A 283,703-nucleotide genomic window follows, 5' to 3' on the forward strand; every position below is an offset into this window, starting at 1 on the left:
CTCTGAGTCCTGGTTTTTATGTGCTGTGTGCTCAGTCGCTCAGTTGTGTCTGACTCTTTGCAGCCCCATGGACTGTAGCCCACCAGGCTCCTCTGTCCAAAGGATTCTCTAGGCAAGAATATTGGAGTGGGGTGCGATATCCTCCTCCAGGGGATCTTCCCAAAGCAAGGGTCAAACTCTCATCTCCTGCATTGCCAGGCGGGTTCTTCACCATTGAGCCACCAGGGAAGCTGGGGTTTCTAAGGAGGATTCATTTTACAGTCATGATCTGTTAAGTCATCGGGCATCTGTTGATGGATTCAACCTCCAGCCCCTCTTCCCTCCTTGAGGTCAGAGATAGGAGTTCAGGACTGAAAGTTCAACCCTCTGATGACAGGGTGGGACCCAATCACATGGTTGGGTTTCCATCTTTAGACATTTCCAAAAGTCACCTCATTAACGTGACACCTTTATTGCTCTTGTCTCTTAGGAAATTTCATGGGTTAGGAGCCCTGGGCCAGGAGGGGGATAAAGACCAAACATGTGTTTCTTATAAATCACAGCAGCACTGAAAAAGAGGTGATTTCAGCCTTGATCCAAGCATTTCCTCAACAAAGAACATTCTCCCCTACAAGGACTCTGATGCCAACCGTGACGATCCATCTTGACCACTGTGTCACATGTGTCACACATGAACTGCCCAGGGCATGCAATGAGTGAAGTGAAGTCGCTCAGTCGTGTCCGACTCTTTGCGACCCCATGGACTGTAGCCTACCACGCTCCTCCATCCATGGGATCTTCCAGGCAAGAGTACTGGAGTGGGGTGCCATTTCCTTCTCCAGAGGATCTTCCCGACCCAGGGATCGAACCCGGATCTCCCTCATTTTAAGCAGATGCTTTACAGTCTGAGCCACCAGGGAAGTTCTGGTGGCTCAGACATGGCACGCAGTAGGTTCCCATAAACCAGTTCTTTCACCCCCGCAAACCTGGTGAAATGGGATCTCAGAGTCCAGGGGCCCACTCTCAGGGCACCCCCAAGGACAAGGCAAGGTTCCCCATTTCTGGGACTGGTTAGGGCTGAGCCTGTTCTCAACCAGTCTTTCTTTCTGATTTGTGCATCCATCCAGCCCCTGAATCCCACCCCCCCATCTGGTCCCCTTCTGGATGCTGCCTTTGGCCTCAGACTCTAGCTTGGCCCAATCCCAGTGGCAAGGGAGGTAGAACAGCTTCCTTGCTAAGGCTCTGCTCCTGGACGGCACCCCAGAAACTGCTCGAGAAAATGAGAACTGCCCCCCTCCCCCCATGGCTTTCGATCCTTCTCCCCCAACCTCCCTCCCAGCACACCAGCAGACTCAGGGTGTTGCTCCATTGTTGGTTCTGGAGTTTCTGGTGATGATTCACCCACACAGTGAAAGGAGTCTGGACTGGGTGAGGAGACGCCGCCAGGGCTGGTCTTCACGGGCAGCCCAGGCGCTATTCTGGGCAGGAGAAGCCCTGCTAGGACCAGGACATCCCTTGATTAGGGCCCTACTAGAGGAGCCAGGGCAGCCATGTGGGATTGTCAGAGCCCCAGAAGAGAGGCAGTGAGGAGCAGTTGGGAGGGACTTGGCTTCCAGCCCTTGCATGTCTTTTCAGGTGGACCACGTAGTCCAGAGCCCAACCCCAGCCTGGGTGCCCATGCCCCCTGAGGCTGCCCTGGGATGCTTGGCTTGACTCCTCTGGCAGCTCTGTGCCAAGTCTATGTTGCTGTTTTGTTGAGACTGGTCTCCGTGCAGGGTCACCTCCGTCCCCTCCCTTCCTGTCATCCTTCAGAGAAACTCCCCAGCAAAGGATCACAGGGAACAGTGCTGGGGCAGGTGTGGGCCTGATGGACGATGACCCTGGGACATGACGGCTGTCAGAGGAAAGGCGCTTTGTGCTGGGAAGTGGCCGCACCCGGGGCCCCAGCCCAGCCCTTCCACCCTGGCTGCAGTGCAGTGGGGGCAGGGAGGAAGGGGTGGTCCCTGAGCGTGCAGAGGGATCCTGGTGTCAGGGCACCGGTGCAGAGAGAGTGCTCTTGGTGAAGGGACATGGTGATGATGGAGTTCAGAGACCAGCCAGTCTCCAGGGAAAGAATGATTTCTTCCTTCAGAAGCAGGTAGCTTTTGGCAGGGGGTGGGGTGGGGGTGGGATCTGTGATGAAACCCACCTTATAAGCCCCTGAGATGAGGTGTGTTTCAGCTAATGCAGACCTGTGATGAGCCCTCAGCCAGACACAGAGGGCATCACCTCTGGACCCCCCTTCCCCAGTAGTCCCGGTGTGCGGGAGACGAGAGCTTCTTCCCAGGACAGATTGCATCTGAGCAGGAATTTCCAGAGTCCCCACTCTCTTCCCTGAAAAAGGACCTCAGTGTCTGTCCCCCCCAAATGACATCTGAGTCCCTGGGGACCCCTGGGAGGGTGGGGGAGGGGCCCTCCATTGTGCTTCACCTTGAGGGAGGCTGTGCAAACCCTATTTCTCTGAATTCAATTCTGTCACTTTCACAGCAAGAGGCCTGCCCTGGATGCCAGCTGCCTCTCATTTGAATAATGCGAAATGTGTAGAATGCACCTAACACACGCTTAAAGCATGCTTAAACACTCGCTGCTGTCTGTGGGCCCAGCAGCCTGGAGTGGAGGGCAGGGAACCAGACCACACCTGTCACTGGAAAGAGGAGCAGAGCGTCCAGCTGTCTCTAGTCGGCCACACGAGCTTTGCATGGTCTGTGCATCTGTGCTCTGTTGTCAGTGCGGTTGTTGGCAGAAGGACAGCAAGGTCAGAGGAGACTGAAGGAATCCACTCCCATCGCGAGGACAGGCTCTCCACACTCAGGATCTAGAAGGGGCACTAATGGACAGCTATTTTAAGGGAAAGGTCCAAGGACGTGAACTGGAGAGAAAGAAACATAATGGGCTAAAGTGTAGCTTCACAAAAACACCACCAAACAAGAATGGGCCACAGAAATGGCCAGAGCCAGAAACCCCAACAACATGGCCACGACCAGGGACTCCCCCTAACAAGAACCTCCTCCAGGTATATCCAGGGATTCTGGGGTGTCACTCAGTCCATGCAACTTGTGCACTCTGAGCTTCATGACGGGCCATGGGAGGTGGGTGCTCACCCACCAGCCTTGCCTGAACCAGCCCATCCTCAGGTGGGTGGGGCTATGACTCTGGAACCTGCTTGTCTGGGAGCCGAGGTGCCAGTATGACGTTGCGCTGGCCAGAGCCTTCGCAGTCTGCTGAGACCGACATGACACTAGAGCTCGTCTTCCAGTGGATGCTAAGGTTCTTCCTCCTGAAATGAGGGCTGGGGAGTCTGCACTCCAGGAGCTGACCCCCTCTCCCAGGCAGCAGAACCATGTTTGGACAAAATGCCTGGAGGACCTCTGCTTCGTCACCCTACAGATTTTACCTTAAAAGAACAAAATAGCACAAAACACGTGGCAGGTAATGGCAAGCTTGAAGAGAGAAGGATAGTTTTTCCTAGTAGGAAGTTGCAGCTAAGACCTCAGGGCCTCTGCAGAGACCATCTTCCAGGGGCCACGTCTCCAGTCCAACAGGGTGAAAGAGCCGTGTTTACTGCTGTGCTAAGAAGCAGGTTTGCAGAAATGTGAGGGCTACAAGGTGAGGCAGGGGAAGGGGTGCCTGTCCCCAAGCCTCCCTTCTTTGACGGGTGTCAGAGTCATGTTACACAGGCCCTTCAACCCTATCTCCTCCACAGACAAGTGGCTCTCCTCTAAATCTCCCATCTTGGCATCGGCTTCCTGAGCTGACACACCACCCACATCGGCCTTGAGCATCTCTAGCTGCAAGAGCTCTTCAGGAAGCCCATTCCACTTTGGTGTGATGCAAGGTACTTTCGCACCCTTTGATCGCGGTACTGGCAGAAAATAGATTTCTACTCGGACGTTTAGGGCAGAACCTTTCATGGAGGGAGACGTAGATGGGTGTGAGAAAACACACCTGAGGCTGTTGATACCCTAAGGCTGAAGAGGGGCTATGTTCCTGCAGCCCCATGGGACTGGAGCCTCAAGGACAGACCCACTACGAGATGTGGTACCAGCCAGGGGTTAAGTTAAGGATGCAATCTGCAGGGCATCAACCAGGACAGGGATAGATGGGAGTGGAGAGCAGAGAGCAGCATCCACGCAGCAAACTGCTACGTCCCTTCCTTGGTGCCCACTACGGGTTCCTGGGCATCTCCCCTGCTGCAGTCCTCATTTTGCATCGACCCATGATTTTCCCAATAGTTACTCTTAGATTTCAGCCCAAGACTCACTTTCTTACTTTCCCCACCAGCCCTGGGTTCACGCTCCAGGCCTTGTGATGAAGCACAGGGGTCCCCACCCAACATACCCCACTCTCTACCGGGGCCCCTCGTGCCATCAGCTGAAGTCAGACGGAGGGTGTGGCACCAAGTGGGACCACTTGCAGTAGTCTCCCTGCAAACACAGTGGGGTTGGGGTGGAAACCTTGGCTGCCTGGACATGTCTACTAACCACAGCACCCTGTGGACTCCTCTTGATAGTTGCTGATTCCACAAGTCAGGGACCGCCCGAGCCTGCCTCATTCCATCGACTGCTTGTGGTTAAAACTTGTTTTCCAGTTGACCACAGCCCAGCTCTCCCCACGCCAAGCTTGCATATCCACTTAACGTCTTGAGACCAGAACCAGAGGCCAAGGCGATTTCACCATCACTGCAAAATATATGAAAAATATGCAAAATATCTGAAATATACAAAAGTCCAAATTTGCTCCACACATCTCAAGGAAGTCAGTTGCTTAACTATTGTAGTTGATGTGGGGTGGCCACGAGACCCATCACGCCTGAATCTATCAGGCAGTGGCAGCTCCACTGATGCACTGTTCCAAACACAATGCCCCCGCTCTGTCACACAAAAGCTGAGGAGCCATGAATACAGGATTGGGAAAAAAGGACCCTCTTAATCAGCACAACATCCCAGGCTATGTGACTTTCCTACTGCAGAATCAGGGCTTAAAGGTACAGCTTTAAGCTTTTTATTCTGAAAACCGTATGACAATATTACAGACAGTGTTGAAAAATAAGAAAAGGCTTTGATTTTTAGTGGAAGTCTCTGACAATTCTTTTCCAGACACACATTGGCTACAGAAAGAAAGAACACCCCAAATCAGCCCTCTAACTCCACCCTGGGGGTGACGTGGGTTTTCCAGGAGCCAAGGATCAGTGAGTAAAAGCAGAAATGGCCCCACCAACTGGGCGACTCAAACCACTGGCCCCCGGACCCTGGAGAAGTGTGTGTCTCGCTCTGTCCCTCAGTCTCTCCCTCCCAACCTCTCCCCCACCCCCAGGCTCACGCTTCCACATGGAGGTCTAGTGGGACCCTGCCCCCCACCACTGAGAGCCAGCAGCCCCTGGGGGCTTGTGGATGGGTGCCTTCAGCAGAATCTCTTTCCCTCACAACTCCCAGCCAAGGCCTCATCCTGGAGCAAACACAAGCCGTCCTGTGTTGCATCTGAGTTCCTGACCTGGGGTCACAGCGGCAGACAGTAAATGGTCATTGCTGTTTCAAGGCCAGGGTTTGGGGGATGTGTTGTGTGGCGACAGACAACTGCCTGGGCAGAGGGGAGATGGTCAACAAGCATCTCCGAGCTTTAGCTGGCCGCTCCGTCCCTCTAACCTCCTCCTAGTGGCCCTTACTGACCTGCCGCTCTCCCCATACTCCATCCCCTCTGCCTAAAGGCCCAAAGTCGCAGGCCCAATGCTTTCCCCATCAGTCTGCCGGTCTGTCTGTGGCTGGTTATGCCATTTCCTGCCTCAGCATCCCTGTGGCCATGGTCCCACCACCAGGTGTGGTCCAGGATCCCAATCAGAGGTGGCATCTCTGATGGAAGGCCTGAGGTGGGGCTCTGCCTCTGCACCCATCTCGCCAGGGGGAATTACGATGACAAAGAAGTGACTTGTAGAGAAAAGTCACCCCCTGGGAGTCTCTCCATACTACAGAATATAATTCAACTGCTCCAGCCTGACGCCCACCACTCACGTCCTCCAGCTTATTCCCTCCATCAGTGCCCCACCGCCCTGTGGAGCTTCAGCCAGATGCCAGCCACCCTCCCACTGTGCCTCGCCTGAAACATTCTTTCTTACCCCTTGAAATTCCCACTGCAGACAAGCTCGTCTACTCCTGTGAGTGGGAATGACCCAGTTAACCACGAGAACTCAGGGCCGATTCCTTCCCCAACCTCCAGTTTTCATTGTCCACCTGCCTTGTGATCACCCTTTCAGGTGCCCTATGGACCTCACGCCCCAAACAGGTGCAGCTGGGGCTCCCACGTCCCCCAGGACAGAGACCCCAAGCCCTCCCTCTCCTAGCCCATCAGGCAGTCCTGTCCGAATGGCCCCATGTGCACCTCCCCCACAGTCCCTTGTCCCCTTTTCTCTGCCAGGATCTCCCCCAGCCACCGTGACCTCTTTCCTCAACTACTTCGAATGTCTCTAAGTTGAACACCTGCCCTGGGTCAAGCACTAAGCTCCAGCCTGAGAAACAGGAGTGACCAAGACACCCGCTGCCCTCCAAGAACTTGTCTGTACCTGGAACTGGTATTACCCTCGGGGCTGGTGAGGACTGCAAGGGCAGAGGTGGAGATGGAGGGGAGGGCTCCAGAAAACTCCATCTGGGAGGAGAAGGAGGTTCGTGATGTCGGGTTAGGCAGGAATGGAGTTAAACAGACCACCTAGCCTCTTGGCTCTAGGACTGGCATCTGTATGAACCCTTGGCTCTGTGAGGGTCTCTCACCTTCTCTCTGCAGAGCACTCAGCAGAGACTTGGTCTCATTTCTTGTCATGTCCCCAGAGGACTTGGGAAGCTGTTTCCTTTCCACAGTCCCCCAAACATCCGTGAGGAGAATCCCAGCTGGGATCTGGGGCGTGTGTGAGGTGTGAAGGTGAGGAAGTTGTCAGCAACCAGTGCAATAGCTGAGCAGCCCTGGAGGCCAAGCCCACCTTCAGACCGAGTGTAGCAGGAGCACCAGAGTGGTTATTGGGTGTTTCTTCTCCATCTTTGTCTTTGGGGGAACACACCCCCAGGAGATGGAGAGGGTTTCCAGGAAGTGTGACCCCAAATCGCAAGAACTTCTCTATATCATCACGTTTAGTAGATGTCCATAAACTCTTGAAAAAAATATGTTAATGATTGTGATAACTTTATTTACTTATTTTAAACTTTTTGTATTGTGGTATAGCTGGTTAACAATGCTGTGATAGTTTCAGGTGGACAACAAAGGGACTCAGCCATACTTACCGTGTATCCATTCCCCCCCAAACTCCCACCCCATCCAGGCTGCCACAAAACATTGAGCAGAGTTCCCTGTGCTGTACACTAGATCCTGGTTGATCATCCATTTTAAATATAGTAGTGTGTACATGTCCATCCCAAACTCCCTAACTATCCCTTCCCCCATTCTTCCCTCCGCAACCGTAATGTGATAACTCTAGAGTACGCAGTGAAGTCTTTTTTAAAATAATTGCTAAATATATAAAGCAACCCCCAAGAACTTCTCCAGTAGTCCAGTGATTAAGAACTTGCCTTCCAAGCCAGGGGACGTGGGTTCGATTCCTGCTCAGGAACAAAGCCCGTGTGCAACTAGAGAACCCCCCCACCACAACAGGAGAAAATCCGTGCGCCACAATGAAGAGCCTGAGAACAGCAACAAAGACCCAGAAAAGCAAAAAAAAAAAAAAAAAAATACTCCATGATTTATGGCAAAAATCAGTAGTTTGTTAATCCTCACTCCAATTTTTAAAAAAGCAACCCCCAGATGTCATGATGTGTCACCCCTAAATGTCTGTCATGAAGGGGTGTGGATGCAAGATGGCAACTCACTGAGAGTGACTGGGGTCCCATGGCAACCACCTCTTTTGTGTCGAGCGGAGCACGTGTAGAGATCTGATGAAGGTTTGTAGGAAGGCAGATGACCCCAGAGAGGACCCCGAGTGCCCAGGGGATGGGCGGCTACACCTGGGAGGGGAGCCACAAGGCCACACCTTTGCCCCGTGTCTCAGGGGCCTGTTAGCGGCTCCTTCAAACTCTGAAGTAAAGGGTCCGGGGGCACCTTCTGTGGCACTGCCTGAGGCTCCATCACTCAGAAGTGCTCTTGCAAACCTGTTGGCTCAGAAGACACACCCCAACCAGACTGGTTGGCTCAGCGAACAGGTCTCGGAGAAAGCACCCTTTCCTGGCCTGGCTTTGGGGCGAAGGTCCGATGTCCCCTGCTATTTAGGGGGAGAACAGGACCGCCCGAGGCGCCCGTGGACCCTGGCTGACCCACACAAACACGCTGTTCTTGGCGAACCCAAAACTCCTGCCTCTGCAGACTGCTCTCTGGATCGAGGCTTTTCATGCTCCAGTTCCAGGCTCAGTCCATGTGGGAAATTGCTCAAGACTCGAGCAAACTTGCAGAACAGCCAGAGGTCTGACAGGGACAGACCACCCCCCACTCACCCACCAACAGCTTCAACTTGAGCCACCTGGCGACAAATGGGAGATATTTGACAAATGAGAAACAGCGCCAGGTGCCAGCTCCTGACCATCCTATGGGATCAGGGACCTTGTCCTGCTTCCTCGGCAGGCTCCCAAAGCACACAGCCTCCTGCGAGTCGCTGGCCCTAGGCCCCACGCCGGCCAAGCCCACTGCTGCACGTCCCCATGTCCTGCCCTGTGCATCCCCTCTCCTCCTCCCGGGCCGTCCCTTCCACCAGAAACAGTCAGGGGTCTGGTGTGCAAGCAACAGAATGTGAAGTCGAACAACTTAGGCCAAAAGGGAAATTTCATGAACTACCAGAGTTCAAGAACTAGACAGGAAGCTGAGAACTGCTATTTCACGTGCTTGCTACTCTCAGGACCCCTGGTGGCTGAGAGGCTCCAGGAAGCCTTCCCAGTTGATGACCCCTGAACCAAGACCTGAGGATGAACCAGAGTGGCCTGCCCACTTGTCCTGCCCACCATCGCTCCCGAGCTGGACTTTGTAACAAAAGAAAACCAGTCAGGCAGGCCTGAAGGTGACTTGAGTGGCCTCCTCTGGTCTGATCTTGGAGGGGGATGGAGAGGGGAAGAGCACCCTTTGGGGCCAGGAGGTGGGGATTTTTTGGTCTGAAACCCTGGGAATGACACCTCACAGCTCTGGGCCCTCGTTCCCTCACAGTCAGGGAGCAGCAGTTCCCAATGAATCTCAGGCTTGTCCCATTTCAAACCCTATTCGGCCACAGAGGGTCCAGGCTCTCCGGCCCCTGATGTCGGCTTTGTAGGATCGTGGCCAGGTTTGTAGAGTGTTCATCACAGCAGTGCCTATCTCCTGAGCACCTGTGGAACTTGGCTCCTGCCTCGTGATCTCAACATTGAGGCTCTGAGTCTGCCAACGGCCGTGAGCCAGCGGCCCTGGACTCCCATTAACCTGGCTTCAGAAAGCTCTCAGGGGACCAGCATAGCCACATGCCAGTAGAAGGGCTCAGATACCCCCAAACACACACACACACACATACACACATACCTGGGCCCACAGGCCTTGGTGCACAGCTTCTGAACACACACACACACACACACACACCTGGGCCCACAGGCCTTGGTGCACAGCATCTGTCCACTGCTCCCCTCATCCCCTCTGTAGCTATTCCTTGTCTCCTGCTGTTCACAAACCACTGCCACTCGGGAAGAGCCCTGCAGGCACCCCACAATTTACTCCCAGCCTCCCACACTATTTGGATGCTGGAGCGGGCCTGGGCTCTCACGCAGTGAGGGTCCCCTCTTTCCAACCCTATCTCATACTCAGTCACTTGGTACCCAAAGCAGCTGGGCCTTTGTCCCTGATCCACATGAGTCCTTGTCTTAGGAGCATCTTGGCCTCTGGCCTTGCTCAAGCCTGTCCACCGTGCTGAGTTCAGAGGTCATGCCCAATTCTCTCAGGGTCCCTGGGCCCAATCCAATCCCTCCTTCCTCCTCTGGTAGAAAATCAAAGCCCCAGGAAGAAGAGTTACAGGATCTGCTGGGTCCAGGGCAGGCTGAAAACCCGGGGTCCCCTGCTCAGAAGTTGTTAGGATTCCAAGACACAAAGCGTGGAAGCAAGCTCGAGGCCTTCCAAATGCAGGGCCCTGTATGATGGCTAGGTCACATGCTGAGATGCTGACTGTGGACGGGCATCCACTGGCAGAGGAAAGGCCCCCGGAACAGCGTTGGGTGCCATGCAGAGGGGGAGCCGAGGCCATGTCTGTGTGACCTGCCCAGTTTCCTCCACTCACCCCTCAAGGGTGCTCAGCAAGTGGACCCAACAGCTGAAGAAGGGAGGGAGGGAGGGAGGACTTGAGAGACAGAGAATCAGAAGTGGGGCTGGGTGTTGATGGCTCCTTCACTTTTCCACTCTTCTCAACACAGAGCTGTGTTGTGGAAAAGGCTCTGTGTTTATCATATATAGAGGTTGGAGGCACCCTCCTCTCTTAACCTTGCCAGGGGCTTGGGCCCCACCCTCTCAATGGACCTTCCAAAAGTATTCTGCAAATGGCCTCAGCTTCCAAGACCTCAAAAAATCAAAAGCCTTTGACTGTGTGGATCACAACACACTGTGGAAAATTCTTAAAGAGATGGGAATAGTAGACCACCTTACCTGTCTCCTGAGAAATCTGTATGCAGGTCAAGAAACAACAGTTAGAACTGGACATGGAACAATAGACTGGTTCCAAATCAGGAACGGAGTATGTCAAGGCTGTATATTGTCATGCTGCTTATTTAACTTACATGCAGAATACATCATGCAAAGTGCCAGGCTGGATGAAGCACAAGCTGGAATCAAGATTGCTGGGAGAAATATCAATAATCTCAGATCCACAGATGACACTCGGGCGCAGCAAGGTCTGGGAGTTCAGTTCAGTGGCTCAGTCATGTCCTACTCTTTGCAACCCCATGGACTGCAGCATGCCAGGCTTCCCTGTCCATCACCAACTCCTGAAGCTTGCACAAACTCATGTCCATTGAGTTGGTGATGCCATCCAACCATTTCATTCTCTGTCATCCCCTTCTCCTCCTGCCTTCAGTCTTTCCCAGCATCAGGATCTTTTCAAATGAGTCAGTTCTTCGCATCCAAAGTATTGGAGTTTCAGTTTCAGTATCAGTCCTTCCAATGAATATTCAGGACTGATTTCCTTTAGGAGTGACTGATTGGATCTCCTTGCAGTGCAAGGAACTCTCAAGAGTCTTCTCCAACACCACTGTTCAAAAGCATCAATTCTTCTGTGCTCAGCTTTTTTTAGAGTCCAACTCTCACATCCATACATGACTACTGGAAAAACCATAGCCTTGACTAGATGGACCTTTGTTGGCAAAGTAATGTCTCTGTTTTTTAGTATGCTGTCTAGGTCAGTCATAGCTTTTCTTCCAAGGAGCAAGCATCTTTTAATTTCATGGCTGCAGTCACCATCTGCAGTGATTTTGGAGCTCCGAAAAATAAAGTCTGTCACTGTTTTCATTGTTTCCCCATCGATTTGCCATGAAGTGATGTGACCAGATGCCATGATCTTAGTTTTCTGAGTATTGAGTTTTAAGCCAACTTTTTCACTCTCCTCTTTCACTTTCATCAAGAGGCTCTTCAGTTCTTCTTCGCTTTCTGCCATTAGGGTGGTGTCATCTGCATATCTGAGGTTATTGATATTTCTCCCAGCAATCTTGGTTCCAGCTTGTGCTTCATCTAGGCTGGCATTTCACATGATGTACTCTGCATATAAGTGACAAAATAAGCAGGGTGATCCACTCCACTATTCTGGGTTGGTCAAAAGTTTCATTCAAGTTTTTCTGCACAATGTTATAGAAAACTCCAAAGAACTTTTGGCCAACCCAATACTTTGTTACAGCAATCAAACTGACTAATACCTCACCCTCCCAGCCTGAGTCTCCTCCTGTATAAAATGGCAACACTTACAAAACCCCTCTCACAGAAGTGTTGTGGGGGTTTTTGGATAAAGCCATACACAGATGGAAGCAGTTATTCTCTGAGACAGTAAAAACAGCTTCTCACCCAGAATCTTGAAAAATAGTTTTCGGTTTGGAGCATCCATTTGCCTTCCCTCCCTCCAAAAAAATCTCTGCTATTTGGGAGCTGCCATCAGACATGATCCTGACAGTGAGCGATGATAAGTCTGCAATTCTTCTACACAGTTCTGATGATGCTACACAGCATCATCTGACCTGACTTCCAAATCACAAAGTTCGTTCCTAAGCAATGAGCATGGGCTGGAAAAACAACTGAGAGAATCCAGAGCTTTGGGAAGATCTTGGGCTGTTGGCGGGGATTGTGCCAGCAAGGATCATCTGTGGTCCAGTGTGCCCACCGCCGTCACCATCAAGCCCTCTTCTCTGGGACACCTTTTCCTCTTCTTCTGGGAGGCAGCAGACCTCACGCTGGTGGACTATTTCTTTGATCTCACCTTCCAGGATGGCTCTGCTGCTGCAGGAGGGCACAGGGCACCCACTTTTCCAACACTTCCTTCCAGTAAAGAAAAACCCAAAGCCCCTGAGTGACCCACTGCCAAGGCACAAGAAATATTCTTGGACTTCACGTTTTCCTGGGTTTTCTCTAGAGCTGCTTTGTCATCAGAGGCCTGAAGCCACAGAGCTGAGCAGACGTGTGGGCAGAGGCTCTTTCCAAAGTCTGGACCACACTCGTGTGGCCATTGCTTGAATAGCAGCTCAGAATTTAAGGGCTGGAAAGTCCATCTGTGAGGTATGGAAATCAGGAGTGCAGTCAGGTTTGAACTAACTGCCAGGGGGCGGAGAGGTGGGGTGGAAAGTAAAGCCCAATTCAAGGTGCTAAGATCACAAGAGACGCAAGAATCCTGGGTATGGGCTGGGGGGTCATCGTTATCAGCAGAATCTAGTAGGCCTCCACTTCTGGTGAATTCTCCCCCAGCCTTCACCCTGCAGCCCCTCAGAGACCCATCCCCCAGCACGTCCTCTGGTCAGGAAGACGGTTGTCTACGTGGTCTCAGACCAGCACTCGCTGCTCCAGCAAGCCCTGGGACTTAGTTACTAATGCAAACCCAGGCCTCACCCATCCTCCTAAGCAGAAAACGAGGCCAAGGCTCCAGCATCTGCGAGTTACAGGTGCCCTCCAGAGGGTCCCGATGCCCATGCTCTGTTAGGTGTGTTTGGGTTTTCTGCTGTCTTTTGCTACTGCCACAACACACCTGGACGCCAAGGGACTGATCCTGCAAGCGTCAGGAGGACCCCCTGCAGACTCCGCAGGATGTTTCATGCTGAGGCAGTCCTGTCTTCTCATTCACTGCTGGGGCTGGGTTCCCCCAGCAGCAACCCCAACAATCACTCGTTCCCCCAGGACAGACGTGCTGGGCATGGGGAGGAGTCAGCACACGGGGTGTGGTGAACAGGCCAGCACTGGGGGTGCTGGAGACGATGCAGGCAGCCTCAGAGATGTCCCTTCCAGGGCTCAGCAGCTGGGCCATCAGTCCTCCAGCCCCTGTGTGTCATGGTTGAGGGCGGCTCTGGGGTGTTGACCCCCGGGTGTCCTGCCGCACGCTGGATGAGGCTGGAGTCTGTGGCCGGAGGACCCATATCCAGAAAGGACAGCATGGAAGCCCCCATCGGCAGCTCCACCAAGCTTCCCCAGGCTGCCAGGGAGAAGGAAGGTTCAGAGACTCTGGTTCCTTATTCAGTTTCCCCACGTTGGCCGAGGCGTCTCGAGTTCCCTCTTCCCTGGACACCCTGTCATCTCCAGATGGGGCACTGCCACTTCAGACACTCATCTCCACTGATTCTGGGCCCTGTCAATTCTTGGACCAGAAGGGTCCCTCCACAGGTGACCGGATGCTGTATAGAAACACCTTAGAGGGAGTGAAGTGGGGCCCAGGGGACAGGCAGTTTTACCAGGCCACCTCCCCCTGAGGACCTCACGCGGATGGTCAGCTCACTGAGGGCAGGCCCCAGGAAGCACTCCATTCTCCCCGGGGTGGTCAGCTCGGAGCAGATGTGGCTTAAGGAAGGACACAGCCAGACGACCCGCCTGGGCATCTGATGCCTTCACAGGCATCACCACCAAGGGGTGGCCTGTGAAGGACATTGAGTATGAGGGTCACCACCCTCTTACAATGCCTGCTTCTTCAACTCCACTGTCCCCACCACAGCCAGGGGTCCCCCACGTCAGACGCTCCAACTAACTTCCAAGTGCCCGAGGGCTTTTCCAGAACTTGGTGCCAGGAAACGACACCCTCCCGCAGCCCAGGATCCTCAGAAGTTGGATGCAGATACCCCAGCTCTGTCCCCTCTCTGGCCTCCAAGGTGGGACTGTTACCTGAAAACTGGGTCCTCCTCTTGGTGGGTGTCAGGCCAAAAGACACAGTCAAGTCAAAGAGTGGGAGAAGGAGGGATGTATTACTTGCAGGAAATAAAAAGAACACTGGGGATCTTCCCCAAAAGAGTGTTTGCCTGGCAGTAAGAGTGGGTACATGTGTGTTCGTGAAGGGGCTCAGGCAGGAGAATTCAGCACAGCATTAGGGCAAAGGTTGACAGAACCCAAGCTTTAGTTGACTGCAGTCACAAGAGTCAGAAAAGTCAACATCACCATCCTTGAGGTTCACTGGAGTGGGAGTCTTCACAACTGGTGTCCAACAACTCCACACAATTGTTTCTACCCCGGAGATGATGTCAGGCCTCCCAGGCTAAGGGCTCAGTCAGGCAAAATTCCCCAGATGCCAGACACAAGTCCAGGTGGTCACCTGCACTTCTGACCACTGGTTGTAGATCAGAGGTTCCTACGACCCCCCCTCGCCCATGCCCTCAGGCTGACTTGCTGGAGCAACTCACAGAAATCAGTCCTCACTAGACCACTGCTTTATGAAAGAATGTTACTGTCCCCACTTCCTGAGTTACATTCTTTCATAGTACATTGCAGGGGCCAGAGAGGAGACAATGCATTACAAAAAATGTAACTCAGGAAGTCAACTGGAAGAGATGCTCAGGGCTGGATGAGGAGAAAGGGCGGAGCTTCCCTGCCCCTCCAAGCTCACCAGCCTCCTTCTTCTGGGTGTTCATCAACCCAGAAGCTCTCAGGACCCCATCCTTTTGGGTTCTTCAGTTCAGTTCAGTTGCTCAGTCGTATCCAACTCTTTGCGACCCCAAGGATTGCAGCTCGCCAAGCTTCTCTGTCCATCACCAAGTCCCTAAGTTTACTCAAACTCATGTCCATCAAGTTGGTGATGCCATCCAACCATCTCATCCTCTGTCGTCCCCTTCTCCTGCCACCTTCGATCTTTCCCAGCATCAGGATCTTTTTTAATGAGTCAGTTCTTCGCATCAGGTGGCCAAAGGATTGAAGTTTGAAGCTTCAAAGTTTTCTGAATGTTGAGCTTGAAACCAGCTTATTCACTTTCACTTTCATCAAGAGGCTCTTTAGTTCTTCACTTTCTGCCATAAGGGTAGTGTCATTTGAATATCTGAGGTTATTGATATTTCTCCTGACAATCTTGATTCCAGCTGGTGCTTCATCCAGTTCAACATTTCTCATGATGTACTCTGCATATAAGTTAAACAAGCAAGGTGGCAATATACAACCTTGACGTACTCATTTTCCTATTTGGAACCAGTCTGTTATTATGTACATAGGCATGATTGGTTCAGTCTTTGGTCATTGGTGATTGAGCTCAACCTCCAAGCTTCTCCTCTCCTCAGAGGTCCAGACCCGGGGCTGAAAGTTCTACCCTCTAAACCTCTCATCACCAGGTTGGTTCTTCTGGAAATCAGCTCCACCCTTAGGTTTGGTCCCAAAGTCAGCTTATCAACATAACAAAAGACAACTTTACTGTTCATTTAGAAAATTCCAAGGGATTTAGGAGCTCTGTGCCAGGAACAGGATGAAGAGGAAATCTGTACCTTCTTTTTAAATCTTGGTACCATACCTGCCCTGTCTCAACTCTCCCTCCCCTATGCTCCCACACCTCCCACACCTACCACCTTCACTGCATCCCTGTATCCACTTCCTGTATCCACTTCCTGAATGATCCAGATCAGGACACTAGCCATGGACCAGCACTTTGTACACGCTGAAGGAAGATGCTAAGACACAGAGGAATCAAATAGTCCTGAGAGTTCTGACTGGAGCGGACACATGCTACGGTCCCATCAGTTCAGTTCAGTTCAGTCGTTCAATCGTGTCCGACTCTTTGCGACCCCATGGACTGAAGCACTCCAGGCTTCGTTGTCCATCACCAAGTCCCAGAGTTTACTCAAACTCATGTCCATTGAGTCGGTGATGCCATCCAATCATCTCATCCTCTGTCATCCCCTTCTGCTCCAGCCTCCAATCTTTCCCAGCATTAGAGTCTTTTCTAATGAGTCAGTTCTTCACATCAGGTGGCCAAAGGATTGGAACTTCAGCTTCAGCATCAGTCCTTCCAATGAATGTTCAGGACTGATTTCCTTTAGGATGGACTGGTTGGATCTCCTTGCAGTCCAAGGGACTCTCAAGAGTCTTCTCCAGCACCACAGTTCAAAAGCATCAATTCTTTGGTGCTCAGCTTTCTTTATAGTCCAGCTCTCACACTGATACATGACTACTGGAAATACCATAGCTTTGACTAGACAGGGGCTTGCCTCATAGCTCAGTTGGTAAGGAATCGCCTGCAATGCAGGACACACCAGTTTGATTCCTAGGTCGGGAAGATCCACTGGAGAAGGGATAGGCTACCCAGTCCAGTATACCCGGGGTCTTCCCTTGTGGCTCAGCTGATAAAGAATCCACCTGCAATGCGGGAGACCTGGGTTCAATCCCTGGGTTGGGAAGATCCCCTGGAGAAGAGAAAGGTTATCCATTCCATTAATTCTGGCCTAGAGAATTCCATGGATGGTATAGTCCATGGGGTCGCAAAGAGTCGGACACAACTGAGCGACTTTCAATTTCACTTTACTAGATGGACCTTTGTTGGCAAAGTAATGTCTCTGCTTTTTAGTATGCTGTCTAGGTCGGTCATAGCTTTCCTTTCAAGGAGTAAGCGTCTTTTAATTTCATGGCTGCAGTCACCATCTGCAGTGATTTTGGAGCTCCAAAAATATAAAGTCTGTCACAGTTTCCACTGTTTCCCCATCTATTTGCCATGAAATGATGGGACCGGATGCCATGATTTTAGTTTTCTGAATGTTGAGTTTTAAGCCAACTTTTTCACTGTTCTCTTTCACTTTCATCAAGAGGTTCTTTAGTTCTTCTTCACTTTCTGCCATTAGGGTGGTGTCATCTGCATATCTGAGGTTATTGATATATCTCCCAGCAATCTTGATTCTAGCTTGTGCTTCTTCCAGCCCAGCACTTCTCATGATGTACTCTGCATATAAGTTAAATAAGCAAGGTGACAATACACAGCCTTGACGTACTCCTTTTCCTATTTGGAACCAGTTTGTTGTTCCATGTCCAGTTCTAACTGTTGCTTCCTGACCTGCATACAGATTTCTCAAGAGGCAGGTCAGGTGGCCTGGTATTCCCATCTCTTTAAGAATTTTCCAGAGCTTGTTGTGGTCCAAACAGTCAAAGGCTTTGGCATAGCCAATAAAGCAGAAGTAGATGTTTTTCTGGAACTCTCTTGCTTTTTCAATGATCCAACAGATGTTGGCAATTTGATCTCTGGTTCCTTTGCCTTTTCTAAATACAGCTTGAACATCTGGAAGTTCACAGTTCACGTACTGTTGAAGCCTGGCTTGGAGAATTTTGAGCATTACTGTACTACCATATGAGATGAGTGTCATTGTGTGGCAGTTTGAGCATTCTTTGGCATTGCCTTTCTTTGGGATTGGAATGAAAACTGACCTTTTCCAGTCCTGTGACCACTGCTGAGTTTTCCAAATTTGCTGGCATATTCAGTGAAGCACTTTCAGAGCATCGTATTTTAGGATTTGAAATAGAACTGGAATTCCATCACCTCCACTATCTTTGTTCATAGTGATGCTTCCTAAGCCCACTTGACTTCGCATTCCAGCATGTCTGGCTCCAGGCTAGTGATCACACCATCATGATTATCTGAGTCGTGAACATCTTTTTTGTATAGTTCTTCTGTGTATTCTTGCCACCTCTTCTTATTATCTTCTGTTTCTGTTAGGTCCATACCATTTCTGTCCTTTCTTGTGCCCATCTTTGCATGAAATGTTCCCTTGGTATCTCTAATTTTCTTGAAAAGATCTCTAGACTTTCCCATTCTGTTGTTTTCCTCTATTTCTTTGCATTGATCACTGAGGAAGACTTTTTTTAAAATCTCTCCTTGCTATTCTTTGGAACTCTGCATTCAAATGGGAATATCTCTCCTTTTCTCCTTTGCTTTTGGCTTCTCTTCATTTCACAGCTATTTGTAAGGCCTCCGCAGACAACCATTTTGCCTTTTTGTGTTTCTTTTCCTTGGGGATGGTCTTGATCCCTGCCTCCTGTACAATGTCATCCTTAAGAAAAAGGAAGCTCCAGGCCAGTCTGGCTATGATCCAGCGGCCCAGTGGGAGACACCAAAGCAGGTGGAAAGCTTATGGGACAAACATGGGCAGTACTGCTGGAGGCAGCTGTGCTCAAGGGGCCATGTCTAGTCCTCGTTAGTAACACTTTCTCTCCTGGGAATTCAGACCCTTCAGATCACATCATCCACCATCACCCCTGGTCCTGGTCGTGGCTCCAGACCTGCGGCCCCATCCATGCCGCCATGGCCCCCACCTCCTCTGCTCCCTCAGAGCCTGTGCTGGTCTCACGGGGTGCTATAGTCCCCAGGACACAGCTTCAGGCTGCAGATGATCAAACTTTCATCTGGGTGCAATTTCAGAGATAAGGAGGGAGCCATTTCGGACTGTGGGCAGCCCCTTGAGGCGGTGTCACTATGAAAGGCCTGGAGGGACTTTGTCTTCAGGGTCCCTTTAGCGGCAAGTGGCCCACCCAGGTCATACAGTTGTGAGGTGCTATTCCGGAGGCTTTCCTCTGCCTCTGTACGGGGCTTCAGTGGGCCTCTGAGAGTGCTGCACAATAGGCCACATGATCCTCGGTGCATCACAGGGGACCAGCCATGTATTTGTTCAGGAGTCCGCCACCTATCAGGGCAGGGCTTGGCAGGGAGGCATATGTCTGCCCTGAGCCGCACCAGCCCCAGCAACCCGACCAGAACTGGAGGGTACATTTCTAAGGCAGCCCACTCCCAGGACTGCTTCCTCTGTAGTTCTGCTGTTCCTCTCTGGGGTATGTGTGTGTGTGTGTGTGTGTGTGTGTGTGTATACACGCACACACTACACTCCTGCTCCCCTTCTCCGTCCCTACCTCTCTCTTGCTCACACCTAGGACCCGCAGAAAAGACAGGTCCAAAGTGACCTTCCAGAAATGCAGTCCCAGCTCACTCTGGTCCAGCAGAAGTTAGGATGATTCCTCCAGTGGTGGGGGTGGGGTGGGAGAAGGGGATAGCTACCCACTCCAGTATTCTTGCCTGAAGAATTCCATGGACAGAGGAGCCTGGTGGGCTACAGTCCAAGGGGTTGCAAAGAATAAGACATGACTGAACAACTAAAATTATGTTTGTTTATGCTCAATTTTTAATAGTTCCTCTAGTGGGGGTGGGGTGAGGGGTAGGGGGTGGTGGTAGAGGGGAGAGAACAGCACATGACAGTGCTGGTCATCCTGTTTTGCAGGCACAACTGCCCAGCCTTCACCATGGACCATGGAGATCAGATCCAAGTCACGCAGCTTTACCAAGCAAACAAACGCCATCAGATCCTGCAGCAGACAACCATGCCGATAAGGGGAGAAGCTCAGTCCCGGGTTTACAGACCCAAGGATACCAGCCTGTCTTCAGACCTGCCAGCGGCTCGGCACGTCTGACCAGCTGCGTCCTTCCTCCCTGGACAGACTCCATGAGGCAAACAGGCCACTGGCTCCACAGTTGCTCAAGCCAGGCTCATTTTCCAGAAGGCACCCATGTGGTTTGGTGACAAATCCCGCCAATTTGTCGGTACACTTGTTCCAAGTTTAAAAGCCAGTTGTTGGAAGGATCATTGGCAAATAAGGAAGCTGTTGTCAATGCAAAATGTCAAAGCACACCAATGATTCCTGGCTGCTTGCTTTGTGCCTGGCCCTGGGCTAAGCACTGACCACACCCTCTTCCAGCCGCTCCTGACCCAAGGAAATGAGGGCATTACTGTCCCTCTTCTACACGTGAGGCACTGAACCTCAAGAAGGTTAACTCACTTGCACAATCACTCTGCTAGTGCAGGAAGCCACACTAATTAACTTACAAGCAGGTTTGTTTACAGGCTTCCCTGATAGCTTAGTTGCTAAAGAATTCACCTGCAATGCAGGAGACCCAGATTCGATCCCTGGGTTGGGAAAATAGCCTGGAGAAGGGAATGGCTACCCACTCCAGTATTCTTGCCTGAAGAATTCCATGGACAGAGGAACCTGGTGGGCTACAGCCCATGGGGTTGCAAAGAGTAAGACACGACTGAACAACTAACACTGTGTTTGTTTATGCCCAATTTTTAATAGTACTGATAATAAAGGGAATTTACTGACTCTTGAAACTAGAAAGTCTGAACTTCAGGGTTGATTTGGTTCCCTAAACAGTCATCAAAGTCTGCTTTCTCCCCCTCTTTCTGGTCTGCTCATGGTACAAGGGTGCCCTCCTTGGCATAGGAAGATGGCTGGAGCAGCACCACCACACATCACATGTCCGGAAGGAAAAAGAGAAATAGCATCTTTTCCAAAACTCCTGGGAAACTCCTTCTCTAGGTTCAGCAGCCCTAGTCAGGCAGCCCACCACCCCAGAATTGCTGCCTTAGAGCCAGGAGTGTGTCTAACTTTCTAAACTCAAGGAGCACCGGAGAGTATAAAACAGGCTTGCTTGCAAGCCTACTAGAATGTTGTGGAGCAATGATTTGAACTCTGCTCATTCAAACAGTATTTACCGAGCCCTTGCTGCGGATCAGGCACAGTTTAGATGGTGGAGACTAATCTGAAAGCTCCCGACCTCCCATCTTCCTGCTGCTGGCTGGGCTGCCTCTCAGGGTTAAACTCTTGTTTTCATCAGAACCTAGTGCTGGTTAAATATCCTCCCGACCAGTGTTTCTAGGACTGAAGAGCTCTGTGACTCCAGGCTGTCACTTAATTTCTGTCTCTCGACCTCCTAGTTTATAAAATCGGGAACAATGATGTCTCCCTGAAGTTATGAGAATGAAATGAAACGGGTTTACATGGGAAACATACGGAAACTTAAAAGCGACATCCAACCCAGTGGGCATGCAGGAGGTCAACTCTCGTTTTCATACTAGTGATGCTGGGATTCGGAGTTTTGTAGATTAAATCCCAATTTCACTGGATCGGGCTTTGTAAAGACATTGTCTTGTGAATACGGTTCCAAAGACGCTAGTTCAATTCAACGTTCTACTCAACCTGCAACTTATTTGTTTATAAACCACATTTTTCACTGGGGGGGGGTGGGGCGCGGGAGCCTATATTGAAGAGCCCATCCACTTTCTAAACTGGTCCTGAACTCTGAGAGAAACCGTTCCATTAGGAAAGCAGGCAAAGAAGCGCCCTAGTGTGGCCAAGGTGAACACACCCAGAACTGACGGCTGCGTCAGTTAACTCCTGCCTGGAGGCTTCCGCGCAGCCGCGATACGGCCCCAGAGCACCCGCCCAGAGCCAGGGACCTGCGAGGCTTCGTCCAATCAGAGGCCGCACCTAACCTCGGGCCGGCGTCTATAGACCAATGAAGACTCGAGCGCGCGGTCTTCTGGGAACGTGCCTCTCCCGGAAGCTGCCCTTCCCGTGCCACACTTAGGCGGGGCTAGCCTTACGGTCGGCTGCCCCACTGGCTGGAACGGCTATCCGTCGGGGGTCGCAGGCGGAGCCGGGCGCTCGAGTCTGCGCGTTTCTGGCTGGCCGCGCGCGGGAACCCGCAGAGGCTCTGGCTGGACCCGGCAGGTCCCCGGAGGGAGGGGTGCGGCGGAGGCGGCTCTTCCCGGCCCGCCTTGGGCAGGCGGCAGAGAACCGCGGAGCCTCGGCTGGCCGGGCCTGCGGTCACAGGGAGCTCCGCGTAGCCGCGTGAACGGAGCAGCCCACGCCGACCCTTGCGGTGATTTCCCCCGCACCTGCCCGGCCAACTGAGGCCCCCGCTGACCCGGTCATCTCCCGCACTGAGCAGGGCGGTCACTCCCGCGCAGGTAGGTGCCCCTGCGCAGGTCGGCGCTCCCTAGTCTCGTAGATGACCCCCGCGCAGGTGAGATGATCCCCGCGTACGTAGGAGGTGCCCCGCCGTCCGTGGCCCCCGCATGGCGTGGATGCCGCCTGGTCTCGCCGCGAGTCTGGGGCGGTCGCAGCCCCGCAGAAACTACCGCTCCCTGAGGACGCCCGGGCGGGCAACTGGTTGAGCTGCGGAGGCCCGAGATGCCGGTGATCGGCTTGGACGCCGGCTGATGGGGGCTCGGCTGGGGGCGAGGGGGTGGTGTCCAGCGAGGGAGACGGGCCTGGAGTGGGAGGTTACAAACTGGCCATCCTGGAACCCTGCTTCCCCAGAGTGGACCCCAGAGATGCAGGAGCCGGTGAAACGACCGCGCAGTCCCGGCAGGCAGAGTGTTCTAGTAGAGGGACAGATCAGGGGCGTGTCCACCCGCGACCTCGTCCACACTTGGGTTTTCTTTCCTCGTTGCGAAGTTGTTACAGTAACGCTTCATCAGTTCGCGGTGACCATTGAATGACGGGGTGTATATAAAGCTCTGGGAAGTAGAGTTTGGAGCGAGGGTTTACGAGGCTGGACTTGAGGCCCCGCCCCCTCCCCGAGGGGGTGGTAGGACCCGCGTAGGCGCCTGGGCCCCAGCGCTCTTTTCAAGGCCGGCGCTCTCCCCGCCTACCCTCTCCTTCCCCTGGCCAGTTCTCCACCTTCCTCTCCCTGACTGCCTCTTAACCTTGCCTGGGATCTTATCTCTTTCATAAGCTGATTTTTTTTTTTTTTTTAAGTTAGACACTCCCCGTGTCTCCCGTAAAGAATCCGCCTGCAGTGCAGGAAATAAGAGATGCGGGTTCGATCCCTCAGTCGGGACGATCCCCTGGAGAAGGAAATGGCAACCCACTCCAGGATTCTTGCCTGGAGAATCCCACGGACAGAGGAGCCTGGCGGGCTACAATCCATGGGGTCGCAAAGAGTCGAAAGAACACTGTTGAGCATGCATGCACAACGTTGAAATGAAAAAAAAAAAAAAAAAAAACTCAGTATTTAAGTTTGTAAATCTAAATGCATCCAATATTTTAGTAATGTTGTCCTCTGTTGGATTTTTGTGTAGTGAAATATTTTAATCAGGCAAGAAAGAATACAACTACAATAGTTATTGTATACTCTGAAAAAAAAAAAAAGCAAATAATTTTTCCTTATGCTTTTGGACCTTTTTTTTTTTTTTTTTTTAAGGAAATGTTTCATTTTGGCTAAAGCTGAAATTCTTACTTGCTGTGACCACCCCCTCACCCCACAGAGTCTCTTCCTTCTGGCTGCCCTTTCTTGGCTCATGGGACTCGCCTGTGCTCCCTGGAGCTCTTGAGTCTTCGCTCATTCCAGTCAACTCCAGCCTTGCTCCTTAGATAGAGCCCATAGTGAGAACTGTGGCCACCAGTATTGGTCCTGTCCTGTCCTCACGACATTTGTTCTCTTGCCCTGTTAGGAAACCCGCCTTCTCTTCACCCTCCCAGGCCCGGTAGGTGAGCTCATGATAGACAGATCGGCCTTCACGGGGCCACTGTACCCTTCTCCAGAGTGTGGTGTCTGCACCAGACACATGAGGGCAGTCACAGCTGTTCCACGCTTCCAGGAAAAAGCAGCCTTCCACAGTCAGTTGTACTACAGCTTATAAAATAAGATTGTTAAAATTCATAGTAATAGCTGTCATTGCTGACCGTGTGGGTCTCAGGCTTTTTAACTGAGTGCGTGGTATCCCCTGCTTCCTTTTATCCTGCGCTGCAGTCACGCACAGGTAGGGATGTTCCTGTCTCAAATGAGCAAGCTGGGGCCCAGGCGGACAAGGCGTCGGCAGCAAGGTGCGCCTAGAAGTTCGCCTCTCCACAGTGGGAGGACTGGTCCCTTGTGGGGCAGATGGTCATCAGCATTCACACAGGGTCTCTTCCACCTTCCAGCCCCCTCAGGTACAGGAGGCACCTGGGCCAAGGTCTCCCTTGGTGGGGCCAGTGATGGCGTCCGTGGACTTCAAGACCTACGTGGACCAGGCGTGCCGCGCGGCTGAGGAGTTCGTGAACGTGTACTACAGCACCATGGACAAGCGGCGGCGGCTGCTGTCCCGCCTGTACATGGGCACGGCCACCCTGGTGTGGAACGGCAACGCCGTCTCCGGGCAAGAGTCCCTGAGTGAGTTTTTTGAGATGCTGCCTTCCAGCGAGTTCCAGATCAATGTGGTAGACTGCCAGCCTGTCCACGATGAAGCCACCCCGAGCCAGACCACGGTCCTTGTGGTGATCTGTGGGACAGTGAAGTTTGAGGGCAACAAACAGCGGGACTTCAACCAGAACTTCATCCTGACGGCACAGGCCTCGCCCAGCAACACAGTGTGGAAGATCGCCAGCGACTGCTTCCGGTTCCAGGACTGGGCCTGCTAGCGGGGTGACAGGACACCCCCAGCCTGAACCCTGGGCTCACTAAAGCCTGAGGGGCCCCTGTCTGGGCATACAGCTGTTTGTCACAGCTGCCTTTTTGAAGTAGTAAAATATTCTATTTTTCTATTTGCCCAGTAGAGACTCTGGTTCTGGAAATTCTGATGAATAAAAGGTTCATACAAATGTTGCTTCTTTTCCCCTTGGGGGATGTGTTTGGGAAATACTGGGGAGAGGGGCCCAGGGGAACGAGGGTTAAAGCTGCAGAAGTACCAGCAGAAGGTACTGCAGAGACTGAGATCCAGGGCTGAGCACCTGCCCCAGACACAGGTGTGCACACAGGTGTACCAGAGCCAGACTCAGCCCGCACACAGAGGACACCCTTGGGACTCTTCGAAAATCACCAGGCACACATCTTGGTCAAACTACTCCTGAATCTCAGAGGGTGGGCCTGAACGTTTTTGGCATTTTACAAAAGCCCCCTAGCTATCTATTAATAGAGAACCCCCTACCTAGGTGGCTGGACCCACACTGGGACTTCGCACCTGTGCTGGGAGTTACATGGATGAAAACAGGTAAGATACCTGGAGTTAGCTAATAACTGCTTGTAAACAAGGAAGCTCCATTGACTACTCCCTTACAAAGGGGAGAACTACTTTTAAGAGGAAGAAGTACTGAGGTGGGGCCAGGGGGCATCAGAATTAGATGCTGGTTTTACTGACCCTGAGGACCAACTTACCCCATTTCTCCAAAAAAACGAGCCGTTTCCATCATCCTTTGATTAATAGATAAGCTCTTGGCAGACACGCGGCTTCCCCAGGTAAATCTGTAATCAAAGGTCGGGCTTGGGGGCTGTGGGTTAGGATTAGGAATGGGGGACTTGTGTAGGCTGCACAGATGGTAGGGACCTCTAGGCCTGGGCTATGGCGTCCACCGGGGATGGCTGGGCAAGGTGGGCATTGCTGCCGTGTCAGGAAGGATCTCACTCCGCTCTGATAGAGGAAAAGGGGCCTGACCTTGGGGACTGGACTGGGAGCTGGCGGGACAGAGGGACAGGGCAGGAGGTTGGACTGTGGCTGCTGCACAGAGGGTGGGGGGCAGCGGCAGCCTGTACTTCAGGGCAAGCCCTGGTCAGTGTCCCAGGCTGAGATGCAGGCCTGAACACAGAGCCTGATGAGTGTGTGTGTGGCAGGTGGGGTGTGGGGTGGTGGTAGGGTGTCTCAGATGCCTGATCATTGGGCCTCTGGGAGAAGCCAAGCAGAGAGTGGACAGGGTCCTCAGGGCTCAGAATTGCTAGGGGAGCAAGAACCCCCCAGTGCAGGAGGTCTGTTTTCTAAGGCCAGATCTAAGCAGTCTTGGGCTCCCCAGGTTGTGCTAGTGGTAAAGAAACCACCTGCCAATGCAGGAGATGTAAGAAAGGCAGTTTGATCCCTGGGTTGGGAAGATTCCCTGGAGGAGGGCATGACAACCCACTCCAGTATTCTTGCCTGGAGAGTCCCATGGAAGAGGAGCCTGAAGGGCTACAACCCATAGGGTCGCAGAGTCAGATACAACTGAAGCGACTTAGCACACACAAACTAAGCAGTGCTGAGGCCTCAGAAAACCCACTCCAGTGCCCCAAGAGAAAAAAGATCCAGGTTCAGAGAAAGCCAACTCCTCTTACAGAATGCTCCCCTCCAAAGGCTCGTGACAGAAACTCAGCAATGACGGAGGTTGGTGCAGGGGGCTAGAGGTGCACCAACTTCGCTGAGGGAGGGTCCAGACACAGAGCCTTCTAACCCTCGAGGCTTTGAGGGGCTTTAGGTGAATGCAGGACTGTCTCATCTACAAGTGAGTGCCACATGTCATCAGGGTACCCCACTGAAGGGCATCAGCTGCCCTCTGACCCAAGTCCACTGAGGGCTAGGTCAGACATCACTTGCTCTGTGGGTCTTGGCTAGTGCAGCTAGCACGCAGGCCTGCACTTCAGTGTAGCAGGGGCTCACAGCCCCTCTGAAGGGGGCTTGAAGAGGCAGACCTGCCTGTGATACAAATATGAAAAATCTTGGAGAGTTTCTGAAGTTCAAATACTTGGTAGAATATTAACAACAGTTGTTACAGGCAGCAAGAACAACATCCCAAGAACAGCTCAAAATACTTTGCACTATTTTCAGCCCCATTTTACAAATGAGGAAACTTGCTTTGTGTTTAAAAAGACAAAAAGATTCCATATAAGCACAGACCTATATGCACAGACCGCTGGAAGGATTGGCAAAACCGTTAAGTACGGCTGTCCTTAGGGACTGGGTTCTAGAGTTTTAACGCGGAGACAAGGCACTTGATGCCGAATGTCCTCGTCGATTTTCATACAATGTGCGCATCATGTTTTTTAAATTAAAATCTCATTTAATAATCAAGGCTGTTTTCACAGCCAGAAATAGGGGCATTTAAGTTGTGGACACCTCGAGGAATGGCTTCCCCCGCCCCAGAGCTTCCCGACCTGAGCCTGACCCTACCAGTGAAGTATCCAAGTAGATAACCACTTTGAAACATCCTGGATTCTCGGGGGGAAAAAAAGCGGGGGGTGGGGGATGTTTTATTAAAGATCACCATCTGGCCCTGTGAGAAGTTAGTCTGGAAACGCTGCCCAAATTTAAGGCAGGTGAAGACGTGCCTCATTTCATTGATGCCCCAGCTACCCAATACGGCTTGACCTGGCCCACTTGAACCGGATCTCTCGGTGGACCATACAGCCGGACCACGCTAGAAAACCTCTGCCCGGCCCCGCCGCCCTGAGGGTGGGACAGAGGGCCGGGCCCCCACCCTGAACCCAAACCGCGAGGCCACCAGCCTCGGGCACAGACGCCCGATCCGCCTCCACCCACCCGCCGGCCACTAAGCCGCGCATCCCAGCGCACTAAGGGCGGCCAACAGCTTCACTGGCGACTTCCGAGGACCCAATGGAACCCGAGGCTCCAGCCCCGCCCCTCGTCAGCGCCGGGTGGGCGGAGCGGGCAGCTCCGGCGACCCTCCCTGGGCAGTTTAGAATTTGATGTGGGGAGCTGCTTAAGGTCTGGTTCCAACGATTCGCTTTTAAATCAGATCATTTCCTGGGTAAAACAGCATACCTTCTTTATTCATTACAGTATAGTGAGGGTTTCCTCAAACATTTTTCCAGCTTTGTTTAAGTATAATTGACAAACTGTCTTTAAAGTATACATGATAAACATACATTGTGGAATAATTACCACGAGTTCCATTAAACTCTTTTTAAAACGTTGTTTTAATGACTGCATAATAAACCAGTGCATGGATATATTCAGTTGTATCCTTTTGGGCAAGTAGGTTGTTTCCTAATTTTCACTTACATAATTACCTGAAAGTTGTTCACTCCACTTCCTCAGGATGACTACAGGGCGTTACATAGAGATAAATATCTATTCCCCTGAGACTGCATTTCCCATGCAAACTTCTGCTGCATCACAGGTTGTGTTTAACTTTGGGTCAGTTTGTCCTATTCATTATCATTGCTTTTTATAGTGATGTCTCTGCCATGCGTACATGTATGTGAGTTGTCTATTTGTATTCTTTGTTTTTTATTAGGCTGTTGGTGTTTCTTCAGCCTAATTTTCTAAAGCTTCTTTGAATAGCCTGCTGTAATTTCTACCTTGGAACCTGATCAGGTAGCATTTCTAAAGGGAACTGAAGATAAAACTTATAATAATCACATCCAGTTTCTTCACTTTAATCATTAAAGCTATTATGACCCTGAATAAAGAAGTCCTTTCAGCACTGAACACTAACCAACTTGGGTAGAACACAGAATTTTGGCTGCTTTTTCCACATATCCTGCTTCTATGTCTACTTGGACTTTTAACAATTCTAAATACTTAATGTGCTCTTTTAAACACTGAGACTCTTTGTTAGTGACAAAGTAAGATTGCAGTGGTGTTACATTTTATATGAACTTGTCCTATAAAAAGTGGTGCATCGCCTATTTTGACATCTTGTGTTGAAGCAAAGTTGATTTCAAAATGTGTGTGGCCACATTAAATTTATCCAAATGTGGTGCTCATGATAAGAGGATATATGTATTTTTAAAACATACATGGCTTAATGGAATCTGAACTCTTTCCACAAATAAGGTGCTATTTATTTGTATGTTTCCTATCTCCTATCATTAGCATATACACTTTTCTTGGAAACATTTCATTTGGGCACACATCTTGAAGACTGAAAACTATTTTTTTTTTTGAAAACTATTTTTTGAAACTATTGAGAGTTTTGATAAACAGAACATCATGCTGAAGACACTGTATGTGTAAAAATCCCTTGCTTAAATTTGCTTCCATCCATCAGTGAGCATGTGAAGTTGGAATCCCCATGCACTGCTGGTGGGAATGGAAAATGGTGTGGTTGTCATGGAAAACAGGTTGGGGGTTCTTCAAAAAGTTAAATAGAGAATTACCATATGATCTGGCAATTCTACTTCTAGATACATCCCCCAAAGAAATGAAAGCACAGACTCAGATTCGTGTACACCAGTATTCATAGCAGTCACTGGCAGACCAATACAGGAGAGCACATAGGTGAGAGAGAACAGCAATGTGGCCAGGCAGCAGGGCTGGATTGCTGGACTTTAATGGGAAGCCCCGCCATGTCCCCCCAGCACCTTAGAAACCACACTTCTCAGTATTCACTTTTGGATTCACGAAAACCAGACATGGAACTTCTAGGATGCTATTGATACTTAATCATACCCTCTCTGGTTCCCATTTGATGTTTACCTGATCCAACAAGAGACAGCTCTGTTCTGTAGTGGCAGAGGCGTGTGGCCAGCACAGAGTTGAGTTATGGAAGTTCAGTCCTGGCTGTCTTGCTCTCCCTGTGTGATCCTGGGTAATTGGCCAACCTCCCTCTGCCTCAGTCTCCTCATTCATATAATGGGGGTAATAATACTACCCCCTCAGAGTTTTGTGAGCAGTGACTAACATCAGTAATGGGGGAATGGTGTAGTAGTGGCCCACCTTCTGTAACCATGAAGCATACTCTGTTGTTGTTATCCTGAGATTTGAGACCAGTTTGGGTGAAGTTGCTGGGAGGAGATCTGTTTGCAGGAGGAAGTCAGGGCCCCTGGTGAGGGAGGAAAGGAGACTCCCAGGCTGGAGGGAAACTAAACTCTCAGGGCTTGCACCTGGGCCTGAGACCAACCTCCAAAAACTGGGATGACTTCTGGAAAACCTCCTGAGAAGGAGAACAACTGTGGGATCCACTTCCTAGTGCACCTGGAGGAAGGAAGAGCCCACAAGTGTGTGAGGAGGGCAGGGAACTGGCAGAGTCATCATGTTTTTTTTAGCTGCAGTAGAAAGCAGAGATTGTGCGGTACCTACAAATCAGAAGCTAGAAAGTAGGGTGGAACAGATGGTGGAACTACTTATCTTGTTGGGCTTCACTGTGAACAGCGGCTGGCCCATTTCCCCAAGGTCACGGGCTTCTGCGCTGACTGCAGCCAGGGAGGGCAGGTGGGCACAGTGCCAGGTGGCAGGGAGGGCGTGTGACATGTGCCCTGTATGGAGGAAGCGTCGGGCCATGGCAAGCTGAGCTGTCTTCTGCCACAGGACCTCCAGGCTCCCTGGTACTGGGCTCCTTCCACTAGTGACACTGCGATCATCAGAGCGAGGCCTCCCACTCTGTGATGGACTTGAGCACTTATAGTCCTAAACATGGAAGCTGAAGGATGATAAACAGTTATTTTCAATGGCTCCCATTCCTCCTGCCCTGACAACATGGAAAAGAGGCTGCTACCTAAACGGCCCTTGCCTGAACCCTGGCATCCGGGCCCGCTACCCGGGTCCACACTACATCCCAGCCATTTCAGGCAGATGTTTTCCAGACTGGTACAGAGACAGTAAGAGAGGGCTTGTTCTAGACAAGGACCATGCAAAGGATCTGCCTCGTTTCTGGACGTTGTCTACACTGTGCAAACTGAACCAGAAGACCCCGGATGAGAGGTTGGCGCAGGATATGCTGGGCCTCTGGGACAAATGAAGACAAAGGGAGGTTCGGAGCGGCGACGTGAAGCCTCCGGAATGGGGCGGGTGGGCGGGGGGCAGCCCAGGTCTCGGGATCGCCTGCGGACAGCCGAATGCGCGCACACCCCCGGGAGCGGTGGCCCAAGAGCGAGGCTCCGGCTCAACTCATGGCCGCCCGCGCGCCTGCCGCCCGCGCGCCCACAGCGACCCCAACCCCCAACTCCGCCGGGCGCTGCCCAACTAGACCTACAGATTCCTGCGGCACGTGGCGGCGCCCCGCCCCCCAAGGTACCACGCCCACCCTGGCTCCTCCCCACCGCCCCGCCCTCTCCCGGCGCCACGCCCCTCACGGCTCCGCCCTCCGCCCCTCCCTCTCCCGACGCCACGCCCCCTCCTGGTTCCTCCCACCGGCCCGCCCCCTCTGACCCCACCCACCAGACGCTCCGCCCCATCCGGTGCCCCGCCCTCCTGCCGTCCCGCCTACCCGGCTGGGACCCGGGAGGAGGGACCGGCGCGTGAGGTGCCCGTCGCCCCCACGGGTCACGTGACTCTCCTGGCCCTGCCCCCTCCCCCCCAACCGCGTCGCGAGACGCTCAGCGCTCCCGGCACAGTGTTCTGCGCAGGCGCAGACTCTACTTCGCTGCGGGTGACGCAATCCCGCGCAGCCGGCGGGGCGCGCGGCGGCACCGTGCGTCGGATCACGTAACTTCTCCGAACGGCTTCCACCGTCTCCAGTGCGTGCGCGGGCCCTCCCCTCTACCAGCTGGGGGCGGGGCCTGGCCCGACGCGGCCAATCGGCGTCACCCTCGCCGGCTCCGCGCCCCGCCCCCCGTCCGTCGGGCCGCCTGTCTGTCCGTCTATTAGTGTCCGGGCCTAGTCCTCGGAAGCACGTCTGAGGCGGCGGCGGGGCGGCGGGTACGCGGCCAGCGGGGCGCGGGCGGCAGGCCTGGCCCCCGCCTCGCGCTCAGTGGCCACCCGCGGGCTGGGAAGCCGCCGAGGAGTCGGGGTCGGTTCAGCGGGCGGCGGGCTAGGGGAGAGGCGGCCACGGACCCTGCGTCCGGCGGGCGCTGAGGGGCTGGACCGGGACCGGCGAGGCCGGCCTAGGGACCCGACCGCACCGGGGGGACGGAGGCCGGGTCTGGGCGGACGGACCCGACTGGAAGGCGGTGTGCGGGGAGGAAGGCCCAAGTCCGGCCCGGCCGCTCTGTGATCGTGTCAGGCCCTCCCCCCCCGCGAAGCCTGCCCCGGGGTCGCCGGCCGGGGTGGCTGCCACCCCCACGGCGCCCTGTCCAGCCTCCAGCCCAGGAGCCTCTGTGGCCGGAGGGGCTGAGGGCCCTGCTCCAGGTAGCACAGCTGGACCCCAGCGCTGTGTCCCCGATCGCTCCAGTGCAGTAGGACGGGCATCCGGGGGTGGAGATGCCGTGGATCGTCCGCTACTTTCTTGGAAGTTTTCTTCGTAGAAAGATATTTTCTTCAATCGGTTGTTTTCAAAGTCAGACAGGATTTGCTCTCCTAACCGTCGTGGCCATGTATTTTATCTGGTTTCCAGATCAAAGTGTTTGTATTTTGGTCGCTAAGTCGTGTGTCCGACTCTTGCAACCCCGGGGACTCTAGCCGGCCAGGTTCCCCAGTCCATGGGATTTCCCAGGCGAGAATACTGGAGTGAGTTGCCATTTCCTCCTGATGAAAGCAGCACACCTTGTTTATTGTTGCTTTAAATTCTGTGTAGGGGGTCTGGGTCTGCAGGCAAATAACAGTCACCTCGAGAAGCAAATTGTTGCTTTAACATGTTTCATTAATAATAACTTTAGGGCAGCCTTAGTCTTTTTTCATACAAATGTCTCTGGAGGTACATTGGGACTTCAGAAAAAGTGCTGAGACCTGATGTGTGACTTGAAAGTGTACGGGAGGAAAGTTAGGTTTTTTAGGTCTTTAATCAGTTTATATCCTCTAAAGAACTGATATGTAATCCTCACAATTCTAATTTCTAATGCTTTGGAGGGTGCTCATGCATGAATAATTCTTGGTTTGTGTTCAAAGGTGTTTCTGGGAAGAAGCAACATGGAGAGTGGTGCGGTCCTGCTGGAATCCAAGTCCTCCCCAATCAACCTCCTGCATGAGATGCATCAGCTCCGCCTGCTGGGTCACCTGTGTGACGTGACCGTCAGCGTGGAATACCAGGGTGTCCGGGAGGAATTCATGGCCCACAAGGCAGTACTGGCAGCCACCAGCAAGTTTTTTAAGGAAGTGTTCCTTAACGAGAAGACTGTGGATGGTGCCAGGACTAATGTCTACTTAGATGAAGTGCAGGTAGCCGACTTCGCTTCGTTTCTTGAGTTTGTCTACACGGCCAAGGTACAGGTCGAGGAAGATCGGGTACAGCGCATGCTGGAAATGGCGGAAAAGCTGAAGTGTTTGGACTTATCTGAAACTTGTTTTCAGCTGAAGAAGCAGATGTTAGAGTCGGTACTTTTGGAATTGCAGAATTTCTCAGAGTCTCAGGAGGCAGAAGGGAGCAGCGGCTCCCAGGTTACAGCTGCTCTAGCCCCAGAGGCCTGGGCAGGGGTGGCCCCTGATGGCCCTCTGGCCAATGGGGTTGCCGGTTCTTTGGATCCCCCAGCAGAGAGGATCAGCAATGGCCTGTTGCCAGATCTGCCCCCGAGGAAGTCCAGGGAGAAGCCAGACAAGAGGAAAGAGGTGGCTAAGCCCCCCTACCCCAAGCTCAGAAGGGCCAGTGGGCGGCTGGCTGGGAGGAAGGTGTTCGTGGAAATCCCTAAAAAGAAGTACACTCGCCGACTCCGGGAGCAGCAGAAGAGTGCTGAGCAGGACATGGGGGACTGCGGGGGCCCCCAGGAGCCCAGCCCAGAAGCCCTGGAAACCGAGAAAGAAGCAGTCACGAAGGACGAGGAGGACAGCGGCGCCGGGGCAGGGGCGGAGGCTGTGCCGCCCAAAGTGGGGCGAGGGGAGGAGGGGGACGAGGAGGAGGAGGAGGGGGAGGAGGGCCCGGGTCGGCGGAGGAGCAACTTCCAGTGCACGCGCTGCGAGAAGGCCTTCCTATACGAGAAGAGCTTCCTGAAGCACGTGCGGCTGCACCACGGCGTGGCCACCGAGGTGGTGCACCGCTGCGACACCTGCGGCCAGACCTTCGCCAACCGCTGCAACCTGAAGGGCCACCAGCGGCACGTGCACAGCAGCGAGCGCCACTTCCCGTGCGAGCTGTGCGGCAAGAAGTTCAAGAGGAAGAAGGACGTGAAGCGGCACGTGGTGCAGGTGCACGAGGGCGGCGGCGAGCGGCACCAGTGCCAGCAGTGCGGCAAGGGCCTGAGCTCCAAGACGGCGCTGCGGCTGCACGAGCGCACGCACACCGGCCACAAGCCCTACGGCTGCTCCGAGTGCCCGGCCACCTTCTCGCAGCCCTCGGCCCTCAAGACCCACCTGAGGTAGGCCCAGGCTGCGCCTTCCCCGGGTGGGCGTGGAGGCGTTGGCGGCCGGCGTGGTCCCCTCTCCCTGGAGGGGTCACTGTTTGGTTGCTGCTTCCCTCGTCTGGGTTCTCCGTGGAGACAGATGCGGGGATGGCACTCCTTGGGTCGGGCCTAGGCTGATGGGGACCCCAGCCTCCCGTTCAGGCTCAGGGGCCCCTCCCCACCCCTTATAGCCCCACCGCCCCACCCCTGCTGAGTCAGGCCAGAGACCCCAGCCCCGCTTCCTTTGGGACCCCGGCCTGAGACCAGCCGGTGGCGCGGTCCCCCTGGAGACCTCAGTGGAGGGACACTTCTCTGGGCTTGGAGAGTGCCTGCCACCTGTCAGTCTGATAAGCTCCAGGGTTAGGACAGATAGGGATTCCGTGTTTTGATTCTGAAGTACAAGTAGGTGACTTTCAGTTTTTTAAATAAATTCCTTTCTGGTGCTCAGTAATTATACTTGAAATTCAGACAAAGAAGTTTTCCACTCTCCTGGAGATCTGCCCTCACCCTGGGCCAGTCTGGGGGTGGTAGGTGGGTGTTCATTGTCCTTTTCCTGCCCCAGCCCGGTTCAGGAAGGGCTCAGGAAACACTGTGATGGTCACTCCGTCCTCGCCCTGAGATGCAGGGCTGACGTGTGTGCCCCGGGGACCAGCTAGCTTCACGTGTTAACAGTTCTTTCTAGACTGTTATGTTGAACTGGAAAAGGACAGAAAAGGTTTTGACCACATGGTTCTTTGTCAGTCTAGGTGACTGTTCTCAAGGAGGCAGTTTTAGAAATACCATGTGGTGCTATTGAGCATCTTAACCTATGGAGGTGCAGCCTCTCTGCCTGCATGTGGGGCAGCACTAACCACACGGTGTATTTCGGGGGCTTTGTGTGCGGCGGGACTTGGCAGTCTTGCCTCAGGCAGAGACTGATTTGGGGGTGAGAGTCCTGGGCCTCGCTAACTTTCAGTCCTTCACATGTGGGCTCGTGGAGCAAAGTGTTTCTGCAGGTGAGGGAGGAGCTGGTGATGCAGAATGAGCTTTGGAACACAATCTGAATTACTCTCTGTTATGCTTTCAGAATTCACACGGGGGAAAAACCTTTTGTCTGTGATGAATGTGGTGCAAGATTCACTCAGAACCACATGCTGATTTATCATAAAAGGTGTCACACAGGTAAATATGCTGTTGTGATTGAATGTCTTTCCTGGCTGTAGAAGGGAAGCTTCAGTTTATTAGTTTAGATGTTGTTGTCTGCCTGGGGTTCAGGTTAAAGCCTGGATTTGCTTTCTCATCTAGTAAGTGAGCACAAGTAAATTAATAAAATATGCCCACTGCCCCAGTGCCTCCAGTACTGTGTGTCCATGGCCATGACCTTTGTGTACTGCTGGTCCTGTGTCTTAGGCATCCAGAGGTACCCTGATGTTTCAGCCCCAAGTTCCCTTTCCAGGAATCTTTCTGAAGGAAACTGCTCAGAATGTGGGGAAAGCCATATGCTATTATCTCCATTCTTACTGTTTCTAATAACACAGCATCAGGAACAAATTGACTGTCCAGCCCCAAGAAAGTGGCTCAATAATCGGGTAAATCCATCCTGTCACACCCTTAGCCTTTCAGCCTAATGTCTCTGAATATTATGAAAAATGCCAATGCTTGGTTGTCATTTTGAGAAATGCACAGTGAAGCATACAGTGAATGCCAGCTTTACTGAAAACCTGCAGACTTAAGAGTTATATGATGTGTTGAAGTAGTGGAACTATGGGGTTCTTAGAAGTTTTATGGTATGATTTCATCAGGCAAGGGAGAACGTTTAAGCTTTCCATTCTGATTCTGTGCAGTGCTCCTGGGGTCAGAGCCCCGGCGAGTCCAGCTATTCGGTGTTGTGCTTATCATACTAGCCCAGTTCCTTCCTGCCTGCATGTAAAACTGTTTACTTCTCTGCACTGTCCTGTGAGCCTCAAGTGCAGATGGTGAGATAGGTGAGCCACTTAATGATGTGAACTACTAGACTGAAAAAGCAGAAGTGGTGTCTGATGAGAGTGAGGGAGGGGAGGTCAGGTCACACTGAGGCATTCAGTTAGAATCGGTCATTTGATGGACATGCTAATATGTTCAGATTTTATTGAAGCCAGTTTTGGCATTTGAGAAATCAGGGCAAACCTAACAGCATGGAGGGCGGATGCCCTCCTGGTCCTCACCTGCCCAGGTGGGCAGGCGCTACTCCAGGACAGCCACGTGTGTTCATGGCAGACCCCGCTCCCTTCTGGAAGGGCTTCTGCTAGTTCAGCTTTTCCAGCAGGCTGTTCTTGTTTGGGAATGACTGAATTTCCAAAATGTGAGCTGGCTGGATGTGCTTTTTCATCCTAATCTACTGGAATCTTTCTGGAGATTTCCAGGGGGCATTTCTACCAACTTTGAGCAGGTAGCAAGCACCGTACATGAGTAGATGTTTCTGGGTAGTTTTCACGAGAGAAGGTAACCCACAGCCTGTCGGGGCACTTGGGAGGGTGGACCCAGTCCTCCCGCCTGTGTCATGTCTAACTCCGTGTCTCCTCTCTCTGTGTAGGTGAGAGGCCTTTCATGTGTGAAACGTGTGGCAAGAGTTTTGCTTCCAAGGAGTATTTAAAACATCACAATAGGATCCATACTGGCTCCAAACCCTTTAAATGTGAAGTTTGTTTCAGGACTTTTGCTCAGCGGAATTCACTTTACCAGCATATCAAAGTCCACACAGGTATGGCTGGAGTGTTGCCAGAGATGGGAGGTCAGTATGCAAGAAAACATCCTGAAGGTTTTATTGAAAAATTATTTGGAATTTAACTTTACATTGTGTGTCTTAATAGCATTTAAAAATTTCCTGAGTTTCTAGTTTCTCTGACAAACTGGAAAGGTCTGAACATGTGTATACAGATGTGGACATGTGAACGTTTTCAAACCTTCAGATTAGAATTAGGGGTGACGGTGTGCATGTCCTTTTGGGACACCACAAGTATGCATGGTCAGGTGTGACATGGAAAGTAGGTGAGCTGCCTGCAGCCATCGCGCCGGCTGTGGGTGAGGCCACGGCCCCCGGGGCCCCTTGTGGCAGTGGGGGGCGTGTGCTCCTGCGGCCCTGCTGTGGTGGGGGCGGGGCGGGGGGGGGGGGTGCCACCATGTGGCCACAGAGCAATAGGCAGCCCCATGTCCTCCGTCCCTTCCCCTCAGGGGAGCGGCCCTACTGCTGCGACCAGTGCGGCAAGCAGTTCACACAGCTCAACGCCCTCCAGCGCCATCACCGGATCCACACGGGGGAGAAGCCGTTCATGTGCAACGCGTGCGGGCGGGCATTCACCGACAAGTCCACGCTGCGGAGGCACACCTCGGTGAGCCAGGCTGGCCCTGGGGGCGTTGCTTTCAGCTGCACGGCCTGGATGGCAGAGTGCCCGAACTTCTGCCCTGGGGCCCTCTGTCCGAGAAGGGGGCCTGTGTCGGCTGAGTCCGTTCTGACCAGGACCATGGGAAGACTGGGGTCTGATGGGTGGAGAAGGCTGTTGGGCCCAATGACACGTGGCCGTGAACCGGGGGTCTGCAGACCCTGGGCAGGGACACGTGGGTGACCGCCGTTGTGCGCTTGCTCCACAGATCCATGACAAGACAACTCCGTGGAAGTCCTTCCTGGTCATTGTGGACGGCTCTCCCAAGAACAGCGATGGCCACAAGACTGAGCAGCCTGATGACGAGTATGCACCATCCAAACTCTCCGATAAATTGCTATCTTTTGCAGAAAATGGCCATTTTCACAACCTGGCCACCGTCCAGGGCACCATGCCTGCCATGCATGAGGACAGTCCCACAGACCCGGCCTGCAAGTCTGATGGTCCCGTGGGGTCCCAGGACACACTGCTGGCCACTGCCATCAGTGAGCTTAGCGAGCTGACACCACAGACAGAACCGGACCCACATAGCTCCGCTCTCTGACCCACGTGGACTGGAGCGGGGTCACCTGCCCGGAGGGTTCCAGCCTGCACTTGCACAGGAGGGCTTAATGTGAGCTTTGTCAGGGGCCAAGAAGAACTGCAGGCAAAGAAGCGGGCAGGGAGGGCTTCCAGTTTCCTGAACTGCTACTTGCATGTTGCTATCAAGTCATTTCTCAAGCTTTCCCTTAGAAATCCTGACCCGCATGACCTCAGCCACACTTCATCAGCAAACAAGGCAGTTAGCGTAGCCTCACTGACCTCTGGTGGCAGCGCCCTGATGCCCAACAACCCTGACGCTCGCTCGCAAGGCCGCGGTTACTGCTCAGCTTCATCACGGAGCAGAGCGCCAACCCTGCTCCCGGAGCTGTGCACCAGCTCGCTGCCTTAGGCTTTGTGTAGGTTTGTTTCTGATACTTTAAAGCTATTTTTCTACCAAGGTGAAAGAAAACTGGGACCACGTATTTATTTTCAGCTGTTTCTTTCCTGTCAAACTGAAGCCCATCAGAGATGCTCTGGGCTGAAGAGATGAATGACAGCACTTGGCCCCTGCCCCTGCTTGTAGGCACTAAACTGAACACTTGTTAAGTAGCTGCTCGTAGCACACATGCAACTAGGAAGTTGGTCATTAAAATGACATGAAGTGACTGTGGCCATCAGGTTTCCTTCCTAAAAACCCAATTAGGTAAAAGCTGTCCTACCAAAGACTAGCAGAAAACAGTGGAGTGGTTTTTGTAAAGAGGTATGAAAAAAGCCAGGGGCTGAGTACACTTGAAACATAGTGTAGTTATTTTATCCATAAGTAGCAATGCAGTGGTTGTGGCAAATCTAAGAACACAAGAGTATTGGTAGTTTTGCTAGACTTTTTTTACTTCATTTCTGTGATTTTCAGAAACCCAGTGTTTCTCATTAACGCGTGAGGAGCCTGACACAGGCAAGTCACTGACACACGTTCCCCTGGGAGCATGAGTAGATTGGGCAGCAGGGACCAAGCGCCTTGGCACGCTCCTTCCTCTCTGATTAGCCTTAACAGTGGACCACGGAACGGCCAGCCTTGTCTTAAATGTGCCTGTCTCACGCTGGCCACTCTTGCTCAAGTGGCATTTGCATCCCGCCCTGCCTGGTTCTTGATCCATTGGCAAGGGCAGTTCACCGTGCGCACAGTGCTTTGACTCACAGGTGACCCAGATCAAAAGCAAAGAATTCCTCTGTCACTAGTCGCTCTTTTTCTTATATTTTAATTTATTAAACTTGCTGTGAAAACACTCACTCATTTTCTAAGAGAAAGGTACTTTATGTGTAAGTCCAAGATGGAGACACAAGTGCACAAAATGCCAGAGGAAGACCCAAGATGCTTTCTTCCCCATGAGATGCTGACAGTGCCCAGGGGGCTGACACAGGCCACACACCTACTCCTGGGGTACTGAGTCCCACGTCTGTCTCTTGCTGTGACAGCATCACCCTCTTGTATTTACAGAAGTTATTTTCACACACGTTTTACTCTCAACAGAACGAACCTACCCACTGATGAACTGTTTCTTGGGATAAAGTCATCTTAATGAGAAGGAATTTAAATAAGATTATTTTGTTACCTACTGGAATTAATTTTTGTCTTGAATTTGTTTTAGAGAATCTACAAAAGTTTTATGTGTTAATAAATGTTTTGTAAAAAATAGTTTTTCAAGGCTGTTTATTTCCATGATTAGAATTCACCTTCTGTAGAAGTGAGATTCCTGATTGAAACAGGTAGTTGCATTTTCTGGTCCTTGGAGAGTCTCGCCAACTCTCTGCTGCACTTGTGTTCTGAGATGTGACCGGCCTGGCCCAGAGCACGGGCCTGGCCTTGTCACGGCCACGGTGAGTCTGCTCCACAGGGCCTCCTCTGTCTATGGTCACTTCTCTGTTTGCTTCTGGGGAGCAGAGGGGAGGGGAGGGCTGCTCCCTAAACTCTGCTGAAGGTGCATCTTTCAGGGATTTGGGGACATCTCCCTTTCTCCCATCTGGGTGCTGTGTTGCCAAGTCAGTGTCAGCCCCAGACCCACAGGACATGCTACCCAGTTTTGCACCTTCTGGCCTTCGTGTGGAAGACGAAGTCAGCCCAAACTCCAAGGCTCCCCTGCCTCTGCTTTTACCTAAAATTTGTTGTACAGACTTTGAAAAAAAATTTGGCCAGGTCTTACCACCTTTCTTAAAGATGACCTTCACAGAAATGTGGTTTTGCTAAAGGTGGTCATCTAAACTGACCAATCTGAGTGTGAGTTACAATTTAAACTCCAACCTGCATGCTGTGTGCCTTGCCACAGCGGGGACATTTTTGGAGACCAAAAGAGTGCCTGTCCCCTTAACTTGATGGTGTTCCTGTCGCTTAAGGTGAAAGGCAATTTGTCCACAGGCACAGGGCCAGCTGGCACATCAGTCAGACCCAACTGATGTCTGGGAACTGCCCACTTCCCTCCACCAGCAAGGGACTATGGGACCCTCCCCGAGGCTGGCAAAACCCACCAGGAGGGCTTCTGTTAGTACACAAAGATTCTGAGGGGCATCTGAATGAGAAACTAACCTTGAGGATCAACCACGGGGCAGAGCTCCTAAATGGGACCACCTGTTAGACCATACATTGTGGGTTTGCCTCGAATGATCTTTGAGGGACCTGAACAAGGCCCTGACGGCACCAAGTCATCGCGGCTCTGCCAAGACAGACCGACCGCTGGCCTCCGCCACCAAGGGGCCGCTCCTCCCTGAACCTTGTCGTGAGCTCCCTGACCTGGCAGCAGCAAGGATGGGAATGCGGGGCCTGCAGAGCCCGGATGGCTGTGCCCACTGCCCGGGGACACCTTCCAGGACGAGAAGCCAGCCCTGACCTGTGCAAACCAGCTAGGAAAGACGCACCACGCTGCTCATAACTGGGACTTTATTTACTGTACAGGTTCACACAAAATACACTGACTCTGCGAAGGTGGATTTATCATCCAGGGTGAGTTTTCATAATACACCCTCCCCAACAGCCCTGGGGAAGAGAGTCCCAGGCCCCCGCAGAAGCCATGGGGGTTGACTCCGGGCATCTGAAATGCATGGTGTCAGAGGAAACAATAAACACACACACTGTGGTTACAGGGGGGCACTGTCACACGTGGTCACGACTGTGCAAGGACACTGCTTCCAAATCATTCAATAAAAAAGTTCACACAAGCTATAAAAATGTTGCCACAAAAAGCAAAGCTTTCCCATAAGAAATTTTAACTCTTTTGACAATGAACTAAACATGACTCGCTAAAATACAAAGACTGTAACATAGTCATTATATTTTGTTCATAAATAACAATTTATAAATGCTGGAAATCACAGGGCTACCCACTCTGATGGAACGTTTCTAGGGACGAAGCCTGGAGCTGTTCCTGGGACTTTTTTCTTTTCATGTTCTAGTGGTCTGTTCTAGCCATTACAATTATTTTTTCATGTGAAACATTAAAAACAAAAGCATCTTAACTCAGTCACTGGTCCTAGTGTTCATTTCAACACAACTCTGATGTGACGAAAGTGAAAATGGCTCAGTCGTGTCTGACTCTTTGCGACCCCATGGACGATACAGTCCATAGAATTATCCAGGCCAGAATACTGGAGTAGGTAGCTATTCCTTTCTCCAGGGGATCTTCCCATCCCAGGGACTGAAAATGCTGCCAATAGTATTTCTCAAAACCCCAGGTCTTCAGACAGGGGTCTGTCAGGGGACCAGGATAAAAAGCTAATAAACAAAACATTCAGTTTTTCCTTTACATGGTCAGACCACAAGTTTCCTTAACAAGTGGGAGCAGACTTTCCAGACCAGCAACAAAGTGCATGGCTGGCAGGAAGGGTTACTGTCCCCCTGCAGCCGGAGGACCCACCCTCCTCTCACCCACGTGCTTCTGACAGGATGGGCACTGAATCAGGTAGAACAACAAAACACCACTTCTCAAGAGTTTTTTTCTTAAGAGGTTCCGATAGGATGTGAAGAAGTACCAAGTGGGCAGCTCTGTTCCAAAATGGACCATAACCAACAGCCAGCTTTCTTTTAAGGATCCCAAACCTCTGAAGGAAAGAAGGAATCCTCACTGGATGCCAGGGGCCAGGGTCAGAGTACCCCATGTCTCCTGGTCCACTGCAACTGCCCTGTGGGCTGGGACAGAGCCACCACTGCCCCACCTCTCCACCAGCCCAAGCCGCACAGATGAACCCGCAACTACAGCCACCGAATCCTCATGGCTGCCCACAGGGCTGCTCCACGATCAGGCCTCCGCTGATCCTTCTCAGCCTCCTTTCTGCCACTTTCTCCTCCCTCCTAGTAGGACTTGTTCCCTATCCCCAAACCTTCCTCCCAGCTCAGCCCTCAACCTGGACCCACTCTCTGTTTCTGCCCAATGGCACCTTCAAATCCCAGTTGCTAGCCATCCAAAAATGCAACACCTTTCAAATACCAGTTAACATCTGACAGGACATAGGAAATCCCATTTATCTGTCAATGCTGCCATTACCTAGCAATAAATGCACATCGAACAAATCACTTAGAAGAGATTCAGGAAACAAGAGCACATCTAAAGCATAAGGTTATTAGCACGTAACATAAAGGGCAGAGATTAAGGTCACAGGTCAATAGCTAAGTCAAAACAATAGGACAAAATTCAAATACACCAGATAAAACAATCCATTGGCTAAGGGCAGGTCCCCTCAGAAGTTCACTGGGGCTCTTTCCCAACGGTGCAGTAAACTGTACTGTCCTCAGCCCACCAAGCCCATCGTGTCCATTAACAGATAAAATGAATGACAGACAATTAAAAATGAAAATGAATGACATACAAGCTTCGACTGAGATAACCTCCCGGCTCTGGTGAGGATGTACACGAGGGAACACACGGGGTGCCTGCTCAACGTGGGAAGGTGTGTGAACATGAAAGGAAAGGGATATGCCAGTTCAAACACCCTTCTGTGAAGGTGAAGCAAGGGTCCTGCCCCAACTAGAAGTGGACACTCCCTCCAGGAAAGGAAGACGCCTGTCTCTCCAAGATCTCACGCACGGTGCACTTGTGAGCTCAAGTTCACCTCCACACAGCCACACACATCAGCGGGCCATTGTCAGGAAGCTCCCTCACCCCCACCGCAAGCAGCCAGCAGGCCTGGCTGACCTGAATTCTCAACATGCACGTCAGCTACAGAACAATACACAAGAGCAGGGAAACGGGTCACTGGCACCATCAAAAGAATCACGAGATAACAAAAAGGATAATTCTAATGAGGAAAGCCATAAATGCATTCCGAACAACCATCCTACACTAAACACACACATTTAGAGAATCTACCAAGGTGCAAGTTCACAGAGAACATGCAAAGCATCTATTAGAACAACTGGGTTGGGTACGCAAGTCCAAGAAAAGGGACATAAAAACATGTGGCAAAATGAAACACGAGCTCTGCACATACTGAAATAACGAGGAGGAAGATTCTGAAGTAGTTCTTGGAAAACTCTGGGGACTCTGACAAGCGGGAGACAGCCCGTCACACACTCACAGTATGCATAGGAGCGGCCCACCCGCCCACAGCACGCTGACACACACGGCAGCTTAAACACACACACACATTGTCAGGCTCATGTGCAACGAAATGAAGCCGTTGAATGGGCATCCCACAATGATCACTGGCCCTAACACGAAATGAACGAGGACTCGGCGGCATGCCGCAGGGACACTGCGCCTCACTTGAGGTCTCCGTCCCCCTCCCCATCCCCCTGGATGGATTTCTTGATGCGTAGCAGCATGGTGGTGAGCCACTGGTCCAAGCGGGAGATGGAGTCAAACTCCTTCACCTGGTGAAGGGAAGAGAAGGAGAAAGTGGTCCATGGAAACACAGTTAAACACAGAATTACACCACACTAACTCTGTAAAATCATCCATTCTAGTTTACAACCTTCTTCGTTAAGAGCTTTTTACATTGCTCTTATGCTAACATGCTATGGCAAAAATCCACAGCAGCCTTTGTAACTGGACAAAGGACATAAGACTTTGTATAAGGACAAGGGGACGAGGAAAATTAATGTGGCCCCAGTCTCCAATGAACACAAAACACAGCTGCAGAGAGAGACCAAAAGGAAAAATTCCTTCAACTCATTTCCACGAGTCATTAAAGAATGGACTTTCACAGGGTGAAAACGGTTTTGTAGCAAAAGTTAAAGGCGGAAACTCGCTTCCCACCATGGCTTCAAAGCCAGGTTGAATGAATTACTGAAGGGCACTAAGAAATTCACTTTGATTCTAAACATAAGATGGAAAAAGATGGGAAAACAGGAAATTGGTGAATGTAAAAACTTTTTTCCCATTTTATGCCAAGAATATAACAAACTCTCACTGCTTTATTTTTATGTTTTAAATTTAACTGATTTAACTGATAGTACTTCTCATTTATTTATGGATCAGATTATTTTCCATAGAAAATATCCAAATACATTGTAACTGTATGTGATATATATTTGCCTTGCAGCTAAAGTCAGCAGAGCTCATAGACTGTCTTAATTTTGAAGGCTGGTGGAATCTAAAAACATGTCTTTTGGAAAACAACACAGGTATAGCACAATAATATCCAAATAGGCTGTGGCGCGGGTGGGAGACAGACGGCCCCCTGGCTGGGTGTTGTCCTCGCGGCCAGCGGGAAGCGAGCGATCCCTCAGAAGCCCAGGGGTTCTGCGACCCCTTTATTAAAAAAAAAAAAAAAATCCAAATAGATGTTTAGCATTTACACGATGAAAAAGAGAAGTTGTATCTATAATGTAATCTTTCAGAGAACGCACTAAATCCCAAAGGGGAACTTACTGCTTCTGTGTAAGCTTCACTGTTCTGTTCTTCATGAGCTTCTAGAAGTTTCTGGGAACATAAATACAGAAAAATTATCTTGGTTGGCTAAAAAGTTCCATCTATGAATGAATACTTTAAACAGTGAAACAGCCTTCTTACTGCACTAACTGATGTTGCCAAATGACTTACAAAAATGGGGAAGTTTTCAAATACAAGAGGCACCCAGGTCAGGGATCCAGCCTTGTGCTAACATTTCTGATCCGCACAATTCAGAGCATGGTGCACACCCAACCCTAATGGCATCTGAGGCCTAGCATGAGAGAGCAGGACTCACGGCTTCACAGGGTTAAAACGTTGCTGGATTCCAATCCCACTTACTCACTTTCAGTAATTTGCATTCTCTAGAGTCAGTGAATGCTGGAAACATTTCCTCGTATTTCTCAAGAGCAAGCTAGGGAAGAAAACCACTTGTTAACATCTGAGTCACTGAACCAGAAAATGAAGCTTTGATGTTCTATTAACATCAACACAATTTATTTACATCCTGTTTGTTACACTCAACAACAAAAGCAACCTGTACTGACCAAATCTACTTATTTTGAATTTCAATTTCAGTTAAGAGTAAACTTCTAAACCAGTTTTCCTGAAAGAGGCTGCTGTGGAGAAGGCCAAATAAGAGACGTCATCACCACACCTGCCAGGGCAGGTGTCTGATCTTGTGCTCTGGACGGACGCCGCACCCGGACACGAAGGCCCGGACGCCAACCCTGTCCCCGCCTGCCTCCAGCCTCCACTCTGCTTTTCACTTCTCCCAATCCTCATTCCAACTCCACTTCTGAGTTTAAAAAAGATGTGATTCTACTTTTCCTGTCTCCCCTCAGCCCCGATTTCTTTAAACCATACTCCTGAATGAGGTGTGGCCCCTGGGTTGCTTTAACTTAAGAGACTTGACAGCTGGGATTCCAGCAGCTGCAGGACAGCCAGGATGGGGTCAGGGACTCATCCTTGTCTTGTTTTTCATGGATGCAGCGCAGTTTTGCTCCAGACGACGGCTGAGCACCCGCGTTCGGGGTGAATGAAGCACATCAGAAGTTATGCCTCAGGGTGCCTCACCTTGGCGTTCAGCTCATCCACTATGAAGTGGCAGAGGGCGGCTTTAAAGAAGTAATCCTTTGCACTGTACTTCAACAGAGGGTTATCCATGGTGTTGGCCCCAATCTAGGCAAGAAAGTGGGATCAGAGTGAAAAGGTTGGCTTTCCTACAAAAAGCATGCTGACCCTCACCGGCTCTTTAGCAAGTGCTCTCTCTACATCTTATGTTAGAGAAGCTATGAAATCCATTCATTTAACCCAAAGTCATATACCAGAAATGTTACTAGATAGGAAACAGAATCTGAAACATAAAGTGCTGAACCTGTTCAAAGCAACTCAGAATTCCATGTCCAGGAGGATGGAACAGACGTGCTGCCTTCTGTCCCTCCCGCTAAGAACAACTAAAAGCCTTGATCCTTTTATAGAAAACTAACGTTAGGAGACTAAAAGGTAGAGTGAAGAGCAGATCAGCATGGGGCACAGGGCAAATGGCTGGGAGTTGCCTGCTTTTTCTTGCATAAATCCCTGACTTGGAACAGAAAAAGCCAACAACCCATAAATGCCAGCAGGTGTGGCAAAGAAAAAATAAAAGAGTAAGGGAATAGATGGAAGTATGCTTTCTCCAGCCAGAGGACCAAGGAGAGGAGCAGTGCACGAGACAGGGAAGGTTCAGATGGCACCTGCTCTGATCCAACCCACCCACAGCAATAAAAGCCAGAGAGAGACAGGACGGCCTGTCCTCCTGGGACTGGGCGGAGAGCTCAATTTTCCTGCCAAGGGAACCAGCTAGGAGCCAGTCTGTGTCCCCACCACAGAGGCCTTGGAGTCCATGTGGGGCTTGCACCATGCCTCCTAGAGGGAATGAGGTGTCCTCGCCTCCCAGTGCACCTGGCTTTACCATCACCTGTTAGGAACCAGGAGGCTGGGTGGGGAGCCTGGTCCTACACCTGTACCTGGCAGGAACAGCTCATACCCCTTAAGTGTCAAAGAAGACCAGCTGAGAGAGGAAGTTTAAACAAGACCCTGTCCTATAACACAATGTGAAAATACCCAGTTTTCAAGGAAAACTCACTTGCAATACCAAGAAAAGGGAATAACTCAGACTGAATGAAAAAAACGGTAACTAATAAACAACAGTTCTCACACAGAAGAGATGTTAGAATTATCTAATAGATGTTAAAGGAATCCTCCTAAAATGTTTCCACCGGCCATTACAAAAGTGCTTGAGACCAGAGGGAAAACCCAAGCATCAATGAAGTAAGAAAAAAAATTCTCAGCAAAAACCCCTAGAAGATACAAAGAAGAAATGAGCAGAAACTTCAGAACTGAAATACATAATACCTGACATAAAAAATGGATGGGTTCAACAGCAGAACCCATGGAAGAGAGAGAGGACTCAGGGAACTGATGGTAGAACATTAGAAATTACTCAGTCTGAACAGCAAAGAGAAGAGAGACTGAGAAAAGAGGAACAGAGCATTGGGATACATGTGATGATAAAAAAAGGCCTGACATCTGGGCAGTCTGAGTCCCAGAAGGGGAGAGAAAGGAGTTGCTAAAAATCACTTGAAAATATAGTAGCTGAAAATTCCCTAAATTTGGCAAGAAACATAAACCACAGATTCCAGAAGTTTAGTAACTCCAAACAGCATCAAAGCAAAAACACCCTTGCTAAGCCATACAAACTTCTGAAAATTGAAGACAAAGGAAAACATTTTGAAAGAGACAGAGAGAAACACCACCAAACCTACAGGGAAAACAGCCTGAATGACAGTAAACCTCTCATCAGAAACTAAGCCAGCCATAAGGGCCCATTTCTCAAGTGCTGAAAAACAGCTGTCAACCCAGAATTATATACCCAGGGAAAACTGTATACCCAGCTTCAGGAATGAAGGGGAAATCAAAACATTCACAGGTGAAGAGACACCAGGAGAATGTGTCACCAGCAGACCTACCCTAAAAGAATGGCAAACGTTGCCCTCTAAGTAGAACAAAATACAGGAAGAGATCCTGAAACATCAAAAGAGAACACAGTAAGCAAGATATGGGAAAATACAACGGGCCTTTCTTCTCCTCTTCAGTTTTGTAAATTAAATTGGGTGATTGAAGTAAAAATTGTAATAGTGACTGGTATGTTTCTAAAAGTGTATAGAGAAAATACTAAAGACAATTATATATTGAAAGGGGGAGGATAAAGGAACAGAAAGTAAGGTCAGGTTTCTATATTTCATTGGAACTGAAAAAAATGACATCATTACCCTGTGATACATTATGTAAATGTAATACCTAGAGCAAACACTACAAAGGCTATTTAGAGAGAGATACTAAAAAATACTATAGGTAATCAAGCAACCCCTTGGAAGGCAGGAAAAAAGAAACAGAAAAACAAAAAAACAGGATAAACAGCAAACAAAAAAATAAAATGGCAGACTTCAGTTCTAATATGTCGATAATTACATTAAATGTGAATGGGCCAAATACACCAATTAAAAGACAGAAACTGGCAGAGTAGATTTAAAAACAAGACCTAACTCTATGCTGTCTACAACAAACTCACTTCAACTGTAACAACATAGGCAGGGTGAAAGAAAAAGAATGCATAAAGATATGTCATATACACATTAATCAAAAGAAAGCAGGAGAGGCTATATTTAGTAGCAGATAAAGACTTCAGAGCAAAGAGAATTACCAGAGACAGAAGGGGGCATTATATGATAAAAGGGCCAATGCAGCAAGACACAGCAACCCTAAATAAGTATGCAGCAAACAGAGCTGCAAAATAACATGAAGCAAAAACTGATAGAAATGCAAGCTAGGCAAATCCACAATGATAGAGACTGCAACACTCCACTCTCAACAACAGAAACAGAAAACCGGCAAGTATACGGAAGAACCCAACACTATCAACCACGAGCAGCTTATCAACATTTGTAGAACATGTCACCCAGTAACAGCAGCACCATAGAACATAAACTTATAAGGACTGAAATCACACAGACTGCACTTTCCAGCCACAACAGGATCAAACTAGAAACCAAGAACAAAGAAAACAAGGACATCTCCAAACACTTGGAAACTAAACAAAGCACTTATTAAAAAAACCCAGGGAAATCAGTAAATTATTTATTGCTATTATAAAAATAAATAAAGATAAAACAATGTAACAGAATCGTGACAGACAGTCAAAGCAGCACTTAGAGGGAAACTGATAGCACTAAAAATGCCCATACAACAAAGGAAAATCAGTAAGTTAAGCTTCCATCATCAACTCCCTAAAAAAGAAGAGCAAAATAAATCCAAAGAAAGTAGAGGATAGAAATCAGAATAACAGAAGGATCGATGAAAATAGAAAAACAGTACAGAAAACCACTGAATTCTACCAAATATCTAAAGAATTAACACCAATTCTCTACAAACTCTTCCAAAAAACAGAAGAGGAGCAAACTCTAACTCATTCTGAGGCCAGTTTTACCTTGCTACCGAAGTGAAAGACATCACAAGAGAAAATTAAAGATCAACAGCCCGTATGAATACATGATGCAAAATCCTGAACAAAATACTAGCACACGAACTCCAGCAGGCCTTCTGCTTGAAGCTGCGCAGACAGCAGCCTCACCTGCTCGAAGATCTCGATGGCCTTCTGGTACTGCTCCAGCTGGGCGGCATACGCAGCCACTTTCAGCAAACACTTGTTAGCCGAGCTGAAACCAAGAACCAGGGCAGGGTGACAGTCCCAAAGAAAAATGACAAGGCACCTCGGCACACCTTCACTAGGTCCAGTGCAAGAGACTCCCAGAGAAAAAGCGGAGGTTTGCCTTTCATCACACATCACAAAACTGTCACACCCTTTCATCACACGTCACACAACTGTCAGAAACTTTCATCAAACGTCACAAATCTATCAGAACCTTTCATCACACGACACAAATCAGAATCTTTCATTGCATCACAAAACTGTCAGAACCTTTCATCACATGTACAAAATTGTTAGAACCTTTCATCATGTCACAAAACTGTCAGAACCTTTCATCACACGACACCAAACTGTCACAACTTTTCATCACATGACACAAAACTGTCAGAACCTTTCACCACACGACACCAATCTATCAGAACCTTTCACCACATGACACGAATCTATCAGAACCTTCCATCACACACCAATCTGTCAGAACCTTTCCTCACACATCACAAAACTATCAGAACCTTTCATCACGTATCACAAAATTGTAAAAAAGACAATACTTGCCTGTTGGATTCCTCCCCTTTGTAATAATCGGCTGATTGTTCATAATGGGCGATAGCCTGAAAACACACACGTTTTATTCAAACTACTTGTTTGAAGAGTTGCATTTACATTTGCACAGGTATTTTTCCTATAAAGAAACCCTTTTCAGCAGCACAACTTTCATAATCTGGCTTGCTTTATTTGGGGAACACAAGAAAGCATGTGCTTCCAGAAAACTGGTGGCAGGTGGCTTGCCGTCCACCAGACTCTCTTCTTCCTGACCCCCGACCCAGACAAATGCCCACCACCCCATTTCCCCAGGTCTGTGGCAGTCAGGGGCAGCCACATGACCCATCCTCTCCAAGGGGATATCAGCAGACATGGTGTGGCCCACCTCCAGGCATGGTCCATACAGCTGACTCCGCAGCCAGCCTTCTCCAGGCCTGTCCCCTTCCTATGAGCTGAAGGCAGCGACCACGTCTAGTGATGCTGGAAGCCATAAACTGAAGATGGCAGCCCTCTGTCAGCCTGGTTCCCAAGTGGTGTTCCCACCACTGCCAAACCCTAAGTGGTAACAGAGCTGAGCTATTCCACTCAGCTCTATGGCTTGCTGCAGCAGCACAGACATTCCTACGAGACCTAGGGATCCTGTAGAATCAGGGTGTTGCCTTCCATCTAGATGGGGATGCTGTGAACTGTCAGGTGGAGAGGAAACAGGCTGCAGTCTGGAGAGCTAGAAGCCCTGGTCATGCTGCGGCATAAGACACAGTGAAATAAAGCACCCAAAGACTCAGAAAGCAGAACCCATGCTGCTGGAGCAGGAACTCTAGGGGAAGAGACAGACAATAGTGCCTGGTTTTCAGCAAGGTTTCGTAAGAGAGAACTCTAGAAAGATCAGCTAGTTTGTAGGCAATTATACAAGGACAGAACCTCGTAAGATTGAAAAGGCCAATGTCTTCTATACCCCAACTGGCAAGAGAAGGCAAATGGCGTTTTCAGCAGGGGTGGGCCAAGCGGGTCTGCAGCAGGCCTCATGACGCACACAATGGCTTCATGAGCCATTCCATCCATTGCCCCCGTGGCTCTCCCACAGCAGCACAGAGGCCGCCACCAAGGACACGGGCGTGAAGGGGCAGGGCTGTGCCTGGAGACCTGACTGTGGATGGTGGGATTTCAACCCCACACACTTCATGTGCCATGCAATGTTCTTCCCACCAGTGATCACACAATGTAAGGACCGTCCTTAGTTTGTGGCGTAAATAGGCAACTGATGTGCACACTCCTGCCTCAACATCCAGATTCACCCAAGGAGTAGAGAGGAGGCGAGGCCTGATGCGGACTCAGGCCAGCGGCTCAGTGTCTGCAGGGCAGCCCCAAGGATCCGAGAGGGGGGCGTGCGGATGCAGGGGAGCCCCATCAGAAGAGCCCTCCAGCTGGGTCACTGGGAACCCCCATAGCTGGCTGCAGGGCCTTGGGCCCTCTCGCACAGGTGCTGGCAGAACGACCAGGGAGCAGAGCCACCTCTGGAGCCAGTCAGCCTCGACTGGACTGCAGGGCGCCGGGGCCCATTTGTGAAGCAGGCACTTCTGTGTGGAGTCACGACATTTGGGGTCTACGGGTCAGCCACGCAGCCCTCCCTCACTAACACGCTTCCATACAAGTTTTCTGAGTATAACTGATAATAGGAGAAAAACTGGGAACAATTTAAGTGATTAAATATAATGGGCTACTGTGCTAAGATGAAGAATAATGAGAGGAAGTATCAATATGAAAAGTTCTTTATGAAATAGCACATTTAAAAACAGTCATAGAAAAACATATACCTGAAAGAAACACTTGGAATCCACTCCTTTGGAGCAGGGGCAGGGCCATCACACACACACACTCCCAAGGACTTTCCTCTCCCACTACCCTGCGAGCGCTGAGGGTAGGGAGGCCCAGTGCGATGCCTGTCACAGCAACTGACAGACAAAGGCAGCTGCACTTCACCGGCAGTCCTGGTTACGATACCACCAGGTTTTCCATGAATTTCTAACTAATCAAACATCATCTCTGAATGGTCTGCATCCTCTAATGAGCACTCCTTCCCACTGTAATGATGAGATAAGCATAGGAAACAAGACCAAGTCACCGTGCAGGGAACCAGGCTGCGTGCCCTCTCTCCAAGGAGGGAGCAAACTATTCACCTTTCTGCTCTCACCGCCCAAAATCTGAGGAGCGGGGCTGGCCTGGAGCAGTGGGACTGCTCTTCTGGAGGGTGTGCCTGTGTGCTCAGTCGCTTCAGTCATGTCTGACTCTGCGACCCCATCGACTGTAGCCCTCCAAGCACTTCAGTCCATGGAATCCCCCAGGCAAGAACACTGGAGTGGGTTGCCACGTCCTTCTCCAGGGGATCTTCCCAACTCAGGATTTGAACCCACATCTCTTGCACCTCCTGCATTGGCAGGAGGATTCTTTACCACTAGTACCACCTGGGAAGCCCTCGAGGATAATAAATATCAAAAGTAGAACACAACTATCAAGAACAACAGCGTATGTAACAATGAATCCAGACAAAATTATTACACTCTAATTTGGATAAAGCAAACACTATACTCCTCCCTGGGGAACACTGGGCCCCGAAGACAGAGACGGGACTCCAGGACCGTGGTCACCACCAGGGCTTTAGACAACACAGTGGCTGAGAGTCAAGCTCTAGAGCCCACTGTGTAGGTAAACAGCCTTCAGATGGATCATTCTTTTAGAACCTACACCCTAAGAAGTCTACCCTACCCTACAGACACCTACCCTATGCTAACACAGACAAGAGAAACCCCATTCTCCAGGGACCTGAACCAGGGCTCCTCTGGGTCACTGATGATCACGGACTGTTACCATATTAATGTTTTACTTGAAATCAAAGGAGAAATGTAAGTTTATAGAACTTCACATGTCCCTGTTCACCGGCTAAAATCCGAGTGAACCAGGGACACACTGTGGCCACATTAACAGGGAAGAAACTCACTCGTGAATGAATCAGACACAAGGTGCCTTAGTGGAACTGATTTTTCAAACAAATGTTGTGCGCCACCGACCCAATCTGAAGAGTCCCTCCAGGGAGGCAAGGGCAAGGACGTTTCTAGATACAGGAGCCCAAAGTGAAGGCAAGCTGCTCCACGTGCCTTCACCCCACACCGTTGACACCCCGACCCTGACACGCCCCCACCCCGTCAGGGCCCATGAGCAACCTGCAAAACAGCAGGAGCACTGGAGGTGACGTGACGGGCTGCAGAAACTCCCGTGACAAACTGTCAACATTGTTTAACAAAAAGAAAAACAGGAATTCACCACAGATTGTATTAGCCACCCTGAATCTCACGGAGACGCATGTGGTGAAGAGGCTGCCAGAGACCTCGCCCTTCAGACTGAAAACTGAACGCTGAGGTCAGGAGAGGACACAGCAGCCTCGACTGGCCGGACGCTCTGCCCACCAGCACTCATCCTCCTCAGGACAGCTCAGACTCAGTAAAGACCAAGCCCGCTCCAGCTCTGCCATCGACTCTGCAGACTCAGAGTCACAAAGACGGGCTCAAGGCTGGGGTTCACCACCTGCTCCTGGGTCAGAGAAGACCTCCCCAGGAGACAGGGCACACAGCCCTGATGTGGTCAAGGTCTGAGGGTGAAGAGCAGGGCACAGTACGACGACGGCCCAGAGACAGTCCATGACACAAGCCAGTGAGTTCTGAGCCACGTGACCACCAGAGGCATCCCCGTGAAGTCAGACGGGGAAGCAGCCTGTCCCACGGCAGTCCTGAGGGGCGCCCCACCTGGGACCCCGTCTGCTCTGGTGGGGAAGGCACCCTTGGCTCACTCAGCAGAGCCAGGGTCTCGGACACACTGGTATACCAGAGGCAGGCTCAGGCTGGAGTAGGGCACCCACTGCAGTGGAGGGAGACAGCGAGACGGGGATGGTGAGCAGGCCATCAAAACGCCTGTAAGGAGGCCCTGAGGTGAGGGCTATGGGTGTGTCCTGGAGAGGGCAGAGGTCCCAGTTTTCACAAAGTGGCTGGGACAGGTTCCATCACAGTATCAAATGGGCAAAGCTCTGCAGGAGAACTGACGTGTGGGGGAAGAGCTCAGAGCAGAGTGAACAGCAGTCACAGGCCCAGAGGCAGCACACACCTGACACGTGAGAGGCTCCGGAGAGGTCAGGGTGGCCACCACACGAGGAACAGGGGAGCACGGCGGGGGGAGGTGCTGGGTGAGGAGGCGGGCCCCGCGGCTGTGAGTAGTGGAGAAACCGCCTGATTCACTGCTGACGTGGACGAGCTGCTGCCAGACACAGCACTTCATGCCGTGAAGTTACGTTAGCAGCGAGGATCACGGGAGCGAGGGCAGGGAGGGGATGAGAGCCCAGCCCCCAGGGAAGAGGAGCAAGCAGCCACGGGCAGGGGTGTGAGCAGCAGGCAGGACCATGCTCCAGAGGCCAAGGGAGAGGTGAAACAGGAAGCGAGAGTGACAGCAGTCTGGGGCAGAAGCAGGCATGGGATGAAGGGACCTCTGAGCTCAGCGTCCACCACCAACAGAACCAGCCGTTCCTCCTTGATGCGTGCCTGCTGCCCACGGCGCTCGGTCTTACGTAAACGCTGTCCCAAATCTGAGCAAAGGCAGCCTGGGGCCCTGGCAAGGGGTTTCCCTCCCGCTGCCACCCGAGGTCTCCAGGCGACCCCACCTGTGCGTGCTTCCCTCTGCCCTCGCGTCCTCACCACAGGGGCGCCTGGGGTCCCCGCCCACCAGCGTCCCTCATCTGCGCACCTTCTCAATGTCCACCAGCTCTGTCTCGTAGATCTCTGCGATGGTGATGTGGTGCTTGGCCGCAATCGTGAACCTTCCCTGGGGAGGAAACACAGGGGTCACATCCCGGTTAACTGTGAGCCATCTCAAGGCTCCACCCCACGGCCGCTCAAGCAAGGCAGGTCTTACCATGTCTGTGTAAATGTCGATGGCTGCATTTAAGCAGTTGATAGCCTCTGAAGCGAAGGCATTCAAAAGAAACAATGAAAAATCCATTCAGTCAGAGGGTTTGCTAAGCCTGTCTTCCTGGGGGCTTCTAGACCACTAACGGGGCCCCACTGGGGCGAAGGGGAGGCAGGATGGTTGGTAAGAAGCAAACACGCATCTGCACATGCCCGGCCCCTCCACGAGCCAGTACACAGCGGCTGCAGCATCAGAGAGGAAGGCAGGGTGGGGAGGGGAGGCTGGCTCAACGACACCTACCCCGACCCTGAGGACCTCACAGGGAAGCCTGCATCACGAAGACAGAACAATGGAGCTGGAGCCAGCATCAACACCCATCCACCTATCCACTAAAACCTGAGGGCAGCTCCTTCCTCACTGACACCACATGTACGCACTGATTTTGGAAGACAATTACTCTTTGTACAGCGTTAGAAGAAGCTAACTTTCGGTGTTCTAACAAATATCAACAGGAAGAAAAAGCCTAATAAATGAGAGAGCTCATGAATAACATCAATTTCCCAGAACAGTGAGCCTCACAGAGCAGAGGCGTGTACAGCGCGGGCACACAGGGCCATGAGTGCCCCCCTCACAGAGCAGAGGCGTGTACAGCGCAGGCACGCAGGGCCATGAGTGCCCCCTCACAGAGCAGAGGCATGTATAGCACGGGCACACAGGGCCATGAGTACCCCCCCTCACAGAGCAGAGGCGTGTACAGCTTGGGCACACAGGGCCAACAAGTGCCCACCTCACAGAGCAGAGGCGTTGACAACACAGGCACGCAGCTGGCAGCACCCAGGGCACCACTTCTGCTCTGGAGAGGCAGCAAAGCAAAAAGACCCAATGGAAGAATCAGGAAAGTAAGTAAATTTGTGACAATGAAAGCGATTTCCCCCAACCTGCCTAAGAAATATGGATAATTGTGCCTTGAAAAATACAGGAAAATTGAAGAGCTACCCACAAAATCCCACTCAATACCCCAGCTAGGAATTTGATGCCCTTTTCCTCCATTTTCTGGATGCATTTCCATGAGCACACGCTTTTTGTGAACCTGAGATTTCGGCTTCCTGTGGTCCTCCAGTTGCCATGCAAACATGCCCCAGGTCACAGGGCCTCCCGGACGTCAGGGCTTGAGTGCCTGCACCACATGGTGTGGCACTAAACGCTGATGTTCAGCGACTCTACTGTGCACTTGGGCTGTGCCCAGTTCTTCCCTTTGGAAATAAGCTACGGCTAATTCTTATACCACAGCCCTTATTTCAGTGTGAGACTGTCAGGAAACTCGGGATTTCTGTGTTAAAATGGGCTGCTGAAACAGGAGGGCAATCCCACAACCACAGGGCATGTGTGGAGCGAGGGCAGGCCTTCAACTGCAGAGTGTATGCTTCTCCAACTCAAAAACAAAGGACATCTGAAAAACTTCACCACTTCAAATATCCAAGATCATTCTTTCCTCAAAACCAACACTTGGAAAAATGCTTTTTAAAATAGTCAGATAGTACTCGCTTTGGCAGCACGTATACTAAAAAAGTTAGATGAATGCTGTGTGTATAAACTGTTTGTAATTACTGGATTTTACGACCTCCTGTTCACTGCATCTCCAGATAAACTATTCAGAAGTAAGGGAACGAACCTCTGTTTCCCTTAGCGAGCAAGGTACACATTCATGATATTAACATTAGAAGACTTAGATAAAGCTAAAGCTAATTTCCAAAAACTGTCCACAATGCAGCATAGATGGTGTTTCAGAAGATGGTATTGACAACAGGATAAATTTAACAGATTTTCTCCACAGAAACTTCAGATGATCAGAGTTAAAAATCTCCAAATCCGCACCGTCTGGGAGTGCGTCTCCCTCCAGCAGCAGAACTCGTGGGAGGTCTGGGGGATGCGAGGCTCACCTTGAGGGTCTGCCTTCTTGTAGGCGTTCCCGGCATCCACAAAGCTGGTGGCTGAGTCGTGTTTGCTCTGCAGCTGCATGTGGAGCTTGGCGGCCTGACAGAATGCATTTCCTGCAGCTGAAGACGACATGTGGGTGAGTCAACACAGGGGCAGCCACCCCCAGGGCAGCCCCGCTCCAGCCCACGCCTGGGGAACGCCCCGTCCTGATGGCGGCACATGTGCATGTGACCCAGTCACCTCTGGTGGCCACAAAGACACCTGGGACCCAATGGGCCAGCAACAAGGGCCGCTCTTAGCCTCAGGCCTCCTTCCATACTGACTGCGCATTCAGCATTCAGCTCCGTGCCCAGAGCAGTACCCACACTGATGGGGCATCTCCGAGAAGACATGAAGCTGGGAGGGTCCACTTCCACTGACTCGGCCGGCATAGCCGGAGAAATGGCCACACAAGAAGAGGCAGCGCAAGCCCCCAGATCAGACCACCCAGCTTCAAGTCTTGCTCTGCACAGGACGAGAGAATGCCCAGGCACTTCTGAAGATATGGACCCACCAGTGCGGCCTGGGCCCTGCCAATCTAAGCCAACGCTGGCCCAAGACTGGAGGTGGGACTGGAGAAGCCTGCCCACCAGGCCTTGACCCCTACCTTTGTGGATCATGAACCTGGCGGCCCAGAGGAGGGTCCAAGCTGCTGCCAAGTGGTGGGCAAGCACCCAGGACCCCTGGGCAGCTGGGAACTTTCCACCATAGTTCAGGAATGCGACAGCCCAAAAGCAGCTCTGATGAGTTGGGTCTCAGAAGTATGTAGCATCACTCGGACCTTCTAGGCAAAGTGCTCAGGACAGCGTGGCCCCAGAAACACATTCACGTGCTGGCCATTTTCATAACCACATGTATATCTGCCCTCAGAGCACCTGTGCTTTGCCAGGTTGAAATGTCATCATTTCTTTTACAACTTAATCCTCCTCCTCCGACCAGTAATTTCATTTTTTGACAGTTTATCTATGCTGGCCATCCCAGAACCAATGGTGTTCCAGCCCTTCCTGGCTGGGGGTAACAGCTCAGCACCCAGGCTCTCCCAGGCTGGCTCCACTTCCCCGGACAGTATTGAAAGTGCTGATTTGACAATTTCATGCTCCCACATTCCAAAACAAGCTGCTGGCTCACCTTTTCAATCTGAGCACTCACTCCAAACACCACTAACTTCCGTCTCTACCAATGTGGAAGTATCTTTAAAAGAGTATATTATCAAAATAAAGTTACACATCTTCTCAGACCCAGTTTCCTCAACTGTAAACATCCAATTCCTGCCGGGATGATCTCTCAAAAGCAGAGTAGCAGACAGATCAAATGAATTCTTTTATCCTCATAAAATAACTTTTAAAACTATAAAGAGATGAGATGCAGTGGTATCATGATCACCACCACAGCAACATGGAAACGATTTCAAAGAACCTAATTTTCTTTCAGTTTATTATTTCCTTTTTTAACCACTTTTAAAATTGAGGTATAGTAGATCCACAATGTTGTGTTAGTTTCAGATGTACAGCAAACTGTTTCAGTTATATGTGTGTGTGTGTGCGTATATTCATTTTCAGACTCTTTTCCTTTATAGGCTATTACAAATATCTAGTATAGTTCCTTGTGATATATGGTAGGTCCTTGTTGTTTATTTTATAAACAGTGGTATCCGTTAGTCCCAAATTCAAGGAACCGAATACTCCATAAAATACGCTGAGCACCTTCCACTGTGCTGCACACATGGGCCCAGGAGAACGCAGAAACACGCTGGCCTTCCAAGGTTTGTGTTCCAGGGAGGGACAGCACATCATAAAAGCACAGACAATACAAACGAACAAATGGACTTCATTTATTTTTGCTAGATGGTGGTAAGGGCATTGGGGAAGAGGGGAAGGGGCTTCCCAGAAGAGTTGACTGCCAGGGATGGCCAGGAGAGACCTCACGAAGAGGATGATGACATTTGTAGAAAGGCCTGGAGGAAAACAGGGACCAGCCACACCCTACTGCGGGGAAGACGGTATCAGAGGGAGGGCACAGCACAGGCAGAGTCAGAGGAGGGAGCTGGGGAAGGAGGGGGCGGGCAGGAGAAGCGTCCAGAGTGAGGAGAGGATGGGAGACCAGCTAGACTCTGAAGGACACCTTGAAGGATCATAGCTCTGCTCTGAGATAACATGACCTGACTAGAGATTTAACAGGGCTACGTTGGTTTCTTCATTAAAACAAACAGGTAAAGTCAAGAGGCAGGGTGATATCAGCCCAGGCAAGATCACAAGGGTGAGGGTGAGGATACACATATATCCCCTTCAGTTACATAAACAGTAATGCTCCTCTGAAAGGAATTTTCAAAGGTTAGACCATCTGGCCCCAAGATAAAGGAAGGAAAAGGTCTTTTTAGATAAGATCACTTTTTACTTATTATAGGATCTGAACCTGGTTTTTCCAACAGTCATGTATGGATGTGAAAGTTGGACCACAAAGAAGGCTGAGCCCTGAAGAACTGATGCTTTTGAACTGTGGTGTTGGAGAAGATTTTTGAGAGTCCCTTGGATAGCAAAGAGATCCAACCAGTCCATCCTAAAGGAAATCAAACCTGAATATTCACTGGAAAGACTGACGATGAACCTGAAGCTTCAATACTTTAGCCACCTGAAGCGAAGAGCTGACTCATTAGAAAAGACCTTGATGCTGGGAAAGATTGAGGACAGGAGGAGAATGGGACAACAGAAGACGAGATGGCTGGATGGCATCACTGACTCAACGGACACGAGTTTGAGCAGGCTCCAGGAGATGGTGAAGGACAGGGAAGCCTGGTGTGCTGCAGTCCGTGGGGTCACAAGGAGGTTAAGACACGACTGAGCAACTGAACAACAATGCTGACAGGACCTGAACCAAAAAGAGAGGTGAACGCTGATCCTCTTTTCTCCTCTCTTTTAAAATACATTATAATTCAGGGGCAAAGGCACTTTGGAAACAGAACATACCTTTCTTATCTAAATGTTTTAAAAAGAATTTTACAGCCAGAAAGGACCTTTCAGGGCCATCTGCACAACAGCATCTACTTCACGGAACTGACTTGGAAGCATCCGCCTTAGAAACAAGTACAGATCGCACACCTTACGTTCACATGATTCGGCGTGGCACGGACATCTCCATCAAGCTGGGAGAGCCCCGGGGGAAACAAACGCACTTTGGGAGGGAAAGGCCCCCACCTCAGGTCAACTGCAGGCTCAAAGGGCCAGAGACCCACATCCTACCTGGTCAAAAGCCATATCCACCTTCACTAAAGAAAAACCCTTTCATGTAACCTCTTTTTTCCAGGGCTAGAGGATGAATCTGCTTCTTGAATCAGTGTTGGAAAAGAGCCACCCCCTCTCACAATAATGAAAACAATTCTGATTTCATTTTGTGTACCTTCCCTGCGTAAAAGTATTATGTTAGAAAATGAAGAGTCTGTCAGGGTTTAGAAGTAACACCCCCACTGCCTCATTTCTCAGGGGACCAGAATCAGTTATCAGGGTAAGGTATAGTTAGAAAGTCTCCACCAAGATTTAGGCAAAGAAAAGCAGGCATTCCTATTTATCTAACATTTTTTTCAGTAACTTTTACTTCAACTTTCACTCCTTTTACTAAATTTATTTAAGCACATGAGTAAACAGCAAAGGTTACCCTTCATAACTCCAAATAATAGTAAGTCTTTTTAATCAGCACATGCCCACTATAGTAAGTATTTTGCAGACACTAAAGCAGACACGCCTTTATGCCTAAACTTCAATCAGTATTTCAAGCTTTGCTCCCTTGGATCAACAGCCCTCCTCCCCCACCCCACCCACACAGCCAGCAGTTTTTCTAAGGGGAAGGTGGACAGTCATGCCCTTCTTCAAAGTGATTTTAAAGTTATTTGCCTGGAAAGCAAACAAACAACATCTTCGTACATACCACTCCAGTTCTTGGCCATCTTGAACATGTTCGCAGCTCTGGTATACATTTCACAAGCCTCTTCTATTCTTGTGTTTCCTCTGAGAAAAATGTAAAGATGAGGTTAAGTTTTACAGTAACAACCATCCACGTCCCTAAATATCTCTCAAGTAATGGATATCTACCAAGCACTTAGGACGTGCCAGACCAGCGCCAGAGAACCTTGCCAGCTGCTCGGACGGGGCACTCTGATCACCCTTGCTACCCCAGGTGAGGGAATCGAGGTCTAAGAGAGTAAACGCCACCCTGTGAGCATGCCAGAGCACTGAGACGCAAACACCGCTGTGGCGGGACCCAGGGCCTACACCCTCAAAAGCATCCTTTCCATGCGTGTAGACAGAACTTTTACTTGTCCCGAGGAATGAGAAGTATATTTTTCAAAGGAGGCTGAATTTTGAAGGATAAAGATGTGTTGACACTTTTAATGTCCAAGAGCTCAGCACTGTTTGTGTTCAGACTTAAAAGTAAAAACAAAACCCGAAGCAGGAGCAGCAATGCACCAGGCTGTTCAAGGACTATAATACCTGACGAGAAAGGGGCCGTGGGGTCTGGCCCCCACCCTGTGGAAATGCACTCTACAACATCCCTTGGGGGGAACCTCACTGCTTACAGCGTTTTCACTGCACCAAGCTGAGGCCCCTACGCCTGCTGCTCCTCTGTCTCGTGTGTCTACTCTATACACAAGAAAGAACAGAGAGAACCAGAACAAGATGGGCTCTGCACAACACACACCACACACCACGGGGAACTCCCAGTGGAAAACAGATGTAAGGACTAAGAGAGGGCGAGGCCAAGGCTGACTGCAGTCTGGAGCGGGGGCACCCCCGTGCCACGAAGCTTGCAGAGGGCAGGCACGGATCATGTGTGACTCTACCTGGGGCAGTCACCACTGAGAGTCTGACTCCAGACTAGTTCTTTAACTTATTTGGGTCCCCAATCTTGCATGTGTAAACTGAGGGTAATACACAGTCTCTACCTCTGGGTTATTATGAAGATCAGAAGAAATAATCCACATGGAGTTGTCACTGTAGGGCTGGACCCAGAGTCAGTCAGGATGATCACTGTAACTAGATTTGTGTACTGAAGGCAGACAAACTCTGGAATATACAGATCATCTCATAAGTGATCTGTATTTAGAATATATAAAGAACCCTTACAACTCAATAACAAAAAGACTAATAATTCAAGTAAAAATGGGTGGAAGATCTGAATAGACACTTCCCCAAAGAAGATTAAAAAAAAGACATAGCCAATAAGCCCTTGAAAAGCTACTCAACATCATTAAACATCAGAGAAATGCAAATCAAAACCACAAATGAGATAGCACTTCACTCCCACCAGGCTGGTTAGAATCAAAAGCAAGGACTAAGGAATGTTAGAGAGGAGGCAGGAAACTGGCCCCCTCATTTACTGCCAGTACAAGGGGCAAACTGTATAAAAAGCCACTCTGGGTAAGCGTGGCAGCTGCTCAAAAGGTTAAACATAGTTACTGTATGACCCCAAATTCTACACCAAGGCACATACCTGAGAGAGATGAAAACATCGGTCCACACACAAACTTGTACACAAATGTTCACAGAAGCATTGCTTAAAACAGACAAAAGTGGAAACAACCCACATGTCCATCAACTGAAAATGATAACTGAAGGTGGTGCACACAGTGGAGCAGGTCAGACAATAAAAAGGAATGACGTGCTGAAGGAAGCACTGACTGTGCTACAAAGCAGACGGCCTTCACGACATCGTGTGGAGTGAAGGGCCAGTCCCAGGGGAGCCCACCATTCACTGGAAAGGGCTGCAACAGGCTGGTTCTAGAGCTGGGAGCGCCGGAGAGAAATAGAGGGGGTAGGCAGAGCTTCTTTCTGGGGTGGTGAAAACGTGCTAAAACCACTTGTTGTGGTAACTACATTGTTTAGCGAATATGCTTAAAAACTACTCAACTGGACACCCTGGATGGGTGTAGAGTATAGTATGTGAATTACATATCAGTAAAGCTGTCTCTCTCTCCTCTAAAAAAATCCCCTCTGGGTGGGTATGTCATACAGCCAGGGACAGGATGGCAACAAACCACGCCAACAATAAAGCGGCAGAAGGAGCAAAAACTTCTCGCTCACACCTTCACACTCCTTTTTCTTCACTTCAAAGCTACATTTAAAAAAAACTAATTAGCGGAGGTGGCTGGCTGGTGGGATGGCAGATGAAGAGGATCCTACCTTTGAGGAAGAAAATGAAGAAACTGGAGGAGGTGCAGAAGGTGGACAGGGTAAAAGAAAGACTTTTTTCTAAAGAATTACGATGTATGATGTATGGGTTTGGAGATGACCAGAATCCTTATACTGAATCAGTAGATATTCTTGGAAGACCTTGTCATAGAGTTCATCACTGAAATGACTCATAAGGCAATGTCAATTGGAAGACAAGCTCGGGTACAAGTTGACAATATCGTCTTCTTGATTCAAAAGGACCCAAGAAAGTTTGCTAGGGTTAAAGACTTGCTTACTATGAATGAAGAATTGAAACGTGCTAGAAAAGCATTTGATGAAGCAAACTACGGATCTTGACACCTTTTGTACTTTCTGAAGCTTCATTATCTTCTGGGGAAACCATACTTAATAACTGTATTTTCCACAATAAGGCCCTGCCTAATACCTAACCATGTGAATGAAAAATGGAGAACCACAAAGTTTTCAGGCTTTATTTTCATGTTTTCAATTTTAGAGTGATACATGAGCCTTTAATTGCCTGCCATTACATTACCCTACTTGAATTACATGTTAGATTTTAATGACCACATGTAAGTCAAAGTACCTTGGGTTTGCAAACCATTCAGTTTCTTCTGACTCCTGACCATCTCAATGATGAATTAATATTTGTGTACTTGTGCCATTGTAGGTTGTACTGTAGCTGTTTAATATGTGAAATCTAAATGGCACCTTTGACTTTGATAGCTAAGATGTGTTTCATGTATTTCTAAAGCTTTTAGACCACAGTAGTGTAAGTTATTAAAAGGTGGTGAACTGGTTTAACGAGAAAATGATATTAGAAAATACAGCCTTTTGTAGGAGTGTTTATTTGTCTTAAGATAATTTGTTTTAATACTCTTCTTTAGATAACAAGAGTAATTTAATTTTTTATTTTTTGAGAAACTAAGAATTTCCTATGAATGGTTCTGTGTTGGAAGACATACTGGATTAAAAATCTTTGGGGTTTATAATATACTGTTTGTCAGGTTTTAAAAGAACTCATTTCCCCAGGTCAGATTAAAACTTCTGAAAGTGCTTTCAGTAGCAGGAATGGCATTGCTGAAAAAAGTTTATGGCAGATAAGCATTTGGGGTCGTGTTTTATTAACATATTTGTAGTATTTATTTATTGTGAAAATGTATACTTGACTAAAACCATGTGTGGCTATGGAAACCACTTTTGTAGTTCAGGATATACAAGTTTTGTGTGTATTTAGCTCATTTTATTAGTCTTGCACTTAGCTGAAAGTAAGGATTAAAATTGCATTTAAAGGGATCACTGATATTACTCTGTGAAACTGAATGCTTTGTGTGTCGCTTATAAGCATTATCTGTGAATCAGTACTTAGGAAGATTTCACTTTCTTAACCTATCAATATAGAGAATAAAGTATGAAAAATTAAAAAGATGAAAAAATAAAATAAAAAAATTAAAAAGCTAATTATTCTGATGAACATTCCTAACTCAAGAAAGATTTCAATCTTAGCCACAGCTCCTTGGAGCTAACAAAGGGCTTGCCACTTTCTGTGTCTTATTTTTCTAAAGTGTACCAGGAATCTTGAACTGTAATTACAGTGCAATCATCCTTATTAGAGGTTTCCAAATAAAACTAGCTTAATTAAATGTACCTTATCCTATTATTTTCAGAAGCAGGTTCAGCTAAGAATAACAGAACGCCTACAACATGCTAAGTTTTATGCTGCTGTTTCCATGTGCCTTATGCCACCTTCAGTATTACAACGACCACGAAAGAGGACATCTCCATGTTGTTGCTGTCCAGTTGCGAAGTCGTGTCTGACTCTTTGTGATCCTATGGACTGCAGAATGCAGTCTCTGTATTACAGAAGGGAAAACACTGTACCTGGAGGTCAATGGCTTGTCATCCAGCCAAGGTCAGTGGTCAGAGTGGACACCTGATGTCAGGTTCAGCGATCTTTACAAAACTAATGAATGAACTCTACAAGACTCAAGACCCTCACCTCTCACTAAACAGAATCACCAGAAAAATCCTGACGTTAACAGCACCAGAGAACTCACGTGTCATAAACAGACACAACTTAAAGAATTCATGAAAAAATTGTCACCCTGCTTATTTAACTTATATGCAGAGTACATCATGAGAAACACTGGACTGGGTGAAGCACAAGCTGGAATCAAGATTGCTGGGAGAAATATCAATAACTTCAGATATGCAGATGACACCACCCTTATGGCAGAAAGTGAAGAGGAACTAAAGATGAAAGTGAAGGAGGAGACTGAAAAAGTTGGCTTAAAGCTCAACATTCAGAAAACTAAGATCATGGCATCTGGCCCCATCACTTCATGACAAATGGATGGGGAAACAGTGAGAGACTTTATTTTTGGGGGCTCCATGCAGCCGTGAAATTAAAAGACGCTTACTCCTTGAAAGGAAAGTTATGACCAACCTAGACAGCATATTAAAAAGCAGAGACATTACTTTGCCAACAAAGGTCCGTCTAGCCAAGGCTACGGATTTTCCAGTAGTCATATATGGATGTGAGAGCTGGACTATAAAGAAAGCTGAGCACCAAAAAGAATTGATGCTTTTGAACTGTGGTGTTGGAGAAGACTCCTGAGAGTTCCTTGGCCTGCAAGAAGATCCAACCAGTCCATCCTAAAGGAGATCAGTCCTGGGTGTTCACTGGAAGGTCTGATGTTGAAGCTGAAACTCCAATACTTTGGCCACCTGATGTGAAGAGCTGACTCATTTGAAAAGACCCTGATGCTGGGAAAGATTGAGGGCAGGAGGAGAAAGGGACGGGAGAGGATGAGATGGTTGGATGGCATCACCGACACAATGGACATGAGTTTGGGTAGGCTCTGGGAGTTGGTGTTGGACAGGGAGGCCTGGCGTGCTGTTGCTCATGGGGTCGCAAAGAGTCGGACACAACTGAGCGACTGAAGTGAACCTGAACTGAAAAAATTTACTTTTAAGTCACTCCAAATGCCTACTGTGTTCTATACCTGTGAAAGTTGATTTTTGTGAATTTTAAAGAAAAGTATTTTTGACTGACTGTTATCCAGAGCCCCTAGAACTGAGGGAGAAGATCCCTGAAAACAGAAACAAGTTTCAGTGAGGAGTCTACATTATAAGTGATACAGTACAGCACATGGCAGGCTTCCCGGGTAGCTCAGTGGTAAAGAATCTGTCTGCCAGTGCAGCAGACGTGGAAGATTAGGGTTCGATCTCTGGGTCAGCAAGATCACCTGGAGAGGAAAATGGCAACCCACTCCAGTATTCTTGCCTAGGAAATCCCATGCCTAGCGGGCTATAGTTCGTAAGGTCGCAGAAGAGTTGGACACGACTTAGCAACTAAACAAAAACAGCACATGGCACTAACCTGCCAGAAAACATTAAGAAAATAACGTTCTTACCAAGGAGGTCAAAATGCTGAGAAAAGAATATTTAACTGCAGGCTGGAAAAATCTGATTGCCTGACACCCCTACCCCAGGTTCCACAGAGGAAGTGGGGTGAGAGCGACATGCGCGCTCCACCCCGCCCCCACCGCCCAGGTGCCCAGAACAGCAGAGCTGGGTCCAAGCCCCTGACTCTCCTCCCTGCCCCTTCCTGTTTAGGAGGGAAAAACTGAGCCTGGGAAAATCACAGCCTATTAGTCCAGACAGCTCAGATGACATCTACAAGCAGACAAGACTATTAGCCCTCGACTCATCCAAAATCCTGCATTTTCCTCGTGATGAGTGAAAGCTATCTGGAAGCCCCAGCAAACTGTAACTGAGCACGTGGACGGTGAGGGCGGGGAGGTACCAAGGCAAGAGCCGTGGGCACCAATGGCCCACGGTGCCTCTAACTGCCTGACTCAAATCCTTCGCTTTTTCACAAACCAGTAACAAGAGGTGTGGCTGCAAGGAGGTAGGCTTTGGAGTCGGACTGCCAACAGACAAATGCAACTATCCATCAGCTCCCAACCCTTTGCCCGCAAGAACAAGTGCAGCCCCCAGATCCACAGCACTCCCAGAGCAACCAGCAGAAGCTGAGCAGGGGGTTCAACCTCAACCACCATGTGCTCTGCCTTGGATCCTGGGATTCCACCTTCTGAGAACGTCTCACTTTATTTCTATTTAACAAAAAAGAATCACAGATTCTCAAATGCAGGAAACAATCTGAGACGTTTAAGGACTGTCTGACCAAAGTATCTGCATTTAAGCATAACTTCTTGAAATAAAGTTACAAGAACAGGTACAGCACAGAAAGCTGGTGGGATTTTTATCACGAGGGGTCAAGTGTGACGAGGGGTCACTCTTCCTGTAGAGGGGAGATATGTATAGATTGGATCTTTTAGTAAAACAAACCGAGATACTTAAATATTACAAGGAAGGTAAGAATAGGAATTACTGGATAAACTCAGAAATGACTCATACACAACATGACTTGTCAAGAGAAACTTTTATATTTAATTTCAATCTTCATAAAACTTTAATTTTTTTAAACAGAATTTAATCATTGAGACCTGAGATTCCTACAGGACAATGGTAGCTGCCTAAATACAAAAACACGTCTTTGTATCTTCTGCAACTACACAGATCAACAAGGAGTGGATGTAACCAACGGATTGGATCCACTCAACAAACTGGAGACCATTGAGTCAGAAGTCAACACGATTTCATTTAAGAAAGCTGGGGCAGTAAAAACCCTGAACCAGCAGAGGTAGGGGCTTCCCAGGTGGCACTAGTGGTAAAGAACCCCCCTGCCGATGCAGGAGACATAACAGACGCAGGTTCGATCCCTGGGTCAGGAAGATCCCCTGGAGGAGGGCATGGCAACCCACTCTAGTATTCTTGCCTGAAGAATCTCATGGACAGAGGAGCCTGGAAGGCGACAGTCCATAGGGTCGCAGAGAATCAGACACAACTAAAGTGACTTAGCAGGCACGCAACAGAGCTAAGGAGACAGCCCCTGCTAGCAATCAGGAGGGGAGACCTAGACACAAGACGGGGTACAGCAGGGTCCCACAAGCGCAGTTCACAGGCAGCAACACCCCTTCAGACAGGGGCTGCAGTGTGGGATCCAGGAGGCAAGTATGAGACCTGGAGGGCATGGGGGCCTGGAAGGGGGGCCTGGCTAGAGGTGTCAGGCTCCAGAAGATGTGCTTCTAGGGGAGGGAAGGAGAGAGGAGGCTTGGCAGTTAGCGAAAGAAAGCAGAGCTGGAAATAAACTCAGGGTTTTGGGAAACAGTGGAAGCAGAATTGGAGTGGCAGCAAGCCCCAACCCACCCTCAAAATCCTAGGCATCAAGGAAACCACACCAACGTATGGACAGAAGATGCTGCAAAGGTAATATGAGTTCAGGAGAAAGTACACTTCTAATGTTTGCCCTTCCCCAGGTGAGCGGTCTGCAGTAGACCCTCTCTCGTGATGGGCCTGGCAAGGGCACCATCTAAGCTCTCAGTCAGGCATGTGCTCATTGACACACTCACAATCATTCTGGACCAGACACTCACTCTACCTTCATGTTCAGTACTGTATTCAATGAATTATATGAGACAGTCAACACTCTACTATAAAACAGGCTCTGTGCTAGATTGTTTTGCCCAACTGTAGGCTAATGGAAGCGCTCTGGTAGGCCAGGTAGGTGTGTTAAACACATTTTCGACTTACAATGGGTTTATGGGGACATAACCCTACTGTAGGCAGAGAGAGACCTATACAAATACCTGAATCCCCCTGACACTCACACACCCTGAGTAGAGGGATAAGTAGAGCACGCTCACTGACTGGCACACAGGTAGGTAATGCGTGCTTCCCAGAGCAGACAAAACACTAGATTCCCAAGTAAGGAAATCAGGCAAAGGGTACTAAAGAAGATTCACGGGGTAATAGCGTACTCCTCTTGTGACAGCACAGACGACCCCTGCAGCTTCTGCTCCCACTCCCTCCCTCCAAGTCAGCCCTGGCCACTGTGCCCGGACTCGATAAGGGAGGGGAGCTGCCCTCTCCCTGGGGCCGGGCAGCACAGGCCACGTGGCCACAGGCATCAGATAATCCTCTTACCTAACACAGCCCCAAAACAGGCAATCACAGTAACAAGAAAGCAAAGACTGCTACCCTGGCATTAGAGGAGGTAGAATTTGGGCTCAAAAGTATCAAATGAAATAGAGAAATTCACTTCATAATACTAAAGATACAATTCAAATGAAAGTATACTGGTTGTGGACATCTAGGCACCCAAACACAGCAGCCATCTTTCTTTATAAAGCAAAAATCACAGGAGACCTGAAAGCCAAAATAATCTTGAAAAAGAAGAACAAACTGGAGGGCTCACACTTCCTGATTTCAAAACTTACTGCAAAGCTATAGTAATCAAAACAGTGTGGTACTGGCAATAATGACAAACATACAGACCAGTTGACTAGAATAGAAAGCCCATGAACAAATCTTTGTATTTATGGTCAAATGATTTTCAACAAAGGTGTCAAAAATATTCAACAAGGAATAGACAGTCTTTTCAACAAACTGTGCTGGGAAAATCGAATACTGACTTGCCAAAGGATGAAGCTGGAGCCTTACATATGGTGGTGGTAGTCCAGCCGCTAAGTCGTGTCTGACTCTTGTCACCCCATGGACTGTATGTAGCCTGCTACACGCCTCTGTTCATGGGATTTCCCAGGCAAGAGTGCTGGAGAGGGTTACCATTTTCTTTTCCAGGGGACCTTCCCCACCCAGGAATCGAACCCAGGTTTCCCGCCGTGCAGGCAGATTCTTTACTGACTGAGCTGTGAGGGAAGCCCCGGCCTTATGCATGAAGTGAAGTAAAGTGAAGTCGCTCAGTTGTGTCCTACTCTTTGCGACCCCATGGACTGTAGCCCACCAGGATCCTCAGTCCATGGGATTTTCCAGGCAAGAATACTGGAGTGGGTTGCCATTTCCTTCTCCAGGGGATCTTCCCAACCCAGGGATCGAACCCGGGTCTCCTGCATTGTAGGCAGACGCTTTACCGTCTGAGCTACCAGGGAAGCCCTGCCTTATGCAAAAATTAACTCAAAATGGATCAAGGACCTAAATGTGACACTTAAAACAGCAAAAACTCTTAAAAGAAAGCAGAGAAAAAGCTTCATGACACTAGATTTGCCAATGGTATCTTGGATATGACACTAAAGGCACAGGTTAAAAAAGAAAGAGAGACAAACTGAACTTCATGAAAATGAAAAAACTGTGCATCACAGACACTATTCAGAGAAGACAGGCAACATACAGAATGGGAGAAAATATCCTCAAATCACATACCTGATAAGGGATTAACATCAAGAATACATAGCAAACTCCTAAAACTCAATAACAAAAAAAAAAGTCAATCCAAAAGTGGATGGCCAACGGGAATTTGCTGTGTGGCTCAGGAAACCCAAGCGGGGCTCTGTGTCAGCCTAGAGGGGAGCGAGGGGGAGGGGGTTCAAAAAGGAGGGGACATATGTATACCTATGGCTGATCATGTTGAGGTTTGACAGAAAACTGCAAAATCCTGTAAAGTAATTATCCTGCAATAAAAAATAAACTAATTTTAAAAAATGGACAAAGGACTTGAATAGACATTTCTCCAAAGAACATATATGAATGGCCAACAGGCATATGAAAAGATGCATTAATAATGAGGGAAATGCAAATCAAAGCTACAATGAGATATAACCTCAGACCTGTTAGAATGGGCATTATTTATAAAATACCAAGTGCTAGAAGGAAGCGTGTAAAGAAATTAGCATCTGTGTGCACTGTTGGTAGGAATGTAAAATGGTACAACCGCTGTGGACAACAGTATGGCAGTTCCTCAAAAAATTAAAAATGGGATTACTACATAATCCAGCAATTTCATTTTGGGGCACATACACGAGAGAATGAAAAGCAGGATCTTGAAGAGATACCTGTACAATCATGTTCATGGGTGAAACGATTAATTTCCTTAAAAATACAATTTACCAAAACTGACCTCAGTAGAGATAGGAAGTTTAAACATTTCCAGGGGAAAAAAGAAAAGTATCAAGGAAACTAACACCAAAAAGCTCAACATGACTTTACTTAAGAGGATTCGATTTAAAAATGCAGAGACCAGAGCATGGGAAAGAAAAAAAAAAAACTTACAAATTCTTTTTATGAGGCCCCTGTGACATCACTACTTCAATCTGAAAAAGACTATACACATACACACACTGTAAATAAAAGAATTTGAAATAAAGTCATTTAAAACAGTATCCAACAGCCCATTTAAAAATTCATGCATTATAACTCAGGGGGTTATTCAAGGGATGCCAGGACAGTTCAGTATGAGGATATCCCTTGGTTAATGTCCTAATAACTAAAGGAAAAAAGTCATGCTTACCTCACAGTTATTGAAAAGGCCTTAAAATGTAAGTCCTTCATTCAATCCATAATGAAAATACCCATTAAAACCAGAATTGGCAGATACCTCCTTACTGTGAAAAACATATGTTTTAATCCAATAAAGTACTGATCTATTAACTTGTTAGATTTTAATTAAACTAACATTCCTAAGATACTTTCTATTAATATTCAAATACAGACACAATTAACATTCTGAAATTCTGCTTACAAAATCTCCATACTGTGAACTCCTACGTTATCACTCACCAAAAATTCTTAAGATACAAAAGTCCTGCTGATTTTATATGCTGATCAAATGAACTCAAAGTGAAAGCATAAAAATGAATTATAAAGTCTCCTTTAACTAGGATGATCCTCTGTCTTGGTTGCAGGGACACTCCTGGTTTATACCCATCTTCTCGGCATCTCAAAAATATCCCAGTTTGACCAATACCTTCACGGTCACTCTGTAACTCACAGATATGGGGAAATATCTGAAAAAAGTTTAAAGCAGAATTATATAAAGTTTAAATGCTATTTACATATAAAAGATAGTATTTAGAGATTGAGAAAACACGAAAATCAGAAGATGCACTGTCACGTAAGCCATGCTGCCTTCTTCATTTTCAGCAGAATCAACAAACAGTACCTAAATTAGTAAGGTAGCAAAAGTATTCTAAAATTATTTAGAATCATAGTAGCAACCATCAGAAGAATCAAAAGGAAAGTTAAAAAGAGTTATGTCTGCTGAGTAAGATTTAGGAGCATGAGGATTCAGGGAAAACTCTACTTTTCAACTGAAACCATTCTGTACTCCTTGCAGTTATTGCCATTTCCTACCATATGTAGCTGCTACATTTACAATGACCAGGTACTGAAGGAAACACAGAAGAAAGAAACATGGACTCCCCTTCACTTTGTTACCTTTGCTCTTCAAATTTAACAAAAGAGCACAAGATAACAAATCAGCATCTGTAAGGCATTCAGTGGAGTCCCCTGAAGTCCCAGGGAGGTGCTGGGCCACAGCCACCAAACAAGGTAGACCTCCAGGACCTTACACCCACGAGCCGCAGGCCACAACAGTCCTGGTCCTCCCTACCACTGGTAAAGGACTCTGCACCTCACAGGGCTCACAGGAATGAGAGAACATGGTGAACGCTGCAAAAATGCAAACAGAGAAAGGCCAATCGTGATTATCATTTGATATACGGAATAACCTGACACTAAAAATCAAAAAACCAAATGATTATAATATAGCTCTGTGCAGCACCTCATTCAATCCTTAGAGCTCTGACAAGTAAATTCTTTCCCCATGAGAAAGCTTAAAAAAAAAAAAACCAGAAGCTCTGAGTATGATTTGCTTGACCAGGGTCACCAAGCCAGTAAACTAGAACCTGTATTTGGACTTCTTACATATATATATAACACACACACACTCACACATACAGAGTGTGTGTACATATTATTATGGGTCACATATAATATACATTACATATTACATAAAAATATAATATATATTTCTTACACTATACCACCTGTCTCTAAATCTGAGCTTAATAATAATTTTTTTTTTAAAGTTCAATCTGCATCTGAATATCTACTGTAACTGAGGGGGACCTAAATGCTTTACAAATGCCATCATATGTCCCCATCATAACTTGGCAAAATTTAAACACAGTCTTTGCCAATATAAAGCTGAGTGAAAAATACTGATAATTAATGACCCACAATGCTTAAGAAACACTCCCAATTTTCACAAGTAGCTAAGAAATATAGATTCAGTTATTTCTGGGCAAACCTATAAGAGGCTTCTCAGATGGTGCAGTGGTGAAGAATCTGCCTGCCAATGCATGAGACATGGGTCTGATCCTTGGGTGGGAAAGATCCCCTGGAGTAGGAAATGGCAACTCAGTCCCATATTCTTGCCTGGAAAATTCCATGGGAGCCTGGTGGGCTACAGTCCAGGAGATCACAAAGAGTCAGACATGACTGAGCATGCACACAACCCTATAGGGCCTTTCATTAAATTTACTTTGACAGTGCCAGATTTATGGCTCTTTACAAGCATTGAGCCTGGGGAACAGTCAAGAGCATGGGAAGATAGGGTTAACCACCCAGAACCTGCTCCCACAGTCAGTCTTAAGCCCCTCTCTTCCACAGGCAGTATTCCCCACTGTGGTCTCCTAAAACAGGATGGCAGAGATAGTACAGGCTCCGGAAATGCCATCTTGCTGTCAGACCTAGGTCAACTGACTATCAGTTCATTAAGATGGCCAACTAAAATTTGACGTTAACTACAAAATTCAACAGCTCATCTTTGGAAACAAAATCAAAGCACAGCCCTTTTGGTGGCAATTTTGCTACACTAAGCTAAGCCAGCGAAGGAGTTAAGTTTTAATTGAATTCCACGACTCCAAGAACACATCACTGTTGACCTGTCAGTCAAGCAGAAAGACTGACCATCATGACAGCGGTTTCTTGCGATGGCTCAGCAGGTCCTTTCCTGCAGAGGAATGCGGGCAAGGAACACAGACATCTCGCGGGTGAGCCTGGACTTGTGCCTTATGTACAAAAGAATGCATGACTGACTTCTTCATATTTTTGGCTAATTTTACTGAAAGCAACAAAAAAACAAGAGCCACAGAGGAGCAGTGAGAAGGCGGCATTGCCACAAAACTAGCACAGTGTGTGGATCGACACTGAGCAAAGGGGATCCACTCTTACACAGGTTTTAATCTGCAGTTGGGTGAAGCAGCCCCAGGTATGAAACACCTGCAATAAAGTAGGCTGAGTGCCTGTAACGACCACCAGAGCCCCAAACAGCATCACCTGCCCCAGCAAAGCGCCATCAGCTCTTACACAGGTGGGTTCAGTGACACCGATGACGCTCATGTGTGCCTGTGCTGTCAACTAAGGAGTCTGACATGCAGATGGACTGCGCTGTGGTTTAAATAAAGGCAAACAAGTAGAGGGGAAAATTCTCTGGCTAAGGGAGCTAGGGCAGGGAGGATTAACACATGTATCCCAGCCCAGAAAGGTGAAGACAGGTGCAAGTGAAGCCCGACGTAAGGTAAGATTCTGAACACCTAAAACTGACACAGAATCTGTCTTCCCATTGTCACTGACAGGAGATACGAGACCCAGCTGTTGGCTTCAAAGAATTATGTAACACTATTAAAGCTCAAAGAACTCTGAGTACCCTTCTTCCCCAAGCTTTTCCGGAGACAAGCATTACTAAAAACACAGTCCTCCACGGTATAAATAACCCTTACGTGGTGCAAAGCTCTTTCAAATATTGATATTTTACTTCATTAAAAGCCCAAGATGCAGTCCAAAAAGTCTCTGACTCTGAAATCCTGGCAAAGTCAACTTGATCTATTTGGTTCTCTGTTTCCTTGATAAATAACCAGGCCTAATAATTCTGATGAAGATGCTAATTAATAATCCTCATCTTTAAGACTAAACGTTTTACAAGCATATATTCATGGAAGCTTCACTCACTTCTCTTACACTCATCTCACAGCACAGGAAACTGAGGTACAGAGGGGCTAAGGAAATTGCCCCTGGTCCCAGAGCAAGGACAGTACACCGACCTGCTGGATCCGGATCAGTCCTAAGATGCAATGACTTCCGTACAAACTGAGGCTGAATGCTGAGGATGAAGTCTTCCTACAATGCTCCTCAACGAAACAGGTGATCAACAGTCAAGAAGAAGAAAAGATGTTTCTCTAAAGACAAAAAGCATTTCTAAAATCCTTTTAGGATTACTGGTTCAAGATGTGGTCAAATTTCACAAGAACAACAATGCAACACCTCTTCACCGAAAGGAGCCAGAAGTGAGCATCCCTCTGAGAATCATCAAGTGCTGTCAGGCGCTTTTTTCTCTGTCGATTAGATTCTCTTCCAGGGAAGCGAATCCGGACTGGAAATGCTGTGCCATTAAGATCACCTCCCAGTTCGAGGTGCTATGACATTAAATTTTACTGGAATAAACTGTAATTGTTTTGTGAACCAGAGAAAGGAATCACTGCTTGGTGTTAATTAAGGTCAGGTATAAGACAGGGTTCCTTATAGTACTGTCATAACTTTTAAAGGAGTACAAATTTTTAACTCATGGCTATACTCTAAACCATACATCACATGATAAATTTAGAAACCACCTGGGATAAATGCTTAGAGAGGTTCTTGAAGGCAGGAACCTTTCTCTTCCCGCATCTTTGCGTCCTATACTACGCACAGCATGAAACCTGCATTTAAGCGTTTCCTGGAGATTATCAACACTGGTAAAATATCACAACTCAAACAACGAAGGTGGCAAAACAAGTAGATTCCAAAATGAATTTGCAAATGCTCTGGGTGTTGGACAAGGGCCTTTCGCTTTCATAAGAAAATACAGAAAACCACCAGGAATTTTCTGCCTCCCTCATCCTAAACAGCTGAATCATTCACCTACTCAGCCGCCCAGAATTCTTCCAAGAACTGTTAGTACAGGCTCTGCTTTTTGGGAAGTCCGAATTTAAGGCCTTCCCTAGGAGGGGGCAGAAGAATTAAGTGAAAATGAACGGGATTTCCAAGAGACGCAGACTTCGAGGAGCTGCGTTATCCCTAGGTCAACCGGAGACCCTGGCTATCTCATCAATCTCTGGCGAAGCAATGGCACCGGGTTGAGAGCACGTCCTCACTCACCCCACGGCTATTACCCGTGTGCTTGGCGCAAGGAGCGCGGGCACAGGGCGGCGGACCGCGGGCCGCGCGCCCGAGCGGGGGTCTGGGGCCCGCCTCTCCCCGAGCCTCACGCCCACGCGGGGCTCCGAAAGGGGCGGGCCGACTCCAGGCGAAAGAACAAACAGGTGTGGCCGCCGCGGGGTCATGCACACTCGTGCTCGGCCAGTGGGACCCGGGACTCGCCACCCGCCCGGCGGGTGGGGGGGTAGGTGGGCCCCCTCCGAGGGTCGTAGAAGATCTCGGAAGGGCATGTGGGGGGCCCTGGGGTCGTCCTGAAGGGTTCTAGTGGGCGCGTGGGGGGCCCTCCGGAGATTCTAGGGGGCCCCTGGAGGGAAGGTGGGGGACTCCGGGGATTCTAGGGGATCTCTGGAGGCAAGGTGGAGAGCTCCGAGGGTCCTAGGGCCATCCCTGGAAGGGTTTTGGGGCTTCGGGGATCCCTGGTGGGTGTGGGGGGGTGCTCCGGGGATTCCAGGAGCCCCTGGAGGTAAGGTGGGAGGCTTTGGGGATCCTAGGGGATCCCTGGAGGGCGTGGGGGGCCCTGCGGCGTTCTGGGGATCCCAGCGGAAGCCGGGGAGACTAGGGGAATTTCTGAAGGGTGTGTGGGGATGAGAGGGTCCCCGGGGCGCTCTGGGGGCCGCCAGGCCGGGACGGAAACCCTCCCCGGGGCACGCGCGGTCAGGCGCTCACCCAAACAGCCCTCGGAGGAAGGAGTGAGAGGCCTTGACTCGCTTCTCGGCCTCGGCCATCAGCTGCACCGCCTCCCTCTCCTTCCCCGCGTTGTCCATGTCGCCGGCCTCGCTCCCCACCACAACCTCCTCAGCAGGCCGGACGCGCCGCCCCACCTCCTCACCCTCTCGCAGCGGCCTGGCGCAGAGGCGCGGCGCGCGACCTCTCGGGAGTTGTGGTCCAGGCGGTGCCACGGCCGTCCTCTCGCAGTGGCTGGGCGCAGAGGCGCGGCGCGCGGCCTGTTGGGAATTGTAGTCCGCGCTCGGTCCGCGGGAGCTCGCGAGACGTCCGCTCTCGTTTCCTGAAGGGAGCGCAGCCGGCTGGCAGCTGGAGCCTGGAGGCGGGTGCCTGACTCTCTCTGTAGGACCTTCAGACCAGGAGAGCGCTTGGCTTTTAAAGATGCCGGAGATGGAAAAGGGCTTCCAGGGAAGACGGCCTGAAACGGCAGCATCCCGTTGCATCAGGAGTCCCTGCCCAGCACGACCGACCGTGGCCAGGGGTTGGTCGGGGGCGCGGGATAACGGAGCGGCTGAGGACACGGCGGGTGCCCGGGTACCCGTAGGAAAGCTCGACCGCACGCGAACTCCGCGAGAGATGCAGGACGGCCACGGAAAACAGGGGCCCTAACCCTGCGAGGGTCACGCGCCCGCCGCTCAGCTCCAGGGAGGACCCAGTTTATCTGGAGAGCCAGGCAGTTAAGAAGGAAGCATTTGCCCCAAGACAAATTCAGAGTTGGTTTTCGGTCTCCATGTGAATGTCTGTCTTCTTTCTTGGTTACCGAAGACTTCCATATATAGGGTCTGTGCATAATCCTCTATTGACTGGATTCTTTTCAATGGACGCGAGCCATTGAGCTCTCTTATTCTTGACATAATGCTGGCCACAGTGTGGAGTGGATCTCTTAGGACACAGCTCTGCCTGCCAGGACGACCTCTATTCTCCTAGGAGAAGTATTCATAGACAGACGCTCTCCAGTGCCAGTGATTTCCTGGCCTGTCCCAGAGGGAGTTATTCTGTAATGCAAAGTCTAGACCATTTATATTTGGGAATACTAAAGCAGGGGTGGTGATGCAATTATGAAAGTCAGTGCCAAAGGAGAACTTGTGACAGCTTCAAACTATTAATACATACACTGTGGGCACTGGCACACAAAATACATCTAAGAAAATGAAACCTGTCTTAACAGCAAGCCAAACGGGGTCAAACTCCTAGAAAGAAAGGTCACTAAAGCATATGTCACAGAGTTCCTACAGTGCAGAAAGAAAGGTCACTAAAGCATATGTCACAGAGTTCCTACAGTGCTTCAGAGGCAGAAGGAAACCTTAGATGCTCAGGTGGAGTTTATTTATTTTCACTACATCCATTATTCTGACTTCCAAAAGCTAACTTGGAGCAGGAATGGGAAAGGAGGCAGGAAATTAGAGGCAGTACTCAATGTGGAGTAAAGAGGAAAACTGCAAAAAGTGGGCATGAGCATCTGAGAAGCAGAGCAGCCTCTGTGGATTTGGTGGCAGGACCAACCCAGAAGCTCCAAGGGCAGCATCAGCGTGTTGATTAAAGCAGTTCCCAAAGGATGTTCAAGAAATGCCAGTCTCTAACCCCCTAGCTCTCTGTGTCGGCATCTCCTGAAGCTAGAGTCTAGGAAATGTTTGTTTAAGAAACACGTAGGAAATGGACTGGTAGACATGGAGTGGTGAGGAGTGGGATGAACTGTGAGATTGGGATTGATGTATGTGCACTGCTGTGTGTAAAACAGGTACCAGGAAGCTGCTGTGTAACACAAGGAGCTCAGCTTGGGGCTCTATGATGGCCTAGATGGATGGGATGCAGCGGGTGGGAGGGAGACCCAAGAGGGAGGGGATATATGTATACATCGAGCTCATTCACTTTGCTGTAGGGCAGAAACTGACACAACATTGTAGAACAACTATATGGCTATAAAAAAAAGAAAGAACACTAGTATTCTAGAGCATCCAGTTCATGCACCGAATGTAACGTATCAGTACACCATTGTGGCATATTTGAGTTTTGTCACATTTGGCTGTTACCAAAATACTCAAGTCCACCCCAAGATGCAAGAAAGGCTTTCCCAGAAGCAGTCACATGGACCTGGCTGCTCTAGGATGTGGGGTCTCTTCCCGTCCATGCTCTGCACAGGTGACAGGATCAGGAAATGTGTGACGCTCGTTGCCCATGGATTCCATACTTGCCGCTGTGCCTACTCCCTAACATCTGTTTGTAACCAAATCAATACCAGGGTACTTTTGCAGTCATTTGTGGACGTGGGCAGAGCAGGAGACCTTGACATGCCCGATGTTCATGAGGACAAGACCATGCTGCTCTCTCGTTACAAATCAATGTCCTTCTCATCATCTATTTCGTGTCATGTTTTCCCCACTTTGTACTTTCTGTTGGTGATTTCACTATTTAAACCATCCCCCAAGCACCATGCTGAAGTGCTGTGTAGTGTCTTCAGGGGAGAAGGCTGGACTGTGCCCTCCAGAGAAAACACATGTGTTGGATGAGCTCCATTCAGGCATGAGTTGTGGGGTTGTGGGCTGTAAGTCCATGTTAACAAGTCACTGAGATGTCAAATCAAACGAAATATGTTGTGTGCAAGAAGGTTACATACTGATGGGTGACCAACACGGGAAGCAAACCTGCATTTCCCTGGGGGTTGAAAGGTGGGGTGGGGTGATGGTTCAGTCTTTGTTAATTCAGGATCTCTACTGACTTTACGGAACTACCTCTAATGGTGAGAATTGACCACTTTGGGAGGGTGTCTGGTAGACAATGAAGTCAGATCAGGGAATCTCTCTTCCCATTCCCCAAAAGAAATGGACAAAAATAAAAAATCTAGCAACTCTTCCCTAGAAGGAAAGCAGGGAAATCTCTCCATGTCAGGCCACCTTGCCCCCAGCCCCACTCACCAGCCGCCTCGTGGTGCTGTCTGCTCTGCAGTTCTGACCTACATGGACTGCATCCATGGGGCTGTGACCTCTGACTTCCTGTTGCATTTGGCCAAAAGATGCCCAGCCAGAGGTGGAGGGCAGAAGGTAAGAAACATCATGGCAGTTTTCCTTGGTCTCCTGGTCAGATGACCATCTGAGGCTCCCTTCATCCTGCAGGAAATGATAGTCCTGTGCCCTGGGCTCCTTCGCCCACAGCATTGCAGGTACCCGTATAACTAGTGTGTCCTGCAGGGACCCAGATAGACATGCTCCCCGGGTCGTTGTCTGAAGCCCGTATAACCTTGAAACCCAGAACAGAAAAGGTCAGTGTAAGAAAGGACAATTTGGAGCCAGTCTCACTTATGAACATGGATACAAAAATTCTAAACAAACATTAGTAAACACACCATGCACAAAAGAAGAAAATCTTGATAGTTATGGACATAAATATGAAATGCTAAACTTTAAGAAGTTTCAAGTGAAAATACAGGAAAATAGCTTTACGACCTTAATTTCCTAAATAGATATCAGAACTGCAAACTGTAAGAGAAAAAGTTGATACATTCACTCCATCAAGGATTTCTCTATAGCTCAAACGGGAAAGAATCTGCCTGCAATGCAGGAGACCAGGGTTTGATCCCTGGGTCGGGAAAACCCTCTGGAGAAGGGAATGGCAATCCATTCCAGTACTCTTTACTGGAGAATCCCATGGACAGAGAAGCGTGGCTGGCTACAGTCTGTTGGGTCACAAAGAGTCGGACACGACTGAGTGACTAACACACACACACACATCATTAACAGTAAAGATGTATTTTTACCAACTTAGCATAGCTCAAACAGAAAGAGGAAACCACAACCCAGAAAAGGATATTTACAGCACACCTACCCGCAAATCATTATTATTAAGGATAAAGAAATTCTACAGATCAGTGGAAGACCAACAACCAAATAGAAAACACGGGCAAAGGGCTTGAAGACCTGAAGGTTACAGCCACAAAGTCTGGATCCTCTTCAGCTTTTGCTGCTGTTTGCCTGGGGAGAATGGAGGTGTGTTCACAGAAAACCAGGCGACGGTAGCCAGTGGCCTTCGGGGCCTGGGTGCCCCTTCTTTGTTTTCAGGATGGGTCTTGACCACTATTTAAGCGACATAGCCTGCTTTGTTGGTGGTGTTCAGTCGCTAAGTCATGTCCAACTCTCTGTGACCCCGTGAACTGCAGCACACCAGGCTTCCCTGTCCTTCACTATAGCCTGCTTAGGAGCTGATAAACCAACATGCCAGGATTATGGACGCCATCTGTAGGAAGGTTGCATGAGGACAATGGCATGTGAAAAACCCACCACCCCAGGCAGAAGTCCCATGGAGGCAAAACATCTGGCTCCGTGACCTCTGACCTCCTGAGCCCCGTGGTTTCTTAGGTGTCTTAGTCTGGAAAGAGCAAATGTCCCCTGGGCCTTTCAGGGCGGTGCCTTGTCACCGCTGTCACTCTGCTGCTGGCAGAGTGGGGGACCAGCAAGCCTCTAGCCAGCATCAGCCACGTCCTTCTGCCTCAGCCCAGGGACCAGGGCAGCCGCTGCCAGCCGGCAGTGCCTTCTATAGCCTCCATTGGGAGTGTTCTGGGCAGGCATTCATTCACCCCGAGCTGCTCCTTGCTGGGCTGTCTTTGAAGGGCTTCTGGCAGCAGGACGAACCACAAATCAATTGGCTTCCTGCCTGGGTTCTATCCAGGTCAGCAGCCAGGCCAGAGCAGAACTGTTCAGAGGACAAGGAGGAGCTTGTCAAACACAAACCAAACAAGAAGATGGTGGAAAGCAGAACCTAGAGGGGGCCAACCTTTTGTTCGGAGGGGCTCATTTGTTCCCCCAAAGTGAGGAGGGGAGGCTCAGGAGTGCCGGGGTCCAGCCTCGGCAGGATCCAGGGGGTACCCTCAGGATGAATGGCGTCGGCGAGAGAGAGAGAGAGAAGACACATGAGACCAGCTTTGATAGGGCCAAATCTGCGAGGGAGAGAGAGAGACAGAGAGAGTGACCAGATGCGGCTGGGGGGGGTGGGGGGCGGTGTGCAGCAGAGTCTGGCAGAGTCTGGCAATGCTTTATGTTTTACCGTGGCTTTTATACCCTAAGTTAGTACATTTCTAAGCGGAAGATAGTTTAACATTACGTCAGCTTGTCCTTCACGAAACCAGGGTGTTTTCTGCATACTTCTTTGTTTATGAGGGTCTTGTACATTATCTTCTGGCCTTGGGGCCTATTAACATTTTATGCAGGTCAGGTAAATATAAACCTATTTTCTGTTTCTGTGGTGACTGAAAGGTAGCAGTCTCATAGGGCAACAGTACAGAGTAGAAGTATAACCTTGTTAATACAAAAATTAATCCTTCTGCAGAAGTTGTCAGTTGTGTTTATCTAAGAAGTTTACCCCAGACTGACTCTGCGACTTCGGTGAGGCAGCTTCTGCCTAGCACTCTTGGCTGACAATTAACAACCATCTCATTGTTACCACACTAGGGCTAAGTTCTTATTTCTCTAGATCTTTAACTATATTAACAATGGTTTCTATAACACAACCTTAGCACATTAAAAGCAAAAACACAGCAAGCAAAACACAGCAAGCAAATGTTAACCCAATAGCTACTTTTAGAATAATTTTTCTTATGTTTTCTAATAGGACTCCTTCACCCCTCAAAAATGCTCTATGTCTATTAGGGCTTTTATATAATCAGGTTCTTTATGCTATTTTATGATTAGGATATTATAAGCAATCATGCATATTAGTACGAAGGGCATAAATGCATTTGGCTAACAAACTACCAGCAAAGGAGTTTAAATTAAAACAGTCCTTTCACCCTGGATAATCTCATAAAATACCACCACCTGGGAAACTTATTGATTAAAGTTCTAAATTGATTGTTATTTGGGAAGAGATTGGGAAAGGCCTTCTGCCTGTGTCACAGAAATTAGGGAGTAGTATATTGAGGCAGGCATCAGAAAGACAGATATCATCTTTAAGGTGAGCACCGAGGGCAGCTTTTCAAAATCCCTGAAAACCTGATTTGCCTTCCCTGTCCTCGTGACCTTGTCATAGGTGGGATCTCGTGAGCTGGCCTTTTAGAAACCCCTGAAAACCTGGTCCGCCTTGCCTGTCAGGTTTTCTCCCTCATGACCTTGTCATGGGTAGGATCTCGTGTGCCAGCTCCCAGCACAGGAGCAATGCAGGTCGCTAGGAGAGTGTAACACCGTGACCCATGTCCCAGCCCCAGGCCAGTCATTCCAGAGGGATGGAGGGAAGGAATGGCCGGCAGCCCAGGGCCGTTCTACCTGCCTCAGCTCCTTCTTGTGCAAAGAGCCCCAGGCACTGTGCCGGCGCTTCTGTACCTTTTATGATTCAACATCCACAATCTTCCAAGCTGTTTTACTATGACACTGACTTTACATATTCAGAAGGTGAAGCTTGGCCAAGCAGCAGTGGCGAGGCCTCCCCACCTCGACGCTCGGCTCGTGCTGGGCGGTCTCCCCCTCACAGTGGCCCAGGCCCCACGGTGAGACCAGACCAACCGCGGCCCCGTGGGATGTCTGCACCCATCCTGGCCAGGCAGGAGTGCCCTCTATCTGCCTGCCTGCTCCCGAACAGCCTGTCCTGGAACCTGCCGGGCACCCTAGGGCTTTGGCTCTCACCAGCCATGTGACTCCCCCCTCCCCGGGACCCGCTCTACTTCAGGTACCAAAGTCACCCCCACTTGATGTCCAGTCAGACCATAGCACGATGAGCAGCGCTTTTGCCCAGCGTGGTCTATTCAGGCTCTGTCACTGAATGTGATCAGGCCCCTTCCTCTGACCTTGTGGACGTGCCCAGGCTTCAGATTCTCCCTTATTCCCCTGCCACGGCCATATCTTCTCTTCTGTTTTCACCCAACTGTCCCATGACCACACACAGCAATCGGGGCCTCAGGCTTTCTCTTTCTGGGGGTTTTATGAGTCTGTCTTTTTCTCCTGCTAGTTGTACCATGTTTCATGGACATGATGAGTCCCCCTTTCCCCTTATTTTATGGACATTAAGTTGTTGCTTTTCCCCGCAGCGTGTTCCACATTTCCCCCTATTATTCCATGGTCTTCACCAAGCCCTGGTTTCCCCTTCTACCATGGACAGAACCACCCCTGCTTTCCACTTACCACATAGACATGACTAAGCCCTCAACTTCTCCCTCAACTGTGGAAACAGCCCATCTTAGCCCTCTGATTTGTGGGTGGAACACTGCTGCCTGACTCGTCTTGCCCCAGGGATGTCGTCCAGTCCCTGTTCCTCACTTTCCATGGACAGGACATTGGTCCACGATCATGCCCTGTTTCATCCTTACTCTTGGAAAGAACTAGAGTGCTGCTACTTCCTCCTTTCACAGATGTGACCAAGGCTCTTGTTTTTCCCTTAGGCATAGACTTAATGAAGCCTCCTACTTCATCCCACTTCCTCCTTTTCCTCGGATGTATTCATTCTCCTTTTCCCTTTCCTGGCATTTGACCAGGGCCCCTATATGCCCCTTATTCCATGCATATAATCAGCCCACATTTCTTAAGCAGATCTATTTGGTATGTTTGTGGGTTTCCTAACACGGCCCATGGATATCACCTTCCCCTCCCCAGGTCCACAGACTGATGGCGTATCCAGGTGGCTGTACATCTAGACGACCGGGGAGGGCTGAGCTGGTCCAGGCCCAAGCACTCTCGCACATAACTCAGAATCCTTCTGTATCTGTTTCATGATCGCACTCCTGCCATCCGGGCTCAAGTGTTCTAAAGCTGCTGCCTCCCCAAGCTGGACAAATCACGAAGCCATGGGGTCTGGGAGGACACCTCGCCAGGTATAGTTAAGACTTTCACACTGGAGGGTGGCCTAGGTTCCAGGACACCTGGGGTCCAATGGGCCATGGGCGTGTGTGTTTAGAGTCATGGCAGAATGATGGGGGAGGGTGTTCTTGCCTGGCTTGAGAACAGGTTCCTCCCTTCATTGTCTCCACCCTAATCTGAGATGAGTCTTTTTCCCCGTTTTCATCTTGTAGATGAAGAATCTGAAGCTGAGGAGATGAACTAGCTCCCCTAGAACGCAGCAAAGACCCCAGCAGAACCAATTACAAACCTGGGTCTCCCTCACCATATCAAGCTGCTTCTCAATGACTAAGATCCTATGTATTTATTTTTGAACATTTTAATCTTTATTTTGAAGTCAGTTCAGACTTACAAAAAGGATCAAGTTCTCCCATCCCTGCATGCTAACATCCTCTGTTAATTCTAGGATGACAGTGGAAACCAAATAGTTAACATTTGTATTCATAAAAGAAATGTTCACACACTGAGGTAGGAGTTAGTCATTCTGGCTTATATGTGAGTTGTGTTGAATTTTATGCTAATTAAAACAGCCTGTTTGTGGCTTATCAGACATACATTGTATGTCTGCTTTAATCGCTAAAGAAAAGGCAGACTGTCCAGAATTTTATAATGCCTGAAGATAAGAGATAAATGCCTCCTTTCCTAGGAGACCAATGCTGAGACTCCTTGCTGATAAGACTCCTCTCCCAGGGACATGGCTGAACTGACTCTGTATACTTGCTGATCCAGTTTTTTGAAACCCTGCAGGCATGTATCCCTGACTGGTTTGATGTTCTTTGTTCTGATATGACATAAAACTGCTGACAGAAGTGCTCCTTCCCAGAAGTTCCTCAGAGTCATCTGAGGTGTTGTGTCTCTGGCTATACGCCTCAGTTTGTCTCAAATAAAGCCCTTTTCTATCCCCATTATAGATGGGTTATTGGTTATCGGTGTCAGCAGTTTTAATGCTATTAGTCTACAGACTTTATCCACATTTCATAATTGTCCCACTAGCGTTCTTTGTCTGGAGCAAAATGCCATTCAGAATCCCACTTCGATGAGTGTTTTAAGCACAGGGACCTCTTATGGGCTTATGGGTGCTGGTGATGGGGTTCAGGCCAAGCTATCCCCAAATATGGCACCTTGGCCCAAAGACGGTCTTAAGCCAGAGGAGTCTGAGAAAATGGCAGAAGCAGGAAGGTCACTCTGACCTCCCCCCAGTCCTTCCTTCCTGAAGCAGGAGATGAATGTCCCAAGTGAAACCATCCCCTCCCTGCACGTGAGAACAGAGGTTGTCCCGGTAACTGGAGACGAACGCAGAGCCAAGGAGACTGCGTAAACTAACCTGTTACCCTTCACCACGGGGCGCCCTGAACTCAACCCCTTCATCTTGGCTACTTCACAGTTTTACTGTGTCTACAAGTTACAAAAGCTCCCTGCTCTGGTCACTTCTCTGGGGCTTCACTTTCTTGCAGAGGCTCCCAGGTACTCATGAAAGCCCAGAAAGTTGGTAGCCTTTCTCCTGTTAATCTGGCTTCTGTCAGTTTAATTCTTAGGCCCAGACAGAAACCCAAAGAGTGGAGAGGAAATTTCCCCTCCTGCACAGGTAACACCTAACCTCCGGGGGACGGCAGGATTTAATTTCTGAACAAGGCTCACAGCTCATTGCTCCCTCACAGAAAGGCCAGGGTTACCTCACAAAGCTCTGCTGGGGTCACACCAAGATGGTAAGGGCTAGCGCTGGGGCCTGCAGGCACAGTTGGATCCAGCAGCAGAACTCTGTGGTCAGTGGATGGCAGAGAACCGGTGCCAAAAGGGAAGCACAGGAAATAGTGGATTGCTGGCTTAGACAGCTGGAACCCACTATAGGTAAGTGGAATGTATCAGGCCCTCATCCCTTGCATCCCAGTTCAAGCATCACCTTCTCTGTAACCTTCCCCCAGTCCCGCAGACAGCCTCTTTTCCATCTGATGAAAGAAAGTGAAAGGAGTTGGTCACGTCTGAGGCTTTGTGACCCCATGGACTATATAGCCTGCCAGGCTCCTCTGTCCATGGAATTCTCTAGGCAAGAATACTGGAGTGAGTAGCTATTCCCTTCTCCAGGGGCTCTTCCCGAGCCAGGGATCCAACCCACGTTGGATGCATCGCAGGCGCATTCTTTACTGTCTGAGCCACCAGAGAAGCCCCTTCTCTGTCTGATACATCACCTCTTCTTGCCTGCGGGGTCTGTCCTGGGGGCTTTCCTCCTCGTAGGGTATGAAGGGGGAGAGAGGCGTTTAGAAATCATACTTGCCTCAGTTTCTGAGGAACCCAGGGGGTGAGAAAAGTGAATGAACCTCTGCAGGCCCCTCGCAGGTCCTCCGGTCAAGTCACGGGCAAGCCCCAGAAACAAGGGGTCAAGGTCTCAGTTCTCTGTTTCACACAGGCAGCAGAACTGGAACCTGCATTGACGAGGGTAGTGGGGAGAGCAAGTGAGCGGACGTGGCTGGCACCTTCCTACCTCCAGGTAGCCCCGTGGAGAGGAGACCACAGAGATGGGAGCTGGATGCTGGGGGAAGCCTCTGCTGCTGCTGGCGGCCCTGGTGCTGGTGCTGGGTCGGCATCAACAGTGGCCTGGCTTCCAGGATTCCGAGAGCCCAAAGAACGTGAACGCCACGCTTGCCTTCTTATTGGAGAACTACAACAACAACAGCAATGACTCCTACCTATTCGGCGTGGACAGGCTGCTCCGCAGCCAGGTGCAGGTGAGACAGCGGCACAGGTGTGGCTCCCAGAGAAGGCTGGGGTGGGGGCGGCCTCCTGGGAGCGGGCCCCGCAGGGTCCTTCAGCCCCCGACCCCCCTGAATATCCCCTGAGCTTCTCAGCTGCTCTTCTCCCAGAAGAATTGCTTTCATTCAGAAATTTGCCAGAGGGACAGCAACCGAGGATGGTTTCATTGCCTTTATTATTCCTCTCTTTTGGCAAAATATAAGCGATCACATCCAGGGCTTGAAAATCTGGATCTGGAGATCGTAGCTGTGTCCTTGAGAAGCCCAGAATGATACAGAAGGCCTCTAGTCAGGTCCTTTCAGAACCTGGAGTTACCCATCCTCTCTCCTTTTGTTTAACATATAAAGTTTCTCTGAAATACATCAGTTGAAGGATAATAGAGGAAAGCAAAGCTGTTTAAAAAACACTTCTGTTGGTCCAACCTGCCCTCAAGGTTAGACGGTAAACTCTATGAGTTAGGGCGGCGACAATAATAAACCGTGGTTCGATTTGCTGGATTTGGGAAAATGACTGACTTGGAGATCAAGGCTCTGGTTAGAGAGGGGGGTGGCAGGAATGGAGACCAGGGTGGGACGGGCCCTCAGGCAGTGCTGGTGTGACCCGAAGGGCCTCACCGGGCGTGGACAGCAGCCAGTCACCTGAGTCACTTCTGCTGCGTGAAGGCAGCACACAGGCCCGAGGACATTGAGGTGACGTGGCCACGAGGTGGCAGCCACTCACCAAATTCTGCCCAAATTGGCCTTTTCTTCCCCCTCTTGGTCTCTGGGATAAAGCTGGAACTCCAGGAGGCCAGTAACAGAGTTGGTGAAAGTGAAGTGAAAGTGAAAGTCGCTCAGTCGAGTCCGACTCTTTGGAACCCCATGGACTGTCGGTCCTCTATCACTAACAGTTAACTGAAGTAATTGTTTACAAACGAACTTCTGATATCATTCAGCCAGATTAGTGGACAGAGAGAGTGTGCCCCTGAGGGGCTGGGTGACCTGGGTCCAGGCCCCTGGGCAGTCCTGGGCCTGCTGCCCATTGACTGTTTCCATCTGTACCTCACAAAGGGCAGGGAGGGGACACAGTGGCCGTCTTTGCTGAGTTCCCGGTGCCCCTTCTGGTTTTGACACCCAGCTCCTCCTAATTGTGGGGTCTTGGTCAAGCGCCATCCAGACTCTCCAGGCCTCAGCTTCCTGACCTTCAAAGTGGGCTAAATCAGAGTGAAGTAGCACCTGTGAAACCATTTGTATCATCACGATCATTCCTATTATGATTTAACAAATAAGTCTAACAATAAATAAGAAAATGCCGAAGCTTCCCTGGTGGCTCAGATGGTAAAGAATCTGCTTACATGCATAAAAATAGAATCTGCCTGCAATGCGTGAGACCTGGCTTCGATCCTTTGGTCGAGAAGATCCCCTGGAGAAGGAAATGGCAACCCACTCCAGTATTCTTGCCTGGAGAATCCTGTGGCCAGAGGAACCTGGGGGGTTACAGTCCATGGGATCGCAAAGAGTTGGACACGACTGAGTGACTGAGCATGCGGGCATGAGCATGCTAAAAGATTAGTTAACTTTGCAGCCAGCATTCTAGTTTCTTCACACGTGCAGGGTGTGCTGAGGGTCAGTGAGAAAACTCTTGGCACCAGTCCTGCTAGCTGGTTGGAGCGATCCTTAGATGAAGGGTCAGGAGCCCTGAATCCTGATGTTGGACCAGGCCCAAGTCCTGACATCCTTCCAGGGGACGCCGGGATCAGGGTGGTGGTCCTACCCCAGTCCCCTTCCCCTGCTGCTCTGTCCTGAGGTTTTCTGGGGGCTGTCCTCCCAGGAGCCACCCCACAGAGTACCCAGCCTTCTCACCGCTTTGACTACTAACTTTGAGACAAGGCAGCAGGGAGGGAAGATGAGGACAGAGGCAGAGCCCAGGAACTAGACTAGCCCATATGGCTCCGTCCACGTGTTCTGAGGACCACGGTGCAGACTTGGGTGCATGATGGGACTGCAGCCAGGTTGCCTTTCTGGTCTCAAGGATGAGAGGGAGACAGGTAAGAAGCCACCCGTGGCTGCAGCAGTAGAGCGGGTACAGAGCAAGGACTGGGCATCGCACATGCCAGGTGGTGATCAGGGGGCACTGGGCATCCTCCAGCAGGTAGGGAGGAGGCTGAGCCCCAGGAACAGACCAGGGTGGAGGCTCCTGAAGCTCCTCTCCTGTCCCAGCTCCTCTCGGAGAGTGTCAGCCACGCTGGGAGTCAAAGCTAACAGCCTTTGCTTCTTGGTAGCTGACGACGGGCGTGGAGTACCTGATTACCGTGAAGCTTAGCCGGACCAAGTGCAAGAGGAATAGCACGAAAAAGCGCTCGTGCCCCATTCAGACCAAGAAGAATCTGAAGAAGGTGTGTGCTGACAACCAGCTTCCGAGGGGCTCCAGTCTAGGGGACAGTAAAAATTGCACAAGGAAACGTGGATAGGTGTCAGGGGCCCTGTGGCTGGGGCGGAGCCAGGACGCGGCCACGGGGCTGCCTGACTCCACGGGCAGCACCCGGGGTGGGGAGGGGAAAAGGGAAGTGCTGTAACTGGGCATCTCTGTGCCCCTGGCTGGCACTGCCCCAGCCCCAGGTCTCTGGGCTGCCGGACCCCTTGCCCATCTGGTCCACACCTGGACCTCAGGTGGAAGTGGCTTTACTTTCCTTGGGGACCTTGTTCTGTCTTGGTCCGCATCCCTGGGACCCTCTGGATTGTCCAGTCACCTCCTTGTCTCCCAACCTCTGCCCTCCTCCTGGTCCCTTCTGCAAGGTGGCAGGCCTGAGAGCCTCTCTCTGTGTGCCCGGGAGGGAAGTACAGGTGGACCGGGTGGGGGAGCCCAGGATGACATTCCTATGCTGACTCGGACACCCCCTTCACCCCCATCATGTGCCAGTGAGCAGAACCCACCTTGCCCATGTGGTCAGGCCTCAGCGCAGGGTCCAGATTCCCCAAGCAGGGGCAGGGGGCAGGGGCAGACACTTCTTGTCGTCTTCAAGAACCATTTCCCTGAAAGCTGACTGTTTTCTTTCTTCTCCCACAGAGTTTCATTTGCGACTTTTTGGTGTACACTCTACCCTGGATGAACCATTACCAGCTCTGGAATAACTCATGCCTGGATGAGTAGATGCCTGTGTGTAAAGATCCTTGATGGAACCTGGGGCCGCTGTGCTTTGTACTTTGTGCTGTAGAATCCGCCAGGCCCTCATCCCTCATCGAGATCTTGTCCGCACTCACACACACACGTGCACATTCACGGCCACCCAAAACTCTCCCATGTGCACTCACACTCATGCACGGAGTTGATGGTCTTTAGGCAGCTGATGCCATTTGAGCAGAAGGCGGTTAATTCTTTGGGGGAATCTCATAACTTAGTTCCCACCCTCAGTCACATCTCTGAGGCTTTTCTTGGTTCAGATACCTCCTGACTCTGGCCTGAGCTTGGAGAGCCCAGTTTCTGCCCCATGTATGGATAACTCTATGACTGACACCGGTCTCTGTGAGTATGTCAGGGGTCCCAGTTCCCACCTCCAGGCTCAGGAATTCACTGGGAGGACTCTCAGGGTGCTCAGGGATGTAATTATTACAGTGATGCATACAGGACAAAATCAAAACAGGGAAGAGACTCTGGGGGAGATGTCACAGACATCAGGCACAGGATTCCAGCATCCCCTCTCGGGGCCACCTATTGGGACACCCCTCATTCCTTTAGGAATTCGATGGAATGTGTGCCAGGGAATCTCCCTGGGGACTTAGTGCTGCTCACATGGGCAGCCTCTGCCCAGCATGTACCGAAATTGCAGATTTGCAGAAAGAAAACAAGTGCTCAGCATAAACCCCATTGTTTGTATAAACATTGTAGACATAGTGAGGCCCTCTTATCACTGAGGGAAAGTTTTATGTCAGCATCGGAATGGTTTATCATCCAAGTTCCCAGGTTACAGCCAAGGCCAGCTTTGCCAGCAGGCCTTTCCAAGGACCCCATCTTGGGCTGGCCTTGGGAGCTTTTCTTGAAAGAGGGTTCTGGAGCCTCTCTCGGGCTCACGGCTGGGGGAGTGAGACCCATGGTGTCTTCCCTCATGTGACTCACAGTCGAGCAGAAAAGGTGCGCCCTCAACCACCAGTGGATCGTCTGTGGGCTGAGCGCTGCCCCCCGACCAGCTGGCCTCCTCCCTGGGGACCGGTCTCACCAGCACAGTCATAATGGCAACTGGATAGAGTATTCTCAAAGGGGGAGAGTAAACACACAAGCAAGAACCTCACATTTGCCGGAAGGTCCTGAGGCAGAAGAGAGAATGGAGGTAAAAGGTTAAAGGTGGTGAAATTGTTGTGCAAAAAAGAGGGATGTCCAGTTTTGCAAATCTGATGTCCCAGGGGGCTGCCTGGGGACCTGTCACTGCCTGCTACCCTCGCTCCCTCATTGATCAGAGTGAGAGTCCTTTGAAATGGCATCTTATCACCCTGCCACAGGCCAAGAGCCTCCAGGAAACCTGTGTCCAGATCCCAACATCCCAGCCGAGTTCGGCCTAGTGGCTGACTTCTACAAATGGAATGTAAATGGAGATAAACTGTCTACACGTCTCTCAAACCGGTAGAATATTGATACGAGTAGACCAAATTATATATACGTAAAGTAATATCTAGAGTGACCACTAAAAAGTGTATGTAGAGACACATAGCAAAAACAGTATAAAAATATATGAAAAAAACCAGAAACAGTATAGATACATACAAGTGGAATTCTTTTAAAAAATGTTCACGAAACTCACAGGAAAAATAAAACAGAAATAAAAAGCAGAGAGAATAGAGAGCAAATAGCAAAATAGACATAATCACTGACATATTAATAATTATATGCATGGTACATACAAGTCACATGTAAATTGTCTCAATGAGCCAATCGAAAGACAGAGATTGATAGAGTGGATTTAGAAAATGATCCAACTGTGGGCTGTCTACAAGAAACTTTCCTTAAACATAATGATATAGGTAGGTTGAAAATAAAAGGGTGAAAAAAGTTTTATTATGCAAGCATTCATTGAAAGCAGGAGAGCCTACATTAGTATCAGATGAAGTTGACCTCAGAGCAAAGATTGTCACCAGAGATGATTTTGCTGTTTAGTCTCTAAGTTGTGTCTGACTCTTTTTCACCCCTGTGGTCTGTAGCCCACCAGGCTCCTCTGCCCATGGGATCTCTCAGGCAAGAATACTGGAGTGGGTTGCCATTTCCTCCTCCAGGGGATCTTCTCGACCGAGGGATCGAACCCGCGTCTCCTGTGTCTTCTGCATTGGCGGGGGAAATCTTTACCACAGGGCCACCAGAGAAGCCTATCACCAGAGACAGAGAGGAACATTATAATACATCCACTCTGGAAAAGCTTGGCTGTTTCTTTTTTTTTTTTAATCTTAAAATATGCTTCACCACATAACTCAGCAATTGCGCTCCTGGACATTTAACTTAGAGAAATGAAATTTAGTTCCACACATAAATCTTACATCAATGGTCCCTAACCTCCAGGATCTAATGCCTGATGATCTGAGGTGGAGCTGATGTAATAAAATAATAATAAAGTGCACAATAACTGTAATGCCCTTGAATCATCCTGAAACATCCCCTACCCCTCCTCAGCCCATGGAAAAGTTGTTTTCCATGAAACTGGTCCCTGAAGTCAAAAAGGTTGGGGACCACTGCCTTACATGATTCCTCATAAAAGCTTCTTTTGTAATAGCCCAAAACTTGAACAACTAACACAGCTGCAACAAGCAAATAGTTAACTCTGGTACTGAGTACACCATGGAATGCCGCTCAGGAGTTTAAAGGCACTTACTGCTAATGCATGAAATGACTTGGATGGATCCCAAGGACATTGATACCAGTTCCCAAAGAGCCCTGTATGATTCCATTTACACAATATGTTTTAATTGGTGCAGTGATAGAGATGGAGAAGAAGCTAGTGATTTCTGGAAGTATGAGAGGGTGAAGAAAGGGTGCGACTGCCGTGGAGTTCGGGCAGGTCTTTGTGGAGGTGGCCACACAAATCTACGTATATGATGAAAGGACACACACACACTGTATGGTGTCAATTTCCTGCCTGTGATATTTTTCTATAATTACAAAAGATGTAACCGTGGTGGGGGGCGGGGAACTAAATGAAGGGTAAAGGGACCATTCTGTTTTCTCTGTAGCTTCCTCTGAATCTACAGTGATTTCAAAATAAGAAATTTCAAAAACCCACTGGGCTGGGAAGTCCAAGGTCAATGAGCACACATGTCTTGCCTTTCCTTTATTCTCCAACCCACCCCCACCCCAGCCCCCAGCTCCAGACAAAGTAGTCAAAATGCCAGAAGAGAGTTGACAGCCGATTAATGTTAGATTACACTGCTACTGCCAGTGTTCTTACAAATCACTAATGTTTGAATATTGGCTTTGTGTTAGGCATTGTGTTGAGCAACTTAGATGCATTTATCATCATTAATCTTTACAACAATTCTGAGAAATAGGTACTGCCATTCTTGTGTAAGGATATGGAGACTGTAGGTTAGCATTTTCTCAGACGGTTGGTAGAGGGGACTTTCACCTGGGCACCACCTGAAATGGAGTCCTGAGGACTCCAGAACTTTCACTGGGAGAGTGGAAGTTGAAAAAAAAAGAATTGTTCTTTCAAAGCTGCAGCCTTCTCTAGCTGTTGGGGATGGGGCGGCTGCTGTCAGCTTACCGATCACCCATGCCATGTCCCCTCAGTATCTGCCCATGTCTTCTCACTTCTCATCCTTCTGTGCACACTGGCTCCAAATGCCAACACCTGTTCCCATCACTTCTGGCTGCTTTCTCTGCCCTCGAGCCACCAGGAGCCAGAGGTTCCAGGGAATTAATGCCTGGCAGTCTGAATCTGTAGATAAACGCCCCCGCTGCCTTTCTCTCTGCCAGCCGATGGCTGCTGTGTGGGCCTGTGAGTCTCCCACAGAGTCCCTAGAATTCCCCGGAGACATTAAACCCCAAGGCTTTTGCTCCCCTCTTGGGGAGGCTCATCCTTCCCCTGCCTTGTGTGAACCACAGCGGATGTGACTCAGTGAACCACAGGTGCCATCTTGAGACCACACGGGGGAAGTCGAGTGGGGAGCTGAGCCTGGTGACATTACTTGACATCCTGAATCAAACTGGTGGGTGGGGGTGCTTATTTCTCACTGCTAACGTGACATCCGTGAAAGGGCACCCCCTTTAATGCAGCATTCCTGGTTTCTCTCCACCCTCAAACACTGCCTTCCCGGAGGAATTCATCTGATGGGTTTGTTGGGAAGAATAAATGGGGCATGACAGCCCACATCCTCCTCCTCCCACAGGAAGGAAAACAAGAAACCAAACATCATTGTGGTTAGTTTGCCAATTGTGGGAGAGAAATCCTTCCAAGAAGAGACCTTCTCTGGTCCAGTGCTGCTGATGCTGGGGTATGAGTCTAATTCTGAAGTCTGGTATCAGAAAGTGCTCGTGCCTGCAAAAATAAGGCACGTTCCCTCCTCTTTTCAATTACTTGCATTGTTTGTCCTTGTTTCTTCTTGTTTCACACTTTAGACGAGAAAGACTGGGCATCTCAGAGATGTCATCACAGGCATTCTTGCCAGTATCTTTTAGCTGTTCAGTTAAGTAATTAGAGCATCTTCCTTTGTTCTGCTCCCTTTTCTCAACTTATTTTAAAGTCTAAACAATCCTACTTGATATAAAGATGAGGTTGAAGTTCTGCTATCATGAAGGTGTATAGGCTATAAGGACAAGAATTATACATGTCATCTCACTTAGACCCCAACCTTCCCTAGCCCAGAAGAACTCCAGATCATTTTATTGTAAGTTAAAGAATCTGGGGGGAAAAGAGTGGAATCATAAGCATCAGAGCATGAAGAACACAGGTTGACCGACATTTATTTTCTCCACTGAGAGTTCCTGTTGGGTGCAGGGCTCCTTGATGCACAGTATCTGTGGGCTGCACTCCGAGACACCTAGACATCTGTGCAGTTTTGGGCCAGAACTTTATACTTTTCAAACCAGGGAATAACAAATACTGAGAAGTAGCAATCGATTTTCTAAAATAAACACAAAACAAAATGTAGAAAAGATCAACACACAAGGTAAACATTTTAAAGGGGAAAGAAGAAGGTGTTAGACATGTGGAAGGGGAAACGACAGCCCCCCAACCCACCTCCAGGCAACTTGTGGGTCCATCTTTATTTCGATTTTAAGGATTTGATAGTGTCCCTGCTGAAACCACCCCCACAAAACCGCCTCCTGCTCGTGGTTGGAATCGGAGACTGGAGATAAAGTGTCTCTCCGCCCACATAACTGTGGGAATGACTGACTTTTTCTTCCTCTTCTTTTCTACTCATGCACTGTTCATGTCACACTTGCCCTCACTTGGTTCCCTCCCTCTCTCCCTCCACCTGCTATCCTACCTCACCCCTTCACGCTTTGCTTCACCTCCCTCCCATGCAACCCATCCCCTCTCCTTCCCTCCTCCTGTCCTTCCTTCCTTCATCTGTCCATCCACCTGTCATCACACCTTCACCTTCCCCTTCCTGGTTCTCTCCCAAGATCCCATTTCTTTTCCAACAACGAAAGCTCAATCAACAGATTTTGTACATTATTATCATTTCATAGTGTGATTTTGCTTTCCTGCTCTTGCTTGGAAATCCCAGGGTGAGGACACGGTAGGGTGGGAGGCTTAAACATTGACATTTCTCCTAAGATAGAATTCAGAATACTGACTCCACAATTCAATCTCTCACAGTGACAAGACTAAGTTTACTGTAATCATCAATTACTCTTTTCATAGACTTCATGATCTTCTTCACCAACAAGTCTAACTTGCTAAATTTTGAAGACTTTTCCATGGGAGGAGAAGCCTGTGGATGGATGTGTTTGTGTCCAGAACATGCAGGCCACTAGAACTAGGGTGAACAGAAATCTAGGAACCAAACTAGGACATGTTGTAAGCAAATGGGGATGGTATTAACAATGACACTAGGAAGTCAGACACCAACCAGGACTGTCCAAGGCAAGATCACTACGTGATCACCCTCATGTAGTCCCTTTGGGTAAAGAACTGTAGCTTGCAGGCCTGTAGGACTTGAGGTCTTCAAGGCCCCTGAGCACATTGGCCCTTCTGACGTGTGTGTGTGTAGTGTGTGATGGTCCACCTCCTGAGTGATGATGGCCCAGCTGACCTTCCCAGTATGAGAAAACTGGGTGGGGATGAAGCCATTTTTGGGGAGGTGGCTCCTTCACCAGGTCACGTGCCTGCAGGCTTCTCCCCTCCCTGACCCACTCCCCCTCTGGTTGAACTATTTCTGACCCATTTTCCTATCGCTTCCTCTTGTTAGCCTCAACACTGCTGGTGAAAGGAACAGAGCCTACAGCCTAGTGACTGTGTGTTCACAACAGGCTGATGTTCAGATATTCAGTGGGTACACCAGCAAAGTCCCCCAGCTGCTAAAATATTATTATAACCAGCTACTTGCCTGGGGCCAGAGTGCTCCACCCCAACCCTACAGTTCAGCCACTTCTGCTCCCCTATCTGGGCCCCCTGCCTCCCCATCATTCTTCCAACAACTGAGGAGCAGAGTCCCGGGAAGTGAGCCCTTTCTTGGTGATGTGCCCAGTACCTTGTAGAGCTTCCCTTCCTGGAAGGAGCAGTTGGTCAGCTCCGACTTGAGGCAGGTAGTCCGCCGCATCTCCAGGTTGACCTGATACTCTAGGTGGTCGGTCGTCTGTGGGCGGCAAGGACGATGGATAAAGGACCCTTCTCCCATCTCTGTCGCCTCTGGGGGTGGGAGCTCCTCATGGGGCATCCCAGGTTGAAGGCCCTCCTTGGACAGACCTATGGGTTCCCCTCTCTCCTTCCTGGTTGCCACCCCTGGCCCCTCTGCCATTTGAGCAGAATTCCCCAGAAGCCACTCCGTGGGCAAAGTCACACTTGGTGATCCATGTGTTGCTGATGCATAGGGCAGAGAGCAGCAGGCTAGACTCTGAGGGCCAGCCCGTCTCAGCTGTGGGTGCTGGGTGCTGCTGCCCTGCATGGAGACAGCCCCTGACGTGCACACACACGGTCTCCCGGTGACCAGGAGTCCCCTTCCCGCAGCTCAGGCCCTTGAACCAGGATGTGCAGCCCTTGTCTTGGATATCATTTAAGTGACTGCACTTCATCCACTCCCGGAGATTTCTGCTTCTCCTGAAACACCCACTTTGGACTAAACGAGACTGAGTTCACTTGCATGGCTGCCCTGAGCCAACAGATCCCCAGAGAGGGGCACGAGGGGAGGGGGGGCACTGACCCTCTTCACGGCCTTCAGGACACGCACGATCCTGAAGTTGTACAGGTCCTCATTCTTCTTGTTGAAGTCCTTGGTCAAAAAGTCCATGGTGGTGACCACCACAGGGTCTGACACAGGCACCTCGTAGACGAGTATGAAGCTCTTCCGCTTTAATTGATAGCTGAGGGCCACCAGAGCACCCACAACAGCCAGCAGCAGCCGGGGCCCCTGCCGGGGTCTGACCATCGTGGCTCGCCCTCCCTGGGGCCGCTCTGCCCAGTGGATTCAAGGCAGCCGGGCACCACCCACACCCACAGCCGTTCTCCTCCTCTTGATCTTACAGGTGAGAGCCCGCTGGGAGAGCTGGGCAGACTCGTGTCCTCCTCCCAGGCCTCCTCGTCTCAAATACACACACCCACCAAACCCCCTGTCTCTCTGGGGTGGTGCTATCTGGGCAGGCTAGACCCTCCTGCTAGCCTAGTGTCTCTGAGTGGGAGCTAGCCTGGGGTTTCCGTCCACTGAGTTCAGCCCAGCCAGGCCGTGGGAGGCCTGGAGGGGCAGGAAGCGATGGGGACACGGGAGCACTGGGTCCCAGGGCAGTGGAACGAGGTGGAGCCCCGAACATCATGTTCTGTCTCTGTGATCATCCTCAGATTTTCCCCCGGTGGGTCCCCTCTCCACTTCCCGGGCTGGCCAGGATGCAAGCTTGTCCACGAGCCCAAACCTTGGCATCTTCCTCCTGCTATTTCTTTGCTGTGAGAGGTGTCTGGGACTCCCCGGAAAAGCTGAGGTTCCCCAGAAAATGGAGGGTGTGCCCCGTAAGGAAACTTGCAGGTGTGGCCTCAACGCAGTTCTGTGTTCATGTCCTGCTGTCCCTGTGGATGGGCCAGCGGTGTTGCCCGTCCCTGCAACCCTCTGGGGCACTCGGACAGTACACACATAGCCTCCAACCGGTACCACCATCTAGGCAGGGTCTTCAGATGCCCAGAGCTTAGAAGGCATTTGGAGATGCGGTTCTCCAAATCAGAGGCCTGCCTGTGGGAGGGAGACATGTCGTTTTTCTCTGGCGGCCCTCAATCTGCCCTGCCTCCTGTCTCATCAGACGTCCTGGACTTTCCTGGTCTGGAGGAGGAGAGTAAGGGGAGAGACGAAGAAGCCCCCGCTGCAGGGCTCCAGCCCCAGCAGGTCCCTTCAGGCTCTCCCCCAGCCTCCTTGGCAGCGACCTCTCCTCTCTGGGCAGCTGGTTACCTCCCAGGGGCTGTGGTGACAAGCTACCACGAACAATGGCTTAAGACGACACACATTTATTATCTCATAGCTCTGAATATCAGAGGCATGGGCGGGGCCGCTGTCCTTCCAGAGGCTCCTGTACCACTCACGTGGAACCCCTTCCTCCATCCTCCCAAACCAACTTTCCCCATAGGAGATAAGTAAGACAGAGTCTCATAATACAATTTTCATATGCCCAGAATGCAATCCAAGGTTACTCAGCCCATGAAGAACTCAGAAAATTTCTCCCTGTTGAAGAATTCCCTTAGCCCTTCTTCCAGAGCAAGTCTGCTGGCAATGAGATATCATAAACCTGTCCTCAGCTGATAACATCTTCATATCATGATTATTCCTAACATATATTTCCCCTGACTATGGGATTCTGGTTTGACAGTTCTTATCTCTCAGAATTCAAAGTCTTATTCCACTTTCTTCTAGCTTCTCTGTTCCTGGTGAGAAATTTGCAGTTGTTCCAATCTTTGTTCTTCTGTAAATTGTGCCTTTTGTCTAAAGGCTCTCAGGTTTTTTTTTCCTTTGTCTTTAGTTTTTTAGCAGTACCTTGATGTGGATTTCTTAGAATTTACTTGTTTTGGGGTTCAGTGAGTTTCATAAACCTGTGTCTTTGACAAATTTGGGAAAGTCTCAGCCATTATCTCTTCTTTTTCTTCCTTTGTCTCCCCCTTCTTCTTCTTTTTCTGTAACACTTTCTCATTTCCCTCTGGAAGTCCAATGACAGGAAAGACTTTTTGAAATTGTCCCATAGACTGCTGAAGTTCTATTCATTCTTGTAAACATTTTCTTCCTCTTTAGTGTTTGTAATGGATAATTTCTATTGATCTGTCCTCAACTTCATAAGCCTCTTTTGCCGACATCTTCAGTCTGCTCTTGAGTTCACTAATGAGATTTTTATTTTGGTTATTTAATTTTCCAGGATATCAGTAAATTACCATTTGGTTTTTAAGGCTATCTTCTATTTCTTACTAATAGTTCCTACTTTTCCAATCTTTGAAAAGTGCCTACTCCCACTTGGAACTTTCATTTTTTTCTTTTGGCCACACAGCATGTGGGATCTTAGTTTCCCAACCAGGGATCGAACCTGGGCCCCCTGCATTGGAAGCATGGAGTTTTAACCATTGGACTGCCAGGGAAGTCCCTGGAATTTTTGGATAATACCTTCTTTAAAGTCTGTCAGATATTTCCAATACCTGAGTTATCTCAGCACTGGCATCTGTTGATTGTTTCCCCACCCCCCCAGGAAAGCTGAAATTTTCTTGGTTCTCTGTATACTGAGTAATCTTGGGTCATATCCTGGATGTTCTGAAAATTGTATTATGAGAGTCTGTATCTCATTTGCGCTCTCTGGGGAATGTCGGTATTTTTGTTTCAGTGGGTGATTCACCCAGCTGCATTCAGGGCGCAAATTCTGACCAGTGTTCTGTGGGTTGTGGTTTCAGGGTCATGTCAGCTTTGTGTCAGTCCTGCAGGGCTGTGAGTCTGTGCATGTGTGTTTTGCAGGAGCCAGGCTGGCTGGGTGGTGGTCTGCCCCTTCCTTCCGTTCACATCTTCCTTGTGCCATTAGGGTTAGAACCACGCTCGTGCCACTCAGGTTCACTTTCTTGAGCTCCCATGATCCATCCGGTCCTTTCTGGTTCCCTGGATGTTCCCTTTCTTGCTCGGCTTTGCAGACCCATATCTACACTTAATGCTGGGGCCACAAAGCGGGAGGACAGAGACAGGAAAAAGCAGTGGAGGTTTGTCTCACCACCTTAGACCCACAGCACCTCTGATAGGAGGGGGACGCTCCACTCCCTCAGTATTTATGTGGCTGAAGTTCAGCCGTCCCTGCTCTGCTGTCCATCCTGCTGCTATAGACCATCTGGGAGCTGGAACAGAAGAGATCTGAGGAGGGAAGAGAAAGGATTTCTGCCCCAACCCTCCCACTCCCCAGACCCCTGACTTTCAAGCTTCCCGTCTTGCTCCTGGAGGCCTTCTCCCAGAGGTGTCAGTTCAGACCCGGCTACATACACAAGGATGGGCACCCCTGCCTGGCTCCCGGCAGCTATGGGGGAGTGGGAGGTGTGTGCTGGAGGCCCTCCCCAGAACCCTCCCAGAAAGCCCCCATCCTCCCCACTTTCCCCTCGCAGGGGCTGGAACCAGGGCACGAGGCCAGGCCAGTGCAGCCATCCTGCCCCAAGGCAGCGCAGGGTGAGGGACAGGGCCCGCCCCACCAGGGGACAGAACAGCAGAGGGGCTCGACCTGCTCCCCAGGCCTCCCACCATGGGTCCCTGTGCTGGCCTGTGCTTCCCCGGCCACAGGCACGTGTGCCCATCGGTGGGACAGGCTGAAGCAGTGGGGAGTGGGAGCAATTTCCACACAGGATAGATGGGAGCTGGGGACTTGATGCCCTGCTCAGGGGACCCGTCACCCCAAGGCACAAGCTCCACACTGTCTTCCAGGCACCCCAGTGGAATGGAGCCCTCTTGGCCAGTATCACCGGCTCACCAGCGTACCTGGACTGCCTGCCCTTCCCCACAGTGCTGCATGCCCTGGACACCACCAGCATTGTGGGTTCCCCTCTGACGGCCTGGGCACTTCGGTCAGAAATGCCTACATGGAGCTCTGCCCGCCTCTCCAGGCAGTGGTGCTGGGCTGCATTTAAGGCATCTCCAGCCGTGACAATGTGCGATTCCGTGTCACAATCGCCAAACCTTGTTCCTATTGCCAGATGGGGAGCGCTGGCCCAGGACTTCCAAGGCACACCCCACCCTCCCCAGTGCAGTTGGGGTCCCCTGGTGCTGCGCCGAGCCCCCCTGCTGGGCTTACCTCCCCTCTTCTGACCCGACTCCACGTGCTGAGGCAACTGCTGTGCCCCAGTCCTGCTGTGTTTTCAAAACTAGTTTTCATCTCAAAGAATCTCCAACTTAAAGGGGAATGCTGTAATTACAATGCAAAGAAGTGTTTCCCCTGAGACGTTGGAGAGGAGGTTGCCAACGTGATGCCCATCACCCTCAGTGTGTGCGTGAGCGACGCCCGTACACAGGTGGGTCCTCCTCTCCAACCACAGTGCAACCAAGGAGTCCGGGATAGAACGCAGAGGCATCCCCTGTTGGTCCTCAGACCCATCAGGAGTCGGGGACATGCACACACCCCGCTTCAGCCAGTAAGTGGGCACCAGGATGTGGAAGTACCTGTCCTGCCAGAAGCTCCTGGAGAAAGGGGCATCTTCATCTCCTTCCATCAGGGCCACTCCTCAGACTCTCACTGACCTCATGACCATGACCTTTTTGCAGGGTCACTGTTTTGTAGAGCTTCCTTCAATTTGTATTTGCCTACGTGTACAGCAGCCTGGCTGCATGGCACGTGTCCTTCTGGGGGCAGAGGGCAGTCTGGGCATCTCTCCTGCCTGTGCTCCCCACCCCCGACATGGCCCAACCCGCCTCCCCCCACCCCGACCCTGACCCGCTGCTCTGAAAAATAGCAGCTCTGTTCTCCCAGTGGGTGCCAGGCCAGCCATCCTGGTCCCTCTCAACTTCTGAAATAGCAACAGTCAGACCTGCTAACGGCTAAGGAGTAGTCATGTTCTGTAGTTGCCTGTTTAGTTATGGGTCTGTCATCCCAGGGTCAAGGTCAGAGGTGTGGGGTGAAGCAGAGGCCTGCTGACCTTGGCCTGCTCCTTGGGCTTTCATATGGCCTTCGCCAGCATCTGTCTTCTCCAGTCCCCAGGTTCCCTTCCATCAAGGTTCCCTATGATGCCCACAGTGGTATTTTGCCAGATGCCGGGGACAAATGCCACCAAAGAAAAGGCATCTTCTCTGTATTAACTTGAGGAACAAAACCTAGAGTGCAGTACCTGCCAAAGAGGACTGTGATGAATATCTCAGGATTTCAGTGGAGACCATGAAGAGCTGCATCCTAAGAGCGAAAGTCAACTGGAAATACATCGTTCTCAGAAGCCCTACTTTGAATGTGTAAAGAAATAAAAAAGGTAACAACCTAGAATTCTACGGTCAGCAAAAATATTCTCAAAAATGAAGACAAAATAAAATAAAAACATTTCAGCCAGCCAAAGAGAAAAGAAATCTCAAAAATTTCAAAAGATTGACATAGTTCAGAGCATGTTTTCTGTTCGCCGTAAACTGCAATAAAAACTTAGCGTGATAACCTCTGTGTCATGTCTGGCTCTTTGAGACTCCATGGACTGTAGCCTGCCAGGCTCCTCTGTCCATGGACTTTTCTAGGCAAGAAGACTGGCGTGGGTTGCCATATCCTACTCTAGGGGATCTTCCCCACCCAAGGATCGAACCCATATCTCTTGTGTCTCCTGCACTTGGAGGCAGATTCTTTACCAGTAGCACCACCTGGGAGGTCATGAACATACAGCCAAGTGATACTCAACATAAGTAATAGGAGTCATCACAAATGGGATAAATCCTCTAAAAACAAGAATGTGAGACTGATTTTAAAACCTACATGCTGTTTACCAAGATACATACTTAATTATTAAGGCTCTATCTGCAAGTAAAAAGATGGATAAAGATACATCATGGAAACGCTAGTGAAAGCATTGTGGGAGTGGCTACTCTGATGTCAGACAAGGCGGACTCCACAGTGAGAGCATCACTGGGATGTAAGGGGATCATTGATGAGAATAAAATGGCCCCACAGCTCTGTATGTATAAGCAGTTAATGACAGTGTCTCAAATGTACACAGTTATGAGAAAAGGAGACTAGACACATCCACAATTATCATCCCAGTGAGAGATTTTAATACCTCTCTCAGTAACGGGCAGAAAAACAGATCCAAACACAAACCTACACCAAACAAAAAATAAAACAAAGTAAAGACAGTCCATATGTGAAAAGTCTGGTTACACAGGTGACCCGAGATACATCAGTCTCTACTAGAGCCTGCTGGAGGTGAGACACGTCAATACCTAACACTGCACCTGAAAAATGCAGAGCATACAGTCTTTTCAAGAACCTGTGGAATATTGGTTGTAAAACAAACCTCAGTAAGTTTCAAGACGAGACATAATAGGAAAGATATCCTCTGACTGTAGTGGACATGAGCTGGTAGCCAATAACAGAGAAGACGGCGAGGAGATCAACTACGGTTAGAAGCTCCTATCAGGGCAGTGAAGGACAGCTTCACCTAGACACCCCCGTGGTTGGCTGCACACCCCATACTCCCCTGGGCTCGCCTGGGGGCTGTTGCTTCCAGCCAAGGTCACAGGCAGCGTTGGCCGCTGCCCAGGAATGGGCTTCCTGGTGCTCCCAGGACTTCACGTGACTCCGGCAGTCCCTGCTTATACAGCCCTGAGGGCAAACGGGGGACTCAGGGCCCAGCAAGAGTGGGACATTCACAGGATGAAGCCCCGAAAATGAGGGGGACAGAGCCTGCTGGGTGCAAGTCCCTACCTTTGAGGTTTATGTGACCGAGGAGGGAATGCAATCCCCTGCTCAGCCTCTGTTTGGTGCCCACAGGAGAGACTGGCCAGGGATGCTGCGGAAGGGCTGGGCAGAGGCCCCCTCAAAGCAGGAAGCCAGCAGCGCAGGGCTGCAGGGCGTACGAGCTGTGGAGGGTGCCCCTGCCCAGAGACCACTCCCACGCCCCTGTCAGCTGTTTTTTGGGCTGAGGCCGAACAGCATGTTTCTGACGGCAACTCTGCTTCTGGGGCTTGCTGTCCTGGGCATTCATGTCTGGGCCATTCAAATGGAATTTGTAGACATTAGTAAGGACCTCGATTATTTTGTGGTGTCTGTGGAGTTCGCCGTGGCTTGGTTCAATAGTGACAATACCGAGGAGCAGGCCTACAAGCTGCTGGAGGTGAGGCGAGCCCAGCAAAAGGTGAGTGGCCATCATGGGCCCTGGCTGTGGAACAGCTCGCCCCAAGCTGGCCTGGGTGAGCCGGGCTCTGATGGGAGGGTCCCCCACCTCACACACTCCTGAAGGGATAGGAGGCGGCTTCCCTACTGCACAGATGACCCTTGCTTCCTTCACATGCCCTCATTTCCTGACTGGCTGGCCCGTCCCTGGGTTGAGTCCAAGCCCTGGACTCAGGGAGGCCAAGGGCCCCTTGAGCATCACTGTGGCCACTGCTGGCCCTGATCTCTCCTAATCCCATCCTCGCCTGAGGTCTAGCTGCAGTGCAAGGGGCTGGGCATGTGTGTGTGTGTTTGTGTGTGTATGTTTGTGGCTGGTGGTTTCAGCTACAGGCATTTCTGAACCCTTAAGGAAGTCAGCTTTCTAGACAATTCCAGGTCAGTGCCCTGGAGGTGTGTTCCTTCCTGGTGAGATTGCTGGCTACATCCTTATTTGTGTCGGAGTTCTTTCAAGTTCTCACCACCTCTCTGTAGGGGACAAGATTCTATCTCATGATGACTTCTTAGAGAAGCTGATGGACATACGGAGCAGCACCCAGGTCCAAAACATCCACCTGGATGAAGGTTTGCCCTTGGCTGTTGAGCCCCTGGGTGCCCCAGGAGAGATGGAGGGTCCAGCCTCCAGGCCTCTGTCCTGGTCTGGATGTTTCCCCCTGAGGGACAGCAAGGCTCTGACAAAGGCTCAGTGGAGGAGCATTTCCGGCCCCCTCCCTAGAAGGAGCCGTGCACTGCCCTCCGTGTGTCTGGCTGATACGATTGAGAGCTAGTGATGTCAGGTGTGATGTGTGTGTACTGTCAGCAGCAGGTCCTCTGTCCCATGACACCCCCCACCCCCCCGCCACTGCCATGGACTGGTGATATGCTTCCCAGGTCCCAGTCGTCAGGAGGAGCGAGACAGGGAAGTGTCCAGGGCTGCTGGAGCCACACTCAGGGGCATCTTTTGGTTGGTATGTTCTTGTAGAGAAATTGCACATAGGTGTGTGTCCTATTCATATGCATAGTCTGGTCTTTTGCCCACTTTTCTACTGGATTCTCTACCTTTCTGTTCTCTAATTTCTCCCCGACAGAGCTGGACAATGATATATTTAATGGACCTGGACCTGGGCCGCACAATTTGTAAGAAATACGATGAAGACATTGACAACTGCCCCCTGCAAGAAAGCCCAGGAGAGAGAAAGGTTTGAGAATGAAAACAACCCAAAGTGTCACAAACCTGAGATGGAAAAATCACATTAAGGAGGGGCGTGTTGCCAAAATCTGGGCTCTCTGTGCCCCAGTGCCAAGCAGAATTATGGAGAAAGAAAGAGTGGCTTTATTACCTTGCCAGGCAATGGGGGAACACAGAAGGCTAGCACCTCAAAAACTGTGCCCCCTCTCTCTGGTGAGTAGGGAAAGGTTATATAGTCAAGCAGGAGTGTGTGATAAGGATGAAGGAAGTGACAGTCTTGTATGCTTTCTTCTGTAGTTTCCAAAGGGAGGGCTTGCTGACAAGGTCAGGGTGTGTGCAGCATCCCAAGCAGTTGTCTCCTAATCTCCATGAGCCTCTGCCTCAGGTGGTTTCGGTGTTGCCTCTCCTTTGATTAGCAGCAGTTCTGCCCTTCGGGCTTCCCGGGTGGCTCAGATGGTAAAGAATGTGCCTGCAATGCCAGAGACCTGGGTTTGATCCCCAGGACAGAAAGATCCCCTAGAGAAGGGAATAGCTACCCACTCCAGTATTCTTGCCTGGAGAATCCCAAGGACAGAGGAGCCTGGTGGGCTGCAGTCCATGGGGTAGCAGAGTCATACACAAGTGAGCAGTTAACACTCTCACTGCCTTTAGGAACTCCTTTATTCCCCACGCACAGCACCTTGCTACTGATCCTTCTGGTGACCAAGAAATCCTTCCAGAACACCAGCTGCCTACCTGGAGGAGGCATCAGGTCTCACAGGTTAAAGCCTGAAGCCCCTGAGACACCTGTTTCCCCATTCAGATGCCAGTTGCTCACAATTTCTGTCCAATTTGACCACACATCAAGGGTTCCCATCCCCCCCTCTTAGGCTTGATTAATTTGCTGGAGTGACCTACAGAACTCAGGGAATAATTAGGTTTCCTGTCTTATTAAAAGATACAGTGAAAGGACACAGGTGAGCAACCAGATGCAGAGACACCCAGGACGAAGTGGGGGAGGGTCCCGAGCATAGGAGATTTGGAGGATTGGGGTGCATCACCTGCCAATACAAGGACGTGGTCACCCACATGGGTGTTCTGAATCTCAGTTCAGGATTTGGGGGGAGGCTTCCTCCAGAGGCATGACTGTTTCCAGCTCCTTCAGTGGGTTTTTCTGGTGACCAGTCCCCATCCAGGAGCCCACCAGAGTAACATCAGTAGAACAGAATATGCTCCTGGAGTTCTTATCACTTAGAAATTTACAAGGGATTCAGATGCTCTGTGCCAGGAATCTGGGCAGAGACCACTATGTCTATTTCCTTTACCTCACAGAAGGCTTCAAGGAGGGAGCTTAAGAATGTCATTAGGGTTGACCCTGGAACAGAATGATGAGTCCAGACCCCTCCTCTCCAGGTCCCAGGGCTCCCCCTGCACAGAGATGCTCCCAGCTCAGCAGCAAGCTGGACCCTGTGCTCACAGCCTGGCTGGCCCACCAAAGTTCCCCACAGACCACCTTGGGCCCTCCCCTCCAGGATAGAGGCTCCCCAGCCTCCAGCTTCCTATGAACTTGGGTCCAGGCAGATGCAGTTCTCCCTGTGGGCCTCTCCTTCCTCTGCTCTGATACTTCTGAAAGGGAGGACTAATTAGTCTGCTGGTTGCTCCCGCCCTCCTCCCAGTCTCCTGGGCAGCAAGGACAAGTCTTGGTCAATCAGTGCTTGTGTCATCACCCTATGGGCTGACATCTGGTCAGCTGGACTGAGATCTTGGAGATGGGCCTCAGTGGGGCTGAGGTCTCTCTGGACCCAGCCTTGGAGACTCTTCCTCTGGGGTGGGTTTGCAGCCACTGCTGGGTGGGTGGGTGTTACCTGAACCATCTCCTGGGCAGGCTGCGGGCTCCCTGGGAGCTCACTGGGCAGAGCCCTTCAGGCATCACATGCCCTGGGGGAGAGGACCCTGAGGGGCAGGTGATGGTCCCGCCAGCCACCCTCTCAGGAGCTCCCAGCCTTGATCATGGAGAACTGAGCTCCAGAGTCCAGCCCCAGGCTACTGTTTGATCCTGCTTTTCTTTCCTCTTTAATTTTTAATGCACCTTGAGCTCCTGTTAAGTCCTTCCTGCACTTTCTTTGTTACATTGTTCTTATTTTATGTCTTACATAGAACTACTTTTTTTTTTTTCAGGTGAACTGCACTTTCATTGTGGACTCACGGCCCTGGTTCACCCAGTTTACCCTCCTGAATAGCACCTGCCAGCAGATATAAGGGAACGAGCTCTGGACTCCCACCGTACGTCCTCTTCCCCTGAAGAGTGAGGGTCTGGAGTTCTAAGTCTGCATGGCACCAGGGCAATTAAAGGCATCTCAAGCACTTTCTGGATCCCTGTCATTTTTGCCTTCTCTCTGATGATTTATTTCCGTGGATGTTGCTGCCAATGTTGAGTGATGGAGAATTTATCATTGGTCTCACCTTGGTTGCAGGTGCAGGTACTGAGGTAATCGAACTCCTCTGATCATGGGAAGTTGCCCTTCCTGATTCCTCCAGGGCCCTCATGGTTAGTGTGTATATTCATTCATTCATTCATATATTCCTCGTTTGTCTATCATCTGTCCATCCATGTATCTATGCATCTATCCCTTCATTCATCCATATAGTCAGGCATCCATTCATCTTTCCATCATCCACGCATCCATCTATCCATCCATCCAGGCATACATCCATCCTCCCATCATCCACTCTTTTGTCCATTCACCCTCCAATCCCTCCAGCTTCCATACATTCCACTCAAAAGGAATCCAGACAGTTTTTCCAGGTGACAGCCACCTGTGTCCCTTCTATGCCCATCTCTGAGGCCAGACTCACAGTGGATAGTCCTTCTGGGGTGGGGTGGGGGGGATGCCCAGGCACAGGGGTGGGAAGTGGGTGACTAAGATGACGGAAGGCTCTTAGTGGACCCCCATCAGGGCATCTGCCCTGGAGCTCATTGACAGATGAGAAAATCTTCTCAGGGTCTCTGGGGATGGCTCAAAAGATGGCAGCCCCAGTACCCCCTCCCCTCCCACTCCCTGACCCTTGTGTTCCCCCAGTGGAGCCCAGCCTGTCTTCCAAGCCTATCAACACAGAATTACTAGCCCTGGAACAGGCCTGGAGGCTCAAAGGGATGGGGGCGTGGGGGCCTGACTGGGACAGAGAGGCCATGGGATGCCATCTGGAGGAGGACTTCAGAGGAAGAGGCTTCAAGGGTCTTCCCTCTGCCTTTTGAGTTCGGGAATCTAATTTGCATGTCCATGGTCGCTGATCCCTTTCCTGGCTGGCTGTTACCCATGATGAGGCTGTAAGCACTGGTGAGACAGACCCCCCCTCTGCCCTGTCCCCCAGCTCTGGGCAACTCCATGAGCACAGCTGGCTGGAGTCAGCTTTGGTCCTTTGCTACCTGTGTTTGGGATTTCTACATCTCCCCACAATTTGATAAGGGCAAGTACAAACTGATAGGAGTGGGAATGTGGTCAGCCAAGCTTCCTTTGAGGGCACTTGGGCTCAGAGGGATGGAGCCATTGTTTGCAGGCCCTGGGCTGGACAAGTCTAGCCTCACCTCCCATTTCCCATCAGAGATTCTTTGTCCTGCTCTTTTTAGCTGTGCTGTGGTCTGAGCTCAGATACACCTGACTACACTGGGTGGCTTTGCACTTGTCCCTGTCTCTGTGTCATGGCGCTTAGCATTCAGACCCAGCTTCAAGGTGACTGTAAGCCCACCACGAGCCTCTGGGGGAGACACCAGGGTTCGAGTGAAGGTGACTAATGTTGACTGCAGCCTCCGTCTGCTGGTTGTAGCTCTCAACACATATGGGATCAGAAACACAGCCTTTGGGAAATCGATGTCACAGCTTTGCTTGGTTAGGGAAGTTAAAAGAGGTCTCTCTGGTGTAGGGGTCATCCCTTCTCCCAGTCTCCGGAGAAGTAAAGTCACAAGGGACAGAACCAGAGGGAGAACAACCATATTCCTGGTCCAGGGAAGAGTGAAAGCACTGTCTCAATGGCTGACAGACAGCCCACAAGGCGAAAGCCAGATGATATTTACAAAAGTGTAAGAAATCATTTAACAAATTTGATTTAGATATTGTGGAGACCTGAAGCTACTCCACGGGACATCCAGTTTGTGTGGCCAGGCGGCCTACAGGGACCTTACCCTGACAAGAGCCCCCAATACGAGCACAGGCCCAAGAGGACAAATGAAAGACCCAATGCAACTTCCCCCAAAGGCTTCCCTGCCCCTGTAGCCGCCTTAGATAAGACCCCTGCAGAGCTTTCCAGAACCTGCTCTCTTGGTTTGAATTGACCAATCCGGCCTTAGCCAGGAGTTCAAGGCCTCCAGTGAAGGGGTGCACATCTTGCTCTGTGTTTGCACCCCGAGTCATGACCCTCCCCCCTCCCCCCAACAGCGTGGGCCCTGCTGGTACCTCGTCCAGAGCTTGAGAGCAGGAAACGTCTCTGTTTCAGCTTCTCTGTGGTCTCTTTGGAGCCATGGCTTGCTGCCAAGCACCCCGGGCTGCGCCTCAGTGTTGATTTGACAAATGAATAACAGTTGCACAGACTATCCACCAGTGGCCGCAGAGCACGTGCTCTTTTTGAGCTGATAAAACATTTATCCAAATTCAATGTATTCTAATCCTGATGTTTCGCAGCCCCTGACCCCCTCCTGGCTGCCGTTCACGTCCTTTCCAGCAGGGCCCCTGCCTTGGCTGGCTTCCCTGTTGCTCACAGACATTAGAAGCCCCCTCCCCAGTGCCCAGCAAGGCTAGACCCCAGGGCAAGGAGGTTGGCAGATGTGGGAGGTGGAGAGGACGCGACCCCAGCCCACACACTGCCCTTCACTGTACATTCCAGATGCTTCCTGAGGTCGTGGGCTGCAGCCAAGGTCAGAGGTAGATCCAGTCTGACCCTCAGCTGCCCAGGACTCGGGACCCACCAGTATCCCTAAGTGCTGCTATGACTCTGCCGGTCCTGGGGTGCACTACCATGAGGGGAATTCCAGAGGGCTCAAGACCCTCACCCAGACCCTACTGAGGCTGGTCTGAAGCTGCCCTAGAGATGAGGGGGAACAGAGCCTGCGGGTCCCTGGTGCCCATGGCTTATTTGACAAGGGGTGGAAACTGGGACACCCCCCCACCCCACCCCCAGCTCTATTTCCCATCTGGTGATGATGGGAGGGTCAGAGAGGAAGAACTGGGCAGAGGGCCTGGTGGGCAGCAGAGCGCTGTGCAGGGCAGGGCGGTGCCGCGGGGAGCTGAGGAGGACTGCCTCCCGAGCACTCGGCCTCCAGGACGACGCTGGACAACATGTTCTGGAAGCTGCCTCTGCTCCTGGGGCTTCTTGCTCTGGGGCCTCACGCCCGCAGCTGGATATTTGAGGAAGTCGGGAAGAGAGGGAAACAGTTCAGTCTGTGTGTGGAATTTGCTGTGCACCACTTCAACGAGCACCAACCGGACGAGAATGCGTACAAGCTGCTGTGGGTCAGGCGGAGTCTGCACAAGGTGAGGGTGAGGGGAGTGGGGGACGGCATGGGGGTGGGAGGGGAGGCGGCTTGGGGAGGGGCAGAGACCCTCCCCGTGGGCCCACCTTTTCCCTGAAGTCAGGCCCCGGGGTGGGGGTGGGGGGTCCGTGGTCTGCATGAAAGGGTAAGAGGTCCTTCGTTTTGTCAGTGTTAGTCACTCAGCTGTGTCTGACTCTTTGTGACCCCATGGAATGTAGCCCACGAGGGTCTCCTGTCCAGGGGATTCTCCAGGCAAGAATACTGGAGTGGGTTGCCATGCCCTTCTCCAGGGGATCTTCCTGACCCAGGTCTCCCATGTTGCAGGCAGATTCTTTGTCTGAGCCACCAGGGAAGCCCTCATTTGATCAATGATGTTTAAAAATACAAACACTTCCATTAGAAGGGCTCCAAGGTTCCAAAGCATTTGCTGAATGCCTGGAGCAGGGGAGAGAAAGAGAGGGAGGCAGAAGGTCAGGCGAGGAGGGAGATGAACAGGGGGGCAGCACCCCAACTTCAAAATCCAGGAAGGAGCAGCATCGCAGAGTCGACCGCGGGCCTAGGCCGCCGGGCTCAGGGCCCAGCTGCCGGGCTGAGGCGCCTTGTGGAGCAGGCCACCAAGGGTCCTGGGTCAGGAAGATCCCCTGGAGGGTGGCATGGTGACCCACTCCAGTACTCTTGCCTGGAGAATCCCATGGACAGAGGAGCCTGGCGGGCTACAGTCCATGGGGTCTCAAAGAGTTGGGCACAAGTGAGCCACTAACACTGACCAAATGAAGGATCTCTCGCCCTTTCATCCAGACCACAGATCCGCCACCCCCACCCCGGGGCCTGACTTCGTGGTAAAGGTGGGACCATGGGGAGTCTCTCCTCCTCCCCAAGCCCCCTCCAGGCCTGAGGGAGGCAGTGGAGATAGCAGGGCCTGCTCTCCTGGGGCTGTTATCCTGGTGATGAGAGCAATCAAGCCCCAAGTTCTCGGATGAGACAGTTGAAGAGGCGGACAAGAGAGGTCAGTGCAGGACCACAGGGCTGTGGGGAGGGAGGTGGGGGGCAGAAGAGCCTTTTTGAAGACTGGCACTCCTGAGAGGACCCACATGAAGGTTTGGGGATAAGAAGGATGGGGAACCCCAGAGAGGGCCTTGGACCAGGAGGAGTTGTGAGTGCCTGCAGGGCCAGGTTGCAGTCTGTGGGTCTGCGTCACAGAGAAGAGGGTGCGGGGGGGCAGCAGTGGCATGTGGGGTATGGGTGTGTTGGTGGCCAGTCAGGATGTTCCCCTCAGAGTATCAGGGACTCAGGAGAAGAGGTTGCTCAGCTTTGTCCAGCATCTCTCTGGACTCTGTGGGAGCAGTGGGTATCTCAGCCTGGGTGCAAGCTGAGACCAGGGTGCAGGATCCCTGCCCTGGCCTCCAGGTGGCAGAGAACTGGCTTCTGAGTCTGCTTGGAAATTGATGTGGGGTATGGGTGGGGTGTCAGGCATGGACCCCAGGTCGTTGTGCTGAGCAGATGGGCAGATGGAACAGAGAGGGGCGGGGGAGACTGGAAGAAGGTCGGGTATCCCCAAGGCAGCCTGGGAAGGTCAGGAAGGCTGTGGTTACAGAGCATCAGGGTGGGGAAGAGGGGAGCGTGGTGTCCTGAGCACTTGGCCGGGCAGCACTTTCCCACTGACGCGCATTGCTCCCCAGCCTGTACCCTTTGTCTGGATTAACTGTTGTCCAGCCGTTCCGAGCCCAGACCCAAGCCTGACACCGGATGGCCAGCCCCGAGTCAGCCTGAGTCAGCAGGGCTCTGATGGGAGGGTCCTCTCCTTCACAGACAGCCCCGGCTTCCCTCACATGCCCTCATTTCCTGACCAGCTGGTCCTTCCCCGGCTTGAGTCCCAGCCCCGGACTTGGCAAGGCCCAGAGCCCCTCAAGCATCTGTGTGGCCTGTGCTGCCCCTAATCCATCCTAAACCTGTCCTGGTCCGGGATCCAGCTGCAGTGCAAGAGACTGGGCGTGTGTGTGTGTGTGTGTGTGTGTGTGTGTGTGTGTGTTGGGGGGTAGGCTGCATCAGCTGCAGGCATTCCTGTACCCCTAAGGAAGCCAGTTTTCTAGACATTTCCAGGGCAGTGCCCCAGAGGCATATTCCTCCCTGGGGAGGTTTCTGGCTACATCTCTCTCCACGCCATGTTTGAGTTCTTCCAAGTTCTCACCACTTCTCCGTAAGAGATGAGATTCTATCTCTTGATGACTTCTTAGAGAAGCTGATGAATACACAGAGCAGCACCCAAGTCACAAACATCCACCTGGATGAAGGTTTGCCAGGTGAGCCCTTGGGTGTCACAGCTGCCCCAGGAAAGAGGGAACATCCAGCCCCTGGGCCCCCATCCTGGTCTGGATGTTGCCCCCTAAAGGGACAGCATGGCTTTGACAGAGGCTCAGCGGATGAGCATTTTTGGCCCCCTGCCTAGAAGGAGCTGTGTGATGCCCTCCGGGTGTCTGGATAATGTGATTGACAGCTGGGTGATGCCAGGAGTGCTGTGCGTGTACTATCAATGCCAGGGCCCTTTGTCCTGGAACACCCTCCCCCCCCAATGCCATGTGCTGGTGATGCAGCTCCTGGGTGCCAACCATCAGGAGAAGTGAGGCAGGGGAAATTCCAGGGCTGCGGGAGCCGCACTCAGGGGCATCTTTTTGTAAGAAAATAGAGATTTAGGATGAAAAAGAAAAATAATATATAAACTGATAATAAAAAAAATAAGAAAATGCACCTAGGCTTGTCCCAATTGATACACATGTGCACATTCACACCACTTGCCCATTTTTTATCCGATTCTTTTCTCATTACTGCAAAGTATGTATTCACAGAAGTTTCTGCAATCTTCCTTTGACAGAAGTACAGTTTGATATATTTAATGGACCTGAATCTGGGCCGCACAATCTGTAAAAAACATGACGAAGACATCGACAACTGCCCCTTGCAAGAAGGCCCAGAAGGGAAAAAGGTTTGAGAGTAAAATCAACCCAAAGCATCACAAATCTTCAGAGAACGAAAAAGAATGTCAAGGAGGGTCTGTGAGGAGGCTTAGAAGGCATCAGTGTTGACCCTGGGACAGAATGCAGGGTCCAGGCCCTTCCCTACCAGGACCCAGGGCTCCCCCTGCACAGAGATGCTCCCAGCTCAGCAGCAAGCTGGACCCTGTGCTCACAGCCTGGCTGGCCCATCAGAGACTCCTACAGACCCCCTTGGACCCTTCCCTCCAGGATGGAGGCTCCCCAGCCTCCAGTTTCCTATGATCTTGGGTCCAGGCAGATGCAGTTCTCCCTGTGGGCCTCTCCTTCCTCTGCTCCGATTCTTCTGGACAGGAGGACTGATTAGTCTGCTAGTGGCTCCCGCCCCCCTCCTGGTCTCCTGGGCAGCAAGGACAAGTCTTGGTCAATCAGTCCTGTGTCATCACCCTATGGGCTGACGTCTGGTCGGTTGGACTGAGACCTTGGAGATGGATCTCAGTCAGGGAGATGCCCTCAGTGGGGCTGAGGTCTCTCTGGACCCAGCCTTGGAGACTCCTCCCCTGAGGTGGGTTTGCAGCCACTGCTGGGTGGGTGGGTGTTACCTGAACCATCTCCTGGGCAGGCTGCGGGCTCCCTGGGAGCTCACTGGGCAGAGCCCTTCAGGCATCACATGCCCTGGGGGAGAGGACCCTGAGGGGCAGGTGATGGTCCCGCCAGCCACCCTCTCAGGAGCTCCCAGCCTTGATCATGGAGAACTGAGCTCCAGAGTCCAGCCCCAGGCTACTGTTTGATTCTGCTTTTCTTTCCTCTTTAATTTTTAATGCACCTTGAGCTCCTGTTAAGTCCTTCCTGCACCTTCTTTGTTACATTGTTCTTATTTTATGTCTTACATAGAACTACTTTTTTTTTTTCAGGTGATCTGCACTTTCATTGTGGACTCACGGCCCTGGTTCACCCAGTTTACCCTCCTGAATAGCACCTGCCAGCAGACATAGGGGAACGAGTTCCAGACTCCCATGGCATGTCCTCTTCCCCTGAAGAGTGAGGGTCTGGAGTCCTAGGTCTGCATGGCACCAGGTCAATTAAAGGCATCTCAGAGCATGTTCTGGGTCCCTGTTAGTTTTGCCTTCTCTCTGATGATTTATTTCTGTGGATGTTGCTGCCAATGTTGAGTGATGGAGAATTTATCATTGGTCTCACCTTGGTTGCAGGTGAAGGTACTGAGTTAATCAAACTCCTCTGCTCACGGAAGGTTGTCCTTCATGGGTCCTACAGGGCCCTTGGGATTGGTGTTGTATATTCATTCATTCATATATTCTTCATTTGTCTATCACCTGTCCATTCATGCATGCTTCCATCCATCCATTTATTCATCCTTCCATTCATCTACCCACGTATCTATTCACTCATCCAACCATCCTTCCATGTATCTGTCCAGCCATGCATTCATCCATCCTTGCATCATCTATGTTTTCATCCATCCATCCATCCTTCCTTCCTTCCATTATGCATTCTTCCATTCTTTTTTCTATTCATGTTCCAATTTCTCCACCCTCCATCCATTCCACTCAAAAAGAATCCAGACAGTTTTGCAGGTGACAGCCACTTGTGTCCTTTCCATGTCCATCTCTGAGGACAGACTCACAGTGGATGGTCCTTCTGGGTTGGGATGGGGGGAGGATGCCCAGGCACAGGGGTGGGAAGTGGGTGACTAAGACGATGGAAGGCTCTGTCCTCTGTGGACTCCCATAGGGCAACTGCCCTGGAGCTCACTGATGGATGAGAATGTCTTCTCAAGGTCTCTGGGGATGGCTCAGAAGACGGCAGCTCCAGTGCCCCCGTTCCCTCCCACTCCCTGAGCCTTTTGTTTCCCCATAGGAGCCCAGCCTGTCTTCCAAGGCTGTCAACATAGATCACTAGCCCTGGGACAGGCCCTGGGGTAACAGAACTCCTTACAAGCATGTCTCTCTCCCTGGGTCCTGGTGGGGGCTGCCCTGGAGGGTTCAAGGGTGTGGGGGCCCAACTGGGACAGAGAGGTCATGGGACGCTGTCTGGAGGAGGACTTTAGGAGGGGCTGAGAGGTCTTCCTTCTGCCTTTTGAGTTTGGGGATCTGATTTTCTTGTCGGTGGTCATTAACTTGTCTCTTTTCTGGCCAATTGGCTCCCCTGAAGGGGTCATCAGCCCTGATGGGACTGATTTTCCCAAGACTACCAAGGACAACTCTGCCAGCCTTGTCACAAAGACAGTGGTCTGCTCCACTTTGGCTCCTTGTCCAGCCTGTGTGTAGATCCTGTAACATCCTCACGGTCTGGCAGGGGCATGTACACATTGACTGGATAAGTCTGTGGTCAGCTAAGCCAGTCTGTTGCCCACCCTTGGCTCAGAGCTCTTGGTTCTGAAGACTGTGGCTCTGGGCCCACACTGGCCTGGGACAAGCAGGCCCTTCCTGAGGGTCAGCGGGCTCTGCCCCAAGTGAGCATCTTCACTCGAACCCTCATCCCCCTGGGGAAGGCCTGACATCTGCTCTGTTTCATTAGATGTCAGTAGTTTTCTATCTTGGTAACCCCTCTGGCTTCATTTCTCTCATCTTCTCTCCTCTCCCACTTATGCCCATCTCTGTGACCTGACATTAGAAAGACACAAGGTCCCCAGGTGGTTGGCGCTTGTGCCCAAGATCTGGGAAATGGTTCCAAGGAAGCCCAGTCTTCAGAGATGTGTGAATCCCGTGAGGGTACCTTGTCTGTGGCTTATGTTCTGCCTTTGGATCCTGCTCTCTGGAGCAGATTTATCAGAGTAAAACCGTGGCCCATCCACTGAGTTGAAGCTCATGGTCACAGGCTCTGAGAGGGCCTGCGGAGGGGACTGGTAAATTTCACACCCACAGCTGATGTCATCAGTGAAATCACATTAGCAGGTTGTGGGTGATGACTTACATCCCGGTCAGTCACAACCAGCGGCCTGTTCTGTGTCACCGTGTCCTGGAGGGACCTCTCCAGATTCAACCTAGTCTGAAATCAATATGGAGGGAAAATATACACAGAGTACAAGCACACAGTAGAAAAATGGATGTGTTGTTTTTAGAAATCCTTGATTTCCACGAAACCCAGAATGTTTTCTTGGTTTACCTGGTTTGGAGAAGCAGGGCCCTTTGGGGTATATGTGCTGAGCTCCTTGTTAATTCATCTCATCACAGGGGAAGGTACGCAGAGGCAGCAGGAAAGGATGAGGAGAGAAATTTGGATGCTTTAAGGACACAGTGCAAGTACAAGTATCTGTAGAACTGCGAACCTATATACCCTAGAAGAAGAGAAAAGTAAAAAGATAGAAATATTATAAGAAATAATGAAGATACATTTTCCAGAATTAAAGGAAGACACAATCAAAAGATCTTGTATCAGCTCTAGCTGCATAAGAAGCACCCTCAAAATATCACACATAGTAGGAAGCATTCATCCTCCCTGACAGGTATGCCAAATAGGGGGACTGTCTCTGATTACAATCAGAGCCACCCAAGATTAAACTTTCCTGTGTCCTGTTCTTTGCAACCCCATGAATTGTAGCCCACCAGGCTCCCCTGTCTGTAGGATTTCCCAGGTAAAAATATTGGAGTAAAATTAAAAAAAAGAAGACTAAAGTAGGTTGCCATTTCCTTCTCCAGGGGATTCCCAACCCAGGGATCAAACTTATGTCTCCTGCTTGGCAGGTGGATTCTTTATCACTGAGCCACCTAGAAAGCAAACTTTTCTAGGTAATATTAACATGCTGATGGTGCGTGTGTGTGTATATGCAAGTGCTTGTGAAATTCAAAGGATTATGAGAGTGTTAGGGGGCATAGGATTTGGTTCTTTTACAAAGTCAACAACAGTAACCACTTCCCTCTACAAAATATCCAAACCCCGGAAACATGGCTTCAGTTGGGTGAATTTTAGTATGCTATTCAGCTCTTGGCACAGGAATACTGCCTGACAACCTGCCCCTCCCCCTCACCTTGACCTCACCTTCATCTCAGCAGTGAGTTAGAGCAGGAGTCCATAATCAGGTCAGGGTCTGAGACTGGCCCAGAGTCATGGCTGTGTGGCTTTCCTTTAGGTCAGCACAGCTGGGCTCACCCTGGGGTGGGGTTTACATATTCTGGGGTCCAGACCAGGTGCCTGACCCTAGAAGCTCCCATATCACATGTTCTCAGACTAGGGTCTCCCAGGGCCCCCTCACCTTGGGAGACCACTGGAGAGCACGAGGAACCTTCACATCTTATCCTGATGCTGTCAACCCTGCCTCCACTGCACAGGCGGAGAGCAGCCACGTGCCAGCCCACTACTGCAGGAGGCTGGGTGGTCAGGGCAAAGGGTGCAAGTGAGCTGGTCTTCATCTTGGGGAAGGGACAAGGACCACAGCCATGCTTCTCTGTGCAAGTCTTGGTACCATAACCTGGAGCGGACAGCCCAGGTCCCAGGGTTGCATGTGTCGTGATGGACATCTGTTCTTCCCCCAAGTAGGAAACCCAGCAGAACTGGGCATGGCAGGGGCGCAGACATCAGTGACTAAGTGCTGAGGAAAGGCAGGGATGAGAAACACAGGGTCGAGGGTGGGGTCACAGGACAGCTGAGGAGCAGGTGTGAGAGACCTATGACACCCTGGCTCCTGGTCTGGGTGATGGATGCATGGGTGTCCAGCATGTTGTACCAATGCCAGGAGTGCCGCGAACCAAGACAGATGACATAGAAGCTGGCTCTGGGCAACTAGAGTTCTTAAGAAAAGACAAGCCAAGAGAAACCTCAAATGCACCCTGGTGTCAGAGAAAAGTCCAGTATGTGTTTAGAACTCAGTAGTTGATTGGACAAGGGCTGAGGGGTTACTCCATCAGCCCAGCCTCTGAGGACCTAGGGGTGGGGGGACTCCACCCCCATCCACTGAAGACCCTTGATGTGGGCTCCACATTTGCCAGGCTGGGTCTTGGGTTTTGCCCTTTATGAACCCCTGGCGTGAGGGGCTCTGTGGGGCCTTGGGTGCCTCCCAACCTGCTTGGGCTTCCCTCCTGAGGGCCCTTGCTCACCCGTGTCCCTGCGTTGTGGGAACCATCGCATGTAGGAGAAAACCTGTCTCCTTTATACTCTTGGCCATGACAGAATTGGGAGGGGACCCAAGTGTCCCAGGAGGGAGGGACATGGAGTCCCAAGAAAGAGGCCCTGCGGTCTCTGGTGCTTAATATGCCCCCAGAGTGCAGCCTCCCCTGGTTCAGACCTTGAGCTATGGTGCCTGAGGCTTCCTGAGCTCAGGGGCGGAGGGGCAGGTGTGGCTGACTCCCTCAGGGTGACAGATTGTCAGCCCTCAGGTCCCACTCCTCCTTGGTCTTCTGCTGTGAGCGTAGGAATTGCACTCTGGTCTAACCCGTTTCCATTTATTTACCATCATACCCCTGCTAAGCTTATCTACTCTCTTTTTTTTCCTACTTATTGAAGAATATATAGAATATATAAAATATATTCTTCAATAATTATAATTATTGAATTATAATTCAATATAATTATAATATATAATCATATAGAATACATTTATATTATATACATTATATTTATATTTGTTATAATTATATTTATATTTGTATAATTATATTTATTATATAGTATATTATATATTTCTATTATATAATATATAAATATAATATATATAATTACATAATATATAATTAATTCATCTATAATATAGAGCACTTGAAACATTATGAAGGAAAATCAGAAATGAGTGTTTTTCCATGAAAGCAAAAGCATTGCTCACTGACTCCTCAAACATTCACACATTCTCCATGGCTGGCCTGGCTCTGGTGGAGACGTGTTGTGTGGCAGGAAGGATTCCCTGCTCTTAGAAAGTCCATTTTATTTCTCATGGGGAGAGACAGGCCATCAAGATATTCATGGGTAACTAACTGTAGGTTATGATGGATGACAGGGAAGAACAAAAAGAGTGGTGAAAACAGGAGCCAGGAGGGGCACATGAGACTTGGGGGGAGTTTGTGTGGAGACTGGCAGGGGGATGAGCCAGGATGAGGGGCTAGTGGAGGTGAGGGAGGGACCCCCCGGACCCCGAGAGGAGGCTGTGCCCTATGCGGGCAGGTGAAGTGCTGGCCTTCGGCTCGGTGCAATGGGAGGGCCTCCCGGGGCCAAGGGTGAAAAGGCAGTACCCGCAACTGAAGGGTGATCAAGACTCTCCTACAAGGTTAATAACAAGATTTTCTGCTTTTTCCTAACAACACATTTTTTATTTATGAAGAAGTGAATTATATTTAGTGTTTTGCATCTTGTGCACAACTTTTTCAATAAGCATTTTCCAGCACTGTTGAGAATTCTTTAAATACAATTTTTAAGTTACCGTAACAGAGAGTGAAAAAGTTGGCTTAAAGCTCAACATTCAGAAAGTTAAGATCATGGCATCTGGTCTCATCACTTCATGGCAAATAGATGGAGAAACAATGGAAACAGTGACAGAGTTTATTTTGGGGGGCTCCAAAATCACTGCAAATGGTGACTGCAGTCATGAAATTAAAAGACACTTGCTCCTTGGAAGAAAAGCTATAACCAACCTAGACAGCATATTAAAAAGCAGAGACATTACTTTGCCAACAAAGGTCCATCTAGTCAAAGCTATGGTTTTTCCAGTAGTCCAGTATGGATGTGAGAGTTGGACTATAAAGAAAGCTGAGTGCTGAAGAATTGATGCTTTTGAACTGTGGAGTTGGAGAAGACTCTTGAGAGTCCCTTGGACTGCAAGGAGATCCAACCAGTCCATCCTAAAGGAATCAGTCCTGAATATTCATTAGAAGGACTGATGTTGAAGCTGAAACTCCAATACTTTGGCCACTTGATGCAAAGAACTGACTCATTGGAAAAGACCCTGATGCTGGGAAAGATTGAAGGTAGGAGGAAAAGGGGATGACAGAGGATGAGATGGTTGGATGGCATCATTGACTCATTGGACACTAGTTTGAGTTAGCTCCAGGAGTTGGTGATGGACAGGGAAGCCTGGTGTGCTGCAGTCCATGGGGTCACAAAGAGTTGGACATGACTGAGAGACTGAACTGAACTGAACTGAAGAGGCTCCTTTTATTCAAATCATAATGTGTTTGTATCCCTGGTGGCTCAGATAGTAAAGAATCTGCCTGCAATGAAGGAGACCTGGGATCAGTCCCTATGTTGGGAAGATCCCCTGGAGAAGGAAATGGCAACCCACTCCAGTATTCTTGCCTGGAGAATCCCATGGACAGAGGAGCCTCTTGGGCTACAACTGTTCATGGGCTCAAAAAGTTGGACATGGCGGAGCGACTAACACACATATTTACTAAAGGTGGGAAACTCTTAAAGTACCCCTGGTACTTTTAATATGTAGCAAAATTTAAAAATCATGAATGCATTAGAGTTGACCTCAGAACAACACTGGCTTAAAGTAGGTAGGTACACTTATAAATGGATTTTTTTTTTTAAATGCATTTGTGGACTGTAAACAAATTTCAACCATAGGCTATCAGTAGTTAAGTTTTGGGGGAATCAGATGTTCTATGTGGATTTTTGACTGTACTGCAGGTAGATGCCCCTCACCCCTTCGTTGCTCAAGAGTCAACTGTACCAATAAGTGACCAGCAATAGATCATTCCTTGGTGACTCAGCTGGTAAAGAATCAGACTGCAATGCAGGAGACCTGGGTTCAATCCCTGGGTTGGGAAGACCCTGTGGAAAAGAGAATGACTACCCACCCCAGTATTCTGGCCTGGAGAATTCCATGGACCTGTATAGTCCATGGGTTTGCAAAGAGTCGGACAAGACTGAGTACCTTTCACTTTCTTTCACTAAATTTAAATTCATGTAATGCTTTGCATTGATTCTTTCTCTGGTCTTTTATTATGCAGAAATACTTGCATAATTTCGCAAAGATGTTGGAAAGGTGCCCAGCAGAGGGGGTCAGAGGCCAGGCGCTTAGGAAGCCGAGGTCATAGCGTGCTCAGCCTTCCACTCCAAGGGCAGAAGCAGGAGGGGCATGCCATGTGAGCCGCCGGGACCAGGACCAGGGGCCAGCCGGGGCGAGGTGCTCTCTGAGACAGGGTCACAGGTGTGGGATTACATCACAAAGTGGGACTGCCCTGGGGGGCATGGTCCTGCTCCACGGACCAGGGAGCAGGAACAAAGAGTCCCCAGACTAGGGCGTTGATGCAGCTGAGAGCGCTGGGTTCATAGGAGAACTCTGGGCTGGGACTAGGTCAGAGCCCAACTCCCCAGGACGGGGAGCGGGCTGGAAAGGGAGCCAAAGTAGGAAACCTCGGGGCCGCCACACCCTTTACAGCCACCTCTTACAAGTCAGAGACGCAGAAACAGGAGTGGGCTATGAGGCTCACAGTGTAGGTGTGGACCCGGGGCTCTAAGTGAGCTCCCTGGAGAAGCCACCCAAGAGGAACAGGGCAGCAGGCAGGTGGGAACTCTGATCTGGCTTCTCATGGGTTGGACTTCTTGGAGGATAGGGCTAGTCCCACCAGCTGACCCTGATGCTTCTGTCTTGATCCAAGCTGATTCTCTCCGGGTAAGATCTCTGGAAGCTGTCGTGCCAGCAGCGGCCACCCCACACCACTCGCAGCTCCATCCCTGGGAGGACAGAGACGTTCACCTGTGTCCTCGGAAGAAGGGACCATGACCAGACTCTGGGGGACCTGCCAGCTCCTGCTTGCCCTCCTTGTGGCCCTGGTGGCCCTGCGGGGCAGCACGCTTGTATACAAGGACACGAACAAGGTCTTGAGGGAATTAAGGAACGTCAGCAGCTCAAGCAGCAACGTGAAGCAGTGTCTGTGGTTCGCCATGCAGGAGTACAACAAAGATAGCAAGGACAAATTCCTCTTCCAGGTGGTCAAGGTGTGGCGGGTGCAGATGCAGGTAAGGGCGCTTCCTCTCAGTTTACATACTCGCTCCTGCTTGCCCCTGGCAGCACAGACCGAAGCCAGGATGAGAGAGAGGGCACGTGAGCTGCACTGGGACCCAGTAGTCCTGGACACAGTGGCGCTGAGCCCCACGGCCAGCTCCCTTTCTTAGGTGCCTTGACGGCTGTCCTAGGGGCCCCAACCTATGAACTCAGTTAAACCCCAAATGGCAAATCACCCATTTGTGATCCATGTTTGCTAAGGTTGTGAGACAACTGAGCACCGTGAATATTTTTACAATAATGCTACCCTGAGTGATATTCAATCTCCCCATATCCCATGGGACGTTGGTTGACAAGGAATAAAGTGCCTCCTCCCAGATCCCTTCATTCTCTCAGTCCTACATATTTTTAGTGGCAGCGGTTCTGTTCATGGAATCCCTCCCTACAGGGCCTCAGGTGACCCAGTGCTGAGAGTCATCCATCACCTGATATCCACATGGGGGACACTCCACTCCCACCTGTCAAGTCCACGAAGGGGTCCCTGGTGTTGGAATTCTGCTGACTTCTAGGCTCAGTCAGGTGTTTGGGCTGTGGTTGGGGTGTAAGTACACAGGAAATTTGCAAGGATGTATTGCAAAGACATTCAGCAGACAGGCCATTGTGACAGACTTACCCCAGGTGTTGGACTCCAGGCTCTCTGGTGGCAGGAGCGGGGCCAGTCTACACGTGACCCTGTCTCCAGGAACATGTGCGCCATCAGCCCGGTGTCCCCAACACACGATGCTGACGACTGCACACTCCATCAGGTGCACCGCCGTCACCCTTCAAAGTAAAGGCTCCTGGGTCCTGTGACTTCTGCACAGGAAGAAAAGCCCTTCACAGTTTTCTCCTTTGGGACCCACAAGAAGTACCAGATGCTGCAGATGAAGCTGAGATGGAAACAAATGATCACAGCCTTTAGGAAGCCAGAGGACCAATTAGAAGACAAAGTGCGAGACTTCCCTGGCTGTCCAGTGGTTAAGACTGAGTTCCCCTACTTTGGGGGGGCATAGGTTTGATCTCTGGTTGGGGAACTAGGACCCAACATGCTGCACAGAGTGAACAAAAATAAACTAATTAGTTAAGTAAAGAGCTGTCTTTCACTGGAAATCAGGTTGTACTCTCAGCCAAGACATGTTGATCAAAGAGAGAGTTGGTGGCCCATTCGTTTCTGACTCTCTGTGACCCCGCGGACTCTAGCCCTCCAGGCTCCTCTGACCATGGGATTCTCCAGGCAAGAATAGGAGTGGGTTGCCATTTCCTCCTCGAGGGGATCTTCCCGACCCAGGGATCAAACCCAGGTTTCCTGCATTACAGGCAGACTCTTTACTATCTGAGCCACCAGGGAAGCCAAAGACGATGAAAAAAAATTAAAAAGAAGACAAAACCCCGAGCCAAACTCAAGAGCTGGGATGCCGCCTATGGCATGTTGCTTGTGGGGCTTCCTTAGAGAGTTGGTGATTTCCCTTCCTGCACCAGCCACACCCTCACCAATTAAGTGAGGATCTCTGGGTGGGACCTGGGCCCCCTGCATGGTCATGACTGAGCCCTGCCTCCCCAAGTTAAGCTGAAGGTGACACCCAAGGGCAGATGGGCTACAGGGAAAGGAGGTTGGTGGGAGGTGTTTTTTTGGGAGGTTGCCCAGAAGCAGCCTCTAGCACTAGTGTTTCGGTGAAGTGGTTTATTTGAGAGGCCATCCAGGAAGCACCTGGCGGTCAGAGGGGATTGAGAGGGGGCAGGGAAGTGGCCAGTGCAGGGGAGTTGCTGAGCACATTGACTGTTGAGGGCACCTGGACTCTGTGTCCCTTGGGCCTCGAGGAGATGGTGCAACATCTGTGCAGGGTTGGACCGCCTACAGGAGGGGAGCTGGGTTCCTCTCCCATCAGCTCTCACCTGTCACTGGCTGGGAGATGCTTCCGGGGCCCTTGGCTCCATCTGGCAGCAGGGAGCCCCAGGAAGCAGCAGAGTAGGTGGGTGCCTGGGCCCCTGCCAACAGTCTCCACTACAGGAGGTGAGCAGGGAGAGTTTAGGGGTGCAAGGCGGGGAAGAAGGAGTGTGACTCCTAGCCCTAAGGAGCCAGTGTGAGCGGCCAGACAGGTGGGCTGTGACCAGGCCAGGCCGGGCCTCCTAGACTGTGGGCGAGATGTTCAGGCTGTCTTAGGAATACTAAAAGCCAGAGGGGCATCAGGTCAGGGAGTTCTTGGGATCCCTGTGACCAGATGTGGTCTTTCAATCTGCCATTCTGGTTTCCTCACCTCCGGAAAGGGGCATGTGCATTCAGGTCCCCAATTCCCTGGAATCAAGTCATCCTCTGCCTTCCTGTGGCTGGAGGAGCCGAGGCCAGGACTGCAGGGGGGAGTGTGTTCCATGTCCAATGCCTCTGTCTCAGTCCTGGGTTGGCCGCCAGCTGGCCAACCGGCTTCTCCCACAACAGCCCAGTCTCCCTGTTAGTTCTCTGGAACAAAACTAAGATGTCATTTGTTGTTGTTCAGTCACTAAGTCATGTCTGATTCTTTGCGAACCCATGGACTGAAGCATGCCAGGCTTCCCTGTCCGTCACTATCTCCCAGAGCCTGCTCAAATGCATGTCCATTGAGTTGGTGAGGCCATCCAACCATCTAATCCTCTGTCCCCTTCTCCTCCCGCCTTCAATCTTTCCCAGCATCAGGGTCTTTTACAATGAGTCTGCTGTTTGCATCAGGTGGCCAAAGTATTGGAGTTTCAGCTTCAGCATCAGTCCTTCCAATGAATATTCAGGGTTAATTTCCTTTAGGATGGACTGGTAGGATCTTCTTGCTTAAGGCTGGAGAGGCAGTGTGGGAAGGCCTGGTAGCAAAGGTTGACTCCAGGGGAACTTGGACCCAAGCTGCAGACACACTCCTATCTCCTGCTGTCTTCTTCCTCTTTGCTTTATTTTACTTCCCCTGGTCATCAGAGTCACCTGGAGGCTTGTTCAGACACTGACTGTGCATACTCCACCCCCACCCCCAGCAGTTTCTGACTCAGTGGTTCAGAACCTGCATTTCCATCCACTTCCCTAGTGATGCTAATGCTGTTGATCCGGGGACCCCACCTACGAAGGTCTGGGACAGCACTGAGGAAGGACAGCCCTTATCTATTCCCGCTCTGACTCTAAGAGCTGATGGGAGAAGTATTTTCTGCATGGCAGGCTTGGCCGTCTCTAAATCCTACTGTAATCTTTTAAAACCAGATGGAGGCAGATTTATTAATAAATGGACATAGAGCAGCCTTCACCTCACTCAATCATTCATGAATTCTGTCAACTGCTTCTGTTCTGCTTCCTAAACACTCAGAGAACAAGAAGACAGCAAGCCTGGCTACACAGGACCCTGGGGTGGGGTTAGGGGTCTTGGGTGGGGGAGCCTCAATGGGCAGGGGACCTCAGGTGACAAAATCTGAAGGGTATGTGTGTGTGTGTGTGTGTGTGTGTGTGTGTGTGTATGGGAAGGGGCTCAAGGAGGAGATCCCATGTGGCAGAGGGTCCTGTTCCCACAGGGCCCAAGTGAACTGGTAACACCCTGGGCGCAGGAGCCAGTTGTTCTGAAGTAGAAGGTCTTGCCTTCAGGAAGGCCCCACACTGGATGGAGCCTCCGCCCCGGGGAATCCGGCTCCAGGTAGCAGTATCTTTGTGTGGTGGCTCCACAGGCCATCTCATAAAGATATGTTTGGAAGGGGGAGGAGGAGGAGATAAGGAGAGGGAATGAAAGGAAGAGCAGTTTTTTCAGGGTTTGTTAAAAACATTAACAAGTAGAAGAAGGCTTTTTGAACAAAATTGCATGACTGCTAATCAACAGATCACGGATTGCCTGGAATACTTTATTGACGCTGAAATCGCCCGCACCAACTGCAGAAAGCTTCCAAACGGTAACGAGAATTGCGTGGTTAAGAACACCTCCAAACCAGAAAAGGTAGGGGACACACCAACTGTCTGTGGTGGTCTTGGCTGCTCTGAGCCCCAGGCAGAACTTGTGGTACCCAGATCTTGCCGTTGAGTGGTCGGCACATCTCCCAGAGCAGAGCCCCAGAGTGGTCAGTCCTGCGGCCCTTGTAGCAGACAGTGCAGGGCAGCAGACTGTGAAGGAAGCCTCGTCCTAGGGACAGGGTGCTGTCAAGATCACTCTCAGTGCAAGGCCTCCATCCCTCTGGGTTCCTGGCACAGGGAAACTTGCTCACACACATTCACTGGGAATCCACCCTCTTGGACCTGGAGGTACCACCCTACTGTGGCCCGACCCGAGGTTGCCCATCCTTGTGAAAGTACGAAGGGAAGTCCATTCATTCGCTCAACTGCTAATCAAAGCTTACCTGGCACCAGGTGCTATGCTGGATGCTGGAGATTAAGCAATGATCAGGTCAGGCATGTCCCCAGCCTCCCAGGCTCAGCCTTGGGAAGAGCCCCGGGCTCGAAGCAGAGGGTTGATGTGGCCCGGGGGCTTTTGGCCTCAAGCCTATATCTCTGACTTGGGGTGGGAGTATCCGGGGTTGACCTGAGGGCTTCCTCTGATGTTGGTGAAGCCCCCCAGGTTCTCTGCAGGTGGAGGTGGGCCCCTTCCTTCACACTCATGGTCCTTCACATGAGACAGGTCAGAATCATTTGGCGGCCTTGACACACCTGGATGGCAGGGTTCCCCCTGCAGAATCAGACTCAGTACTCTGGAGAGGAATCTAAGAACTGGTGTTGTTAATGAGCTTCTGCAGCGGGGTTCCTTGGGACCGTGCTCAGAACTGCTGTGGCATGCAGTCACAGTAGGGAACACAAAGGTCTGTTGACGGGAACCTAAAACTTCCTCTGTGGGCTTACTGTGAACAAATCCATCACTTCCAGCAGAGCAGAGGCTCCTCAGGACAAACATTCAAGCAGGGAGCACGTGGGATACCATCTGATCTTTTATTTTAGTTTTGTTTATCTTTTCATGGTAGTAGAAATATTGTGGGCTAAAGTTTATATTTTCTACTGGGTGCATTGAAGATAAAGGAGAGTTGTTACTTTTTACCTGTTTGTAGAAAATATTAAAGAATTAACACTAAGATTAATTAGGAAACTTGTCTCCAGGAAGCTCTTTTATTCTTTGTAAAGTTTCCATGGCCCATCTCGGTTTTAGAGCACACATTTTTAAGTACACATTTATCGATAAACAAAACTTTGTTCCTTTCTTTCCAAGTGTTTGGAATAATATGCTGAAGAGGAGTCATGCTGGGTGGTGTCTCATTCCTGGAGGATTTAATGGGATTCTTTTCAGTATTTATACCTTATTAGTAAATACTATATCAGGTGTTGATTTCCAAAGTTCTTCCAAATCCCTCTTTATCAAGAGTTATTTTTTTTAATTAAGGATGTTTTCTTCTATTAATTATTCTTTCAACATCTACCAAGTATATTGAATAATTTTTCTTCTTTGACCCATTACTAAAATAAATTCAAATAACAGATCCCCTAATATTGAGTCATCCTTATGTGTCTGGCATAGGAAGTATGTGTCTTTTTTCGGTTGTTCTGTAACTGAGTGTCGTGGTTAGTTCTCATCTGCATTGAGAGTGGTGGCAGATGCACAGATCAAGGTGTGCAGGCTTTCCAGGTGAAGCTGCATCTTTGGCAGGGTTTCTGGACAACTGGACCTGGACATGGCAGGGGACGGTCCTTGTTCCTCTGACCCGATCAGCTTTGTGGAGCTTGCTATGGACACACTCATCTGGCATCCTCCTCTCCTTTATGACAAATTTCTAGTTCTGTTTGATTGCAAGGGTGCAATTCCTGAAAGTCACTCTGTGGATGGGCTTGTGCATGTGGGTGGCTAGTCTCAGGTCACTGCTTTGTTGTGGACAGGACAGCCTCTTTTTCTTGTCACCTCCCTTTGTGGGAGCCATCCTGTGGGGTCCAAGCTGGAGGGGAGCAGTGGCATGGTTGGGGTCTGCCCTTGTCTCAGAATATAGAGGGCTTAGTGAAGTGAAGTCACTCAATTGTGTCCAATTCTTTGTGACTCCATGGACTATAGTCTACCATGGCTCCTCTGTCCATGGGATTTTCCAGGCAAGAGTACTGAGGTGGGTTGCCATTTCCTTCGCCAGGGAATCTTCCCGACCCAGGGATTGAACCCGGGTCTCTCGCATTACAGGCAGACACTTTACCGTCTGAACCACCAGGGAAGCCTGGTGGCTTAGGGTGCCACTTTTTGTTTATGAATTTTGCTTTTCTATATATCAATATTAATTACACTCAAACTCCCCAGAGAATGACTTGGAGTGTGGGGTACACACACACACACACACACACACACACACACACACACAGATTCCATGGCCTCATCCCAAACCTACTGAATCAGAAGGTCCAGGTACAGACACTGTACACACTTCATGTCAAGGGAACGCTGAAAAGCACTGCACAAGGGTCAGCAGTTGTTCAATATGCTGCCTTTAATTTCCTGACTTTTTAAAGGATATTATATTCTATTTTACTAGGTAAGTCTGGGTTACAGTTTATTTCTTGGTTGTATTTTGGCTTCAGGGTTTCTCTGGTCTGGTGTAATGAGAACAGGGGCTTTTCAACTTTTTTCTGCAATCAGATCAGTTTAAAGACCAAAAGAGCTTTGGATTCCCAAGGTTTGATGTAATCTGCCCATAAAATCATCTTGACTTGGTATCTTGTGGGTTTGTGGGGAGCCCACAGTCCTCCTTTGTGTGTGTCAGAATTCAGCCAAGACCTAACGCTCTTCTCTCTGACACTGTTTGCCCCTCACTCCTGAAATGCCCCTGTGTTTCCAGTCAGTTATTGAAGATGGCCACTGCTGTTTTTCTAGAATGTCTACCTGCCTGTCCATCTGCCTAAGCCTCTTTCCATCTGTTTGTCCATCTATTACCCACACAGAAGTTTTCATCTGTCATTTCAATGACATTTTGAAAGGGAGAAGAAGGAGCTTTGGAATAAAATTTATGTTAGGTCCTAGAATCCTCTACATTGCTCTTATCTGATGTATTTGTCATCAGAGCAAAAGACATTATTTGATTACTAAGATGACATGTATTAGTTTATACCTGGCACAGAACTGTGGTATTTACATCATAGACAATATTAAAGAGGATTAAAAATAAAATCAAATTTACATCTGATCTCCCACCAAAAATATGATGATTAGTATTTGCTGTCTATCCATGGATAGGATGGGGACAAATACTCCTCCACGTAACTTCTGGTGGCTACAAGGGTCTGCAGCTTCCAGCCAGCAAGTTCTGTGGGGTGTTCCTTGATGGGTGACGACCCGTCTTCTAGTCTGTTCCTATGCTGCACCCAGCTCCAACGTTGGCACCTAGCTCCTACGCTGGCACCCGGCAACAGAACCACTTTTTCTCTCGCACTTGGCACACTGCTGACTTTTGCTGTGGTGGTGGTCTTTTTCAGAGACAAATGTGCACCTTCTGGGTGGGAGCAGTCCCATGGCACGGCTATTTCACTGTGATGAAGAAGCAGTGTGTGGACGCCTAGAGGCTCTGGAGCCCCGCCAACACCCCTCCCTTTGTGAAGAAGTGATGGCCTATGGGCCGTTACCAACACCCTTTCCTCACACATGTGTCCCTGCTTGCTGTTCTACTTTCTAGTTTCTTGCTTTTTGGTAACGGAAGGTGGGGTGGGAACCACGGGAATCTGGTGTTCACTGCAGGCCTGGGGACAGTGTGGGGCCAGCCAGACGTTCCAGGGTAGGGCGACCACCACGGGGGTGCTACAGGTGTGCCTTGCTGAGAGATGCCCCATACAGGCCTATTTCTAAGTGTGTGTTAACTAACAAGAAAATTTAATCTAACCTCACCTCTTTCCAACCTGCCTCTCCAAGGTGCTTCGTTTTCTCTCTCTTCATATGAAAAATGATGCCAAGCAGGCCTCGCTTTTCCTTGCTGGGTTTCATGTCATTTCTGCTAAGATGTTACTGGAGTTTCTCTCTCTCTCTCTCTCTCTCACACGCACACACACACACAGTTACTTCCCCTGACGGGGAGGGGAGGGAAAGAGCCCCCAAGATCTGAACTGCAGCCTCCACTTCATCCTGCTAAAGCCCCCCTGTGTCCTGGACTTTGTTCTGAGACCCCGGAGCATGGGATCCCAGGAAGTCATAGAGACGAGGGAAACAGGGCCCAACCAGGCAGCCCCGGAGGACTCGGAGACCGGTCCAGGGCTCAGCGGGGGTTGAGGTCTTTCCACCCAGTGACCAGTCATGGCCATTCTAAGTGCAAACAAGGAATCCATTCAGCCCAGTCCTGGGTGGGGCTGGGGAAAAGGAGGCAGAGCTCCCAGGACCTGCAGGCACCCCAGGGACCACTTGGGCTATAGTGGCAGGGGGTGCCGGGCCTCCAACCTGGGAAAGGGCCAGGGGGGCTATGGGGAGAATGCGGCCCTGTGGGGGTCTCAGAGACACGAGCGCCACACCAGCTCTGCCGTGTCCCCCGTGGCACCTTCACCCCAACACACTGCAGGTCTGCTTGCCTTGAGCTGGGCCGGCTTGGGGACTGCCTGGCTCCTGGGTCCTGCTGGACTGGGAAGCCATGTGGGCACACAGACTCAGCTTCCATATGTGTCTTGGGAGAGTCCCCCTTTTTACATGGTTGGTACGTGTAGACTCAGTGGGTGCATTTCTAGAGTCTCCAAAGGAGTCAGAGACAAAAGGTCAAGACCCAGGCACCAGAAGCGTGTGGAGTGGCCACCACCGTCCACTCTGTGCAAGGGGCTGGGTGGGATGGCCGTGTGCAAGCTCTGGGATGGACCTGGGCTGGCAAATACAAGGGGGTTTCACTCCAACCCCGGGAGCGAAATACAAGGCCATTTCGTTTTATGGGATAAAGATTTGGGTCCTCTCTAGAGATGGATGGACACGGCCAGGGCAGAGGAGGGGCAAGCAGGAGGAGGGTGCTGCAGCCAGAGGGGAGGCCCAGAGGGTGAGATGGCCCTTCTGTGGCCGAGGGTCCCTGGCCCACCTGGCTGCTTTCCTTGGTGAAGCCCACTCCCCTCAGGTCCACCATGGGGGTGCCCAGATTCCCTGGCGACCCTGGACAGAAGCAGGCCACTGCACAGTCTACATTCTGGCATCCGCGGTCTCAGCCAGGGCCACCCCACGAGAGTCAACACGAAATAGACTAGGCGGGACACTCACCTCCTCCCGCAGTCTCTGTCCCCATCACCAGGCTTCTCCTGGACACGTGGGGCCAGGTTAACGCAGCCATTGACATCACCCAGGGCCAGCCAGAGGCTCTTCAACTCCTCCCCGAGGAGCCGTATTCTCCTGTGGACTGACCAGAGTAGAAAGAGAGATGACTTGAAGGGCCTGGATGACCCCTTCCACAGCCCAGTGATGATGCCAGTGGGGACTGGACATGCCCTTTTGCGCCCACTTTGTCTACAGTGCCCAGGGCATTTTAAAAACTTCCCTCCTGCTATTCCCCATCCATGGCCTGGCCACACAGGCGGCACACCCACTCTGGGCTGCTCCCCCCACCCCAGCTTTCAGCACTCACACACCATGTCCCCACCCTCAGTGGGACCGACCCCCATGGTGGGTAGCCTCCCCACTCCTCGTTGCACATGGGTCCAGCCTTGGACGGAAAAGGATGGAAGCTCAGGAAGCCACGGCAAACAGAGGTGGGGGGGCCAGGGCAAGTGGGCACCTGGAGCTTGCAGTCAGGCTTGGCCAGGGGAGGCCCTCTCCCCACAGTGTTTTACGGACCCTATGAGCAGAGCCTGGCTACCAGGGGACCAGTCCCAGCTAATGGCCTCCATCTCGGACTTGTGTTTCTGAGCACAAGTAAACAAGTCCCGAGTCCTGGCTGGTCCACAGAACCCCCCAGCCAGGGGAGTGAAGCCAGGAGCAGGGTCGGATGTGTGACCACCTCCCAGACACCAGCACCCCTGAGCTAGGGGACTGCTGGCCCTGTGGGGGCCGGGGTATAGCCACAGGCCAGCTTGGAAGATGAAGTTCTTATCCCAACAACTGTTGCCATTTAGTTCAGTCCTTCCTGTATAGCTGGGTCCTGGGGCTGCTTGCCTTCACCTTGGGGGACCGCACACCCACCTGTGAGTGGGTCCATGGAAACAAGGGATGTGCTGGGTCAGCTGCTCTGCACATCCTGGCCAGGGAGCCTGACCATTCTGGCTCAGGGCTGGGACACTTGGATCTGTGGGTCTCTGCTGAGGCTGGGCTGGATGGTGGCCTTGGGGACAGTGGGCAGCAGAGGCCTGAGCCCTATCTCTGCGGGTCCCTCCCACTTCTTACTGTCAACCGCATCCCATCCACAGTTGAAAAGCATTATTTCTAAGGTCGCTTTTGTTCTTGAGCTGACACAGAGGTTGACTGTTTCCACTTCCAAGTAGGCCAGGGACAAAACAGACAGCAAGGCGCATCCCCAAAGAACAGAGAGTCCTGGGAATAGAGGGTGGGAGCGCTTGGGTCAAGGAGCTCCCCACTCTTATCTGGACACCAGGCACCCCGACAAACAGGAATGTGACTCTGGGGACTGATCTTAGGAAAAGAATTGTCAGTGGCAATGACCTGGTCTCTTGCCCACGTGGTGCCCCACCATGGACACTGCAGGGATGGGCCCCTGAGCTGTCTGACTTGGTGGGCTCAGCCCAAGGTGTGCACATGCCCAGGGCCCTGCTTCCAGAACCCTGTCTCAGAACCACACCCAGCCCCCACCCTGTCTCAGAACCACACCCAGTCCCCCACAGAGAAATGCAGAGAAAGCCCTTCTGCAATCACTGTCTCCCCCTCAGCTTGTCTGTGCAAAAAACAAGAAGGTGGGACTGTGCCCATTGCCAAGATGGAGAACTTGCTGTGTGAAAGACTTAGCCTCACCCTCTCAGTGTCACAGCAAACTTCACCCATGAGAGAGGCCCAGGGCCAGGGCAAGGCTACAGAGCAGAGCATTGCTCCAAAGTGCCGGGGGCTGGACCCCATCTTCCCTTCGGACAAAAGGAGATCTGTGATAAAATGAGGGTGATTTCTGTAGGATCTCGCCCAATCAGGCCATGCTTGGAGCAGGACTAAACAAAAGGCATTGCTGAAAAGAAGAGCCACTGAATGAGACGAACCAAGCCGGAATTATGTATGACAGCCCAGTCAAGGACAATGGGCAACCTTCCCAAACTAGGACTGGAGCCAAGTGTCTGACCTAACAGAAGCAGAAGATATTAAGAAGAGGGGGCAAGAATACACAGAACTGTACAAAAAAGATCTTCATGACCCAGATTATCACGATGGTGTGATCACTCACCTAGAGTCAGACATCCTGGAATGCGAAGTCAAGTGGGCCTTAGGAAGCATCACTATGAACAAAGCTAGTGGAGGTGATGGGAGGCCAGTTGAACTATTTCAAATCCTAAAAGATAATGCTGTGAGAGTGCTGCAGTCAATATGTCAGCAAATTTGGAAAACTCAGCAGTGGCCACAGGACTGGAAAAAGTTAATTTTCATTCCAATCCCTAAGAAAGGCAATGGCAAAGAATGCTCAAACTACTGCACAATTGTACTCATCTCACACGCTAGTAAAGTAATGCTCAAAATTCTCCAAGCCAGGCTTCAGCAATACATGAACCGTGAACTTCCAGATGTTCAAGCTGGGTTTAGAAAAGGCAGAGGAACCAGAGATCAAATTGCCAACATCTGCTGGATCATCGAAAAAATAAGAGCGTTCCAAAAAAACATCTATTTCTGCTTTATTGACTATACCAAAGCCATTGACTGTGTAGATCACAATAAATTGTGGAAAATTCTAAAAGAGATGGGCATACCAGACCACCTGACCTGCCTCTTGAGAAACCTGTATGCAGGTCAGGAAGCAATAGTTAGAACTGGACATGGAAAAACAGACTGGTTCCAAATAGGAAAAGGAGTCCGTCAAGGTTGTGTATTGTCACCCTGCTTATTCAACTTATATGCAGAGTACATCATGAGAAATCCTGGGCTGGATGAAGCACAAACTGGAATCAAGATTGCTGGGAGAAATATCCATAACCTCAGATATGCAGATGGCACTACACTTATGGCAGAAAGTGAAGAACTAAAGAGCCTCTTGATGAAAGTGAAAGAGGAGAGTGAAAAAGTTGGCTTAAAGCTCAACATTCAGGAAACTAAGATTATGGCATCCGGTCCCATCACTTCATGGCAAACACATGGGGAAACAGTGGCTGACTTTATTTTTCTGGGCTCCAAAATCATTGCAGGTGGTGATTGCAGCCATAAAATTAAAAGATGCTTACTCCTTGGAAGAAACGTTATGACCAACCTAGACAGCATATTAAAAAGCAAAGACATTACTTTGGCAACAGAGGTCCAGCTCGTCAAGGCTATGGTTTTCCCAGTGGTCACGTACAGATGTGAGAGTTGGACTATAAAGAAAGCCAAGCACCGAAGAATTGGTGCTTTTGAACTGTGATGTTGGAGAAGACTCTTGAGAGTCCCTTGGAATGCAAGGAGATCCAACCAGTCCATCCTAAAGGAGATAAGTCCTGGGTATTCACTGGAAGGACTGATGTTGAAGCTGAAACTCCAATACTTTGGCCACCTGATGCGAAGAACTGACTCATTGGAAAAGACCCTGATGCTGGGAAAGATTGAGGGCAGGAGGAGAAGGGGACAACAGAGAATGAGATGGTTGGATGGCATCACTGACTCAGTGGACATGAGTTTGGGTAAACTCTGGGAGTTGGTGATGGACAGGGAGGCCTGGAGTGCTGTGGTTCATGGGGTCACAAAGAGTTGGACATGACTGAGCAACTGAACTGAACTGAACTGAATTGTCCTGCCCTGGGTGGTATCTCCTGTGTGTCTCACTCCACCTCTGCCTTGGCAAGCGGCCAGCAAGTGTGACTAGGGAGGAAGATGATTAGGCTATTTCCTTTTAGGCTCTTTGCTTTTGAGGCTGAGGTTGAAGTTTGGGCCTCAGCAGCACAGCCTTTCCTGGTGGCGTCTGTCTGGCTGAGAGCTCACCCTCTCTGCCTCTGAGCAGATCCTCAGTCCTGCGGGTGGCCAATGGCTTTGGGTGGATGGCGGAGAACTTTGGGAGGAGTGGTTCAGAGTGGAGAGACAGAGGCCTAGAGAAAGGAAGACTAAATAACCAAACAACTATTTTCAGTAACGCTCTCTGGCCCTATGCTTAAAATTCTCCAAGCCAGGCTTCAGCAATACATGAACCGTGAACTTCTAGATGTTCAAGCTGGTTTTAGAAAAGGCAGAAGAACCAGAGATCAAATTGCCAACATCTGCTGGATCATTGAAAAAGCAAAAGAGTTCCAGAAAAACATCTATTTCTGCTTTATTGACTATGCCAAAGCATCTGACCGTATTCAGTTCAGTTCAGTTCAGTTGCTCAGTCGTGGCTGACTTTGTGAACCCATGAACCACAGCACGCCAGGCCTCCCTGTCCATCACCAACTCCTGGGGTCCACCCAAACCCATGTCCATTGAGTCGGTGATGCCATCCAACCATCTTATCCTCTGTTGTCCCCTTCTCTTCCCACTTTCAATCTTTCCCAGCATGAAGGACTTTTCAAGTGAGTCAGTTATCTGCATTAGGTGACCAAAGTATTGGAGTTTCAGCTTCAACATCAGTCCTTCCAATGAATACTCAGCATTGATTTCCTTTAGGATGGACTGGTTGGATCTCTTTGCATTCCAAGGGACTCTCAAGAGTCTTCTCCAACTCCACAGTTCAAAAGCATCAGTTCTTCGGTGCTCAGCTTTCTTTTTAGTCCAACTCTCACATCTATGCATGACTACTGGAAAAACCACAGCTTTGACTAGATGGACCTTTGTTGGCAAAGTAATATCTCTGCTTTTTAATATGCTGTCTAGTTTGGTTATAGCTTTTCTTCCAAGGAGCAAGTGTCTTTTAATTTCATGGCTGCAGTCACTATCTGCAGTGATTTTGGAGCTACCAAAATTAAGTTTGTCACTGTTTCTGCATATAAGTTATATGTACTCTGCATGTAAGTTAAATAAGTAAGGTGACAATATACAGCCTTGATGTACTCCTTTCCAGATTTGGAACTAGTCTGTTGTTCCACGTCCAGTTCTAACTTTTGCTTCTTGACCTGCATACAGATTTCTCAGGAGGCAGGTCAGGTGGTCTGGTATTCCCATCTCTTTTAGAATTTTCTACAGTTTGTTGTGATCCACACAGTCAAAGTCTTTGGTGTAGTCAATAAAGCAGAAATAGGTGTTTTTCTGGAACTCTCTTGCTTTTTCGATGATCCAGCAGATGTTGGCAATTTGATCTCTGGTTCCTCTGCCTTTTCTAAATCCAGCTTGAACATCCAGAAGTGCACTGTTCACTTACTGTTGAAGCCTGGCTTGGAGAATTTTGAGCATTACTTTGCTAGCACGTGAGATGAGAGGGCTCCTGAGTTCCAGCCCAGGATTCCGTCTCAGGCATCTGACCCTTCAGCCGGTAACTTTCAGGTCTCACATGCCCTGTCTGGATCTCATCTTACAGGCCTCAGGTAAGATCCTCCTGGGCTGTATGTTATCCTGGAAAGAGAAACAGTGGTTTCCCAATGTGTGAGTTCTTGGAAGTCCCTCACCATGGCTGAACCAGGCCCCCGTGTAGAGCGAGACGGAGTCGTGACCGTCAGGGGAGCCCGACTCGGGATGAGAAGCACACACAGGTGAAGAAACTGGACCAAGGGAGCCATTTCCGGGACAAGCCCGGAGATGTGGAGAGAGGGCTGCCATCTGCCCATCCCACGGAGGGTCATACACTTGTGGCCATCGCCAGCCTTTGGCTTTGTGTCCTCGGCACCAGCCCTGGGCTCCCCTCCTGAGCGAGGAGGCCAAGGTCCCCCGAGCCTGGCTGTTTGGCGCCTCCTTCTGCCTCTAAGAGCAAGGAGGTCCCACAATGGGACCCTGAGAGAGACTCCCTGGAGGTGGCTTCACTTCCAGCTGCCCATCCAAAGCACAGAGATTTAGGAAGTCCAGAGGCGTGGGACAGGATGGGGACTCAGTGCTGGTGGCAGACACTGTGGGATCCCCAGTGAGTCTATGGGCTTGAAGGCAGAGGGTCCCCCATCAGAGGGGTTGGTCACTTGGGTTGCATCAGTGGGGCAGGGCTTAGGTCACAAAGGGGCCACAGAGGTGACCACTGGCAGGGAGGGCAGCTGAGGGCAGAAGCACCCGACCTTGGTCCCGACAGACACCCCGAGCAGGCACATGGCTGTGAACTAAGGGTGCCGGAAACGAGACGGCCACAGGCGGGAGCCAGGTCCTGGGGAAGGGGAGAGGCTGCCTGCGGCCGGCAGCCAACTCAGGGCTTGGCCACCACATTGTGGAAAGGGCCTTGGTGCTCAGGTGGGTCTGGGTGTAGCCCTGGTGGGCAGGAGACAGCCCTGGGCGGCCGCCCCGTGTGCCCAGGCACATGGAGCAGGAGAGAGCCACTCCTGCCCCTCGTGTGTCACATTGAAGCTGCCGTGGAGCAGAGGCAGGGCGGGAAGGGATAGGTTACCACCGGCCGGGAGGATAGGCAGGAGAACCCGGGGTCCATGTACGTCAGCCTCCCCACAGGTCAGTCTCTGGGAGGCACAGGTTTGGTTGGTGATTCCTGGCAGAGGGCACATGGCGACCTCAGATGGGGCAGCCGAATTAAGACCCTGGGAGTGTTTGGTGCTGGGTGTCTATATCTAGGCCCCAGGAGTCTCTTGGTTTAGACACCGCATCCTCTGTTCAGCCCGGACACTCTGTCCTTACTTCTCTGGGCAAACGCACCCCATGGATCCTGCTTTGGCTCAGGCTGCTAGCTCCTGGTCAGCCGCCAACACCCAAACCACTGCCTCAGCCTCGAGAGCTACATCCTGGGGGTCCTCGTCGGCTGGAGGGCTTCCTCTAAAACAAAGGCTCTTCACAAGTGGCGGGCCATCCCTCGTACATGTGGTTGAGACTGAGCCGGACAGCCCTGGGCTAAAGCAGATGCTCAGTCCTGGGACTTTTGCCTCCTGAGTGTAAAGGGCATCTCCACGGGGCTCAGAGAGATGGGGACACAGCATGTGCGGGGCCTTCCACTGGCTGGCGAGACTCACCCCCACTCAGCAGACAGGTCCCAGCACAAACAGGTCCTAGGCAGCCATCAGGAAGATCAGGTGTGTGTGTGTGTGTGTGTGTGTGTGTGTGTGTGTGTGTGTGTGTGTGTGTGTGTGTGTGTACACGGAGGTGTGTGTCCTTCCAAAAAGGAAGCATCCGAGGTGGGCAAATGGACTGAATTACACAGTCTCGCAGGCAGCTTATTTTTGGGCAGATGATGTTAACAGTTGTTCACTTTCCACCTGCAGCAGTGCTGGGAGGGGCCATTGTGGAGGCAGCTGGGCCCGCTAAACCTCAGCAGAACAGGAGGGACTCGGCCTGAACCCCCGGTTGAGGAGTCATGGCCAGGATCTGCCCTGGCCTGCTGCTCTGGATGACCATGGCGGCCCTCGCGTCCAGAGGTGTCCAAGCCTGGGGTTCGAAGGTGACGAGGGAATTCCAAGACATCCCAGCATCCTATGTGTATGTGCAGCAGGCACTGTGGTTCGCCATGAAGGAGTACAACGAGGCCAGCAGGGACACGTATGTCTACAAGGTGACAAACATTCTGAGGTCCCAGGAGCAGGTTGGTCGCTCTTGCTTCTCATCCTTTGTCCCCACGCCCACCTTTCTGGGAGGGCCGTTGTCAGCTGAGAGCAGCTGAGAGATACCTGGAGCCAAAATTTATAAACTTTAATCTAGGGGTTTGGGGAAGAAAGTTAAGTAAGTTTTCTCTTTTATAATTCTGGGGTAAAATATAATATATCCATTCAAATTATCGTCACATCAGAAAACACAGGTAAGAGTGCAAAGGGGCTCTTAAAGGGGCCACATTTGGGACAGTGTGAGCAGATATCATCCACCTGAATGTTGACAAGGATGCGTTATTACGCAGTGAACAAGTAAACAAACTCCACAGTCAGCTTCATTGTAAATAGGAATCAGGGCAGAAGGGAAGATTCCTCTTTACAGAAAAATGCTTACTTAGAAATGCGAAAGAATATGAAACTAGAAAATCACCTTTTGCAACCACCAAGGTAGTAACAAACTCAGGCAAAGATCAGCAATGAATCTGCCACCCAAGATGGAGAGAAGTAAGGGGAAGGGGCCATAGCTACAGGGATTGCTTGTTAATTAATCACAACCAGAACATGCTGGACAAACTGACACTACGTGCCTCCGATGTGACATCACTACAAGGACATGGCATCACTCATATACCGTGTTCCTGCCCCAAATGTGTGAGGGTGATTGTGAGGGACAATTAGACAAGTCCATGTTATGGGGCACTGCTTCCCAGGTGGTGTTCATGGTAAAGAACCCCTCTGCTGATGCAGGAGACATAAGAGATGTGGGTTTAATCCCTGGGTTGGGAAGATGCCAACCCACTCCAGTATTCTTGCCTGGAGAATCCCATGGACAGAGGAGCCTGGCGGGCTACAGTCCACGGGGTCACAAAGAGTTGGACACAACTGAACTGGCTGAGCACGCACACAAGCATATTACGGGGCATACTCTAAGACCACTTCAAAATATCAGTGCTGTAGATTTCAAGGAAAATAATACCGATGAACCTATTTGCAGGGCAGGAATAGAGACACAGATGTTGAGAATGTACTTGTGGAGAGAGAGAGGGAAGGAGAGGGTGGGACAAATTGGGAGAGTAGCACTGATATATACGCACTGCCATGTGTAACATAGATGGCTAGCGGGAAGGTGTGTATAGCACAGGCAGCTCAGCTGGGTGCTCTGTGATGACCTAGAGGGGTGGGGTGGGGGCGTCAGAGAGAGGTCCTAGAGGGAGGGGATACATGTATACATATAGCCAATTCATGCTGTTGTGCATGTTGGTGTGCAGCAGAACCTAACACAACATTGCAAAGCAATTATACTCCAATTAAAAAATTGATAAAAATTTAAATATCAGTGCTGTGAAAGATGGGGTAAAGCAAGAAATGATTCTCTTGAAAGGAAACTTAGGAAGCATGATGATAAAGGCAAGATGTGTTTCTGTGTTGTCTGTTGGATTTAAAATAATACCAAGGACTTCCCTGATGGTCCAGTGGCTAAGACTCCATACTCCCACTGCAGGGAACCTGGGTTCATATCCTGGTCAGGGTACTAGATTTCACATGCCACAACCAAGACCTGGTGCAGCTAAATAAAGAAACAAACAATAAAATAATGCCATAAAGGATGCTCTTAGGGCAGCTGGAGGAATTGGAATATGGACTGCGTCTTAGAGGAGCCAGCACTGCGTTTCCTGAGAAAGAGTATTGTCCTGCTGTCTATGCAGGAGCCCAAGGTGGGGTTGTTGGGGTGCAGGAAGCAGTCGTGGCGGGGGCAGAAGGTGATGTGTTGTGAACGATGCTGGCCTGACCCACACCTCTCCTCCACTCACCCCATCTTCCCCCAAACTGTACTGCCCACCTCAAGCCACCGCCAACCTGCCTCCCTTTCCTGTTTCCTTATGCAGGCAGAAGTTTCACTCAGTGTCCTGACCCCTAAGAGGTGGGACACCTGGCACCTTGCCCGTCTGCACAGCCTGTGGGCCCTGGGCTCCCTCTGGTTCTCTCTGTGGCCCCAGTTGTGTGCTCTGTTTTTAGGAAGCATCACCGGGGCCAGGATGTCCATTCCCAAATGGGTGGCTGAATTAAAACCCCACATCCCTTGGGGGCTCAGATTTAATAGCTGTTCTTAATGAAGTTCCTGCCTTTTCTGGGACTAGTCCATTTTTCTTAATCTGTGCTCTCTGTTTATATAAACAGAAATAGATGGCTCTGCTTTATAGGCTGATATTTAATCTCTTGGGCTTCTCTGGTAGTTCAGTCAGTAAAGAATCCACCTGCAATGCAAGAGGCCAGGGTTGGATCCCTAGGTCGGGAAGATAGCCTGGAGGAGGGCATGGCAACCCACTCCATTATTCTTGTCTGGAGAATCGCCATGGACAGAAGAGCCTGGTGGACTACAGTCCATAGGGTGGCAAAGAGTCAGACACAACTTAGTGACTAAACCACCATTTAATAATAAAATAAACTAAAGACCCACATATCTCAAGACTTACATATCATTTCCTACTGTTCGCTGGTTCTTTTCATGAGTGTCCATTTCATTTCTTAGTTCACTGTCAGCTCTAGAATTCAGGTAAGGATACAAAAGAAAGAGTGGAAACAGGTTAAAAGAGAGGCTAAGAGAGAGGTGTTTTAAATTCGCTTGAAAATATATTGAAGAAAGGGGTAAGGAAGAATACACCATCCCCAAACAAAAGTGAACAGAAAAATACTGGGTGACAATTCAGATAAAACTTAATAAAATGCCCACAGGCCCTATAGATGGAAAACTGCTCTATTCTACTGAATGACTTAAGTTAAAACTACAAAGATATTTATCAGCAGTTGTCACTCACAGCCTGCAGCCTAATCTGGCCCATGGCCCTTCTTAGTACATCCCATGAGATATGAATGAATATAAGAAACCAAAGGAGACTATTTTGTGATATATGAAAATTATATTACACTGAAACTTATGTCCATAAATACAATCTTATTAGGACACTGCCAGGCACACTTTTTGAATGCCGTCTGGGCTGTGTCTGTGCTGCAAAGCCTGGAATATTTCCTCTCTGGCCCTTAAAGAAAAAGCATGTAGTTACCAGCTCCAGTTCACAGAGGAGGAAACAGGCACAGAGAAGTTTAGAAACCTGCCCAGGGTCACACAGCTACTAAGAGAAGAGCCAAGATTTAAAACCAGGCTGTCTACTCTTAATCCACCAATGCTACTGCTTCTGAATGATGCCAGCTGGGCCAAAGATACAATGGTGCAGCCAGCCAGGAGGGCACGGTGTCACAGGAGGCCAGCGGAATCAGAGAGGCCTGGCCATGGCAGGAGTGAGGGGCTGAATCCACAGCTGGACCCCCATCTGCCTCCCTTTCCTGGGCAATCAGGGGCGAAGGTGGGGCCGGGGGTCGGTCAGTGGTTGTTGAGGATGATTTAGGGCAGTCTGTTTTTTTGGCAAATTTCACTTGGAAATTTACTAAATACAAAGCACTCATTCTCAACTGGGCATAGATTTTGCTCTTCAGGGCATTTTTGGTCATGGCCTGAGATGTTTCTGGTCATCACAACTGAAAGGGCTGCTACTGAGATTTGAGGAATAGAGTCCAGGAATGTGGGTCATCACGCCTCAGGCATAGCACGGCCCCCACAGCCAAGAAATTCAAATGCCAACAGCCCCAAATGCCAACAGCACTGGAAAACTTGATATCCAGTCCTGAAAAATGTGCTTGGGGTACATTTGGAAGTAGTTGAGGTAAAAAAAATGAAAGTGACCACTGATTTCTTTACATCCCCCACAGACATCAATCCTGGTGGGCACCCCTGCAAGTGTCCTTTCAGACACTTAGTGCATAGCTGAAAATTTTAAAGTATGTTTTATACTCATGAAACCATACTTAGATTTCTGCTTACAGCCATTTTGTTCAATGCCCAGGCAACTTTTCCAGAACTTCCAAAATGTTTACTCTATTTTCTGAATTATCTCTTATTCTGCGCTCAGGTACAGAATCTAACTAACCTGGTCATTCTCTTTAAATATTCTCTCCCTAATGTCTTATAAACTTTGTTTTCCTGTTCAGGTTGTTTCTATGTCCTGGCTATTGTAAATAGTGCTGCAGTGGAACATTGGGGTACATGTGTCTTTTTGAATGATGGTTTTCTCAGGGTATATGGCCAGGAGTAGCATTGCTGGATCATATGGGAACTCTATGCTTAGTGTTTTAAAGGAATCTCCATACTACTCCATAGTGGTTGTACCAACTTACATTCTCACCAATAGTGTAGAGGGGTTCCTTTTTCGCCACACCCTTTCTAGCATCTATTGTTTGTAGATTTTTTGATGATGGCTGTCTTGACCTGTGTGAGGTGCCACTTCATTGTAGTTTTGATTTGCATTTCTCTAATGCATAGTAAGGTCGAGCATCTTTTCATTCTGCAATCATGAGAGTGGACATTTACCATTGCTCATGTGGGTTTCTTCATGAGGCCTCCGTGAGTACAGGGCTGTGGTGGGCTCTGGACAGGGTGGGGAGGGGTGAGGGGAGATGCCTGGAAAGTCAGGGATTTGGGAGGGTGTGTGACATGGAATAAGGTGTAGATAACTAAAACTGCCAAAGGGAAGCAATATATTCTAAGTGGATTTCACTGAAAATGCTGATTCTTTCCCAAGCTCCAGTGAACAAACCATTAGTTTTCCCAGGAAAATGGCCTTTAGGAAATAGCTTTCTTGATTTATCTCGGTGAGAGCTGTCATTGCTTTAAAATTAAATATCATAATGAAAAAGATCAAGAAACAGGGAGACAGAGAGAACAAGGTAAGGACCACTTCTGCGTTGCCCCAAAACTCTGTCAGAACAAACTCTAGGAGGGAGGGAGGCGGGGAGACGTCCTTTGCCCTAAGCAGTCAATGACATGTTTGTTTGTCAGAAATGACAACTGATACCACATATTCTTTGATGATCTCTAACTTGAAATGATTCACGGACAGGTCACGGATAGTTTGGATTACCTTCTTGAAGTCAAAATTGAGCGGACAATGTGCAAGAAAATTTCAGGGATAACTGATAACTGTTTAATACAAGAGGATCCCCAAATGCAGAAGGTAGGTGCTAAGACAGCCTTCAGCAACCTTGAATTATCTTGCTTGAAATCACTCATTAGCCTCCAGGTAGTCTTTCCCATCTCTGCCCTTACAAGGCTCATGCAACTCTTATAGATTCCCCATTTCAGATCTCCTATAGGTTTTGAGCTTACCTGTTTTCTTTATTGAGTCTTAGAAAGGAAGAAAGGGTAACTATCTGATCTCCTTGGGGAAAAGTTTTAAAACCTGGTATTTTAAATAGTTATAGGCCTGGTTCACGGAAGATAGGAAATTTGAAAATTTTCCAAAGTACTAAGTAGCTGAAAATCAACTACAGAAGAAAAAAACAAAATCAGCTATAACTACCCTTATGGAAAGTTTACTGCTGTCAACTTATTTTTATATATCCTAGTTTTTTCTATATTTTATATTTGTGTTTTTGTGTAGTAGGGAATTGCACTGCACATTGTTCCATCATTTAGATTTTTTACTTAATAATAAAATATAAGAATTTCTGAAACTGTATAGTTATTAGAGGGCAGTATCACTGCAGACAGAGACTGCAGCCATGAAATTAAAAGATGCTTTCTTCTTGGGAGAAAAGCGATGACAAACTTAGTGTATTAAAAAGCAGAGGTCCATAAAGTCAAAGCTATGGTTTTTCCAGTAGTCATGTGCCGATTTGAGAGTTGGATCATAAAGAAGTCCGAAAAAACTGATTCTTTCAAACTGTGGTGCTGGAGAAGACTCTTGAGAGTCCCTTGGACTACAAGGAAATCCAACCAGTCCATCCTAAAGGAAATCAATTCTGACTATTCATTGGAAGGACTGATGCTGAAGCTGAAGATCCAATACTTTGACTGCCTGAAGTGAAGAGCCGATTTATTGGAAAAGACCCTGACACTGGGAAAGATTGAAGGCGGGAAGAGAAGGGGATGACAGAGGATGAGATGATTGGATGGCATCACCAACTCAATAGACATGAGTCTGAGCAAGCTCTGGGAGATAGTGAAGGACAGGGAAGCCTGGGATGCTGCAGTCCATGGGGTCACAAAGAGTCAGGCACAAATTAGAGACTGAACAACTAGAACAACTAATATGTTCCCCAACACTGCCAGGAACCAGCTCAACTCATTCTGATCCCCTGCAACCTGGACGCCCCACCAGTCTGGACTCAGTTCCTCCATGGCCAGTTTGGGTTCCTGGTTGCTTGGTCCTTTGTCCCCCTCAACCTGATCCCTTAGTCTTTGTATCTTACACAACTTCAGTTCTACTGAGTGCCACATTGATATAATGGAGGTTTTCTCACTTTATATTTTTATTCTGATTGAATAAAGATTTTAGGCGAGAAGAGGGACAGGGTGATCTCACCCAGGTCAGAAGCTGGGAGCACTGCTTCTTCTGCAGGCCCTGTGTCTCCTTCCAGCTCCCCAGCTGCAAGCTTTTCCTGGTGGGACCTGGCCAGATTCTGTTCCCCTTTCCAAAACCTGTAGGACCCCGACTATTCTTGTGGTTCTGCCTCCCCTGGGAAGGACCCACTGGGCCCTCCATGCAGCATGGGGTCTCCAGGGGCTGCAGGAAGTCTACGTGGGGCAGTGGCAGGAGAAGTCCAGAGCTGGACAGGAGACTTTTTCAAGACTAATTCATCCTGGGCTCCAACGCTTGCTCTCCTGGAGCAAATGGAGCCCTGACTGTGATGACCTCATATCACAGGGACATGAACTGAAGTGGCACTCAGTTGCGAAGCTGTCTCCTTCGCCATCAGGTCAACTGTTCGGGGGCCTGCAGGAGCTTGACTGGCCCCTCCTTAAGCCAAATCTTGACACCTGGAAATAGGAGCTTCTGGTTTTCTTTTTTTTTGGAATTTCTTGCTTATGAGTTATTATTCTTTTTATCTCTTCCAGATGTTTTATTGTACCTTTATTGTGGCATCCAAACCCTGGAAATTTGAACTCAAGATGCTGAAGAAAGAATGCAGTCCTATCTAATGGTCAGCTAGCCACTCTGCAACTCTCGTGTGCATTTCAAGAAGTGAAGATACTTGTAAAACACTTAAATAGCACATCTGACCTCTCGACTTCCCTTTTGTAGCCTGCTTGCTTTTTGTGCATTCTCCAGGCGCGAAGGCTATGGATGCGGTGCTGGTAGGGTAGCATCTTCTTCTTGGTCAGTGCATTTACCAGCGGGGACAGTCTGCTCCCAATGAATGGAAGAGAATGTGAACCTGTTACCATATTTCACCAAGCTCTGGGCACAAACTACTTTCCACTGACAGCTCTTTGTGTGGAACTAACAGGAAGCCCCATTCCTCCACTGCTTCAGGTGGGGAGTTTCCGCAAGGCCCTGAGGATGCACTGAAAATGTCTGTCCATGGATTTCCATGGAAAGCTCCCTCCCAGGGCTCCAGAAAGCACAGCATCATGGCTTCAGACACAGTTTTAACCCCTCCCAATCCAACCTGGGAGGTCGTTGGGTGATTGGTAGACTTGTGTTTTACTTTCGGTTTTGAATTGAGGCAGGAAAATGTGAGAGTGATGGTGCAGGAAGAGAAAGCTGCATCTGGGCTTGTGCATGTGTGTGTGTACTCGTGTGTGTGCTCGCACAGAGTGGGAGGTATGATCTAATGCCTTGTGACTGATCACCCTACCCTTGGTGCTTCAAGTAATTTATCTATTTCTCTATGGTGTCTGCGGGTCAGGGGTCTGGGGTGGTTTGGTTGGTGTCACCTCTCCTGAGGTCACTCCCAGGCTGTCATGGCACTGCCCTGGTCTGAAGGTGAGCCTGGCTCCGGGGAGCCCACTCCTCAGGCGGCTTGCCCTTGTGGCTACTGGCTGGTGTTGGCTGTGAGCAGGTGGTCTCTGCTGTCCTCTGTGAGGGTCTGTCTGCACAGCCGCTGTGTACTGGGTGAGGCGGATGGCTTCCCCCAGACAGAGTGTCCGAAAGTCCGGGTTGGAAGCCATGGTGCTCTCGGTGGTCCAGCGTCAAAGGTAACACACCATCACCTCTCCGGGTTGTTGATTAACTTCAGTTCAGTGTGGGAGAGAGGGCTGCGAGGTGTGACGACTGGGAGATGCCAATCAGGGGAGGCTCCCGCCGTGTGTGTGTGTGTGTGTGTGTGTCTGTCTGTCTGTCTGTCTGTCTGTCTGTGTATCTGTGCATAGGGCTGGGCTGAGATGGTGAAGTGAATTAACAAACGAAAAAGAAGCACTTTCCAGAACATAGTGGTGGACATGGCAGCCCTGGAGGGCAGGTCAGAGCCAGCCAGGTAAGTGTGAGCAAGCACACAGGAGCAGGTGGGTACCTACCTGACTGCCGGGTGAATCTCCTGAGACTTCTCCTCCTGCAGAACCTGCAGTGGGCACCTGTGTGGGGCAGACTGGCCGGCGGGGGATCTGAACCTCCTGAGAGGAGCCTGCAGCCACTGCAGGACTTGGGAGAGAAACACCTCAGTTCTTTCTTTTAGTAAATTACAGTATAACTGACGTACAACACTGTTAGTTCCAAGTGTAGAACTTACACTGATGCAATATTTCTCTACGTTACAAAGTGATGCCCACCATAACTCTAGTTACCATCTGTTATCCTCCAAAGGTATTGACAACACTATTGACTGTGTTTCCATGCTGGACGGTTCAGCTTCGTGACTCATTCATACCTAGTTTATCCCTCTTCATCTCTCATACCCATTTCACTGCTTGTCAGCATATGTCATCAAGGATTTGGGGGGAAAAAAGTAAGATTCAAATGCATTTCCCAGCAGAACATGTTGCTTCCCAGGGCTGACTACAGCAAGAGGAACCCAGAGTCCAAATCCCAGGGTGACTCTAGGCCCCTGGGGGTCTGGGGACCAGGAGGGGAGGTATAGCCTGGGGAGCAGACTGAGGCCAAGAAGACCCCACAGCTGGTCCCCCCACCACTTGACAGCCCCGCCCCCACCTCTGTTTCTATGGGTGAGGTCCAGGGAATCTGCAGAGATAAGGTCTCCACTTACTTGTTCCTTTTTGTTCAATCCTTATTTATTCAACCCTGAATGTTCATTGGAAGGACTGGTGCTGAAGCTGACACTCCAATATTTTGGCCACCTGATGCGGAGAGCTGACTCATTGGAAAAGACCCTGATACTGGGAAAGATTGAGGGCAGGAAGAGAAGTGGGCAATAGAGGATGAGATGGTTGGATGGCATCACCGACTCAGTGCACACGAGTTTGAGCAAACTCCAGGAGGCAGGCCAGGGAAGCGTGGCGTGCTGCAGTCCATGGGGTCACAAAGATTCGGACATGACACTGAGCGACTGAACAACAGCAAGGTCTCTGCCTGGACCCTGACCCCTGGGAAAGCTGAGGAAAGTGTCAAAATGTTTCCTGGCAATTGAGAAAGTGGCCACAGAGCAAAGCACAGGATCTAGAGGTAGCGCATTTGCCATTGATGCTGTATTTTCTTTCATGGCCCACTCAGGGCCCAGCCGTAAGCCTTGGTGATGGTGCCTGGGGCCAGCAGGTTAGCAGCTGGGAAGGCAGAGACCACTCTATTGTCTTGTTTCAGGAGAGGGTGTGCCTGCCTGAGCTGTGGATGAGGCTTGGGGCCCAGCCACCTCACCTCAACTGGGGGTATGGGGGGGTTGCCCAGGGAGGGACAGCTGGGCCAGAAACCCAATCCCATGATTCCTCAGCACACAGATTCCGGAAAGAGGAAGGGGCCAGGATGTGCCATCCCAGGTGAGGTGCACAGGGCCAGGGCGGGAGCTCCTCCCTCCACGACGGGTCCCTCCATCCACACCTGGGCTCACGAAGCCAAGCACCCCCAGGGGTCCTCCCTTCCGGACAAGTGGGGCCAGTGGGGCAAGACAAAGCCATGCCCTGCAGCCCCCTGCAGAGGCAGGACCACTGACACAGCTCCACTCCTGTGGGCTGACCGCAGCAGCGTCATCCAGGCGGAAACACCGAGGCCCTCAGTACCTATAGTGGGAATTTCTAATAATGTACTTTCACAGCCTTGAGAAATTTCATAGAAATAGCACGTGGAAAAATAGCATATGTCAAGAAACTGTGTTGATGATTCTTTTTCATGTTTTTCTTAGAATAATAGCCTTGTTACAGACCCCAAGGCCAGACCCAGAAGGGAGTATGACTGGGATCATGAAAGCATGGACCTTAGAACACTGGGTCAGCGTCCGGCATGAACACTGCCTACATGCTTGCTAATTGCTCCCAAGAATTTCCCAGAAGGGAACAGCCCGGGGTAAAAACAAGGAGCTCTGGACTATGTCAGTGCCATGTCTTAGGAAAGATAGATAAAGTCTGCAATCAGGAATAAAAGCTGGACTCTGAGTGGACTCTGCACCTCAGTCCAATAGAGGCAGCAGGTCCCCTGATATTGCACCAGATTTCGTGTTGTGTTTTCATTCTCGTTGCTCGCTCCTGGAGCTTTAGGCAACAAGTACGCCTCTTGGTAGCCCTGCCACTGCCCCAGGAAAGGGGTGAGCTCATGAAGGGCCAGCGGCTTCCCCACTTTGGGGCGACCCCAGGGAGACCCTTCCCAGGAGCTGCTTGGGGGGAACAGTGGGGTCGATCCCTTGGAAACATGATGGGGATCACAGTGCCTAAAGGACCTTGAAAGCTTCCTTTGATGGAAGAGCCAGGAGTGAGGAAAGGCCTTGGAGGGAGCAGAAGGAGGGGTTGGGGAGGGTCATGGAAAAGAACCAGCAGGGTCTGTGACCAGGTGGCAGGGGGACAGGCACACAGCTGTGCCCACACTGAACGGTGCCTGCCAACAGTGAGGATGTCTGCGGCTGGGCTCCCCTCAGCCCTGCCCGAGTCCCGGGCCTGGGAAGCCAGCCAGCCCTGGGTGGAGGACACTCACATGCTGGAGAGTCCTCACACCACAAGACTGGCCCCCTCCCCCAGGAAAGCCTGCCGCACACACGGGAGCAGGTACTGATCTGAGAGGTGATTGCAGGCAACACCGGGCTTCCCCTGGGCCTCAGCGGGAAAGAATCCGTCTGCCATGCCAGGAGCCATGGGTGACACGGGTTCGACCCCTGGGTCAGGAAGATCCCCTGAAGGAGGGCATGGCAACCCACTCCAGGATTCTTACCTGGAGAATCCCAAGGACCGAGGAGCCTGGTGGGCTACAGTCCATTGGGTCACAAAGAGTTAGACACAACTGAAGTGACTGAGCATGCACGCTCGCTTAGGCCACACAGGGAGGAGGGGAAGGAGGGAGAAGGACCATACGACTGCTACCTAGAGTCCCAAGGCAATCATGGGCTTCTCCAGCAGACCTGCCTCTAAAGGGCTGCCCTGGGGCAGGGATGCTGAAGCCAGAGACACAGCCCAGATGCACCTGTGTGGGTTGTTCCACCTGTGGTTGCTCAAGTGTGTGAAGGGGAGAGACCCACCCCCCGGGCCCAGCCGGCTACCCTGCTGGGAGGACAGCCCCAGCTGCCCAGCCCCCACCCACTGGAACCAGGCTGCACAAGGCTGCTTGCAATGCTGATGTTTAATGACCAGTTCTACGGGGTGACATGGACAGGGAAGCGTGTCCACATGGCCTGGGTGTGACAGACAGGTGCTCATCCAGAGAACAGAAGCAGAGCTGCTCGGACACTGAGGGGACACGACAGGGTGGTGGGGTGCCCCCAGGCTGGGGTGTGGCCTCACTCGGTGGAGTCCTCCAAGCAGGTGTCGTTCAGGAGTTTAAACTTTGTTCTCCATGGGTCAGTGGTGATTGTAAAGTAGCAGGCGTCAGTCTGTGGGAACAGCAGAGGGACAGAGTGTCCGGGGGCAGCCTCAGGAAGCTGGTGTCTCCAGCTCTAAAGCCACACCCACCCTACCTACCTACCCGGAGTGGCCCCCAGGAACAGCCCCAAGCTCATCCTAGATGTTCCTGACCTGGGACCCTCTGCTGACCCCAGAGGCACCGGGTCACTCTGCCCTGCAAGGCCTGTGATCTCCAGGGACTCCTCCCCCTGACACCAGGATGTCCCACACGATCCATGCCCCCAGTGTCCCTCTGGGTCCTCTGACCTGACCCGGGCTTGTCCAGGGGACGAAGCTCACCCTGCCTTGTCACCTGAAGCAGTAGCAGCAGGGCAGGGGGGCTCAACTTCCATCCGTCCAGCTCTGGGCAGGGGCAGGAGGACCACTCGGCCACAGAGATGCTGCCCCTCCCCCCCCCCCACTCCTCTGGAAGGCGGGGCAGGGTGGTGGGTGATGACCAGGGAGGGGACATCTCGCCTTCCACCCAGGGGCCTGGACCACGTGGTCAGGAACAATCTAACCCTAGGGGGACCTGGGATGCAGCAGCTGAAATGGGATCAGTGAGCAGACAGGCCAGGGGCGAACGAGTGACCAGTGACCCATGGGCTGGCCTGCCTGGCTGGCCTCTGTCCTGCAGATCACCCCTCGGTGTCCTTTGGAATGGCGTCGTCATCACTCCCCACACTGCCCGCCCTGATGTAGTGTCCATTGCCCTGTAACCCGAGGGTGGCTGGTGTGTGTCTTACATTGTTCACGTCTGGAGTTGCTTGAAAAAGACAGTTGTCGATGTGAAATTTCCCGCACCTGGTTCGGGCGAACTGCAGCTCCATGGAGAACACCAGGCCGACGTCCACCTGGGTTTGGACAGACACTGAAGTGGACATAGCCCTCCTCCCCCTCCTTATGTACCTGACAGGTAGATCCAAGCTGTGTGGGCAGGACAGGGGTCTTGGCAGGAGGGGCTTGACTGCCGATTTTCTGGATAAATCTGGGCTGAGAAATGGATATTCCCTTTTGCACCCTGTTGTCACTACTTTCACCCGTCCTACAGCGAGGAAGGAGCCGCATGGAGCTGCTGTACGTTCTCACACACACATGCACACTCAGGCACACACAGGACCGGGAGTGCTCCTTCTGCAGAATGTTCTCGGCTTTTCTGTCTGCAGCCCATGTGAAAATCACACACCCCTGGTTACATTCTGTACAGATTCCATTGCTAGGAGAACGTTTTAGGATGAAGAATACCATCTGGGATGAGTATAAATCACACTGGATCACTGAAACACACTCATCTTATGTAAATTAGATGACCAGGGCATGTTCGCTGCGTGCAGCAGGGCACCCAAAGCTGGGGCTCTGGGACCACCCAGAGAGAAGGATGGGGAGGGAGGTGGGAGTGGGGTTCAAAATGAGGGGAATACATGTATACCTGTGGCCAATTCATGTGGATATATGATAAAGACCATCACAATATTATAAAGCAACTATCCTCCAATTAAAATAAATATATTAATTTAAAAAAATCACACTGGATCCATGTAGATGGAGGCCCAGGAGCCCACAGCACGTGGACTCCAAGGAGAGGCCGTGAGCTCCTCGAGGCCCCTCAGAACCAGGGGCTGTGGCTCCTGACCCTCCAGGCGCTTTCCCCCTCCTGCTGTTTGTACGTCTCTGCCTCTCTCTCTCTGTTTTGTAAATTAACCTCTTTTAATGTTACTTCCTTGAAATCTTTTCTGAATCTCTTTAGTCCAATATTTTCTGTCTGCCTCTTAAAAAAAAAAAAAACCAAAAAGGTAAGTAGCTTTATCCCCTTACAGTCTATATTTTGGTCATTCTTCCTTAAACAACCTCAAATATAATGAAAACTGAAAATACATTTTACATGTGGGTAGACTAATGGAGATTTAAAACATTCGCAAGTTATTTCTTTTCTAAAAACTGAAACTAACCCAACAGGTTGTATTTCCCTCTATTTTACGGGCTTCAAATGATGATCGAGACCCCTTGTTAAGCACCCCCTACCCATGCCAGACCCTCATTAACAGCAGGTGTGCACCAGCAGGGGAGGGTACCTACAGGATCCTTCCACGACCACAGTACACGCACCTCTTTGTAGGCCCTCCTGCCCTGGCTCGTCCGGTTGTACATGTGCAAGGCATACTCCACGGTGGCAGGGGGGTAGTTCTTCAAGAATCTCTGGTCATCATCTCCCTCTTTCTCTGCGGGACCCCAGCTGTGACTCACCAGGAGCCAGGGACCTAAGAGAAGCAAGAGCAGGGTCCAGGGCTGAGCCCACCTGCACCTCCGCTGCCAGTCCGTCATGGCTGCTGCCCCCAGGCACCCAGGCTTCACCCTTCCAGTCTCCGGCTCCCACCCGGCCTTCCTGGGCATGGGTCCAGTCTATCTGCTCCAGGACATACTCCTCCCCTGGTCTGCCCCTCCGGTCTGACAGCCTGTCCCTTCCCTCTCGTGACCCTGCCTCCTCCATCCCAAGCTGATAACATTGCCTCCCGTCCAGGAGAGAGAGCGAGACCCAGGCAGGGTGGGTTGGGAAGGACCAACCATCGAGGACGGTCCACTGCTGCTGAACTCCAGTCACATGCCCACCTTAGCATCTCAGGGGGGTCAGAGGCTTATGGGGTACCCTAGACTTGGATGCTGAATCAAGGGCACAATTGCAAGGGGTGTGAGTGGAAGGCAGTCCTGGGACACAGCAGCAGGTGAGGGTTGGAGAGACCAGGACAGACAGAGCCAAAGAGGATGAGTGGCCTGGAGTCAGCTCTGTGGGTGACAGAAGGTGGTCTGCAATAGCTGGGAAGGATTCTAAAAGGCCTGCCTGAGAATCACTGGCCTGGAATGTGAGGGCTTTGGCTCTGTAGGGAACAGGCTTCCTTGGGCTTCTACTTCCTTGGTGCTCCTCCCCTGCTGCCAGACTGGCCTCGTGACAGAGACACGAGGAAGGAAGGAGGTGATGACAGCGGCTGTCGACCACGGGCCAGGGAAGGGCACCCATGGTAGCAGCCTTGAAGGGGAGGTCGGGGGGGTTGGCAAAACTGGGCATTGGACTGGAAATCGAATGCCAGGGGAGTCAGTGACAGAAGAGGGAGCTAGGGGATCCAAAAGACACCACATCATCAGTGCCTGGTCATTTTATCATGAACACAGCCAGGTACGAGTGCTACCAGTGACTGAGCTCCGACAAAGGGGTAAGGAGGGGTGTGAAGCTGGCACGTCCATGGGCACATGAGCCCGTGACACTCCCATGGGCTCATCAGGACAGCCACGTGCAGACCCAAGGAGTGATTTCAGCCCCATAGTTATCAAGGATCCCTGAGTGTCGGCCGGGGAGAAGGCCAACAAGAGAGGGTGGGGCACAGGACTCAGGCAGGGGGTTGCCGGGAGCCACGGATGAAAGTGAAGGACAGATTCCTCCTCCCCCAGCCTGTCCACCTGGGTCACCCCAATGCCCTCCCCTCACTCCCTGGGTACAAGATGGACCGCCCCCTGCCCTACACGGAGTGGACTCCCCCCATGCTGGAGCTGCTGCCATCGTCCCTTCTGGACCTCAGAACCATGGGGGTAGCCAAGCCAGGTTGCTGCTACGTTAGGACACAGCAGGCAGACTTGTCCCCACTAAGTGTAGAAATCCATAGAAACCTCTTCCTGTGGATCAGTTTCCCCACTTCCATCACTAGTCAAATGGCACCTTGAAGAAAGTCCACAGCACTGGTCCAGCTCATGACAGGATGGAGTGCTGTGGCTGCCATAGCAACTGAGCCTTGGGATGGGCAAAAGAGACCTCACCCATCACGAGCTCTAACGCTTCAAAGGAAAAAGATAATGCGGTATGAATACACATGGAACACTACTCAGCCTTAAAAAAGGACCCAATTCTTCTAATGCAGCAATGTCGATGGACATAGAGAATATTATGCTGAGAGACATAAGTCAGAGGGAAAGAAACATGCTCTGTGTCAACCTACATGTGGAAACCCCAATATTAATTCAAACAAATCTGTATGAAAAACAGAAACAGATTCACTGATACAGGAAGAAACTAGTGGTTACCAGTACAGAGAAGGAGGAGGGGCAAATTAGAGGTAAGGGATTAAGACAGATGAAGTACACAGTATACAATAGATAAGCAACAAAGATTTATTGTATAACACAGGGAGATAAATTCATTTTCTTGTAATAACTTTGAGTGGAGTACTCTTGATGAGGGTGAAAGAATGGAATGGAAAAGCTGGCTTAAAATCCAACATTCTAAAAACTAAGATCATGGCATCTGGTGCCATTACTTTCTGGCAAATAGATGGGTAAAAAGTGGAAACAGTGTCAGATTTTATTTCCATGGGCTCCAAAATCACTGCAGACAATGACTGCAACCATGAAATTAAAAGATGCTTGCTTCTTGGAAGGAGAGCTTTGACAAATCCAGACAGCATACTAAGAAGCAGAGACATCGCTTTGCTGATGCAAATGTTCCATATTGACAAAGCTATGGTTTTTTCAGTAGTCATGTGTGGATGTGAGAGTTGGATCATAAAGAAGGCTGAGCACCGAAGAATTGATGCTTTCAAACTGTGGTGCTGGAGAAGAATCTTGAGAGTCCCTTGGACAGTAAGGAGATCAAACCAACCAATCCTAAAGGAAATCAACCCTGAGTATTCATTGGAAGGACTGATGCTGAAGCTGAAGCTCCAATACTTTGGCCACCTGATACAAAGATCCGACTCATTGGAAAAGACCCTGATGCTGGGGAAGATTGAGGGCAGGATGAGAAGGGGGTGACAGAGGATAAAATGATTGAATGGCATCTCCGACTCACTGGACATGAGTTTGAACAAATGTGAAGAACAGGTAAGCCTGGCTGGCTGAACTCCATGGGGTTGCAGAGTTGGACATGACTTAGTGAATGAACAACAATAGCAACAATGTATATACACCTCTGTGTGTGTGTGTGTTAGTTGCTCAGTCCTGTCCCACCACTAATATTAAATCAACTATAATTCAATAAAAAATGTATAGAAAAAATTTTCACCCTAAAATTCCTTGTAATAGCTGTAATTAGAAAAATTTCAATTCTTAGGCATTAACTAAATATGAAAAGGAGTTTTGAGTATTAGGAAGACACCAGCCCTGAGACTGTCCCTGCCAGGAGCAAGAAGAGGACAGGCTGGCAGGATCAAAGCCCCTCTTCTCCCCACCCAGGCACCACCTACTCATGGAGGCCGGGCTTCTGGAAACCCACTTTTTTCTCTGTCCCCAGGAATGGTAGTTTGACCCCTCCCTGATCAGTGTGGCCCCCAGAAACAAGTCTCAAGCCTGCAGCCCCCAGCCCACACAAGTGCCTGACTGTTCAATGTGACTCTGCCCCAACCACTCCCAGGGCACTTTGAACTGGGCTACCCAGTCAGGTCAGCACCGTCCCCTGGGAGCTGGCTAAGATGCACCTTCTCCAGGCCTGCCCAGACCTGCAGGGTCAGGATCCTGGGGATGGACAAGGCCCAGGGTCCGGGGCATCCACAGGCCTCCATGGGTGCTGGACCCCTCTGAAGTTCCCAAGTGGCTATGGACGGAGCCTAAATGTTGCAGAGGCACAGGGCCGAAGTCTTGTCTGGAAAGAGCGCGCTGTGTCGTGGTCCCAGGGCTCCTTTGTGCCCCAGCTGGAGGCAGTGAGGGTCTCTTCTGTGAAACCGGCCCTCCCTGCTCACAGGGAATTGTGTGTCCCTGAGCTGTGGCCACGAGGCCCCCAGAGGGCGCCAGAGTCCCCCAGGACACAGCTCAGCCCCTGAGCACATGGGCTTCCCTGCTCTCTGCTTCCCCTTCACCCCTCCCCCTTCTCTGGTGACAGCATCCCCGACAAAGGGGACAGTGACAAAGAGGACAGCGAGGGCCCACTGAGTGTCGTGGCCAGCCTGCCTAGGACACCTCAGAGGGGGCGTATCCATTAGCCGGCCAGGCCCCAGGCTGAGAACCCAGGAGCTGAGGGGTCCTGCCAAGGGAGACTCAGGGATTCTGCGGGAAGTTCCTGGGCCCCGGACCTGCAAACCCTGCCCCCACCTCACCCCGGCACCCACCCACGGGCCTGGGAGCCCATGTTCCAAAACTGAAGGGCGCTGGAGGCCACAGGGATGGGGGCACATCTGCACCTGAAAGACCTCAGCTCTCTGCTGCTTTCTTGGAGGGAAGACACTTCACCTCTGGGCAGCCGCCTTCTCTCACCCACAGAGCTGACTTTGGGCCACTCATCCTCTTTGGTCCTGTCCCTCCTTGTCTCTCTGACCCTCACCAACTGCTGTGTCCCGGGACCTCCTTCCACTCACACTCCTTGCAACTGTGCCCTTGATTCATCATCCAAGTCTGGGGCACTCCATAAGTCTCTGATCCCCCTGAGATGCTGAGGGGGGCGTGTGGCTGGGCTTCCTCCACGGTTGCTCCTTCCCAACCCACCCTGCCTGGGTCTTGCTCTCTCTCCTAGAGAGGAGGCAATGTTATCAGCTAGGGATGGAGGAGGCAGGGTCACGAGAGGGAAGGGACAGGCTGTCACACCAGAGGGGTGGACCAGGGGAGGAGTATGTCCTGGAGCAGATAGACTGGACCCATGCCCAGGGAGGCCAGGTGGGAGCCGGAGACGGGAAGGATGAAGCCTAGGTGCTTGGGGGCAGCAGCCATGAAGGGCCGGCAGCAGAGGTGCAGGAGGGCTCAGCCCTGGGCCCTGCTCTTGCTTCTCTTAGGTCCACAGCTCCTGGTGACTTATGGCTGGCGTCCCCAAGTGAGTGAGAATAGTGAAAACAGAAATACCTTGGAGCTTTACTTTCCTGCCGTTGTGGAGTATGTCTTACACATGTACAACCTGAGGAGCCTGGACAGGAATGCTTACAAAGTGGTGCGTGTACTGAGGTCGTGGCAGGAATTGGTAAGTACCATATTTTCCCCACTGCTGGCTTCACAGGCTGTTACTAGGGTTGGGAGGGTGTGTCATCAAGGGATCTCGATCATCATTTGACAACCATAAAATAGAGGGAAATACAGCCTATTGGGTTAGTTTCAGTTTTTATTGGAAAAAAAATGGGAATTTTTTTAACTCTGGGAGGTGTGTTTTCAGTTTTGTCATTTTTCACCTTGTTTTATGAATAAGCAAAATATGAACTATGAGGGGATGAAACTATTTATTTAAAAACAAAAAAGAGCCAGACAGAAAACCCCGGATTAGAGACTTAGAATCGATTTCATGGAAATAACATTAAACGAGGCTCATTTAGGAAAACCAGAGAGAGAGGGAAAAGGGAAAGCAGCTGGAGGCCCTTCATCCTGAGGAGCCTCTGGGCGTTCAGGGCCTCTGCTCTGACCCCATGTGCTCCGGGCTCCTTCTCCTCCATGGATCGAGCATGATTTACACTCTTCCCAGACCACGTTCTGAATCCTAAAATGTTCTCATGGCAATGAAATCTGCAGAACACGACCAGGGGTGCAATTTTCACATGCACTGCAGACAGAAATGCTGAGAGCATTCTGCAGAAGGAGCACTTCCGGTCCTGTGTGTGGCCTTATGTGGATGTGTCCCTGTGCTATGTGTGAGTGCCTGGAGGTGGGGGACACGCTGGGGCAACACCCCCCTGCACCTCTGGATGGAGTGACAGAAGGAAGGCAGAGGGCTCTCCACACGACTCCAGCTTCCATCCAGGGACAGGAGCGGGTCCCGCCTGGCCCGGCTGCCCGGCTGCCCCCAGCTGGGCCTTTGCCTGCAGTCTCCGGCCTGGAGTGCAAGACTGACTATGGGTGTTGGGAATAAAGGCTGGGCTAGAATGGGGGGACCCTGCGAGGCCTGAAGTCCAGGCAGTGGAGAAGAAGACAATGCACTTCGTGAGAGGGAGGGTGGTTCTTGTAGTCATTGTCCCAGTCCTGTGAACATGCTGTGTGCTTGCGTCCTCGTGTCTGTGTGTGTTGATATGTGCATGTGTGTGTGTGAGTGTGTGTCTGTATGTGTGACTGTGTGTATGTGTGGATGTGTGAGTATGGATGTGTGTGTGGACATGTGTGTATGGGAGGAGAAAGTATCCACTTCACTGTCTGAACAGAGAGAAATAGGCCTGGTGTTCTCCATGGAGCTGCAGTTCGCCCGAACCAGGTGCGGGAAATTTGATGAAGACATCGACAACTGTCCTTTTCAAGCAACTCCAGATGTGAACAATGTAAGACACACACCAGCCACCCTCAGGTTACAGGGCCATGGACACTGCATCAGGGCGGGCGGTGTGGGGAGTGATGACGACGCCATTCCAAAGGACACCGAGGGGTCGTCTGCAGGATGGAGCAGGCAGGCCAGCCCAGGGGTCACTGGTCACTTGTTCACCCCTGGCCTGTCTGCTCACTGATCCCATTTCGGCTGCTGCTTCCCAGGTCCCCCTAGGGTTAGACTGTTCTTGACCACGTGGTCCGGGCCCCTGGGTGGAAGGTGAGATTTCCCCTCCCTGGTCGTCACCCACGGCCCTGCCCCGCCTTCCAGAGAAGGAGTGTGGGGGGGAGGGGCAGGATCTCTGTGGCCGAGTGGTCCTCCTGCCCCTGCCCAGAGCTGGACGGATGGAAGCTGAGACCCCCTGCCCTCCCTCCCAGGCCCTACCCTGCTGCTCCTGATCCAGGTGACAAGGGGGTGAGCCCCACCCCCGGATAAGACTGGGACAGGTCAGAGGCCCTGCTGGGACACTGGGGGCATGGGTCATATGAGACATCCTGGTGTCAGGGGGAGGAGTCCCTGGAGATCACAGGCCTGGCAGGGCAGGGTGACCTGCCCACCCAAGAAGGTCGGGTGTGCTGGATGCCAGCTTTAGAGCTGGAGACCCCAGCTTCACAAGTCCCTTCCGCCTAGTCTGTCACTGCGCTTGTTCCCACAGACCATCACCTGCTTCTTCACGGTCGACTCTGAACCCTGGGCGACCAGGTTCCAACTCCTGAATGACACCTGCTTGGGGGGCTCCGCTGAGTGAGGCCACACCCCAGCCTGGGGGCACCCTGCCACCCTGTCGTGTCCCTTCAGTGTCCGAGTGGCTCTGGCTCTGTTCTCTGGATGAGCAGTTGTCTCGGGGTCACACACGGGCCACGTGAACACGCCTCCCTGTCCATGTCACCCCGTAGAATTGGTCATTAAACATCAGCATTGCAAGCAGCCTTGTGCAGCCTGGTTCCAGAGGGTGGGGCCTGGGTAGCTGGGGCCGTCCTCCCAGCAGGGCAGCCTGCTGGGCCCGGGAGCTGCATGTCTTCCCTTCAGACACGTGAGCCAGCTGCTGGTGGCACAACCTAGGAGCGCAGGTGCCTCTGAGCTGTGCCTCGGTCTCATGGGATGAGCGTGATCCTTAGAGGGACATTGGCATGGCTGGACAGGCAACGCTCAGTGCAGGGTGGACCAGACAGGGTCTTGGGCCCCTCAGCATATGCCCAGTGGCTTGCTCACACACATCCACTGATCTGGGAAGCTACGGGAGGGGGGAATATAGGAGGGGCTCCAGCCTCCACTCAGATGGGCCCACCCACCACAAGCTGCAATGCCTCCTGGAGCCTCTTAGAAACCTGCAGCTGCCCAGCGTCTCTGGACCTTTGGAGCAGCAGGCTGCATTTCCTCTACAAACAGGGCCCCTGGGACACTCAGAACTGAGAATGGCTGCTGATGCTGAGGAGACCCTGGGAGAGTCTCCCAGAACAGGACTGAGCAGGCCCGTCTCTCAGGGGAGAAGCAGGAGCAGGGCCCAGGGCTGAGCCCTCCTGCATCTCACTGCTGGCCCATCATGGCTACTGCCCCCAAGCACCTAGGCTTCATCCTTCCCGTCTCCGGCTCCCACCTGGCCTCCCTGGGCATGGGTCCAGTCTATCTGCTCCAGGACATACTCCTCCCCTGGTCCACCCCTCTGGTGTGACAGCCTGTCCCTTCCCTCTCGTGACCCTGCCTCCTCCATCCCTAGCTGATAACACTGCCTCCTCTCTAGGAGAGAGAGCAAGACCCAGGCAGGGTGGGTTGGGAAGGAGCAACCGTGGAGGAAGCCCAGCCACACGCCCCCCTCAGCATTTCAGGGGGATCAGAGACTTATGGAGTGCCCCAGACTTGGATGATGAATCAAGGGCACAGCTGCAAGGAGTGTGAGTGGAAGGAGGTCCCGGGACACAGCAGTTGGTGAGGGTCAGAGAGACAAGGAGGGACAGGACCAAAGAGGATGAGTGGCCCAAAGTCAGCTCTGTGGGTGAGAGAAGGCGGCTGCCCAGAGGTGAAGTGTCTTCCCTCCAAGAAAGCAGCAGAGAGCTGAGGTCTTTCAGGTGCAGATGTGCCCCCATCCCTGTGGCCTCCAGCGCCCTTCAGTTTTGGAACATGGGCTCCCAGGCCCGTGGGTGGGTGCCGGGGTGAGGTGGGGGCAGGGTTTGTAGGTCCTGGGCCCAGGAACTTCCCGCAGAATCCCTGAGTCTCCCATGGCAGGGAGTCTCACCATCTCAGCTCCTGGGTTCTCAGCCTGGGGCCTGGCCGGCTAATGGATACACCCCGCTCTGAGGTGTCCCAGGCGGGGTGGCCATGACACTCAGCGGGCCCTCGCTGTCCCCTTTGTCACTGTCCCCTTTGTCGGGGGTGCTGTCACCAGAGAAGGGGGAGGGGTGAAGGGGAAGCAGAGAGCAGGGAAGCCCATGTGCTCAGGGGCTGAGCTGTGTCCTGGGGGACTCTGGCGCCCTCTGGGGGCCTCACAGTCACAGCTCAATTTAGTTTAGTTCAGTCCTATTGACTGACTCTGTGACCCCACGGACTGCAACATGCCAGACTTCCCTGTCCATCACCAACTCAGGGAGCTTACTCAAACTCATGTCCATAGAGTCAGTGATGCTATCCAACCATCTCATCCTCTGTCTTTCCCTTATCCTTCTGCCTTCAATCTTTCCCAGCATCAGGATTTTTTTCCAGTGAGGTAGTTCTTCACGTCAGGTGGCCAAAGTATTGGAGTTTCAGCTTCATCATCAGTCCTTCCGACTAATATTCAGGACTGATTTCCTTTAGGATGGACTGCTTGGATCTCCTTGCAGTCCAAGGGACTCTCAAGAGTCTTCTCCAGCCAGCTCCAAAGTTCAAAAGCATAAATTCTTCAGTGCTCAGCTTTCTTTTTAGTCCAACTCTCACATCCATACATGACTACTGGAAAAACGATAGCTTTGACTAAATGAACCTTTGTTGCCAAAGTAATGTCTCTGCTTTTTAATATGCTGTCTAGGTTGGTCATAGCTTTTCTTCCAAGGAGCAAGCATCTTTTAATTTCATGGCTGCAGTCACCATCTTCAGTGATTTTGAAGCACCCCAAAATTAAGTCTGTCACTGTTTCCATTGTTTCCCCACCTATTTGCCATGGAATGATGGGACCAGATGCCTTGATCTTCATTTTTTGAATGTTGACTTTTAAGCCATCTTTTTCACTCTCCTCTTTCACTTTCATCAAGAGGCTCGGTAGTTCTTCACTTTCTGCCATAAGAGTGGTGTCATCTGCATATCTGAGGTTAATGATATTTCTCCTGGCAGTCTTGATTCCAGTTTGTGCTTCATCCAGCCCAGCGTTTCCCATCATGTACTCTGCATATAAGTTAAATAACAGGGTGACAATATACAGCCTTGACATACTTCTTTCCCAATTTAGAACCAGTCCATCTTTCTATGTTCAGTCTAACTGTTGTTTCTTGACCTGCATATAGATTTCTCAGGCGATGGGTAAGGTGGTCTGGTATTCCCATCTCTTCAAGAATTTTCCACAGTTTGTTGTGACCCACACAGTCCAAGGCTTTAGTGTAGTCGACAAAGCAGAAGTAGATGTTTTTCTGGAAATTTCTTGCTTTTTCTATGATCCAATGGATGTTGGCAATTTGATCTCTGGTTCCTCTGCCTTTTCTAAAACCAGCTTGAACATCTAGAAGTTCTCAGTTCATGTACTGTTGAAGCCTAGCTTGCAAAATTTTGAGCATTACTTTGCTAGCGTGTGAGATGAGTGCAATTGTGCGGTAGTTTGAGCATTCTTTGGCATTGCATTTCTTTGGGATTAGAATGAAAATTGACCTTTTCCAGTCCTGTGGCCACTGCTGAGTTCTCCAAATTTGCTAGCATGTTGAATGCAGCACTTTAACAGCATCATCTTTTAGGATTTGAAATAGCTCGACTGGAATTTCATCATCTCCACTAGCTTTGTTCGTAGTGATGCTTCCTAAAGACCACTTGACTTTGCATTCCAGGATGTCTGGCTTTAGGTGAGTGATCACACCATCGTGGTTTTCTGGGTCATGAAGATCTTTTTTGTATAGTTCTGTGTATTGTTGCCACCTCTTCTTAATATCTTCTGCTTCTGTTAGGTCCATACCATCTCTGTCCTTTATTGTGCCCATCTTTGCGTGAAATTTTCCTTTGGTGTCTCTAATTTTCTTAAAGAGAACTCTAGTCTTTCCCATTCTATTGTTTTCTTCTGTTTCTTTGCACTGATCTCTTAGAAGGCTTTCTTATCTCTCCTTGCTATTCTTTGGAACTCTGCATTCAGATGGGCATATCTTTCCTTCTCTCCTTTGCCTTTCACTTCTCTTCATTTCTCAGCTATTTGTAAGGCCTTCTCAGACAACCATTTTGTCTTTTTGCATTTCTTCTTCTTGGGGATAACTTTGATCACTGCCTCCTGTACAATGCTACGAACCTCTGTCCATAGCTCTTCAGGCACGCTGTCAGATCTAATCCCTTGAATCTCTGCAGGTGGATTCTTTACCAGCTGAGACACCAGGGAAGCCAGACCTCAGCTCAGTGGCACACAACTCCGTGTGAGCGGGGAGGAGCCGTTTCACAGAAGAGACCCTCACTGCCTCCAGCTGGGACACAAAGCAGCCCTGGGACCATGACACGGTGCTCTCTTTCCGGACAAGACTTCGGCCCTGTGCTCCCACAGAGGACATTTAGGCTCTGTCCACAGTTACTTGAGGACTTCAGAGGGGCCCAGCACCCATGGAGGCCTGTGGACACCCTGGACCCTGGGTCTTGCCCATCCTTGGGATCCTGACCCTGCAGGTCTGGGCAGGCCCGGAGAAGGTGCATCTTAGCCGGTTCTGAGGGGACTGTGCCGACTCTGCCTCTGGACCGCACTCTGGGTGGCCCAGTTCAGAGTCCACTGGGAGTAGATGGGGCAGAGTCACATTGAGCAGTCAGGCACTTCTGTGGGCTGGAGCTGCGGGCTTGAGACTGGTTTCTGAGGGCCACACTGATCAGGAAAGAGTCAGAGTACCATGCCCGGGGACAGAGAAAAAAGTGGGTTTCCAGAAGCCCTCCCTCCATGAGCAGATGGTGCCTGAGTGGAGAGAGGAAGAATTGGGGTCTTTGCAGGGGGTGGGAGCCCTGAACCCCACTCAAGGCCTCTCTCTCCTCAGGGTGTCCACATTCACAAGACTGCTCACAGCTCAGCCCCCTGACCCTGAGATGTTGTTGCCTTGATTCTGTGCAGGTGAGCACCCCAGCCTCTTCAGAGAAAGAGAGTCCTTGTGATTATTCTGTTTACCTTTTGCTGGCTGCATGGCTTTCAGGATCTTAGTTCGTGGACCAATGATAGAATCTGAGCCCTTGGCAATGAAAGCAGAGTCCTAACCAGTGGGCCAGCAGGAAATTCCCTGTGATTTTGCTTTTCAAGCAGAATCCATGGTCACTGCTCCCTGGTCTCCTAGCCAGAAGATGTCCTTTTGCCATTTAGTATTTGCAAGAGTGAAGTAGGGCCATGTGATCAAGTATGAAAAGCAACCAGATGTGCAGGGAAAACTCCAAAGAGGTCATGTCACTGGACCATCATTCAACCTCAAAACAGAGGGAAGTTGCACAAAGACGGATGGACCAAGAGGAAATTATGGTGACAGAAGGTAGACAGAGGACAACACGAGGCTTGCTTCTACTTTCGTGAGGAAGCCAAAGTAGTCAGACTCACAGAGGTGGGAAGTGGAGCGGGGGTTCCCAGGGCTGGAAGGAGGGGAGTGGAGGAGGCTGTCAGAGGACACACGTTTTAGTTAGAAGAAGGATAATTTCTGGACATGTGCTATTCAACTTAGGGCCTGGAGGCACTGCCATGGACGTGCATCTGGGCTGAGAGGGTAGAGGTGGAGTGCTTTCCATACCAGAAACGAGCAACATTTAAAAAATGAAGGTACAGGAGGGCGCTTTGGGAGCCAGTCATCTGTTTGTGGCCTGGAATGTGCGAGCTTTCTCACGCGGATCCCAAACTCCAAACTCTTAAGTGTAGACATTCGATGTGTGTGGCTTCTGTCTCTCAATCATACTTTCACAAAGTCGTGAAATCAGAAACTCCACAACAGGCCCTCCCTTTTCTCAGATTGCTGTAAGTTCACTGAAACTGCGAAGGGAACGTCAGCGTTAACAGTGAGGCTTTTTCGCCAAAGAATGAGTGTTCAGGAATGGAGTTGGGATGGATTTGGCAGCAATTTTAGCAACATCTCAGTGGATTTGAGGGGGAAGAGCCTGTGGAGACATGTATGAATAGAGTCCTAAAACACCTGGACAGGTAGAGTCCAGAAATGCCCAGAGCGGCCACTCAGAGTTTGTCATTGGAGAAGCCTGAAAAACCCGGGCCTGTCTTGTCACGTCCTGAAGGCAAGCAGCCGTGCGCTTTCAGAACGGGTGTCCACAGACTCTCTCACCCTCACACGGCTTGGATCCCCATGCCCAGTGTGCATCCTCACGATGCAGTCCAGGGGAGAATGGGTTGGGTGGGCCACAGCTGGCCCAGATCACGGCATGTGGACCCGACTGGACCTGACAAGTGGTGCAGAGCCCCTGTATCCATAGTGGTCTGGGGGAGGCCACCTCCATAGCCTGAGAGCTACAGGCACCATCAAGACCAGAACCCAGAAAAAGAGGGTGAATGTGGACCTTAGACTGCGAGGACCTGAGACGTAGGCGCAAACAGGGCCAGGGCCTGGGAAACCCAGAAGGTGTGCCGTCCTGGCGGGGCCCCTTGGTCTCCAGTCACAGCTCTGCGCCCAGCCCCGCCTGCACCTGGACTGGACTGACTGCCTTTTCTCTCGAGACACTTATGCATCCTTCTTGTCCAGACAGGATGTCCCCTCTTCTACAAAGCTGCCCTGATGCCCTGTGGAAGAACTCTGTCTCCCCGGGTGGGATCGTGCGCACCAGCTGGCCCCGTTTCCCAGGAGACACAGGGCTTCTGTCATGCCCATGTTCATGCTGCTGGCACCCAGCTCCCCCAGGGGTCTCACAGGGAGCCCCCTGGAAGTGCTCCCTGCAGTGAGACTGAACCCATGAAGCCTACCCTCCTATCTCAGAGGCATTGATTTTAACGGTCAGAGAGTGAGAGCAGAGGCCAGGACCAACCCCTAGCCCTTCTCTGGAGAGCTGGGTGAGCAGTCAGTCATCTCTACACAGGACAGAGGACATTCCTCCCCAGCACTACCCCCCCACCCCCACCCCATCCCCTGCCACCCACCTCACAACTCCACGCCTTCCTTCCAGGAAGGCCTGGTGCCCTGTCCTCACGGCCTAGCCTGACTGGCCGCTCCCTCCCCCATCTCGAGTCTCCTTGCTGGGACCGCACACTGGGCTTCCAGAACACCTCCTGCTTGACACTCCCCTGGGGACCCCATCCAAATAGCCTGAGATCCCCCAGACTTCCCAGGAGCTGGGAAACAAGGATGTGCTTGGAGTCCCCAATGGCAGAAAAGGAACAGGCAGAGAGTGCCTTAGGATGGACCTGTGTGACCATTGTTGGTCAGGGGAATCAGCTGGGCCAGAGCTGGGTCTGTGTCCCTGCAGCCCCCCACCGCACCCCACCCCGGCCCTCCTCCTACCCAGAGGCCCCCTCATTTCTGTCTTCAGTGACTTTGAGTTTTGCTTACTTTAGGAATCCCCTTTAGATTTCCAGCAAATTTAAACTGAAAAAGAAGCCCTACAACAGAATCTGCTACTGACAAAAATACAAATGTTACCACCAAATAGGTGAGGCCTCAATCCATCTAAAGACACAGGTGCACCTTCTCGCCCTCCACGGGTCCACTGATGGGCCATGCCCAGGACCACCGGGGAGGCCCTCAGAGCGGACACCTCTGAGCTGGGGTCTGGTTTCCAGTTCTTCTTACTTGCAGCCCCAGGGACACATTTCTACTTCCGGTCAGCTTCTGTCTCCACAACCACAGGGTGAGAATCACAGGTATCTGCCTGGAGGGTGGTGATAAGATGAACGAGGCAGTGTGTGGGTGGCATCGCGGAGACCTCGGCCCAGCTGGGCGCTGACAAGCTGTTCTCTGCTGTCCATGCCTCTCCCTTGTCACGGGGCAGAGTCCCTGAGGAGCAAGGCCTTATCCGGACACCCTGGTCACCAGCGGTGAGACTGAGGTTCTGAGCTGCAGCACAGAGACTGGGAACAGCAAAGGAGGGCCTCATGGGCTCTGTCACTGCCTGGCAGGCCCCAGAGGTCAGGGCAGATGCAGGCACACAGTGGGCCTTGCTACCTGGCCTTGGTCTGATTCATGCCAGGACCAGAGCTCCAGAAAGCTCTTCCTGGAGAATCAAGTGGGGCGAAAGGCTCTGACAGTCAAACTCACCTGCCCAGCTTCCAATTCCACGTGCTGGGGAGCCCGGGGTTCAGTCCCTGTGTTCTGACCCCACAGCAGCTGTGACCCCAGCAGGTACTCAGCCTTCCCAGCCTCTTCCCTCTTCCTGGACATGGCCTGGGGTCCAGTTTGTGGAGCCCTACCCCAGGGCCACAGGTGCAAGGCCTTGCACCAGGACACAGACATGGAGTCCAGAAACAAGGTCGTGTCGGGAACTGAGACCCTTGGTGACCACTGCCAAAAGTCTCGCCCCTCCCCCATCATCATCAGCCTGACCCCAAATGAGGCAAAAATGCTCACCCTCTGCTCACGCTATAGCGCCCTACCCAGTCACCTAATGCCAGGCTGCCAGCAGGAATTTTCTTTGTGTTGAAAGTGCAAGTGCAAGTTGCTCAGTCGTGTCCAACTCTTTGTGATCCCATGAATTATACAGTCCATGGAATTCTCCAGGCCAGAATACTGAAGTGGGTAGCCTTTCCCTTCTCCAGGGGATCTTCCTAACCCAGGGATCGAACCCAGGTCTCCTGCATGGCAGGCCGATTCTTTACCAGCTGAGCCACCAGGGAACCCCAAGAAAACTGGAGGGGGGAGCCCGTCCCTTCTCCAGGGGATCTTCCCAACCCAGGAGTCAAACTGGGGTCTCCTGCATTACAGACGGATTCTTTACCAACTGAGTTTCTTTGTCTTGAGATAGTAAAAATTGGCCAGAAAATCGCCGGCTCTCCCTGGCCTGTCAGGACGTTGGCCCGTTGCATTTGCAGCGCCTTTATTATCTTTACTCTTTGCTTTTAATAAACTCACACCCTTCTGAAATGCTCCATCTGTAAATTCTTTTCCAACCTGAGCTCGGATTGCCATGACAAAGTTCACAAAGGGCGTGGGCAGCTAGGCTGGGATCTCTCAGCCTGGCTGAACCCTGCCGTCCCTGCCCACACTGCTGCTGGCCAAAATCTTGGCCTTCTCTGCCCACTGAAGCCGAATTTTCAGAGTTTGAATTTTCAGAGACAGAGTTTTGAGGAACTAGAATGGTGGCGGAGAGGGGGACAGAGTAGGCTCAAACCTCAAGAACTGTGACCCCCTCCTTGAGGATTCTGGGGGCTTATATAAGACGAGGGGCTCGCAGTCATCGGTGATGGGGAACAGAGGTGATAGGATCTTGATTTCTCCCTCTTGCACTGTTTTGAAGACAGTCATTGACTTGCGTCAGTAATCAGTAATTGAGTCTGGCAGCTGGGTGGCTTTGCCGCCTTCTTTCTGATATGTAACTACAAGGGGAAGGGTGTTGTAAGGGTGAACGGCAGATAGGGGATGTATTTAGCATAGAATGAAAGGGAAAAATGTGAACTGTAGCTCCTGCAGACTTAAGGGGAAGAAAACCAAGCTTAGTTACAGACAGGCAGAGTTAAAGTAAAAAAAACTAGGAATGTTCAGGCCTGCTCACTATTCTTTTTATCGTCTTTATTCTCAGGAAAGGCAAAAAGAAAAACTCATTCCTCTTTTTTCTCCTTTTCACTGCAACACCACCCCCAAGTCAGCCGTGTAGGACTCTTGTTCTCTCCTGGGATGAAATCAGGCAAGGGATCGCACGACCTCCCTCCAGTCAAGTGCCTCCCTCCACCCCTTCTGGCCGGAGCTCCTCCCGTGGTGCCTTTGGGGCTGTCCTGGCAGAGCCACTTTCTCACGCCATGTGGAGCCCTCCAGACGTTTCATTCTGACAACTCTGGGCAGCGTTTACCAATGCTCTTTTCAAAACGGTTCTTTAGATCCTGCCAATCTGACAAGCTTGTCCCTGTCGCCGTCACGGCTACTCCTACGCGGATGCTGGCTGCTTTCCCTTGAAACGACTTCATTCAGAGTTGGTTTGGGGTCTCCTGCCACAGTCTCCATCAATTCGGCCAAATTTCCACTTCTTCAATTCACATTGTCTGGGAATCAGGCCCTACAGTGGTGCTTATTTTAGGAACATCACACATCAAACTTGGTGTGGAGATGACTCTCCCTTTTGGGGCTCCAAAGACTGATCCATCCATGTTCTACCTTCTTTACTTTTTCAGGCACCTCAGCTGTTCTCCACCAAGCAAAGCTTTCTGAAGCCTGCCACCACCCACATGAACTCAGGCTAAAGAGTGAGACTTGATCGACCTCCACAGTGCCCACACACAGAGGCTCCAGTCAAAGGTGACCATTAGCAGTACCGATACGTGAGCACTAGACACTGGAGGAGGGGCCATCCTGTGTGGGTCCACCACCCCTTCCATATCAGAGACCACACAGGTAGTCTGATACCGGCCAGTTCAGGGCTGCAGCAAAAGTCTGCAACCAGACCAGCCACAGGGAGGCCCTGGGGGAACTGGGACATAGCGACTTGCTCCCGGGGCCTGGTCTGCAGCTTGGAGCCACGAAGGGGCTGCTCATCTGTACTTTTGTCATGTGTTGATTTGAATTTGAGAACAAAGGAGATAATGGTTCCCAGCTTTTTGCATCCCTGTGAATGCGAAGAGAAGCTGTGAGCCCCCTCAGAGTGATGTGGGGGGGGTGGCGGGCACGGGTAGGAGGACTGGATGGGGGAGGTCTTCTTCTTTGGGGGTGTCCTCCACAGGGTGTCCAGGTGAGAAGCGGGACAGGAAGAAAGGATGGTGCTGGTGATAGCCAGGGCTCACTAGAGGAGTGGTCTGTGGCGCTTATTCTATAGACTTTCTATCTAAAAGTTTAAGATACCCAAGGGGGCAGGGCTCCACTCGCTACTGCCTGCCCCAGAGCCCAAATCTTAAGACGGCTGCTCTGCCCTCAGGGTCCCCACCTCCCTGGGTCTCTGTGCTCCTCCCTCCTCTGAGCTTTCATTTCAAGAGATAGCAAGGTTTGCTTCACAAAAAAACTGAATTCACAGCAATGTTGACTTATTCTGGCACTAGCAAACCCAACCAACCAAACAAAAAACCAGAAGCAACCAAAGAACTCCTTAATGAAAGGGCAGGAGACCAGCAAAACCTTACCTGATCCTGCTTAAGGGCAATGGGAGGAGTGAGAAACCTGATTCAGTTGGAGACTGACCATTCCAGCAGTGAAGCCACGGTTCTCAACATTAGCCTACATCACAATCCCCTAAGGAGCAGGGAATTCCTTTTCCATTGTGCGGGACTTAGTCACTCAGTCATAGCCGACTCTTTTGCCACTCCATGGGCTGTAGTCTGCCAGGCTCCTCTGTCCATGGAATTCTCCAGGCAGGAATACTGGAGTGGGTTGCCATTTCCTACTCCAGAGTACCTTCCCGACCTAGGGATTGAACCCTCATCTGCTGTATTGCAGGCAGATTCTCTACCGCTGAGTCACCGGGGAAGCCTACTTACCCATTGCTGTGAAACAAATTAGGCTTCCCAGGAGGCTCAGTGGTGAAGAATCCACTTGCAATGCAGGAGACACGAGTTCTATCCCTGGGTTGGGAAGATCCCCTGGAGGAGGGCGTGGCAACCCACTCCAATATTCTTGCCTGGAGAATCCCATGGACAGAGGAGCCTGATGGGCTGCAGTCCAAAGGGTTGCAAAGAGTTGGACCTGTGTGAGCTTGCAGGCACGTGAAATAAACTAACAACTTCAAACAGTGAGCACTGATTATCTCACAGTTTCTGTGCCCCAGGAATTCAGGTACAGCCAAACTGAGTGCCTTCAACTCAAGGCCTCTTGAGGTTACAGTCATGCTGTTAGCAGAGATGGGTCTCAGATGAAGGCTTGACAACGCTGGCTGGTGGGGGACTGCTTCCAAGTGCCCCACGTGGTTGCTGGCACGCCTTGGTTCCTCGTCTGTGCATCTCTCCAGGGGCTACCCAAGCGTCCTTGTGGTCACACTGAGCCAGCCAGCGTCTGAGGCGGAAGCCGCAGTCCACAAACATTTTGGGTGAATTGGGTAGTGATGGTCATCACTTCTGTTGTGGTCCTTTCATTCAAAACTAGTCACCAACTGTAAAAATTCTGAATTGAAACTTACAAAAAAAAATTTCTTTCACACAATAACAAGAGACAGGTCAGGAATATTGGGACCAATATTTAAGTTTTAAAATACAAAAGGTTGTTATGTGGGGTGTTTTCACTGGAGTACCAGACAGTCTAAACATAAGAGAAAAATACTTTCTGTTCTAAAAACCAAATGGCATTTTAAAAAGACATCTTTATTCTCCAAAAAATCAGATGCAGTTGTAGTGATGATCTGTTTTCTCTAAAATTTGACACTGCCGTCCTGTAAATTGTTGCTATTGTTGATTAGTCCCTAAGTTGTGCCTGACTCTTTTGCGACTCCATGGACTGCAGTCCTCCAGGCTCCTCTGTCCATGAACTCTCCCAGGCCAGAATACTTCAGTGGGTTGCCATTTCCTCCTCTAGCAGATCTTCCCCACCCAGGGATAGAACCTGAGTCTCCTGCACTGGCAGGCGGATTCTTTACCACTGAGCCACCGAGGTACATTGTTGTAAATATTCTGATGGAAATCAGTGATTTGTCCTAACTTTGCAGACTGCTTTTCCTGTTTTCTGAAGCTTAAACGGTCTTTGTCTATTTCTCCATTTGTTTATTGAAAGGTCGGGGCATGCCCCGGAAAAGTGCCGCAAGGCAAATTCCGGAGGCTGGCTAACTTCCGGGGGACCGACCCCCTGCAGCCTGGTCCAATCAGGTACCGACCCGGAGCCCGTGGACCCCAACTGCCGCTGTAGCCCGCGCTTTCTTCTTTATATGAAAAGACCTGGCTTGGACGCTGGCCCTGGCTATAAAACCCCTCCCCACCCCCTCATACCTCGCAGACTCCCTTTGTTTCCTCACTCACCCGCCCCAGGGAGTTCTGCCCGAGAGCTACCGCTCAATAAAGGCCTTCACCAACGGTCCTTAGAGGCGGCTTTTTTCCTCCCGCGGCGTTTTTCTAACATTTATAAAGGTTGGCTCTGGTTCCACTGAATGCATTATCCTGTGTAATGTGGTGATTTTATGTCTTTTTAAAACTAACTTGATGAAATAAATTATCTTTGAAACCGAAAAAACAAAAATTAGTCACCAAGTCCAGCCCATACTCAGGGGAAAGGCATTACATAAAGGCAAAGAATCTCAGGAGATGGAGGTCAGGGAGACCTGCCAGTTAATTAGCATGGATTATGGAGCTCCACCCAGACTTCATCATTCAGCAGGCAAGGGCCGGAGCCAGAGAATGTTCACTCCTAAATAATTCCTGGCATGCGTTGCTGCTGCTGGTCCAAAGACCACATTTTGGGAATTGCCGCTTTAAAACCCCTTCGTCCAATCACAGTGGGAAATAAAACCCCTTCGTCCAATCACAGTGGGAAACAGCCTCAAGCTGCTGGAGGAGATTGGACTTGACCCAGGCAGCGCTCAGCCTCAGGCCTCCAGTGCTAAGATTCTGGCTGAGCCTGAGCTGAATAAGAATTTAGGGAGGATTGTGAACTTTAAGACTTTGGATTTTTAACTCACAGGCGAAGAAGAGCACTGTATTTGGGGTTTAATTCCTTTGGACTTCAATTTCTTAGGACTTCATTTCGCAAGAGGAGTTAACCTTGAAATCTTAAATTTGATTTTTTCCTGGGAATGAGATAATAGGGATCCAGTTAGGGTGGAAATTTCTAGGTTGACTTGTCATTAGAGTACAATTGTTTGACTGTACTTGTTTAATTTTGTTGAGGCTTGGAAATGTGGCCGGAAGTTATTTGGGATAGGGAAGAGAACACACAGTAAACATTTGGTTTGGGTAAATTGTAACTTCAGGGTGAATTTTTTAAAAAGCCACTTTATTCAGATATAATTCACAAACAGCACAATTCAACCATTTCATGTGTACAATTCAGTGGTTCTTAGTATAGTCATAAAATTGTCAAACTATCCCCACTATCTAATTTTAGAACATTTTCATTATCCTCCAAGACAATCCCCTACCCATTATAGTCACTTCCTGCCTCTCTGCCACCCCCAGCCCTGGGCAACCACTAGTCTCCATTCTGTCTCCATAAGTTTGCCTCTTTTGGCCATTTAACATAAACAGAATTATACAATATTGTGGTGGTTTTGTTGTTGACTTTTTTCAAAGCATAATCTTTTCAGGGTTCACCCACATGGTAGCACGGATCAATATGTCATTCTTTTTATTGTCTGATTATATGTCATTGTATAGACATACTACATTTTGTTTACTTGTTCATCAATTGACAGACATTTGGAGTTTTTTTCCCTATTTTTTGATACTATGAATAATATTGCTATAAGAATTCATGTTTTTTTTTATGGTCACATTTTCATTTATATCACCATTTACATTGGAGTAGATTTGCTGGATAATATGGTAACTCTACCTTTAACCTTTTGCAGCTGTACCTTTTTATATCCCCACAAGCAATATAAGAGGATTCTAATTTATTGTCTGTCTTTCTTATTATAATCATGTAGTGGTGTGAAGTGGTACCTCAGTTTAATTTTGATTTGCATTTCCCTAGTGGCTAATGATGAGCACTCTTCATGTGCCTATTGGTCATTTGCATGCCATTTTTGGAAACATGTCTGTTCATATTCTTTGGTATCTTTAAATTGAGTTATTTTTCTATTTAAAAATTTAATTGGGTTATCTTTAAATTTTTAAAATTAGAGCTTATTTATTTAAATGGATTAGCTGTCTTCTTACTGGTTTTAAGAGTTCTTTATAAATTCTGGCTACATGTTCCACATCAGATATATGATTTCCAGATGTTTTCTTCCATTCTGTGGGTTGTTTTCCCTCTTCCTTGACAGGATTGTCAAATGACAAAATCAAAACAATTTAAGAACAAGTTTATACCCTTTATTCAAGGGGAAGCTATCCTTGGGTTGGGGGTTACAGTGGTACAGCCTCTCAAGGGATTTTGGTCAAGAGTTTCTGGAGCATTAGAAGCAGCAATGTAGAGACAGGGCAAAACTAATTGGGCTAGCATATCTAACTTTATTTAGGAAGATCAAGGAACAAGGAAATAAGCATGGAGCCAGAGGTGGTTTAGTGCTTAGGGTTGGGCTGATTGGATAATGCATTCCTGGTCCAAGGAAGTATTTATGAGAATGTGAAAGATCAGTTTGCAGCACCTTCAACAGAGCAGTCCCATCTTGGGCCTAGACATTTATTTCCACAGTCCACCCTTTTGGTCATCCTCTTGGCCACTCTAGTGGTTTGATGAAAACCATTGGCCTTAGTCTGAGTCAGTTATCATTGTATCTTTGGGTCCCAGTGTGGTGTTCACAGGAGAAAACATCAAGTTCAAATTCTAGGAGCTGGCTATGTCCTCTGGTCTCTTTCATCATCCTAGGCCATGACAGACCAACCATTGCCTAGTCAATGGCTGCCCACAGGCATTTAAAGCTTTTGAGAGAATGCATGTATTATGAAGACAACAATTTTTAACAAGAAGACAATGTCCATGGCTTGAATGCTCCTGAGTGGGGGTCCCCATGAACCAGCTAAAGTCAAATAAATCAAGAAATGATCCACAAGAAGGAGATACTGATCTTCTCAACTTACAATGTGCTTACAGCCTGGTAAACCCATTATAAGCTGAAAATATCACAAGTCAAACATGCATCTAATACACTTAACCTACCAAACATTGGAACTCAGCCTGAAAAGAAAGTGAAAGTGATTCACTCAGTCGTGTCCAACTCTTTGGAGACTCCATGGACTACAGCCCACCAGGCTACTCTGTCCATGGAATTCTCCAAGCAAGAATATTGGAGCAGATTACCATTCCCTGCTCCAGGGGATCTTCTCCACCCAGGGATCGAACCTGGGTCTCCCGCACTGCAGGCAGATTCTTTACCATCTGAGCCACCAGGGAAACCACCTCAAGTGTGTTCAGAGCACTTACATTATCCTGCAGTTGGGCAAAACCATCTAACACAAAGGGCCTGTTTTATAATAAAATGTTGACTTTCTCATGTAATTTATTGAATACTGTACTGAAAGTGAAACAGAGTGGTTGTGTGGGTCCAGAACAGTTGGAGTCTGTCAGTGTTCACCCTTGTGTTGAGTGCTAATGGGGAGTGTCAGCTGCTGCCTGGAGCCACAAGAGAGGATTAGAATATCTGATTGGACATGAAAAGGAATTTCATCCAGAAGAATAAATATAACATATTTAAAAATAAAATTTAGGAAAGAATAGAGAGGATGGCTCTTACCTAACAGGTATGAAAACATTATATTTCAAATGGAGTAGCTGGCACAGAAAAATGAACCCACCTAGATTCATCACTGACATGCAGAAAGCAACCCCTGATGCTGTGGGAACGATAAGCTTTGTCTTTTGAAGCAGTTCTTGGAAGATCCACAGGAAAAAAAAAAAAAACCCTAATCACCTCATTTGAAAAAATTATGTTAGACTCTTTGAAGACACCATCTAAAACTAAAACCTGTTGACATTCTAACTGGAGACGTGAGATGCTTATGTGACAAACTTCAGTGGCTTCATGTGTTGTGTGCTGTTCTAAGTGTTTACAGACATGAACACACAGGATTCCCGGGACCCCACAAGGAAGGAGTTCCCTGGTTGTTGGGGTCCTTTAATGGACCGGAACCTGGTGGTACAGAGTCGACGATAAGAAAGTAAAAAAGAGAAAGGGAGAGAGAGACAAAAAAGACCCAGGGACCTAAGCTCTGATGGAGCAAAGGTGCTTTAATGATTTTTCTATGAGTATATATAGGCTGTGGTACAAGAAACTTCTTTCGGGAATGATAGAGATCAGAAAACCAAACGTACAGCAGCCGTTACCAAGGGAACAAGGGGTAATGTTAGTCACAAGGTCAGGAGACAATCCATATCTCAAGAAAGGGGAAGGAGACTAAGCAGTTTTGTCCTAAAGAGAATGTTTACTAAAGGAGACCCAAGCCTGCCTCACACAATGACCTCAGTCCCTGGGAGGAGCGTGCTGTTCCACTTGAAGAGGGACAAAGGACTCATGAGAGACAGCACGTAGGACTCCTCCCGTCAAACATTCCCTGACACCTGGCCCCTCCCCACCACCCCGAACACCTTCAGCTCAGCACAGCAGGGAGCTGGGAGGTCACATGGCCAGTGGAACATTCACCCAGCTTCCCTGGGCATCACCCCTACTGTGCCAGTGCCCACAGGCACCAGCCCCAGACCCACAGCATGTGACAAATCCCTCAAACACTGGAAGGTGCAGTCCAGCCATTTTCTCTTGCTTGGGGTTCTTGTGGGACTGCAGTCAGGTGACAGTCAGAGCTGCAGTCCCTGGTGAGTCCAGACGGGCTGGACATCCATGGTGACCCAGGTACCTGACAGCAGGTGATGTCAGCTTTGGCTGCAAGCCCCTCTGAGAACCTTCTCATGGCTCCCCCCAGGGCAAGTGTCTAAGGGAACTCAGGGAAGAAAGTATCTCTGCAGCCCAGAGGTCATGGGGCCACTTCCTCTGTAGTTTTTGGTGGAAGGAATGACAAGCCCATCCAGAGTCAAGAGATGGCTTCCAGATCCCACCTCTGAACGCAAAGAGTGTCAGCATGTCAAACGACTGCAAAATATAGACAGATCAATGAGCGTTCGTCCAGAGCCAGGCACTGGGCTAAATCTATTTATATGAAGACTTTCACTTAAATTACACACAAAGAGAAAACCCACAGTCCCCAAATGGCGTCACGTGTGCTAAACCCCAGGATACAAAATTTAGATTTAACATCTCACGTAATTGTAGTCTCACCTTCCTCAGAAATGTCACTTTAATCAACAACATGGGATTTTCTGCTCAGCACCATGAGGTCACCTGTTGCGTGGGAGGTCCAGAGGAAGAAGAGGCAACCCACACGGTAAAACCTATGTCCTCCCTGCTCCCTTTCCTGGCATCTGGGCCCAAAATACTGCCCCCCCCCCCGCCCACACACACACTATTTTTTGCTGAGTTCCTTGCCCATTCTCCTCTCTATAGAAGCTTCTGTGTTCTAGGACTCCTCTGCATGCCCTTAGGTTTCTCCATGAGATGCTACCACATTCATGAGCCCTTGGGTGAAATCAAGACCTTCAAATTCACTCAGTTGAATCCTGCTTTTTAACCACACTTTTAATTATGTTTAAAATAAATAAGCCTAAAAGTACAACCATGCAGATGAATGTTTCAGGAGCTGCATTTCCTCCCCAGACACACTGGTCTGGGTGGCCTCCTGATCAGCAAGCCTTCTCGGTCACCCCACCGACAGTCCCGCCTGCTCCCTGGGGACTTGGAGTGGTGCTAACCTGAACCCTGAGGTATGGGTTGCACAACAGGGGACTGGGTGAAGACAGGTGAGCCAAGCGAAGCACACCCCGACCCAACCGCCCTGACTTCCACAGGAACAGGGCATTGGAAGCATCACAAAGGGATGACTTTATGGGAAGTCAGCCTGGATGCTGGCTGACTTGTGGAAAGTCAAGATTTTCCACCCAGGAGAGCCTCTGCAGGGAGGCTGCCCCAGCCTTCCCTTCCATGTCCACAAGTCCCTTGACTCCATGTAGGGGCCAGCCCCAGGTCCAGGTCTGGCCAGTGCAAGGCCTGTGGGCAACCTTTCACTCCTCGAATTCCAAAGCGCTTTTGTTAGGTCCCATCTGGGGTGAGAAAGCTGTGTTATGCACTACATGAAGATAGAGACAGGGGAGGCCCTCGGGGCCCTGTGAGTCAGGAAGCGGCAGGTGGGAGGGAACAGTCCCCACCCTCTTCCTGACATCCCAGTTCTAGTTCAGTAGGTGCACCATGGCACCTAGGGTGCTGGCCTTAGAGCCACCTGTGTGAGTCCTGTTTGTCACTTTGCCTTCTGGGGACAGCATGGCACAACAGGAGGGCTGGTCAACGCTGCCCTGAGTGTGGCGGGCATCTGGGAACAACCTCTGCAAGGGCAGCTTGTGAAGAAGCATCACCCTTGGGGTGAACGGTCAACATGAGGGCGGGGAGCAGGACTGGACCATTCCCAGCTGGGGGCACTAAATATCCACTCTGCCACCCAGTGATGGTGACACTGACAGGTGACATCTCCTATCCATTAAACACTCCTTAGGAAAAGAAGAAAGTCCACTGTGTGTCTTAAGTTCTACACGCCTTCCGTGGCAAGCTGTGCTAAGACTCGTTTCACCTGGGAGCCCAGGGAAGGGCGGGAGGGGTGTGAATGAGTAAAATCCCTATAGATTCCACAGCTCCTGAAACGTATCCAAGAACCTCTCCTAGTTCACTCACAATTCTGACCTTGACTGACCTTGATTCTGATGGGTACTCCCCCCGCCCCATTTCCATCAGTTACACATATTTTTAGTCTTTGTCTTTTGGTAGGTGCCCAGAGTTGTTTGTGGAAAGAGGATGACATAAGCCATTTCTTATTTTGCTTCCAGGGAACATGACCAGTGAGTCATCCCAGCCATCTGATCAGCTCAGCACACGCGCAGCTCCTCAGAGGGTGGCCCACGCCTCGGGCTCCGTCACACTCCCCGGCCCTCCTGAACAGCCCCAGCGCATGGTCCGACATTTTGCAAACAAAGCAGCCAAGTCTCTGGGGTCAGCAGCTCAGGTCCTCTGCTCTCCCCTGTCTGACCATCAGGAGTCACCAGAGCTGAAGGTCCAGCTCCCAGCCATGCCTGTTCCCTGTCCCCTGCCTGCCCTCAAAGCCAGTGAGAGGGGGAAAGTAACAGCGTCGACCCTTGCTTCTCAACCTTCTGAGACAGTGAGCAACTCAGTGAGTAGCTGCTGTTACTTTTTTATTGAGTAAAATAGCAGAGCACCGTGCACTTGGAAAGCAATTAGGAGAAAGACATGAATTAGAGCCCCCGGCAGATCAGACAATGCCCAAGGAGCCTGTGTCTTCGGGGGCAGTATGGGGCAGGCACGGTTTCAGTAGGCAGTCACCCACCGCAGGTGTGGGCACTCTGCAGGGGCGTGAGTGAGAGGCGGTCAGTGGCCTGCCTGACACCCAGTCCCCTATTAATCCTGGCAGCTAAACTTCACCAGATTGATGATGTTCATCCATGGGACGACATAAACCTGGAAGGAGCACAGCTTTTCCTGTGAAAGAAAAGAGGGGAATAGTGGGTCAGGGTTACAGTTAAAGACTGAGGCGCACCCCCCAACCCCTCTCCCCCAGAGCGCTGGCACTGAGACAGGTTCAGAGGGAGGACCCAGGGGCTGGGATACAGGTCCAGGAAACCCCCGCAGAGGTGGGGGATGGGAAGGGTAACCAAAGAGTGCAGCCCTCCTTGAGGCCAAGACCCCCAAGAACCAGCCAAGCCCCCAGTAGCGCCTGGGCTTTGGTGAGTGGGTAGCATCTCAGGTTCAGCATGGTTCAGGTCTCTGCGTGAGTACGTGTTAAGTCACTTCAGTTGTGTCCAACTCGTTGCGACCCTATGGATTGTAGCCCGCCAGGCTCTCCTGTCCTGGGATTCTCCGGGCAAGAATACTGGAGTGGGCTGCCATGTTCTTCTCCAGGGCATCTTCTGACCCATGGACCAAACCCCCGTCTTTTATGTCTCCTGCATTGGCAGGTGGGTTCTTTTCCACTGGTGCCACCTGGGAGACCCTTACAAGCCTCTAAAGCCTTCTAATCTGTCTGGGGTGGTGGTGGGGGACATGGATGGGATTAAAGGGCTCTTTCTTGCTCCCTATCAAACACCCGCAGCTGTGTCCTCCATCCGGCAGGCAACAACCCCCAAAGCACATGGTGCCCCATTTCCCTGGTGGAAACCCCCTATAGACACACAGCCGTCATGTGCATACATGCATCCTTCCCCATCACACCCCCAGCCGCAGCTGTGACATATCCCCAAGGGCTCCGCCATCTCTGCCCCCAGCAGGCACATACCCTCTTCAGGTGTGGCTGGTCATGGAAGGGACAGTTGTCTAAGTTGGCCTGGGACTTGGTACATGTAGTCCGGCCAAGCTCCACGTCCAAGAAGTAGTTCATTCCCGACACGACCTGGACATGGGGAGAGCAGACACACTTAGCACACTCTATGACCGCAAACATGCACACACACACACACACACGTGGTTACCTTCCTCCCACCACACCCCAAGTCCATGGTCACAAGTTGCCAGGGCCATGCCCTGGAAGCACAGTGGCCTCCCGACAGCGCCTGTATCCCAGGCCCTCCCTGGAACTTCTTTACCAGCTGCTCCAACCAGGCGTCTCCTACAGGGACCCAGAAAGGGGAATCCACAGGCCAACATGCTAACCAGGTCCAGGAACAAAAGGCACAGCTTTGAGGAGCCAGCCAGGGTGCGGACAAGCAACCAGCCAGCGCCCCAGGCCAGGGCGGGGACTGAGCAAAAGGTGCGGCCATAGCCCACACCGCACCCACGGGAAGGCTGCTGCCTGGTGATGCCACTTTAGTGGAACTTCAGTCCCCAGTGTGGAGCCCATGGCATCCCATTCCTTGTATATAGTCCAGGTTTATTCACTCCCTCTCAAAGAGGGAGAACCAAGAGCTTCATGTTCACGGATGTTCAGACTGCCTGGCATGCCTTCCTCTTAAGTGTGACTTCTGACAGCATGTCACGTCCTCTGCATCTTTTACACCTGAGGTTACAGGAGAGATGTGAACTCCAACCTCACATGGGCACTCGAGACATGCCTGATTAGAACTTGCAGAAGCATGAGGGGCAGGGACCCAGCTTCAATCCCACCTGGTGGAACCATGATCCCTTTCTGCTGTCACTTTCCCATATGGCCAAGGAGCTAGTATCACCCTGGAGAGGAGCAGGCTGGAGGGGACCTGACAAGTGGGGAGAGCAGCCCCATTCAAAGGGAATGGCACCAGCCCACTGCCATGGGAGGAGAGATGGCTGTGGCCCTGACCCATCTCCTGTGGTTTCAGGAGAAGGTAGCAGGAAGCCCTGAGGCTGGCAGGCAGGACCACACTTCCGCTGCTTGTGTGACTGCATCCCGCTCTCCAAGGGGACGTAGGCCAGATGGTCTCACCTCTAGCCTTCTTTCAAGGACCAGTGCAAAGCCCTGTAGCCCTTCCTAATTCTCCCTCCTGCCCTCTTCCCAACTCTGACAACAGGCTCCTCTCTGGCCAGAACCCCAGGTAGAGGTCAGGCTGTCAGCAACGGTGTGCCCATCTCAGGGTGGGGGTGTGACGTCACAGACCAGAGGCTGATCCTATGGATATGATGTGTGGATGAGCCACAGTCCACGAGCTTGTTTTCTTAGGCCAGGCCCCCTGCCGTTGGGACACACCTGAGACCACAGGGCCCACTCATGAACTCATCTGTTTGCTGATAACCTCCGGCTTCTCTGGAAAGCAGCCATGCCCCCTGCAAGGAGGATGTTTGGCGTGTCTGACCGCCAGGTTACTGAGCAATGATGAGAGCACCACAGGGAGGCCAGGTGTGTTCAGTGGCACCTGTGGAGAGGAAGCTCAGAGGAACTCGCCTCTTCTGTGTGACTCAAGGCTCTGTTTGAGGAAACATCAGGCCAAACCCAGACCTGGTGACTGTTTCAGCCATGGCCCCAGAGTAAAGGAGACCAGTGGCTGAGGTGGGGGGCCCGGGAATATCCTTGGCTGCAATGGACACAGTGGGACCGGAAGTGACATCTGAATAAGACCTGTGTATCAAAGCATCAGGGTTGATACCTGATTTTCAAAATTGTATCATCGTGGTTATGGAAAGAAAATGCCTGTTTTTACGAAATATACACATAAGTGTTCACCTTCAAAAATTTCAGAAAACAAATGCATATATGTACATCCCTACACACAGGTACGTGGGGAAGAAGTGGATCAAGCAAATACCGCAACTTTTCAACAGTTAAGGCATCTGGGTGAAGAATCTACAGTGATTCTATGCTAGGTACTGTTTCTGAAACTGCTCTGTAAGTCTGAAATTGTGTCAAAATAAAAAGCTAAAAGGAAAAGGTGTTTAAAGAATCACTCAATGGGCAGCCAGGAGGGCAGTCAGGTGTGAGTTTTCCTTCGTCTGTGGTCATTTAGTTGACAGCTCACGATGAGCCTCGGGACCCAGTGACCCCTGCGCCTACCTAACAAGCTGGCCAGTCCCGCGAAGGGCTGCAGGCGCGGGGAAAGGCCGGGGCCGCGCCCGGGTGAGAAGCGCAATTGCATCCTTGGCGATTCCCGGGGCCTCTGGGGGCTGGGGGCTGCCCTCCCGCGCGAGCTCGGGGGCCCCCGGGCAGGGCTGGGGACTGCGCGCAGGCCTCGCCCTCCCGGGGGCCGGGCTCTGGTGTTGCTGGGCGGCAGAGTCCCCGCGCCCCTACCCTGCGGCCTGACTTGGGGCCCCTGGTCTCCGCACCCTGCCCCGCCGGACGCACCTGCTTGCGGGCGCGCACCACGCGCATCGCGCGGCTCTGGTAAGCGTCGTTGCTCCGCTTGTTGAACTCGCTGACCGCAAAGGACAGTGCCTCCTGCACGCCCTCCTCGTTGACGTCCGCCTCCATCAGGCCGCCCAGCAGGCGACCCTTTCTAGGGCCCTGCGCGGTCGCGGGGCTCACGGCCAGGGCCAGGGCGACGATCAGGGCGGCCAGCAGGAGCAGCGGGGAGCGCGGGGAGCCCACCATGGTCTCTCGGATGCGAACACACTGCAGCCGAGTGGCGATCCGCGGGTCCGATCACCGCACCGCGGCCCGCGGCACCTTTATGGCCGGGCCGTGGTGGCCCGCCCCGCCCATCCCACTTGGCCCCGCCTCTTCCGCCCAGTTGCCCCGCCCACGTCCTCCGCCCTGGCTCCAGCCCTCCGGGACTCTCCATCCGCGCGACCCTTCCCGCTCCTTCCCAGCCCAGCGCTCTTTCCCAGCCCAGCGCTCCGCCCCAGCCCAGCCCTCCTCCCGTGGTCCCCATCCGTCCCCAGCCTGTCCCGGTCCAGATCTTGTGCCCCGGCGCTCCTCGAGCCGGCTCACCGCGGTCTTTCAGAGGGTGTCCCCGCTCCGGGCCGGCGAAACCTGTGCACCGAGCTCTGTCTCCTGGTCTGAGAGGGCGTCTCGGCCTCCTGGCCGTCCGGGCGCCTGCTCCGCGTCTAGGAGTCCACGGAGAGCACTGCTGAGGTTTCCGAGGCAGAGGGAGGAAGACCTCGGATGCGCCCTGTCCCGGCGAAGTTCTTCGCCACAGAAGCTCATCGGGTTCTCTTTCTCACAACTCGTTTACTTGTTCAACCGCACGCCTTGCTGGGGCTTCTCCCTGGCCAGGGTGTCTGGGGCCTGTAGAGAGCCCCTGCTTGACCGAGAGGTAATGAGAACCCGTGCATAACTACATTTTCTAGGAGACACATTAAAAAGTGTAAGATGGTAATGACGACCCTATATGCGAGACAGCAAAAGAGACACAGATATAAAAAACAGACTTTTGGACTCGTAGGAGGAGAAGGAGATGGTGGGATGATTTGAGAAAATAGCACTGAAACATGTACATTACCATATGTGAAATAGATCGCCAGTCCAAGTCTGATGCATGAAACAGGGCACTCAAAGCCGGTGCCCTGGGACAACCCTAAGAGATGGGATGGGGAGGGAGGTGGAAGGGGTGTTCAGGCTGGGGGACACATGTACACCCATGGCTGATTCGTGTCAGTGTATGGCAAAAACCACCACAATATTGTAAAGTAATTAGCCTCCAATTAAAATAAATGAACAAATTTTTTAAATGTAAAAAGAAAAAATGTATAATAACAACGCTTTTGATTTAACTCAGTATATCCAAAATGTTATTTCAACATATACAAGCAGTTGTGAATGACAACTTTTACACTCTTCTGTGTGTGTACATTTTACCCTTGGAGCAGGTGTCAAGGCCAGTAGGCCCTGTCTCCCAGAGGAACTGTGGTCTTTCCTGGCCCAGCTTTGGAGGGGTGGGGTGGGGTCAGTGATCAGTGATTAAGATCAAGGGGTGATGGGGGGGTGTGTTGGAAGTGAAGGGTGAAATAGACATGGGTGCCTCTGGACACTGGTCAGGGAGGCCTCTGAGAGGACAGACATTTGGGCTGAAACCTACCTAAAGGGTAAGAAGTCTTGCTGACACAGAGGAAGAGCACTTCAGGCAGACGAAGAGCCAGTGCAAAGGCCCTGGGGTGAGACTGGGCCATCCTGCTCTAGAGACAAGAGACTGCTGGTGTTTAAGCAAGGAAGGGATATGACTCAGAATCTCACCCTGACAGCTGGGTGCACCCTAAACCATGGGTGGGGGGACCCCTACCTCGTGGGTGTGGGAAGAACATCCCCTGAGGGAATGGATAAAAGCCTGGGGGCTGCTCTCACATCTCTCCGCAGAGAGGCACATCTGTGGCTCTGGTCCTCTGTCCACTGCTTGGAAAACTTGCTTGATTCTTAAAAATCAACTTGAATGAGGTATGACGCATGCACAATAAATGCCTTATATTATGTGTCCAGACAGGAACTTTAGCAAATGCATACATTGGTATTACCGCCCCTCCAAGCTCTAGAACACTCCCATTAGCCTGAACATTTCCTCCTGCCTCTCTGTGGTCAATCTCTTGCTCACCCCCGGGCTTGGATGATGTACACCCCTGTCTCTGTGGACTGAGGCCTTGCCTGTTCTTGAACTTTTCACAAATGACCTCATACAGTGTGTTCCTCTGGGTTTTGAGTTTACAGACTTATAAAAACAATACTTTTAATTTAACCCAATATATCCAAATTATCTCAACATATACAAGCAATTTTTGAGCCTCCTCTACTGTGTTAACCTAATGGTTCATTCTGTTTCTCCCCAGACTGAGAGGATGTGGTCAGTTGGGTATTGACTGGGCTGCCAGATCCTTTTGTCCAGGACCGTGCAGATCCAGGCTGGAGAATGGCCCTGGGAGTGGAGGGGAAGGCTGTTCTCTTACCTGTACCCTGTGTGCCTGAAGCTGACCCAGTGACCAATGACCTAAAGAGATAGTGGCAGAAATAGTAGGTGGCCTCTGGGCCCCTGGCGCACATCCAGAGGAGGACTCTCCCAGGAGTAGTCAAGGCAATGGTCAGTGAGCATCAGCCCACAGTCACTGTGGCCTTAGGGCTGGACCAGCAGGAATCTGGCATGAAATCCAGAATGATGTTAACAGTGAATATTTGTGTTCAGTATTTCTGAGACCCTGTTGCCTTGAGGCCCAGTTATAACTGTAGAGGGCGGGAAATTTTTCCTTATACCTTTCTAGGTTCTTTGGCTGGTCTAATAATTAAATTGCCATAAGACAGATTAACAAGAGAAAAATATATTTAACTGTATACATTTAGAAACCCCATAAAGGAAAGACACAAAGGCAATCAGGCAGTTGAAGCTTATAAGCCACCCTGACCTAAGGAAAGGAATGGGGATCTGGCACTTCAAGCAGAGCAGGGGTGACTCATGGAAAGATGAGATGAGCAGGTGCTTGGGGATCAGATGTTAGCCCTACGGCACAGATTGCTCTTTCAAATAAATATGTCTCTCTGGTAGTGTCTCTCTGGTATCTAAATTCATTTTGGCAATTCAGAGGAGGTAAAAGCTTTTCCTGAGGCTGCTGGATCTTGATTCCTTCAGTTCAAAATACTCTACCTGCCATGGCGGCACGTTTAGGGGTGGTGTCTTCTGCCCCCTCCCCATCGCTCCGTGCTCTGACTCAGGTGTGTGTGTATGTGTGCTCAGTTGTGTCTGACTCTTTGCAACTCCATGGACTACAGTCCGCCAGGCTCCTCTGTCCATGGAATTTTCCAGGCAAGAATACCAGAGCCAGTTGCCATTCCCTTCTCCAGGGGATCTTCCCGACCCAGGATCGAACCCAGATCTCCCGCATTGCAGGCAGATTCTTTATCCCTGCACCACCTGGGAAGCCCAGGATCCTCTGGAAAAGTTATGGCACCCACTAAGTGAAGAAGGGTTGCCTTTGCAGTGCAGTAAGAGAGAGGAGGTGCTTTCTCAGTGAACTAGATGATAGGGGAGCTCCACCAAGGGGAGAGTGGGCTGCCATGGCCCACGCTTCTAAGCAGGGTGACTGTCTTTGAAGGGCAGGAACTGGTCCTCACCAGGGTTTCCCACCTTGCAGGCAGCTGGGCCTGCAGCCTCAGGAGGTGTGCTGGGTAGAGACGGGCAGGGTCCTCCATCTGTGTCTTCAGGGAGGAGGTGCGGGGCAGTAGAGAATAGGGGAGCACGATGGTGGGTGTGAATGTGTTGGGGCAGCCTGAATGCTGACCTGTGTGGGCTGGAGGTCAGTTACATTGGTGATAGGCATTTTGATACAGAGACATCTCTTATCCCAGGAAGGGGTGCCCACAGAACTGCCAGAGTGGCCTGCAGGACAGTCTGATGAGGCAGGGAAGGCTGGGCTTCTCCTCTAGCTGTAAAGGTGACCTTGGAAAATGTCAGAAGTCTGGCGAGGCCGGCCACTTTGTTAACCATAGGGACTGGGGGTCAGGAACACAGATATAGGCAGGCTTTGGTGGGATGTATAAGCATGAGTAAAGATGACAGAGCACCCATCGCTCTTACACTGTCAGTGGGAATGTAAATTGAAATGACCAATGTGAAGAACAGTATGAAGGTTCCTTAAAAAACTAAAATTAGAACTACAGTATGACCCAACAATCCCACTACTGGGCATATATCCTGAGAAAACTATAATTAAAAGGACAGGTGGATCCCAATCCCAATGTTCCTTGCAGTGCTATTTACAATAGCTGGGACATGGAAACAAACTAAGCATCCAACAGATGAGTGGATAAAGAAGATGTGGTACATATATTCAATGGAATACTACTCAGTCATAAAAAGGAAAGAAATTGGGTCATTTGTAGAGTCATAGATGGACCTAGGGTCTGTCACATAGAGTGAAGTAAGTCAGAAAGAGAAAAGCAAATATACTAACTCATGCATATAGAATCTAGGTCTTCCCTGGTGGCGCTGATGTAAAGAATCTGCCTGCAATGCAGGAGACCTGGGCTTGATCCCTGGGTCAGGAAGATCCTCTGGAGAAGGGACTGGTTACCCACTCCAATATTCTTGCCTGGAAAATCCCATGGACAGAAGAGCCTGGCAGTCCAGGGTATTACAAAGAGTCAGACACGACTGAGCAACCAACATACTTATGGAATCTAGAAAAATGGTACAGATGAACCTAGTTCCAGGGCGAGAATAGAGACCCAGATGTAGAAAATGGACTTGTGGACACAGAGGCCAAAGGGGAGGGTGAGATGAGTTGAGAATAGCATTGAGATATATACACTACCAAGTGTAAATTAGATAGCTAGTGGGAAGCTGCTATATAGCACAGGGAGGTCAGCTCAGTGCTCTGGATGACCGAGAGGAGTGGGACAGGAGGAGCGGAGGGAAGTCCAAGAGAGAGGGGACATATGTATGCATATAGAAGATTCATTTTGTTATACAGCAGAAACTTATACAACATTGTAAAGCAATAATCCTCCAAAAATTTTTTTAAAAAATGAGCAGTCCATGGCTTGGGTTCTGTGACCTGTGGCTCCTGGGATAAAGCAGGAACCCAGAGAGAAAGAGTGAACTGAAGTTGAGGTAGGGAGCTCTGGCACCCAACCAGCAAGTGCAGCGTGGAGGGACGCATGTCTGCACAGGAGATGAGTGTGTGTCCTTCTGTTGGGTGAAGAACAAACCAATTGTGTTTCCACAAAGCTGTGTGTGTGACTGCTGATCTCATGATCTGAGTTAGCAGTGAGGAATTAAGGCGAGAGAGTGACAGAAGTTCTCTGAAATTAGTAAGCAATCATAAGTGGATACGAAGTAATACTTTAACAAATAAATGACCAAGTGCATAAAACATTTCCCCAAAGTGTAAGTGGCCACATCAAGTAGCTAAGAGTTGAAATTCTCAGCACTGGGGCTTTGAATAATTAAAACTTGGTGTCCAAAGAGTGGGCTTGCCAGGTGGTAAAGAATCTGTCTGCCAAGTAGGAAACCCGGGTTGGACTCCTGGGTTGGTTAGATCCCCTGGAGGAGGAAATGACAACCCACTCCAGTATTCTTGCCTGAAAAACTCCATGGACAGAGAAGGCTGGCGGGCTACAGTTCATGGGGTCAAAAAGAGTCAGACACGACTTAGCGGCTAAAACCACCACCACCACAGAGGTAGCTTGGACTGAGCAAGCCCTGGGTTTTGTGGCATCTTATCATGAAAAGATTGGGAACCTCTCTTATGGGAGGCACAGGGTTCTCTGGAGTGGAGCCCTGGCGTCCCTTACACACACCTCCCCACAGTGCCCCCTTCCCACCCTAACACTCCGGGAGACTCAGGGATGCTTCTAGACATGTGCCAATGTGGGCAAAGTATTTAGGACTCTGCTAGGGGTTGATGCCACAGCAATAGGTCACCAGGATGCTCAGGATGACAGCTGCCAACAGCCCCCATAGAAGAGGCCAGAGCAAGCCCAGCCGCCTGAGGCTGACCTGTCCTTAATGTGGGAGAAGAGAGTCCTCTCAAAACTTGTGCTCAGGTCCACATATAAATGGCCCTCCTCGCCTTGTGTTGTCAGTTACCATTTATCATTTCAAGCTGCACATTTACCAGGGCTGCTCCTGAGCGTGTGTGTGTGTGTGTGTGTGTGTGTGTGTGTGTGTGTGTGAAGCAGCACAGCCAGGGTGTTAGGGGCAGGGAGAGGATGTCCGGGGTGGGGGAGGGGCAGCTTGTGCATCATCTGCCCCCCTCCCCCCTTCTCCTCCATCTCTCTGGGCCCCAGTCCAACCACAAGGAAAACAGCATGGCTCCGAGCCTGGTTGAGCAATCCCCTTAGCACCTCCGAGTGATAAGCATTTCCTTTCCAGATCCACAATGTGATCACTGCTCGACTTCCTCTGGGTGTTTGTGCAGCCTTGAAATCTCATTCCTTCAGCCATCTGCAGTGGGGTGGCCCTGTTAAAGCTGGCTCCCTGAATGCTGGGCCTGGCACTCCCTGCCCCAGAGGACAAGTGTTAGAATAATTTCTTTCACACTAGAAGCCAGACAGGCTGCTGCTCTGTCCAACCCCAGGTCTTGCCTGGAACATGGTGAAAATACTCTTGCCAAGTTGGGGCTTGTGAGATGAGGGAGAACCAGAAAAGGGAGATGAAGAAAGAGAGAAGCAGAGAAGAAGCGTGGGTGCAGGAAGGAGGAGGGGGATGCATTTCCCCTGACATTTCATTGTGGAAATTTTCAAACAGGCAACCAAGTTAGAAGGATCTTATCAAAACACCTATACACTCACCACCTAGATTCTGCCACTCATACTCTACTTTAGTTATTTTATCACATGTCTGTCTACCTGTCCCTCTTTCTCTTCAGCCATCAACCCATCTTTTTAAATGCATTTCAAAAGGAGTTGTCGACATCCGTGCATTTCACAGCCAAATACTTACACATGCAGAGCATTAACTAGACCTTGATATTTGCTTATAACGTCTTCATTTGTTGTAAAATTTACCAATTGTGAAATGTACAAATCCAAAGTGAACATTCACTTGATTTTGAAAGGTGCCTGTAATGCTCACCCCTAGCAGCTAAGAAAGATGACCATTACCCCAGAAAGTCATCTCACCCCGCTTCCTAGTCACTTTGGGCCCCCACCCCCAGATACAATGCTTCACTGATTTTTTTTAAATATATAGATTAATTTTAGGTAGAAACTAAGTATATAAAAATTAAGGGCTTCCCTGGTGGCTCAGATGGTAAAGAATCCGCCTGCAATGCAAGAGGCCCAGGTTAGATCCCTGGGTCGGAAGATCCCCTGGAGAAGTGAATGGCTACCCACTCCAGTATTCTTGCCTGGAGAATCCCATGGACAGAGAAGCCTGGTGGGCTGCAGTCCATAGGATTGCAAAGAGTCAGACATGACTGAGCAACTAACACTTAACTGTAGGTTAATTTTGTCTATTCTGGCAGTTCATTGACTGGACTTCTACAATATGTGAACTTATCAATGTGGCTTTTTTCCACTCAGTTTCTGAGATCATCCCTTGCTGTTTAAGTTGTATATTTATAAGTCACCACTTGACTGCCACCAGAACCCTCCAGAAGAGTCTCAGGAGCGTCTCGGGCCCCCGATTGCAGGCACAGCTACAGTGACCAGGACATCAGCTTTTGGTTACCCAGAATGTTTGCTGCAGCTTCCCTTTGCAACCTGAGACAACTTCCTTCCCCTTTCCTCCCTTCCTGCTCCCCGCTTCCCTTCCTTGCCCTATCCCCAAAACTGATTTTAATTTTTGAAAAAAAAAAAAAAAAAGATGCCACCACCACTAGAGGAAAACCTAATTTTAAAAGACCAAGAGTAGATGTTTCCAATGTTTCCTTGTATCTGAAAATAAAATTTCTTATTATTTTCTTAAAAATCAAATTAGTAAAATATGTTTGTTATAAAAACAAAGAAAAGTGTAGAGGGAATAAGTTACCCATGGTTGTACCTGTGTGGACATGCATACAGATGGTGGTTCTTTACCTCACTAAGGTCATGCAGTGACTTATTCCTGCCACGTTTCTGCCTGTCATTATGTCATGATTCTTTTTCATGAAGTTACTCATCTTCGAAAGCTCTGTTATGCTCCCTATTCAACTTGCCTTTCCATAGTTTAATTTTTTTCTCTAATTTGAGATGTTTAAGTTGTTCCCACCTTTTTTTTCTGTAATGAATAATACTGTGATACAGATTGTGATAGGAAAAAGTCTTAGTGTGTATTTTGTTTTTTTGCTTGTTTCTTTAAAGTCTTTATTGAATTTCTTACAATACTGCTTCTGTTTCATGTTTTTCTTTGGGGGCCATGAAACATATGGAATCTTAGCTCCCTAACCAGGGATTGAACCTGCATCTGATGCATTGGAAGGCAAAGTCTTAACCACTGGACTGCCAGGGAAGTCCCTTGGTGTGGATTGTTTTCTTCCTGGAATTGGAATTATTGGGTCAAAGGCTACAAAGATTTTTTTTGGCTACAGATTGCCAAGGAATTCTCCGGAAAGCTGTGCCTGACTCAGTTGGGTCAAAGGAGCAAAGAGAAAGTCAGTGGTCAAGTCAGATCAGAAGCAGCATTCTGTGTTTTACTTGGTTTGGGACTATTTACAAGCTCAGGTGGCCTCCATGCCACTTTGCTGGGCTGAGACCCTCCGTGGTACCACCTTTCCGGCAATTCTGTCCCCAGACTACAGCCTTTCTACCTGGATCGCGTTGTGGTGGTCCGGTCTTGGATTTAGTTATCTTCCAAGAAAAATATGACCAGTCCCATATCTATGCAGTTTATTCACTCTTCGACTTAGAGAACATTGGTAGAACACAAGATGTCAGAGACTGACTTAAAGATGGAAAAGCTCGGCTCCTGCCCTCCAGATGTCCTGGCCTGAGGAGAAAAGCTTGTAAACAGGAATTTCAACACCGAGTGATGCAAACCATCACGGTTTCGGGGAAGGCCCAGAGGCCGGTGCTCTGGGTTCTGCCTGGGCCTCTCACCAGGCACGTGGCCACGGCTGCAGAAGGAGCGGTGTGGTCTTGATTCGCTTGTGAACCCCAAGAAAGCTGGAGGGTGCCCTGTTTTTCCTGGTCTAAGTCTGGAGAATTCCCTGGTCCAGCCTTTCCGCCAGCCTCAGTCAGGGCCCTATGCCTCCAGCCCCCCTGAGCGCACCTTCCCTCGAGGCCCCCGTTGTTCTTGGCTGTAATATCCTCCACGCCCAAGACCCTCACGCCATGTCTCCTACACAGATCCGCCATCTCAACCCCTGATGGTTGAAGGAAAGTTACATGGCTCAAAATAGCCTGGAGTTAAAACTCCCCTCCAGGTCCTTCCCACGATTCTATGGAAAACAAAGAACTCTCTCACCGACCCCACCCCCCAAGAAAAAAAAAAGGACATTAAGATTGATTACGCCCAGCTCCCAGCCAGTCCAGCCTCTGGCCCATCTCCAAAATTCCTTGCCCCAGCCATTTAAGAGATTACTCCAAACAACCTTGGAGAAGGACAGGCCCCCTTAAGACAGTAGCTTTCCACATATATGACTATATATACTTACTCTTTTCTTTAGTCAGCTCACTAATCTGACTGCTGCCCCTTCTCGCCTCACTAAAAGTGATCTGTTCCTGTAAAGTGCCGGTCTCATTCTTTTTCTGACCCTCGCCTTCTCTAACTCCCTTACCCTACAATGGTGTGATTTGCATGGCGATACCCACCTTCCAAAGTTTCCTTAACGCCACCTCGCTTTTAGAAAAGACCTGTTTTCACTAATGGAAGGGAATCTACAGAGGATTTTCATTTTTACAAAATAAAGGGGCAAGAAGTGAAAATTGCATTCAGCCTCTGTTCCCCCGCCGAGCCTTTACAGGGTCAGCGCAGCCCAGGAGAGGGAATAGCCCCACCAGCTCCTTCCCTGGAACCATGATCACTGTCTCAGCTTCAGTCATCAGAGCTGTGAGCCGCGTCTGTGAGCATCTGGGCCTGATCTCCATGTGTCTTGTGCATCTGTCAGCAAGATGTGTCTTAAGGTAGCTACTTCTTCACCCTAGGCCATTTCTTCCATGAAAGTTTTCCCAGGATGCTCTACTTTTGGATATTGGAGGGAACTTCTAATAAAAACATATATTTGATCTCCATCCTGTTCCTGGCACAGAGCTTCTAAAACTCTTGCAGTTTCCTAAGGAAAGAAACATAAAGGTGTCTTTCGTTATGCAACTGAGGGGACGTTTGGACCCCCACCCAAGGCTGGGTGCTGTTTTCCAGGGGATCCAACCATCTGGTTAGAGGGTGGGAACTTTCAGATTCACCCCTCACCCTCGACCCTGGGGGTGGGCAGGAAGAGGGACTGGAGGCCAAATCAATCTTGGGACTGGCTTCTGAAGTGGGTGGGGGGAGTCAGTTGGTAGGAGTTTACACTTCACGTAGACAGTGTCAGGATTGAGTTGAATTAAAGGACACGCAGCTGGTGTCAGAACACTGATAACTGTGGGCAAAGCTCACACCTCTGAGCTGGTGACCAGCATCAGTCACTGGTACCAGAAGCCTACCTCTAAATCCATCTGATTGCCTTTCCACTTGGTGGCCCTAGACCCCTCAACACTGCCCATCCCCAAACTGCGAGGAGCTTTGCCCCTCTCTTTCCTGCCCTCACAGAGTTCCCCACTGTGGTCGGGGCTGTGACTTCAGGATCAGCTCCTCGGGGACACCTTCCCCGACCACACAGTTTAAAACTGTGACCCCCTCCCACTTCTTCACCCTCCTAGCTTCCTTCCCTACTTTATTTTTCTGACTGTACCTTCTGAATGTGTGGGTATATAGTTTCCTTCTTTTCTGTCTCTACCCATAGAATGCAAGCTTGGTTTTCCTGTTTTGTTCAGTGCCTTTCCCCTTGCCTGGCCCATTACCATAATAATAGGAGTGCTACCTAAAATAATGAATGAACTGCATTAGTTGTCTTAAAAAAAAAAACTGATTTGTTTTTGTGAAAATGATGTCACCGTTTCCTCCCACTATAGCTTGTCTTTTTTTCCAATGTTTATTTCTGTTTATTTATTTGGCTGTGCCTGGTCTTAGTTGTGCCATTTGGGATCTTCAGTCTTTGTTTCAGCATGCCAACTCTTAGTTGTGGCATGTGGGATCTAGTTCCCTGACCAGGGGTTGAACCCAGGCCCCCTGCATTAAGACTCCATCAGCATGGAGTCTTAATCACTGGATCACCAGGGGAGTCCCTATAGCTTAAGTCTTATAGAATTGAAGTTAATTCTTTTCAATAAGACAGTGAAAGGAAAACCCTTCAGGGACTTGGAAAAAAGAGAAGTAAAACTGAAAACAGTCCCTGGTATCACTTGTTTTTCATGTCTCAGGAATTTGGGGAAACGAAGCCTACAGCGAGGTCAGGCTCTGTGGTTGAGGCACAAGGAAGGCTGCCAAGGAGTTCAGGTCTAGACACACTCATCTGAAAACAGCTGATGGTTAAAGCATAATCCCATCCCCCTCTGCTTCTTATTGGCCCTCCAGAAGCATGCTTTCTGCACCCGAGGGCCTTCACAGAATAAAGCTGCTTCTCCCTGAGCTGTTCTTGGTCAGTGCAAGAGGGAGGCTCCTGGTGGGTAGAAACTGACAGAGACAGTGACACGAAGAGGGACCAGGGGGTGCCCTCCCTCCTCCCCGCACGGCTTCCAAGGCCAGGGGCGCTGATGGAGCACATCCAACTTGTCCAAGAAGAGGGAGTTTTTGCAAAGATGGACAAGTGTTAGCCAGCCCCCTGCCATATGAGACTGCTTGCTTGTGGGGGTCATGGGGTGGAGGTGGGGAGGCGGGTGTTCCAAGCGCCCTGGACCAGTACAGTGGGGGCACCAGATCGTTCACCATGACCACAAAGACCAGAACAATGGCCACTGTGGTCTTATGCCTGTGTGTGAGAGACTCAGGTCAGCTTGCAAGATGCAGAAGAAATACAGAGAAAACAGGGCTATTTGGGAAGTTCGGGTTACGGGCCCAAAACACCACAAAACAGCAGTCTAAAAGTGAAGCACAGAGTTTTACTTTGGGAGGAGACTGTATCATAATTTGTTTGTCCAGTGTGCTCCTCTGGTTCAGGTTAGTGTGTGGAAGATGACAGAGAAATAAAATAAAAAGAAAAATGGGAAAAAAGTTTTGTTTTTCCCTCGGTGACTCCTTCACTTCCCTTCTTTTTATGTGGACCTGAGCTTCTGCCTGCACTGTTTTCCTTCTCCCCAAAGAAAGAGTAAATCATTTTTCAGTTGTGAAAAGCTCCGTGGCTGAGGCCTGGCGCCCCATCAGAGAGACCGTGCATGCGGATTTGCTCAGGGGTCAGCAGGTCGGGTCCTCCAGGGGCCATGAGGGACTCAGGAACACTCGGGAATGGAATTGTGCAGCTAGGCCAGCAGGCTGGGCATTTGGACCCTCCAGTCTGGGTGAGGAATTCAAAGCTCAGCATGTGAGACTTTTTATTTAGAAAGATTTCAGAATTAGGGGAAAGTTTGTAAAGATAGATGGTGGGTCTTCTCTGTGACCTTCTGTGCATCCCCAGTTAATCAAGTCCTAATTTGAAGTTGTTGTGAAGGTTCTTTAGGGTGTGATAACAGTCCCAGTAGGTTTGCTTGAAGGAGGGGGCAGGTATTCCAGATGACCTAGGTGAGCTTCCTGCAACACATCCAAAGACTTGAGAGCAGAACTGAGCTTCCTTGAGTAGGAAGGAACTGCCTGGGGGTGGGTGGGGGGTCCTGGGGCCACAGCTCCAGCCTAGCCGTCCCAGTAGGCCTTTCTCCCCTGATCTTGTAGCTACCAGAGTCTCACCCCAAACCTTGTGGCCGTCTCCTTCTGGATCTGCTTCTCCGCCTGGGCCCTGCCAATGCACACACCTGTATCACTTGTGAGCTTTTGCCTGATTCGTACACACACATAAACACACACCTATGAAATTAAAAGTTCAAGTTTGTCTAAATTGGCAAATGCCCTTAGTCCCAAAACACCTCTAAGGGCACCACTTAACTTTCAGAGAGCTCATCTCCTCTTCAATTTTGGGCTTTTGTTTCTTGTTATCTTGCCAAATCTTTGATGCTTTAAGAAATTAAGATTTTGAGTCAGTAGTTTTTGTTATTTCTAGTGGGAGGTTGGTCCCACCCCCATCCTCCCTTCTTTCTGGAAACGGAGTCCTTCTCTGACCTTCCTAGACTTGGTTGAACTGCACACTTAGAAACTAAAATCCAACATGACTGTCTAAGCAAGTTAACATGTGGAAAAGAAGGTGTAAGGTTTTCAAGTATTCGGTTCTTTGGGCAAAGAATCACTGTAAGTTTCCCTCAAATAGACTGTAAAAATGGAATTGCATAAAACTACCAAAATTGAATTGATTAAAAAAAATTCTGAAATTTTCTGAGAAATGTTTTGAAATACTTAATTTTCTAATCACTACTAAATCATTTTAAAATTACAATGCTTTATCCAGAAAGTACTGCTCCAGCAAACCTGACCCCTAAGAATGCAAGAGTAAGGTAGAATGGCTCTGTGTAGGCCTATTAATATTATTAATTTTTAAAATTTTTAGTGGAGTATAATTGGTTTACAGTGCTGTGTTACTTTCAGCAAAGTGAATCAGTTACACATACACGTATATCTACTCTTTTTTAGATTCTTTTCCCATATAGGTCACTACAAATTAATCACTAAAGGGAGGTTGCCTATAGCTTGAAGTATACACAACAGTCCATCTCCTGGAACCCGCATACCAGGCCTGAACATTAAGCTAAAACACCCTTTTTTTTTTTTTTTTTTTTTAGCTCCCAGGAAACCTCCTGACCAGATCCACAACTCGACCAGGAAACATTTGCAACAACTTATGGCCTTTTTTCAGAGAAAGAAATGGCAACCCACTCCACTATTCTTGCCTGGGAAATCCCATGGACAGGGGAACCTGGCAGACTACAGTCCATGGGGTCACAAAGAGTCGAACACGACTGAGCAACAAATACATATGGCCTTTTTTACAGTCTTCCCTGGTGACTCAGTGGTAAAAGAATCTGCCTGCATCTCAGGAGCTGCAGGGGATGCAGATTTGATCCCTGGTTGGGGAAGATTCCCCTGGAGGAGGAAATGGCAACCCACTCCAGTGTTCTTGCCTGGAGATTCCGATGGACAGAGGAGCCTGGCAGGCTACAGTCCGTAGGAACTGAGCACGCGCACACACATGGTCTTTTTTATTTACCTCCTCACCTGCCCCTTTCTTTGTTCTAGAGAAGAAACCAGCATCCAGACCCAAAGTAGTTCTTTGGAACATTCATCCCCCCTCGTCTCAGTCTGCTGGCTTTCCTATTCCTTTCCGTTCACTATTCCATCCCCAACCACTCGGATCTCAACTGATCATCCTGTTGTACGGTAAGCAGTAGAGTCTGGACTTGGTGTGTTACTAGTTGGAGTCCTCATTCTGGTCCTTGGGCATGCTGACCCCAATCCCCTTGGCTGGGAAGGGGTCCAGGAGGTGTATGGTGATGCTAGGCTGAGAAGCCGTGGCAGAAAGGGCCATCCTACGCATGTGTGGGTTTCTTCCTCAAATCCCCACCACAGTTCTTAGGAAATGTCACTCCCTTTCACCCCGAGGCTGTCGGGATGGTGATGGGAAATGGGGACGACCTGGAGGGGGCAAGCATGGGAAAGGGGGCAGCGGCAGGAACAGGGTGAAGGCAGGAAAATGAAGGTGCTACCAGGTCCTTTTCTATGTGCTTCCTGTTAGGTAATTAGAATAGGAAACAGGAGTCCAAAATGATGGTGGGTAAAAGACAAGGAAGGGAAAAGCCCGCGAAAATAGAACAAAGGAAGGTCAAAAGAAGGTCTGAGGACCAGAGTGAGGACCTCAGGTAGAACAAACAGCACACCTGGCTAGCCCAATTTACATAGGGCAGGCCCAGGGGGAGGAAAAACATAAAAAGAGGCGCCAAAGGACTCTCTCTCTCTCTCCCTCCCTCCTGCACGCTGGTTTGTGTCTTTGGGTCGGCATGCCCTCATGCCTGAAGGATGGATTCTCCTGCTATTTTCTAAATAAAATAAAGCTGTAACACGGAGCTGTAACACTGATTTGTCTAAGAGCTATAACATGGTCTGTTCGAGACCTGAGAGCTGTGACGCGCCGAGGGATTTAACGTCCGTCACTTCAAATCTTTGTTGTGACGAGACAGACCCGAGGAGAATACACTCGCCTGACGCTTCCTCACTTTCCACCAATCCAAGAGGCCCTTCCCGTGATTTGTAGATATTGAAATCCACAAAGAATTGGTGATTAGCACATCCTCACACTTACACAGTCAGAAAGGGGACAGGAACCAAGTGTGCTTCTTCCCCATGGACGTGGAAGCAGGCTGGTGTGCAACAACAGGGTGTGGAAAGGGATGGATCGGCCAGGCAGGGACCAGAAGGGAGTGAGGGGGTGACGCTGGCACCCCACAGGCATAGCCCCAGAGCTGGAGCTGGGGAGAGTGAGGCAGGTTGCTCTGCCAACCTGGGTGCAGATTCCCTGAACACCGTGGGACTGTGCTATTGGTTGGCACCCAAAGGGTCTCCTGGTGCTTATGTTACCAAGGCTTTACCCTTGCTTCTTAGTCAGATTCAGCCAAGCCCCAAAGATCCGCAGACCTAAATACACCACCAGCCACACACAGGGGGTCTTGGTGGTGATGGTTTAAGAAGGGAGAGTGAGTGCCAAGAATATGTCTATTAAGGGTAAAATCACTGGTGGGCATGCATAGCTGAAGGGGTTTGTAAAAATCAAGAAGTGATTGATGGGAAAAAAGGCTCTTTCCGGTCTCAATCGTGGATCCTTTGGGTTCAAGGCTGACTTCCTAAGCAGTGTGAATTCTCAGCATTTGGTCTGGCATTCCCTCATTAGCTGGTCTGGATAAATGCGAGCTTTGTCCTTTCCGGAATTTGAATTTCCCCTTGTGAGAATAGAGTGGATAGAATAAAGGAGTACTGTCAGCCAAAGCTCTGCACTCAGACTGAGAGGCCACCGTCTCAGGCTGGCCGGACTCGCCTGGATGGGGTGGGAGCAGCGTCTGGACCGCGTGGGAAAGAGCCTTCCTGTGTTGGGGAGCCTGGGACCCGGCTAAACCCACAGCCTCTGGCACAGCCGTGTCAGGACATGGGCCGTTCTATCTCTGCTGCTTTGAGTAGACTCCCTGTGTTGTCAGCTTTCAACAAACGCACAATGTGAGAGTCGTGATTGGGTTTTATTTGAGGCAAAATGAGGAATACAGCCCAGGAGACAGCAACTCAGCTCCGAGAAACTGCTCCAAAGAGGCAGGGGTCAGTATATATGTGATTTTGGTGAAGGGGGAGAACTTGCAATCAAGCACATATTTTTTTGCAAAATGTTTCTGCAGTAATGAGGAGCAGTCGTCAGCTTGCAGGATTTTAATGAGGAGATACAAGAATTGAGCTCATAAAATCAGCCCCTGAATGTATCTATTTGGAGACCTGTTATGCCACATTTCCCCCCAGAGCATAGAGTGCCTCATTTCTGCTCTCCATCCTGATTTCCTTGCAGTGATGTGTGGTAAGTCACTTCAGTCATGTCTGACTCTTTGCGACCCCGTGGACTGTAGCCTGTCAGCTTCCTCTGTCCATGGGATTCTCCAGGCAAGAATGCTGGAGTGGGTTGCCATGCCCTCCTCCAGGGGATCTTCCCAAACCAGAGATCGAACCCAGGTCTCTCAAGGCTTCTGAATTGGCAGATTCTTTACCACTAGTACCACCTGGGACACCAATCTCCTTTCAGGCTGTTGTTGAAATTCAGCAGCTACAGCAACACTTGATTTAATCCTTGTAGAGGTGGATGGCAATGGCAAGGGCAAATCTGTAGTTGACAGAGGGCACTTGTTTGCCTGCTGGCTCTGCCCTCTCTCTGGGGTGATCCAGAGGAGTGAGGCAGGGGCTCCCACTGAAGAGGGGGTTTCCTTAGCTCCCTCACTTCGGGCCACCCACAGCGACCTGCTTCCCACTTCCTCTTTCACTTCCTCCCCAAAGGTCTGGAATAAAGAATGGAATCTCTCCCCAGCAAAGGAGGAACTCTGTCCTTCTCCATCCCGCTTTCACTTCCTGCTGAGCTGAGCTCCCTGCAAAGGACTGACCTGAGGCCCCACCCCACCCCCCTACCCTCCTCCTGTTGTTGTTTACCAAGTGGGTGGGTGGAGGGGGTGGGCAGCTGCCTGGGGTCTGCAACTCACCAGAAAGACCTCCCACAAGGTGCAGGAGCTGCTCTGACCTCAGGGCTGTTCTCCCCTGCACCTCTGGGGACAGAAGAGGAGGGATGGTGTGAGTCCCTAATACTCACCATCTCCCAGGTGGACACAGGCTTGAATGTCAAAATGACCAGATGTCCTAGGTCAGAGGCTATCTGCCATGCAGGGCGTGGGCCTGAGACGGGGAGCCCAGTGGGAAAGCATTCCTGGACTGGGTCTGCCTGCCGATGACAGGACAGTAATTCTGGAAACAAGCTGGGCAGAACAGGTGGTCCAGAGGCCAGGCAGACCATCCCTGTCTGCACTTGAATGTGCACCTGAAATACCAGTTCTGACTCATCTGTCCTGGGATGGACCTGAGACCCTGCGTTTCTGTCCTGCTCCTGGGTGACACGGGGAAACTTAGAGCAGGAGGAGCAGACCCGGGGCTGAGCTGCAAGCACGGTCCTGGGGGTGTCCGGTCAGCTCTTGCCCTCCATCCTTGCTTCCTGTCAGATGATTCGCTGGCTGGCTTGTTTGGATAACCTCCCGCTGGGGGTAGAGGTAAGCAGGACCACGTGGCTGCAGGTCAACACACATGTCCAGCATTAAGCCCGTGTCCTCACGAGCAGTCACCCAGCCTGAAGCACATGAACATATGTTTCGTATCACACGGTAAAAGCCGTGACTTTAATTACTTATGACTCTGAAGGCTCCCATCACTCTAATTCCAGTTACCCTGGTTCTCTCTCAGAAGTGCTATCAGGATAAAACCCTCGCAGAGCAGCCTGTGAAACTCAGGTTGACGGATGCTGCTGAAGCCATCTTAATGATTTAGCTGCCTAGTCAAATCTAAGATTTTAGGTTTCTGTGCTGGACGTTTGCAGCTTTAACGTTTTATTTGGGGGGGCTGCTGAGTGTCTGAACTGGCTTTGTCTCTGGGGCGCCCACTTGTGTGGCTCCTAGGGGATGTCAGAGTTCCAACCTCAGTACATGACCCTCCTCCCACACCCTGGGCCGGGGAACGCAGGGCCCATCAGATGCTGCCATTATGGATTTTAATTTGAGCATGGGGACAGGCAGCTCAGTGGTGAAGAATCCAATGCAGGAGACACAGGTTCAATCCCTAGGTAGAGGGAACTGGAGGAGGAAATGGCAACTCACTCCAGTATTCTCGCCTGGAGAATCCCATGGACAGAGGAGCCTGGCGGGCTACAGTCCATAGGGGTCACACAGAATGGGACATAACTGAGCGACTCAGCACCCACACGTACAGAGAGACAGGAACCTTTGATGAGGAAGTGACGTGTCCCCTGTGGCAGTGCTGGTGGGCTGCACGCTGCCCATCAGGCCACGATGCTAATGGCCGCATCCATTGCTGAGCGTGGGCGGGAGCTGCAGCCGTGACCAGTGTGACCATGACGGTGACCAGGCCACCCAACACCCCTCAGTCTGTGCTGGTCTCTGAGCCAGGCTCTCCAGCCACGCCCCAACCCCACCTTTGTGAACCATCTTATTTCCTCTCAAATGAGCCTTTCTCTCTGAAGTCCTTAGACTTGGTTTCGGTTCCTTGCACTGCACTGTGCTCCTTTTCTTCAGAGAATCCCGGTGTTGGTATAAAAGATGATATTCACTAATTTCCTCACTTTTTCCACCACTCGCTGCTGATTCTGGATCTTCTGGGATTTCCCATACTTTTCAGTTAAAAGGCAGTGTAGCCGTTTTAAGCTAAATTAGAACACAGCTATGTGTCATTGGCTGTGGTTTCCAGAGAACTATTTGTAAGCATGTTAAGTAATTTAATAAGTATCTTCTCTGGAACTGCCCAGGAGGTCCAGTGGTTAAGACTTCATCTTCCAATGTAGGAGGTGTGGGTTCAATCCCTGGTTGGAGGCCAAAAAAAAAAAACCTGTAAAACAAAAGCAATACAGGGCTTCCCTGGTGGCTCAGATGGTAAAGAATCTGCCCACAAGGCAGGAGATCTGGGTTCAATTCCTGGGTCAGGAAGATCCTCTGGAGAAAGAAATGGCAACCCACTCCAGTATCCTTGCCTGGAGAATTCCATGGACAGAGGAGCCTGACGGGCTACAGTCCATGGGGTTGCAGAGAGTCGGACACGACTGAGCGACTAACACTTCGCTTGTAACAAATTCAATAAAGACTTTATAAACAGTCCACATCAAAACAATCTTTTAAAAATTAAGTATCTCCTCCAACTACTAAGTGTTGATGTGCTGGCAGTATGCGGAGGCATTGCTCCGTCTGACTGAGATCCAGATGCACTGAGTCTAAGACGGTGATATCGAGGGACCAGCCCCAATGTCCTTGAGGTGTGGTCCCAGTGTCCTTTCAGTCCTTGGGCTGCTTTCCAATGCCGACTAAGAGAAGATAAAGCTCCCCAGGCTAGCCGCTGGGTGTTCAGAATTCCACTGGTCAACAGTGGTGAGCACGTGACTTCAGACCACTATGATATTCTCTGAGGTGTGATCAGAGTTTCACCCTCCAGTGAAACTCAATTAGCAGTGACATTCTCAAAGAACTGCCATGAAAATGTCCAGGGATATCAGTGCTAACAAATGAAAGGGGGTGTAGGAAATCATCGTGTATCTTCTATTTCCAGACACTCACCTTGGTACAAGGGAGGAAGTAACAGTATAAGCAGCCTGGCTGCAACGCCAAGGTCAGGGGGAAGGCCCACCTTCTCCTTGCTCTCTCTGGTGCCTCTGAGGACAAGGGGAAGTGTAACCTGTTCTTTTGAGCTTTCAGGCATGCAATCCAAGACAAACCACCTTGAATCGGAACTATTGAATCACAAATGTCATGTTATTCCTCCAAGCATGAAGGTGAACAGCTAACCTCCACGAATGGGACTTACTTGAGTGAAAATAAAGATTAAGAGGCTAACGTGTTGAAAGCCAGAATCCGTCACTGAATTCCTCCATTCCTGGATGAGGGTACTGAAGCAAATGCAAGTTAGGCACCAAGTAAAAGTTACATGAACCCACACACTCTCACACCCCTCCCCACACACACACAGATGGCAAGCTGGGACTTCTCGGCAGAGGGTGAGCCCCCATCCAGGAGGTGTGCCACTTTACATGGCCTTTTCCATGTGGCCTGTCCACTTTACTTCCCTGGCATCTGGCTTCCCACCTGGTAGCCACCTTCCCATCTGGCTACATGATGAATTTGAGGCTTGGGCAATCCTGGCACCTTCTGTTAGCTCCAGCAGAAATCCGGCAAGATAGGGGCTTAGAAAAATTACAGAAGCCTTGAGATTTGTCCCTGACAAAAGCTGGGTTTCACACAGTGTCTGTACTTCAGGGCTTGCTATAGCCGGCTTCCTCTAATTTCTAACCCAAACCTTGAACTTGATGCTTACCTGCTGCCTAGTTGGACCCCAGGGGTGGCTCAGCCCCTCCTAACTCAGGTGAGTGAGGAAAACAGCTCCTAGGGTAGAAGCAGAGACAGAAGGTCAAAAACTCAGGCCTTCAGATTCGCCGGGACATGGGAGTGTGTCAGATATTGATCCCATGAGAAGGTAAACCCATCAGTCAGACTCCTGGCCCACCTGCCTCTTTCTTCATCCCAGCAAGCTGCTGTTATCAGGGGGACCACTTCAGAAACCATGGCAATGGGGGTATAGAGGAAGGAGTGCAGGTGAAGCTTGTGACCTGGGACCTGGCTCCCTGCCCTTGGTCAGTGACCATCTGGATCCTGGACGCCATGAGGTTTGAAATGGTGACTTTACACTCGTCACAGCCCTGCGGTCATCTCGCTTTTTGGTCTCGGGGCAAAAGTAACCTTATGTTCTGGGTTTCATTTCTCTGAACTCACCTTGCTTCCCTTTTACTTCTCTTTCCTGGATGCTCGTTCATCCAAGGAGGAGAGATAACAGGGCCATTTTGGGGGGCAGGGCAGCAAAGCTGGGGGTCACACAGACGACGAGGACCAGAGGAGTGGGAACTCGGCTCAGTCCTGGGAGACGAGCGGAAACGGCTTCCTCTCCTGGAATGAGCAAGCCGTGAGATGCTTAGGAAATAAGGTACTGCGGGCTGAGTCTCTGAATTCAAGGAGACGGTCACAGGCGGGGGAAGCTGTCAGGGTTTTTGAAGCCCCTGCCCACGTGGTCAGTGACGCAGCTGCAGGTTAAGGGGACAGGGGACCTGTGATGTCAACGCCAGTCCAGGAGGCTATTCTCCTTGCCTTTGGAATGCTGTCCCGCCTTGGAGCCACACTCCCTCCCCAGGCCTCACCTGGGACCTTGTATCAATGCTCAGGATACTGGGACCCCAGCCCCACATGTGACATTTCTGAGTGGAGCCCAGGACACCCCCTGTGTCAGGGCAGCCCCCCAGCACCCCACCAGGCTGATTCATCCCTATCCCCTACAAATTATTCTCCAGACAGGTGTCCTTGGCTGAGGGCCTGGGCAACTGGCCCCCTGCCCTTGGTCAGTGACCATCTGGATCCTGGATGCCATGTCTCTAGAGGGACAACGCTGTGGTGCCACTTAAGCTCCAGGGACCCTGGGGTCCCTGCGAGGCTGGAGCTCACCTGAAACCCACCTCTGTTCATGTCTTTCTCTGCCCTCCAGGCTCTGTAAGTTTCCCCCGGGAATCCTCTTTCAGGAAACCAGCGTCCTGGGATCCCATCTCAGTTCCAGCTCTAGAGACGCAGATTCAGGACCATTGTAAACCAGGCAAGGGAGGGCACAGCACCCCGCAATTCCTCCCTAGGAGGACAGGTGGCCACCCCGCGATTCCTCCCTAGGAGGACAGATGGCGCAGGCCTCGGTGAAGACAGGGTGCAGCCAGATTCCACAATCACCAGGTTTACCAAGAGCACCTGGGGCTAAGAGCTGTGTCCCAGCTGCTGTTTGTCAAACACCAAGAATAAAAGAAGAAAGTATGTGTTGGAACTCTACTTACATTGGGAAAGAGGAAACTGTGCTAAATCCACGCATTCTTGTTTAGCTGTTAGTTACAGCACACCTGCCGACATTACATCATGTGAAGCAAGTGGCGGGGCCCGGCCCACAGTGAAGTGCTGGAGGGTGACAGACCGTCCCCTGGCCGGGGGTGGGGAGTGGGGTGGTTGTGGTGCTGAATACTTTTGAACAATCATCCAGTCGTCACAGTAGTGTTGCTTCCTCCCTCTTGGCGTGTTGGCAGCATTAGATGGGACAGGATTTGTAAAGTGCTTAGACCTGTACCTGGCCTTTCTCTTTTACTCTCTCTCCTCTCTTTCTTTCTTCTTTCCTTCCTACTTTCTTTTTCTCCCCTCCTGCTTCCTATTGCTTATCTATCTAGCCATCTCTAATATTTCCATTTTTTTCTTCATCCATCTACAACCAGTTAAAAAAAAAAAGAAAGGAAAACCTGCAAAATTCTCTTAAATATCTTTAATGCGTCTCCCTCACCTCCACTGCCATAGCTATAAGGAAACCTCTGGGTTTCTCATGCCTGAGTTACCTTTGAATTACTGTTCTGCTCTGACCGGACTCCACACTTCCCGTCCTTTACCCTCCAACCCACTGCAGCAAAGCAGATGGTGATTCTCCGCTTAGAGCTCTTGCTGGCCCCTAACTGCCCTCCAGTTAGTAGATGACATGACACTTAACTCTGTGGCCTTTCCCCTGATGCTCCCCGCAGGCCGTGGTCTCTGGCCTGGCCTCTGGAGAGAGAGTCTGGGCTGCACTCCACCTGGAGGAGCATTGCCATTCTGCGTGTACCTGTTTCCTGGGTCTCTTTTCGGTCCTTTGGGAGGCAGACTTCCTGTGGTTTCACTTGATAGGTTCTGAATACAGTAATGCTTTGGAAAGAGATTGGAAGCTAGAGGGAGGAAACTGATGGGTCATGGCAGAGACTGGACTCAGAAGGAAAGAACTGGGCCAGGTGCAGCGTGACCATCACAGGCACCAGAAGGAAGCTCACAGCCTGTGGCTTGAGGGGGCTCATCATTTTTGGATCTAGTGTGGGTTGGGGGGGCGGTCTTTGCTCCGGGAGATGTTCAGGACAGCCTGAGTGTCCAGCCAGTTCCCTGTTGCTGCATATGGAGCCACCCCACAGCTTAGTGGCCTAAAACAACACAAGGCATTTCTCCTGCATCTGCAGCTGTGGAGCAGTCCCTCTGCTGACCCCCCTGGGTCCACTGGTGTGACCGCTGAGCTGGAGGGTAGAGTGGAGGGTGGGCCTGGCAGCGACAGCTGGGGCTGTCTTTCCACGAATTCTCTCATCCTCAAGGAGGACGGACCGTTAGTCTCCACGTCAAGAAGCATCCTCAGAGCACAAGCTCCAGTGGGCAGGCCTGGCTCCAGCCCCAGGAGCACATGTTCCGTGATGTCTCAGTGGCTGAAGCAGGTCACATGGCCCAGCCCAGGGTCAGGGTGGGCAGGGCTCCAAGGGTGTGGGCATGCCCAGGCCTGATGCCTTGGGGACCATTCAGGTGGCAGGTGACTCTGGAATCCAGAGTCCTGAACCCCGAGCCTCCAGTTGCTGCTTTAAACACTGTTTTTTGGGTGAAATTAAGATTCCCCTGATGGGTATGGTGTCCTTGAGCACAGAGTTAGGGTGCAGAGGAAAGAAGTGGAAGCCAGGAGTCAGGGGGCCTAAGTGCAGCCTGTGTCCACCCTCGCTCATCACACGATCTGGTCAAACCGCTCCAGCCTCAGTGGATAGGAAAGGAGACAGACAAGCAGAGTTGGGGTGAGCCAGCTGGGAACCTCACCAGCCCTGTGTCTCCCCTGCACCAGGCTACACACCTGAAAACGGATTCTACCTTCTTCAAGTCTTCTGTGTTTTCTTACCTAAAAAAATAATCATTTGGACTTCCCTGGTGGTCCAGGGCCTAAGACTCTGCCCTCCCAATGCAGGGGGCCCAGGTTCGATCTCTGGTCAGGGGACTAGATCCCGCATGCCACGACTAAAGAGCCCACATCCTGCAACTAAAACTCAGCACAGCCAAATAAATTAAATATTGGAAAAAAAACACTCAGTGACTGCCTGCCCTTGGCCTTTATTTCTCAGTATTTAGTTTTAGGTTTAAGGCAGGGTTTCAGCGTGAGAGCTGGGGTCCCCCTCCTTACCTGGCCAATGTGCTGTCACAAAGCAATGCTGGGGCTTGCCCTGTTTTGGAAGGAGTAGTCCCTGGCAGTCAGGACTCACCTGCTGTGCTTTGCACACACCGTTGGGATCACTTTATCCAGGATCCAAGAAGATAAGGGTGTCAGTCAGGAAGCATTTAAAACTCTGTTTCCAGCCTTTGATGTAACCATCCTGATTACTTATTGTGGAGTGTGAGTTGTTATGGGGGCCAGGGAAAGAGAAGCCCATAGATGACGTAATGTAGAATGTCGGCTGAATCATGTATTCGTGTTTTGCACAGCAAAAGCCTCACATCTTAGGGCTTCTCCCATGGCTCAGTGGTAAAGAATGCACCTACAATGCAGGAGACATCGGTTCAACCCCTGGGTTGGGAAGATCCCCTGGAGGAGGGCACGACCACCCACTCCGGTATTCTTGCCTGGAGAATCCTATGGACAGAGGAGCCTGGTGGGCTACAGTTCACGGGGTCACAAAACACCGGACAGGACTGAAGTGACTTAGCACGTACACAACCTCATAGCTCAGGGATTTACAGCCACATGCTTCCTCGTAGGCTCTCGCGTTCGCTGCCTGCGGGACTCGTGTCTTCATGGCGTGGCCGAGCGCAGGGGGCAGGAGCTGTTGGGTTCAGCCTCTTCTCATTGGGGCTTTGAGTCAAGCAGGAGGACCAGTCACATCACACATGCACCTGTCTCAGCCGCTCACATCCAGCTGGCCCAAAGGCAATGGCGTGGGGCTTATGTCTGCATTGTCTAGAGGGAGGGGCTTACTCTGCGCAGAGGGCATGGATGTGTATTTCAGCCAGGGAGGCAACCGTCCATTAATCCTATCACCCCCACTGCATCCTGGAGAAATGCCTTTCCCTAGAATGGTTGTGTCAGTGCATGCCTGTTTCCAAGAAACTATGACCTCACAGAGGCTGAACGTCTATTAATATTGGCAGGTTGTTTTCCTCCCCACCCTCCTCTCTGCCTGACCCCAGCAAGTATGGGAAGTCACAGCTCCTAAATGGGCCCCTCTGAGGTGGCAACTTCTCTTCCCAGGGCCCCAGCTTCCTTCTCTCGAAAATGGAGAGATTAAAGGGCATGGTCTAGGAAAGTCCCTGCAACCCTCAATTTTGTGATTCGTTAATTACCAAGTTCTTCACCTGGCTTCCTGCTCTGCTCCCAACTGACCCTGGGCCATGAACCCTGTGCTCTCGAAAGCAGCCACATCCCGGGGGAGTGTGAGTGTGAGTCTTGTGGCAGAAACCCAGGAGGACACAGAAGAACAGAGATGGGAAACAGCAAGCCCATCCCCATCCCCTGGAAGAGGGAGGTGTAGGATGGGATGAGGCAGAAGCCGGGAACCCTCCCCTTCTCAACCCCCTGCCCTGAAACTTCTCTACTGTCACAGCTTCGCCCCCCTCCAGCCCCACCACCGGCTCCAAGAAGACCATCATGGGTTTGGAAGCTGGTGGGACGTATCCCTCATCCTTAGCTGGTTTCGACCTTCTTCAGGGAGTGGTTTAGGAGTTGTGTATTTACCAAGACATTGGTTACAGGAACCACGGTGTGGAGGGAGTCTGGGGGGCACTCAGGGCTTCATGGAGGGTGGTCGAGGAGGGTGGCCCTTCAGGGCTCAGAGAGAGGGAGGGTCTCTGGGGGGTACGCGGGAGGGTTGAGGCGACCCCACCCACAGTGACGAGGATGATCTGCTGAGACGCCAGAAAGAGGACCCTCCCTCTGGGGCAGCACCTCAGCGCAGGCTCAGGTTCTTGGCCACCTTCGCTTTGAGTCCCACCTACCCGTGAGCTGGCAGTCTGAGGTTCAGATCGCATTCGCCACTGGACCACAGTGACCGCTAGAGGGGGGCCTTCACCCGCCTATGATTTGTCCTTACCCTCCTGCTTCTTATTCCAGCCTCACCACGTGCGGAACACTCTGAGGGTGTCTCTGGGGTGACTGAGGGTCCAACCTGGGGGAGAGATTTGCAAGCTGATTACCCACAACCCCCCCGGCCGCGCCGACCTCCCAAGATTGCTGCCTTGGCTTCTGGAGACCCACTTCCTGGGTTCCGTGCTCACTGAGCCACCAGGATCTGGAAAGGTGGGTGGATGGTACTGAGCAGAGCAAATACCAGTAGGGGGCAGCAGGCCCCCATCATCCTGCTTTGCGGCGCAAGCAGACATCCCCAGGGCAGCCACTGCAGGGCAACCACCCAGGACTGACAAGGGGTCCAGGGACCTCATGGGAGTAGGCCATGGTGAGTAAGTTGTCCTTCAGGTTTGGGTCCACATGGTCCACCAGCCAAAGATGTGCATCCTCTCTCTAGCCCTCCAGCCCTTCGGAGTCACTAGGGCGTTCCCCATCCTCCTTGTGGGTCATTTCTACTTGTACGTGTATTTCTGCCTCATCTGGCCATGGGCTCCTGGAGAGCAGGCATTGAGTCTCCTTCCCTATGCAGTTTGAATCTCAGAGGCCACTGAAATAATCACAAACAGAAAATAGCTGCTGCTCTTACCACCACCACCCGCCAATGGTGATCACGATGCCCAGCAATTCCCTTTAGCCTCACAATAGCCATTCAGTAGGTAGTGGGACTCTCTTCCCACCTTACGGATGAGGAAACCGAGGCACAGAGAGGTTAGAAGAATATCTCAGGGTCACAGAGCTTGTGAACGGCAGAACCGGTATTTTTAGCCCACGGGTTCCGGATCCAAGGGGCTTCCCTTGTGGCTCAGTTGGTAAAGAATCCTCCTGCAATGTGGGAGACCTGGGTTCGGTCCCTGGGTTGGGAAGATGCCCTGGAGAAGGGAAAGGCTACGCACTCCAGTATTCTGGCCTGGAGAAGTCCATGGACTATATAGTCCATGAGGTCGCAAAGAGTCAGACATGACTGGGTAAATTTCACTTTTCTGAATCCAAGCCTGTGCTCATGCTCTGAAGGGAGCTGTCTGCAGTCTCCAACTCCTCTGGGTGTTTGACAGATTCTGGGCTTCCCACAGGGCACTAGTGGTAAAGAACCCTCCTGCCACTGCAGAAGACATAAGAGACACGGGTTCAATCCCTGGGTCAGGAAGATCCCCCGGAGGAGGGCATGGCAACCCACTCTAGTATTCTTGCTTGTATTGCTTGTAGAGCTTGTATTGCTCTAGTATTCTTGCATGTCCATGGGAGAAGCCCATGGACAGAGGAGCTTGGTAGGCTACAGTTCATAGGGTCGCAAAGAGTCAGACAGGACTGAAGCGACTGAGCACACACGCACACATGGGCCGTAGCTAAGCTGCTTTTGGGCTGCAGCTCAGTGGGTGGTTGCCTTTGCAACTCCAGGGTGATAGACCCTCCCATGAATCTGTATGGGCCCAGACCCTCCTACTGCTGGGAACTCCCTTCCCCTTAAGCTGCCTCACTGATGTCTCCCCACCTTCGGTGATTCAGCAGTTTTCCTTTTTCCATGAAGGCGACCATCCAGGTTGGGCTACCAAGAAACAGATGAGTACTGGAGGTGGTTTCTAGGGGTGGGGATCAACCTCAGGAAAGATTGAGGTCAGGAGGAGAAGGGGGTGACAGGATGAGATGGTTGGATGGCATCACAGACTCAATGAACACGAGTTTGAGTAAACCCCGGAAGCCAGTGAAGGACAGGGGGACCTGGTATACTGCAGTCCATGGGGTCATGGAGAGTCAGACACGACTTAGCAACTGAACAATCCCAGGAAACATTTTGGTAGGGGGGGAGGCGTCAGGGAAGAGAAGAGAGTGTGGACTGTCAGGAATTTCTGGGAGATGGTGCTGAGGGGTCCCTCTGGGGTGTTAGTCTCCTGGTAATCTTCTGGATACCAGCAGAGGCAAAGCGTAGAGGAGGTTGGCAGCTGGGAGGCGCGCGGGAGGCACTGAGGCAGGAAGACCAAGGGCGAGTGGGCAGCATCCGCCACCGCTGCATGGCACCCGTCCTTCCCCCACCTTCTGCGTGGGTTGTGTCCCCCGTCTGCTTGCCAGCCCACATCTTATCTCTGATTTCCGTTTGCTTACCCAGCACCCACCTTCCATCAAGGCCAAAGGCTCGCTGAGGGCTGAAGGCTCTTCTCCTTGATTAATATCTCCACCACCCAATCATGTATCTAGTGCAGACCTGTTATGACAGGCCTGAAACATCCAGAAACTCAGAAACTGGAATTTATGGAGGAATGTGCTTGAATAATTAAAAGAGAGAAATGCTTTATAGAAGCTGCAGGAACAAAAAGCAAAATTGCTTTGTGCAATTTAGAAAATCACCCAGAAAAATTAAAATGCATAACAGGGAAGTGGAGGCGAAAGAAAAGGTGATGAGCAGACTGAAGGCCCAGAAGGAAAATAAGGTAAAAAATGAAAATGAATCACAGGTGGTGGGACACTTGTTCTCTTTCTGGATAAACAAGGATTCAGGCCGGAGCTGCAATGCAGCAAAAGACTGGCCCCCCAGCTCATTGCCAGGTGGTACTTGAACAGGTGGCCTTGTGGTCCTCCCAGTGAGCTTGGCTGAGTTGGAGGGAAAGTGTGAGTGGTCATCTGGGTGCTCTGTCCACGTTGTTCTTGATCATCACACAGATGGGGGTAGCATGCTTTTCTTTCTACTTTAAGGAATTTTTAGAATCCTGAATAATATCAGACCCCAAGCATGAGGTTTTGATGTCAATGTTGACTGGGGATGGGGGATCGATGATCAGGGCAAAGTGGCTTTGAGGCCCTGCCCTGCCTTGTGCTGCCTGCGAGGCTGCGGATACCACCAGGGACATTTAGGTGGGCATCCTACTAGCCATTAGGGCTGCCCTCTGAATGCTCCTGTGTCTTCCCACAAGAGCCAGAGGGCATCATGCTGCCCCTTGTGCACCAGGCATAGTCATGGGACTGTGTGTCTCCTGTCGACACTTCAGGGGGTGGTGCCTGAGGCCTCTCTGTCTGGGACCCGGGGTGAGCACAGCGCGGGGCAGAGCCCTCCTCGGGCTCTCGGTGCCTCTTGGAACAAGCAGGACACATAGCTGTGTCTTGTAGATGAGGTTCATTTTTTTTTTTTTTTTGCAGCAGACTGCAGACTATCCTGACCACCGCAGCACTCACGGGAGCAAGAAACTCCTGACTGGCACTGTGGGAGTTGCACACGGGCCCCAGGAGCTGTTCACTGTGTTTTGAAAATTGCATTAACCGAGGCAAGGGGAGGAAGAAGAAGAAAGCAAAGAAGAAGAAACAGAGAGGCGTGGGATCCTTGCAACCCCTTCCCTGAAATGTCCTCCCGTTTTGTCCGTTATAAGGAAAGGAAGGGGCTCTCCCTCTCATTAGGAAAGGACTGCTCATGGTAAGTTACAGGATGAGGTAAAGTGCCAGGTGAATTCAGCTGTAGAGTGAAAAGCATTTCAAGAGCTTGCCTGTTTTGTTGTATTTGGATGACATGGCCAGTGAAAACCTGCAGGCGCCCCTTTCTAAAGGATCCTTTAGGCTACAAAGGAAATAAAAATTTCTTATAATACCCTAAAATGTCAACCATCTGCCTGTAATGGTTGCAATGGCCATGTGCGTCTGGTTTAGAGAGGTTCCATGCCATGTGGAAGAACTGTGTCTGCCCCGTGATGGTGAGTCGGGAAAGGGAGTCCATAGCGAGGATAGAGGGTCTTACGGAGGACCACCCCAACTCTGCCCACTCATCATCAGGACTGCCAGGAAGAGATATCTGCTTCAGCTCTAAGGGTTCGTTGCACAGAAACCCCGGTGATGACATCTCTGCAAACCCCAGCAGTGTGTTTCACAGGTGGAGTCTCCTGCAAGGAGAGGGGACTTTGGCCCCACATACTGGCCCCAGAAGCCTGGCTACACTCACATGGTTTCATGGGTTCCCAGGGGGCTGATGCTCTTCTGAGGACAAACCCCACCCCCTTCTGTTACAGCAAGAAATTTTGATGAATTTTGATGTTCCCATGGTTACGACACTTGGGGGAAGTGGCTGGTGGCGCTGAGCAGGAAGGAAGGTCTTTGAGTCTGATCATCCGTCACTGCCCCTCCTCTTGCTCACCGCTCTCAACTCATCTTTAAACTGTTTGCTTCTCTGCTTAAACTTTGTGGACCGCCACCGCCTATGACCTCACTCATGTGGCTCTTGGGCCCCCTATCACCATGCCCTGCCCACCTCCAGCCCACGCCTTCCCCCCAAAGGAAGGTTCCAAGATGCAGTTCTCCCTGCCTTCTTTCTGGTCCTGCTCCCCTTCCCCATCACCTCCCCTGGCCTGTCATCGCAGCACAGGTAGAATCACGTGCAGGTAGGTGGTCCCCCCAGGGGACCTACGTGGTATCCCTACGCCCTCGGCACTGCAGGGCCTTGTGACGGTTCCTGTGTCTTCAGCCTCCCCAGAGTCAAGCCTGGAACACTGCAGGCTGGATTTCTCCGAACAGGGTATGAACTGTCCACCAAAACCCTGGACAAAACCAGGATTGTGTTCAGTGTTTATTTTGTATCATTACTACATCCCGTTAATCCTGTGGTATACTTTAATATAATGCATAACAGGCAAGTACTACATATTCTTAGGCATTTCTGTTTATTCTCTCAAATGACTCTTAGCAGCTTAAAAATGACTGAAAAATACATTCATTGAATAGAATCCAAGTCTATAGATTAATTTGAAACAAATTGGTAGGAGGGGCAAATTTGCATTTTAGACTCAAACCCCATTCCCGCCAGAGATGCTCAAAGGGCTCAAACAAATCTTGTGTGCACCAGGACCCAGGGAACCCACGGAGACTGAGACAGAACTGTTTGAGCATCTTCTGTGGAGGTTTGGGTCAGCAGTAGACTGTCACAGGGGCAGAGGCTCTGGGTGCAGCAGACTTGGGTATGGCATAAACCCTCTTGGAGGAAATCACCATTAACCCCACCATAGAGCTGCCAGACCTTACACAGGACTGGGAAACAGACTCTTGGAGGGCACAAACAGAACCTTGTGTGCGCCAGGACCCAGGAGAAAGGAGCAGTGACCCTGCAAGAGACTGACCCAGACTTGCCTGTGAGTGTCCAGGAGTCTCCAGAGGAGGCGTGGGTCAGTGGTGGCCTGCTGCAGGGTCGGGGGCTCTGAGTGTGGCAGTACATGCATGGGTCCTTTTGAGGGATGTCACCATTACCTTCATTACCTCCACCATAGTTTGGCCCCAGGTAAATAGCAGGGAGGGAACACAGCTCCACCTATCAACAGAAAATTGGATTAAAGATTTACTGAGCATGGCCCCTCCCATCAGAACAAGACCATTTCCCCCTCAGTCAGTCTCTTCCATCAGGAAGCTTCCATAAGCCTCTTATCCTTCTCCATCAGAGGGCAGGCAGACTGAAAATCACAGTCACAGAAAACTAACCAGTCTAATCACATGGACCACAGCCTTGTCTAACTCAATGAAACTATGAGCCATGCTGTGTAGGGCCACCCAGGACAGACAGGTCATGGTGGAGAGTTCTGACAAAACATGGTCTACTGGAGAAGGGAATGGCAACCCACTTCAGTATTCTTGCCTTGAGAACCCCATGAACAGTATGAAAAGGCAAAAAGAGAGGACCCTGAAAGATGAACTCCCCAGGTCGGTAGGTTCCCAATATGCTATTGGAGATCAGTGGAGAAATAACTCCAGGGAGAATGAAGAGACAGAGTCAATGCAAAAACAACACCCAGCTGCGAATGTAACTGGTGATAGAAGCAAGGTCAAATCCTGTAAAGAGCAATATTGCGTAGGAACCTGGAATGTTAGGTCCACGAATCAAGGCAAATTGGAAGTGGTCAAACAGGAGATGGCAAGAGTGAACATCGACATTTTAGGAATCAGTGAACCAAAATGGACTGGAATGGGTGAATTTAACTCAGATGACAATTATATCTACTACTGTGGTCAAGAATCCCTTAGAAGAAATGGAGTAGCCATCATAATTGACAAAAGAGTCCAAAATGCAGTACTTGAATACAATCTCAAAAACAACAGAATTATCTCTGTTCATTTCTAAGGTAAACCATTCAATATCACAGTAATCCAAGTCTATACTCTGGCCAGTAATGCTGAAGAAGCTGAAGTTGAATGGTTCTATGAAGACCTACAAGACCTTCTAGAACTAACACTCAAAAAAGATGTCCTTTTCATTATAGGGGACGGGAAGGCAACAGTAGGAAGTCAAGAAACACCTGGAGTAACAGGCAAATTTGGCCTTGGTGTACAGAATGAAGCAGGGCAAAGGCTAATAGAGTTTTACCAAGAGAATGCACTAGTCATAGCAAACACCCTCTTCCAATAACATAAGAAAAGACTCTACACATGGACATCACCAGATGGTCAACACTAAAATCAGATTGATTATATTCTTTGCAGCCAAAGATGGAGAAGCTCTATATAGTCAGCAAAAACAAGACTGGGAGCTGACTGTGGCTCAGATCATAAACTCCTTATTGCCAAATTCAGACTTAAATTGAAGTCTGAATTAAATTGAAGAAAGTAGGGAAAACCACTAGATCATTCAGGTATGAGCTAAATAAAATCCCTTATGATTATACAGTGGAAGTGAGAAATAGATTTAAGGGAATAGATCTGATAGACAGAGTGTCTGATGATCTGTGGACAGAGGTTCGTGATTTTGTACAGGAGACAGGGATCAAGGCCATCCCCAAGAAAAAGAAATGCAAAAAAGCAAAATGGCTGTCTGAGGAGGACTTACAAATAGCTGTGAAAAGAAGGGAAGCGAAAAGCAAAGGAGAAAAGGAAAGATATACCCATTTGAATGCAGAGTTCCAAAGAATAGCAAGGAGAGATAAGAAAACCTTCCTCAGCGATCAATGCAAAGAAACAGAGGAAAACAATAGAATGGGAATGACTAGAGATCTCTTCAAGAAAATTAGAGATACCAAGGGACCATTTCATGCAAAAATGGGCTCAATAAAGGACAGAAATGGTGTGGATCTAACAGAAGCAGAAGATATTAAGAAGAGGTGGCAAGAATACACAGAACTGTACAAAAAAGATCTTAATGACCCAGATAATCACAATGGTGTGATCACTCACCTAGAGCCAGACATTCTGGAATGTAAAATCAAGTGGACTTTAGGAAGCATCACTACAAACTAAGCTAGTGGAGGTGATGGAATTCCAGTTGAGCTATTTCAAATCCCAAAGGATGATGTTGTGAAAGTGTTGCACTCAATATGCCAACAAATTTGGAAAATGCAGCAATGGCCACAGGACTGGAAAAGGTCAGTTTTCTTTCCAATCCCAAAGAAATGCAATGCCAAAGAATGCTCAAACTATCCCACAACTGCACCCATCTTGCACACTAGTAAAGTAATGCTCAAAATTCTCCAAACCAGGCTTCAACAATACGTGAACCATGAACTTACAGGTGTTCAAGCTGGTTTTAGAAAAGGCAGAGGAACCAGAGATCAAATTGCCAACATCTGTTGGATCATCGAAAAAGTAACAGAGTTCCAGAAAAATATCTACTTCTGCTTTATTCACTATGCCAAAGTCTTTGACTTGTGGATCACCACAAACTGTGGAAAATTCTTAAAAGAGATGGGAATACCAGACCACCTGACCTGCCTCTTGAGAAATCTGTATGCAGGAAGGAAGCAACAGTTAGAACTGGACATGGAAAAACAGACTGCTTCCAAATCGGGAAAGGAGTACATCAAGGCTGTATATTGTCACCCTGCTTATTTAACTTATATGCAGAGTACATCATGAGAAATGCTGGGCTGGACGAAGCACAAGCTGGAATCAAGATTGCTGGGAGAGATATCAATAACCTCAGATATGCAGATGACACCACCCTCATGGCAGAAAGCAAAGAAGAATTAAAGAGCCTCTTGATGAAAGTGAAAGAGGAGAGTGAAAAAATTGGCTTAAAGCTCAACATTCAGAAAACTAAGATCATGGCATCTGGTCCCATCACTCTGTGGCAAATAGATGGAGAAACAGTGGAAACAGTGGCAGACTTTATTGCTGGGGGCTCCAAAATTACTGCAGATGGTGACTGCAGTCATGAAATTAAAAGACACCTATTCCTTGGAAGAAAAGCTATGACCGACCTAGACAACATATTAAAAAGCAGAGACATTACTTTGCCAACAAAGGTCCTTCTAGTAGAGGCTATGGTTCTTCCAGTAGTCATGTATGAATGTGAGAGTTGGACTATAAAGAAAACTGAGCCCTGAAGAATTAATGCTTTTGAACTGTGGAGTTGGAGAAGACTCTTGAGAGTCCCTTGGACTGCAAGGAGATTCAACCAGTCCATCCCAAAGGAAATCAGTCCTGAATATTCATTGGAAGGACTGATGTTGAAGCTGAAACTCCAATACTTTGGCCACCTGATGTGAAGAACTGACTCATTTGAAAAGACCCCGATGCTGGGAAAGATTGAAGGTGGGAGAAGAAGGGGACGACAGAGGATGAGATGGTTGGATGGCATCACTGACTCAATGGACATGAGTTTGAGTAAACTCCAGGAGCTGGTGATGGACAGGAAGGCCTGGCATACTGCAGTCCATGGGGTGGCAAAAAGTCAGATATGACTGAGTGACTTAACTGAACTGAATGTCTTTATTGTATTTATTCTCTCATACAGAAAATAATAAAGCTCCAGATAGACAGGTAATTTTATGTTTCTTTTCATATTCTTCATAAGGAATATAATAAATTCCTTTTATTCTTCATAAAGAACTTGTTTCCTTAAAAAAATTTTGTATTATTATAAAATATACATGACATAAAATTTGCCATTTTAAGTGTACAGTTTAATGGTATTAAGTACATTCATATTGTTGTACAACAATCACCATCATCCATTTCCAGATATTTTCATCTCCCCAAACTGAAGCTCTACACCCATTAAACCCTAACCAGCCCCACTCTTCGATTTTCCATATCATTGAACATTGCTCCTCCAGTAACCTCATGTAAGTGGAACCGTGCAGTATTTCTGCTTTGTGCCTGACTTATTTCCAGTTAGCATAATGTATTCAAGGATCATCCATGTTGTAGCCTGTATCAGAATTTCCATCCTTTTTTATTTTTTATATGTCAGTGTTCAGTCACTAAGTCATGTTTGACTATTTGTGACCCCATGAACTGCAGCACGCTGTGTTCTCACTGTCTCCCGTAGTTTGCTCAAATTCATGTCCATTGAGTTGATGATACCATCCAACTATCTCATCCTCTGTCGTCCCCTTCTTCTTTTACCCTCAATCTTTCCCAGCATCAGGGTCTTTTCCAATGAGGCGGCTCTTCTCATCATATGACCAAAGTATTGGAGCTTCAGCTTCAGCCCTTCCAATGAATATTCAGGGTTGATTTCCTTAAGGATTGGCTGGTTTGATCTCCTTGCTGTCTAAGGGACTCTCAAGAGTCTTCTCCAGCACCACACTTTGAAAGCATCAATTCTTTGGTGCTCTCATACATTTGAATACTTTCAAAAAGTAGGTTAATTGTGTCATTCACCTTGATGGCTTTTCCAGTGTGTGGGGTCCAGGTGAAGTCCAGCAGTTCCGAACAAGCTAGAAGTAAAATTGTGACCTGGGCAATAAGATGTCATGAGGAAATTATTGTTTCAGTAAGAAATTCATATGCAAATTCACCACACTAATCAATGTAGCTTGCAATTGTAAGACAACACAATTTTGAAGCTCAAGACAACATAGTGACAATTTAAAAATGCTGTGGTGGGTGAGCATTGTCAATACAGAGTCTTTCAGATTTACCAATGTCAGATCAAGGAAACTTAGGAATTGCTAAAATCTTAGAGCTCATCTTTGAAAGAAAACTGACAAAACTTGCCCAAAGTTGATAATAATTTGAAAAATTTACATGCTATTACCAACTCTGAGTTTTGAAGCAGAAAGAAAATGTTATATGCCATCAACTTGAAAGTGATCAGCACTGTTAGTAGAAAGACTGGTTTATCTTTCCTTTATAGAAAATGGTGTTACAAAATCAATATCCTAAAATGAGGCAAGGCAATCATCATTCATTAGCTGAGGATGGAAATACAAGCAGATATCATGACAAAGTCGTGATAAAGAACTTCATGTCAATAAAAGTTCATTAGTAAAAATAGTATGTGAGAAAGTAAAAATAACGTGGATCATGGAAGAAAAAAACCGACCATCTGTTCCAGCCACAGGAAGGAAGGGGAGATGATGACAGAGCCTGTGGCAACATAACCAGGAAACAGAGATTCTCTCATCTTCATCTTTGAAAGGTCAAAACCCATCTTCTTTGACAAACCTTGCTTTCTCACTCAATGAGGGACATTGTTGTCTAGATTTAAGGGCTGTCAGAGACTTCGCTCATCAAGAGAAGAAATATTCCACTGCCCCAAGGACCAAGGTCACTTCGACCCAGAAAAACCCTGCACTCAGCGGTGCAGAGAAGACTTTGGAGAAGGGGTTCTGGACAGGACACCCCCGCCCCCATCTGGCTGCATGTCATGGTTTCTAAAGCATATGGACCGGGTTCACTTTGAGTGACTCCTGGGCCCATGGCCCCACTTCACTCTGAGTCTATTTAAATATGGTTTACAAACCCCTTCCCCAAAGCCTGTCATAACCCTCTTCCTCCATTTAATGACTCGCCCGTCTCCCTGGCTGCAGGGAGCAAGTAATGGTGACTGATGACTCTTGGATTTGTTTTTGGAGCACTGACTGCACCATGACATATGTTATTTTTCTGGATTTTGTAATGTCTGGATATTTATCAGCATTTTAGAATTTGTAGTAAGTTCTGATTTATTTTCTCTTTCTAAATAAAACAGCTTTTGTGCTTAGCTTGGTATTGGTAATACCAATATGGTATTTTTCATAAAGATATTTCCCTGGACTGTCCAGGCTTAGTTTCAGATTCAGCTGTTTGAGTTTTCAGTTTCCAGCCAGTGGTGGTGGTGGTGGTGGTTTAGTCGCCAAGTCATGTGTCTGGTTCTTGGGATCCCATGGACTGTATCCAGACAGGCTCCTCTGTCTATGACATTTTCCAGGCAAGAATACTGGAGTGGGTTGCCATTTCCTTCTCCAAGGAATCTTCCTGACCCAGGGACCAAATCTATGTCTCCTGCATTGGGAGGCAAATGCTTTACCACTGAGCCACCTGGGAAGCCCCACAAGGAAGATACATCCCCATAAACCCATCTTAAGTTGAAAATATTAGCAGTTGCATATGCATTTAATACACCTAACATAAACATCAGTGCTGCAATGAACATGAATTTGGGCAAACACTCTGAGATGGTGAGGGACAGGGAGGCCTGGCGTGCTGCAGTCCACGGGGTTGCAAAGAGTCTGACATGGTGAGGTTACTGAATAACACCTTAAACGGACGTCCCTCTCTCAGTGGTGGAGGCCCTACATCACAGATGCCTGTCTGCCACACTGTAGAAGGCCACCAGCAGGGTTTACTATGTTCTTTTTAATAGGATATTTCTCTTTTTTCCCCAAATCAACTCATATTTACTGTGTGCCTGTAATATGTCAAGTTCCGCACCAGGCTTTCATGTAGTTCATTTTCCACTTGAACAACTTAAAATACATATTTGCATAGAGCAGACAGTAGCATGGTGTTTACTCAGAAAAATAGAACATTTCCCCATCCAATCAATTATACACGGGCCAGGAAACATGGAGTCAAAAACTACAGTCTCAGTAAAATGGAAGCTTTTCCGGAACTGTGGGAATTAAAACAAAATTGCATCAAAAAGTACGTGCTGGCCCCCTTGCAGGTGAGCAGCCTCTGCAGGAAAGACATCAGCTCCGTTCTCAGTGAGTTTTGAGGATGTTCTAGGCATGGAGCATGAATGGACAGAGCAGACTGGGAACAGAGGCAGGTTGTGACATTGTCCAGTGACAGCCAGACAACAGTGATGGCATGGCTGGCTTCCCGGGGTGCCTCCTCTGGGCCCGTTCTCAGCACTAAACATGCGCCCTCCTGACAGCATCCCAAAGTCACTCTCCTCACTCTGGAGCCCAGCAAACTGGCTCACAAGGGAAGAACTCCAAGGCAGGGAGAAAGAATGGGAACCGAGGAACCATGCCAGCAAGGGACAGAGTAAGGACTTGACTGGTGAAGGGAGGGCCCTGCTGTGTGTGCTGGGCCTGCCACCAAGGCCAACTCGGGAAGGGAGACACCGTGTCCCCAAGCCTGTGTCGACAACAGAAAAGTAACAGGAAGGCAACCCTTCCCACAGAAGTTTAAGCCAGCACGTGGCCAGTAATGACCTCAAGGACAGCACTGATGCGTAACTCCCATCAAAGCAGCCCATTCGTATCTCATGACCTCACCAAACTTACAGCACATGGTCCCACCTCGGATGCTGACCCTGGTACTGCCAGGATGCAGGACATTTGCACCATCACACGGATCCCTCTTGCAGACTTTTTACAACAGCACAAATTTCCCTCCAGCCCCCACCTCCTCCTTGCTGCTGCTGCAGCTCAGCTGCTCAGTCGTGTCCGACTCTCTGTGACCCATATGGACTGTAGCCCACCAGGCTTCTCTGTCCATGGGGATTCTCCAGGCAAGAATACTGGAGTGGGTTGCCATGCCCTCCTCCAAGGTATCTTCCCAACCTCGGGATCTAAGCCCTGTCTCTTATCTATCCTACACTGGCAGGTGGGTTCTTTACCACTAGCACTGTCTGGGAAGCCCCTGACCTCCTCCTTAATCCCTGATAAATGTGAAACTCTCCTCTGTTTCTATAATTTTATCATTTCAAGAATGTGACAGCAATGGAATCATGACACTACATGTAGTGTGTAATCTTTGGGGATTAGATATTTTTGTGCTGTCTAATTCCCCTGAGAATTCATCCAAACTGTATCAATGGCTGCTCCTTTTCATTACTGAACAGGTAGCAGCAGAGTGGAGGCTCCACACTCTGTGTAAACATTCAGAAGTTGAATGACTCACAGCTGGTTGTTTCTAGTTGGGAGGACTGTGAATGAAGGAAGGCTGCTATCAATATTCCTGCACAGATTTTTCTGTGAACATAAATTTTCATCTTTCTGGGATAAAAGCCCAAGAGTGCAATTGTTGGATCCCGTGTAAGTTGTATGTTTGGTCTTACAAGACATGCCAAACTGCTTGCTGGAGTGGCTGAATTATCAAACATTTCCAATAGCAATGCCCAAGGGACCCAGTTTTTACGCATCCTTGTCAGCACTTGATACTGTCATTATCTTTTATTTTAATTGTTCTGATAGGTGTGTCATAATATCTCATTGTGGTTTTAACTGGCATTTTCCTATGGTTAACAATGCTGACATTTTTTTCATGAGCTTTTTTGCCACCTATATATTCTCTCTTGAAAATCTCTTTCCTCTAATGAGTCGCTTTTGCACCTTTGTCAGAAATCAGTTAGATGTATGGGGTGGGTCTCTTTCTGGGTTCTCTACCATCTTTCAGTCCAAGTCAGTTGATCAGCTAATACCTGCCTTTAATACCTTAGATATAAAGTAGACCTTCATACTGGGTAGAGTGACTTTGCTCACTTTAATATTTTTTTCAAAATTGTCTTAGTTATTCTCAGGGACTGTGATATTGCATACAGATTTTAAAATAAACTTGCCTGAGCCTATAAAAAACCTTACTAGAACTAGAATATCCAAAACAATCTTTGAAAAAGATGGGGAAAATTGGAGGACTAACACTTCCCAGTTTTGAAACTTACTACAAATCTACAGAATTAAGACAAGATGGTCCTGATAGAAGTGTAGCAATTTAGATCATTTGTCTAGAACTGAGCTCATTTATTCACCCAGTCATTGATCCACCCACCCATTCATCCATCCATCCATCGATCTATCCATCCATCCATCCATCCCATGACCATAGTTGTGTATCTGCTGCAGCCATGAGCTCTGCTGGGCTGCTCCTCTGGGTGTGGATGAGTAGGGACACAATGCATTACAGCACTACAGGTAGAGGGCACACAGGTGGGGAGCAAAGAGAAAGCTTTTCAAGCCAGTTATCACCTACACCTAGCTCAGGTGATCTGCCCCCTAGGACATCTGGCGATACCTGGAGGCATATTGTCTATCATGAGTCAAGAGGTGTGATTAGCTAGTGTGGTAGCCTTATCCTACAATGCGCATGACAGCCCGTGACAAAGAATGATCTGGCCTCACTTGTCCATAGCGCCGAGACTGAGACTCCTGCCTGAGTGACAGATGAGCAGCTAGTCAGACAAGAAGAGGCTGAGAGGGTATGGGAAGCAGTGTGCCCAGAGCATGTGTCCACACGCGGGGGCCTTGGGGATCTGAGATGGAGAGGTAAGGCCCCTGAGGGCCAAGATTCACAACTGTCTTTGTTTTTTTTTAATTTTCAGTGGAGTATAGTTGGTTTAAAATGCTGTGTTAATTTCAGCACAGCAAAGTCAATCAGTTATACATATACATGTATTCACTCTTTTTTCCTCTCTTAGAATTCTAAGGAAAAATATCAATAACCTCAGATATGCAGATAACACCACACTTATGGCAGAAAGTGAGGAGGAACTAAAGACCCTTTTAATGAAAGTGAAAGAGGAGAGTGAAAAAGCTGGCTTAAAACTCAGCATTCAAAAATTGAAGATCATGACATCCGGTCCCATCACTTCCTGGCAAATAGATGGGGAAACAATGGTAACAGTGACAGGCTTTATTTTCTTGGGCTCCAAAATCATTGCAGATGGTGACTGCAGCCATGAAATTAAAAGACACTTGCTCCTTGGAATAAAAGCTATGACAAACATAAAAGAAAGTGAAGTCTCTCAGTTGTGTCTGACTCTGCAACACCATGGACTATAGCCTGCCACACTCCTCTGTCCATGGGATTTTCCAGGCAAGAATACTGGAATGGGTTGCCATTTCCTTCTCCAGTGGTTCTTCCCAACCCAGGGATCGAACCCAGATCTCCCACATTGCAGGCAGACTCCTTACCATCTGAGCCACCAGGGAAGTCATGACAAACCTAGATAGCACAATAAAAAGCAAAGACATTATTTTACCAACAAAGGTCCATCTAGTCAAAGCTATGATTTTGCCAGTAGTCATGTATGGATGTGAGAATTGGACCATAAAGAAAGCTGAGCACCGAAGAATTGGTGCTTTTGGACTGTGGTGTTGAAGAAGACTCTTGAGAGTCCCTTGGACAGCAAGGAGATCAAACCAGTCAATCCTAAAGGAAATCATTGGAAGGACTGATGCTGAAGCTGAAGCTCGAATACTTTGGCCACCTGATGTGAAGAACTGACTCATTGGAAAAGACCCTGATGCTGGGAAAGATTGAAGGCGGGAGGAGAAGAGGACGACAGAGGATGAGGTGGTTGGATGGCTTCACCAACTGGATGGACATGAGTTTGAGCAAGCTCTGGGAGTTGGTGATGGACAGGGAAGCCTGGTGTGTTGCAGTCCATGGGGTTGCAAAAAGTCGGACATGACTGAGCCACTGAACTGACTTTTTTTTTTCTTATTTTCCCATGTAGGTCACGGCAGAGTATTGAGTAGAGTTCCCTGTGCTATACAGTAGGGCCTTATTAGTTATCTATTGTGTATGTGTCCATTCCAATTTCTCAACTGTCTTGAAGGCAAATGGGAGGTGAGAACAATTCTGAGTAGGGGAAGGGTATGATGAGACTACTTTTCCAAAACAGGAGCTGCTTGACAGGGGCAGGGAGTGGTTGGGGCAGCAGGTGGAGGGACCAGAACTAGGGGTCCTTGGGGGCAGGGGCCTACACTGCAAGCCAGGAAGCCCAGCACAGACATTTACTGTCTGATCTTCGCACATTGTTCTACTGTACAAACTGTCTCTTTTGAGATGTTTTATTAATTCCTTTTCACTATCATATTTTTCAGAAAATAGACCAGATAAAACGACAAAGACCTTAGTTGAGAAACCGTGTCTGGTGTTATTTGTCAGGTTGAAGTTGGACTCTTCCTGACCTGAGAAACATTTCTAGAATCACAGTGTAGCCAGAGATCAAGACCCAGAACCCAGGAATAGCTGGAAGCCGGTTCCAACCCTCCCTTGGTCAACAGAATTCTATAGGAGCCCAGTTTTCTGCCCTTGGCTCTGACTAACCAAAGGAAATATCTAATTGAACCCAAAGAAAAATCAATTTCCCCTTTTAATTTTAATTGAAACTTTCAGCTGGCATGAGCATTGAAAAATGAACTTCATTCCCTGTTTGTAATATTAAAGGGAAAATTAATGTAATTAAAAAGTAATCACTGCACATTGTTCTCAAATTTCCCTCCTGAATTATTAACATGAGCAATCCTGCCCCTTGGTGGCCATGTTAGAGCATTGGTATTCCCAGTTTCTGCCTCTCCTTTGCAGCCCTTCTTCTTTAGAATACTTACCCAGATTGACTTTTGTGTATCTATAGCAGGGGCTATAATTCTTTGTGGTTGCTGCCATCCCTGGGATTAAATGAGACTCTCTCCTGCCTCAACAAAGAGTCAACTCATTTCTACTTATAAGAATTAATGAGCAAAGGTAATGTCTTCATCACAGGATTGAGTCTGAACCCCTGCATGGAAGATACATTTTTATCCAAGCTCTCTGCCCAGATGATTTTTCATGCTGTTGTAAAATTGAGCAAGGTTTCATAAAGGAACATGGATCCAGCTTGTAAATGAGGTTGCTAGGGAGTGAAATTATAAATGATAGAAAAAGTTAATCTTTCTCAGGTTAAAATAAATAATAAATCTCTGTAATTAAGGTGTTTCAATTTTTCCTTCCCAAGTTCAAAATTGGATTTTGTATATAGAAAGATCTCACTTGGGCATACATAAAAATGCATCAGAACTGGCTTGTGAGAATCATTTAAGGAGATGTTAAGAGGCACAGCAGACTTATATACAGGCAGAAATGCACAGAGAGGTTCTCTTGGGAAATTCCAGAGCATGTGGCTTGTCTTTCAGAGCGTACATCTTTATTTGGCTTGTAACAAAGTGAACCCTCCTTTACCAAAGAGGAAGCCATTCCAGGCAGGGTGGCATCTTTGTCTCTCCAGCAACAAACCACATAAAGCAAAATAGAAGAATTCTGTTTCATGACTTGAGTTAGTATTATTGAGTCCTAGAGCCCATTTATAGCTGATAAATGTGTTCAAGAAAAAAAAGTCTTTTTGAAGAGATGAGAATCAGTGGAATCATCACTGACCTCCTGGGTCTGGAAAGATCAGGAATATTGCTGTTATCCCATGAGAGTAGTAACGATCTGCTTCCTGAGCAAGAATCAGAGGAAAGCCCCTTTGTCTTGGCATTGGAGATTTGTTTACGATTCTGCAGGAAACAGAATCGTAAACAAATCTGGGCCAGCTGGCCAGCTCTCCTGATCCTGCCACTGGTCAAGCCGACAGACTTGCTGGGGAGATACTGGGATGCTGAGATGCTGGGATAACCTCTGTCTTTTTCTTCTAGTATCAAGGTCATGTCCATGTGGTCTCTCCAGTCAAGTACCCAAGCGTCTTATGTGATAGTTCAGGGCTCCCCAAAGCACAAGCCATCTTCTGGAAGCTTAAGCCTAGAGCTGGTACCACATCACTGCCTCTGATTTTATTGCTTATAAGGCTTCACAGTGCCAGCCCTGATCCACAAGTGAGGGTGTGTGCCTCAGGGCGTGGTTCTGTGGGAGACACCCATCCAGTCTACAACTGTGGCCCTTCCGGGGGATGGGAGGTCTCTCCTCATTTCCCAACAGAGGGTAAAGTGGAATTCTTGTCAATCTCTCCAGAAAGGAGCCACAGGTGTACGCTGGGGGCCTTCTGACCAAGGAAGACCAAGGTTATCCCAGAGGGAGAGCCATCTGCAGCTTGTTTCTCGCATATCCCAGAGGACAGAGAGTGGTGTGCCTTCCCTTGTGGTGGGGCTCATCCCTGCTCCAGAGGCTGCAAAAGCCTGGTGGGTCTGGGTGATGACGGGGCACTCTAGAATGAGTGGAAAAAATAATTCAACTCACTCAGGACGTTCAAGGCTGTGAGAGAGGAGGCCCAAAGTGAATAACAAAACGCTCGGCTGCTGTTGAACTAGAGGAAGAACGACAAGAAAATTTAGTAGGAAACAGTAATGAGAAGCTTTAGGAGATGTAGTCAGGGCACCAAATTACTTTCAGGAACTAAAAGTAGGCGAAACAATTGAGTTTTCAATTAAAACGTGTAACAGATGAAGTGAGAGAGAGAGGGAGACGATTACAGCTGACAATTGAATTACAGAGCTGGAGAACAAGCAGAGGAGACAGTCTGTAGCACAGGGAACACACACACACACAGTCAGAGGTACGGAAGCCTCGGGGCAAAAGAGAAAAGGCCTGGAGGCCAGATTCCGGATACCCAATATATGAGTGATAGTCTGCAACAAACCAACAACCAACCAACCAAAAGCAATGGGGGTAAGGAAAGTAATACTGAAAGATTCAGAGTAAGCCATGAGAATGTCTACAAAACAGAAACAGACTCCAGACCCAGAAAACAAACCTATGGTTACCAAGGGGAGGGGGAGGGGAAGGATGGAGCGGGAGCTTGTGATTAGCAAACTAATATATATAATATGTAGGATGGATAGGCAAGTCCTCATATATGCTTTAGTATACACTATTTGTTCTGTTTCCGACTTACTTCACTCTGTACGACGGACTATGAGTTTAGCTTGGTGCTCTGTGATGACTTAGAGGGGTGGATTAGGGGACAGGGAGGCACAAGAGGGCGGGGGGATATGTATATATGTGGTAGATATGTAGTTGTGATCAGCTTGTTGTACAACAGAAACCAACACAACATTATAAAGCAATTATACCCCAATCTAAAAATATTTATAACAAATTTAAAAGCAAAACAACAACAACAGCAAAGAAACCAAACCAAAACAACAAGGTCCTACTGTATTTCACAGGGATCCATATTCAATATCCTGGGATAAACCATAATGGAAAAATATATGAAAAAGAATATACATATGCATGACTGAATCACTTTGCTATACAACAGAAATTAACACATTGTAAACTAGCAGTAGTTGATAACATTTTAAAAGTAGAGTGAGCCATGAGATGTTTAAAAGCACTCTGCTAGCCCACAGGTGGTGGCTGAGGAGCTGGTGTCTTTCGTGCACGTGAAGGAGTCCTCTCTGCGTGGGTCTTTCTGGGCTGATGACCACTGGTCAGTTCCCCACAGGCAACATGCTGGGGCTCAGGGCTTCCCTGGTAGCTCAGCTGGTAGAGAATCTGCCTGCAATGCAGGAAACTCTGGTTCAATTTCTGGATTGGGAAAATCCCCTGGAGAATGGATAGGCTACCCACTCCAGTATTCTTGGACTTCCCAGATGGCTCAGATGGTAAAGAATCTGTCTGCAGTGCGGGAGACCTGCATTCAATCCCTGGATTACGAAGATCCCCTGGAGGAAGTCATGGCAACCCACTCCAGTATTCTTGCCTGGAGAATCCCCATGGACAGAGGAGCCTGGCGGGCTACAGTCTGTGGTGTCACAAGGAGTCAGACTTGACTGAGTGACCAAGCATAACAACAACAAGGCACTGACTGGTAGAGCTGGCGTTCCTGGAACACCCTTCCACCTGCCTTTCCCACACTGAGCACTGACCACAATGAACATGCTCCCTTCCCTCACTCAAGCAATTTCAGCTCTTACTTCAAGAATGCTGAGGTCTTTATAACATCAAAATAGTTTTTTGCTGAACCAAAATGATCCAGAATCTTCATTAGGTCCTTAGGATAGAATGAACTAATGACCATGAGTCCATGGCTACATGTAGGCTCACTGTTGAATCGTGACGTTAAACAGTCTCCCATCCAGAGATGGAGTCTGTCTCTCTAATAGCTGATAGCTGAGTTGGCTGTGTGAATTGCTTTGGCCAATGAGATCTTAACAAATGTGATCACCAAGGCTTGAAAAGTGCCTGGGCATCACTGCTCTGGCCCCCCAGGGTTCATGGGTACCAAGCCCAGACCAACCTCTTGAACAGTGGAAGACACAAGCCAGCCCTCCAGCCCATAGCCAGGCACCTTGCAAACATGTTGGAGGCCATTCCAGACCACTGAGCAACCTCAAAATCTTCCTACCGAGATGAACAAAATGACCCGGGTAGGTTCAGACAAAATTGCAGACCTACAGAGTCATGTGCTAGATAAATTCCTATTTTTAGGTGACCAGGCTTTGTGCTGCTAGTCATGCCCAATGGACAACGGATACGTGGTGGCCTGTAGGTACACACAGCAGATGTCACCCCGGCAGACCCCACCCTCAGCATCTATACTGGATGCGGAGGAATGGTGCTCACACAACCCTGGTCTCTATGCAGGAGAGGTGACAAGTCGTATTGGAAGGAGAGCACGGGGACATGCAAGCCATTGACGGGGCACCGCTGAACAGTCCAGTTGGCTGAAGACTGTTCCAGAAGGGGTGTCAGAGCATAGACAGCCTGACAGGCCAATAGCATCTGGGCTTTTCCACCTTGCAGAGCACCTGCGAACCTGCCTTAGAACTATCTCTGTGGAGGTGGCTGAAAATCCTCTCCTGCTCTGTGTGGGGACTGTGTGGGAGCCCCGCCCATAGGGCAGGGTCAGCAGGCAGGGGGCTCAGCTCGGATGCTGCAGGGCTGGATTCTCCTGGGCAAGGTTACCAGCAGAGCAGGCATGTGATCGGAGCCCTGCTTCCTCAATCGGGTGGGAAACTAGAGTATCCAGGTTCTCTCCACTCAAGCAGGAAGTGTTCATCCCCTCATCTGTCATGACGACACATCTCTTGGCTGAGGTGGGGTCCTCAGGCTCAGCCGTGATCTGAGCCGCTGCTCCAGGGCCAAGATGCAGCAGCGGGTCCAACGGCACCTTTCTCAGGTGGGATCACTAGCTGTGGAGTCACTACAAGCTGCAGATCCCGTCCCAGGGCTGCTGAAAGGCCATGCTGGGGAGCACCGGGGTGTGGGCTAGAGGCAGGACCTGCAACCTCTCACCATGACACTGACAGCCCACCCCCAGCTATGAGCCTCACTTCTTATCAAGATCAACAAAGGATGTTCCAAATTGCTTCCTTTAGTTTAAAATAGTTTGGGAAAGTCATCCATTTTCAGATTGTGAGCTGTTTGAAGTAGATAAACCATGTTCCCCTCCAGCCAAAAAGTTCTAGAGTCTCTATCTTCTTAAAACCTATGCATGCACAGAATTTAAAATAAATCTAGCAATGAGTGTCGTCTTCATTACCATTGCCTTTGGGTCCCATCAAACAAAATTTCCTTGAACGGAATTTTATTAAGGTCACCGTTGATTCCTCAGTCACTGCACTGGGCAGAGGAGAAACCAATTCAGTCTCTTCTCACGGGGAATGGAAAGCCAGGCTTTCCGGGTTTGATCTGGGGCTTCTTCTCTGAACCTTCCTCCTTGGGCTTTGCTGTGGGCTTGAGGGAAAAATGTGCTAAGTTCCCAACAGGCTGCAAACTCCGAGGGTCAAGGGCAAGTGAAACAAAGAGATCTTCTCATGCTTTCTATATGCTCCATTTTGGAAACTCCTTTCAATATACAAGAATGCTGGCTGATGAGACAGGAAAGACCCCAAGGAACATTTGTTTACTAAAGGCCCCTTAGCTGTTATCAGAAATGCTCCAAAATCCTCGCCCTCCCGGTTATCATGCTTCCTGCTTCTCCCACAGAGGCATCACCAGTCATGGTTACTTGCCTTGCCTGGGCACATCACTGAGTATCATGACGATGCTCAAATGCAGGCCGGGGGGACCTCCCTGGTGGCCCGGGGATTAAGATTTTACCTTCCAATGCAAGGGGTGCCAGTTCAATTCCTGGTCAGGGAGCTAAGATCCCACATGTGTTGTGGTCAAAAAGCCAAGCTGCAAAACAGAAGCAATATTGTTAAATATTCAATAAATACTTTTTAAAAAATGGTCCACACACACACACCACAAAAATATCTTTAAAAAATTGCAGACCGGCTGTCCTGTTAATACCTTTAGAGGATGAGCTCTCAGAATGCCATTTCATGACGGGCTCATATATTTCCTGTGGGTTATTGCTTTTTAACCTAGATCATCTTGGAGACAGATAGGTTTCATTTATATTCTAAACTCATGCAAAGGGCGGCCAAGCTTGCTATTTCAGGAGTCTGATTTATTTTATAGAAATTAGCATAACCACTAAAATCAAATCCATTCCCTGCCCCAGTGGGACAACTGAAGCTGCCCATTTACGTGGCAAGAGTCCAGGAAAGCACCTCATTTTCCTGGTGTCTGGTGTCTGTTATTTTGGATGGCATGAAGCTGTCCCCCCAGCTGGTCCTCTCCCTTCACTCCTGAACTAGCAGTCATTGCTTCTTATTTAACACGGCATCTCCTGATTTAGATGGTGATTCCTTTTTTTTCTTATTGTAGTAAAATGTCATTGTACAATGATCATTGTAACAGCTTTGAATACAGTACAGAGGCATTGTCCATCCACAATGTAGTGTAACCACCCATATCCATTTCAAGAGTGTTTTTATCTTCCCAAACTGTGCTCTGAATCCATGAAGCAGTAACTCCTTTCTTCCCTCAGAAGTGGCACTACCCTAGGCTCTACCGCCGTCTTGTTTTTCCACTCCGACACTGAGCAGAGCATGAGTGACCAAAAGATGAAACTTTGTAGAAGATGTTCTCAAAAGCCCACTCACGTACCTGGATGCCCACTTGCTGTCCTCAAACTCTCCCATGAGTCCTTCTCTGCACACCTGTGGCTGCTCAGAGAGCTTGCTCCCCAAGCTGCCCGGATGGGCAGGAGCCCCTCCTGACCTGGAACACACCCTGGAGCACCCTTCACCCAGGAGGGACGGTAGGATGCTGAATGCCGGTGCAGAGTAAAACCCTTCCCTTCAGCCTTTCAGGCAGGTCTGGGACACATGCCACAATATCCCTGGGACTTCTAGGATCTTACGTGAGCTGCCCATGATGGTGACCTTCTCTGTCAGTTTCCCACACATGATCAGGGTCCCCCAGGTAGCAAACACTGAGAGCAAGGCAGTACTTCCTGAAGTTTCTTGGGGGCGATGGCTGTGAAAAGCAATGAGGGGAAGAAGCAGGTTGGGCAGAGAAAGGACTCTGCCGTGCAGACCCCACACCTCTGACGGGAAAGGGTCAGCCTGGGCTGTAATGTCATGCTTCTGGTGAGAGAGGACCTGAGATTTGCATCTGTCTTCAATGTTCTTTTCCACAGTGGTTTGTGCTACCATGAACTAATTCCATTTCCACCCAAGGTGAGGTTATTTGCAGGGAGGGTGCTAGTAACATGTTGGTCAAACAGATAAAGAGGCAGACTTGATAGAGAACTGTCACAAGTCACAGGACCATGGCAGGAGTTGTCTTCCCAGACACTCTGTCACTCTCTGGGGATGCATGGAGCCCTGGGCATCAGTCTGGAGCAGGTGTCACAGGGAACCAGGCCAAGCTGGGCCCGGGGCTCTCAGGCCCCCTCACTAGATGTCACGGTCTTGCAAGGTGAGTTTCAGAAGACCCTCCAGAGGAGCGGGCCCACTTGGAAATCATGAGAGACTGAATTGCTGCAGAGGAATTCCCATGCTTGCTGGGTGCTGAGCAGCTGACATTGAGAGCTGTCTGGGGATCAGGGCAGTCAGAGCTGCGTGCTCTGGGAGCATGGGGTTTCCATCTCATAAGACTGCCCCACAGGGCACCTTTTCTACTGCATTTTCCCTTTATGGTCCCTGAATAAGAATGCCAGTCAGATGCAGATCAAACAAAAGACATTTGAACATTTGCAGGATTTGAGAGAGGCATTCAGCTATCAGGAGGTGATTGCATAAAAACATCAGCTAAGAGCAAGGTTTCCAATTTCCATACATGCTCAGCTTTGTCCCACAGGTTATTAGAACAACAAGCCAAACACTGCAAAACTGTTCACCTGCACACACCCTGAGTGCTTGGAAATGGAGACCAGCTTCTTTAATCACAGCTGCATGGAGCAAATGTCTGTTTCTCAGAGGAGCTGATTTTAAAGGTAGCTTGAAATTAAGTGACTCCAAGGCCCACGTGGGCGTCCCAGCAGCAGCATGTACCAGGGTGACTTCCCGCGTCATCGGCCGCAGTGCAGGGAAGGTTGAAATAATGAGGGGATTGGCTCTCCCTTCACTTGCTTCCTTAGTCTTCAGACTTCATCGAGGCAATTAAGTCCTGATTGTTCCTCCATGCCTGATGCTCTGAGACACGAATTATAAGCAGTGAGCCTGCAAACCGAGTGCCAACCCCCGGCCACTCAGGGAATGACCCCAACAGAAGCCTCCTCAGAAGAGCCAGGTTCCTCCCGGTCCTCTCTGCTCACCTATCTCAGCTCGGGTCATGTCCCAGCACACGCACCAGGCTCACTTCCTCATCCCCAGGGGAGACAAAGGGGATGAGGAAATGGGGCGTGAAGATGGGTTGTCTGTGGGAGAAGCAGAGCTGAGTGAGAAGAGAAAAGAGGACCATCCCAGACACAGGGACAGAAAAGAAGGAAAGGGAGGAGAAGGAGGAGGGGGAAGAGGGGAGAGGAAGGAGGAGGAGGAGGGGGAGAGAGGGAGGAGAGGGAGGAGGGAGAGGAGGAGGACGGGGAGGAGGAGAGGGGGAAGGGGGAGGGACACAGCCTGTGCTCATCATGCTGCCCATGACGAGCGCACTTCCCCCCTCTCTCTACCAGCTTTACTGCTACTTTGACGTCAAATGAAGCATACTTTTCTAAGTTTGCTCTTTGAAAAATCTGATAATTATGGTAACAGTGACAGCTTGACTCTGCAGTGCTTCATTCGCTACGACATACTCGTGATGGTATCTTACTGTTTTCGGGTACAGAATGAGCCACGCCGTGGGGACCCAGGAAGCTGGGTTATATGAGAACTGCAGGGTGGAGTCCACCCTCATCCAAAAAAGAGAATACCTCCGGGTGACTCTCCTAGGGGCTGAGAGGTATCTGGTGAGGAGCCCCAAACTCAGCAGCTTAGAACATCACTAGTGCTGCTCCCAAGGCCTGGGGAGTGGGTGCTCAGGAAAGGCTGGGCCGTGTGATTCTTTCCCCAACTGGAGCTGCCGTCCTCCGCAGACTCATAGCGGACAGCCTTCCTGGCCTCTCCAGCGTACCCCTGGGGCAGTTGGACGTGTTACAGGGCATCTGGAGCCCCCTTCCCCAGCGAACACATCCCAGGAGAGAAGGTGGGAGGTGCGTGCCCTTCTTCCACCCCCGCTGAGTCCCTTTCTCCAGTGTCCTGTGCATTCTGTTCATGACAGATTCAAGGAGGAGCTCCACAGACCCCACTTCCCAATAGCAGGAGCAACAATCACAAGGGACTGTATTTTATAATCACCAAGAGAGGGCCCCAGGCTAGCCCTGTTCCAGGACTAGGATCCCAGGTACTTCTCTGTTATACAAAATTCTCCTGAATCTTAAGGAGTAAAGCACACAGGATGGGGGGACTTCCCTGGTGGTCTAGTGACTAAGACTCTGTGCTCCCAATGCAGGGGCCCAGGATTGATCCCTGGTCAGGGAAATAGATCCCACACATCACGACCAAGACCCAGAACAGCCAAATATATAAATAAATACATTAAAACACACACAGGATGGACACAGGATGTCCCATCATGGGGCTGAAGCTCTGCGTTTTTAAGTAGGTTAACATTAGGTAACTTCCTTGCATAGACTATCAATTAACGTATCTTCTGTTGAGTGGCAGGAAGAAACCAGGGATGGTGAATGAGGGAGGGGAAGGGGAAGGGATTCTGTGTCTGCATGCTTGGAAGCGAGTGCTAGACATGGAGCAAGTCAGGACTGCCTCTCCTCTGTCTTACACGCCTCAGGAAGGAAACGCTCATCTCAGACAGAAGTTGCATGGCTGGCATCCGGTCCTGGCCAAGAAGCCGGCACAGACAGTGGTCCAGGCACAGCCCTTCACACCAGCCCTGGCCCCACTGATGAGCATGGGGCAGCCACAGTTTGACGTGGGCATCCTTGTAGAACCAGCTGTACACTTCTCACGTTCTTCTTCATTAAGGAAAGCGCTGCGTGTGGGCATGTGTGTGGCTGGTGTGATGTAGCAGTGGGAATAGACAAGTAAGATGTAGATCCTGCCTTCAAGGGGCTCACGGCCCAGCAAATGAAGCCCAAGCTGCAAACCTGTGAGCCCGCTGAGAGTTGCCAGTTTTTCCTGGAAGAGCATTTCAGGAAAGGCTTCTTTAAGAAGGTGAAATTTCAGCTTAATCCTGTAAAGTTCCCCTGCATCTCGGTATGCCTGCCTAGTGTGCTGAGATGGGGGTGAGGAGGACTCAATAAAAAGGCAGCTACTAGCTGAGGGTTTTGTCTGAGCAGCCAAAGAGAGAGGAAAGGGCAAGGTTCTTCCAAGTTCTGCCACATCTGGTGCTCCAGGTGGGTCCTCCTCCACAACACAAGCAGGTCTTAGCCCTGCTTCGCTCCCAAGAAGTGAAGAAGCGGGGCAGATGGAGCTGTCCAGGGTCCCAAAGCATCTTTCTCTGACTCTGCTTCACCCCAGTTCTCTCCTTCAAAGCCACCAGGACTTGGGAAGCTCCAAGGTGGTAAGAAGTTCTCTATTGGCAAATGTAGTTTCCTATTGACTCCCAGGATGCTTTCCCTTTGGTCCAGTTCTGCCCTTGGGTGCACAGAGGGAAGCATAATTAACTGTCCCCCAAGTCAACCCTCTCACACTCACCAGTCGCTACCATGTTCACCCCAGTCTGGACCTGTGCTGTGTTGGGTTGTGCTTAGTCACTTAGTCATGTACGACTCTTTGCGACCCTGTGGACTGTAGTCCGCCAGGCTCCTCTGTCCATGGGATTCTCCAGGCAAGTATCCTGGAGTGGGTTGCCATGCCCTTCTCCTGGGGATCTTTGCAACCCAGGGGTCGAACCCGGGTCTCCCGCAATACAGGCAGATTCTTTACCATCTGAGCCACCAGGAAAACCCAGGCTGGACCTCTTTGGCTCAAATTACTTCTGCTTTCAGATAAAGGACATAAGGCTGCCTCCAAACACGTCTAGATTCATACCTATCTCTTCATCCAGAGGACCAGACTTTTATAATGGTGCAAATTAATTCCAGTCAATGAACTGTGTTTTGTCTCCCCTCATGTCTATTTAAATAATTGGAGGTGGCAAGTTCTAATTTTGAATTTGACTTAGCTTACGGGAGCTTTGACCATCTCGACAGCTGCTTGGAAATTGCTCTGACTCAGGCTGAGTTGTGGCCGATAAACACCCAGCTACAACTCTGGTGATGCTGCTGTAATTGATTATCGTTGGTGAAAGAGTGGTCTGTGTAAATGGCTTGAATGAGCCTGAGACACTTAAGATATATCGTCCAGCCATAGGAACTCTGATCCGCACCAAAGTAAAGCAAAATAACCTCATTATTAACCCAACAGTGGAGCTGGCTCTTGCCTCCAAATGAGTGGTAGTGCCGTTCTTGCTGTCGCTGATAATTTTAGAAACCATTACCTGAGCAGAGATTATTGTTTCAAAAAAGGATTCAGACAGGTGGTGGCTCTCACCTTCTTTCCAGGAGCTGAGTGGTCAGCATGCTTGTTTTCAGCTAGAAAGGGATTAAAGGTCAAGAGAAATTGGAATTAGTGCCATGCAAGGAGCCCATTTGGTGCTGGCAGCAACATGATGGTGTCATGTGTGGGATAAGCAAGCTAAGGCATTGAGAATTGAGAATAGGGTAGAAAAACAAGTATTTTTATACATAATTTAAATTTCATATTTTTTAGTTTGAGGTACATGTTTTTCATAATGTGTTAATAGCTATGAAAGTAATACACAGCAAAAAAAAAAAAAAATAGGAAGGTCTATGGATACACAGTAAGAGACATAGTCCCTGCGCACCTCAACTCTGTCCCCTACTCTCCAACTCCTTCTGTTATGCGTTCTGGTGGTTACCACCAAAATGCTCACAGCCTATTCTGCTATTTCATTTGTCTTAAAATAGTTTTCAGGCTTCCCAGGTGGTGGTAAAGCACCCTCCTGCCAATGCAGGAGACTCAAGAGACGTGGGTTCAATCTCTGGGTAGGGAAGGTCCCCTGGAGGAGGGCATGGCAACCCACTCCAGTATTCTTTCCTGGAGAATCCCACGGACAGAGGAGCCTGGTGGGCTGCAGCCCATAGAGTTGCAAAGAGTTGGATGCAACTGAAGCAGCTGAGCACACACATGCACACCCAGCTCCCTAAAAGCAGAACACAGGGAGAAGAGGGGGCAGGAAGAGGACAGGACCCCGGGTCCCTGCCCTGTGACATCTGATGCCCAGTTGGCTGTGATGCATATGGCACCTTGGTCTATTCCTGCTAAACCCCTTTTGAGCATGTGGTAGGTTTTCCATGAAAGCAGGAGAGAGATGTGCTTAGCAAACTCTGAGAGCTCACATGAAAACAAAGTGACAGAGCAGGAATTGGACTGCAAGGCCACTCTGACTGCAAGCCGGAACTTGTCCAATAAGTTACCATGAGCAAATTGAATTCAGAAGCTTTGCCTGACTTCTTTCAGCTTTTGTTGTTCAGTCGCTCATTCGTGTCTGACTCTTGGCAACGCCTGGTCCTTCACCATCCCAGTCCTTCACCATCTCTTGGAGTTTTCTCAAACTCATGTCCATTGAGTCAGTGATGCCATCCAACCATCTCATCCTCTGTCGTCCCCTTCTCCTGCCTTCCATCCTTCCCAGCATTAGGGTCTTTTCCAACAAGCCAGCTCTTCGAGTCAGGTGGCCAGAGCACTGAAGCGTCAGCATCAGTCCTTCCAATGGATATTCAGAGGATTATAAAGGAATAAATAAAAGGAATAAAGGAATCCAATTCCTTTAGGATTGACTGGCTTGATCTCCTTGCAGATTTATGAACTGACATTTTCTGGACTGAAATTTTCTTTCACATCTATGATCATTGCAAATAAAATCTAGAATGAGATCCTGCTTAGGCTGATACAAAGTTAATAACTTTGCAGAAACATATGTCCAAGGGCCAGTTAGGCAGCTGGTCCTTACATCAGCAGAGGCTGGAGATCTTCCCTCCTGGAGAAATGAGGCCCCGGCAATGCTGTCAGTTCTCAGAACCTCTGGGGAGGGTGCAGCTGCCACAGTGTCGTGAGAAGGGACTACACTCTCCACTGGTCTCTGTCATCAGGTCGTTTTCCCATAGCTGAAGGGGAGATTTATCAGTGGCAGAAATAAATTACATTATATGCCAGCTCTGTCTATGCAGTCCTGCACATTCTGTCTGTGTAATAACCTGCTATGATTATGTATGAATTTCTAAGTGGGAACAGAGGAGACTTAATTCCATTAAATTTCCCTGGAGATGGGGAGTCTGACTCAGTTCCAACACAAAGCTTCTGTTTGTTATTAAGCTGTAGTGTGAGCACTATTTTGCAGAGTTGTTGACTGTGCCTTGATGAGATTTTTCAGTTTATGTAACCAGTCCAGGCTCCCCATACTCACGAATGTGAGAGGTGGCAACACAAAGAACTTTCTTCCTTCTGAATGAGTAAAAGGCCCTGCTCTTCCTGCTCCCCAATCTAGGGGATGTGATCTCATGTAATTTCATTTTCCCTCTTTTCCACAGACCAGATTCTTTCTACTGACACAGAAGTTCTACTAACCACAGACACAGTTTGCCGATGGTCTCAAATCACACAGTTTTGCAAAGGATGTGAAAAGCAGCAAACACCATATAGAATCAAGAGACAAGACAAGGGCTCTGGTTTAATCACACAGACTTGTTCTCGGCAACATTGCCACGGCTGTGTAACTCTTGGGATGCATAACAGAAACCCAATGAAGAATCTACACCTTACAAAAATTGGGGTGTGCATCATTTTTAAAGACTTTATTGTATTTGTTATAATATTGCTTCTGTTTTATGCTTTGTGCTTTGTTTGTTTGTTTTTTTTTAAGGGATGATGCATGTGGGATCTTAGCCCCCTGACCAGGGATCAAACTTGCATCCCCTTTATTTACTGGAAGGTAAAGTCCTATCTATTGGACTGCCAGGGAAGTCCCAAGGATCTGAAGATTAAAAGGATTGGTTCTATTGACCTGAGACACGGTGGGTGAGAAGTTGACTGGGTTGGGAATAACAGGAGGTTTCCCATCCCCTCTGCCTGGCATCCTTGGCCATGCCCTCCTGTCTCAACACACCTGCTTTACCTTTCTCTGCAGACTGCCCCTGCCACATGCTGACTGGTGCTTTCCTGTGACCCCAGTGTCCACAGCCTGAGTCAAGCAAGTGTTCAGCTCAGGGCTGCACAAATAATAGCAACTCTGTCCCTTCTCACACCTCAGGGGGAGGCTCACTGGGAAGAGCCGGAGACACACCCACTTTGGATCCTCTCAGCCGAGGCTGAGGAGCGGGTGTCCCGAGGAGTAGGTTGGTTTCTTCCCGACCGCAGCCTTCCACGATGGAGGAGGGGAGTTAGCCATGAGTGCTAGGGGAAGAGTAATGTCTCCCAGGACTTCCCTGGTGGTTCAGTGGTTAAAACACCACACTTGCACTGCAAGGGGCATGTGTTCCAGCCCTGGTCAGGGAACTAAGATCCCTACATGCCGCCTAAGGCAGCCAAAAAAGGAAAAAGATTGCAAAACACAGAAGAATGTCTCCACAGATGCCCGTGTCCTAATCCTGCATCCGTGAATTTCACGTTCCAGGACAGGGGGAACCTAGCAGGTATGGTTAAGTCTTGATATGGGAGATGACCCTGGACTTAGGCAGGTGGCCTGACATCAACATAAACTCCTCATAGGAGGGAGGCAGGAGGGTCGGAGGCAGAGAGGCTGATGTGATATAATCAGAGGTTGGGGTCTTGTGATGGAGAGCTAGGGAATGTGGACACCTCTGGAAGCTGGAAAAGGCAAGGACCAGGTTCGCCCGTGGAGCCTGTGGAGGGACCCAGCCCTTCCAGCACCTCCATGCAGCCCAGGGAGGCCTGTGACAGACTGCTGACCCCCTGAACTGTAATTCACTTTTGGGGTGGGCATTATTGGAATCTGCAGGTGTAATCTAGCTGGAATATATGAAATGCATCCTTTGAATTGTATCCTTCATTAAGGTTTTTCTACAGTAATTTATCCAAAGGGTTTTTGTGTGAGAGAAAGGGAGAAGAAGGGAGAAATATAAGGGTCAAACTGTCTTTATTTTTATTTAGAAGTGATTCTGGGTCTGGTGATAGCAGGGTTGTCCCCTGTTTTGAAGAGTGTGTGTAAAAAGCTCTACGGATATTGACTAGAAGTGACCAGAATCCCCACAGGCTGCCCCTGTTCCGTGTCCTCATCTTTCCCGTGACTCACCGTGAGGCTGAATGGCCCGAATGACTTATCAAGGGAAACTCTTCTTCCAGTTCATGTTCTCTGTTGTGAAAACATCTGAGTCCCTGAGGTCAATCTCTGGCACCATGTCTATGCCCTCCAGGCTGAGGACACCGAGGGCCCAGGAAGACACTGGGAGCACCCCATTCAGATGCTTGAAGTAGGCACAGACGGGGGTGGGCATGTGTTTAGAGGCAGGAAACACATCTGACCCCTGAGATGTGACCGAGGAGACCCTCAGAGCACAGACAGGGCGTCCAGCTCCTGGGGGCAGGATGAGGTTCATGGACTCGGTCTGTGACAGCTGTCTCGTACCAGGCCACCAGGAGACACCTGAAAAGGGAACTCGGACCCGTCCCGATCCAGGGCTCACACAGCATCTGCATGAACCAGGGGAGCCAGATGGGCTTTCTGAACACTTCCACTTTCATCCTCTGGCTGCAAAGAACCCCACCAGCTCCTGAGGGATTAGATTTGGGCTTTTGTAAGAGTCTGTCCAATCTTACTATAGACAAAGTCTGTTTTGCTGAATTATTTAGAATCAGGCAAGGTCTTTTAAAATTTTTAATTTGTTGTGTATATACCCGCTCTTCACCTTTGCCTGAGAAAAAGTCAGGTTTAACCAGAAGGAAAAGTTGAACTGTTGGGGATCTTTCAGGGATCATGAGTCCATTGTTCAGAAGAAGGTGGGGGGCCCAGGTGTAGATCTGAATCTGACAGCAATGCTGGCCAGCCTTGCACTCTTGGGGCTTCAAAGAAAAAGCCTGACTCACCAGGTGAAGACAATCGTACAATATCCATCCCACCAGGCATAGCAGGGCAGGACAGGCTGTTATGGGAGTGCTCCTATGACATCCAGCCAGGTGCACAGAAACCTGAGGCTAAGAGCCGGCAAGGGGAGGCGGCATTTCACACGTGTTTGGATGACAAGCTTGACTCAAGGCAGAGAAGCAGGGCATGGGGAACTTAACAAGAAAAACATCAGAAAAGCCATCCCTGTGGTCCCTCTCTGTGGTCTGAAGTGTTTAGTTCATCATGAATCTAAGGATGTTGTTCTTCCGGGCACTCTGAGAGTGCACGAGGCCATCTCCGATTCTCCAGTGATTTCTGGAGCCCTGTTACTGTTCAGTGGGTGCAGCTCAGTGACACCGAATGTCTTGTGATGCACAGGACAGGTGCCTGATTTCAGGCAGAATAGCAAATTTCAGCAGAATAACAAATACCAGCTGTCACATCAGAAAACCCCCAATTCTCAGGGGCCTCAGCCAACACATGGTTATTTCCTGCTTTTGGGTGTCCCATGAGAGTCTGGGGGCTCCTCCATCCTGGCTCCCAGGTCCCTCTGGATCACATGCCCAGGACACATGCCCACAGATCACTTCTGCCTCCAGTCCCGGGGCCGGAAGCAGTCACATGCCCACAGATCACTTCTGCCTCCAGTCCCGGGGCCGGAAGCAGTCATATGCCCACAGCGTACCTGCCAGGGAAGAGGGAGACTCAGGGGGCACAAGAAGTTTCAGGGAGCCCACTTATGCTGACGTCTCCACAGAAGGGTTGCTCGCATCCGTCCAGATATCCACTCTCCTGCCTGAGACCCAAAGCCCCGAGAAGCCTTCCAATCACCCATAGGCTAAAGCTGTACCATATTTCATGTGGAAACACAAGCTAATTCTTGCCCAGTTTTAACAAATACTAAAGCAGGAATTGGAAAACCAGGTAACTTGAGGTGAGGTGACACTGTTTTGAAACTTTTTCAGAAGCTGGTCACCAGCTTGGAAAACTATGGCACCAGTGAGAAACCTGCTTATATTTGCTTTGTGAATAAACACTCAGCTTTTGCCTTTTTCTATGTGTCCATGGGTAACGCTGCACATGGGTGCGAGAAACTGATTGCTTAGGCCCAAACAGTTCTTGTTTGAAGTACAGACAACTGTTATTTATCTTTGTATTATCGTTAAGGGCATAGCTTTTGAAAAATTACACATATGGGTAGATATATCATCTATTGATTTCATTTCAGGATAGAGATATGGGCACTGTGTTGTATTCACATTAAAGGGGTGCACAGGTCTGATGAGCTTGAGAACCACTGATTCAGAAGGATTAACTCGGTGCTCTATGATGACCTAGATGGGTGCAATGGGGGATGGTGGAGGAAGGTCCAAGACGGAAGAGATGTATGTATACATACAGCTCATTCACTTGCTTGTACAGCAGAAGCTAACACAACATTGCCAAGCAGTTATACTCCAGTGAAAAAATTTTTTTAAATTTAAAGACTCTATGGGCCTAGTTTAATGCCAGTATGAGGGAGGAACCTGATAGGATAAATATGAAATCAGGGAAAAATGCACACTTTAAGAAATCTGCAAAGTTAGAGGCAGGAAAGCCCCTCAGAGAAGAAACTCTGTAGTCAGCCCAGTCCAGGAGTGACTGAAGGGCTTCCTTGGTGGCTCAGATGGTAAAGAATCCACCTGCAATGCAGGAGACCCAGGTTCGATCCCTGGGTCGGGAAGATCCTCTGAGAAGGGAACAGCAACCCACTCCAGGATTCTTGCCTGCAGAATTCCTTGGACAGAGGGTCCTGAAGGGCTACAGTCCATGGGGTCTCAAAGAGTTGGACGAGACTGAGCGACCTAGCACTCAAAATGTGAAGCAGTGGCCAGAACAAGGACATCGAGGGTCTGGGCAGAGATAAGAAGTAACCTGGATCTTGTGACTGATGCTATTGTACTTAAAGCTCAGAAATGTTCCTCAGGCCCTAACTCAGGGCAGGGTCACTTCTGGTTCAGAGACAGCGCTAAGGGGCCCATTTATTCCTTATCTTAGAGCCCACACCAGAAGCTGCAGGCAAAGGGGGCACTGAAAGAGCACAGAATGTGCAGAGGACAGAAAATCTGGAAGCTGCCCCCAGGACCCTAAAGGACCTCTGAGCCCAAGATGCAGTGTCCCTCGTGCCAATTGTACGTGAAATGTGACCCTCCTGAATACTACCTGATGCCCGGCATGTTAGGAAAACACTGATTGTACTCAGAGAACTCAGTTAAGAAGGCAGGAAACAGAATTACCTATTTTAGAAAGATTTTCATGCATGTGTTTAAATGCAATTTTGGCTTTAAAGTAAGTTTATATCATCTAGAACATTTAGTTCCTGGCTGATGCTGGATGCACTTTTTTTGTCTTTTGGTTTCACTATTAAAATAACAAAAGCTGGGCTGAGGACACCAGGTCTCCATGCTTCAGTCCGACTGTGACCGGAGCAAGCTCCTGGAAAGGTGGACCAGAGATGCTAAACTTGCCCCGCCCCTCGGGATGTAATTCTGGGCTATGATGCAGCAGAGGAATGGTTCTCCAGTCGAGCATGGTGGCTCCTTGGCCATGTCCCCCTGGATCTCCTCATCCCTCTGAAGGATCCTGTGCCCCTTGGCTGGCCTGGCCTCCGACAGCTGCCCCTGCAGCTTCTTTCAGGAGAGCCAGCAGGTGATGGCATCCCCAGGGTGCAGGGCATAAGTGCCCTGAATTTCACTCCCCGTGTCACAGTGGGGTTCCCTGGCTGTGCAGAAATATGACAGCCCAGCCCCTTTCCCCGGGAGAGGATCCTTGCTCAGTGCTCCCTGCGGGGTCAGGCTGAGCCTGAGACTCCGCCCAGAATTGCAAGCATCCTGCCTTCATAGTGCTTCCCCCCAAACCCCTTGATCCTTAGGGACTCTTCCCTAATTAATGGTGTCTGACACTAACCAATCACTGACCAGTGTTTTCTCTGGGGGAACCTGACTTCAGACAGGAGGCGAGCAGACGATTACCTGCAGGGGTAGAATCCCCGCTTTTATTCAAAGCACAGGATCACCTGTTTTGCTTCATTTTATCTAAGCAACCCCCTAAAGAACAGTCTTAATCCCAGCGTCCTGTCTCTTTACCACGAAACCTGGGATGCAGGAGCTGGTGGAGGATGCGGAGGTCTGGAGCCTGGAGGCCCTGCTGTGTCTGAGACCATCCACCAGTCTGGACCAGATGCAGATTCACACGGCAGGTGTTCTGACACCAAAGTGAGTGAAATTAAGTCGCTCAGTCATGTCCGACTCTTTTCAACCCCAAGGACTGTAGCCTACCAGGTTCCTCTGTCCATGGGATTTTCCAGGCAAGAGTACTGGAGTGGGTTGCCCTTTCCTTCTCCAGAGGATCTTCCCGACCCAGGGATCGAACCTGGGTCTCCCGCATTTTCGGCAGACGCTTTACTGTCTGGATCTGACGGGTGTGCAAGTCTGACTTTCAGTTTGAGAATTCTAGGGTCTCTCAACTTGTCTGATCAGATAACCCTACAGATAACAGTAATAAATATGTGTATGTGTCTAAATATGTATTTATACATCACGTACATATGTGTATAGGTACACTTTCTAATGTTAACATTTTATCTATGTTTAAAACATACTGGAATAGGTGATGACTATGACAGGAAGAACACTTTAAACACTTAATTTATTTACCAGTAGTACAACATCTTTTAGTAATGATGATAATATTTTAATGAGAGCAGTAGAATCAAGTATCCTTTAGAAATTTTTAAAGAAAAGTTTAACCGTCTGTAATAAAGCAATTTGAGAATATATTTTATATTGATTTATTTTGATATTTAGTTTCAAAGGCTGTCAGAGCAGACAAAAATATCTTATAAGCAATGTGTAAAACATTGCTTATATACCCTAAATCTTAAAATTCACTTTTGATCCTTCCTACCTATTATGTAAAGGTGTTTATTTTCCTGTAAGTTACCCTCCTTCATATTGATTTTAATGAATAACTTCATAACACATGAAGTCTTTTCATTTGGAAGGTTTTTTTACTTTAATCTGAATAATGTGTAGGTAAGAGTGACATTGAGGTAACATACTTTTATCATTCTTAACAACAAAATTATGTGGCAAAGCAGTTTTTCAAATAGTCATCTCACAGTGCCTCTCTGTATGATGAGTGCTCTTCAAGAGACTTATTTACAAACCGGAAATGGATTCACAAGCTCAGAGAACAATCTTATGGTTACCGAAGGGGAGGGATAGATTGGGAGCTTGGAATTGATATATACATACAGCTATATTTAAAACAGACAACCAACAAGGACCTACTGGATAGCACAGGGAACTTCGCTCAGTCTTCTGTAATAATCTAAGTGGGAAAAGAATTTGCAAAGGAGTACGTACATGAACACGTATAACCGAATCACTTTGCCGTACGCCTGAAACTAACACAACGCTGTTAGTCAACTACACTCCAATATAAAATAAATCTTTAAAAATGAAGTAGCTTCTTTGTGACTCATCATCAGAAAACTGGCTCCACCTGGAAGGGGTGGGTGGAGTATGTTGAATCTTCCTGGAGCACGCACTGACAACCAGGTGACCATCGAGCTGTTCCTTTTAGCGACAGAAGCCCATCAGTGCCGGGAGCTGGTGGGAGGGGCAGGCTTCATCTACTGCAGGTGCTGTGGGGACAGAAGGCCCACAAGCCCTCTGGGGACGGGGTGGGCTGGGCATGCCCCCTCCCATCTTGAGCTAGGGAGAGGAACCGTGGTTGGATGAGAGACTGCAGGTGTGTTAGTTTGGGATGAACTTTCTTGCGGGCTTCCCAGGTGGCGCTAGTGCTGAAGTACCTGCCTGTCAATGCAGGAGACCCGGGTTCGATCCCTGGGTAGGGAAGATCCCCTGCAGGAGGGCATGGCAACCCACTCCAGTATTCTTGCCTGGAGAATCCCATGGACAGAGGAGCCTGGCGGGCTACATACAGTCCATGGGGTTGCACGGTCAGACACGCCTGAAGTGACTTAGCACACACACGCACACATGAACTTTCTTGTACCTAAAAACAAGACTGAGACAGTAACTGAAAGTAACAGGAAAATCACGGAAATTTTCTCTGAATTTTAGTCCAGGAATAAGAAGGGAATCTGACCAAGTGTGCTCGGAGGTGGAAGTTAGAGGAAAGTAAAGCAGTTTCCTCCTGGGGCCCACAGCTTCCACCTGTCAACATCCACGATCTTCAGTTCTGCTGAGTAATTATGCCAAGAGCTTTTTCTTCGCAATTATACTTCAGGACAAAACCCCAGTGGTGCAGATCCCATGGTTTGAACACTAGACCCCTAGAAGCACTGTCTCTGAAGTTCTGGGAAAACCAAGAACCTTGTAAAATATTGGGCTTCCCTGGTGGCTCAGCTGGTAAAGAATATGCCTGCAATGTGGGAGACCCGGGTTCGATCCCTGAGTTGGGAAGATCCCCTGGAGAAGGGAACGGCTTCCATCAGAATCACAGCAGCTGCCTAGTCCTGCTGCCCCACCCGACCTCACCATCAGCAGCCCCATTGTGAGCAGTGCGTTTCACAGGCTGTTTGGGGCTGTCTCTCCCATGACTCCACCCTGCCCCCATCCCTTTCACCCTCTCCCCTGTCCCCTGTCCCTTGCCTCCTGTCCCCCATCCCCCATCCCCTGCTCCCTGATCCCTGCCCCCTGCCCCCCACACCCTGGTTCCCAGGAGGTACTCCCCTCCTGTCAGGAGAATAGCACAAACACCAGGTCTCCATCCTGGCCCCTGGCTGCACATTCCTCACAGACCAACAAACACAGACCCAAATGGATTCCTCATGTCACTTTTTCAGACTGTTTCCCCACTGAAATCAGTGCTTTGTTTGCTCCCTATTTCTAACTTAGCTTAAGGATTTTAGGTTTCATTTTGGAACACATTCCCAAGCAATTTAAACATTTACACAAGATAGCTTTTTTCTCTGAAGCACTGTAAATAAACACTGAGCAGATTGAGAACGAAATGCCCCAACACCTGAAGGCAAGGATCCCAGTGAGACAGGGCCAGCAGGTGAGCGCTTCGTGGAGGAACCTGTGATCGCTGGTGTTTGGCAGTCACTTGGGGCTCTGCAGGCTTGGGGCTGTACTCTCTGGGGCCCTGGATCCTCATCTAGGGCTACCCTGGCTGGGGCCCTATGTACTATAATCTCAAGGAATCTGGATTGACTGAATTCTGCCTGTTTCAGCTCCACTGAAAAGCAGGTTCTCCGGTCCTGTTGCTTTCTCCCGCCTCCCCCACCCTGTGGCCCCGCCAACCCTGCCACGGCCCCATTGCTATTTGCATCATCACTGTGATTGGAAAGTGACAGGCTGGTTGACACTTTTCCTTGAAAGGAACCTCCTGCCACATGTAGCCACTTAGTGACGACATCAAGCGTTTCTTCCAGGGTCGTTCACCCAGGGCCACTCCTGCTCCCTGAGCTGTCACAGATGGACGCACATGGACACACAAACAGCTGTGTCCCGCCCACCATACTCACTCTTTGTTGACTCTAAGGTGTTGAAGAGAGAGTTTTGAGCAAAGGCACATTCTGAGATTTCAACCCAAACCCCTCTCATCTTCTGTAAATCTTTCTTGAAACCCCCCTGAATATCTGCCTCTCCACTTAGGACAATGACACTCAGGTGTCACCTCGGATGTCCCCTGATGTCACCTTGTCCTGGGGTCCTGCCTTCCTGCACACCCCTCAGTTCTGGACAGAGCCTCAGCGGCTCTGTAACATCCGTCAGGGACTTCAGGGATGGAGAAAATGTCCCCGTGGACAATCATGTCTTTGCACAGTCTGGTCCCCTCCTCTCTGTTTCCATGGATACCCTGGAGCAAATGCACTGATGTCTAATGGGAAGTAACATGAGCAGTGCTAGTTACATGCGGTACCTTGATTAATCATCAAATTAACCCTGTAAAATGTGTGACGCTTAGATAAGAACATGAGGGCTTTGACTTGCCCAAAGTCATGGCTGGTGAGGAGTTGAGTCAGGTCCCCATTCTAGATCTGTTTGTCTCCATCACCTATGTCAGCCCAAGTGTTTCTGGTGTTTTCCTTCCCTGACCCTATACCTGGTTGGTAGTAGATGGTGTCCTACTAAAAATAGATATTAGCAGGATGAAAATGCAGCCAACAGGGCAGTATTTCCATAGACTCTGTCCAGGCTGATGGATGTTCTGTGGACTCCAGCTAGGCTTCCAAAATGTTGTTCTATGCATCATAGAAATGCTTACTCTGGACATCTATTGATGAATTCCCTGTTGCAGCCATCAGCCTCTGGCCTTTGCTGTTCATACCCTGCTACTGTTCACTTGAGGGCAGGTGCAAGACTCCTGGCCCCAGTAGGGGCAGGCCAGAATAGCAAGGAGCCAGTGTCCCTGGGAGCAGCCATCAGTCCATGGCTTAGTGGATAAAGATGCTTCTCCTGACCTTCAGCTGGGGTGGCATGGAAGCCCGCACTGTCTCCCAGGGCCCCCCACTCAGTGTGGATACATCTCATCCTGGCCCCTTGCCCAGTCCATCAGTGCCTCCTAGCTCACAGCCTGCACTCGCATCCCATTCTATCAGCAACTTCTTGTAGCCCCAGCCTGGGGCAGCAGCTCCCAACAGGATAGTGCCCTGTGGTGTTAGGGCAGAAGGGATGGAGCACAACAGCTTTACTAGTCCCTGCGGGCATCTGGGGGGTCAGCTTGACGGAAAAAGCTGCATGCCATTCAGTGATGAGAAATGACCTGGGATGTGGAAGGACGTGCAAGAATTTCATGAGAACTGGAGTTTCCACCAGGGTAGACAAGAGTGTCCAGGTCTCACAAAGAGGGAATCTCTCAGCCCCCCTCTCTTGTCTCTCTCTCTCTCTCTGTCTCTCTCTGTCTGTCCCTCCGTCCCTCTCCCTGTCGGTTGAGGCAGGATTTGTGAGTTTTCACTCATATGCCTTTTTTCTTGCAAGGACTATTGTGCATTTACATTCTATATTTCCCTCTCCCCTGAAAGAGCAATATTAGATTATGGTGATGATAGTGTGCTTCTAATAAAGGAAGACAGATTAGACAATTTCCACATGAGCAGAAGCTGCTGTGACTGGCCACCTTCCTCTCTCCCTGGCCCATGTTTTGTCTCCTTGAGCCATCTGCAGAGACACGGTTCTGAGGTTGCTCAAGCAAGCACCTGGTGCCCCTTGTAAAATCCAATGAGGATAATCCTAGTTTGCTAAATTCTACTAATCTAAACACATGCTTTTGGCACAATTTGGTATCTGGTACATTGAGATCTATTCTCCCTCGCATGGGCATCGCTATAATCATATTTGATGCAGGTCCGTGAAGCCTGATTATTCTGTGTATTCCTAGTGGTTTTGTTTCATGTTTATGAATCCTTGATCTGAATCAAATTCATCCTGAGGTTGAAATGTTTTAATTATTTAGAAAGTCAGTGTGATTCATGCTCAGTCGCTTCAGTCGTGTCCGATTCTTTGCGACCCCATGCACTGTAGTCCACCAGGCTCCTCTCTCCATGGGATTCTCCAGGCAAGAATACAGGAGTGAGTTGTCATGCCCTTCTCCAGAAGATCTGGGGATCGAACCCAAGTTTCCCGCATTGCAGGCGGATTCTTTACTGTCTGGGCCACCAGGGAAGCGCAGTGTGATTCATGAATTACTTAAACAACTCTTACCAGTGAGCATTATTCAAACAGGAAGTTATAAAGTCAGTTCTTTGGCCAGAATCTTTTGGCAAAAGGAGAAATTTCAACCAGAGGAAACAGCTAGTGACAAAGCAGAATTTCAGCAATGGAACTGCCACCTCATCCCTCTCAGGAATGTGATCTGGAGAAAATCACGTCCTGTTTCTGGAGAAAAGAGAATATGGGAAAGTTTTCAGGCAAGCTCCACTGTAAACTCTTATGTATTAAAGTTCTTTAAACTCAGTTGAGTTTCTTTGGGAAATTCTCAAGATCTTCCTGACTTCTTTCATGGTGTTTCCAATCCCCCCAATAAAGAGAAGTTTGCTTACCATGATGTGCAAGGTCTGTGTTTTTGGCCAAGCCTGTGCACGGCCTTGTGGCTCAGCTGGTAAAAAATCCATCTGCAATGCAGAGGATGTGAGTTTGATCCCTGGGTTGGGAAGATGCCCTGGAGAAGGGAAAGGCTACTCACTCCAGTATTCTGGCCAGAAGAATTCCATGGACTGTATAGTCCATGGGGTTGCAAAGAGTCAGACATGACTGAGCCATTTTCACTTTCCCATGCGAGACCCAGGAGGCTGCTGCCCCCATGTCTGGACCCAGCCAAGGTACAGGGGCTAGTCCTGACTTACTCTTGCTTCTAGAGGGCTTGGCCATTGTCTTGTTGCCAAGGCAATGCAGGAGGGGTGCTGGCCTTGGTACTGAACACAACAGGACATGTGTCAGGGGTTGGACATATGCATTCCTAACTTTTTCTTTCTGTTTTGAGCCTCCTTTGGGGGTTGGATTGCAAAAGAATGTGCACTCTATAACCTTTGGTTTTAGCAAATGCCAAGAATGGTCTTTTCCCATTGGAGGCAGTGTGCGTAGAGGCAGACTGCAACAGGACATTTGATTGCTCTGGCTTGGAAGTCCGTGGCTTAGGTCTGGGCCCAGAAACACAGATTCAAGGACAAGGGGGAAAGTCTTCATCCATCGCACCTCTGACAGATGGAAGAGAGGAGACTGGCTTTAGGGATCTTTGTGCTGGGCAGGGCCACTCATCACTTAGCATAGGGAAAATGAATTCAGTGTTAAAACAGCACTGTGAATTCTCCTCTGCCATGGATCTACTCAGTCCAGCAATTGGGGGCTGGCAGATAGAGACATCTCTCACCTTCAGAATGAGGTGATGTTTCTCACCTCTCTCCCAAGGACATGACCTCTGCATTGCTTCACCAGCATCTTACCTGGCATCATCACCAGTCATCACCTGTCAGGTCCTGGCCTTTCTACCTGGTGGAACAGGAGGCAGGGCTCTGGGCTGCAGGAAGAGCTCTGTGGTCTTTAAGGTGAAACCCATCGTGCTGGGTCTGTGTTTTTCTTTTGGAAAATGAACAGCCCAACTGAAACTCTTCTGAGCCTCGGTTCTCTCAGCTCTGCACAGAAGAGGGGAAACCCCTCTACACAATGTTGCAAATATTTTAATCTCACAAATTCACCATGTGAACAAATGAGAAGTTAATTCATAAACACAGAGCAGGCCTGAAATGGTTAGGATTGGGAAAAGTTTCAAAGCAGGCATTCCAGTCCCTTACACCAGCCAACAAAAATTCTCAATGTTTTAAAATCCTCCAGGTGGTCTTGTTTTGAACCATGTAGCTTTCTGGTGAAATGCAGGGATGGATCAGTTGTAAAATGTATTCAAAGTAACTCAAGAAATTGCCTTTCTATGTCATTATTGATTATAAAGTAAATTTTGAGGGTCATGTTTCAAAATCATTGATTTTAGTTTTAGTACAATTGATCTGAGGTCATTCTGTTTGACAACATAAGAAAGAAAAATGAGTGGCTGATTAATATCACTCTTTATGACAATATAAAATTTCTCAAGAACTTAAAGGAGACTCTCTTGTCTACTCTCCCCAGTAGGAGCATCAAATACTTAGAATATATATGTATATATATGTATACATACATATATATATAACACACTTTACATATATATGAGAAGAGACAATAAATATCTTTCTTAGGTCATTTTATTTTTTCTACATGCTATTTTTTACTGAAGTATAGTTGATTTACAGTGTTGTGCTAATTACTGCTCTACAGTAAAGTGATGCTGTTCTATATGTATATTTGTTGCTGTTGTTCAGTCTTTCAATCGTGTCTGACTCTTTGCGACCCCATAGACTGCAGCATGCCAGGCTTCTCTGTCCTATACCATCTCCTAGAGTTTGCCCAAGTTCATGCCCATTGCATCGGTGATGCCATCCATCCATCTCATCCTCTGTCACCCTCTTCTCCATCTGCCTTCAGTCTTTCCCAGCATCAGGGTATTTTCCAGTGAATTGGCTGTTCGCATGAGGTGGCCAAAGTATTGGAGCTTCAGCTTCAGCATCAGTTCTTCCAATGAGAATTGAGGATTGATTTCCTTTTAGACTGGTTTGACCTCATTGTTTTCCTAGGGACTCTCAAGAGTCTTCTCCAGCACCACAGTTCGAAAGCATCAATTCTTTGGCACTCAGCCTTCTTTATGGTCCAGCTCTCACAACTGTATGTGACTACTGGAAAGACTGTCAGTTCAGTTCAGCTCAGTTGCTCAGTCGTGTCTGACTCTTTGCGACCCCATGGACTGCAGCAAGCCAGGCTTCCCTGTCCATCACCAACTCCCAGAGTTTACTCAAACTCATGTCCATCGAGTCAGTGATGTCATCCAACCATCTCATCCTCTGTCGTCCCCTTCTCCTCCTGCCTTCAATCTTTCCCAGCATCAGGGTCATTGTCAAATGAGTCAGTTCTTCACATCAGGTGGCCAAAGTATTGGAGTTTCAGCTTCAGCATCAGTCCTTCCAATGAATATTCAGCACTGATTTCCTTTAGGATGGATTGGTTGGATCTCCTATAGCCGTGACTTTTTGGACCTTTGTTGGCAAAGTGATATCTCTGCTTTTTAACACACTATCTATGTTTGTTAGAGCTTTCCTGCCAAGAAGAACTCATCTTCTAATTTCATGGTGGCTGTCACCATCCGCAGTGATTTTAGAGCCCAAAAAGAGGAAATCAGTCACCATTTCTATTGTTTCCCCATCTATTTGTCATGAAGTGATGGGGCTGGATGCCATGATCTTAGTTTTTCTAATATTTAGTTTTAAGCTGACTGTTTCACTCTCCTCCTTCATCTTCATCTAAAGGTTCTTTAGTTCCTCTTCACTTTCTGCCATTAGCTTTGTATGTGGTATATGTATATATAGGCTTCCCTGGTGGCTCAGATGGTAAAGAACCCGCCCATGATGCAGGAGACCTGGGTTTGATCCCTGGATTGGGAAGATCCCCTAGAGGAGGGCATGGCAACCCACTCTAGTATTCTTGCCTGGAAAATCCCACGGACAGAGGAGCCTGGCGGGGTACAGTCCATGGGGTCTCAAAGAGTTGGACACAGCTTAGTGACTAAGAACAGGATGTATATATGTATATATAGATAGATAGATAGATAGACACACATTTTGTCCATTTTGATTTATTAGAGGATATTGAACATCATTCTCTGTGCCATGGAGTAGTACCTTGCTGCTTATCCATTCCATGTGGATGGATATCCAAAGCCTACATGTGCTAACTCCAACCTCCCACCCCAGCCCTCATCCCCTCCCCCTCGACACCACCAGCCTGTCCTCCACATCTGTGGTTCTGATTCTGTTTCACAGGTAGACCAGGGATGCGGGGACACAGCTGCATGGTTTGTGTGAGTTTGTGGGTATGAGCCATTGTCAGAGGAGGGGGAAGCAAGGAGGCTAAAGCCCACAGATGCAACATATTCTCTTTTAAATGAGGTCCTCACCAATGATTTTCAATCCTGGGTCAGGAAACAGAGGCCATGCTCATTTCTCTAAGGGAGTGTCGTTAACATTTGGGGTGAATATTAATTTAATTTCCTCTACGATTTTTTTTAAGTTACATTTGTCCAGAGAAATATTTTGAGACTGATGGCAGGTGTAATTCAATCAACCAGATAACAGGTTATTAAAATTCTGAGAAAAGTTTGGAATCAGCCAGCAAGAGTGGGACTCCAAGTTGCACGGAATCCTCAGGCCCCATGGAGACGACACCTGTTGAGCCTCTGCATCACATGGGTTTTCCTCACCAGTTTCTCCAGGGCAGCCTCATTGTTAATGGTCTGAACAGTAGGAGGAAACTGGCTCATGAAAGTGTTAGCTGCAACCAAACTGGCCGTGAGGGCTCAGCTTTGGGAAACCACGCTGGCTCTCAGGACGCTCGGTGGAAACAACAGGGCAGAATCCAAGTAGAGAGAAGTGGCAGAGTACAGTGGGCTCATTATGGGGACTGCCCTTGGGGGAGAAGAGTGGATCCCAGAACAGCACCCAGGCAACAGCTATGCTGGAAGGAAGAGAGAGACGTGTGTTTGCAGCAGGTCACACCATCACGGAAGCCACCCCAGATTACGCCAATAACGGATCTGATGGGTGAGACCAAGCGTTCTACCCCAACCCCTCCCCACTACCTTTGCTGCAGATGGGGTTTGCAGGTGGACAGACTCTGGGATGGACCCTGAGGGTTGGCCACTATGGAAAAGCCGGAAGAGAGACCAGCTGGGCAGGGCAGAAGTGCACTGGTGACACAGGCTGACCCTATGAGGGCCCCAGGGCCAGAAAGGCCATCAGTCCTTCAGGGTCATGTGGGGTCAAGCCTGAGCAACCAGGCCCTCAGCACCAGCTGTGACCCCAGGCTGGCTGGGCCCTCCCTGAAGGGCAGCCCCCGAAGGCCATCAGCCACCGGCACTCCCAGCAGCAGGTCCCAGCCTTCACAGACTGACATCTGGGGGTCCTGCAAGCCCAGCAAGGCATTCAAACCCCTCCCTTCTTGCAGTTGAACTGAGCTGTCCACTCCAAATGATACTTCTTCTGCAGCCCCTGGCGTTGTTCTGCACTTTCCATTGAGTTTTTCCCTGGATGTAAGTTGTGTCTGTTTGCTGAGGTCCCCTCCTTGGCTGGGGTGGGGGAACACTGAATTGTGATCTGTTTGTTTTTTTTCCATCTCCTTCTCATTGGGCTTCTCATGCCTTGAAGAACCAGGCCATGCGGGTCCATCCAGTGCAATGTCCCATTGGTAACACACATACCCATGAATCTGCTTCTTTCTTTTTTAATCAGTATGTTTTTAATTGAAGTGTAGTCGATTTACAATATTGTGTTAATTTCTACTGTACAGCAGAGTGATTCAGTTATACACACACACACACACACACACTCACACACATTCTTTTTTTCTTAATATTCTTAATATTCTTTTCCATCTTTGCTAAGTCCCCACCTCTAGGACCAGTGGAACTCCACGTGAAGCTGGTGCATCACTATGGCTGACCAAACGGGCAGGTGATGGATCTGCAAACATGGACCCCCAGGAGCAGGCGACCCGGCTCCTCAGAGAGAAGAGATGCCTGCAGAAATATTGATGGCTTCTTTCTGTGATTCCTGCTCTAGATTATATATTATCATTATCTATGAAATGCCTGCGTAACAGGGAGGAAGACTTGATTAATAAGTCACATGAAATGAAAACAATGAACCTCAGCAAGGCCTTTCTTCGGGTTGGAAGAAGAAAAAGCACTCAGAGTCTTCTAGGCCATGAACATTGTCAGCCCGAGGGCCCATCAGGCCGTGCTCAGACAGGTGAGGGGCTGCTAGGCAGAGCTTTCAACAGGCTCTCAGGCAGAGAGGTATGTCTTTCCAGGGCTTGGGGAAGGACTCCTGCCTGATGCTTCTTCCTCTCAATTGAAAGGGATTGCAGTGGGATTGCAGTACATACTTGGTAATTTTCCCCAGGTACTTCAGGTCTGAGAATATTCCAACTCTTGGTAAGTTAAGGTATTCCTATTAACCAGGACAAGGAGTAACACCACTCTCACGTCCAAGATCACCTGTTTCCCTTGCTGTTTCGTTTCTCCGCCCAGAGCATCAGTGTCTAGCTTCCTCTGTACTGGCATTAGGACCTGGGCTGCACGGTGCTTGAATCCTGGCCAGTCGTGTGCATCAGGGTGCTTGGCAACTAGCGTCCTTTTCCAGCTTTGGCTCCATTGCACACGCCCAGAGCTCCTGACACTCGGCCCGAAGCACCCGCTATAGAGACGACCTTCCCTCAGCCAAAGGACCTGCTCGACTTGATTTGTAGGTGAAGCACACACATTTCTTCATCCTGTTGACCCTGCCTCCCTCGACTTCCAAATGTGCACATTTGCACTCGCAAAACTTCGTTGCCCACACCAAGAGACAGAGCTCACCCTGGGGGACACCATGCACTGCTGTGTGCTCTCCTGACCCATGGGTGAGGCTGGGAAGACCTTGGACATTGCCCACACTCCGCGTCTAGGGATGAGCAAGGCTTCTCCAGGTGCAGCCTGTGTGTGCAAATGCTTAGTCGCTTCTGACTCTGTGGGACCCCATGGACTGCAGCCCATCAGGCTCCTCTGTCCAAGGGATTCTTCAGACAAGAATCCTGGAGTGGGTTGCCATGCCCTCCTCCAGGGGCAGGGCGCAACATTGCCTCCCCCCGCAAAACCAGTGACTTGATACTCCCTGTCCAGCTACCTGGCACTCCTTCCTGGCCTTCCCAGACCCTGAACACAAGATATTGGATAAATCAACACAAGAGGCACAGAGTTTCAGAAGCTGCTAACTGTGGCCCATCCAATTATAGGAAACCCAATGTTGTCTGGCATCTATTAAACAGAGGTTTCTATTAATGAAGTCTTCTGCTTAGCAACCAAGCAAAGGTAATGGATGTTTAAATGATAACCCTGAGGATGGTGAAGCTCTGAAGTGCCTTCTGAATTATCAAAGAGAAATTAATATTCCTGAAACGTCCCTGCAATTCATTTTTATAGGACAGCACAAAGGCGAGGATAAAGATAAACGGAAAGAATTCTTAGGAAGCAAAGATTAAGTTAATCATGAGAGTCGAAGCTTTTGAATGGGAGGACTTCACAAAGAATTTAATGCAATTTTACAGAAAAGGAAAATGAGGTTCATGACTGGCATGGTTTTTTAGAAAATAGGTCAAGTTTTGAACCTCTAGCTTCCAGCCCCTTCTTTAAGGGGATCCACAAGTGTCACCTCATCCACTCTTCACAGCAGACTTGGGGGGAGCACACTGCCCTGGTCTTAGCTCTGGGTGACCTTTCCCCTTTACTGTCCCTCTTGTGGTGTTTCCCCCTCCTCTTGGATAGAAAAGCCACCTGATGCATCCATTACCATCAGAGTATTTATGACCCAGAGCGTCGATGACATCGAACATTAGTGACACAGGATATGATGTTAAAAGGTACAGACTCAGGGTCACTCTCTCCAGCAGCCTTGACTTTGGGTGAATTAACTAGTCTCTCTGAGTCTCAGAAGGTGGTTGGAAGTAACAAATTCCATGGACTGTATAGTCCATGGATTACTGGACTAAAATACTGGAGTGGGTATCCTTTCCCTTCTCCAGGGGATCTTCCCAACCCAGGGATCAAACCCAAGTCTCCCACATTGCAGGCAGATTCTTTACCAGCTGAGACACAGGGAAGACCACAAATAACTTAATCTTTATTAAATGATTAGAACAGCTTGACTAGACAATGTTCTATATTAGTGTTTGTTCAAGAAATACATCCCGCTGCCGAGTATTTCCTTGCAAATCATGAGGCTGGCAAGGAATGGCTTCATGCTGTGTCATAACTGCTTGTGAGGTAAGTCCTGTGAGGAAGAGTGTGGGGTCAGGGTGCCTTGCGGGTACATCCCAACCATAGCACAAAGTACCTCCATCTTCTGGGTTGAGGGGTAAGGGCCTTGATGATCACAGTTTAATAGTGGTTTTGTTGGAAAGAAGCAGAAATAGTGGAAAGATCACAACTGTGGAAAAGCATTAATAGTTTACTTTCCTGACTGAGAACTCTTTAAGAGAAGCCAAACCATGGATACAATCAATATGTGATAGGATGAGCTGGAGGAACTGCCTTCGATCATTTGTTATAGACAAACATGTCCTATTCATAAACACAGTTCTCCAAATAAGAACATCTGCATTTTCCTTGGGGGGATTTGGGTGTTTGAAGGCCATCTTGGGGATTTTCTTTATCCCAGAGACTGTGATGTGTCTGATGAGGTTAGAGGTGAAATGGAGCCTATTTTTGAGCAGTTTGATATTTGGATTTATGACTTTTAAATGTTTTAGCATGTGGACTGAGGTTCTCCATTTATGCTCTGGCCTGGAGCTCTGCAGGCATTCCGGGTGCCCTATGGGTTCAGCTGGGAGTAAGAATAAGAACTCAGGCCATGGGCTGGCAGGGACCCATCCATGCTGTGTGATAGCAAGTTTTTCTAGCATTTGACCTTCAGCCCTGCTCCCTCTCCACCCCCAGTCCCAGTGGGTTTGGTGGTCACTTCTCTACTCTGACCACCAATCTCCCTCCCCTCTCCAGTGAACGTGGCTCAGCCCTCAGCATCCAGCTGAACCCCAGAAAGGAGCCTGCTGATCCAAAAGAAGGAGGTCTTTGGGAGGAAAGTCTGGTACAATGACTCCGATATATTCTTATCCCTAAGCGACCCCTGGGATACTTCTCCCATCTTCATCTAAATAAAGCAGCCTTGAATTTTATAAAAATCTAAGGACCTGTCATTCTGGGACCTGGGAGCAATTCCTACGTAATTTGTTTGAGGAAAAAAAAAAAAAACACGCTCAAACCAAACACACTCTGAAGACCCAGCCCCCTCCTTATCCATTCTTCACCAGCAGCAAGACTCTCTTTTAAAAATGTGCAAACAATTGTTTTCCCACTTGAAATCCTCTGCAGGTTCCCACTGTCCTTAGAGGAGATGCTCATCCCTTGCTGGTCTCCGAGGTCCAGGATCTGCCTGCCTCTCCTTCCCCTACCCTTCTCACCAAGCTCCAGCCAGCCCAACATCCCCTGTGCTACACTCTAAGTTCCTGGCTGCTTCGGGTCTAGCTTACCTGTGTCTGGAATATGTTTCCTGCAGGGATCATCCATGATGGGTCTCCTCTCCCTCTGGTCTCCAGGGAGATTCCTTATGCCGAGGGGCCAGTCTGAATTAGAACATTACCAGTCACTGTTGTGACAACCCTGCATCCTCAGCTGGTCTTGACCTCATCCCAAATCACACTTGTTTAACCTTCATCATTATAATCTTAGCACCTCTCCTAACCTTGGGGTGTCAACACCCAAATTCCTGAGCTTTCCCCTTTCCTGAAGGGGCTGATTCCACTTCTACAATCAGTGGTGCTCATCCCATAGAGAGTCCTCCCAGTTCAATTCTGCACAGTTGGCTGGTCTCGGGTGTGATACCCAGCAGAGACCTGCCAAGTTTGGTGGGTGTCGGGTTCCCCAACACCTTCCTGTAAAATCTTTTACTGCTGAGGACGCATTTTTTTGTAGCTTTACTTGACCCTCCTGTGCCCTTTGATTCTGAGTCTGGGTTAAACTAAACAATTAGAGGTTCCTGGTTATTGCTGCTTCTACAAAGACTGACTCAGGATTCGGGGCAGCCTGACTGTCTGCTACGATGGGTCCCTTCACACGCTGACACAAACAGAGGGGGTTGGGACCCCTCCTTCTTTTATCACGAATATCTTAAAGATCTGGACTATTCTGTGGATGACCCTCCCAAAGATCATTTGGGTTTGCACATCAGAAACATGGGCTTGTTATCAATAAGAGAGTCTTCCATCCAACACATGACACAAAAGAGGCCAGATCCAGAGATTCCAAACTAGAAGCAGAACTTTCCTCCCAAATCCAACTGGTCCTTGTCCACTGGCTCCAAAATGCAAGCTGATTTGGTTGTAGGTACATTTTCAGCCATGAATTCATTCTGGCAGGAAATGACATCTCTCAAAATTAGACCCTCAGGAGAAGCACTGTACAGATTTTTCTTTCCTTTCTGGCATATGGAAATACATACCTTGAAAATTTTCTAGGCCATAAGAATCACATTCCCGCTGCATGGAGTTTAATTGATGATGCTGTGTGCAGCTGAATAAAGCAGAGAACAACTTTTTAAGGAAACCGTCTCTTTTCTGTGGTCATTAACACCCCGCCATTCTGAGGTCACTTAAAATCTCCACCTAGGAACAATCCCAGGTGGTCCAGTGGCTAGGATTCTGTGTTTCCAATGCAGGGAGACCAGGTTCAATCCCTGGTCAGAGAACTAGTTTCCACATGCCACAACTAAACATCCACATACTGCAACGAAGATCAGAGACCCAGTATGCTGCAACTAAGACCCAGCACAGCCAAATAAGTAAATAAATAAAATAAATATTAAAAATACGCCACCTAGAGCAGTCCCTCTCATGAAGGAACTGAGGCTTCCCCGCTTGTGTTCTGTTTCCAAAACCTGTGAATCAGATCCCAGTTCTCAGAGCAAGTCCTTCTTTTCCCAAGAGGTTAACTTCAAATTATTGGTTGATGGTACACCAACAGAGCCTGACTGAAAGGCCATTTGGGGAGGACAATTTAAAAGCTATCCAGTCCATCTGTTTCTCCAAAGATTCTAAGCCTCAATGTAAACTAGGTTGGGCCATTAGGCTCTCTCTTGCCAAATTTCCCTCCCTGAGCTGTGCTTCTGTGCTCTGCCATCAGTTGTTTCCAAGGAGAGCCTAGACTCAGACTCGGGCCTCCAAAACCAGACCCCACTGAGTCATCCTCCACCCTCAAGAGAAGATGGGCAGCAAGCAAAGGCTCAAAGACTCAGTGAGAAGACTCCTTCCACTGCCCCTGGGAAGGGCCAGTCTGCACTCTGTTTTAGACATGGAGCGTCACCCCTGCTTTGGCTGCCAAGAAACCCCAAAGGGACACCAGCCCCAATTCTGCTTCCTCTGTCAACTGGTACTTACCCACATTTTGGCTTTGAAATGATTGCCCATTTTGTGGCAAGTTATTTCAAGGCCTTGTAACTTGATGAGGATCCCACATCCTTTAAACCGTTAGTGAGGATAATGTTCAAACAGGATAGAAAAATGATGACTGAGTTCCCTTTCAGCCCGGACATTCCACAAGGCAGTAACTGAAATGCCCTCCTCTTTCCATTGATCCTGCTGAAATAAGTGTGTCTTCAAGACAGGCCATGACAGCTGATGACTGCTCAAATGTTCTTCCCAATTTAGAACTGATAATCGATTGGCTTGTTGCTTCACTGTTGCTGCATCAAGCTGAGAAGTGGAGCCTAGTGACTCATCGAAAGACACTGTCTGAGTGTGTTGGGTGAAATTTTGTGCTTTTGGTTAAGAAAACAAGCAACCCCAAATCCCCTCTTAGACTGGGATACAGCCAGTTACTACCTCTGAAAAGTCAGCTGTCCCACTCATTTCCATTGAATTTCTTCCTGCTTTGCCTCCCTCCACCCTTCCCAGCCCCTGTTTTAATTCTTAAATCATCGTGGTTTTTTTTTTTTTTAATTTTTTTTTATGTGGATCTTTTTAAAAGTTTTCATTGAATTTGTTACAGTACTGTTTCTGCCATTCATACTCTGGCCTTTTGGCCTTGAGGCATGTGGGATCCTATCTCTGAGACCAGGGATTAAAACCACCCCTTCATTGGAAAGCGAAGTCCCAACCACTGAACCACCAAGGAAATCCCATAAATCAGTTTTTTAAATGAGCTGTCATTTAACAAGAATCTCCAGTTCAGATTGAAAATGTGGCATGGGGTGAAAGTGAGGTCAGGATTGACGGAATGCACCCCTATCAATTTGCGCCTATCAGAAAGTGTCACCCACCAGGAAGGGAACTGATCACTCATAGCAAGAATCCTCAAAGTGCATGCAGGTCCCTAAGGACCTGAAGAAGCCCAGGTAATTGAGATAAAAGTGATTCCACCAGGACTGTAATGAAGATTCTGAGAAGTCTGCTCCCAGCCAGCTGGGGCTGAGCCTGAGGGGATGTTAGATTGATGGGGTGGGAGCAGCAGCCTGAGGGAACCAGTGTGTGGGGATGGGGAAATACCTACTCCAGCCACAAAGGCAGCTCCCTTCCTGGGTCTCTACCCCTTGGGAATTATGCAAGAGGCCAGAGGGGCCTTGAGGATATCAGGGTGACAGGCAGTAAGTCGCAAACCAGCTCTATGCCCAGCTTTCCCCCAAGAGGGAGAGTATCCTTTCACTGTGAGCATCTGAGGACCTTACGCCCATTACCTCCTTAAAGGTGTGCTGGGCGTGTTTTCATCCTCCAGTAAGAGCCAAGTAGAATTCATGCTGTTCAATAAAGTAGAAAATATTTCTGAGACTGTATCTCACAGATTATAAGGAATAAAAGGGCAAGGGTATTTGCAGAGTGAACGTGAAAGCTGCTCAGTCATGTCCAACTCTTTGTGACTCCATAGACTATACAGTCCATGGAATTCTCCAGGCCAGAATACTGGAGTGGGTAGCCTATCCCTTCTGCAGGTGATCTTCCCGACCCAGGGATAGAACCGGGATCTCCTGCATTACAGACGGATTCTTTACCAATTGAGCTAGCAGGGAAGCCCATTTGCAGAGTAGAAGTGTTTTAAGAAAATCAAAGGTAGACAGCAAACTACCTGGCTGGTGCCTCCCATCACAGGACCACCTTTAATGTTCCCAGTGGGAACCACCACTGCCTACCAGTGCCATGAAAAATCAGCAGGAAAAGCTTTCTTTGCCCGGCCAACTCTCCGTTTCCTCTTCTACATCATCTCCTCCTTCACACCCCTCATTTAACTCCATTCCTGAACTGGACTCTGTCGTTGCCAGTGGTCTGGCTGCTACTACTGGTTCTTTACTCTGACCGCCTCCTCCCCAGCCCCTGGGTTTGATTGACTCTTGGGATCTCCTTTTAAGAAATGAAATTATTGAGGGGGAAAAAATGGATTTTAAAATGCACATCACCAATAACTTCTTTGATTCATTTTTATGACAGTGTTTTGTTCAATGATTTGTTGAATAATTTACCTCCTTGACATACATCAACACACTTTCCTGGGGCCTCCCAGGTCCTTCCCAAAGGATTCAAATGCAGATTAGCAAAAACTGTGGATGTTTCCATCCTGGCTACAGGGATGTTGGGCAGAAATGAAGACACACATCCCAGGGCTGCTTAGTCAGGGGGTCTGGGGAATATAAGGGAAGAGTTTTAGGTTTATTCTTAGGTGTAGTGCAGTGGGGTTCATAAGGTAAACATAAGCTCTGGGGAGTTCACAGACGAAAGTAGAACTTTTATGACAGAAAAAGGATGGAAAAAAGAAAACTATGCATAGAGTAACCAGGTCAGTGTTGTTCTCAACTCATTGCTATCTTTGTCAGCTCAGGTTATAATTTTGGTAATCATGGCCACCTATCCCCAGGGCTTCCCTGGTGGCTCAGATGGTAAAGAATCCAGTTGCAATGCAGGAGACTTGGGTTCAATCCCTGGGTCAGGAAGATTCCCTGGAGAAGGGCTTGGCAACCCACTCCAGTATTCTTGACTGGAGAATCCCTTGGACAGAGGAGCCTGGTAGGCTACAGTCCATAGGGTCACAAAAGAGTTGGACACTACTTAGCTACTAAACAGCAGCAACAACATAAATGGAATCATGCAGTATATGTTCTTTTGATATTAGCTTTAACCCACTCAACATAATTTCCTTGAGCTTCATCCAAATGCATCACTCGTTGGTTCCCTTTATTGCTGAGTTTTCTGTGGAATGCCACTGTGAACTGTTAAATCATAGATTTGTCAATTAAGCAAAATTAACATGAACTTTGTAAGCAAAAGGTTGTGTCATTGCTAATCCACCTGACATGAGTTAAAACTCTGGCAGGCCATGAAACATGGACACAATCACGTGGGAAACTTGTGCGAGCAATGTCTCACTAGTGCTCAGCGAAGGCCTGTGGGAAATCAGAGACTGCAAGGAGGAGGTTCTGGGCGAGGGGGCGCTTGCTGAAGAAACCAGTGGTCTGTGGTTCCGCTTTGTCATCACACGTGTGCCAGGCTTGGAAGAAAATCAACTTTGCTGATCCAGCCTCATTGTAGAGGCCATTGGGAGGACCAAGTAACCATGGCATCATTGTATCATTGAGTGTCCTTATATTAACAAAAGATTATCTCTAACAAAAAAAAATATTTCAAAGGGAAAATAGCACTAGGGACTTAGGTTCTAAGGTTAGAAAGATGCATTCCTGAAGGAATTTCGACAATAAACTGCTTTATACCTGTGTGCTTAGCTATTGCAAATTGAAATTTAGAAATTGGTTTATCTACTCCAGAAGCAAGCAAACCTAAAAGCCTCCTCCTTTGTCCTTAAATTCACATGTTCCACAGCTATCAGAGTCTTTCGTCACCTTGGCGTTTGTGAGATGTGTCACCAGCAACACTGGAGGGATAACAACAAAGAATAACAAGGGCATCTCAAGGGTGAACAGAAGCCCAGGAAGCACCTTATGTTGCTCTCATTCAGCTTTGGTCCCAGATCCTAATCAGGTTACAGCCAGTCCCAGTCAAGTCTGAGCAAATCCTGTTATCTAATTCACAAATCTCATGACCTCTGATGCATGTTGTGACAACACACTGGGGGAAATGCCTGAATTAACAAAGATAGGAGAACAGTTCCTGAATCTCTGAACCCACCATCAGCTGTGTTTGAAAGACTTGTCTGTGTGGTCAGAGACCCTAAGACGTGACTCAAGTAAAGGAAGCAAGGCCACCATATGGCTGTCACAAGATGAGCACATGGCCAGGTGGGCTGTCCCCAGGGTCTCTGAAGGTGGACGTCTCAGACTGGGACACTTTGGCTGTAGCCACGCCAGGCTGGTAGGGCTGAGCGTCTTGAATCCTCCTTCCAGTCACCAGGTGTCAGGCAGTCTAGCTCCAGCACATCTCAGGCTGGGTTCCTTCTGCCCGCCCCCATGGTCACGTGAGACTTCAAGGCCTTTGCTGGGTCTCAACTGTCCATCAGCCCACCCGGCCTGCAGTCACATGCACTGTGCTGAGTCAGCCTCCTGATATGAGCGTTAGACGTGGCCACTTGGTGGACCAGGCTTTTGGGCGCTTTAACTGCCTTTAGAACATGTCATAAACTTGCTATCGGAGCATCAGAGATAGTTTCTGCTTGACCCCCTCCAACCCCTGACTCCACTCTGGCCGAGGAGCACCTGAACCCCTAGATTCTGGATGTAGAGCCACTTCTAACCTCTCTCATTTGATTCCTTTTTCTCTCGCTTCCCCTTCTTTGTTCTTTCCTATTTTTTGTTTTTGTTTTTGTTTTAAACATTAATTGTTTAAATTGTTTATTTGGCTGGGTCAGGTCTTAGTCGCAGCATGCATGATCTTTAGTTGTGGCATGTGGGATCTAGTTCCCTGACCCAGGATGGAACCCAGCCCCCCTGCATTGGGAGCATGGAGTCTTAGCCACTGGACCACCGGGAAGTCCCTTTTCCTGTCTTTTACCTACAATGCTTTTACCCCGAGATACTCTCCTGGGAGTCAATGGCTGCATTTACCCATAATTCCTTAGGAAACCCTTGCCTGACCTCCCTGCAGGACATTTTCTTGCCTCTGCTAAGCATTTCCATTGCATCTTTTGTGGCATAAATACGCTTATCACAGCAGTTCTCAGGCTGTTTAATGACCTGTTTCTCCAAGTAGACTGGTGAGTTCTTGACAACCAGGAGCAGTTGTTGTTTAGTCGCTCAGTCGTGTCTGACTCTTTGCGACCCCATGGACTATAGCCCACCAGGCTCCTCTGTCCATGGAACTCTCCAGGCGAGAATACTGAAGTGGGTTGCCATTCCCTTCTCCGGGGGATCTTTCCAATCCAAGGATCGAACCCGGGTCTCCCACATTGCAGGCAGATTCTTTACCCTCTGAACCACCTGGGAAGCCCCAACCAGGAGCAGAGCTGATTCAAAACTTTGTACAGACACTACCACTCTACTTAGACTATAAGTGCACTGAAAATGCATGTGTTAAAATGAATGAACAAACAGATTCCCTGAGAGGAATGTCTTTATGATTTCAGTAGTGAAAATTCCTGTCCCATTAGGACTTTCTCTGGGATAAGAACAGAGCAGGAATCAGAGTATGACGTAGGGAAAGGAAGCAGGTGGATACAGACAGATGGACGTTTCTATGTTAAAGTGTCTCTGTGCGTGGAATTTTTGAGACGAATTTTCCCAGTTAATAACAAATAAAATAAGAACTGAATTCCTCCTCTGCTTTTAGCCAAAAATTCCAGATTCTCCATCTCAGATGGGTTCAAGCGGTCATCTGCTCCTCAGCACATATGGGAAGCCGGAGTCTTGACTTAGTTTGTCGTACATGAGGGGACAGTGCTGCCTCAGCCTGAGTCCCCACTTCACCTACTGATGACAAGAAATCTCCCAAAGGACCTCCTGGCAATGCCTCAGGGACCATGGGGCTGGACTCCCAGCATGGATCATTTCTAAGTGGGTCAGAAACCCAGAGGGATGAAGGAAAACACTTGTCAAAAGATAGTTAACAACCCTCGATACACAGTGTCTGTAGCGCACAATTATCTGCTTCTCAAAATCTGAGGGCTGGCCACTGGGAGTCTTCTGCTGGTCCCCTGGGCTCACATGTGCATTGCAGTCTCTGGGGGCCTCCCTAGGGCTAGGTGTCCATAAGGACCAGCAGACGCTGTGAGCCATTGGCTTGTGCAGCTCCGTGTCCTCAAAGTGACCTTTGGCTCTCTAGGAGGCCACTGAGGCCTCTTTCACAACCAGCAGGCCCAGGGCTGGAGGGAGCCAAAGGCAGGAGCTGAGGACATCTGGGCTCTGGAGTGTTACACAGCATCACCTACCAGGCTCGTTCATCAGAGCAGGGTCCAGGGATCACCTGAGTCCAGGGAGCATTTTGGTCCAGGGAACACCCAGATCCAGGAGGAAGAGGCTCTTGACCGGAGAGGCAGCATCACATTGTAACGTGAGGCCTGGATTAGACAGTTTCTGCCACAGCATAGGCTGGACCAAAGTGGGGAGTCTTCACTGATGGAGAGCAGGACCAGATCGGACCTGAGGGTCTCAGACCCCAGCATTCAGAGCTGCAGTGATGGTAACAGAACTGGACTAAAGCAATGGGTCCGCACAGAAGGCTCCCTCCACCTGGTCAGAGGGACTCGAGCCTGAGTACACACCACTCCTGCCCATCAGAGGAGACTGAGCTAGACTCAGAGTCTGTCCCTGAAACAGTCCTGGGGGAAGTGCTGGCAGAGGGGAGAGTCGTGAAGGGAGTTTCAGAGCTGGAATCACCAGGGCTAGGTAGAGCCAGGCTGTGACACCTGCTTGGGGAGACCCAGGCTGTGGGAGGGAGGCTCTCAGACCACTGCCCATGTCCTATCCCCCTGACCACCGTGTGCCCATCTCTACAAGTTCATCCAGTCTGTAAAATCAGGAGTGACAGGCAGATAACAAGTGTGTCTTAACACACCAGGCATTAAAAAAAAAAAAAAAAAACCCTTCTGGATTTCAGCAGGGCCAGGAAGCCTGTGGCTTGTAGCCCAGCATCATGTGCTTTTGGTGGCTGTCATGTCAGGAGTTTTCCTGGTTGTGAAGTGTTTGTGTTTCTCCTGTGTGGAGTCAGTCTGACTTCCTCTGAGACATCAATGTTGTCCTGATGCTGGACCAGGAGGTTTTGTCTGTGAGCTGGTCCCCTCTGGCTGGACTGGGATCAGAGGCAGAAGACTAGGATGTCTCACAGAAAGGCTGTGGGATTCCAAGACTGCTTCTTCATTGTCCATGGCACCATTAATGTGGAGCCCAGAGGCTGGTAGAAATAGGAACTTGGAGAGTCAGCTGTTTGTGTCTACAAGCAGGCAGTGGGTTCATCATGGGAATCCAGGACCACTTAAAAACTCAGCAAACCCAAGGCCTGACAAGGGGCCAGGACGCCTCATTTCCCTAACACGGAGGCAGCAGAAGGGTTGCTCCTCGCCACGAGCGCTGTCCCTCTGCCAGGGGTCCAACCTGGTATCATGACCTGTGGCCCTACAAAGCAGTCTGCAGGGGGGCCCTGGACCCACGCACTGGCCTGGGGGACAGTTTCAGCTCCTATTCGCCTGTCACAGCCCACCTGGACCACAGTCAGCTCATCCACAGGATCACTGAGACAACGGACCCTTGACCGGCCTTGGGTTTGCCAGAATCAACAGGGCAGATCTAATGGTGAGCTCACCACTTATCTGGGGAACTGGCCACCCAGCAGGGTTGATAACAGAGGCATTGATGACAGGCAGAGCTTCAGCCACATGGTCTATGTATAATACACGTAAGAGGTTAAGAATATACTTTATATCATAGTCTATATGACTCATATGATGATGCCACTGGGTATCTGATTCATTCTCTGTGGGGATCTTAATTCTTTGAGTTTTAGTAACAGTCTGTGAAAACTGAGATTTAAACTGACACCATGAAAAAGATAATGCAAATGACTGATACACATATGAAGAAATGTTCATTAGTCACTAGGGAAACACAAATTGTAAGCACAACAGGACACCACCACACACACACACCAGAATGGCTAAAATTTTTTAAAAAGACCAAAAATGCCAACTGTTGGCTAGAATTTGGAAGAACTGGAACTCAGACATTTTGGAAAACAGTTTAAAGGATTCTTATAAAGTGACATATATGCTTACCACCAGAGTACGAACACAGGCCCACACAGAAAGTTGTCTGCTAATGTTCACAGCAACTTTATTTGTGAGAGCTAAGAACTGGGGGAAAACCAAGTATTTATTGTCAATAGAAAAAGGGTAACTGCTGAGACATGAACAATATGGATGGAACCCCAAAACATGATGCTGAGGGAAATAAACCCAGACACAAAAGCAAGTACACTGCATGACTCCATTTGTAAGGAACTCCAGGAAAGGCAAACCTAAACTATTGTGACAGCCCAGGTCTGGGCTTGGGGAGGTATTGATCACAAACAGCAGGAGAGGAATTGGAGTGATGGACATGTTGGAAGATTGACCATAAGGGTGATTACATGGTACATACATTTGTCAAAACCCAGCAAACGCTGTACTTAAAATAGATGCATTTTATAGTGTGTACATTTTGCCTCAATGAAGTTTGCTTTTTATTTTATTTTATTTTTTAGTTTATTGGGGTATAGTTGCTTCTCAATGCTGTGTTAGTCTCTGCTATACAATGAAGTGAGTCAGCTGTATGTATACATATATCCTCTCCTTCTTGGACTCCAACTCCATCCCACCCTTCTAGGTCATCACAGAGCACTGAGCTGAGCTCCCTGTGCTATATGGTAGCTTCCCACTGGCTATCTATTTTATACACAGTAGTATTTATGAGTCAATCCCAATCTCCCTTTTGTTGTTCAGTCCCAGTAAGTTATGTACCACTCTTTGTGACCCCATGGACTGTAGCATACCAGGCTCCTCTGTCCTCCACTAACTGCCAGAGTTTGCTCACTTTCACATCCTTGAGACAATGATGCCATCCAACCATCTCATCCTCTGTTGTCCCCTTTTCCCCCCACCTTCAATCTTTCGCAGCATCAGGGTCTTTTCCAATGAGTCAGCTCTTTCCATAGGTGGCCAAAGTATTGGAGCCTCAGCTTCAGCGACAGTCCTTCCCATGAATATTCAAGGTTGATTTCCTTTAGGATTGACTGGTTTGATCTCTTTGCAGCCCAAGGGACTCTCAAGAGTCTTCTCCAGCACCACAGTTCAAAAGCATCAATCTCCCTTCAGAACTTCCCTAAAATGTACTTGACAGTCTTATTATGCAGGAAGCAAACACGCCAAGACCTGAGCTGTCGCCTGCCAGGCTCTGCTCAGTTCCGGGGGACGGGGGCTGCTCACACGCTGGCCTCATCAGACCCGAGGTCCCTGTTTGCACATCAGCTCTGCCTCCAGTTCCTCTTGGGGAAGAAAGCACTTTGCTAATGGGATTAGGGCTTCTCGGCTAGATGCCAGCAATGATCAAATAATTCTCCAGAGACTGAATCAAACCCAGCCTCCTTCTGAGTTGAAATATTGATCATTGCCAAGTTCATTTCTGCTCAGTCCCTAGAAGATCCTGTTTCTGACAGGAAACTTGCATTAGCATTTCTCTGTTTTTCAACCCAAAGACAGGGAGAATTTTTTCCCCAAAGTCAATAGAAATAATGTCCATTGAACTGTATTTTTTAGAGATGAGCCACAGAGATCATTATTCTGTGTTGACATGTTTTTCCAAATGGCAGAATTTGGACAGAATGTGCTGTTTGCATCACCAGAGAAATTATCTCAGAAAATACTCATTGAATGATCATAAGATCCTCTCTGAAATCTGCTACTTAAACACAGGAGATAAAACTATCTCCTCTTTAATGTATCTTCTAAGGATGTATAGGAAGGAAACTCTGGCTGAAATGAACATCCTTTGGGCCATAATGAAATGACATCACAATATACAGATTCACCCAAGGGGAAAAATAACCTCTCAGAGAAAATGTTATTTTCTTCATGAGAACTGGAGGCCAAAAGTGCCTCCATGATGATGTCATTTCAGACCAGAAATAGTATCTTATCCAACCTTGCCCAAGGCCAGCCCATCCTATCAACACAACAGGGAATCCTAACCCACACAGCGGCCCAGCTCTGGAGCAAAGGTTCATCCTCTCCCTCTACCATGGTTTCTTGCAAGATGGTACACATTTCAAGGTGAAAAGTTCAGGCTGATGTCATGGTGGGGAACTTGTCAAAGTGGATGGTGTTGTTTCATCCTTTGAATTCTGATGGCAGTGGCACAATGATGTCAATTTCCAGGTGCAGAGATTGAGGTGCCAGGGCACGTGTCACATGTGAAAGCACAGTGGGTGGAGGGGGAAGAAGCCCACTGTCTCGGGGGCGGGGGGCATAGCCTTCCATCCTCACCCACATCTCCCAGACCTGCACGGCCCCCAGGGTAGCTTCTGAGAACGAGGAGGGGGTGGCAGCCTGTGCAATCTCAAGAGTCTGACTCTGCAGTGCTTCTCTCTTGCACTGAACCTTGGTGTGCTTGGACGAGGAGCCCAAACAGCCTGGATCCTGCTCCTGTCTGCTCTACATGCATGAAGCCCCTCCGCCGTTCTCCTCTAACATAGCACAGGATTGGAGTAACAGGAACTTCTCCCTAAAGGCAGGTATGGGGCTCCCTCTGGCATTGCTAACACCCTGGGGTCTGATGACTTAGCTTCCTAAAGCAGGTGCTGGGGAGCTGACAGTAGAGATTTGTGATCTATCATCCCCAGGCTCTGCGCTGTCCAAGGTGACAAACCCCAGAGAGCATGGCCACCCCTGAAAAACCTGCGACAGGCCGAGGGGTGGGAAGAGGATTCATGCTTTTTGACTTGGGATCCTGCCATCCCAGCCCCGCAAGCAGGAGCAGGATCTAGCCTCGTCTGTTAGCCAATGAGACAGGATTCGGGTATAAATCAATGATAACACCAGGGCTGACAGCTTCCAGCACAACCAGAAATAAGCATTTAAAAAATGTATAAGGGACTCACAAGACAAAGAACAAGGGAAAATGGAAACTCAAGAATGGATACAACTCAAATATGTAAATAAAATCCCCATCCTATGACAGAAAGGGGTGGTATATGTTGCATCGGACTGTATCAGAAAAGAAGAAATGCTGAAAATGGAAATCCCAGAACTTGAGATGCTAGAAAAGAATCCAGAAAGCAAGCCCAAAGAAAATGGTAGAAAGGAGTAATAGAGAAAAGGGTAGCAATTAATGAAATAGGGAAAATCAACATATTCAAAGGCTTGTGGCTGACAAGACCAATAAGGTTGAAAAATTGATGCAGAGAAACTATATAAACAAGATGCAGAAAGAAAAGTCATGTATAATTACAGATGTAGCAGAGAATGAATACTTTCAGTAACAGAAAAATTGACATGTTCTTAGATTACCATGAGTGATCAGACTTGACTGGAGAAGAAAGGGCATTGGACCAAGTCCAACCCCTTGTCATTAAACACGCAGAGGGAGCATTAGAAACTCACCCAGAGATGGGTCTGCACCCAGCTCCCGAGCAGTGCTTTTTGGACTTGCTGATGAGTGTCTGTCACGTGCCAGGCTTTACTCTCAGGGACTTATTTGAATTAAATTTTCACTGTTGCAATGACCCCCTTGCAGGGCATGTGCTGTTCAAACCTGCCGGGGAGTTAACTGGCTCCGGGGGAGGTTTTGAGACCTGCCTGGCATCACAGAGAGCGGAGTCAGGATTTGAACCCAGGCCATCAGGGTGCAGACTACATGAGCCACATGCCCTGGATGCATGGATGCTCCACCAGGAGCAGACAGTCTCTGCCTTTCACAAAACCTACCTGAGAAGGAGACCCCTTCCCTGAGCTGGCCAAACATTGATGCCAAAACCGGATATAGGAAAGGAAAATCAGAACAATCTCCATCAGCATCCTAGATGCAAAATGTTTAAACAAAATACTGCATTATTAAAAAATCAAATACACTAAAGGTATTCCAAATCATATTTTCATAACAAACAGGAAATTTTAAAGAGTACTTAGTGTAATTGAGAAATAACACAACCTATAATTTTCAACTTGACTAAACACCAGCACAATTTATTTCTATAAGCTTCAATAGAACTTGATTCTATTATTTTATTATCTGTAGTCACTAAGAAACTATGAAATGTGAAAGCAGTTTGCCATTAATGCTTAAGAGATTCCTTTAAAATAAAATATTTCAATATTTTAAAAATGCCTCATTATATGAAACAGACAATACTCAGGAATATGCTTAAATTATTACAGAATGCAATATTGGTTAAACATTATAACACTAAAATATAATTCACCACTGTAATAATTAAAAGAAAATGCCAACATAGTTAGCTCAAAGAGAGAAGAAAAAGATTGATAAATTTGATTTAAAAAACCCATGGTAAAAACTCTTAGCAAACTAGAAATCAGTAAAAATTTCATAGTCTGATAAAAGATGTCTCTCAGAAAGGTATGAAAAAAAAAATCCTGCCTAGGAATGAAACATCAGATGCATTCTGTTTAAAAATAGGAACAAGAAAAAAAAAGTAAGACCAAAACAGGATGGCCATCACCTGCACTCGTGAGCAATCCATAGCAGGACTCTCCAGGTACAGAGGGCCTGAGAAGAAGGGAATGGCCATGATTCAGATGTTACCATTGTTCACATGGAAAACAAAAGATCCTACAGACAAATTATGAGAAATAATAACAGAACCTAGTGCTCTTGTTTAAGATGCAGACCGTGTATTAAAGTTTACAGTATTTTTTACTCAAACAGCTGCTAAAAAAAATTCATTGAAAGATTTTGTGGTGAATTGTACAGATATAAAGGACTTAAAAATCATTGTTTAAATGTGAGACCTTGAGAGGAGCCAAGATGGTAGAGGAGTAGGACGGGGAGACCACTTTCTCTCCTACAAATTCATCAAAAGAATAACTGAACGCAGAGCAAACTTCGCAAAACAACTTCTGATCGCTAGCTGAGGTCATCAGGCGCCCAGAAAAGCAGCCCATTGTCTTCAAAAGGAGGTAGGACAAAATATAAAAGATAAAAAGTGAGACAAAAGAGCTAAGGACGGAGATCCGTCCAGGGAAGGGAGTCTTAGGCGGCATTGCTTGGGGTAGGGTCCGGGCCTGAGTGCCCTGAGGACAATCGGAGGGAGCTTCTGTGAGTGGCCAACTTGAACTGTGGGAGACCAAAAGAGAGAGAGAAAATTAACCAGCCCGAACACACTGCCGGCCGTTCGCAGAACAGAGACGGAAAAAATCCAGAGAAGAGCTCACAGGCTGCGGACCGGCTCAGCCCCGCCGGAGGCAGGAGGCAGGGGGGAGGGGAAGGTCGCGGCGAGACACAGGGCGCAGGCACCCGACCGGCGCGGGCGGGGACTGGGGCTGGGGACGCGGAGGGCAGAAGGCGCAGGCACCCGACTGGCGCCAGCGGAAACTGAGACTGGGTCCGCGGAAGGGAGGGGGCGCGCCACACCGGGGGAGAGTGAGCCCACCAAGCCCCTGGCTGCCTGGACCGCTCTGACGGGGAAGGCACAGAGAGCAGGCGCAGCTTTTCGTTCCGCGCTTTTGTGGAACACCCGAGGGCTGGAACCTCGCGCAGCGCGGGGCGCGCTCCATATAGAACAGCCGGAAGCCTGAGCAGCGCAGACGGAGAAAGCAGCGTCAGCCCCTCCCAGCAGCGCCAGCCCGTCCCCGCGGCGCAAGCCCGTCCCCACGGCGCAAGCCCGTCCCCACAGCGACAGCCCCTCCCTGCAGCGACAGCCCCTCCCGGCAGCGCCAGCCCCGCCCTACAGCACCAGCCCCTCCCCGCAGAGCGACGGAACTAGCTACCTGAATAAGAGTCCACCTCCGCCCGCCTGTGTCAGGGCGGAAATGAGGCTCTGAAGAGACCGGAAAACAGAAGCCAAATAAACAAAGGGAACCACTTCAGAAGGGACTGGTGCAACAGATTAAAATCCCTCTAGAAAACACCGACTACACCGGAAGGGGCATGTAGATATCGAGAAGCGTAAGCTGGAACGAGGAGCTATCTGAAACTGAGCCGAATCCACACTGACCGCAACAGCTCCTGAGAAACTCCTAGATATAATTTTACTTTTTTCTCTTTTTTTTTCTTTTTTTCTTTTTTCTCTTTTATTTTCCTTTAAAATCCCCTATTACTCCCCCATTACTCCTTAACTTTCATTTCCATAGATTTTTACGATTTTTTTAATTAGGGAAAAAAATTTTTTTTTCTTTCTTTTTTTTTTTTTTCTTTTTCTTTCTTTTTTTTTTCTTTTTTCTTCTTTATTTTTCTCTCCTTTTTCTCTTCTATTTTCTATTTTTCTTTTTCTCTTATTTCTTTTAAAGTCCTCTAGTACTCCTCTACTACTCCTTAATTTTCATTTTCAATACACTATAACCTTACAAAAAAAAGAAAAGAAGCCCTATTTTTAAACTGAAGATTATTCTCTCCCAATCTTGACTCTCTGTTTTCTACCTCAGAACACCTCTATTTCCTCCTTTCCCCTTCTCTTCCCAATCCAATTCTGTGAATCTTTGTAGGTGACTGGGCTACGGAGAACACTCTGGGAACAGACAGCTGCGTAGATATGTCTCTCTCCTCTTGAGTCCCCCTTTTTCTCCTCCTGCTCATCTCTATCTCCCTCCTCCCTCTCCTCTTCTTCATGTAACTCTGTGAACCTCTCTGGGTGTCCCTAATGGGGGAGAATCTTTTAGCCATTAACCTAGAAGTTTTCTTATCAGGGCTGTATAGTTGGAGAAGTCCTGAGACTACAGGAAGACTAAAACTGAAATCCAGAGGCAGGAGACTTAAGCCCAAAACCTGAGAACACCAGAAAACTCCTGACTACATGGAACTTTAAGTAATAAGTGACTGTCCAAAAGCCTTCATACCTACACTGAAACCAACCACCACACAAGAGCCAGTAAGTTTTAGAGCAAGGCATACCACACAAATTCTCCAGCAACGCAGGAACATAGCCCTGAACATCAACATACAGGCTGCCCAAGGTCACACCTAACACATAGACCCATCTCAAAACTCATTACTGGGCACTCCATTGTTCTCCAAAGAGAAGAAATCAAGTTCCATGCACCGGAACACTGACGCACGCTTCCCTAACCAGGAAACCTTGACAAGCCAATCGTCTAACCCCACCCACTGGGTTAATCCTCCACAATAAAAAGGAACCACAGACCTCCAGAATACAGAAAGCCCACTCCAGATACAGCAATCTAAACAAGATGAAAAGGCAAAGAAATACCCAACAGGTAAAGGAACATGAAAAATGCCCATCAAGTCAAACAAAAGAGGAGGAGATAGGGAATCTACCTGAAAAAGAATTTAGAATAATTATAATAAAAATGATCCAAAATCTTGAAAACAAAATGGAGTTACAGATAAATAGCCTGGAAACAAAGATTTAAAAGATACAAGAAATGTTTCATAAAGACCTAGAAGAAATAAAAAAGAGTCAATTAAAAATGAATAATGCAATGAATGAGATCAAAAACACTTTGGAGGGAACCAAGAGTAGAATAACGGAGGCAGAAGATAGGATAAGTGAGGTAGAAGATAAAATGGTGGAAATAAATGAAGCAGAGAGGAAAAAAGAAAAAAGGATGAAAAGAAATGAGGACAACCTCAGGGACCTCTGGGACACTGTGAAATGCCCCAACATTCGAATCATAGGAGTTCCAGAAGAAGAAGACAAAAAGAAAGGCCATGAGAAAATACTCGAGGAGATAATAGCTGAAAACTTCCCTAAAATGGGGAAGGAAATAGCCACCCAAGTCCAAGAAACCCAGAGAGTCCCAAACAGGATAAACCCAAGGCGAAACACCCCAAGACACATTAATCAAATTAACAAAGATCAAACACAAAGAACAAATATTAAAAGCAGCAAGGGAAAAACAACAAATAACACACAAAGGGATTCCCATAAGGATAACAGCTGATCTATCAATAGAAACCCTCCAGGCCAGAAGGGAATGGCAGGACGTACTGAAAGTAATGAAAGAGAATAACCTACAACCTAGATTACTGTATCCAGCAAGGATCTCATTCAGATATGAAGGAGAATTCAAAAGCTTTACAGATAAGCAAAAGCTGAGAGAATTCAGCACCACCAAACCAGCTCTTCAACAAATGCTAAAGGATCTTCTCTAGACAGGAAATGCAGAAAGGTTGTATAAACGTGAACCCAAAACAACAAAGTAAATGGCAACGGGACCACACCTATCAATAATTACCCTAAATGTGAATGGGTTGAATGCCCCAACCAAAAGACAAAGATTGGCTGAATGGATACAAAAACAAGACCCCTATATATGCTGTCTACAAGAGACCCACCTCAAAGCAAGAGACACATACAGACTAAAAGTGAAGGGCTGGAAAAAAATATTTCACGCAAACGGAGACCAAAAGAAAGCAGGAATCGCAATACTCATATCAGATAAAATAGACTTTCAAATAAAGGATGTGAAAAGAGACAAAGAAGGACACTACACAATGATCAAAGGATCAATCGAAGAAGAAGATAAAACAATTATAAATATATATGCACCCAACATAGGAGCACCGCAATATGTACGGCAAACACTAACGAGTATGAAAGAGGAAATTAATAGTAACACAATAATAGTGGGAGACTTTAATACCCCACTCACAACTATGGATAGATCAACTAAACAGAAAATTAACACGGAAACACAAACCTTAAATGACACAATGGACCAGCTAGACCTAATTGATATCTATAGGACATTTCACCCCAAAACAATCAACTTCACCTTTTTCTCAAGTGCACACGGAACCTTCTCCAGAATAGATCACATCCTGGGCCATAAATCTGGCCTTGGAAAATTCAAAAAAATTGAAATCATTCCAGTCATCTTTTCTGACCACAGTGCAGTAAGATTAGATCTCAATTACAGGAAAAAAATTGTTAAAACTTCAAACATATGGAGGCTAAATAACACGCTTCTGAATAACCAACAAATCATAGAAGAAATCAAAAAAGAAATCAAAATATGTATAGAAATGAATGAAAATGAAAACACAACAACCCAAAACCTATGGGACACTGTAAAAGCAGTGCTAAGGGGAAGGTTCATAGCATTACAGGCTTACATCAAGAAACAAGAAAAAAGCCAAATAAATAACCTAACTCTACACCTAAAGCAATTAGAGAAGGAAGAAATGAAGAACCCCAGGGTTAGCAGAAGGAAAGAAATCTTAAAAATCAGGGCAGAAATAAATGCAAAAGAAACTAAAGAGACCATAGCAAAAATCAACAAAGCTAAAAGCTGGTTTTTTGAAAAAATAAACAAAATTGACAAACCATTAGCAAGACTCATTAAGAAGCAAAGAGAGAAGAACCAAATTAACAAAATTAGAAATGAAAATGGAGAGATCACAACAGACAACACTGAAATACAAATGATCATAAGAGACTACTACCAGCAGCTCTATGCCAATAAAATGGACAACTTGGATGAAATGGACAAATTCTTAGAAAAGTATAACTTTCCAAAACTGAACCAGGAAGAAATAGAAGATCTTAACAGACCCATCACAAGCAAGGAAATCGAAACTGTAATCAAAAATCTTCCAGCAAACAAAAGCCCAGGACCAGATGGCTTCACAGCTGAATTCTACCAAAAATTTAGAGAAGAGCTAATACCTACCTTACTCAAACTCTTCCAGAAAATTGCAGATGAAGGTAAGCTTCCAAACTCATTCTATGAGGCCACCATCACCCTAATTCCAAAACCAGACAAAGATGCCACAAAAAAAGAAAACTACAGGCCAATATCACTGATGAACATAGATGCAAAAATCCTTAACAAAATTCTAGCAAACAGAATCCAACAACATATTAAAAAAATCATACCCCATGACCAAGTGGGCTTTATCCCAGGAATGCAAGGATTCTTTAATATCTGCAAATCAATCAATGTAATACACCACATTAACAAATTGAAAGATAAAAACCATATGATTATCTCAATAGATGCAGAGAAAGCCTTTGACAAAATTCAACACTCATTTATGATTAAAACTCTCCAAAAAGCAGGAATAGAAGGAACATACCTCAACATAATAAAAGCTATATATGACAAACCCACAGCAAGCATCACCCTCAATGGTGAAAAATTGAAAGCATTTCCCCTGAAATCAGGAACAAGACAAGGGTGCCCACTCTCACCACTACTATTCAACATAGTGTTGGAAGTTCTGGCCACAGCAATCAGAGCAGAAAAAGAAGTAAAAGGAATCCAGATAGGAAAAGAAGAAGTGAAACTCTCACTGTTTGCAGATGACATGATCCTCTACATAGAAAACCCTAAAGACTCTACCAGAAAATTACTAGAGCTAATCAATGAATATAGTAAAGTTGCAGGATATAAAATTAACACACAGAAATCCCTTGCATTCCTATATACTAACAATGAAAAAACAGAAAGAGAAATTAAGGAAACAATACCATTCACCATTGCAACAAAAAGAATAAAATACTTAGGAGTATATCTACCTAAAGAAACAAAAGACCTATACATAGAAAACTATAAAACACTGATGAAAGAAATCAAAGAGGACACAAACAGATGGAGAAACATACCATGCTTATGGATTGGAAGAATCAATATTGTCAAAATGGCTATTCTACCCAAAGCAATCTATAGATTCAGTGCAATCCTTATCAAGCTACCAACGGTATTTTTCACAGAACTAGACCAAAGAATTTCACAATTTGTATGGAAATACAAAAAACCTCGAATAGCCAAAGTAATCTTGAGAAAGAAGAATGGAACTGGAGGAATCAACCTGCCTGACTTCAGACTCTACTACAAAGCCACAGTCATCAAGACAGTATGGTACTGGCACAAAGACAGAAATATAGATCAATGGAACAGAACAGAAAGCCCAGAGATAAATCCACGAACCTATGGACACCTTATCTTTGACAAAGGAGGCAAGGATATACAATGGAAAAAAGACAACCTCTTTAACAAGTGGTGCTGGGAAAATTGGTCAACCACTTGTAAAAGAATGAAACTAGAACACTTTCTAACACCATACACAAAAATAAACTCAAAATGGATTAAAGATCTAAATGTAAGACCAGAAACTATAAAACTCCTAGAGGAGAACATAGGCAAAACACTCTCCGACATAAATCACAGCAAGATCCTCTATGACCCATCTCCCAGAATATTGGAAATAAAAGCAAAACTAAACAAATGGGACCTAATGAAACTTAAAAGCTTTTGCACTACAAAGGAAACTATAAGTAAGGTGAAAAGACAGCCCTCAGATTGGGAGAAAATAATAGCAAATGAAGAAACAGACAAAGGATTACTCTCGAAAATATACAAGCAACTCCTGCAGCTCAATTCCAGAAAAATAAATGACCCAATCAAAAAATGGGCCAAAGAACTAAACAGACATTTCTCCAAAGAAGACATACAGCTGGCTAACAAACACATGAAAAGATGCTCAACATCACTCATTATTAGAGAAATGCAAATCAAAACCACAATGAGGTACCATTACACGCCAGTCAGGATGGCTGCTATCCAAAAGTCTACAAGCAATAAATGCTGGAGAGGGTGTGGAGAAAAGGGAACCCTCTTACACTGTTGGTGGGAATGCAAACTAGTACAGCCGCTATGGAAAACAGTGTGGAGATTTCTTAAAAAACTGGAAATAGAACTGCCATATGACCCAGCAATCCCACTTCTGGGCATACACACTGAGGAAACCAGACCTGAAAGAGACACGTGCACCACAATGTTCATCGCAGCACTGTTTATAATAGCCAGGTCATGGAAGCAACCTAGATGCCCATCAGCAGATGAATGGATAAAGAAGCTGTGGTACATATACACCATGGAATATTACTCAGCCATTAAAAAGAATTCATTTGAACCAGTCCTAACGAGATGGATGAAGCTGGAGCCCCTTATACAGAGTGAAGTAAGCCAGAAAGATAAAGAACATTACAGCATACTAACACATGTATATGGAATTTAGAAAGATGGTAACGATAACCCTATATGCAAAACAGAAAAAGAGACACAGAAATACAGAACAGACTTTTGAACTCTGTGGGAGAATGTGAGGGTGGGATGTTGCGAAAGAACAGCATGTATACTATCTATGGTGAAACAGATCACCAGCCCAGGTGGGATGCATGAGACAAGTGCTCGAGCCTGGTGCACTGGGAAGACCCAGAGGAATCGGGTGGAGAGGGAGGTGGGAGCGGGGATCGGGATGGGGAATACATGTAAATCCATGGCTGATTCATATCAATGTATGACAAAACCCACTGAAATGTAAAAAAAAAAAAAAAAAAGATATTTTCTAAATGTAAAAAAAAAATAATAATAATAAAATAAAATGTGAGACCTTAACCTGAAAATATCTGATGCTTTACTGAAAGCTGTTACAGAAGTCTTAAGTAAGTAGAGAGACCTATGTTTATGGGCAGGGTTTCTCAGTGTTCTAGAGTGGTCAAGTGTCCCCAAACTGATGTCTCAGTATCATACGGTACAACAGATATAACACAATTCTTCACCAGGGTTTTTTCACGGGCCCGACCAGCTGATTTAACAGGTGTGAGGGAGGAAAAGGCCCCCAAGAGTGGTTCACAGGTGTTCCAACAGAAGCCCCCTCCCCCGCTCCCCACCACAGACCTGCTGGCAGAGCTCATGAAGCCAGGGACCCAGGCTGTCTTGGGGGTACTGTCTGCAGGGGGCACTTGTGGGAGATGCCCACAAGCTTCCTCCCAGTGCCTCTCTGTGGTGAGCATTACTTCCTCACCGCACTCTGCTGAGGAGCCCACCGGAACAGAGATCCTTTCAGAGCCCAGGGGCCAACGGACCTCACTCTCCGCTTGCCCACCTGTGCAGCGGACAGGTGAGGCCATCCTGGGTGCAGGACTAAACCTCCCTGCTTCAGAGCCCTGGTTCCCAAAACAGCGATGGCCCAGCTCTGCAGAGGTGATGGGGGGTAAAGGACGGCGCTCAGGTCTTCGTGGCTATAAATCAATGGCAGTCCTGGCCCTCTTTCCAGAGGACAGTGAGGGGACTGAGGCTGCTTTCTGATCCCGTCTGACGCCACCCCCTCCCCTGCCCCAGGGCCCTCTTCACTCTCAGGAGACGCTTGACAGGGGCAGAGCCTGCAGGTCAGCAGGTCACCAGCCTCCTTGCATAGATGGGGAAACTGAGGCTCAGAGAGACACTGGGCCAGTGAAGGCCTGAGTGACACGACCCTGAGGATGCACCTCCAAAGCTTCCCTGTCTCCAGGAGTGCAGGCTCTAGGGCGTAGCCACCCACCTAGGGGGCTGAGAAGAGGTCATCTAGGAAGGGTGGGTGTGAGCTGGGTGGGTGTCTGTTCGTGGTCTCTCCAAGGAGCTCTTTCAGGGCAAGGGCAGACTGACGTCCTCACTCGCCCCATGTCCTGTCCTGAGCCTGCATCACCTCCGGGGTGTTCTAGTCATGCCTGCAATCTCTTCCCCCAGGTTTAGGTCTGTATCTGTCTCTCGCCTTTTAATCAAACTAGCAGTTTTCTGTCTGCAGAGCAGGTGGATTAGCAGCAGAATAATCACCCACAAATTGGCCAGACAGCCCAGACGAGACAACTCAGGTCGGAGTAATTTAAACATTGGTGGAGATGATCAGAGTGGAGACAGAGAGACCAGCTCAGGAACGCCTGGGCCGTGGTGGCAGCTTGGGGGAGTTAGGTGGATTCTAGACTGACAGTGTCACAGACATCCAACTGCATCCTCCGCCCCCAGGACCCTGTGAAGCAA

General features: G+C 49.3%; 11 protein-coding genes, 1 non-coding gene and 1 pseudogene across 20 annotated transcripts; 8 read left to right on the plus strand and 5 right to left on the minus strand.

The window, feature by feature from the left end:
* Positions 1 to 21,845: 21,845 nt before the first annotated feature.
* Positions 21,846 to 24,810, plus strand: NXT1 (nuclear transport factor 2 like export factor 1). Its single transcript, XM_061126480.1, has 2 exons — positions 21,846 to 22,196; positions 24,154 to 24,810. The coding sequence occupies exon 2, from the start codon at positions 24,208 to 24,210 to the stop codon at positions 24,628 to 24,630; it is 423 nt and encodes a 140-aa protein (XP_060982463.1). The 5' UTR covers positions 21,846 to 22,196; positions 24,154 to 24,207; the 3' UTR covers positions 24,631 to 24,810.
* A 6,498-nt stretch (positions 24,811 to 31,308) lies between these two features.
* Positions 31,309 to 40,473, plus strand: GZF1 (GDNF inducible zinc finger protein 1). 5 transcript variants are annotated; one of them, XM_061126486.1, is made up of 6 exons: positions 31,309 to 31,369; positions 32,676 to 34,075; positions 35,166 to 35,260; positions 36,651 to 36,818; positions 37,289 to 37,446; positions 37,706 to 40,473. In XM_061126486.1, exons 2-6 carry the CDS (start codon positions 32,697 to 32,699, stop codon positions 38,039 to 38,041), a joined length of 2,136 nt encoding a protein of 711 aa, XP_060982469.1. In that variant the 5' UTR covers positions 31,309 to 31,369; positions 32,676 to 32,696; the 3' UTR covers positions 38,042 to 40,473. The 5 variants fall into 5 exon arrangements, with proteins under 5 accessions (XP_060982469.1, XP_060982464.1, XP_060982465.1 ...); XM_061126481.1 differs by lacking the exon at positions 31,309 to 31,369 and adding an exon at positions 31,478 to 31,550 and having other exon boundaries at positions 37,706 to 40,472; XM_061126482.1 differs by lacking the exon at positions 31,309 to 31,369 and adding an exon at positions 31,552 to 31,641 and having other exon boundaries at positions 37,706 to 40,472.
* A 457-nt stretch (positions 40,474 to 40,930) lies between these two features.
* NAPB (NSF attachment protein beta) lies at positions 40,931 to 77,224 on the minus strand. Of its 5 annotated transcripts, XM_061126491.1 has the most exons (13): positions 71,925 to 75,385; positions 71,418 to 71,468; positions 70,761 to 70,819; positions 61,027 to 61,106; positions 57,072 to 57,188; positions 55,138 to 55,184; positions 54,970 to 55,047; positions 50,197 to 50,252; positions 49,564 to 49,648; positions 45,969 to 46,073; positions 45,238 to 45,306; positions 44,874 to 44,924; positions 40,931 to 43,873 (listed from the first exon to the last, which is right to left on the minus strand). In XM_061126491.1, the coding sequence occupies exons 3-13, from the start codon at positions 70,772 to 70,774 to the stop codon at positions 43,763 to 43,765; spliced, it is 813 nt and encodes a 270-aa protein (XP_060982474.1). In that variant the 5' UTR covers positions 70,775 to 70,819; positions 71,418 to 71,468; positions 71,925 to 75,385; the 3' UTR covers positions 40,931 to 43,762. The 5 variants fall into 5 exon arrangements, with proteins under 5 accessions (XP_060982474.1, XP_060982472.1, XP_060982473.1 ...); XM_061126489.1 differs by lacking the exon at positions 70,761 to 70,819 and adding an exon at positions 77,070 to 77,207 and having other exon boundaries at positions 71,418 to 75,385; XM_061126490.1 differs by having other exon boundaries at positions 71,418 to 75,385.
* LOC133044778 (transcription initiation factor TFIID subunit 13-like) lies at positions 62,848 to 66,816 on the plus strand (annotated as a pseudogene).
* TRNAC-ACA (transfer RNA cysteine (anticodon ACA)) lies at positions 70,229 to 70,300 on the minus strand. Its single transcript has one exon. It is a non-coding gene; the product is annotated as a tRNA-Cys (tRNA).
* Positions 77,225 to 87,450: 10,226 nt separating the features above from the next.
* Positions 87,451 to 90,814, plus strand: CSTL1 (cystatin like 1). The gene is made up of 3 exons (XM_061125659.1): positions 87,451 to 87,660; positions 89,946 to 90,059; positions 90,731 to 90,814. The coding sequence occupies exons 1-3, from the start codon at positions 87,451 to 87,453 to the stop codon at positions 90,812 to 90,814; spliced, it is 408 nt and encodes a 135-aa protein (XP_060981642.1).
* Positions 90,815 to 95,679: 4,865 nt separating this feature from the next.
* Positions 95,680 to 98,232, minus strand: CST11 (cystatin 11). The gene is made up of 3 exons (XM_061125660.1): positions 98,008 to 98,232; positions 97,339 to 97,443; positions 95,680 to 95,763 (listed from the first exon to the last, which is right to left on the minus strand). Exons 1-3 carry the CDS (start codon positions 98,230 to 98,232, stop codon positions 95,680 to 95,682), a joined length of 414 nt encoding a protein of 137 aa, XP_060981643.1.
* Positions 98,233 to 104,903: 6,671 nt separating this feature from the next.
* On the plus strand, positions 104,904 to 108,590 carry LOC133044504 (probable cystatin-16). The gene is made up of 3 exons (XM_061125890.1): positions 104,904 to 105,104; positions 106,207 to 106,317; positions 108,465 to 108,590. The coding sequence occupies exons 1-3, from the start codon at positions 104,904 to 104,906 to the stop codon at positions 108,543 to 108,545; spliced, it is 393 nt and encodes a 130-aa protein (XP_060981873.1). The 3' UTR covers positions 108,546 to 108,590.
* A 3,026-nt stretch (positions 108,591 to 111,616) lies between these two features.
* LOC133044362 (probable cystatin-15) lies at positions 111,617 to 115,884 on the plus strand. The gene is made up of 3 exons (XM_061125748.1): positions 111,617 to 111,811; positions 114,680 to 114,790; positions 115,712 to 115,884. Exons 1-3 carry the CDS (start codon positions 111,617 to 111,619, stop codon positions 115,790 to 115,792), a joined length of 387 nt encoding a protein of 128 aa, XP_060981731.1. The 3' UTR covers positions 115,793 to 115,884.
* An 873-nt stretch (positions 115,885 to 116,757) lies between these two features.
* CST8 (cystatin 8) lies at positions 116,758 to 131,233 on the plus strand. The gene is made up of 5 exons (XM_061125661.1): positions 116,758 to 116,779; positions 117,432 to 117,463; positions 123,495 to 123,707; positions 127,548 to 127,661; positions 131,150 to 131,233. The coding sequence occupies exons 1-5, from the start codon at positions 116,758 to 116,760 to the stop codon at positions 131,231 to 131,233; spliced, it is 465 nt and encodes a 154-aa protein (XP_060981644.1).
* Positions 131,234 to 152,071: 20,838 nt separating this feature from the next.
* LOC133044257 (cystatin-9-like) lies at positions 152,072 to 154,496 on the minus strand. The gene is made up of 3 exons (XM_061125662.1): positions 154,247 to 154,496; positions 152,921 to 153,045; positions 152,072 to 152,164 (listed from the first exon to the last, which is right to left on the minus strand). Exons 1-3 carry the CDS (start codon positions 154,494 to 154,496, stop codon positions 152,072 to 152,074), a joined length of 468 nt encoding a protein of 155 aa, XP_060981645.1.
* A 4,354-nt stretch (positions 154,497 to 158,850) lies between these two features.
* On the plus strand, positions 158,851 to 161,164 carry LOC133044258 (cystatin-9-like). Its single transcript, XM_061125663.1, has 3 exons — positions 158,851 to 159,096; positions 160,259 to 160,372; positions 161,072 to 161,164. The coding sequence occupies exons 1-3, from the start codon at positions 158,851 to 158,853 to the stop codon at positions 161,162 to 161,164; spliced, it is 453 nt and encodes a 150-aa protein (XP_060981646.1).
* A 19,343-nt stretch (positions 161,165 to 180,507) lies between these two features.
* On the minus strand, positions 180,508 to 184,415 carry LOC133044779 (cystatin-C). The gene is made up of 3 exons (XM_061126493.1): positions 184,091 to 184,415; positions 181,622 to 181,735; positions 180,508 to 180,828 (listed from the first exon to the last, which is right to left on the minus strand). Exons 1-3 carry the CDS (start codon positions 184,334 to 184,336, stop codon positions 180,748 to 180,750), a joined length of 441 nt encoding a protein of 146 aa, XP_060982476.1. The 5' UTR covers positions 184,337 to 184,415; the 3' UTR covers positions 180,508 to 180,747.
* Between the last annotated feature and the right edge of the window lie 99,288 nt (positions 184,416 to 283,703).

The sequence above is a fragment of the Dama dama genome, chromosome 23 (genome assembly GCF_033118175.1).
Source record: "Dama dama isolate Ldn47 chromosome 23, ASM3311817v1, whole genome shotgun sequence".
Lineage (NCBI taxonomy): Eukaryota > Metazoa > Chordata > Mammalia > Artiodactyla > Cervidae > Dama > Dama dama.

Excerpts from the sequence above, each read along its gene's own strand:
- NXT1 (XM_061126480.1), top strand. The coding sequence starts at position 24,208 with ATGGCGTCCGTGGACTTCAAGACCTACGTGGACCAGGCGTGCCGCGCG.
- GZF1 (XM_061126486.1), top strand. The coding sequence starts at position 32,697 with ATGGAGAGTGGTGCGGTCCTGCTGGAATCCAAGTCCTCCCCAATCAAC. Across the intron at positions 35,261-36,650 it reads TCATAAAAGGTGTCACACAG|GTGAGAGGCCTTTCATGTGT; the intron begins GTAAATATGCTG and ends CTCTCTGTGTAG. Across the intron at positions 36,819-37,288 it reads GCATATCAAAGTCCACACAG|GGGAGCGGCCCTACTGCTGC; the intron begins GTATGGCTGGAG and ends CCTTCCCCTCAG.
- NAPB (XM_061126487.1), bottom strand. The coding sequence starts at position 70,924 with ATGCATCTTTTCATATGCCTGTTGGCCATTCATATATGTTCTTTGGAG. Across the intron at positions 46,074-49,563 it reads CCATCGAGATCTTCGAGCAG|ATTGGGGCCAACACCATGGA; the intron begins GTGAGGCTGCTG and ends TTTCTTGCCTAG. Across the intron at positions 43,874-44,873 it reads GTGAAGCTTACACAGAAGCA|GTGAAGGAGTTTGACTCCAT; the intron begins GTAAGTTCCCCT and ends TCCCTTCACCAG.
- CSTL1 (XM_061125659.1), top strand. The coding sequence starts at position 87,451 with ATGGGAGCTGGATGCTGGGGGAAGCCTCTGCTGCTGCTGGCGGCCCTG. Across the intron at positions 87,661-89,945 it reads TGCTCCGCAGCCAGGTGCAG|CTGACGACGGGCGTGGAGTA; the intron begins GTGAGACAGCGG and ends GCTTCTTGGTAG. Across the intron at positions 90,060-90,730 it reads CCAAGAAGAATCTGAAGAAG|AGTTTCATTTGCGACTTTTT; the intron begins GTGTGTGCTGAC and ends CTTCTCCCACAG.
- CST11 (XM_061125660.1), bottom strand. The coding sequence starts at position 98,232 with ATGGTCAGACCCCGGCAGGGGCCCCGGCTGCTGCTGGCTGTTGTGGGT. Across the intron at positions 97,444-98,007 it reads TCCTGAAGGCCGTGAAGAGG|ACGACCGACCACCTAGAGTA; the intron begins GTCAGTGCCCCC and ends TGCCGCCCACAG. Across the intron at positions 95,764-97,338 it reads AGGAAGGGAAGCTCTACAAG|AAAATCGATTGCTACTTCTC; the intron begins GTACTGGGCACA and ends TGTTTATTTTAG.
- LOC133044504 (XM_061125890.1), top strand. The coding sequence starts at position 104,904 with ATGTTTCTGACGGCAACTCTGCTTCTGGGGCTTGCTGTCCTGGGCATT. Across the intron at positions 105,105-106,206 it reads TGAGGCGAGCCCAGCAAAAG|AGCTGGACAATGATATATTT; the intron begins GTGAGTGGCCAT and ends TCTCCCCGACAG. Across the intron at positions 106,318-108,464 it reads AAAGCCCAGGAGAGAGAAAG|GTGAACTGCACTTTCATTGT; the intron begins GTTTGAGAATGA and ends TTTTTTTTTCAG.
- LOC133044362 (XM_061125748.1), top strand. The coding sequence starts at position 111,617 with ATGTTCTGGAAGCTGCCTCTGCTCCTGGGGCTTCTTGCTCTGGGGCCT. Across the intron at positions 111,812-114,679 it reads TCAGGCGGAGTCTGCACAAG|AAGTACAGTTTGATATATTT; the intron begins GTGAGGGTGAGG and ends TTCCTTTGACAG. Across the intron at positions 114,791-115,711 it reads AAGGCCCAGAAGGGAAAAAG|GTGATCTGCACTTTCATTGT; the intron begins GTTTGAGAGTAA and ends TTTTTTTTTCAG.
- CST8 (XM_061125661.1), top strand. The coding sequence starts at position 116,758 with ATGTCTCTCTCCCTGGGTCCTG. Across the intron at positions 117,464-123,494 it reads TCCCCAGGTGGTTGGCGCTT|CTCCTGCTTGCCCTCCTTGT; the intron begins GTGCCCAAGATC and ends GGGACCTGCCAG. Across the intron at positions 123,708-127,547 it reads TGTGGCGGGTGCAGATGCAG|ATCACGGATTGCCTGGAATA; the intron begins GTAAGGGCGCTT and ends GCTAATCAACAG.
- LOC133044257 (XM_061125662.1), bottom strand. The coding sequence starts at position 154,496 with ATGACGGACTGGCAGCGGAGGTGCAGGTGGGCTCAGCCCTGGACCCTG. Across the intron at positions 153,046-154,246 it reads GTCGTGGAAGGATCCTGTAG|TGTCTGTCCAAACCCAGGTG; the intron begins GTACCCTCCCCT and ends TGTCCACTTCAG. Across the intron at positions 152,165-152,920 it reads CAACTCCAGACGTGAACAAT|ACTGACGCCTGCTACTTTAC; the intron begins GTAAGACACACA and ends CTGTTCCCACAG.
- LOC133044258 (XM_061125663.1), top strand. The coding sequence starts at position 158,851 with ATGAAGGGCCGGCAGCAGAGGTGCAGGAGGGCTCAGCCCTGGGCCCTG. Across the intron at positions 159,097-160,258 it reads TGAGGTCGTGGCAGGAATTG|AGAGAAATAGGCCTGGTGTT; the intron begins GTAAGTACCATA and ends CTGTCTGAACAG. Across the intron at positions 160,373-161,071 it reads CAACTCCAGATGTGAACAAT|ACCATCACCTGCTTCTTCAC; the intron begins GTAAGACACACA and ends TTGTTCCCACAG.
- LOC133044779 (XM_061126493.1), bottom strand. The coding sequence starts at position 184,336 with ATGGTGGGCTCCCCGCGCTCCCCGCTGCTCCTGCTGGCCGCCCTGATC. Across the intron at positions 181,736-184,090 it reads TGGTGCGCGCCCGCAAGCAG|GTCGTGTCGGGAATGAACTA; the intron begins GTGCGTCCGGCG and ends CCCCATGTCCAG. Across the intron at positions 180,829-181,621 it reads ACCAGCCACACCTGAAGAGG|GAAAAGCTGTGCTCCTTCCA; the intron begins GTATGTGCCTGC and ends TTTCTTTCACAG.